Genomic DNA, 288358 nt, shown 5'->3' with positions numbered 1-288358 from the left:
ATCATAATTAGTGTAATCAATATATACAAGGATTTAAAAATTATGTTACATTGTTCTTTATTATGTTCACTAAGTTGAAAAAAGCACATTTTAAACACCATAAATATTGTATGATTCATTTTTATTTTCTGCTGCTGAATCTCTCAGAAGTAAGTTCTCCAGCAGTTCCAAGAAAATTCTTATAAATGTATTTGTTTTATTACCAATAAAATGCCTAATCACAAGGCATTTTTTATTGCATCTATACTGTCATTTAAATAACCTAATTTTATGCCAGATTCTCTAATTCATGTCCCTAAGTAACCCACATATCAAATATATGCTCAAGGGACATTTCTCACGATTGTGAAAAATATGTACAGAAGTAAAAGCCATGTAAAGTGTACTAGTACACACAAAGAAAATGTTAAGACACAGTGTCAGTTAGTTACCTATTGACTCATAACAAATTACCCCAAAATTTAGTGGCTTAAAGCAACAAACATGTATTATCTCAGTTTCTGTGAGTCAGGAATCCAACCATGGCTCAGCAGCATCCTTTGGCTCTGATCTCTCATAGAACTTCAACCAAGATGTGGACCAGGCCTGCATTCATCTTAAAACTCAACCAGAAGTTGATCCACTTTAAAGTTCCTTCAGGCAGTTTTTCACAAGAGTCAGTTCCTCATTAAGTGTTGGGCTAAGACCTCTGTTTTTTTGACCTTTAGAGAGCAACTCACAGCATGGCAGCTGGTTTCACCAGAGTAAGAAAGTGAGAAGGCACAAGAGAAGATATAAGTCAAAAGTCACAAACGTTTATAGGTAGGGTTGCCACATTTAGCAAATAAAAATTCATGTCACCCAAAGCAGTGCTAAGAGCAAAAATTTATAGCTGTAAATATGTACGTTAAAATAAAGATCTCAGAACTAGAAAAGAAAGAAATAACTAAACCCAAAGCTAGCAGAAGGAAAGAAATAATAAAGATTAGAGCAGAAATCAATGGAATAGAAAATAGAAAAACAATAAAGAAAATCAACAAAAAACAGTAGTTGATTCTTTCAGAAGATTAACAAAAGTGACAAAGCTTTAGCTAGATTAACTAATACAAAAAGAGAAAAGCCTCAAATCAGAAATGAAAGAGGGGACATCTCAACCAATTTTACTAAAATAAAAAGGATTATAAGAGAATGCCATGAACAATTATACACCAATAATTCCGATAACTAAATGAAACAAAGTCCTAAAAACACACAACCTACTAGACTGAATCATGAAGAAATACAAAATATGAACAGATGTATAACTAGTAAGGAGATTAAACTAGTAATCAAATACTCCAAAGAAAGCCTGGGACCATATGGTTTCACCGGTGAATTCTACCAAAAATTTAAAGAAGATTTAACATCCTCCTCAAACTCTTCCAAAAAATTGAAGGGGAGCAAATGCTTCCAAACTCACTCTTTGAGGCCAGCATTACCCTGATACTAAAGTCAAAAATACTACAAGAGAAAAAAAACAAACAAACTACAGACCAATATCCCCGATGAATGTTAATGCCAAATTACTCAACAAAATACTGGTAAATCATATTCAATAGCACATTACAAGGATTTTACACCATGATTAAATGGGATTTATTATTGGAATGCAAAGATGGTTCAATGTATAAAAATTAATCAGTGTGTGGGCTTCCCTGGTGGCACAGTGGTTGAGAGTCCGCCTGCCGATGCAGGGGACATGGTTTCATGCCCCGGTCCAGGAAGATCCCACATGCCGCGGAGCGGCTGGGCCCATGAGCCATGGCCGCTGAGCCTGCCCGTCCGGAGCCTGTGCTCCACAACGAGAGAGGCCACAGCAGTGAGCGGCCCGCGTACCGCAAAAAAAAAGAAAAAAAAATTAATCAGTGTAATATACTACATTAACAGAATAAAGAGTGGGGGGTGACAAGTGATCATATCAATTGATACAGAAAAAGTATTTTACAAAATTCAACACCTTTCCATGATTAAAAAAAAAAAACACTCAACAAACTAGTAATAGAAGGAAACTACCCTAACATTATAAAGATCGTATATGAAAAATTCACAGCTAACATCATACTCAAAATAAAATCTTTTTCTCTAAGATGAGGAACAAAACATGGAAGCCCCTTTTGCTCCTTCTATTCAACATATTATTGGAAGTCATAGCCAGAGCTGTTAGGCAAGAAAAGGTAATAAAAAGCATCCAAATTAAAAGGGAAGAAGTAGGGCTTCCCTGGTGGCACAGTGGTTGAGAGTCCGCCTGCCGATGCAGGGGACACGGGTTCGTGCCCCGGTCCAGGAGGATCACACATGCCGCAGAGCTGCTGGGCCCGTGAGCCATGGTCGCTGAGCCTGCACGTCCGGAGGCTGTGCTCCGCAACGGGAGACACCACAACAGTGAGAGGCCCACATACCGCAAAAAAACCCAAAAACAAAAACAAAACAAAAAGGAAGAAGTAAAACAATGTCTGTAGATGGCATAATCTTATGTGTAGAAAACCCTAAAGATTCCATGAAAATCTGGATACATAATCAACAACAACAAAAAATCAGTTATGTTTCTATCCACTGACAATGAACAATTTGGAAATTAAATTAAGAAAACAATTTCATTTACAATAGCACCGAAAAGAATAAAATTCCTGTGAATAAAATTAACCAAGGTGAAAGACTTGTTCACTAAAAACTGTGGAACATTGCTGAAAGAATTTTAAAAGACACAAATAAATAGTAAGACATCCACATTCCTGAACTGGAAGATTTAATATTGTTAAATGTCTCTACTACACAAAGCTATCTACATACTTAATGCAATGCCTATCGCTTCCCAGTGGTATTTTTTGCAGAAATAGATAAATTTCATCAAAAATAAAAAATTTTATGCTAAAATTTACATTGAGTCTCAAGAGACTAGCCAAACAATCTTGTAAGAGAAGAACAAAGTTAGAGGTATCACACTTCCTAACTTCAAATCTTATTACAAAGCTACAGTAATCAAAACAGTGTGGTACTGGCATAAAGACAGATATATAGACCAATGGGATAGAATAGAGAGCCAAGAAATAAATCTTCATGTATATAATCAAATAATCTTTAGCAAGGATGCCAAGACCACTCAATGGGAAAAGGACAGTCTTTTCAACAAGTGATGTTGAGAAAACTGGATATCCACATGCAAAAGAGTTAAGTTGGACTCTTACCTTATGCCATGTACAAAAAAATTAACTCAAAGTGGATCAAGGACCTAAATGTATGAGCTAAATAACAAAACTCTTAGAAGAAAACGTAGGGGAAAGGCTTCATGACATTAGAATTTCCAAAGATTTCTTGGAAATGACACCAAAAGCACATGCAATAAAAGTAAAAATAGATCAACCGGACTACAGCAAAACTCAAAACTTCTGTGAATCAAAGGACACAATCAACAGGGGGAAAAAGCAATCTACAGAATCAGAGAAAACATTTATAAATCACATCTTATCTGGAGTTAATACCCAGGATATATAAAGAACTCCTAAAACAACAACCAAAAAATGCAAATGACCCAATTCATGAAAGGGCAAAGGACTTTAGACATTTCTCTAAAGAGGATATACAAATGGCCAAAAAGCACATGAAAAGATGCTCAACATCACTAATCATTAGGGAAATGCAAAATCAAAACTACTATATCACCTCACACTTATTAGGATGACTACCAGAAAAAAAGGTGTTGGTGAGGATGTAGAGAAATAGGAACCCTTGTGGATTGTTGGTAGACATGTAAAATCATAAAGCCACTATGGAAAACGATATAGAGGTTCCTCAAAAAAATAAAAATAGAATCACTATATGATCCAGCAATCCCACTTCTGGGTGTAAAAATATATGGATCTTGAAATGATATTTGCACACCCATGTTCATAGCAGCTATTTACAATAGCTAAGAAGTGGAAGCAACTCAAGTGTCCATCAGTGGATAACTGGATAAACAAATGTGCTGTATACATACAATGAAATGTTTTTCAGTCTTAAAAAGGAAGGAAATTATGACACATGCTACAACATAGAGTGAAATGAAACAGTCACAGAAAAACAAATATAACTTTATGATTCCACTTATATGAGATAATCTAGTGTAGTCAAATTCATAGAAACAGAAAGACTGGTGGTTTCCAGAGGCTAGGAGGAGGAGGGAATGGAAGTTTTCTGTTTAATGAGTATAGACTTTCAGTTTTGTGGTATGAAAAAGTTTGCAGATTGGTTGCATAACAATGTGAATATACTTAACACTATTGAATTATACACTTAAAAATGGTAAAGATGGTAAACTTTATGCTATGCATCTTTTACTAAAATTAAAACTAAAAATTAAAAAATAGGTCACCCAGGTAAAATTAAATTTCAGATAAATACTGACTGAATAATTTTTAGCATAAGTACATCCCAAATCTTGTATGGGACATACTTATGCTAAAAAATTATTCATTGTTTATCTGAAATTCAAATTTAATTCTTCTATAAGATGCAAAATTGCATAAAATTATATTTTCACATATGATGAGGAACTAATTATTTGTAAATAGAGTTATTTAAGGGTTACAAAAATCTTTTTTTTATAAACTAGAGATGGCAACATTTTTAATTTACTGAAAACTTGAATTTATTATTCTACCATGCCATCTGGATAGAAAATTTATAAGTCCTTTCAGAGAAAGAACATATATATCAGAGGAAGAACTTAAGTAAATAATTGAAATTCCTGTAACTTGTAAGGACCAATTGTCTTCACCCATGAGGTATCAGTATTGTTTCAAATTGGTTAAGATTTTCAGCTGCTGCTATCATTAACTGTTAAAATGTAAATTACTATAAGTTTAAGAATTATAATATCGTATGTTGAGGACTCTTTTGTAAACCCCAGATTGTGTAGCAATACACATTCTACCAAAAATATTCTAGGACATGTTGGCGGTGGGGAACTAGATAAACGTGGTCAAAAGGTACAAACTTCCAGTTATAATAAGTACTAGGGATGTAATGTACAACATGATGACTATAGTGTTAACTATAGTTAACACTGCTATATGGCATATTTGAAGGTTATTAGAGATGAAATCCTAAAAGTTCTCATCACAAGGAAAAAATGTTTTATATATTTTCTTTTTTTTTTTTGGTCTCTATATGAAGTGGTGGATGTTAACCGAACATTATGGTAATCATTTCACAATATATGCAAGTCAAGTCATTATACTGTATACCTTAAACTTATACAGCACTGTATGTCAACTGTATCTCAATAAAACTGAAATTTAAAAAAAAAGAATATTCCAGGACTCTAGTTTCCAGGAGCTATGTGTTGGCACATAGTAAATGCTCAAATATTTGTTGATGTGTTGAATAAATGTACTGTTTTGTGAATACTGTCACATTCAATTAAATGCCATTTCTAAACAAGCAATCTAAGGTTTAGAAGGGTCAGGTTATTTGCCCAAACTAACATGCCTACTAAATTTCAGAATTAGGATTAGAGCCCAGGATTTCTCCCATGCCAGAAACCCAGCTAGCTCTTCATCATACACCACATGGCCTTGTGTTTATGAGATCAAATGCCAAAGCCAATGACTATGTAATTCAACACACTCTTCTGTTGGAATTTATTCCTAAAGTGAAATCTCTGTGTTGTCATAGATTTACCTTCTTACTGAAAAGTAGGATTAAATGTGGTAGTTGGGTTTCTTAGCCTCCCTAGTTAGACTATGATGGATGAAAGATGCTTGAGAACCAAACATTTAGAGGCCCAAGTACCTCTGTGTATCTTAGAATCATTTTGCTGTTCCATGTGTAGGTATATATTAAATATTTGTTATGTATTGGCATTGTGCTAGTGGCTAAGAAAGACATCCAGAAATATGACCTTTGACTGGGGTGACCATACATCTGGGTTTCCAGGGGCAGTCTGTTTTATACTTGTTGCCCCTTTTGTACTTATTTATAGCACCCCCCATTTCATTATCTCAAAAGAGTTCTGGCTTGGATGATAAACTATATGGTCACCTTACCTTTGGTAGAATTTCAAGAGGCTTTCAAAAACAATGGTAAAAGTAGAAATATAAAAATTAGAAAAAACTTCACGAATTCCTTTCTGTCTATGGTAAGCAGCTTCCATAATGTCTCCCAATGATCCCTGTCTTCTGGTACCCATGTCCTTGTGGAATCTCCCCACTTAGAGTGTGGGCTGGATCTAGTGACTTGCTTCTAAAGAATGGAATTCAGCAAAAGTTATAAAAATAGAAGAAAATATGGTTTTCAGGTGTCAGTTTGCAACCATTTAGGAGAATCATTCCACCTCACCACAGAGACATGAATACAAATAATATAATCATGATTACTGATAATTCCCAGGCTTATGGGGGAGCACAGTAAACATGCACCTTGTGACACTAGAACTTTTTATGAATTGTCTTTTGCTAATATAACAAATTACCACAAACTTAGTAGCTTAAAACAACATAAATTTATTATATTACAGTTCTGGAGGTCAGAAGTCTGACACAGTTATCACTGGGCTCTAATCAGGACATGGGCATGGCTACATTTCCTTTCTCAAGACTCTAGGAAATAATCCATTTTCATGCCCTTTCCAGCTTCTGAAGGCCACCTGCATTCCTTGGTTTGTGGCCCCTTCCTTCTTCAAAGCCCACAGTAGTGGGTTGAGTTCTTCCCACATTGCATCACTCTAACTCCTCTTCTGCCTCCTTCTTCCACTTTCAAGGACCTGATTACATTGGGCCCACTCACATAATCCAGGATAATCTTCGTATTTTAATGTCATCTGATTATCGAATTTAATTCCATCCAACATGTTAATTCCCCCTTTGTCCTGTAACATATTTACAGGTTCTGGGGACTGTAACTTGAACATTTGAGAGGGGGTCATTATTCTGTCTACCACAACTATGTTTTCCAAAGTGTGTTTTGGGGAACACCAGTTCAATGAGATGATATGAGGAAAGGGTTCCATGGGGAAATATGTTTGGGACATGCTGCATATCATAACTCAGTTTTGGAACTTCACAAGAAAGTTTTGCAATGAAGAAACCTGGCCAACTAACTGGAAGATACAACCCATTCTTTTCTCAAAGCAACTGATAACATTCAACAGTTATTCTGGCCTCTGCTTGCCGTTAGCTCACTTTGCGATCCTGACCCAGCCTTGTAACCCTCTCTACTAAATGAGGGGAGGTGGTGCTCAGATGTTATCTACTCCACTATTTTATGTTTCCTAGAATGATGAAAAAGTTTCCTTCCAAACCTGAGATTCTATGAGGTCACTTCAGCAAATATTTAACACACAGTACTCTGCAGGTAAAAACAGAGTTCAGTTTTGGGAATAAAATAATAGTAAAATGAAGCCTTCCTATCAGGGAGGTAAGTCTCCAGTGAGGGACACAGACATGAAAACAAAAATCTATAATATGCATGACAGGTGCCCTAACAGAGGTACTTACAGCATGCAGAAGCATCATGGAAGATGGATGGTCAGCTCCATGGAGATGGTGGGAGAGGATTGAATTTGCACTTAAAGGGAAGCAGGAGTTCACCTGAGAGGGAAAGAAAGCACAAGAGAGAGTCTTAATGAGAGAGTTCTTACTATAATTTAGAAAATGTACTTGCAGCGTGCTTTCAGTGGACTCAGTTGGATTCTTCAAGCCAAATGACCAGACCTGGATTCAGAATCAAAAGAAATTATCCTTTCCCATCATTAATATTCACTGGACAATTTCTGCCTGACCTTATCAGAGAGCACTACTTCCTAACATCATCAAAGCCCTTTGGGAAACAGGTAGAAAGAGTCATCCTACTCCAGGAAGAGCCTAGCCTTTCTTTGGCACTAAGAAAATTAACAGGCATGATATATTCAGGCTAAAAAATTTGTACTAAATTATAGACCTTGCTCTGCATGTCTTAGGGCTTTTTCATGTTTATTGTCAACGAAGGTGTATTAGGTTTTTTCTCTGAGCCTTTTGTCAACAGCGTGACAAAGACAGCGAGAGTGTTTCTAAATTACCTTTGCCTCTTGCACGACTGGAAGAGAAAGTCATGAAGGTTGGGTATCTGTCCATTAACAAGAATATGGGAGTACATTTATTGCTTTAATCGGGACAAATTTTTTTTACCTAGTTCCATTTACCGTCGTCGGATTTTAATGGAAGGCCACCCATATTTAGTTGTTATTACCATTGTTTCTAAGAATGGAAAGGGCTCAAAAGGGCAATAAGAAAATGTGTTCTTGTACAGAAAACTCAGCAAAATAAATAAATATGAACATAATAATGGTAACGCTTAACCAAAGCATTAGACCTCAAAAGAAGACCTCATATATCTCCATGGAGATGGAGATAAAAATAAAACACGAGGGAGCTAATGATTGTTAAACTGCTGCTTTGTGCAAAGTATTGGGTTAGACTCTTTCCTTGCTTTATTTAATCCCAAGGCAATTCTTTGCATTTGGCCAAACTCCTGTAAATCTATCCCTAGCAAGAGCATCACACAAGTCTGTAAATGCAAATAGGCTCAAACCAATATTAATACTTACAATGTAAACCATGCATGCCCTTCTGTGCCCTTTCTACTGGATCTCTAGGATGCTGGAGTGTTTCTTCTCATCTCACAGCATCCTTCTCAAGCTCTGGGCACTCCAGGAGGCCTGTTGCCCATGAAAACATTTGAAGTCAGCACCTCACCTCAGGTCCCCTCTACTGGCTGCCCTTCGGAGAAAACTGGTGTTTCTGCCAAGCATCTCACCCTATGAAACTCCAAAAATTATCAGCTCTTAAGTGGCCAAAGTAGGCCTTGTTTGCTGCTGTACTCACTATACCACAGCCATGCTAAGCTCCACACAGAAGTATGGGGAATGTCCACCCACTATGCATCTCATTTTGACTCCTGAGCCCCAAAGGTTCATCTTCAGGGCCATATGAAAACATCCCCTCAAATTCTGGTCACCATTACCTGCAGTTTAGATACAGCCTTGAGACTGAGACCTGACGCTTAAAAGCCATCATCCAACACAGGCCCCATATAAGCCTCACCTTTCCCTCCCCACACGCAGGCACCTGCAAAAACCTCTGCGCTCATTCTCCTTGGACCAAAATCCCTCACGCCACGTGACTCCTAGCAGGATAGGTCCATGGATTCATCAGATCACAAAGACATCGATGAATGCCAACTTCTGCTCACATGGGACTCCAACGATATACGAATAAGACACCTGAGCTTCAGAAAGGTTAATAAATTGACCCGGCTGGTAAAGGTTGTGGTGAAATTGGAGCCCCAGGTCTACCTAACTCCCAGTTACACCATCTCAGAGAACTCATTAAGCACAGCCCATATGGTACCCCTGCAAAGAACCTTTAGTTTTATCAAAGTACAAGCCCTCTTATTTTATTTCTGATGGTCAGGGTCCATCTCAGGGTTTAATCTAGGTTCTCCATTTAAGATTTGGAGGCCTGAAGTCCAGATACTTCAGGATATGTTCTTTATTATTATTATTATTGAAGTATAGTTGATTTACAATGTTGTGTTAGTTTCAGGTGTATAGCAAAGTGATTCAGATACATATATATTCTTTTCCTTTATAGGTTATTACAAAATATTTAGTATAGTTCTCTGTGCTATATAGTGGGTTCTTGTTGGTTATCTATTTTATAAATAGTATTGTGTATATATTAATCCCAAACTCCTAATTTATCCCTCCCCCCCTTTCCCCTTTGGTAACCATAATTTTGTTTTCTATGTCTGTGGGTCTATTTCTGTTTTGTATATAAGTTCATTTGTATCATTTTCTTAGATTCCACATATAAGCAATATCATATGATATTTGTCATTCTTTATCTGGCTTACTTCACTTGGTATGATAATCTCTGGGTCCATCCATGTTGCTGCAAATGGCATTATTTCATTCTTTTTATGGCTGAATAATATTCCATTTATATATATATACCACAGCTTCTTATCCATTCATCTGTCAGTGCACATTTAGGTTGCTTCCATGTCTTGGCTATTCTAAATAGTGCTGCAATGGACATTAGGGTACATGTATCTTTTTGAATTATGATTTTCTCCAGATATATACCCAGGAGTGGGATTGCTGGATTATATGGTATCTATCTCTATTTTAGGGGACAAATGTTCTTAGTGATTTCTTGCTTACACATCATCAATTAAGAGGAGCCACCTCATGAAGATATCCTGCCTGTGCATTATTTTACAGGGCTCTTCACTTTCTCCCCTAGTGGTTATGTGGAAGCTCTAAACTGTTGGAATTCACATCATCATTGACCAGAGACTCAAACTGTAGTCATCTGTAAATGTTCACATCTTTTGGACCTTTTGAGAAGAGTGTAGCAAGATGCCTATAACCCACAAGGAGAAAACAAGAAGACATCTCCCAGGTAACAGCAAAGGCAGCAGCAACAAGCTGACCTAGCCTATGTCTACTAGGAATCTTGCTAGCATGCCTGCAATTGATACGTCAGAAGTTAAATGTTTAATCTGTGAAAAGGAAGTTGTTCTGGGGGAAGATAATGCTTTATCTTCTGTGTAAGCCTTGTGGAAAAATGTATACTTTCAAGATATCCTAGAGGCATTGCATTGCTTGTTTCCTAGTGAGATTCTTTGGCATTTAAGACAAAAAGGAAATCTTTCCAATTTTATGAGTGAAGCTTGCCTTTGTTTTCCTCAGAAGCCATGGCTAATTGAAAAGGGAATCCTGAATCCAGCAATGCTGAGAAAAACACTCTTCTCAAATCCAAATTCAAGTCAATTAAGGAAAAACCTGGTACGAGATTAAATGCAAGAAGTCAAGGAGTCCAACCTTGGGGATGTAGACCCTGCCTTTGTCAAGATGAGCCCTTGGTAAGTTCTTCTCTATACAAGAATGTCAGCTAGTAAATAGAGAAGGAAATATCAAATTACAAATTCATTTCTCAGCTACTAATGAAATAATTGATTTAGGCAGAGATTATCACTGATACTAAGACCCTTAGGTGAAAGGTTGATGGTGAACTGGATGTTGACCTGATGGCGATATATCACCCACAGCCTACATGCTGGTCACAAGGGGACGGTCACTTCACAGGGGCGGGATCAAGTGCCACTACCTAATTGCCTCCCGAAGTGATTAAATACGAAGGACACAGTGTCATCCATGAAGTGTTCTTGAGGAAACATTTACCTTGGATCTATTCAAATGTGTAGATCTAATTTTCAGTTTATGTAGGACTTAGGAACAAAAAAACTAACACCATGAAGAAGCAATCAGAAAATTCAGAAAGAGAGACTTTGGACAGAACAATAAGCCCCAGTTTCTCTGAAATCTTCAACAAGTCAATGCTATTTAAAAAAAATAGAGAGAGACTGTATGAGATTTAAAAAGATTTAAGAGACATAACCACATGTGATGTATGGACAGTGATTGGACCCTGCTTTAGACAACCCAACTGTAATATTAGGGGGGCGGCTGGAGAAATTTGAGCATGAACTGGTTATTTGACTATTTGTTTGGTTTTTTTTTTTTTTTTTTTTTCTTTTGCAGTACGCGGGCCTCTCACTGTTGTGGCCTCTCCCGTTGCGGAGCACAGGCTCCGGCGCAGGCTCAGCGGCCATGGCTCACGGGCCCAGCCGCTCCGCAGCACGTGGGATCCTCCCGGACCGGGGCACGAACCTGTGTTCCCTGCATCCGCAGGCGGACTCTCAACCACTGCGCCACCAGGGAAGCCCTTATTTGACTATTTGAAGAAACTATTATTTGGATTAGCTGTGAAAATTATGTGATTTTATGTAGGAAAATGGCCTTTACTTTTTAGATATGTATGCTGAAGTTTTCATGGCTGATATGACATCGTGTCTGTAATTTGCTTTAAATTTCAGGACAAAGATAGACATACAATCAATGTGGAAAATGTAAACAATTGTTAAATCTACATGATGAGTATATGAGAGTTCATTATATTCTTCTCTCTACTGTTTGACATTTGTTCTAATTATTTTTTTAAAATGTATGCTCAGCATGGCTTTGGGCTCTGGAGAAGAGGAAGCCCAAGGGTTCCAGGGAGACTGCCCTTCCTTGGTTACTTTGAAAACACAATGAGAGCCTCAGGGCATCCTGGAACATTTCTGCTGTGAGAACCTCTCCCATCATCAAGCCCACCTCCTGCTCCTCTGACAGAGGAGAAACGTAACTCCAGAGAGGCAAAACGATTTTCCCCAAATCCCACAGCTCATAGGTCTGTGATCTGGGAGCAGAAATCAGGTTTCCCGACTACACATCCAGCCCCTTTCCACTAGCGCAGCACCCAACAGCTCCGCAGCTTCTGAGCTTTTGACCATAGGCGGAAATGGAGCCAGATCTGTAGAGGCTTTGCCCTCAGCTGCACTTAGACTGGCTGGTTTGAGGCAGGGTTGGGTAGGGTGCAAGCCTTCGCCAAAAGAGTGTGTGACAGCACAAAAGGAAGCACATAGTGTGAGAGCATACACTTGAATGAGTAAGAGCAACTTTGAAAGTCCCTGTTGGATTTCTTCTTCCTAATGATAAGAGTGAAAAGAGGCAGGCTTGGGGGTCACACCGAGCATTTAGCCCCCTTTTTATGAGAGTCATTTAACTTCCCTGATTACCAGTTTCTTCATCTATAAAATGGAAATAGTGATACAAAGGGAGACCTGGAAAAAAGAAACTGCTTATCACAAGCGATTGCACATAGTAGATGTTAAATAAATGTCATTTCACTCCCTTTGCCTTTATCCAAACAAAGGGATCCGCTGAAATGAAAGAAACATGCTGAGCTGGGCATTGTGTATCTTATCTTCTGGGTGGCCATTTAATAACTTCTGCTCTCCTGCTGTGCACATTTTCTCACATTTTCCTTGCCTAGAGAAACATTTGGTGATCAAAATATGCACCTCATATTAGCTCAGGAAACCAAAAAAGGGGAAAAAAGATTTTCATTCTGTTGCTGCAATAAAGGTTTCCTTCTCTAGCGATAATCAACTCTGCATAATTAAAATCGCTCGGACTGCTGAACTAATTTTCAGACTGGAGGTTTCTTCCTGTAGCAACACTTACAAGCAAAGTTTCTACTGTGAATGAATTTAGTCGTGAGTCTAATTACAATTTTAATGAATATCTCCAGCCCTGCATGTAAACTTGCTCTCTAAGGCTTTGCTATCTGTTAGGGTATTTTAAGGTCTTTTCATTTTTAATATAAAGGAATGTGTTGGCACACTGAATGTGCAGTAAAGAAATGTTCTTTCTGATTTAGTTTGGTTTTGTTTTGATGGTCAAGTGAGAAAATGTAAAATGTCTGATATTTTAAAGAGCATTTTCAGTTTGGGTAGTTCACCTTTAGTTTTTGTATGAACTGTCCGCTTAAGGATGGAGAGAGCTTGCAACACCACCTGCAATCCATTTGCAATTTGGCATGATTATCTCATTTCATGAATGTCCAGAAAATCAGAATTCCAATTTGCCTTAGAGCTCAATCTATTCTGGAAATACAAGGACATTTTATAAAGAGGTAGAAAAGAGGGAATGTGAACATTCCTTCCTTTAAAATACATTGAAAAGGAAAGACAAACACAAAATTAAAAACGACCACACTGAGTCACTCAAATAATCAAAGATGCCTTTCTAAGAAAAAACCAAATAAACAAAACTCCACCTGATTAAATGCAGCATTTTTATAATAGGGAAAAACTGAAAATCACCTAGATTAATTAGTGAAATAAATTGTCATGTGTTAGAAGACTATGTGTTAGTGACACAATGTTTTTTCTCTTTTTTAATCTTTATTTTTATTACAAAAATAATACATGTTCATTTGAAAAAATCAAATACAGGTAATTAAAAAGATTTTTAAAAATACATTACCCATTGTCTCACAACCTAGAATTAGGTATTGTTAAAACTGATGTATCAGGAGACCTACAAGATGGCGGAGGAGTAAGACGTGGAGATCACCTTCCTCCCCACAAATACATGAGAAATACATCTACATGTGGAACAACTCCTGCAGAACACCTACTGTATGCTGGCAGAAGACCTCAGACTTCCCACAAGGCAAGAAACTCCCCATGTACCTGGGTAGGGCAAAAGTAAAAAGAAAAAACAGAGACAAAAAAATAGGGACAGGACCTGCACCTCTGGGAGGGAGCTGTGAAGGAGGAAATGTTTCCACACACTAGGAAGCCCCTTCACTGGTGGAGATAGGAGGTGGGCGGAGGGGCTTGTAGTACTACTTGGAGGAGTAGTACTACTAGTATTACTGGGCATACACTGTGAGAAAGCCGTAATTCAAAAAGAGTCATGTACCACAGTGTTCATTGCAGCTCTATTTACAATAGCTAGGACATGGAAGCAACTTAAGTGTCCATTGACACATGAATGGATAAAGAAGATGTGGCACATATATACTCAGCCACAAAAAGAAATGAAATTGAGTTATTTGTAGTGAGGTGGATGGACCTAGAGCCTGTCATACAGAGTGAAGTAAGTCAGAAAGAGAAAAACAAATACCGTATGCTAACATATAAATATGGAATCTAAAAAAAAACTTTGTTCTGAAGAACCTAGGGGCAGGACAGGAATAAAGACACAGACGTAGAGAATGGACTTGAGGACAAAGAGAGTGGGAAGGGTAAGCTGGGACGAAGTGAGAGAGTGGCCTGGACATATATACACTACCAAATGTAAAATAGATAGCTAGTGGGAAGCAGCTGCATAGCACAGGGAGATCAGCTCCGTGCTTTGTGACCACTTAGAGGGGTGGGATAGGGAGAGTGGGAGGGAGACGCAAGAGGGTGGAGATATGGGTATGTATATTTATAGCTGATTCACTTTGTTATACAGCAGAAACTAACACACCATTGTAAAGCAATTATACTCCAATCAAGATGTTTAAAAAAAAGAAAAACTGATGTATCCTCTTCTAGATTTTTATGTGTGTCTATACATTACATATATACATACATTCATATACACATATATACCATACAAAAATGGCTTCATATTGCATTTACTACTCTGTAATCTGCTTTTATCACTTAATAGCATAGTGTAAACAACTTTCCGTGTCAATAATTATGTTTATGTGACATCAAAACTGACTGCAGAAATGCAAGCTCACCCTGCATTCTCCAGGCAAACTGACTATTCCTGTTTCTCGCAGCCAAATGGTTTGGAGCCCAGTCCTCTGCTCTTGTAGCTTCCTCTGCCTAGAAGTCCCTTCCCCTGCCCTTTCCCCTCATCTCTTAGGCTTGCTGTACCGCCCCTCTTTGGCGTTGCCCTGGACCTGGGGACTTAACACCCTAGAATCATGATCAGTCAGCTCAGCTCCCTTGGATTTGCGAGACAATTAACTCACGACCCTGGAGAGAGAAATGAAACAGAAACTGTAGGGAAAGGAAGGCAAGAAACTGACATTCATAGTCATTGGTGAGACCAAGTGCTAGGTGTTCGCATGTCCCTTACCATTATCATCCTAGCAGTGATGCCATGAGGTCGGTGGTAGCGGCTCCATTTATATGGATGTGGGAACCAAGTGCAAGGATGACACCCCCATGAACAATCCCAAATCGCCTGTAAGCTCGCAGCAATTGTAAAGCCATGGAGAAAGCACTGGAGTTTACAGTGCTGACTCCCAGCCCCTGACACCACCAGGACCTCTGCCCCTTCAGCTCCTGGATCCTGGGATGTCTGTGCCATCCTTACAGCATGGATTCTTGCGGACCCCACAATTTTCGTGTCACTAGCTTCTAACTGCTAAGCTGTCTCTAGATAAACTCCTCTCACGTGAATGTACCAAAGCTGTAAGGGTGACTGGGCAAAAGACTTCTGGTTTCTATCTTAGGAGGAATGGACTTTACAGAGTGGGATTGTCCAAGTAGATGAAGGATGTTCAAAGGCACTGTATGTAAAAAAGAGCACTCCATGTCTACCGTAGAAGGAAAAGTCCTAAAGAGCTCATTTTCCAGGAAAGACTGCTTTCTGTGTTTGCAGGACAGGTGTTAATTCATAAGTTACAGCTGAAGATAAGTGAATCCGGCATGGTTTAGGGTCTCTAAACTTCCTAAGTCTCTAAGATATGGGGTGTGTTTTTTTTTTTTAGAAAATAAAAGCATTAGCTTTTTTTTAAAAACATCTTTATTGGAGTATAATTGCTTCACAATGGTGTGTTAGTTTCTGCTTTATAACAAAGTGAATCAGCTATACATATACATATGTCCCCATATCTCCTCCCTCTTGCGTCTCCCTCCCACCCTCCCTATCCCACCCCTCTAGGTGGTCACAAACCACCCAGCTGATCTCCCTGTGCTATGCAGCTGCTTCCCACTAGCTATCTATTTTACATTTGGTAGTGTGTATGTCAATGCTATTCCTTCACTTTGTCCCAGCTTACCCTTCTCCCTCCCCGTGTCCTCAAGTCCATTCTCTACCTCTGCGTCTTTCTCTGCTTCTAGGCTTCAGGCAACTGCAAATTCCGCTCGTTAGCTTTTGTGTATAACATGATTATGTGCATTTGAGAGAAATAATCTTTTCCCAATCCTCCCACTCCTTCCTCCTCAGGTTTATCTTGACCCTGACTTTCCCTCACCACTCCCCAGAATAGTCATATGTGAAGGATTATTCTAGAATATGAGGAAGGAATGCAGGCTACCCTAAGCAATGGGGAGGACATGGATAACTTCTTCTTAGAAGTATCTGTCTTTCTAGGACCCTAAAAATGCACAAGATGAAAAAGGACCTGGGGTTCAAACCCAGGTCTACCTGGGTTCATGCTATGGTTTGAGGAAAAATAAAAATTAAAAAAATTTTTCAAATTAAATATATATACATATATGGAAAATGGGAACAGAAATGGACAAAACAACAAATTTCAAAAAGGAATTTCTATTTTATTAAATCAGTTTGCTGCTCTCCCTAAAACCATAAATTCTAGGAAGAAGTCAGCCAGTTGTTTCTGGATGAGATTTTGATTCTTTTAAGGGTGACTGTGAGCCTAATAAAATGGAGAAAGGAATAAAACTAAGCTTTCTAAATCTAGGAAGTCTGCAGAAAGCAAATAACACAGCAAAAATGCAGAACGATTTGACCCCAGCCAACAGTGTAGATGTAATTTAAAAATACAATCAAGACAAAAAGTACCAAACATTACAACCATTGCAAATTTCCAAGCTACTGAAATATTTTTTTTATGTATATTTTTTTAAAGTCTGGAATTGTCATGTATATGAACAGTAAGAGAAGCCCAATAATTTATTTCAGCTGTGACAAAAAAAGAGGCTTCATGGAGAAACCGAACAGAGACCAACCAAGAGATCCAGATGGCATGAATCCTTGGGTCTTGAAGGAATTAGATAATGAACTTCGTGAATCATTGCCATTATTTTTATAAGTCAAATAGCAGGAGACTCTCTGGATGCCTTTTATTTGAAGGGTTTTTGTTTTTCCTTTTTCTCTAGTCTTTTAATACAGTTTGAATCATGTTATGGGGAAAATTCCACCCAAATGAGATATAGTACTTGCCAATAACCAGCATCCATTCGAGATACAGATCCAGAAAAATTATACAACTTAAAATGCAGTCAGGGTAAAGCTTTGAAAAGTGCTAATGAGATTCCTCCAAGTTGGACCAGTTTCCAAGTTCTCAGGGAAGGCTGCTTGGCCATGCGGTATGATCCACGTTGGCTCACACAGAGGACTGTGCATGTGACAACAGGGGTTGGAAAGAACTGGGCTCAGTGTCAGGAGAGCATGGGTCAGTCTTCTCTTCCCATCCATGAGCTGGGTGACCTAGAGTGGGTAAATTAATGTTTCTGAGTACTGTAATCCTGAACTATGAAACCTGGTAAATGAGCCCTATTAGGCCACTCACATCAAATTTAAACATTATAAAATGCCATCAATATATAAGCTAATGTTATCATTTTAACTGTTATTATTCTGAGAAAACTCCTAAAGATTTGGGGAGCACCGAAAATGGTTGAAATGCCAGGCAATCTGAAACATATGCTGAAAAATGTTTTGAAATGAGAAAAGACAATGCAAATTATATTTATGGTAAATTTAAGACATCAGAGTGGGGAAAACTATCACTTTTGAATATTTATTGTGTATCTGACCCTATGCTTAGGGCTTTACATATGTTATCTGAGTTTTAATCTAATGAAATCAAGTGATATCCCAGCTCCATCCTTCCAGTGGGAGAACTCAGGCCCAGAGAGACTGAATTATAAATCCAGGGTCTCATTAGTGGGTGACAGAAGAGCTACAGTCCATCCCAAGAGGTCTGAATCCAGAAACTGTATACTTGACTAACACCAGATCCTGGCATGAAAGACAGAAAGAAAAACGCTGGCAATAGAAGGCAATAACAACAGTCTTATGAAAACCATCAAGACCAGTATTGATTTTATAAATAGAAAGTCAGTTAAAGCAGAGAATCATGAAAATGATACATGTAAAGTTTAAATATTTTGCTTTAATTTAAAATATATAAATATTCATTTATTTAATATTTGGAAGTTGTTTAGAAAAAGAAACATAGTTCTTGAGACATATTTTTGAAGCATGTGCATTTTTCATGTGTCATAACACAGTTGACTACCAATTCAATAGAATAAAATTCCACCTGGGATAACTTTAGCTTCTGCATGATGAGAAGATTTGGGCTCTAGACTTGATATTATACTTCCTTTTCCCTGTCTTCTTCATTTTTTGAGTTGTTTATTTCTGTCATGCCCTGAAGGATTTCATCCCTGATGCTAAGTATATATTGCAACAAACAGGAATCATTAGTTCATTGTTATATATCATCTTTCTGTAAATCATTGGCACCTCCAATTTGTCTGGGGTCAGTTACTAAACGATGTTCTTAATTATCCTCTTGTAGTTCAGAATTTTTCCAATGTTGTCAACCTCAGGCAACATTTTTCTCTTCTCTGAGATTTAGTAAATATCGAACTGGGAATTTCACTCCCCACTAAACTGAAAGGAAAATCTCCTTTAATGTCAATGATTTTTAATGATTGTTTGTATCATATATATACACATGCGTGTGTGTGTGTGTGTGTGTATATGTGTATATATATATATATATATATATATATATATATATATATATATATATATTCATGTCCTCTATTTCTGAAATTAAACTCCAAACTTATCTTTGAAATACTTTATAACCCCATGATCCATAACTTGGAACAAAGAAGTTACATTATGTTATAAAAACCTGACATTTATTTAAATCACTTTCTTTACATTATCCAAAACTAAAACATGAAGAAGCATACGTTAGATCAAAGGCTTTCAAAGTTTTGGCCAGAAATACAAGGTAAGAGAAATTTTACATCACAGAAATTTTATATCACATATACACATACCACACACACATAATAAGACAAATTTTCATGAAATACCATTATAACATATAATTCACACTGATATTTTCTATTCTATTTTTTTCTACTCCATTTTATTTTTTAAAATCCTTTTCCCCAACTTAGTACATTTATTTCATGACCCACCGAGAGTCAAAACCCATAATTTAAAAAACATTAATAAAGAAAGTGTAGGCTTTTTAGGTGTCTATTTTCTTCAAGTGTTTCTTCACAGAATGTGTACATTCACAGGAAAAAATCAATTTATAGAATAATTCAGAGTCTGTCTATGCTGATTTTTGTGAAGACTACTTATCTTGTAAAAACAAACAATTTATATCTCTTAAATCTTGGAGACTTTTTCTTTTGCCAATAATAAAAAGTCAGAATTTGGAATTCCGTCTGCACTGCTATTGGCGGCTGCTGAGAATCCTTGTTTGAATTTTGTGTATACATGTAGTACTTGCTTTACCTTTTGCACCACAGTTTTCTGGAAAACATCTTAAAATTTAGAACTATATCAACCTTATTGGAGAGTTATTCTCTAATAAAATGTTTCCTATTGATAAGTGATTTTAACCCCTCTGTAAATTTTTAAGCAGCAGATTGATCTGTAGGTAATTTGTGCCCTCCAGGGCCTGCTGCCTGGGTACCCTGCTTTTTTCCTATGCTTAAATCATCCATTAGTTGCTGTAAAGCTTTCATTGCTGCCAATCTTCTGGTGTAGAGCCAAGACCTTTTCTGTAACTGTTGGTCCACCATTGGCATTCTGTGTAGTCTTTCTTGCATAAACCACACCAATAATATATCAACTCTGATAACTTTAGTTTATTTAAAGTAGTAGAACAAGAATTTAAATGTCCTTGGAAAGCCATATGATTACAGAACCCTTCTAGGTGTTACAATTTTTCCCCAAAGTTTTACAATTATCTTACCATACCTAATTTGACTCTAGTTCCTTTTAAAGCAGCATTTCCTTAAATCTAAATTATTCAACTAGATTTTCATAGAAACAACTCTATTATTTTCACATCCATAATGTATTGGCTTAGGTAACGTTTAATTACATTATATGGTTATAGTAATAAGGGAACATTGTGTACACAAAATTGGAGGAAACATAAGTCACTCTGGATGAACATACAATTCAGGTGGACGCATAAGGGCACATGAGACTACAGCAAGGAGTCTACTGGTGATGAGCATTCGTAGTGGTTTACAGAAGGAATGGGAAGCATTGGACTATCTAGGAGTCAGTAAGAGGAGATGGGTTAAGAGAGCTTCTGCTGTCCCACAGAGGAGGTATGAACAAAGCCCAGTGGGAAGGAGTCAGGAAGGTCACAAGACAAGAATTATTATTTTACGATGTGCAAGCTCAGGGGCATAAGGGTAGGGAGAAAGGGGGAAATGTAGTAAGGAAAGATACTAAACAATACAATGCAATGCAGCAGCTACCGCTTCACAGTATGCAACAAAGAGATATAGCCAGCGATTCGAGGTATGTTTACTCAGCCTCTGGAAAGATTTCTCTGGAAAGTTTGCAAAGAGAAACTACATTTCTGAGCAACCCAAAACAGGGCAAAAAGAGTTGGAATTTATCAGCCTGGTTCCCTGCTCTCATCTGCTGACTTCCATTGGTACAAGGCCACCCACAGCAAGTTGATTCCTCCACATTTTACATCTTCCAGCCCCTCAGCATCCAATCAAGGACCCAGATCCCAGATCCCAAAGCAGAACTTTTAAGTCTCAGTCTCAAAAGCCTGAGGGGCTCGGCATGTGAGGCATGAAGGAAATGCAGATTCAGGGCTTCGTTCCGGATCCCAGTCGCCTCACGGAGTTCATAAGGATATCGGCAAAGCAGGGGATGGCATTATCCAGAAGGTGGTGTGCAGCAGCATGAAAAAAAGGGGAATGGCCAAGGGAATTTGAGAAGGCACACAGAGTTTATACCCAACACAGAAAGCTTAACAGAGAAAGCTTTGGGTTTTAAAGAACAGAGAAGTGGAGAAAGGACATTCCAGGAAGAGGGCATGGTGTTTTCAAAAGACCCAACGGGAGGAAATTGTGTGGACCCTTCAAGAGAGTACAAATAGTAGCAAGTGGCTAGCATACGGGGCATGCTAGAGTATGAGAGAGGGGAAAGCGCCACCGCACTACTGATCCACAGAGAACATGCAGTCTACTAAAACCCCCTATATTATTATCTTTTACACACATCCAGACCCACTAGCACCCAGGTATCCTGATTTCCAGTTCTCATCCACTATACTACACGCCCACCAGAGAATATCCTCCCCATGAGAGCAGGGCTTAGGGAAAAGATGGAATACACATAAGGCTTAGAGAAAATAAAATGTTTCATTTCTCCCAAAGAATGCAGCCTACATATTTCACAGAATTAATGTTGACAGAATTCACAGTTTAGGGAAAAGCAAGAGCCGGAGATCACATGATTTCTTCCAGCCATTTCAAAGCTTGCAATTTCTTTGCCATTGGTAACCTATTGTGGAGAATTCATTTCATGCCTGTCTACTCTGGTAAGACCTTGGAATGAACTGAATTGTTACAAAAAGGTGAAAATTAGGAATGCCAAGAGTCATTTGATGCAGCTAATTAAGAGTCGTCATCTCCGCAGTTTTGCATGTGTTTCTGACTTTCTTTACCTGTAAACTTAGTTTCTGAAGTTGTGTCTGATAAAAAGAATTGTGAGAAACCCCTTTGCCTGTTGTCAAGGAGAAGTTTACCTCTTTACGTTGGAGCATTAGAGAAAAATATTCTTTCAAATGATCTTTCTAATATTGGAATTATTTTGATCAAACTGAAAACCTGTAAACTACAATTTAGTTCAACTGTGTGTCGGGTTTAGGGAATGAAAAAAATGAAAGAGATGGACCTACTTCTCCAATGATTTCCACTGTATTTAGATTAAAATCCAAACTCCTCTATTGTGCTACAATAAAAAAGAATCCCAGCTCCTTATGTAGGTTGTAATGTCTGACCTCCTCTCCATTTATGTTCCCGTCACTCGCCACACCACCTTAGTGGCCCGCTGTTTTTTCCTCAAACGCTTCACGCTTGCTCCCCCACTGGGCATCTCTATTTGCTGATCCCACTGCCTGGAATGCGCTCTTCCCCCATTTCTTTACATAACTTGGCTCCTTCATGACATTCATCTGTCAGCTTGAAAGTCACCATGTTGACATGTCCTCCCCCAACCCACACATACCAGTTAAGATGGCTTCAGCAACAAGTAACAAAGAAGACCCAACTAGAAACAGCTAAAACAAAGCTTTGGTAACTCACACAACACATAGCATAGAGGAAGGATAATTCTGATGTTGGATAATTCAACAGCATTAGGACTTCAGCAAAGACCCAGGTCCTTTCCAAGTTTTTACTCTGTCATCTTCAGCAGGTCAGCAATGCTCCCTTCAGGGTCACAGGGGGATTGCAACTGCTCCAGACATCACAGGAGGACACAATGATGTCTTGTAAAGAAGACAGGCATTTCCTTCCAAGCAGCTTTTTTTAGTAGAAAAACCTTTACCAGAAAGAAGTTCCCCAACTGGTAACTCATAGATCCCTTTGGCCAGGACCTGCTTTACTGAAACTAATCACTGGTAAGAAGGAAGAAATAACCATGATTGATATTAAGGAGGGGTCTGGAAAAGGGTCACGTTCCCTAAGATGACCAGAGGGCAAGCACCCCAGGAAAACTGAAATTGTGTCAGCAAGTACACGGAGGGAGGCCAGGACTGGGAAAGGAATGGCTATGAAAACGTGAGCAGAAACAATCACCACAATGTCCAACTCAAACTAGCCCCTGGTTACTCTCTAGCACAGTGGACCTTCTCATCTCTGCCTAGAATGGACTTTAGCCTCATATTTCTCTTGTTCATTTATTTGTTTATTTTCTGATGTCTCTATGCACATGTAAGCTCCACGAGGGCAAGGACCTTGTGCATTGCTTCACCAGACTATTCCTCAGTACCAGAACAGTGCCTGACACAGAGTAGGCACACAGTGAATATTTTTGAATGAATGTGCCCACACCCATGCCCATTTTGCCTTGGCACACTTTGTGGTAGTTTGATATTCAGCTTGATAAACAGAAAAACCCACCAAGACTAAACCATCCCCACTTCAGTGACCATAACCTTGGGAGACAGCCACTGAGCTCATAGAACAAGTCTTTCATGATTTTAGCAAACCTTGACAGGGAGTTTAAAACAGGATGCAACACTTTCTTCCTAAATTTTGCTCCTTCTCCAGTATTTCCTGATTCCATGATTATACCCAGATGCCCAAGGTAGAATTTCAGTATCTACCCCATTCTCCCTTCTCCTTTACTGACCCCCACATCTAACCGTCAAGTCCTGAAGAAATCAAAAATCCATCCCCTCCTCTCAATTTTCGCTTTCACTGCCTTAGTTAGGTTATGTTAAATAAATTCTAATATCCTTGTCAACTCAATTTTCTATCTTACTTTGATGCATATGTTCTTGTTTTCCAGGACCCAGCATTCAAACACAGCTATAGAGAAGGATCAAGTTCATTATTATCGTGAATTACTGTAATAGCCGGAACATACTACATTTCTGCTTTTTCCATCCTCAATAAGGGAGAGGACAAGGAGAGAGAAAAGACGGTTTAAGCTGTTACTTTAAATGGCTATTTCTTAACAGTGGAAGAAAAGCTAGAGCATAACTCAGGAGTTTCAGCTTGATACTCAGCCAATTGTGCAGAGTCCAATCCTGTAAAAATCCATCAATGTAGAAAATAAATGAAACAAAGATAGTCCAACATCTTTCATAATTCTGGGATGTTAGCCATGGAGAACTTTTTGCTTTCAAACACATATCATCATTGTTGAGATGACATCAAAGAATATTTATGGACAACATGTGATGCCTTCCTTTGTCTCCCAGTGAGAAAAGTCCATCTATCCTCTAAATTCCCAGAACGCTTGATGTGGTACATTCATCTCATCCTACCTAGTATTTGTTATTTCTGACTTTATTATATCTCCCCTGGTCACCTGTGAACTCATTGAAGGCAAACCTAAGTGTATTAAGGAGTCTTAACTCATTGGGGTCACATACATGAGACAATCATTCTCTTTCCCAAGCCCTGCTTTCAGGCATACTCTTTTAATTCTGTCTCTCCCATCCCTTGATGACAACTGGGCAGAATACATAACTTCATGGTTACCTTCAGTATTTAAAGTCCTTCTATTTTATAACTTCAGTTTCATCTCTGCTACTAAGTTAACCCCCCTACCCCCCCCCACCCCCCACCCCCACCCCCGCCATTCTCATGGGCTGGACACGTGGTTTGAGAGGATTTGAGTGGAAAGGGGTTTGTTTGGTCTAATTTTTCACTTCCTCCCATCTTCTCCCTCAAGACAGCTTCTTTGTTCCTCAACAGTTGGGAATAGAGAAGAGATAGGAGGCATGGGAAAGGCTTAAAGGTCTCCTTATTCAATTCGATGTGTTTGAATCCTCGCTTTATATTCACTGCTTTGGACCACAGATGCCCTTTCTATGGTGAGCATCTGCATGCTGACTCTCCTGTGTGGCTTCCTCCAGGGACCTGTGAAGGCTCCCCAAAGTACAGATCCCTTCCTTGGGAAATCTAGACTGGCCTCTTCACTCTCCCACTCAGCTCCCACTGGTGTTGCAGCCTCCCTACCTAGCGAACAGCCCGAGTTGATCAAATCCAGGATGTTCTTCAGCATCCTCTTAACCTCCAGGACACTCACAATTCTGGGCTTACCAAGCGATGACCGTGCTGATTGCCCAAGCGCCCGCCTTTCCTAAGTTTTGCCAACTCACTTTCGTTCCTTTTTCTTCTATTGCAGAGGCAGATCCACTACCTAAGTACAGGTGTGACTAAGGACTAAGATGATCATCACAGCTTCCTGTAGCTGATCCCTACCTTACAAGGGATGCTCTGGTAGCTCTTAGCACTTGACTTGAAGTGGAGAGGGATGAGGTAGTCAATTCCTACCTGAACAATTCCATCAGCACAATAACCACAAAGACCCTCTTCCTTTTTCCTCCAAGTTTTCCCTTATATAGATTGGGTGAAGAACCAAGGAGTGGTTATGGTGAGGGTCTCTCTTGCTCAAATTTAGGGAATGTTGGAAGCTCTCTTTAGATGGAGGAAAACACTGCCTCTTTGCCCCCTATTCTAGACTCTGGTTGCCTATTCTGCAGCCACAGGAAAATGTCCTGCTGAACATCCTCTCCCAGGGTATATGTTTTCTATTCCTGCCTAACGGATGATACAAATTTACCAGCTTAAAAAAATGTCCCTTCATTATATTACAGTTTCTACCAGGAGTCCAGGCATAGTCTATCTTTGTCCTCCACTCAGGGTCTCATAAATCTCCAATCAAGACATCTGTTGAGGGGCTTCCCTGGTGGCGCAGTGGTTGAGAGTCCGCTTGCCAATGCAGTGGACACGGGTTCGTGCCCCGGTCCGGGAAGATCCCACATGCCGCGGAGCGGCTGGGCCCGTGAGCCATGGCCACTGAGCCTGTGCGTCCGCAGCCTGTGCTCCGCAACGGGAGAGGCCACAACAGTGAGAGGCCCGCGTACCACAAAAAAAAAAAAAAAAGACATCTGTTGAGCTACATTCTTATCTGGAGGCTTGACTGGGGAAGAATCTACTTCCACTTGGGTTATTGTCAGATTTCATTTCGTTTCAGGTTTGAGACTTGGGCCCATGATCTCTTACTTGCTATTAGCCAGCGGCCACTCTTAGCTCCAAAAGGGCACCCTCAGTTCCTTGCCACATGGACCCGTCCATAGGTCCTCCTACAAATTGCGAATTACTTCTTCAAAGCTAGCAGAAGTATCTCTCACTCCCATCTACTTAGAGCCTTATATAATACAAGGCAATGACAGAAATAGCTATCACCACTTTTACCATTTTCTGTTGTCTAGAAGCAAGTCACAGATTCTGCCTCCACTCTAAGGGAGGGGATAGACACACCTTAGGGTGTGTCCACCACAAACAGGTTCCCTTCTTTCCATATGTAGATGGCCTGATATGTCCAAATCACACTGTGCTAAGTGAGACAAAAATGATTAAGGCAAGCACCTGTCCTCGAGAAGGTCATATTCAACCAGGAGAGATAGTCCTGTGAACAGCTAGATTGTAGTTTGTAATTAATACCCACATATAGTTATGTACAAAGTACCAGCTCAGAGCCAGAAGCCCTAATTTTACATGATGAAGGTAGAAAAAGTTCAGAGAGGAGGTATTGTTTGTGCAGGCATTTGAAAGAGGAGGAGGAGGGCCCACAACATTTAGCACAGTGCTTTACCTGTGTCAGGAATTCAGTAAATGTGTGTTGAATAAAATATGAATGGATGTGAACAGAGAACTCATTTTCCAAATGAGCAAAGACTCGGGGACCAATGACTGACATCACAGCAATTCTAACGTAACAACTGGTGCGAGGTTGGTGTTGAAGGTCTAAATTGTCACATACTACACAGGCCTTAAGGACGTGAAATCCTTCAAAAAATCTGTCTCTTCATTCCATACCTACAAAGTTGCTTAGGTGCCAGACAGAAAAGGGCAGAGGAATGCTATCTCAGAGCCAAGAACAGGTGAGTGGAAGGATGGGAAATCAGGGCAAGGGGCTGGTGGAACACCTGTCAGAGAAAGGAAGAGGACAGAGCTGTCCCAGCACTGCACCTGAACGAGTGGTTCCAGACCAGTGAAATGCTTGAGTCATCCACTTGCAAAACTTCTACTTTCAGAAGACCTGCAATTTCATACAACACATATTGACACCATGAACTGCCTTAGATATACCCAAGAAAGACTTTCCTCTATGAGCTGACAAATGAACACTTTGAACTATTTAATAGTAGTACTTGCCAAGTTCCTTTCTGACAATGTCACCATCTTGGGCGTACAATAGGTTTTAATGCATAAATATGAACATAATGTTGCAGAGATCACCAAACAGGGTTCCAGGGAGCCCATAGAGGTGCCTCTGAGATCCCTGTGTCACTCTCCCAATTCTCAACAAGGTTGTTTCACTTCTATATGCTTTACAGACTAGGATCTGGGGAAGATTCTATTTAAAAAGAGTTCCATTGCTTGTTTGTTTCAAAAACCCACTGTTTTATTATATTTTGTCCCTATTTTTTAAATAAAAATCAGGATAAATTGGAAGAATAAAATTCTTGACACAAGCAATAGGAAACATAAGCCTCATTCATGTTTCATTCAAAACTAAGATGGAACTCTTCAAGCACACCCAAAGCAACAAAGCTTCGCTTCAATTCAATGCTTAATGAACTTAGCTTGGGTCAACCAGACATGCGATTAATTGTGAAGGAAAAGAAATGAAAGATTAACGTGCAAAATATCATTAATAACATATTATTGAAGATTGTGACTAAAAGTGAAGATTTAATTAGGGATTTTATAGTGTTTTAAGCTCTCTGCAATGGAGCTCCTACCCTAACCTGAATGTCTGTATCTTTGACACATCTGAGGTTAGCACATGCATGTTTTTAGGAATGAGTATGTACAAAAAACAGGAGAATATCTGCAAAAACAAAACTGCTTTTATTAAATAAAATCACGAGTTAATGACTGCCCCCAAGTAATGCATCTTGAATCTATCATTCTTAGTATAAATATACACACCGCAGCACATAGCCTCTCTTTGGGTTTTACTTTCACTTTCAATATTCATCTCATCTAGGTTTAGTTTCAGTCCAAATCTGCTTTCTTTTATTCTTAATTCTGGCCTTTGCTTTCACTAAGAATTCTAATCATTTTACTCGTACTACAACAAACGCAAAAGAAAAAAAATCCTTAAGAGAATCATGTCAAATATTTCTTAGGCAGGTCCTGCTCTCCTTTCCTGCCTGCTTCATTTCAAATTATTCAAAGTATAAGGAGTTTCTGATCACCACAGTAAGAAACCAATAACAAAGCAGGGCCTTGTTATTAGGAAATAAATATAATGGAGATCCACTTGGCCTTGGCAGTGAAAAAAAGTATTAAAGCAAATACAATCACCATGTAGAAGCATGATCTCGCCCTTCAAACATCACAAGAATGAGTAATCTAAGAAGCCTTAATAATCAAATGCTTTGAGGGGCAGCATCTTAAACCTACTTTTCAGATCTTCACTGTCTTCCTATCCACTGTGTGGCATTTCTTTGCTTCCTGAATCCTTTCAACAAATAGCCTTTCTCTTTGCAAACATTCAGCAATCCAGCAAACAAGCATAAAACACCTATCATGAGAATTATACCACCGTAAGTGCTATGGAAACACAGAGGTGAGCTTACATAGGAGTTTATAGTTTAGCAGGAGAGCTAATTTGTGTAATCTAGCAAAAAATAAAAACAAACAAGTGCTTAAAGAGAGAAAAAAGATGAGGCTTTTTGGACAAGGTAGCATTTGAGCTGGTTTTGAAAGATTGGTAAGATTTAGACATGCAAAGATGAAGGCATCCCCAGTAAAGAAACTCATGAATAAACATGCCAAAATGATAAGGCATAAATTAGTTCAGAAAATAAAACCTAGGACTTCAGCTTTGGAGCCTGAAAAACTCAGTTTCAAATCCTAGCTGATTAAGCCAGTTCAAACATCTTGGAAGGCACAAAGGACTCTTTTTTTCTGTGGGATGCTGAAACATGATGGTAAAATGTAGACATGACTTTGGTCCTTTGAGGCAGCATGTTTCCTCCAATACTGCCCCATTCTTTCCTGCCATCCACCACTCACCTCATGCCGTGTTTAAGATCAGTTGCTCAGATACATAAAGCCACCTGCCCAAGGACACACACTTTTCAGAGCCTGGATTCAACCTGAAATCTCTCTCATTTCAGAGCTCCCACTCAGCCCAGATCAGCTGCCTACATCCCCTCACCTCCCGCACTAGAATCTGTCTCTTCTAGTTTTAACCATCCTGGGAGCTCAGCATACATGCATCCCACCCACAACTTGCTAGGCAACCAGCAGCCCTGGATAAAAGAAGAAGCACAAGCTTAATGCCACCAATTGACCTTTGTTCTTTTCTGCACCATTTTAGGTAACAAACAAATTAGCAGCCACAAAATGCATTCCCTGGGTCTAAGCTTGTCACATGTTTCAATTTATAATAATACACAGAAAATACCAACTTAACACCCACCGTCTTGGGCACAATAAACTAAGGAAAAATATATTTAATATCACAATGATCCACTTTACTATGATAGATCAAGATATTTTCAAGCGTCATTTCAAGCTTCCGTCTGGGAAAGAAATATCTTCCCAGACACAGTGGGGAAGACAAAATGAAGATCCCAATCAAATCAAACCCCCTTGTAAATAAACAGTAAGCCACTCCATAGTGAGAGAAGTCATTTTCTATGACTATGTGTGAACCCATGAAGGCTGACCCTTCCTAGGCATTAACATGGTACTTTAGCTCAGGCTGCTATAAGAAATTACCACAGACTGGGTGGCTTAAACAACAAACATTTATTTCTCACAGTCCTGGAGGTTGGGGACTCCAAGATCAAGGTGCTGGCCAATCTAATATCTGATGAGTGTCCTCTTCCTGGTTTGCAAATGTCATCTTCTTGATATATCTTCACATGGTGGAGAGCACAGAGAGCAAAAGAGAGGGGGAGAGAGAAATAGAGAGAGAGAGAAAGAGATCTCCTGTCTCTTATAATCCCATTCTTGGGGAGGCCATACTCATTACCACCCAAAGACCCCCATCTCCTAATACTATTACATTAGGGGTTAGGATCTTAACTATCAATTTTGAGGGGACACAAACATTCAGTCCATAATTCATGGTCTTTACAATCACTCTACAGGAAGGAATTGTGTTTTTTTGTTTTTAATCTTGTTCACATTTGAGGACTCCAGCTCAAAGAGGTTGAGTAATATGTCTCGGGTCACTTCACAGATTAGTTGCCAAGCAGGAAGCCGAAATTTAAGCCTGGATCTGTTGGACCCTAAATCCTAACTTCTTGTCCTTATATGGAGCTGTAACTCAAATGTCAGGCCCTTTAGAATCTATCCCACGTCGTCTCTTCCATCTGATCTCTCCTTTTTAAACTCTATTCTTGTTCTACCCTAAACCCTCTGATTTGCCAAGATTTATTGAGTGCTTCCAATATGCTAAGCACAGTTCTAAATGCTTTACAAGCACAATTTCACTTGGTTTCCACAACAGCCTAATGAAGTGGGCAGAGGTGATCCTCAGGATGGCCATCCTGATTGTTTAGAGATGGCATCCATCTTGACTGGTCAGTGCCATGCCAACCAGTTGTTAAATCCTTTTAATACCACTCCTGGAATATACACGATGAGTATGCCTGTCTAAGACATGAGAGAACTGAAGCTTAGAGAGGTGAGGTGACACATTCAAGATCACGTTGTTGGGAGGTAGTATCAGCAAGATTCTAACCCAGGTCACTTTGGTGACAAAGGCCATTCCCACACCTCACTCCACATTTCCCTGAGGCCTCTGCCTACTGCAAAGAGGTCTGGAATTGAATAGCTCATCTGCCTGTCCTTTACCATCCCAGTGAACTTAGATGAACAGGTAACCCCTGTGAGCCCAGAGTTCCTCAACTGCAAAATGAAACTATAACATCCAACTCAAATATTTATCATGAGTTCTAAATCTAAACAACTATAATGGCCAACATGGCTAGTAGAGGGCACTGAAGTAATAGTATTTGTATTGATATTCGTATTAGTATTAGTAGCATTGCAGTTGTTTTGGTGTTAGTTATTGGTATTAAAGAAATACCCCTTCCAAAAGGCATCTCAGACCATCTACAACCTATTTACCTCATTGTTCCTCAAACCTCATGTATCTGCCTGCCTGCCCCCCAACACACACCAATAACCACATAAATAGGAAATGTGTTTTCATTCTCCGTGCTTTCATCCATGCTGGTCTTGACCTGCCTTTCCATTTCTCCACCTATGGAAAAAGTTTCTAAGTGTCTTGGCTCAGTTTCAATGTCACCTTCCAAAAGTAGTCATCTCCAATCCCTCCACCAGAATTAATCACCTTAAACTACCAATGCACATCGCTTTTACTGCTAGTGAACAATTTCTTCTTTCTGCTTTTTTTCATTTGTTATTTATTTATCCATCTTCCTTAAGTGCTAGGAGCTCTTTGACTCATGTCGGCATCCCCCATGGTATCCAACCAAAGGCATGGAAGAGAGGAACGTGTAGAGGAGAGGAATGTAGAGGAGGAGAAGGGATGGTCCAGAGCTCCCAATGGAGGACGAGATGGGGAGTTGCTGGGCAGGGCCCAGGAAGGATGTATGGTTGGCCAAAGCTGTTGTGTCATCAGTATCCTGGGTGTCCTGCCTCAGGATAAAATTTGGGGCTCTAGTCTCCCATGTGAACCCTAATTTGCTGGGTAACTTTGATCAAGTAGGTTTGCCTCTCTGGGGCTCAGTATCCTTTCTTATAAAATGAAGGGAATGCAACCTCAAGGGTGTCTTCCAACACTGAATTCCAAGCATCTATGTCCCACCTCCAGACACACTGCCATCACCCCTAAGGTTGCAGTGATCACAGTGTGACGTCACTGCCTGGCCCTTCCATCAAACTTTGAGCTCCTCCAGGAGAAGTGCAATGAACTGGGTCTTGTTAGCTGTTGCCTCCATTGTACTTATCACCAGACCTGGCATTATTTTGCTGAATGAATGAATGAATGAACAACCTGAAGGAATGAAGAGTTCTGACAGCCCCAGAGCAGAAATCTGGGCCCAGGCAGAATTGGGGTAGCAGCGACTGGAGTGGCTTCTGGTGACAGTGGGTGTGAACAGTTCCAGCTTTCACCTGTTGTCCCACTGTAATTATTACGACATCTCCTTTCACTCTCACAAGTGTCCCATTGGATGATAAATTAAATGGTCACCTTGGAAATGAGGAAACCCATTGCCCTCAGTATTGATCATGTACCAGTTGTCTTGACCAGCTCTTTCCATACATGTTCTGTGTCAATCTACCTCAAAACTCTTAATATGGGTACTATTATCCCCATTTTACAGATGAAGACATTGAGGTTCTGAAAGTTTATATAAAAAGCTGAAAACCTCAGAGCCACTAATAGGTAGAGACTAGATACACATCCTAGACCACTGGGATTCAAAATCCTACTCTTTCTAAGCAACCTAAATGCCCATCAACAGACAAATGGGTAAAGAAGATGTGGTACATATATACAATGGAATATTACTCAGCCACAAAAAGGAACAAAATTGGGTCATTTGTTGAGATGTGGATGGATCTAGAGACTGTCATACAGAGTGAAGTAAGTCAGAGAAAAACAAATATCGTATATTAACGCATATAGAAAAATGGTATAGATTAACTGGTTTGCAGGGCAGAAACTGAGACACAGATGTAGAGAACAGACGTATGGACACCAAGGGGGGAAAGCAGAGGGGCGGTGGGGGGTGGTGGTGTGATGAATTGGGCGATTGGGATTGACATGTATACACTGATGATAGATAAATAAATAAATAAATACTTAAAAATAAAATAAATAAATAAACAAAATCCCGCTCTTTCTATTCTTCCATGTGGTCGGATCATGGGGGGCAGTGGGGAAAAGGAAGGGTCATGGTACTCTAAACTCAGGGTGAGATTTATCCCCTCATCTCTCTTGTTACATTCCCCCAATTCCTAATTTTTCTTTGTTGGTTCCTGTCCACTATCCAAACCCCAGGATGGGCACAGTTTCCATTTTGGTGGTGTGGGCACATTTTCCCTTTTCCATCACTATTTTCCCTTTTCCATCACTCTTCCTCTGCTATCTCCAGAAACTAAATCTGTAAGAGAAGAACTGTGCTTGTAACTCAAAGAAGGAACCACAAACTCCTTAAGCATAACACATTAGGAGTCGGTCTTCACGGTGCAAGGAAGGATGCGTCCATGGCAGACTCAGAGGCAGCATAGACCCAGGGCTTCTCCCCAGACATTGCTGTGATGGAGAAGGACGTGGGCTTTTTGTGCCCTCCTGTCTTGGTTTGAGCTCCGATCGGCCATCTCCAACAATTTGACGATGAGCTAATTATTTAACCCCTCACAGAGTCAGTTTCTTCATCTGTAACAACCCATTGCAGTTGTCACAAGAAGACCTGTCCTCACAAGATGCTGGTTGAGAGGGAGAGTGCAAGCTAGAGATTGGGGTCTTCAGAACGCACTTCCCCATAAGTAGATCTGCTGGGAAAACCCCTCTTTCATCTCCTTAGCCTCCGAGGCATCCTCTGGATGGAAACTGGGGACCCTAGGACCTCCCCCCATTCTCTCCACCCACACCACTCTTGCTCTGAGTTCACAGCAATGGCCTCTGCTTTGTCCTTTTCCCTTCCGTCTACCAATTTATTCTCCACACTGATTCCAGATGGATTTCTTTTAAAGTGCAAATCTATTCATGTCACTTGACTACTTAAAATTCTTCAATCGTTTCCTCTAGCCCTCAGAATCATTTCAAACTCCTCAGAGAGAATTACATGGCCAGGGCACCATTCTTCCCTCACCCTATCATTTCCTGCTCTCCAGCCACAGTGACCATCTCTTGGTCCCATTAGGGGGCCACACTCTGGCCGCAAGATTCTCGAGATTCTTTTCTGTGGTCCTAGAATGGTCTTCTCCCCTGTGCATCCTCCACGCCACCCACCCACTCACCCCTCATCCAGTTAATTCTGTCATGTCAGTGAAATCATAGGCTGAACCTTTACTTTAAAAGATGAGCCTATTCTCACCTCACATGCCAACCTAGGCCACCCCTTACAGGTGTCAAAGCCCCTTGTACTTCTACCCTTGTAAATTCAGTTCATTCGGAACGATTGATCAGGGGCTCTCTTTAGCACCAGGCTGGAAGCCCCACGGGAGAAGGGACCACATCTGACTTACATCCCGCTATCTCCCTGCACAACGGGGAACAAGAGGCAAGGCAAAAATTCCATTTATTCATCCACTCCCTCATTCGTTCATTAATCAATTCTTTCCATTGTGGTGGAGTGGACATTTCTCCCCTTTTTCCATCACCTTTTCTCTGCTACCCCCAGTGACTAAGTCTGCAAGAGAGGACTGTGCCTTATAGCTCAGAGAGAAGAAAGACACACAAAGTCTTTAAGTGTACTGCACAGCAGGAATTGACCCTCACAGTGCAAGAGGTGAAATGCTTCAGAGGCCCTCTGCCTGAAGCCAGGCCTTGGTGAGGACCTCTTCCCTCTCCCTACCTCTCATGGCAGGATGTGAAGTCCCTCACCCTGGCCCCCCTTCCCAGCACTGAGACCAGATGGAGCAGGGGATGCCTAACAACACAAATTGAAGGCAAGACACTGGGAGAAGGAAACTTAAAGAAAGAAGCAACAGGATGAAAATGGCCAAGGGGTGTGTGGGAGAAGAGGGGAGAAAAAGGAGGAAGCTCCAGATGGGTCCTGAGAGACCAAGACTAAAACTTTCCACATATAATTGGACTAGTGAAGCCATCAGAACTTCTACCACCCTGTGGATTCTGGACAATTTGGACCATATGTATTTCTTTAGCCTGCAGTAAAAGACTGATTCGTTGTTTGCCAGAATTCCCTGGATATGCTTGTAAATAGCTGATCATTTTGTGTACAGTCATCCCTCAGTAGACACTGATGGCTATCCACCAGCATCCATTTCTTCCTTCTTCTGTAGGAATAGAATATAAGCCAGGGTATTGCCAGTGTATGACCACACTTCCAGGCTCCCATAGAGCTAGCTATGTCTACTAAGTGTATGATTAAGTTTAGACCAATGGGATGTCAATGGCAATAACACGTGGAACTTCTGCACTGTCTCTGAGCCACTTGCCCTGCAGATCCTCTATTTCCTGTCCCATGAACTGCATCACAGAGGGACCATGCAGATGAGGATGAAGCCCTAAGGAAAGCAGAGCACTATCATGAAAGAAAGGAACCTGGGTCCACGAATGGCCACATGAAACAGAGGAGCAGCCCAGCCTTGATTGCTCACCTTGGGAAGTTCATTGAGAGTACAGTAAACTTATCTCCCTTATGTCATTGTATTTGGGGGTATCTTTGTGACAGCAGGTTAGCCTTTATCCTAATTAATAGAGTTTTGGTGGGGTTTTTCCCATGTCAAGTGTATAGAGCTGGGTTTTCAATGATTGGATTTGTGAAATAAAGAGCTTCCAGAATGTGCATTGTCTCTTAATACCATATAACAATCCTAACAGTGCTCCTCTGGGACTCATTTAACCAGGCACAGTCATGCACATTGAATATCATGCACATTGGATTGAGAGACATTTTGAGGCTCCTGTGAAAATATATGCAAAGCTTGTATCTATATATGTTATAGCACAGTTGATATGCAAATAACATTCAAGGTTCAGCTCAAATTCTGTTTCCTCCAGGAAGTCTTCCCTGAACTCTCCCTACAGCTCTAGTCAGTCTCTCCTTGCTTAGACCTCCCATGCCATCAGCCTTTCCAAGTATCTTCAACCTTCCTGGAGTAGTATCTGGGTACAATTTCTCTCCTCTGCCAGGTTGTAAACGGCTGCATCTTTACTTTGCCTCATTACTCTTCCATTTATTGAGGACCTATTATGTGCCAGGTACTGTGCTGGGTGCTAGAGTTAGAGAAGTGAATGAGACACACACCTATCTCAGAGTCTCATAGAGGGAGAGAGATACACAGACCAGAAATGACAACACAGTGTGGCAAGTGCTACTACAGTGACATGAACAAAGTACTCTGAGGACATAGAAGACAAAGAGCAACCAATCCCTTGGGGAGGGGGTTAGAAGTCTTCACAGAAGAGGGGGTTATTTGATTAGTTTATAACACCTTATCCAAACATCCATCACATTTACCTGTATACCAACCAATCAGTTAATAGTTTTAATAAAATAACATCAACACAATGCTTGCATGTATATGATCCCATTTGATCCACGTAACCAACTCTGAAAGATGGGTGCTCACATGACTGTATTTTTATGGATGAGAAAACTGAGCTTCATATAATTTGGCCCTCTCAGTGTCACTAAATGAGTGAATGGATTTAAGTGAAATCTTTGGATTCAAAAGTATATGATTTTTCCACCCCTTTTCCCTCTTGGTCTAGCTTCTTGGGGATTGAACGAAGCCACTTGTTCATGCCAGTGGCTTGTCTGGTTTTCATTTGTCATCTCTCTGAAATGCTGCCTTTCACCTCTATCTCTAAGCTCCATGCAGGACAGTTTCAGGAGAGAGATGCCTTATATCCACCCCTCACACCAATGACTGACCTAAATTCCCATAATATCAGAGTCCTGGAGCCTGGTTATCTGAGAGAGGGGATCAAACAATGTATCCAAAAAACTAATGACCCCTCCAATTAAGCTGTGATGGATTCAAATTTCCCATAACAATTCTTGGCAGAGTTTATCCTATTAGACTGATAAAAACATTATTGAAAGTGATGTTAAATATGCAAGAACCAAAACTACATATAAACCAAGAATAGACAAACCTGAAGGAGGCCAAATGTTGATATGTTCCAAGGACAGTGTCCTTAAATAATTCCAAAAGGCGAAGAAGAGTCAGCTGTAATTCGGAACAAATAAGCAACAATATAATCATCTACTATAATAAGGGGAGAGGTGTCTCAGCTAAGATGGTACACGATATTTCACTAGTTTAAAAAAAGTGAAACGCATTGCAAAATTGGAATTTGATTACAAATATGTTAAGAAAAAAAATGTACACATAAAAGTAAATATTTCTCAGATTTCACCAAGATGTTGACATCTTAAATAATGGGCATTTTTCTCTATTCCCTGAAACTTTTTATGTGCGTGTTTTATTTTTACCAAGAGAGAGAGGGTGGAGGGAGACGGAGAGAGAAAGAAAAGGAGGTATTTAAGTATCCTACGCAACATTAAAGAGGAAGGGATAGAACAAGAAACGTATAAGCCATATAAACAGCAGAAGAATGTCTTCAGAAAAGAAATCCTTAATCTTTGTGCCAAGATTAAGGCTGTCTGGTGACTCCTAAGGAGCACTTCTCAAAATAAAGTTCTTAAATACATAAAGTAAAATGCATAAGCTTACAAAAGAAACCAATTATATTAAAATGCAGTTACCAAAACCACAAATTTAAGATCAAGTAATGTAAATTTCAGTTAGAAATAGTGGAAATAATGGCACAGTTCTCCTCCTTCCACGCTCATGGACTAAGGTTAGAACCTCTGCTTCAGAAACTCTATAGAAAGACCATACTTAAAGACGATATCTAGGAGAACTCACATGTATTAAGTGCCTACAGTGCTCTGGGCACTGGTACGTACAAAACACCATATTCATTGTAAGCTCTTTTTTCCCTTTACCCTGGCAAGAAGGCATTGAGAGTGGTAATAGAGAAAGTTTTGGGAAATAGCCTCCTCTGCTGAATTGGGGCAATATTTAATTGGCAAGGAATAAGTAGCCCAAAGACCTATCCTTTATTAAAGTTAAATTCTACTGAATAACTCACTCCTGAATTCCTGTAGTCGACTCCCATTGGAATCCAAAAGTTGCAAACAATAATTCCAAGTTTATGGACTTTCCTCAAACCCTAAGTGTCTATGATTTAAAAAGTAGAGACATCAAACAGATGCCTGGAACATAGAGTCATGGCAGATAGCACACGGCGGCTGCCGTCACCAAACCCATGGTGGGAGGGACCAGCCAGGCTGCTGTATAGAATAGGGAAGAAGGAAGGAAATCAGCCCCTTAGATTCTGAGAAGTGGCTGGGGACCAGGGCAGGTGATGGAAGGTTTAGGGAGAGTATTCTGTCTGGCCTTTTGTTTGGGGTTTTTTGTTTGTTTCATTTACATTTGCAGCTGATTGCTTCGCTGTTATATTCTCCAGGAGATGCTCTGAGTGGAGAAGAAAGACCCCCAAAGTGAAGAGGACTTTATTGAGCATTGTCCTTCTGCCTAACAATGAGCCACCAGAGTGTGGGGTCTCGTTCGTATCCCTGGAGAGCTCTACTCCTGCAGCAGAAATTCATACATGCAGCTGGCTTCACAACAGCCAGAGTTGAGCCTCTGTGGGTAGATTCTAGATTCTCTGTTATTTGGGCCTCTTCCCTGAGTCGTATTAAGATATTTAAATAAGAGATCATCTAGTGAAATGTCTTCAATCTAAAAGTAAATGCTTAAATTGTATGGTCAGAGAAAACCAAAGACCCAAGAAAACTAAATCAAAAATGCAAATTCCATTAAAATATAACAAAGAAAGCAACAGGTTAGGGAGGGTCATGAAGACAAATGGAATCTTATCTCATTTTTTTTTAAAATTTACTTATTTACATGTCCATCTTGGTGCAAGGCAGGATTTGAGGAAGAACCTGTGTATCTGTAGGTGAATCTAGCACAGGAAGTGGGCATAGAGTAGGGGGCTCAACAAATATTTGCTGAATCCAAACGGATTTTCCTAAGAGAGAACGCCTCACCCTCTTACCCAGCTCTAATGCATCATGGAGCTTCTGAGCTCAAGGCACAGGCTTAGCCTGAGGCTACAGGGAGAACAAGGTCAGGGTTAATTAGGAACTGGCAAAATTCCGACAGTGACAGGAGTCAGGACTTTTGAGGACAAGTCCTTAGTGTTCATTACTCCAAAGTTCTTATTCCATGGAAGAGGGAACAGGAGCCTCTGGGGAAATGCTAGGACTTGCCCAATGGCTTGGAGGGAGGGTGGAGGAATTTAATCACTGGAGCCATCCCGGTGTCTTTGGGAATTTTAGATCCATTCCAAAGTGTAGAATATTTACCTGGATCCTAAGATAAGAGCAAATCAGGAATCAACACATTAACTGCAGTTTCTTCAAAAGCACCATGAGTCTTCTCCCAGTTCAGCATTTCCTTCTTCCACTGGTTTGGCAGCAAAAGAGCACATGAGAGAGTGACAATAATAATCTCTTGGGAAATTAGCAGGGAGCTCCCCCTGGAAGGGGCTGGGACACAGGCTGCAGAGACACAGATCCTACCAGCCACGATTGCTTGCTGGATCAATAGTATGATTAGCAGAAGTCCCAGGAAAGAAGCTGCCCACCACAAAGCTGGCATGTCATCCATCTCAGATGGCCCCATGTGCGCTTGTAAAGTCAGATCCAAAGAGCAAAGGGCCAGGGAGAAAGAGGGGGCTAGCCCAGCCTGGGCAAGGGAGGGGGAAGCCAAGGAGCAAACTGCCTGTGGGAGTAACAGCAGCAGCCAGGCCATGCGAGGGGACAGTCAGGGCTGGAACCTAAAGGAAGATTCAGACACTGCCAGCAATAGCGCCTCTGCAGACATCAGTTCTGACCCTACAAGAACAGTAGCTGTCATGTATTGTGTTCCCAGTGCTGTGGGAAATGGGGTTGGGGGCACTGGGGAACAGCACAGTCTTGGGGGTGTGGGCGCAGTGTCAGGAGCAGCTTTTCACTGAAGCAGCCTAATAACCCACCAGGCAGGGTGAGGCTGCAGAGGTAAGGAGTCTGTTGCCTGCACTAGGCAGTTTGGACCTTCTCCTGGAAGCAAAGGGGAACCATGGCAGCTTCAAAGCATGGGCATTCCCTGGTTTGAGGTGATTTCTCTGGAGGCTGTATAGAGAACAGGTTAGCATGATGGTTCTCCAAGAGCAGTCAGCCTCCAACCAGCAGTACCATAGATACCTGAGAACCTGTTGGGAATGCAAATTCTCAGGCCCGGTGAACCAGAGTTGGGGCAGGGCCCCAGCAGTCTCTGCTTTAACAAGTGTGGGAAGCAGTGGGTTAGACACTGGTCTAGTTGGCAGGGACATCCATCAGGATGCTGCTGCAGGGGCCCTAGAGAGTGATGGGTGGGCCCAAAGGTGGGTGGTGGTGTCAGGGGAGGGTGTGAGTAGCATTAGGAGGCCAGAGGAGCAAGTGATGGTGATACAGGGAGGGCAGAGGAGGCACAAAGAAATTCACAGGCTCCTTGGTTCCTAGGTTGGTTGCAAGGAGGTACCATTTGCTGGACGTAGGGGAGGAAGAGAAGAAGGTTTGACTAAGGGGCTCCCCATTCCTTCCTTCCTTCCCCCACCTTCCCAGGCCCTCATTCTCTTTCATCCCTGAGCAGTTCTAGATGACCTCAGAGGAGCGTGAATATAGGACCTCAGTGTCCTAGCATGTAGTCATCCCAGAGAGGCTGCAGTCAGTAGACCCTCAGGAAACAAGCCCGTCTTGGAGATCAACCTTTTCTCTGATGATCGCCACAATCATCAGAGAGTGTGGTGGTTTCGAGACCAAGCCCTGGAGCCACCTACCTGGACTCACGATTTCTGGTCCACCACTTACTAGCAATGTGACCTTGGGCAAGTTTCTCAGCCTCCATTTCCTCATCTTAAATGAGGGCAGCAAGAATAGGACACATCTTAGGATTATTGTGAGGACAAAATGAGTTAGTAAAGCATTTAGAACAAGACGGTATCAGTATCAATTATTCACCGTTATCATCTTCGTTATCAATTTTATTATCCCTGAAAATGGGGAGATTTGAAGGAAACAGTCAGGTCCTCTGAGATGGGAGGACTAAAGGGATCCTTCCCTCTGGTTCTATTTCAGCAGCATTCACTCCAGTCCTGACTTCTGGGGCCACGCTCTGCTGCCCTCCTCCTTCTCTCCTACATCTTCCTTCTCTGCTTGCCTCCCCCTCAGCAAGGCTCTTCTCAGCTGGAATCCTTTGAAACCACCCAGGATCTCAAGACATATTCAGTGGGTGGCTCAGCTTGAAGACAAATCTTCAGGAGGAGAAAAAGATCTTTAATCCGTATACATGTTGATCACCTATGGGGCTGGCAGCCTGAGAGACAGAGTCCCTGTCCTCCAAGCCCTCTGACTGGAGGGTGAAACAGGGTCATGTAAATAGACCATATCAGTACAGAGTGAGAAAATCTAGGAGGGGGGTGCAGGGAACAGCAAGAGACCTCAAAGGAGAGAAGCTTTATCTCCAACTAGAATCCTCCCTCACAATCCACTTAACAATTTGTGTTCTCACTCTGGAATTATCAAAGCATGAGAACTCTGCTATTGGAAATGGAAATGCTGAGATAGTATAAATTCATTTTTTTTTAATGTCCCATCTTTCTAATCTGGGTTTTGAAAGCATGGCTCCTTGGCAGGAGGAGAAAAAGCACAATCTGAGCTCTGAACAGGCAGTTCTCCTGGAGCATTATGGGAAACAGAAAATATCAGCCCACAATGAGGCGATGATGCGGGGCAGAACCAAAGCCTACGCCTCCAGCAGCTGGGACTGATTACGCTCCCTGGTTTCAACCATGGTCAGTTGGAGAGATAGATGGACTAAAATAGAATCCCAGAATGGGTTCTGAAAACTAAATAGAAAGAGAGAGGCCCAGAGGCACAGACAGAACTCTCCAGAGATAAAAAGGTTGTGGAGAGAGGAGAAGAAACATGGAAAGGAAAAAAGACCCCAAATAAGAAGATTTCAAAGGAGGAAAGGCCTAGGAGTTTGGCAAATGATGGAGAGAGCTCATAACTTCTTTTCAGCTGGTCCAAGGAAGCAGAGAAATTTGTTGATGAAAACTGGTACAGGAAGCTCAGAGAAGGGTCCAGAGAAGACAGTGTATCTGATGACCCAGCCTTAGGCTTAGAATTAGATGATGTCTCCCCCAACATAGCACAGAGGTGGTGACCCACTGATTAGGAAAGAAAGTGTTCTGTCATCCCTGCAGGGCAAATGGCTTTATTTTTTCTTTTTCCAAACTCTGCAAAAGGATCTCCTTTTCCCACAAGTCCATTCATCCTCAGAAGTCTCATTCTCTTCACAGAAAGGCTGTTTTCACTGACATGCATCTGGGTAAACCAGAGTCTTCAACAGCATCTCATAACAGCATGGGCTCTTTATGTGGGAGAAATAATGAAACACCTTATTAGTGAAAGAAATATCAAAGTGCAAAAGGATAGCTCAGGCAGAAAATGGAGGGAAATTACTTCCTTCTGCACCCAACCCACAAGCGCAAGTCCTTTCCAAATTGGGTGGGATTCTTTTCGTTGTCCTTTTTGTTTCTGTTTAGAGTTTAATATATAAGACCCTTGTTGCATTTCAAGAGGAACATATGGGTCTGATATTAATATAGAGTAACTAGTGAATACGTCCTCAGACCATCAGAAGGGACACTTCTCCCTCATTTCATTCATCTTAAAATATAAAGCTTATTTTTTAGTTAAAAAAATCATAAATGCACACTATAGGAAAAAAAACAGGAGAAAAATGGAACCAACCATTGTCCCACAACTCAAAGAAAATTATTTATATCTTATAAATCTTCCCAGTCTTTTCATCCCTATATATACACTCTTCCATTGTTAAATTTCTTTCCTAAAAAATCAGTAATCATAGTAGAGCTACTTGGAATTTTTTTCAAAGAACATATTGGATTTTATATATATATATATTATATATTATATATATATATATATATTATATATATGGGTTATTCTTGGCTGCCCAGCATCTGTTTCACCTTCCTGTGATAATTGTGCCTATACTATATTTGAGGTATTACTTTTCATTGACTATACCTGGTGAAAATTCCACTTATATGTCCTATGCTCCCCCAACCACTGGGGAGGGAATGTGAGCAAGTTAGGCCGCTTGGATGCACCTTTGCTGAAATCTGAGCGTAGAATAAAGTGACAGAAAAGAGAGGAAGGAAGGAAGGAAGGAAGGGAGGGAGGAAGGGAGGAAGGAAGGAAGGAAGGAAGGAAGGAAGGAAGGAAGGAAGGAAGGAAGGAAGGAAGGAAGCTCATACATCCCAGTGCAATTTCCAAATAAGACTGTTACACTGTTCTTGCCACCTCTATACCCCCAACCTCCTCCATAAATACCTTGACTCCTGAGACTACTTGAATTCTTCCATGCCCTTTCAGCAAATTTCCTTTTTGCTTAAGGTAAGAAGAGTTCATTTCTGCTGCCTACAACCAAAGAATCCTGAGTGAAAATGTAGCTAAAAAGGATAAATCTGCCAGCTGCTTTGGTACCACTTACCAAGCACTGTCTTCCTCCCAGGATAGTACATTGCCTTTAATCAAGTTCTTCTGACTTACAGAATCAAGTCTCTTCTGCCAAGATTTTGGTGTGATAGGTTGATTGCTCTAAAGACATGATTTTTGACCCCTTCATCAGCAGTCTCCTGTCAATGTGAAATTTTAGCGTCTCTTATAAAAAGGTAGAGTCTATTTCCCCACCCTTGAAACTGGGCTGGCCTTGTGACTTGCTCTGGCTAACAAAATGCAGCAGAAGTGAGGATGTGCCCATTCTGAACCTGGACCCCAAGAGGCCTTGGGTGCATCCACTTGCTTTCTTAGATCCCAGCCTGCTCCAGGAGAATGAGGCAGGGCTAGTCTGCTTAATCGAAGAATCAGACAAGAGATATACTACCTGAGGCCACACTAGACTGGCACTGCCGGCTGACCTTCCTGATGACTGAGGATCCACCAGTGAGTCCAGCCAAGATCAGCTAAGCTCATCCCAGAGCAGCAGGACTACCCAGGTGGTCTGTAGACTTCTGAGTGAAATAAATCCTATTGTTGTTGTTGTTGTTTTTTAAAGTATAGGGACAGTGAAAGGTATTATATATTATCTGAACAAAATAATAAGGGAACATGTTCTGAAAAATATCATTTAATTCTTTGGAGGAAAAAATACCATCAGCTGAGACTCTCCTAGAAATGCTACAAAACACAGAATGGTCCTAATATCTCAGTTGCTTTAGCAGTTTGATAAGAACATGAGTCCTGGGGTCAGAGGGCCTCACCCTGTCATGTACTAGCCATGTGACCTTAAGCAAGTGTCCCACAGTTTCCTCATCTACAAGAAGATGAAAATAATAGGATCAACCTCAAGGGTTAAATGACAAAACAGATATAAAGGGCTTAAAGAGAAATTACTCATTGTAATGTTAGCCATTATAAATAGTATTCTTCTGTGACAGTTTCCTATTCAGAATCAGGAAGTTTGAAAAGAATCAGTCTTTTGTTTCTTTTACTCAGTTTGATCATCTTTGCCTTCTAATGGGGATAGTAAATTTCATTTACTGTATTACCTATACATAGTTGGGATTAATTGTACCATACTGTTATTTTTTCTATTTCTTTTGAATTCCTGCTTCCTTTTGGATATATTAAGTGTTTAATTTCCTCCTCTGTTAAATATATATATTTATATATGTACAGTATATAATATATATTCTAAATGCATGTAATTTACATATATAATTTATTATATATATTTTATATGTAGCATCATTCTTTCAGTGGTTACTCTAAAGATTACCATATGCATCCTTATTTGATTAAAGACTAACATAAATGAGCATTTTACCAGTGGACAATGCAAGAAATTTAGAATCCTTGACTTCAATACATTTCCCCCCCTCCCACATTATGTGTGGTGTTTGGTATATATTTGAGGTTCTGGGTTATGTTATCCTGCTCCAGGAAGGGTTCAGATTTGCTTCTGTCAGGAACTTAGGCTGAAAATCCAACCAGAGATTTTCAGAGATTTGGGCGATTTGAAGCTGGGCTTCAGTCTTTGTGAGAGCTGGTTTATTTCTGGCTCTCCTTCACTCCTGGTAAAAATTTCTTACTGGGGTGTCTCAACCTCAGCACTGACATTTTAGACCAGATTATTCTTTGTCATGGGGGAGCTATCTGTGCGTTGTAGGATGTTAAGCAGCGTGCCTGGCCCCTACCCACCAGAGGGTACCAGTCTACTAGTTGCCTACCCAGTTATGACAACCAAAAATGTCTCCAGACATTGTCCAAGGCCCCCTGAAGGGGCAAAAGCACCCACACTGAGAACTACTGTCCTAGGCTGTAGCCCTACAGGATCCCCAAGTCTCCAGCCCCTGAGACTGTCAAAGCCCCACTCACTTCTCAGCCTCTTTGTCGCCACATTGGGTTGAGGGGACAGCCTCTCCTGATAGAGAGCTCACCTCTCCTGGGCCTCCCCTCTCGAAGGATTGGGACCCACAGATCCTCCCTGCCTTGGGAGCCCCTACAGTACCTTCTTACAGTTATTTGTTCACTTTTCTAGTTCTCAGCAAAAACATTGATCTTGAAATGACCTAGTTCAGCATTGCAGAACTCAACAGTTACAGTCACCTGGGAGTAAAATCTTAAATAATTTTAGTTCACTGTAGATACAGAAGACTGAATGTTTTCTGCAGAGGCCTTTGGTGCAGGGTACAGAGAGGAACTATGTTACAAATGATAATAGACCTGTTCTTAGAGGAGTTTGGGATGGAATAATCCTTTGTGGTGGGGCAGAGTCGTGTGCGCTGTAGGACGTTTAGCAGCATCCCTGGCCTCTGGTCCAGATAATTAAAGTGTACCAGTTCTTAAAGAAGTCTACCCTCTAGTTGGTATAAGCACATTTTAAAAGCTAAAATAAAAAAGACTTCATTCGAGCTACAAAGTACATACACATTCCCTCCAACCCCCACCAACAAGCATGTAGTAGAAAACCGGGGAAGGAGGTGTTTATTACAAGCTAAATTCAATCCCCTGCTTTTTACCAGCCAGTGACCTTGGCCAAGCTGAGGCTCAGGGTCTTCTGAGAAATGAGGCTGTGGGATTAGATGATCCATCACCAAAGTCGTTTCCAGCCCTGACAGACGAGGAGAAGTCTATTAGGAAACAGGGTGGTGAAAATTTAGCACACCAAATACAGCCAGAGGGAAGCAGCATGTTTATGAAAAATCAGTCACATCTGACTAATCTATTCCCATTTCAAATGATGTTCCTAGTTGAGAAAGTAAAGGAAAGCCATCAGACGTGGGATATCTGGTTTCCAAATCCATCTGACAACACACATCAAAGTGTCCTTTTGGGGAAGTTGGAGAGGCCGGGGCCTGATGAATGTACAGCTTGGACAGTTTGTAACTAGTTGATTGCTGAGACACAAGAATCCTGACTGGCACCGAGCTGTGGACCTCTAAAGGCAGCCTCTGGTGTTACAGCCCTGTGGACCAGCAGCCTCTTCCAGACCTGTTACTGCTCTGCATCGATGATTTGAATGACAAGCAAGAAAGCATTTCACAGATGTATGCGTTTTTCAAAGATGGAATTCATAGATAAGGTGAACTCAGAATCACTTTCTTCCAGCTCCCCTTCAAGGGCCACCTTTCTCTTATGAATGAAATGGTACCGCAGCTTCCTTCTTCCTTCAAATCTGCCTTCATGCCAGTTCGCCCTCTTGCTTGCATCCTCACCTGCGCCATGTGGACCCTCTGGCTTCCAGAACTCCACTCCTTGTTTACTCCCCAGAATGTCACAAAAACAAGACAATCGTGTGAGGCAGGTTTTACTGAAGTAGGGGTAGCAGAGGGGATTTAGAACATAGAATAGAAAGCAACCTCAAATTAAAAATCAGGTGTCAACCCCCTAGAAAGATATGTTCTCTGCCACAAAGAATGACTTCTGGCTCCGTGGCTCCCCGCTTTGCCTCAGCGTCCTGCAGAGTCACTCAGCTTCCTCCTCCGGCCCCCCCATCACACGCCAGGGCCCCTGATAAATTCTTGTCTGACTGCAGCTGGATATTCAAAAGTCTGCCTTCTTTTACTGCACGAGTATATTCCGGTTTCCGTTGTCCTCATCTTCACCCATCCAATGTACGCCTACAAGATGGAGTGGGAAAGCAGGAAGAGAGGCTTGCCTTTTTCAATGAAAAGGCCTATCAAGGAATTTCCCTAAACTCTAGATTCATCTACCCAAGAGATAAATTTTGCCTTTACTATATGGTGGAATTTAAAAGGCCTTCTCTTACGGAGGACAAACTTGTGGTTACCCAAGGAGAGGGGAACGGGGGTGGCGGAGGGATAACTTAGGAGTTTGGGATTGGCAGATACGAACACTGTGTAGAAGCTGAGTCACTTTGCTACACACCAGAAACTCGCACAACATTGTAAATCAACTATATGTCAATAAAATAAATACATACGTGCTTGCATACATATATACATACAAGGTCTTCTCAGTCTCTGGGACTCCATGAGTCTGCGGTTTTGCTCAAATGACTAAAAGCTTAAGAAACAAGGAACACAAACCCCACCACCACCCCTCAGAGTCATGTACGGGAGGGTTAAGGTTCACAGATTGTGTGGATCAAGGGTTTCTGGGATACAGTGATGACTGTCGTACATTTGTAAATCTCCTTTCTTTGTGCACTTGTACAAACCTGAATATACGCTCATCCCTATTCAATGAACGGAAGCTTCAAATCCAGTAGAAGCATGAAGCAGTGACAGGGGATGAAAGAGAGTAAAAAATGATTTGCAGGAAAAAGTTATAAGCAATGATGTACAGTCCAAGGGAGTAAAATGTCCACGCCAGGAAAAGAAGGGGACTAACGAGATTCAGGACGTGGGTCTCCAAATCCCACCCTCCCCTTTTCCTCCCAGTTTGGTGCCGGTGGGGAGCCATCAACAGGCACCAGCAGATCTTTTCAGCTCTGAGTGTTCCCACTGGGAAAGGGGGAGGTATCAAGGCAGATGCTCTGGTAAGTGTGGGTGAGTTTGACGTCAAGTTTACGAGCCAAATGGCATTTGCTGAGTTCCACCTCTCCGGATGCCAACCAGAACAGACCCACAAACTAAAGCCACGCCCACCTTTGAAGTCTCTCTTGGGCCCTCGATCATGGTAATCTTGCTTTCCTCTAAAAAGAATAAATGACTCTTGGAGGCTAAGACTGGGCTGCCCTGTAGACATTATGACTTGGCTTCATCGTTGACAGACGTGGCTCCTCAAAGGCCACAAGAGGTTCTTGTTTCTGTGTCCAGCTGCCCAGTCCCAGCACCCCAGGCTCGGTGCAGCCAGCGCATTGCAGGCTCTGGAGAAGTTGTGGTCAAGGACTGAACCCCTCCACCGACTGGTCACGCTCTTCCCATGTGGGCATTCCTAGCCGGCATCTTCATTCCTAAGCCTCTTTATCTGAGGCCTTGGGCAGAGATCTTCAGGCATCTCTGCCAAAGCCCCCTTATGGAGGAAAAAGGAAACCCTGAAGGCAGGTTTTTCCACTCTGAGTACCCATTATTTTTCCACTTTCAGCCATTCTCCTCTCCCCTCTCCCTCCACCCCAGGTCCATAAAACTGCTGGAGCCTTTCATTCAAAGCTCCCTCAACTACCAGACGACCCTCAAGTCTGTGCTGATCTATCCAACCCTCCATGAGGACACTATTCCACAGTGGCGGGAGGGGGAGAGGACCATTTCTTTCTCTGGTTCAGCGTCTCCCTTACGCCATCATGGCAGGCTCCCCTGTTAACTTTCGTGTTGGCTCCCTGAGGCTTTCATTGGCAGCTCCTATACCTGGCAGCTCAGCACTCTCCCCAGCTCTGCTAAAAGCCCCTGAAATAAATAAATAATTACACAGAATGAAATAAAATATCAAATGGAATTTCTAGTGTTGTCTTAGAATTTGGGCCAAAGCCCAAAGCTGAGAACAATAGGTGATAAAGAAAACCCACTCCACTCCCCTGCAAACTCTAACAAAAGGTACGGGGGGTAGACCACCCAGTCACCATGTCCTAAGAGGCAGGCAAAGCAGTCTGTGGATCTGTGACCCACAGTCCACCTGTGTCCCCAGCCTGGAGAGTCGGAGCGGAGTTACAGGTGGGTGGTTAAGGGCTCTCTTGTCCCCAGCGATGCCATAGCGCCAGAGCAGAGCGTGACAACAGACTTCCTGGTGGAGATTTCCAGTACCCTCGTGCAGAGACCAGAGAAAGAGTCCAAAGGTGAGAGGCTGGCTGGAGCTGCTGTTGATGTCAGAGAACAGGGAGGGGCCTGTCCTTCTGGAGTGTCACAGGGCAAGATGCCTGACGCTCCCAGTGGGCAGAGTGTACGCTGCACAGAGCCGCCTGGCCTTTGTCATCTTGAAAGGCCTGCCCAGTGGAGTGAGACCACGCTAGCAGACAGAGGTGACGTGTGGTAAAGCATCAGAGAAGGAACTGTGGGACCAGGCTTCTCAGAAGCGCACCTGGGGCAGAGGATGGCAGTAGGGAAGCCTTCAGCAGGAGGTCTGGTCTGGATGAAGAATGAGCAATTGTTTATCTGCGCTGACAGAGGACCCTGGGCAGTCAAGAGAGAACTGCTAACAGCACCAGCTGCCCAAAAAGGTCTTCTTATGCCTCTCATTCCTTCCTCATCCCTCCTCTTCAGCCTGACTCTGAACATGCCGTAGAGGTCCAGTGGGGAGTAGAGGAAGAAGGTGAAAAGTGGGATATCAGACCACAGTGCTCCTTCCTGCTTCTGGTCAATAGGACCTTAAGTTAACTTTGAGCCCAGAAGAACAGAAAACTCCTTAAATTGGACGAGGAACTAAGGTTTCGACATTAAATTAGACTGAACTATTCCATATCTAAAAACAAGATGATTTTAAGACTCAAAAATTATCATAAAAGCCACAGAATCTGCTTGCAATATCATCCTTGGCAAAACCTTGCCAAGCAGGTTTGAATCTGTGGTAGGTGAAAAATAAAGTTATTTTCTGATCTTATCTTACCAAATATAGCTTGTTCCAAAGCCAGCTAGAGAAGCAAAAAAGAAGCTGAGAGGGAGACAAACAGGGATGAAATCTGCTTTAGAAACTGCCACCAGGGAAGGCTGAAGAGGCAACAGAAATGGGGAGAAGGAGCCATCTCTGTAAAGAGAAGAAAGATCATTTCCCTTCCTTCCATGCTGAGCGAAGGTTATGTGCAAAGGCCCTGAGGCAGAAAAGAGGAAGCTGTGGAACTATGAGGTCAGGAGCAGGACGGAGCACAGGCATGATGTTGGAGTCAGATTGTACAAGGTGACATGGTCTACAGTAAAGAGTTTGGTTCAATTCCCAGGGCATTCAGGGTTTAAGCTGCAAATGCCACAGTCCAACTTATATATTTAAGATCACTCTTTACATTGTTTGAAGAATAGATTGGGGGCAGGAGTAACAGCTGAGGCCTATTAGAAGGACGCATTGTACTTTGTAGAAAAGGCACAATAAATTCTCAGTGGTTGCTTTTCTCAAGTTTACAAACTCTGAAAATCAGAAAGACTGGTGGCCCTGGTACTTCAGGCTCCCAATGACTAAAGCAATCTAATGAAATTTAAAGACAACAAAAACAAAAAGCAAACAAACAAAGAAAAAGAAAAGACTCTCTCGCATGAAGCACTGCTGTGTGTAATGAGAGCTATATAATGCATTACATGCCTGTACATAGATACTGTCTCTCTCAACCACCAGGAAGCTCCAAACTAGATTTTAGGTTCTAGTGCAGTAATTTTCTCACCTCATCTTCTTCTCTATATACACAGTTTCTAACCTCTCTTTAAACATGATTTCAACATGAGAATGCGCTCTTTTGTTTTTCATGAACCACTTCAAATCCATTTTAAAGGTTTTTTGCACAATCTGCCACAAAAGGAAGAATGAGAATTTTTTTGAAAACAATGTTGCCAATTATCAAAAAATATATATTTTGATGCTTTTTCTCACCAACAGTTACACTGAACAATTCACCTCTGGCTTGACATTTTTTGGACAGCTGACCCACACAGACCTACCACCAGTCCTTGAAGGTGAGCTGCAAAAACCTCCTGGTGTTTGAGACAATTTTTCAGGAAGCCCCTCCCATTCTTACACCCTCCAGCCTAATTTTAATGGCTTCTATACATTGAGCACTTGTTCTGTGCCGGGCACCATGCTAAGTACTTTACATATATCATAACAATCCATCATCACAAAAACTCTTTAAGGTAAGAGCTATTATTATATATCCCTACTTTAGAGCTAAAGAAACTGAAGCATGGAGATTTTCAGTAACATGTTCAAGTCAACTAGGTGGTCAATGGTGTCACCAGTGTTTCCACTCTAAATCCATCTGCCTCTAGTGCTAAACTTTTGGGTTTGAGACCCCTACCTTGACTCCCAATGCACTGCCCACCCTGATCCACCAGATGGGATGTTTACCTACAACCTCTCTAGCTCATGGGCCTTGTTTGTCTACCACAGGCACTAGCCTGGCCCTTGGGAAACTTCAGGACTGGCTCAGGACCTAAGCCACCACTCTGTGTCCATGTAGGGGCTAATGGGATCAAGAGAGCCTGTGGTGTGCTAAGTCAGCTTGTCATGGTTTAGCAGGGCCAGTCATATGCGTCACCTCTGTTATACATTCAACGACATCATGTTGTTAGCTTGAAATTAGCCACCATGGGAGTATTTACACCACAGAAATGGGCAAACACAACAAACCAGGGCTTTGTTGGAGGGAAAACCACATTTACCAGTACACCACTTGGGACAGACAATAGGAATCATAACAAAACCATCTCTTAGACAGTCTTTTTTTCATAGCCTTTGATAAACAAATCATTCTTAATTCCCAGGACCCCATCAAAAGAAGTTCAGGTGAAACTGTACATGTGGGACCCGGGTCTTCTTGCCCAGAGGCAAATATCCTTCTTGAACCTGTGATGCTCTCCTTGCTGCATTAAGAGAAACGGGCTAGGAAACTTTTTTATGCTTTCCTACATTCTGTCGAGCTTGCAATCTTGCTGGAAGGAGGGAGCCATTCTCAGGTGCTGAATTGGAAATTGCTTATTGGAACAGCTGCTGCTTTCAGCTGAGTAAGCAGGACATTCAAGGGTGGTGCTTTCCAGCTATGGTGCTACAGCCAGTTAAATATTAGTGTTAGGGGTAGAAAATAAGAAACAAAAGGAAAACCATCTGATGGTTTGATAGGAGCCACAGCCAGACGCTTCCTTTATACTTTTAAACACAGTGTAGGGTGAAGAAAAGGATGGGAACACCAAAATAAGGAAGGCTCGCATCTGAGCCTTGGCTCTTCCACTTGCTACATGTTCTGATAGGACAAAACGGTAGGAGAGAAAGCAAAGGTATAATGGGTACAAGGGAGCCATTTCAAGTCAGACGAAAAGACTCTTCTCTAGGACAGGAACTCAGTGATGATTTTAGTACAACACTCATTCACTTGCTTATTCAGTTTGCTGGGCACCTACTATGTGCCGTGAGATAAACTAAATATAGTTGTGACCAACAGAGGCACAGCTCCTGTCCTCATGGAGCTTACAACCTAGTGTGAATAGAAAGATTCAATGTGTAGCACTAGTTAGGTGTGATGTTTGTTATGATAAAGAAAATAAATGAGCCATGGGAACAAAACAGGGAGGAATTGTGGCTGACCTGATGGAGGGACCACAGAATAAAGTCCTGCTCACAGAATGAGAGGGCAAATGGCTGGAAAACCAGAACAGATGGGTTGACAGCATGACCAAGATTCATCAATCACTCTTGCAAGGGTCCTGTAAGAGCACTAGAATGGACCAGACACCATGGGTTTGGAAATCAGAGACCTGGGTTCAAATCCTTACTCTACCTCTGATAAGTTAAGTTATTTAACCGCTATGAGCTTGGTACCTTTGTCACGTAGAGGGACGGTGATACTTACCTTCCGGGCTTACTGTTTGGATTAAGTTAGTGTCTAGTATAGGACTCAGCATGGTGCATGGCCTATCACACGTGCTCAGTTAGTTATAGCTAGACATAAAGATTAATCAATGAGTATTTTTTAAATTAAGGATCTCTTAAACTGCACACACAAGCCACTTGGTGAGTAAGCGCCAAAATCTCTATCAGCAGAAGGATTTAATAAGGCTTAGTGGTCCTGTCCTGTAAGGTAACTTGAGAGTTTGCACAGCAAGAGGTTTCGAAAGTGCTTGCATTAAACACACCCAGAGTTGTCAGCATTTGTTTGCAGCAGCAGGACCATGCACTGTCTTTTCCAAGCTACCTTGTCTTGCTTTACCCAGAATGTAGTTCCCACCTACAGGGATTCTATTCCCAGATTTCCCCACGTGAATTTCCATTTCATTCTTTTCAATAAATAGCAATTGGATAAATATGTTTCCCTTTGCTTGCAAAACCTTTCTTTTAAACAAATTCATGAACTGGGGGGGAAAATTCATTGTCAGATGTGCCAACTTCCTATTAGGGAAAACAGGGTCATGACAGAGACTTAAATCCTCCTAAAAGTTTGAGTTGGAATAGATCAATTCAATAGCTTCCCTGAAATGTGCCACCTCGTTTTTCATCTCTCTGGAGATGTATGCAAATGGCAAAAGTCTACAATAGTTTTATACATTGGAGTTGCAGCAGGGGTGATAGGCTGAAATGCATTGTTTCCTTTATTCCTTTGCTCACCTTTAGTGTCAATTACCAAAGAAGATAACAAAACGCAAGTTGATCAATCTCCCCACTTTAATTTAGCAAGACAGGTCAAAATGGCTTTGTTCCTTGGCCGACATGCCAGGGAGCTGTTTTCACATATTAATGTGACATGACTTGGAGGATCATAATAACTATGACAAGATAAAGGGAATTAGTTAAAACTTAATTAAAACCACATGGATAACAAGTAGAACACTGTATGCTTAGTAACCTGAATTTTTTGTTGCTGGATTGGCAAAAAAAAGGAAGATGCTTTGCAGCAAGCACAAGGGCCCCAATTAATAGAGCATTGCATCGCGGTCTGAAATAATCCAATCCAAATCAGAATCAAAAGGAAATGAAACTGGTGATTCTGATACCATCAGCCCCCTCCCGGCCCACCCAGGACAGAGTATGAGAACAAGGGTGGAGTTCTCATCAACCCAAAGATTAGAAGCACTAAGTCAGTGGTTACGACATTGTAGTATGCTTATTAAAAGGTTTGTTATAAAGCAGAAACGAACACACCGTTGTAAAGCAATTATACTCCAATAAAGATGTTAAAAAAATAAAAGAGCTCTAAAAAAAAAAAAAAAGGTTGATTCTTGGGATCCATTCCAGACATTCTGATTCGATGAGCCTGGCATGGCAGATCCAAAATCTTCATTCTCAGCTAGCCCATTTCAGTGTTAACTTACTTCTAATAAAAATATATTTGGAGCAGAAACTAACACACCATTGTAAAGTAATTATACCCCAATAAAGATGTTAAAAAATAAATAAATAAAAAAAATAAAAAAATAAAAAATAAAATAAAAAATAAATAAAAAATAAAAAAATATATTTGGTTACAGTAGACAATGTGGTGAGCTACTATGAAGTTATGTAAATATCTTGCTCCTCCTTCAAGTTTCACTGCCTAGTTTTAGCACCCATGGATGAGCCTTACCTGAACCAATTATTACTATCATGGTTGCAAAACGGTGATTTTTCAAACTCCTATATTTACTAGTTGGCATTTATTATTTTTTTCTCTATATCAATTAGGAGATATTATTTCTTCCTCGTTCTTTTCTACATTTATTAGTTGGGATTTTACTATAGGGAAGAACTCTCCCATTGATTGAGGATGGATACTTACTTTATTCAGTGGGTGACTGATCCATTACTATAATTTAATTTTAATGCTCATCTTGTCCCATATTTGAGCAGAGGTAGCCCCTTCAAACTGGCTCCTGGAGACTTTTAAGCATGTCTTTACTTTATGGGCAACAAAATATTCCAGGCTTATCTGTACTTCCCTGCCCAGCCCTGGAATCAGACATTTCTCTGAGGAGCCTTCATTCCTCTTAGTGGGTATGGGACAGTATTTGAAAACTGAGAAGGATCCAGCATCATTTTTGTGGTATTCCAACCAAGCACGCATATGGTAAATATAATTGTGAGGAAACATCAGACAAACTAAAATTGAGGGTCTTCCATGAAACAAGAGGGCTGCCCTTTACAAAAATGTCAATGCTCAGAAAGGCAGAGGAAAGGAGACTAAAGGGACACGCAAAGCAGATATAATATGTGATACTGGTTTCGATCTTGATAAGAATCTTCAAAATGCTATCTGAAGAATATTTGGAGGACAATTTGAATTGGGGTAGAATCTGAATGACTGTAGATTAAACAGTAATACTGTACTAATACTAAATTTTCCGATTTCATGAGAATGATAAATGTTATAATATGTGGTGGAGGGTATATAGAAGTTCATGTACTATTCTTGCAAATTTTCTATCAGTTTAAATCTATTTCCAAATATAAAGTTTTTTTTAAATGGACAATATGGCATGAAGGCAAGATTTCTAAAGTGTGCTACTGGTCCAGATATAAATGATGATTTACTCGAGCAGACAAATTTTCAGATATAACAAACACATCTAAGCCATAATTTCACCAATATTGGTACTTAGAGGGGGCTACTCTTAAAGAACGACTATCAGTAAATAATTGCACAGGTGCTAGAAAATCCCTTGAAATTCTTGTTAAAATGCAGATTCTAGTTCAGTAGGTCAGGGGTGGGGCCTGGGATGCAGCATTTCTGAAAAGTTTGCAGATGCTGCTGGTGCTTCTGGTCTGTGGACCACTCTCATAGTAGCAAGGACTCAAGGCACTGAGGAGAATGGCTACGCGTAGCACATTCCATCGAATTTTGTTTCTCTCTCTCCTATGCCTTACCACTTGTTCGTTTTCTAAAGGCGGCAGTTTACTGAAAGAATTTACTAAGAAAAGCCAACCAAAAGATGACAAAAAAAAAAAAAAAGTCTAAGAAATTCACAGCTCTACACTAGAGGTTGATTAGGGTCAAAAGAAGTTATCTTTAAACCTAATTAAGATAAAGGATTCCTCCGTAGGCTGAGAGAAACTCCAAGAGCAAAAGCTCCGAGGACACGTCAACTCCTGTCAGATTTCTGTCAGAAAAATGTTCCATCCAGGAAGCACACTGACAGCCTTGAAGGGTGACAGTCCTGACTGTAATTCTGCAGGCATTTTTAATATTATAAAACTCAGGAAGTAATAATAATACCTTAATACTGATCGGTTGTTTTAAACTTTATAAAACCCTTTTGCATGCACTAGTGCATCCCAGTCTTGACTTCTTAAACCTGTTATTGTTCCTGTCAAATTAGCGGCTCTGGATTCCTTCAGAGTAGGGATCATGCCTTGCTCATGTCTGTCTCCCCAACATTTGGCAAAGGTCTGGCTTCCGGCAGGATTTCGACAAATATAAGTGTGAAAAGAAACTTTTCCTCTAGTCCTCAAATACGTAATAGCACATTTCATTGAAATTATCATAAATTATTATGATTCACTATTATTTTATGTATCTCTAAGAAAGAAAAGATGTTGCCGTGTAAACCTTGTGCACCACTGATTGTAAGACACACCCCAACTTCAGAGCTGTTGAAATGTGCGGGAGAAACGTGCATCTTAGAATTGAGAGATGGCAGCAGTTGTTCTCCACTATGGTGTCACCCACCCAGCGCAGACTGGAAACGGATAATGACCAAATGTGGGAGGGAGGGAGACAAATAGAATCAGGGAGAGGTTTCTTTTTTTTATATACTGTTTGATTCTATTTAAGTCACATTCTAGAAAAGACAAAACTATAGTGATGAGCAAACAGAAGAATGCATGAAGTTATATACATTTTTCAAAAGAAATCAAATTGTACTCAAAATTAGTGAATTTCACTGTATAAAAATTATACCTCAATAAAGCTGATTTGTAAAAAACAGGGTTTTTTTTTTTTTTTTTTTCAATGACTTTGGGGCAGACAGGAATCCTTCTCAGACTGTAGTCAAGTTGGCTGCCATCTTTTTTCCGGAAAAGCATTGCTGAACTCACACCTTTACAGGAAAAAGCACAGACCAGGTGAAAGAATCCATGAGACAGTGTTCCAAGTCCAATGGCCCTTTAACAGAAAGCATAATGGAGAAGGAGGAGGAAAAGGCGGCAGAGGAGGGATGGGAGGAAGAGAAGGAGGAAAGGGAAAGATGCCATTACGGTCTTGTTACACAAACCTGTGTAGTAGCTATCAGGGGAACCCAGCCCTACAGAAATCCAGTGAGCAAGGATGCTTGGAGGAATTGCAGAGAAAAAGACCAAGAATTCTCAGCCTCTGGTATAAAAGCCTTGATGCAGGGTAGACACCTTTCTGCTAGGGGTCAAGGAACCGTTTTTGTGTGTTGTCAAAGGAGGCTATCTCAACAGGTATTCATATTAAATGCCAGACTCTAGGGCCCAGTGGGACAAATGAAGAAATCTGAATGGCCCCCGAATGAGGTCATCCCTACCTAAGTGAGCCACATGTCACCATAACTCAGAGTGACAGCCACACCGCATGCTGCTCTGCAGCTGCTTTTCTTTGGGTTGAAAGGGCATTTGTTGAGATTCTCCCCTTAAGTAATGACCTTGGACAGATTACTCTGTGTTTGTTTCCTTGTCTATAATATGATGAAAGTAATAGTACTCACCTCATCTTGATGTGAGGATGAAATCAGTTTATCCATGAAAACCTTTGGAGCAGTGCCTGGTGTAAGGCAATCACTTCAATGAATGTTAGTTATTTTTACTACTATTATCTGATATATAATTGTGCATAATTGAAACAACGACATGATTCAGTGCTGGACTAGGGACCGTGCAACAGTTTGCATAGGCTGGAAGGGTTCCCAAATTAAAAAAAAAAAAAAAAGTCTTCCGTAGGCAACAGGGAAATGAAAACAGACAGACAAACCACAACGGCTAGAAAGAGTCCAGTTCTAGAAAGCCAGGAGCATGAACTTGCGGGAAACACGACCATGCCACTTCCCGAGAAGTCACCTCACCACAGCAGAAGTTCAGAGACCAAGCTGCCGGTGGCCCGACCCACCGCCCGGCAGCCCTGCGTCTGCTTCCGGGATGCTGCGTAATATTCTTATGCGCAAAAACATTAACCTCCAGAATCAAATGTGTCTGTTAATCAACCAACACACCACTCACACGGCCACCCTCTCGCAGCGTTCCCCCTCCGGAGTGGCGCCGCAGGCACATCTCATTTGTCAGCTGGTTCAACTGCTTCAGCGTGACATAATTTGGAAATGTGAAAGATCCCAAATTATCTTATCTTGAGGTGACAAATCAAGTACAGTGCCCACAAGCTCAGACAGTTCACCTGCCAAATAAACAAAACGCAACAGGAGTAAGGGTATCAATCTTGTAACAGTTTAGGGAAAACAAGTTTATTTCTTATCTGAAAGATTAATGAACCGGGCTGTAACCTCACCTCTAATTGTGGCTGAACAGAAATTAGGTGCTGTTTTTAATCTATTCTGCAGTAACATCATAATGTCATGTGACAAAAGTTCATAAAGAAAGGGTCTACACTTCTCTGTGGAGTTATTTAAAATATCCAGTGACTAGTCATTAATGCCAAATTATTAAATTTTTCTCAGATACACTGCTATTTTTTAAATATATATATTAGGTGGAGTCAAACTAATAAAAATATCTTCTTACTAAATAAAACTTTGTTTTCCTATTATAGACAGCTATAAAAAATGTATATTTACTTAGCTTATTACTGGTATATTTTTAAATGCTGTATATCTTTCTGACATTTTGCTGAACTTACTTGCACCAATGGCCCCTCAGTTTATTTCTTCCACTTGATTCCCCTAGCTTCCATATCTGAGTTGGGACCAAACCCTTGAAAATCTGGGGTGAAGAGGAAAAGGTGGCAGCAGAGGAATGAGGAAAGAGCACTTGGTTGCCTTTAGGACTGATAACCACCAGACTGAACGCTTTTGGAGGCTCAGTCACAAAGTACAACACCTGCTCTATCTCAGAATTCTGTTCAAAATAGTTGTATATTTCATGAAACTCCACATGGTTAAAAATAATCATACCCAGGGAGCTCTTTTCCAAGTGGAATGTATAATGTGTTTTTCCATCCACAAGACTCTGAATAAGTACAGGGGAGAGATTGATCCTGAGGAAAATCAATTTTATTAGAGAAGCAAGGGATGGTGATGCCTAGAGAAGCAAAGGCAACATTTCCCAAGAACTCCCAACTGGGGAGGGAGGCTGGAACCTTGGGCCATGTTTACACTGCTGATTTGGGCAGTAGAATTTGGATACAAATTCAAGCTGAATCTTCTATATTGTATTCATGTATAAACTAATTTGAAAGGAAAATGATAATGAACCAACACTGAAGTTTAGCCATTAGTCTAGGCGATGAACTGTGCTCACCTGATAGCACATCCAGGTGAAATGATCATTTGGGTGTGTGTGTGTGTGTGTGTGTGTGTGTGTGTGTGTGTGTGTGTGTGTGTGTGTGTGTGTGTGTGTGTGTGTGTGTGTGTGTGTGTGTGTGTGTGTGTGTGTTTTTCAATTGAGATATTGTTCCATGTCTAAATTATCCAAGCCATGCATAGTCAACACAGCAAACATTCAAGATACGTTACATGTATGTAAAATGGGCCTTTTTACTAAGGGGTGAATGATCAGCTGACTGCAGGATACCTTCATTTAAGAGGAAACTAAGAAGAAAAAAAATCTGAAAACATATATATATATATATATATATATATATATATATATATATATATATCCGAAACACTTTGCTGTACACCTAAAACTAACACAACACTGTAAGTCATATACTTCTATGTTTTTTTTTTAAAAGAGGAAACTAAAAAGCAAGGGGAGGAGGCTAGAACCCACTATTTTCTCCTTGTGAACACCTCACTTCTTGTACCAAAGAAGGCTTCAACAAGTGGAAGGAAAGTACACACCAAGGATTTCTGACTGCCCCTGCCAAAACTTTGATCTGGGAACCTCTGTAATTCTGGGGGTGTTCCTAGCTGGAACACTCTGGCCGAGACTTTCTTGGTCTCATGCTCGTTGGTGAAGGACACAAGGTCTGATTCTGCTGCTAAGAGCAGAGAAAAGCATTCAAGTACTGATTCCCTTTGTCCATGGCCATGAAATCTTCCCAGTGACTAGGAAGACTTAAAGAGAAATCCATAGAGTAGGCATCTTCCTTTCTTCTCACCAATAAGATCAAATCAAGACAATAGCTTCATCCCTCACAGTAACAACATAAGGACTTGTATTTAGGACCTACATAAAGGCACAGGGGTAAGTGCCTCCCTAAAAGAATAAGAAGACATCATGCAGCTTAATAAGGAAGGAAGATCTGGAAACAAATAATTAGATATACCGGTGTTACACTCAGATAAATGAAAAGTGCTACATGACATGAAAAAGGGATCCACAACCCCTATAAAGAAGCTATGGAAGCCTCCCTGGAAAAGTGTCATTGGTTTGGGTTATAAATGACAGGAAGGAATTGGTCAGCTGGAGAAGCAAAGGAAGGATATTCTGTCATAAGGAAACAGCATCGCAAAGGCATCAACGTATCCAAGGGCAGAGTGCAGCCCAGGTCTCTGAATAGTAAGCAGTATGGGAGTGCAAACACAAGATGAAGCCAGAAAGGTAGAGAAGGACAGGTTCTCAGGATCTTATTTACCATGTTAAGGAGGATGGCATTTTCCTAGGGATGAAGTGGAAAGCCAATGGAAATTTGAAGTCAGGGGAGCAATAAAGTAGATTGGATCGCTGGGGGCTCTGTGGAGGATGAGAGAAAGGGCAGAAAAACATTTATGGAAGCTTTTCTAATTGTCTAGGTTGAAGAAGATGCTGGCCTAATTTGAAGTATTAGCAACAGGAATAAAGAGGAGTCCATCAGAAAGACATTTCTGATTTAGAATTATAGAACACATTGGCCAATTAAATAGGGAGAATAAAGGAGGAGAGGAGAAATGGATGACAAGATTTTTATCTTGAATGGTTAGGTGGAAATTGACATGATTAATCAAGAAGGATCAGGTTTGGACAGATTGGGTTTGAGATGCCAAGGGGAAGTCAAGCACTGATGTCCAGTGAACAATGGGGAATACTGATCTGGTTAGGAAATTTTATTTGTAATGGGTTCTTATGATTTATTTAGTTCCTCAAATGTTTAGAAATTTTGACAAGTATTCAGAGAGAGTAAAAACTATAGTCTATATCCTCTTAGAACTTATATTTCTAGAGAATCTCAACTAAACATTTTGCCTATTCAATTCCTTTCCAAACTTCCACTTTCCTCCATGGCACAGATCAGTTCCCATCTGCAGGAAGTTTTCTTCTGTTCCCAGATCTCATAGTTATCTCTCCCTCCTCTGAACACTGCTGCCAAAGTGCATGTTAACAATACCTTTCCTTTGGTATTTGTATGAAACTTGTGCCTAATTTTGTCAGTTAAGTTTTCACAAATATGTGCCTTGCTCTTCCCAAATAAATTGAGGATATCTTCAAAGGCAAGAGCTATACTCCATTCTTCTTTTATTATCTCTAAAGGTCTTGCACAATGTCCATTAGAGAGTGGCAGCTTAGTTGAGCCAGACTTCCTGGGCTCGAATCCCAGCTTTTTCACTAACTTGTTATCTGGGGCAAGTTACTTGCTCTGTGTCTCAGTTTCCTCATCTAAAATGAAGGCAATAACCATACCTACCTCATAAACTTTCCATAAAAATTAAGTAAGATAGTGGGAAGCAGCCGCATAGCACAGGGAGATCAGCTCGGTGCTTTGTGACCGCCTGGAGGGGTGGGATAGGGAGGGTGGGAGGGAGGGAGACGCAAGCGGGAAGAGATATGGGAACATATGTGTATATATAACTGATTCATTTTGTTGTGAAGCTGAAACTAACATACCATTGTAAAGCAATTATACTCCAATAAAGATGTTTAAAAAATAAATAAATAAATAAATAAAAATTAAGTAAGATGACAAATGCAAAGCACTTCCTAAGCCCCTAGGATACAGCAAGAGTTCAACAAATATTTGTGTCAGGATAAGTTAGGATGTGCTGTGTTAACAAACAACCTCAGTGTTTCAGTTATTTAAAACAATTATTTCTTCTTTATGCTACACATTGAATGGATCTATAAGGGACTTCTGTTCATCACATCACTCAAGGACCCAGGCTGACTGTCAACATTATCTTGAACATTGCTGGTTGCCATGTCAGAGGGAAAGAGAGGCTGGAAGGTCTTGCACCAGCAAGTAAATATTCCATAATGTAGGTGACATGTCACACTTACACTGAAAAGTCATTGGCCATTGTGGTCATACGGCCTCATCCAACCACATGGGGACAAGGAAGTACAATCCTACCATGTGCCCAGAGGAAAGGGGAAGTGAATCTCAGTTGAGTATCTCTAATGGCTACCCAAATATTTGTTGTGCTATCGTTGTTTTGTTGTTGCTTAAACAAGTACTTAGAGTACAGTCAGATTAATACTAGAAACTCCATTTGTGTTAGCTACTAGCAGTATAAGTACCACTGAAGTTTTCATGTGAACAATGGAGAAGGAGGAAATTAGATGAGTTTGACATACATTTAGGAATTGGAATTGGTAAGAGTTGGTGATAGATTGGATGCTGGAGAAGGAGGAGTGCGTGTGACAAAGATGAATCCTAGGTGTCTGGCTTGACTAACTGGCAAAACACCATCATCTCCTGCCAGAACACCTTCACTAACTTTTTAATGGGTTCCATTATATCTACTCTTGATCTCTAGCAGTCCATTCTACACTGCAGCCAGACTGATCTTCTAAAACCCAACTCTCATGTCACCCTGCTGTTTAAAACATTCAATGTTTTCCTCTTATTTTTAGGACAAAAGTCCAAATTTATTAATGCAGCCCCAAATGTTCTACATGTTCTCACCCCAGCATCTTCTCCAGATACATTTCACATCATCCCTGCTTTGCTCTCTATACTCCAGCCCAATTGACTCTTTTTCTGTTCTTCAAACTCAGCCTGTTTCTTTCCACCCCAGGGCCTTTACACATGCTGTGCCCTCTGCCTGGAATTCTCCCACCACCACTCACTCCTCACTTGGCTAGATAACAGGGCTTCAGATACGACCTCTGAAGTTCACTTCCTCCAGATCAGTTCTGGAGCCCCCTTCAGCAATTTCCCAGCACTTGGTACTGCTGGTTTATAGCACTTGTCACAACTGTACTTCATTAGTTAATAAAAAACTGTTTTATATCTATCCTCCTGATAGACTGTAACAGAGATTTTTGTCTCTTCTGTTCACGCTACTCTATTTCCAATGCCTAACACAGCTCTCAAGTCATAATAGACCCTCAATAAACACTTGCTGAATGAATAAATGGATGAACAAACAAATATCTTTGTAAACAAAATTTTTAGGACAGTATAATAGTCAATATAGGTATGATTATAAATTATCCAACCATTCTCCTATTTCTGTCCATTTAGATTGTTTTCAAATGTTTACTGCTATGGTAAAAATAGAGACAGCGATGTAAAAACAAAATATTATTTAAACATCTGGTGCTAAAACTTCTTTTAGGAGAGAAACTTTATTAGGGGAAAACTCTTAGTAAGAGTTTGGAGGTACAGTGATACTCTAAGGGTTGTATGGCTACTGGCCCCCCAAACTTCAAAGAACAGGAATTAACTGGCCTCACTGAAACAGGAGATGGAATTTCTCATTGTTCTGACAGAAACAGAGCAAGTGGAAGGGAAAGAATGGAGGAGCGAAGAGAGAGAGAGGCGGGCAGGATGTGATGGTGGGTGCTGGGTGGCCACGAGAGGGGCCCTGATCACAGGGTGACCCAACAAACCCTGGAGAACAGAACATGGTTTGTAGTGCAGCCGTCCCCATGAATCTTGGCTTTTAGGTAATATTTTTGGTGGTTTTTTCCTCCAGAACTGATGCAGGAGCTGGTTTTCATGTCTGGATTGACATGTGAAATGAGAAGCTGCATGAAAAGAAGGAATCAGGAGGCAGACAGTCAGAACATCTCCCACTTTTATCCTGATCTCCAAGGGGCAGGGCAAGGAGAAGCTAGCTCACATCTGGTTGCAAAAACAACCTGAAAACATACCTTTGGAGAGCAATCTCTATCTATCAGCTATCTATCTATCTATCTATCTATCTATCTATCTATCTATCTATCTATCTATCTATCTTCCTATCTCTCTTTCTCAATCTTTCTCCCATCTAAGATTGTCTCCTTTTAGGATAAATTTCGAAAACCAGAATTACTGGATGAAAGGTTAAACACACGTTTATAGTAAAATGATTTCTAGCCATTCATATTCCTACTTCTTTTTTCAGTGAGAAATTCTACAGAATAAAGCAGTGTTGTCCTCAGAAATGGTTGTCTTGGATTACAAATTCCAGTTCTTGTGGTTAAAAGTCATCCCCCTAATACTCTTTAAAACTACACACACAGTAAGTCCTTAATAAGTGACTATTGAATTAAATTCCCAGCACTCCTAGTGCTTAAAACTTGTCAGTTTTTATTTGGACTTTTTATTCTCCTATTTCTAAGAAGGCTGCAATGTCTTGATTTTTTAGATCATAAGTCCCTCTTCTCCTGACTTATAAGTATCTCAAGTCTTCAAAATCATGCTGTATATGTTACAAGAATCTTGGTTCTGTGAATTTTCTAATTCTGTAAAAGTTTTGTTTTTTAAAGCATCTCAACACACATACTCCAGACTAGCATAATAAGTTCACAATGATTACCTAAATCTCTGAAATTCAAGTAAGATTTTGCTTGTGCTTAGTTTTTAAAAATGTAAAATTATTTTTGGCCATTACTTCCTTTTTTACCTAATTGATCCTTCTCTTTAATGTATTTCATTAAAAATCTAGCCAATATCATAATTAACCATATGGTTGACAAAAGCAAAAAGAAACAGAGTAATAATTTCAGAATCTGTCAAGGTGCCATTTTATTTGGAATCTGTTGACCCAAGTTAGAAAAAAAAAATGAGTAGCTCTAAGACAAAAAAAAAAATTTAATCTTTAATAATCCACTGAATAGCCATTTTGCCCTCTATTCATACTCTATCAATACTTTAAAGTTTTTTTAAAATCAAAATTACTCTCACGCTGCTGTTGATCACTTGGCCCAATACATTTGTGGTTGGGTTACTCTGACCATATAATGTTTTCCAGGGCATAACAATATCACCTTTAGAAACTTATTCTACAGTTGTACTCTCACAAAGATCCATGTACAAGAAGGTTTATTATAGCATTGTTTGTAATATCAAAAGGCAGGAAGCCATGTAAATCTTCAACATTTGTGGGCTAAATAAAGTGCAGCCAATAAAAAAAGAATGAGATATAATTACACATGCCAACACTAAATGAACTCTAAGATATAATTTAAGTGACCAAAGCAAACTGCAGAACATTGTGTATAATATATATTTTACATGCTTAAAATATTTCACTCGAAATAATTTATTATTTTTATCCAATATTTATTATTATTAACTCATGATAATTGTTTCTTCTAGGGAAAGCAGTAGAAGACTTGGATTTGAGATAGAAAGAAAACTTACTTTTCACTGAAATGTTTTCATTTTTTACCGTGAAAATATATTAATTTTTAGTTAAAAGGAGACAATAAAATGGGAGGAAGGAGAAACTTTGCATCTATATGTCATGAAAACAATGAAAATTCCTATCAATTTCAATTCATGGTAATCAATTCAAGTTGCAATTAGCTACTGTTTTATCTCGGACCCCATCAGCAACATGCCAACATCTCACCAAATCTTACTAGAGTTTTAACCTCACACCAAACAGTCATTTATTCAGTCATTCATTTATTGAATCACTCAGTTCATACTGTGGGCCTGCACTATGCCAGGCCCTGTCCTGGGACGTAGGAACACAGCTGTAAAGCAAGAACAAAAACAGTTCCTGACCTCCTCGAGCTCCTGGTCTAGCTGGGAACACAACCTTCGAAGTAAGTAACTGGATGTATGTTGACCAGCACTGAGGGAACATGTGGAGAGGCTTACACCAGTCTCCGTGTCAAGGAAGACCTCTAAGGAAGGGAGGCTTAAGCTGACACCTGTAAGATATGTAGGAGTTAATCAGGTGACCGGGCTTGTAAGGCTTGTTCCAAGAAGAGATGGGCAAACAGTCTTTAAGAGATGGCTCCAGCTAAGAGAGAGCTCTGCTTGGAGAGAATGAAAGACATTAAGTTCAGAGGAAAGGATGAGGAGTGATGAGGCTGGAGAGACCATCCAGGGGCAGATCTAGTGTACCTGAACACGGTTAGGAATTCTAGACCTCACTCTAATGACAAGAACCACAGCAGGGCTGTAAGCATCTGTATTAGTTTCCTAGAGCTGCTGGAACAAATGATCACAAACTGGGTGGCTTAAAAAAAAACAGAAATTTATTTTCTCACAGTTCTGGAGACTAAAAGTCTGAAACCCAGGTGTCCACGGGACCATGCTCCCTCTGGATGCTCTAGGCGAGGTGCTTTCCCAACCTCTTCCTAACTTCCGGTGGTTGCCAGCAATCTTTGGTGTTCCTTGGCTTGTAGACACGTTACCCCAATCTCTACTTCTGTTACCACGTGGCTTTCTCCTCTCTGTGCGTCTGTGTCTCTGTGCCCAAATGTCCCTCTTCATATATGGAGTCTGGTCATATTCGATTTAGGGCTCACCCTGATCCTGGATGACTTAAATCTTAATTTGATTACATTGGCAAAGACCTTATTTCCAAATAAGGTCATAGTCACAGATTCCACAGACATGAATTTGGGGAGGACACTATTCAACTGAGTACAGCAGGGACATGATATAATCTGATTTATATTTTAGGAAAACTTCTGATGATACTAAGGGTAAAGATAAGGGGGGAGAAAGATGGGAAGGAAAGAGATTAACTTCATAGACATCTTTATTATATGTTGAGGTTTATTTTGAGGTCCTACAGGTGTCAGACATTGAGCTAACAGCTGTTTCCGTGACATCTTGTTCAGTCCTCACCCAGTCCTGTGAAGAAAGTCAGAGAGGCGACTTCACCTGTCCAGGGTCACACAGCAACACTTCAAACGGGGATCAGACAGGCTCTGGAACCAGCACGATTTCCCTCACTGCAGGCTCAAATCGGAAACTTGATGAAGGCAACGGGAATCCTCTGATATGGATTACCAGGAAGTGGAAACATCGTCACACTAATAGAGTTCTGTTTGCAAGCATACTTCCTACTCCTTATGCAAAGCCAGGGCAAAAGGTGAGCAGCTAACATGTCCTAAAGGGCAATCATATTGTAATGTAAGGGAAGCTGACAGTTCCAATCGCTGTGTCCACTGATTCAACACTGGGTCAGAAATGTTTTTTTTTTTTTCTTTAAAAAAAAAAAAAAAAAGACCTAGGTAAAATCTGTGCTTCACAAACACAAGCTCATATTAAAATAAGCCTGCTTTTTTTTTTTCTTTTTAATAAGATGAAGAAAGTTGAAGCATTATCTGGAAACTCATACAACAGAAAAGAATTCAAAGGAAAAAGAGGTTAATTGGTGGGAATCGTTTGGACCCATAGCTGATACTGATCAAAAAACACAGCCAGCTGGGTCTTCTCCCCCTTGGCTGCTTTGCCTCCATAGTCCACAATTTTAAAGATGGATTGAAATTTTAAGAAAAGACAATGAAGACCAAGGTTATTCCCTCTTGAGCTCAATAATTTTCGGTGGGCGGGGGGAGGTGGTGGGAGGTGAGATTAGTATTCCTGGTGTAGGTTATAGTGTTTATCACCTATCACAATTTTATAATCTCAAAATCTGACCAGAGCACCCAACTTTCAATTTTCTCTTTTTGTTCCATTGTCTTTTCCTTTCAATATATAAAAGAGAAAGGAAGGGAGGGAGGGAGGGAGGAAGGAAGGGAAGAAAGAAAGGAAAAAACTGGAAGAAAAGAAAGTAAACATGAAATCCCAAAAGGGAGAAGAAAACAATGATCCAATCAATGATTCTGATATTTATTACTGGTTAAAAAATAATAATAATAATAATAAAAATGTTAAATCAAGGCTTTATTTTAAAAACTGTTTCCTAAAAATAAAGAATAGATGTGTTTAAAAGCAATTAATAAGCAGTTTTTATCTAGGAAGTGAGTGATTTTTGTGCAAAGAGGGAAAAAAGGCTCCAGGCTTTGCCTCATCTCCTAGAAGCATCCCATATTCTTAGATGTGATGTTGCCTTGGTAACCACAACTTGGTGACCTCGTTATTTCAACCTAATCCTGCTTTGAAATTATAGTTGCTCCACCCTTTTGCCTGGCTAGCCTGATAACATAATCATTGTAAATGAGGATGGGAAAAAAAACAGCAGGATACAGTCCCTCCGGTGACACAGGACCGGTCTCACCTTATCATGGAAATAGACGAACAATTAAACGGCATGAATCTAAAACCCTAAAATTAGATTTTCTTATTTTTTATATGGCTTGTTATGCTTATTTTCAAAACCTACCAGTTGATTCAATGTAGCAGAGTATCTTGATATTACTATATGAAAATGGAAATTTCCTATTTTTGTTAAAAGAAAAAAATAAAGGAGTGCTAAACTGTCAAAGGTGACATTCTTAATATGCTGTTGTTTTGCCCAACAGCCTAATAGAAGCAGGAATCAGAATATAATTTTTTAACAAATAAAATGACAGCATCCGGGTTTGTTGGCCCAGATTAGCTTCCCCTAGCTAAAGCCCCACAAATCAGCTGTCATCTTGAATTCAGACTTCTTTCATAACAAAGGGGTCTTAGGAGACTGCATTGCTTGAATTCTGAATACAGCAAGTGTAAACAGAGTTTAAAGGAAAAGTAATGAACTCATTTGTTTCAATTTAGGTGCTTTGAGATCTCTGTTCTGCTGGGAAAGGGAAGGAAATTCCGTTCTCTTTCTCAACTCATTTCCTCATTTTGTGTTCTAAAGTGGCCAGGGTACAGGGGTGCTGGATTCAGATCTCAGTAAAATTTTCATACTGCACCCAATTCATACACTGAGGAGTCTGAGTAGCTGTGTAACTCTGTCTCTTAGGCCCCTGAGCTCCCCCCAGTTTCCCCTCCAGGAGACCTTTCCTATATCTGATGGTCACACCTCAGCTTGCCTGTTGTCTTTCCAAGAGATCCCCAATTGTGGCATTTGGAGATGGGGGTGGGAGGGAATCACATGACTTGGCTATACTCTCCCTCTCCCCCAATTCTCTTGGTGGCAGTGGTTCCAATTCCTCTGCCTCTCCACTGTGTTTTTACCAAAGAATAACCCCTGGATACTGGTGGATGTGCTGTTGGCCTCACTGTTGACTGTCAACAATGGCTCACAGGTGAGAAGCAAGTTCCTGGTCAGGGTCATCATCCAGAGAGAAGCCTGAACCACATTGGATATGCCCAGGGCATAATACCACCCACGCTTGTACGCCTTCTCCCTGCAAAAAAAGACAGCCACCACCACTAATTTCTTATAAATATCAACACTATTATGATATTGTTTTAATGATGTAGGGAAAGTTGTAGCTTCTTGAAAAAACTATGCCACAGATGCACGTAGTTACTTTGTTATTCTGTCCCCACTGGACCAACTGTAGAACCAGGACCAAGGGATGTACTCCACAGGTAGACACATCAAAACTCATTATGAGAAGAAATTTCTAAATAGTACAAGCTTTCCAAAGACATAACAGACAGTCTCAACAACAAAGGAAATACCAAAATATAAAAACCTAACAACACATACCCTTGACCTCCCAGAACAGATACGAGAATAAATATTATATCCTACTACCTTCTAAGTATTCATCAGATAGTGTACTTTTGGCTTGGGAGGTTCTTAAATGATATACATCAAGCATCTGTGTAGGAACAAGCAAAGAAGAGTAATAAAATTATGAGAATCATGGTAGGATGAGGGTAAGGGACTGATAACAGACAAGTGTTAGGTCTAGGCTGAGAATAACTCAGCTAGTTATTGTAGGATCAAATGATAACACATGCAAAAATAGATAGAAAAAGATAAATCATGAGAAAATTATAAGGAATTATGATAAAATTGGTAGCTAGGAGCGCTTCAGCTTCCTGAAAAGTGGAGAGATGCAAACTCTGCCTGATGAAACCATTCTACTGAACCTAGTCGAACCAGAAAGAAACAAAGTTGAAAAGGATGACAAAGGTGGCTGGAGGCAGAGAGGGGAATCTATAAAGAGAAGGCATAATACCGGCAGGGTTTGGACAATGAAGTGTCCTGATTCATTTCTCACGGCTTCTACTCTGCACCCAATGGCGTTGTCAATAACCAAATTCCCATACCTTTCCCACATCTCCTTCACCCTACCTGGGATCACCTCCCATCTCCTCCATCATTCATCTCTTTCCTTCTTCTTCAGCTTGCCTATCTCCCATTTATGTTTTGGGTCTCTTCTCAGTTGTCACTTCCTGCAAAAACTCTTTCTGGACTCCCCCCCATGCTGAAAACAAGTCCTTTCCTGTCCTTTCTCTAACTCTATGTTGTTATTGCTTCTGGTCCCATCTTCTCCACCACCACCGTCACACCATAAACTTATAAACCCTGTGAAGGCAAGAACCATGACATTTACCCAGTGCCTGGTGCATAGAGTAGACACTCAATGAATTCATTCATGCATTTATACGCTCAACAAATATTTACTGAATATACATTCTGTTCCAGGCACTGGAGTAGAACCGTGAACGAAATGGATTAGTTGCCCATCTTCATTTTTGGGAGAAGGAAAGATTTTTTTTTAATCAAGTAAACAAAAACGCTCAAGATGGTTAAAGATTGCTGTAAGTGGAATGAAAAAAAATAACAGGCTGATAACATGGAAGAGGAAGATCTTCTGTTAGGCCCACCTCTTTGAATCCTTGCAGAACTTGTCACCAGCAGCTTTAAGCCATGCTCTCTCTCCATGGGGCACTCACCAAGGGCTCGCGAGGCATCAGGTGCTGAGGTCCTTGGGGAGATGTCAAGCCAAGGAGGGAAACTGGCTTGTAAGTCAGGGACTCCAATCATGGGTGTAAGTGCTATGACAAACATGTGATGGTGAGGGCAAAAGAATAAGTACGTGGAAGACTGGGGAGAAGTGTTCCAGAAGGGCTCCTGGTGAAGGTGACACTGAGCCTGGAGACTCTGAGCCCCAAGGGTTCTGGGACCAAACTACCTGGGTTTGAATACCACCTCCACCACTTACTAGCTGTGTGACATGGATGAGTCACTTAACTTCTCAGTGCCTCAGTTTCCTCAAATGTAAAATGAGAGTAATGATAATACTCACCTTACAGGGTAGCTGTAAACTATTTAGAGGAGGGTGCGCACTTCGTGAGTGCTATGTGTATTGACCACTATTAACATTTTTCAGGATGCAGAAGAGTTAGCTCAATGAAGAAAGGGAGGTGGAAAAGCATCCTAGGAAGAACAAGTATCTGTGGAGTGAAGGGAAGAATGGCAATGGCTCTAAGAGGCCAAGTCAGTTGGTCAACAGGCTCTGCCTTTGTGTACGAGTGACCATAGCGGGGAATTCACTGGGCCTAGCACTGCCCTATGGGTTAAGAACAGACCCAGGAGAAAGAGATGATGTAGTCTCTGTCCTCTGATATATTATATTCAACAAGACTAAACACACAAGAAGAAACTGAAGAAGGATCTGAGACAGCATACAACCAGCGCTGAACTAGGTAGCCAGATGTCAATGATAATAAAAAGAAAAATAGGATTACAATAGCTATGTGTTTATATTGCCAAGCACTGGGCTAAACACTTTACACGCTTTTCCTGCTTGAATTCAGCTTACAAACATCCACATTGTGACTTTCTCCAATGACAAAACCTCCAGGAGATTTCACTGAAGGAAGAGATTGGCCTTACTGCCTCATGAGGACAGGAAAGCTTGAGCTAGGCTTTAAAGGAAGGAATGAATTTGAATAGAGGGATGGGTGAAGGAGGGACTAGAGCAGGGCTGTCTGACGGAAATATAATGTGGGCCCCAAATACAAGCCACGTGCATAATTTAAAATTTTCTCATAGCCATGTTTTTAAAAAGTAAAAAGAAGCAGAGGAAATTAACTTTAAAAATATATTGATTTAACCCATTATATGTAATTATTATTCTATCAACATGTAATCAGTATAAAACATTATTAGTGAAATATTTTAAATTCTTTTTTTCTATATAAAGTCTTTGAAATCCAGTGTGTATGTTACACTTCCAACGCATCTCAGTTTCAAGTAGCCATATTTCAAGTGCTCAAAAGCCGCATGTGGTTGATGGCTACCATCTTGGACAGCATGGGTCAAAAAAGAAAAAAGAACTGGCATTTATACCCCAGTGTACATAGCAGCACTATTTACAAGAGCCAAGACATGGAAGCAACCTAAGTGTCCATTGACAAAGGAATGAATAAAGAAGATGTGGTACATATATACAATGGAATATTACTCAGCCATAATAAAGAATTAAATAATGCCATTTGTAGCAACATGGATGGACCTAGAGATTATCATAGTAAGTGAAGTAAATCAGACAGAGAAAGACAAACATCATATGATATTGCTTATATGTGGAATCTAAAAAAATAATACAAATGAACTTATTTACAAAACAGAAATAGACTCACAGACATAGAAAAGAAACTTATGGTTACCAAAGGGGAAAGGAGGGGGAGGGATAAATTAGGAGTTTGGGATTAACAGATCCACACTACTATATATAAAACAGATAAACAACAAGGACCTACTTTATAGCACAGGAACTATACTCAATATCTTGTAATAACCTATAGTGGAAAAAGAACCACTATTTTTAGAAAAAGTTCTAAAAAAGAAAAAAAAAATATATATATATATATATATGTATAACTGAATCACTTTGCAGTGCATCTGAAACTAACACAACATTGTAAATCAACTGTATTTCAATTAAAAATTTTTAAAAAAGAACTGGCATAGGGACTTGCCTGGTGGCACAGTAGTTAAGAATCTGCCTGCCAATGCAGGGGACATGGGTTTGAGCCCTGGTCCGGGAAGATCCCACATGCTGGGGAGCAACTAAGCCCATGAACCACAACTACTGAGCCCACGTGCCACAACTACAGAAGCCCGTGCACCTAGAGCCCATGCTCCACAACAAAAGAAGCGACTGCAATGAGAAGCCCACGCACCGCAATGAAGAGTAACCCCCCGGCTCCCCGCAACTAGAGAAAGCCCACGCACAGCAACGAAGACCCAACGCAGCCAAAAATAAATAAATAAATTTTTTTTTTAAAAAAAAACTGGCATTTATCAAAGTCTCATAAGTCCTCAGCCGCTTTTGTTTTTTTAAACTTTATTCACAGATAATGTGTTAAAGAATGACATTCATTTTTAATTTTTTATTTTTGGCTGCGTTGGGTCCTCGTTGCTGCGCGTGGGCTTTCTTTTTAGTTGCGGTGAGCGGGGGCTACTCTTCATTGCCGTGCACGGGCCTCTCACCGTGGTGGCCTCTCTCGTCCTGGAGCACCAGCTCTAGGTGCGCGGGCTCTAGAGCGCAGGCTCAGCAGTTGTGGCGCATGGGCCCAGCTGCTCTGCAGCATGTGGAGTCTTCGCGAACCAGGGCTCAAACCCGTGTCCCCTGAATTGGCAGGCGGACTCCCAACCACCGCGCCACCAGGGAAGCCCCACTCAGCCACTTTTTTTTTTTTTTTTTTTGCGGTACGAGGGCCTCTCACTGTTGTGGCCTCTCCCGTTTCAGAGCACAGGCTCCGGACGCACAGGCTCAGCGGCCATGGCTCACGGGCCTAGCCACTCCGCGGCATGTGGGATCTTCCCAGACCGGGGCACGAACCCATGTCCCCTGCATCGGCAGGCGGACTCTCAACCACTGCGCCACCAGGGAAGCCCTCAACCACTTTTTATACACTATTTAATCTTCTCAATCACCCTCTTAGGAAAGTATTATTATCCCCATTTTACAGATGAGGACACTGAGACTCCAAGAGATTAAGTCGACAGCTAAATAAGTGGCTTGACCTAGAATTTAAACGCAGGCCCAACCAACTTCCAGCTTGGGCATACGCCTCAGGCGAAGATGGTTTAGTCAAACACCACAGGGGGCTTTATTCTACAAAGCAAGATGGTGCTTGAACAAGGAGAAACCACGCAGATCCTGGGGTCAACTTCTTCTCAACAGCTTCTTCCCCAGGCCTCACAACCCACAGAGCTGGCTTCTGTAGCCTCCAGGATTTGGAGGAGGGAAAGAAAGTGAAAAAACAAAGCTTTCCCTTTCCAGTTGAATAGAAATCGAAGCTTTTGCATTGCTCCCTAACAGCAAAACTACAAAAGGATATTGTAGGAGGCAAAGAAGGGCACCCGTGGTCTATAAATATTGAACTTTTGTTGCAGGGACGTGCAGGATGAGGAAACACTTGGCTACTTCTCCACTGGTGGAGCAGGGTTGCCATACACCCCTTGGGGCCTTCATTTTGTTGTCAGTGACTGTTTCTGTAACTATTAAGAGACGAAAGTGGGTATAAACAGAATTAACAGTAATTTATGATCTGAAAAGAGACAGCAGGAGTTTGAAATCTGTCTCCATTAGGATACTCTCCCTGCACGCCACTGGAACCCCAAGCCACGGGATCCAGTAGGAAAAGGGTGTCTATCCAGCGGTCCTAGCAGGAGAGATGCTTTTCCTTATGCCCAAAGGTCAAGGTTCAGCCAACTTTCCAGAGGGATCTGGCCTGTGCTGAGCACGCTGCTGGGACCCTATCTCCAGTGTGGGGAGATACTGTGCTTTTTAGATTTTTGTTTTATTTATTTCTTGTTCAATGATCCCCCCCTGATTTCTACAGGGCCCTCCAAGCCTGCCCCTCTTACACCTCAAACATCGGCAAAGCCCACCAGGAAAACTGACAAGAGAGATACTCATCAGCTCTTCAATGGGAAATTTTCTATGCGGCTACCTTTGATAAATCCCGATTCTCTGAGACAAAGGTTTATTCCACCATCTAAGGCAAGTTTTATGCCCTTCAGTTTCACTTTGCCAAACCTACTTTTCAAGTCAAGGAATTGCAAGGCCACAATATGTAGCAACTTCAGTTGGAGTGAAAAGGAAAGCCAATTGAGTCCCAGGATTATTGTTTCTTTTCTTTCTCCTTTCTTTTGGTATGGGCATTGGGATGCCCTGGCCCGGCTTAGGACACAGTCTCTGGCACGGGCTTACAGTCCACTCAACATTAATGTGATCACGCCTTCGGATGAATCTTGGGCCTAAAGGAAGAGACAAAAAGAAAATTTCATAAACCACCCCAAATCTGTTAGCTGAAGTGCCACATGTTTCAGTCCTTCACCAGCCAGTCTCAGATCGCTAGCGACCCCAAGTGGCCAACTTCAAATGATGGTAATTTTTTTCTGCAGAAAAGAAACATAAGGTTTTTTTCCTCCCAAATCCTCATAGAATTTAAAAACTGCGGAGCTGGAAGATCCATTAATGTCATCTGACCCAACCACCTCTTTTTATAGGAAGGAGGGGTCCAGGGAGGTAAAGAGGGGCTCCAAAAGTCACACAGCATGTTAAGGTCAAGTTGGGAAGCAGTATAAGGAAAGGTTGGAAGAGATTCTATGGGACCGGATTTTAGTTCCTTAATGGAAGGGAAAAAAGTTCTTTTCCCCCAGGCCACAAAAGAAATATTGCTATTACAAAAGAACTGCCACGGTGAGGGTGCGTGTTCTAACAGATCCGAAGTTCCATTAGGTACACGCCAAATGCACACATTTCTTTTTTCCTTTTCTATGTCTAAACTGACCAGGGCACCTTAAATTAATCATGTCAAGTGTGGTGCCAGCCTGGGAGAGAAGGAAGAAGTCAGAATTTGGCAAACGTGGATTAGATGCTTATTCCCAAAGCCTGAGCCTCAAGTAAAGAAAAAGTTGGCGTTTGGTTTCCATCCTTATAACAGCACAGCTGAATGAGCACTATCATTCCGCCCTTAGAAATGAGCTAATGGAAGCTCAGGGAAATTAACTAGCTTGCGCAAGGTCAGTCACTACTACAGTGCAAAGCCAACTGTCTGCATGACCCTCCTATGAATGCCTCGATTTATCCATCCATCAGATGGGATAATAAAGCCTGCCTATAGAACCAGAAAATGCTAATGTTAGAAACGCTCCTCAGAGGAGCCCCCTTCCAAACAAAGTGGACCCCTACAATATATATAAAACAGACAAAAATGATTAGTGTCTGTTTATGATAAAGTCCGTCGAAGACAACATGTGTGCTGTTTTAACGAACACCAGGATATCCAACAGTCTCTAAAACAAAACCTGGAACCTCTAAGGTTTCGCTCCAGGTCAAATCTCCACTCTTCCCCGCTGTGTCATCTCTCCCTTGAGGGTCTCATGTGGTCTCCTCCTGCCATCAGAGGGCCGGACCCCTGGCATGACACCCCCTCCTCTTGGCAGCTCTGTCCCAAGTACGCACAGAAGTGCCTTTGCTGTCGGCCCTGAGCACCATGGAGACAGTCTGGAATTTTCCCAGCGTTGTTCCTACAATTACTGCAGGAGAATAGAAGGTGAATGAACACAGAGGGTGAGAGAAACCTAAAATCCGTCTGATTTACAAAGCATGAAATTCTCATCCAAATTTTGCCAGAAGTGGTTCTCTCCAGACCTAGCAATTCCTGCTCTGTTCCAGGAAGGGTCTTAAGATAGAAACACTCCAGGTAAATTGTTACAGTCCTGAAAAGTAATGTGACAACATGCTTCAAGGTCTGTGAAAGATATTCTACCCTTTGGCTCAGTAATTCCACTTCTAGCAATGCACCTTAATGAAATAAACAGTGCAGACAGTAATTTATACACGAAGATTACCATCACTAATTTATTATAATTACTTAAAAAATGGAAGCAAATTATACAATAGAGCTTATGACGTAACCAGAAGATGAAAGATTATGTAACCATCAAAAATGACGTTTTCAAGATAATTTTAATGACACTAAATGGAGAAAAAAGCAGTTTAAATGGCATTAAGTGAAAAAAAGCAGGGTGCAAAACTGGTACATGTCATGTCAAATATTTTAAACCAAAATAAGAGAAGTGTGAGTGTAGAAAAAAATAAGAAGAAACCTGCCAAAATGTTCATGACCAAATGGTAAGACTGACCAAATGGTAAGATTAACATTGATTTCTTTCCTACTTATTATTTTTATTTAGCTTTACTATGAGGTTGCATTAATTTACAATCTGAAAATAAAATAGTCTTTTTTAAAGATATTGACTCTGCAGCACCCAAAGCTGATGCCCTTTCTCAGGCCACGTCCTCCTTCCTTCTGCTCTGCCCTCACCTTGCTCCTCCAACTCAGTGCTTTGTCCTCTACCCGCCTCACTTCTGCCATCCTTTCTGCTTGTCTAGCTGAGAGATCACATTCATGACCCAGCCAATGATGTGACCCTTCAAGAGACCCCTCGGAGTCATATTTGTCAAGATTCATGTGCCCCTTCTCAATTCTTTACCATTCAATAGAGCAACCCAGTGAGACCTACATACTGAGCATTTTAGAATGCTCTTTTCCTTCCTCCTGGTTGAAAGGCAGGGTTTTTATAAATTTGGAATTCATTCGACTAATATTTATTGAGTGTCCAAGCCCTGTTCTAGCAGGTCCCTACCCTCAAGGAACTGGCATTCTGGTGGGGGTGACAGATAATAAATAATCATACAAATAAGAAGAATATCAGCTGTGATCACGCCACACTAGGAGGGCCTAGGCGGCTGCTGAGATGATTACGCTTCAGATCTGTGATGGCAAAGACAAAAGGGAATATCCAGATGCACTCTGATGATGAGCTGGTTGGAAAAGTCCAACTTCTCCAGGGCTCGTGCACTGGTGGTAAATGTTAGAAGAGGCCAAGGATTCTCGAGAAGAAAGCTGTGGGAGACTTGGAAAGGCGGACATGCCCACACTGGGCAGGGCCAGCTGACTCCCACTTCCTGATAACCGCCCCCCCGCCCTCCCCCGTCAAGTGATGTGGGTTAGGAGAGAGACACCCGAAGAGGCTCGTAAAGGGATTTTTGAGACTTAAATATCCCTGCCCAAGAGAGACTCCTGTAAATGGGCTGTAGGTGACCTGTTGCTTACTTCTTGTGTGACTTACAGTTTTTTACCAGAAGAATAATAAAAGCCTTAAAACCACTAGTAGTCATAAAGGTTTTATCTTTATAAAGTTTCATCAGTGAATACCTTAGAGTCAGTTGAATGTACAATAGATTTAGGAGACTTGAGGCAGGGTGCACTGAGAATCTAAACTATAAAGAAGAGAAAACCTCAGACTCACCTCTGCTTTCCCAACACAACATTGCGCGCGCGTGCACACACACACACACACTCACTCACACCCATCCTCCCTTCCTGGGTCACCTATGGGGTCACTTGAGCATGCATTCAGAAAAATCTCCTACTTTTCTATAACTTCCGTAACACTTCTTTCGAGACGTAAGGGATTTCAACAGGGCAGAAAGCTGTCATTAAATCACCAGAAGACTCACTAAGCACCAAACAGAGCGGAAAATATTTGAAGCTGATTGTAACAGATTAAGGCAAAGGGGTCTGTCCTGAGGAATCACTCTTTGAACAGGAAATCAGGGGACCTAAGGGGGGTGTTGGGGGAAGGGAGAGAGCAGACATAAATCAAGGAAACAGCATATACCCCACTGCTCTTGGGTCCATGTAAAATTTTTAGAGAAAACTCTAGAAAATCAAAGTGCTGATCTAGCTCCAAATACATCCCCAATGTCCACTTCCAACTCCCAAGAAGCAGGAAGATGAAGTGCAATAAAGCATCTTCCAGCTTTCCTAAAACTCTTTTAAATGAAAATGAACCCCTTGGACTATGCTGCCCACTAATCTGGCCTCCAGCACTTCCTTTCTCTAATTATTTAAACCAAATAGCAAACTGGCACTTAAGCAGATGCTCCCTTGTTCCCTGAATGTTCAGTGTAGGCTTTGTTTCTCCAAGTGTATTAATGGGCCTCAGAGGCTGAAGCCATAGCTGGTGCTCTCACTGAGCCCAGGGCTACTAAGGTGTTCAATATGTGTTTACTGATGGACTCAAACCAAACCTCAAAAATGTGAGGGTCTATAGATACATATTCCCTGTTAATAAAATGCATATAAGCAGCCAGACTGTGGAGAGAAAGGGTTTATGAGCCATTGGTAATCATCATAACGGTAAATAAATACCTCTTTACGATTTACAAAGCACTTTCATGAACTTTATCTCTTAACTCCCATGACAGACATGTGAAATACGTATTGAGGTTAATTCTCCAGTCCCAGCACCTTTCTGAGACTATAACCAGATGGACTAATTACTCAGTTCATAAAAGAGTATGCCGACTCTAACCCCAGGAATCCCAGATCAAGATGCGTTGGCAGAAGCATACAGCAGTGAGCTTTCCTTGCAAGCCCTCAAAAAGACAGAGTCTGTAAATAGAGCTGCAATGAACATTTTGGGACATGACTCTTTTTGAATTATGGTTTTCTCAGGGTATATGCCCAGTAGTGGGATTGCTGGGTTGTATGGTAATTCTATTTTTAGTTTTTTAAGGAACCTCCATACTGTTCTCCATAGTGGCTGTACCAATTTACATTCCCACCAACAGTGCAAGAGGGTTCCCTTTTCTCCACACCCTCTCCAGCATTTATTGTTTCTAGATTTTTTGATGATGTCCATTCTGACCGGTGTGAGATGATATCTCATTGTAGTTTTGATTTGCATTTCTCTAATGATTAATGATGTTGAGCATTCTTTCATGTGTTTGTTGGCAATCTGTATATCTTCTTTGGAGAAATGTCTATTTAGGTCTTCTGCCCATTTTTGGATTGGGTTGTTTGTTTTTTGGTTATTGAGCTACATGAGCTGCTTATAAATTTTGGAGATTAATCCTTTGTCAGTTGCTTCATTTGCAAATATTTCAGCTCTATTTACAATAGCCAGGACATGGAAGCAACCTAAGTGTCCATCAACAGATGAATGGATAAAGAAGATGTGGCACATATATACAATGGAATATTACTCAGCCATAAAAATAAACGAAATTGAGCTATTTGTAATGAGGTGAATAGACCTAGAGTCTGTCATACAGAGTGAAGTAAGTCAGAAAGAGAAAGACAAATACCGTATGCTAACACATATATATGGAATCTACGAAAAGAAAAAAAGAAAAAAAAGGTCATGAAGAACCTAGGGGTAAGACGGAAATAAAGACACAGACCTACTAGAGAATGGACTTGAGGATATGGGGAGGGGGAAGGGGAAGCTGTGACAAAGCGAGAGAGTGGCATGGACATATATACACTACCAAACATAAGGTAGATAGCTAGTGGGAAGTAGCCGCATAGCACAGGGAGATCAGCTTGGTGCTCTGTGACCGCCTGGAGGGGTGGGATAGGGAGGGTGGGAGGGAGGGAGACGCAAGAGGGAAGAGATATGGGAACATATGTATAACTGATTCACGCTGTTATACAGCAGAAACTAACACACCATTGTAAAGCAATTATACTCTAATAAAGACGTTAAAAAAAAAAAAGAAAGAGTCTGGACAACAGCAGCTATAAACAGCAAAGTAAATTCACTGGGGAAGAGAAACTGTGGACTTATTTTTCATATTCCTGTCATTAATTGATTCATTTTGTGTTCATGGGAATTTTTATTTTGTGTTTTTAATATAAATTTTTGAATAGTTTAACCCCTGCCCCACAAATATCTGACACTAAAAAAAAAAAAAACCTACTAAAATGAGCTGGGGAAAGAAAAGCTAGAAAATGGTTTATGCATCAAACTATTTCAGCTTGGCTTACTTTATTTTGACAACAAAACCATAGTGTGAACCAAGAAACTCATTAATAAACCTGTTCTTACAATGTTTCTAGACCAATTTTTCAATTTTAAAGGCTCTGAAAAGTGAGTTCAGGATTGTACAGTTCTCCAAAATTTTCAGACTTTTCATGTTATAATGTCTATAATTTATTTTAAAGTGCATCAGTATAGGAAGTGTAGTGTGTGTGCACGCGCACAAGGGTGCGAGCATGTGCATGTGTCTAAATTAGTTTTAATCTACCCCATAGGGTAGGTTAGTTAACATTTGAAGAACCCTTATCAGAAATATACACCCCAGGAGTATTAATTAACATTTGAAAGATCCTAATTAGAAGTCCCAACTCCAGGAGCTCCATGACAATCACTTCAAATATCAAATTCCCAATCTAAAATATAGGGTTCATTCATTCAGCATAAGGAATATTTGAAATAATTTCAAATATTGTTGAAATGAATAGTGTTCAAACATGCAGATTGGTTTGAAATACCACACAGGTATCTCCACTACAGCATAAGTGGAGTATAAAAATCTAAGGAGCCCAACGGTCTGCTTCAGTGGGAAACCCTGGCTTGGTCTCATTTTAATACTATGTTATACTTGATAGAGAACTCTGTTCCCTCAGCCAACTGGAAAGCTGGCTAATCTTACCTCTAGATGGACTATTGCTACAACTGCCTGCAGTAAACCTTTCTTGCAAGGTGCTTTCAAGCGTTATCAAAGGGTAGAGAACTAGAACTTCACCAAGATGACAAGATCATAGCTATGACTGCTGTGGGCCCTGCTTGCTAATAAATGTCTGCACCGCAGCAGAATTCATTGTAACTTCATGGTAACATCACCTGATAACAAGGTCACGGGGGAAGGGACCATGGCTCTCACCTACCTACGATCCTTGGAGGCAACCAATATCCGCCAAAGCAACATGACAATTACAAACTGACAGGACAGTTTGCAACAGCTCAGCTTGAACTAATACTACTGGAATATGTCAGGAGTAGAATAATGTTTATGCCCCTGTACCTGCATTCAGCCCATAGGAAAAGGCACTTCATCCTCCCTTCTATGGGGAACTTTGGGGAAGGCATTTCCCTCTCTCTCTCTCTCTCTCTCTCTCTCTCTCTCTCTCTCTCACACACACACACACACACACACACACACACACACAACAACAACAACACACACACACACACACACACACACACACACCATGCAGGTCTCAGATTCAGATTCAAGCCTAAATTATGGTATCCAATCCATCTTTCACCGGCTAACGAAAGGTGGATTCTTGGGAGCCTGCCTGAACATCACTTAATAAAACAGTCCTCCATTCATCACTGGCTATTGATCCCTAGGTGTATATTCCACTGGCTGGAAACAGAGAAGAGGAAAGATGTGTGCTCCCTGAATCACTATCAGAATACTCTGCGCCCATCAAAATTATTTTTTCTAACAATATTTAATAACATGATAAAATATTTACAACGTAATTGTTAGTGGAAAAAAAGCTTAGTGTTCAAGAGGATATGTAGTATGGTTTCATTTTTGTTTTATAAATGAAGGATAATAAAAGAAAATATCCCCCAAACGTGTATCTGCTCATCTCAGAGAGATGACCCTGCTGAAGGTTTCTATTTTCAATCATTATACTTTCAAAATGCTTTGCAATGAACAAAAGCATTTATAACCAGTTAAAAAATGTTACTGTAACAATTTAAATATTTACTCTTTCCAGGGTGGGCTTTATACCACTGATGTTCAACAGGAATATAATGCAAGCCACATATGTAATTTTTAATTTTAAAAGTACGAAGAAACAGGGCTTCCCTCGTGGTGCAGTGGTTGAGAGTCCGCCTGCCGATGCAGGGGACATGGGTTCGTGCCCCGGTGTTGGAAGATCCCACATGCCACGGAGCGGCTGGGCCCGTGAGCCATGGCCGCTGAGCCTGCGCGTCCGGAGCCTGTGCTCCGCAACGGGAGAGGCCACAACAGTGAGAGGCCCGCGTACCGCAAAAAAAAAAAAAAGTACAAAGAAACAAGTAAAATTAATTTAAATAATATATTTTATATAACCCATTATACCAAAATACTATCATTTGAATGTGAACTCAATGTAAAATTATTAGTGAGATATTTTATATTCTCTCCTTTGTACTAAATCTTCAAATAATTTAGGGTATATTTTACACTTAGAGCACTAGCTGTATTTCAGACTGGCCACATTTTAAGGTCTCAATAGCCACATGTGGCCAGTGGCTGCTGAAATGGACAGCATAGCTCTGTACACTAGCAACAGAAGAATCAACATTGAGATCTCTCCTAATGTGCTTTAGACCTTGACATTCTCACATAGTCATATTTTAAAGTTGGGACTGCAAAGGCCCCTGTTTAGAAAGTAAATATTCATCCTTTACACCTCATTTGCTCACTGAGCCATCATCATTGGTAAGGCACTTGGCTGGTGGCTGAAGATGATGAGGTGAAAGAAAGGGATTCTTGCCCCTCTGGTAGCCCACCGTCCAGTGGGAGAGATGAACCCAGACAGATGATTACAACAGCACCTCGCAGATGTGATGATTATACATCCCAGGTATAGATGAGTACAACGGCACATAGATGAGTACAACAGCACGGATAGAGCGCAGATTCCTGCAGGAGGGACAACTGAGCTGTCCCTGAAGATGAATGGAGTCTTGGCAGAGGCAACAGAATGAGCAGCAGACACAGATGCTGAAAGGGTCAGGCTTCTCTCTGGGAACAGGATGAGGTCAAGGGTGTGTGGGTCCAGGCTGCCCTGGGAATTGCTGTGGGAGCTGGGAGCAGAGAGGGGGCAGAGGCCACGGGGTGGAGAATAAACAGGAGACACGGGATTAGATTCATGTTCTAGAAAGACTATTTTGACAGCTATATGAAGGGTGAATTGGAGCCAAAGAGAGACTGGCAACGTGAGGACTGATTAGGAAAAGACAACCACACCCATGGGGAAGGGGGTGGTGCCTGGCCACACAGGTGGCCGCAGGGAATGGACACAGTGAACAGAGGTAAAATTAACAAAACTTAGCAAGCAACAGGGGGTGGGGTATGAGGGAGATGGAAGAAGGTTCCAGGAAAGGTTGACTCCTACTGTCTGAGTTTGGCTGAGCAGGTGGACAGTCATGACCGTAAAGAGTGGAAGCCCAGCCTGCCACACCCACCAGCCCGAAGAAGAGGCTCGAGCTTGGATCTCTCTCTATAACCAGCTCAGATGCCCTGTCAGGGCCGGGGTCCCACCCTGACCCCTTGCCTTGACTTGGAAATCCCCTGGGGCCTAACCTGCCTCACCAGCCCCTGCCCTAGTGCCCCTGTCTGGACAGAGCCACAGCTGCCCACCTGCCCATCTGCCTTCTTGAATTTTCTCTCCTACTAGGAGGCAAGGGGAAGGGAATCATTTACAGTCATTCCTCTTAAATTTTTTTTCCTCTCAAATTTAATATGAGACTGATTAGAAAAAGTCACTCAGGAACACCAAAACACTCATATTTTCTTTCTAGTGCCAAAACCATATTTCCAGCCAATGTAATTTCTTATATTAACTACGAACATCCAGCATACACCAAAAAAACCTTAGAACTGTTATTCACATTTTTAGAACACTTTTAGTTTCTAGGGCACTTCACTGGTTTCCCATTTGCTTTTTTTTTTTTTATTTTAAAGCCTTAAAACAATACAAGTTTATTATCTTACAGTTCCAGAGGTCAGAAGCCTAAAGTGGGTCCCAACCCCTGCTCGTGACACGCCAGGCTCTTTCCAACCTGACTCGCTCGCTGCCCCTCCCTCACCGCTCCCGTCTTACACCCTGCTTTCCAATCAGACCCGCAGCTCCTGGATTGCATCACACCCTGTCTGTCACCTCCGTCTGCCCCTCTGCATGTGCTATACCTTCTGCCTGGAAAGCCTTCCCCCACCTCCTTCACCTTGTTCATCTCTTTTCTGCCTTAGCTTCCACCTGGAACACTTCCAAGCCCATGCCAGCCCCACCCCAGGCTGCGTTAGCCTCGTCCCTTGGGATCCTTAGCAAGTTGTCCACACCCTCCCCAGGCCTCCCCACACTGGATTAGAAGGGCCTGCCTGTGTCTCTGCCTGCCTCCTGCTCATGAGACTGAGTAGCTTGTGGGCACATCCTGTGTCTTATGCATCCTCTTTTCTGGGTTGAACAGTGGCCTCCAAAAGATATGTCCAAGTCCTAACCCCTGTATCTGTGAGTGGCCTTATTTGGAAATGGGGTCTTTGCAGATGTAATTAAGGCTCTCTAAAGGAGATCATCCTGGATTTGAGTGGGCCCTAAATTAAATGACTGGTGTCCTTATGAGAAGAGGAGAGTCCACACAGAGATGCACAGAGAGAAGGCCATGTAATGAGGGAGCAGAAATTGAAGTGACATGTCTACAAGCCAAGGAACGCTGAAGATGGCTGGGAACTACCAAGGGGTAGGAAAAGACAAGGAAGGATTCTCCCTCAGAGTCTGCAGACGGAGCAGGCCCTGCCAACACCCTATTTTCAGAATTCTGGCCTCCAGAATAGTGAGAGGATAAATTTTTGCTGTGTTAAGCTACCACATGTGTGGCGATTAATTGCAGCAGTTCTAGAAAACAAATACAAGGGATAAAGGTGACATAGGATACGAATGCACATATGATGCCTATATGCTAAGCAAAAAAAAAAAAAAAAAAAAAAAAAACTTGCCTGCTTATACTACTGTTCGATTCGGGAAATCCCCATCAATGCCTAACCTGCTTCACTTTCTCTGCTGGGTGAATCATCCATGAGGGTAAAGTAAGCCTCTTACTAAAACAAGCAGGTTCATTTTCTTGACTTGACTGCTCTGTTTCTCCCACTGCCCCCCCACTAGGTTACAGTCCACTCCCCACGGTGGAGTCAGGTCAGGTACTGTGGCCCTGTATAGCCCCTGCACCTATGATAGCTCTCCCCCCAGCCCCAGTCTTCCACCACTGGCTCGCCTTCCAACACCAAGTACTGTAGGTTCCTCCTCTCGGCCACATGCTCTCCCAGGGCAAGTTCCAAGATCACCCCACCCCAGCCCTGAACTTCCCACTCTCCCAGGTACATATTCCATGCATCATGGACTCCAGAAAACAGAATCTATGAGTGTGTAATGAGCAAACACGTTTTCCACAGCTATCAATACACTGATAATGATGGTAATTGCTAATTTAGAGCAGCATTAATTAAAGAAGGAGGATCATTTCTTGTCTACCTACAACACATTTTCAGGTTCGAAATCTCAAAATCATACAAGGTATCCTTAAGAATGCCGTTGGTCCTCAAGATGTTTTCTTATTTACTTAAACTGAGATTTGGGAGTTACCTGAATAAGTATGAAGATATGCTGGCCTCCACAAATGGTATCTTTTGTGATACATGGTTTAAAAAGTCAATATCTAATCCCACCATAATTTATTTGCTAATTGCATGCCACAGATAATATTCCTACTCTTTAACTCAGCCAGCACTCCCACTCCCCCCAAAAAATAAATTCCAAGAATGCAGGGAAGGCAAACCAAGCGACGGGTCCATGTTCCTGGAATGCCACAGGAGCTTTTTATCACTAGGAATATGCCTATATGAAAATAAGATCCACACCCAGAAGCAAGATTAGCAGTTCTTTCCATGATGCAGGAAAGGCACTGTTGAGAACTCCAGGGTTTATTTTTGTAATTTTGACACAATTCAGTAATTTTCCAGAAGGTCAGAGGGCCGGCAGCAGTTGGTTGGTTTCCTCTGATACACAATAGTAACATCTTTCCTGGCGGGTCCTCCCACCCTGGTTCAGGGCCCGGTTATCCTCCCTCCTGCTATTGCCAATGCCTCCTGCCCACTCCCTTCCCACAGCCTCTCAATCCATCCCCCCAAGATGCTAGAGCATCTTTCCAAAATCCACATTTAAACAGGTCATGACCTCTTCAAAACCTGCTTCTCACTATTGCCTTCGGGATAAAATGTGAACTGCTTGGCAGGGCGTCCAAGGGTCCTGCTCACCCTCAGTCACCACAGCCTCGACTTTACTCTAGCAGCAGGTGCACCTGAGCTCAGACCACAACCACGTCACTTGAATTTCCGGATCATTTCTCTCATTGCCAGTTTATAGCATCTCCTACACTAAGAGATTGTTTTGCTGTTTGTCATGCATAGAGCACTCTATTTCATTTACATTTGAAAGCTGCAGTCTCCGTCCTTGCAAATTTGGTTATTATTTAAACTATTTATTTACTTTCATTTGTTTTATTTTTATTGGTTTTAAAATCCTGAAAAGACTAAAAAACATAACAAGCTCCTTAAAAGTAAGCAAAAGCATAAAAAAAAGATAGGTGTGCTAACGGTCTTGTAGTTGGTGGAGAATGTCCTTGTTCTGAGAGACGCTTGCTGGAATATTAGGCTGTGACACAGCATCTGTAACTTTTTCTCGAATGATTCAGTTAAAGAAAAATGTGAATGTGAGAGGGTAAAATTTTTTCCATTGAATTTTAGGCAAACTTGTCACAGGACAAATGGACCCCAAATTAGCTGACTCTGGGAGAAGCTGCTGCACCCGTCAGCCTTCCGAGTCCTTATTCTGCTCCCTCTCGCTCAGTAAGTCTCTGAGATACCTGGTCAGATAACCGCTTGACCTTCCACTGGCTCCTCCGTGCCCTCCCCTGCTGACTTGATCCCCCTCCTTTACAATAATATTCTGTCATCAATTGTCTTCATTCCTACAATTATTGCGTTTGGGGCTGCAGTCAGCTTCCCAGGAGGAATCTGAGAGCTCCTAGGGCCTAGCATCAGGCACACAAAAGGGATTCAAACACCTTTTCCTACAAAGAATCAGTGAAGAAACAAGGAAACGAGTGGAAAGATACCATCTATTTTGTACAGAACTATATTCTTTTACTCACTAGGGCACTTGGAAAAATGAGGTAATAAGAAATGAACTGGGTCTAGAAGAGCTAACACTTAGGGAGCCTGAGGATTTGAGTTTATAAGTAAGAGAAATGGGCTCTGGCAGCAGAGTTTGCTGCTATGCTGGGTCAAGAACCATCCCAGCAGACAGCAGTGGGGACAAGCTCTCTGGATGCAGGGGGTATCGACACTGGGAGCTGAGGAAAGGCCCCTGGGAGCACCAGTCACAGTGCTGTTCTCAGACTTGTTGGAATGTGCTGGCTTCAGCCCAATCCATCCCCGGTGGTTGGTTAAGCATCCCTTGAGCTGACGGCTTCTAGTCTTTTTTAAGTACAGCTGATTTACAATATTGTGTTAGTTTCACAGTAAAGTGATTCAGTTACACGTATATTTTTTCAGATTCTTTTCCATTATAGGTTATTACAAGATATTGAATATAGTTCCCTGTGCTATACAGTAAATCCGTGCTGCTTATCTATTTCATGTAGAGTAGTGTGTATCTGTTAGTCCCATACTCCTAATTTATCCCTTGCCCCTTCCCTTTCCTCTTTGGTAATATCTAAAAAATAATACAAATGAATCTATATACGAAACAGAAACAGACTCACAGGCATAGGAAACAAACTCTAGTCTTTTCCTTCTCTGTGGATTCACTGCTTTCCATGGGGCACTCCTCAGAGCGGTTCTCAAAGCCAAGTACGCATCCCCATGTTACAGCAGACCCACAAAAAAGAACAGGGCTTTCACAGCCAAGAATGCTCACAGCCCTGAAATGAGAGATGGTGCAGAAATGAAAATCTCCAGTGAAGCCTGAGTGAGGACATTTTACAGCTACCTCACCTCAGACTATCGCATCACCTAGTACCTTGTTTGACACCATCTTTACACCCATCACACCTTTTAATAAATCTTTTCTCAGTTGTTGAACCTCAACATAGTATAATTCAAACCACCTTCAGTCTTAAATGGGTCTTCAAAAAGCATTTCCAAATTCCACAATATCTTTCTTATTGGATAATCTATCAATGTATATATCACCTGCCATGTCTTCAGAATCGATATCTTCAAACTCTTCAAATATTTTTTTAAATGTAACGTTTGGGTAATTGGATCATAATCTGGATTCCTACCGACCCCTTCTCACAACCACCTTCATGCAGGGAAGGCAGAGAGGAGTGGAAACACAACCCTTGCAGACACACCAGACTATGGGTAATAAGTACCCATCCTGTCTCTAAACTTGATTCCTCAACTCTAAGGAAGTAACAGCAATTGTGCCAACCTCAAAAGACTGCCCTGGGTAGTCAAATGATATAACAAATGCTGGCTGCTGAGCCCAGAGCATGTAGGAATAGATAGTCAAAGATGCCAGTCTTCTTCCCCATTCTAACAATAGCAAAGTCTGGTATTTACTGAGCGCTTACTACATGTTTCATATATAGTAATTCATTAGTCTTCACAGCAATCCCATGAAATGGGTTTTATTTTTATAGATGAAACTTGAGATAAAAGGAGTTGAAAGTGTCAAACCAAACACTGAAAAGCTACAGGTTGGAGAAATAGTTGAGGTGACTCTATTGCAGCAGAAGAACTTTGAACAATTACACTAAAACTATCTTCAAAGTGTTCAAAAGAGTCATGTGAGGTCACGGAAACAGTAACAGATAAGAGATTCAAAGGCCTGTGCTCCTGTCCTGACCCCATCATTTACTAGTTTTGTGACTGTTGTGGGAAACTCTCCAAAGGCCCACAATACGTTTTGAGACTGTTGCATTTTCCTTTCTCCTAGGCACGTATGCACTTGCTAGATGGGGACCACTGATCTTGAGAGCAGGGAATTCCAAAGTCCTGGTGTCCCTTCCTGAAAGATAGGCTACATATCTGCAGTGAGAGAGGAAAATAAATACCATCTGCAAATCTCCTGCCTCAAAAGCCCTTTGGTTTAGAAATCTGGCTTGCTTACACATATGTCCTCCGAAAGGCAAAATGTAAGTTCCAATCAGATGGCAACACGGGCTCACAATTTATGATCCTAGGGAAAATTTTAAAGGCAGCTGTATGTCCCCTACCCTTGTAGAACCAGTTCCTCCAAGGCTTTGGCTGTAGACTTCAGGCAAGATTCCACCAATGTTCTTCTCCCCAGTCCCTCCTCACGCCACTGGGCAACACTGGGGCTCAGAAACATTTGACATGGGGATATCACAACCCACCCCCAGCAGGCAGTAATAACTGGATATGATAGCCTGACATTGTCTGCATAAAGCCCTTTGAATTGACTCTGTCTCCTGACAATCAAAAGAATTAATCAAGGTCAAATGCAGAAAAGAGAGATTTGTACTAGGTTTGGCAGGCTCTAGGCCACTGACTTTCATTGAATTTGGTCACTTAGGTTCCCTGAAACTTGAGTTTCTTATCCAAATATAAGACAGCAATGATATCTATCTTGACTATTTCAAGGGCCACCGGGAAGATTAAATTTAGGAGGCAGCTTGGCATTGAGGTTAAAAGCTCAGATTTACGATCCAGACTGACTGGTTTCAAACTCCACCTCTGCTACCTACAAGCTACGTGACTGTGGGCGAGTAATTTAACTTGTCCATACCGCAGATTCCTTACTTGAAACAGGAAAAAGCAAAGGTCCTATGCCAGAAGGTTGTGTGACAATTCAATTGGTTAATAGATGTAAAGCATTCAGAATGGTGCTTGCCATATAGTTAGTGCTTACGTAAGTGGTGGTTATTATTATGTGAAAGCACTAAAAAAGCCAAAACTGTCATCCAAAGATACTGGTACACTATGGAATGAGCCTTCTGTTCACTTTCTAACAGGAGCCTAGAAGTTTGCTTTTAGAGCACTTCAAAATATGCCCGGCCCAAATCACCAAGTAAAGGTCCCCATTCTGCTTTCTGTCACCCCGAACAGCAGAAAGGAGGACCACTTCCTGAGGACGGTGGTGAAAACTGGAACCATGTGTTATAAGTAAATAGCATTTTCCAGCAAATGAAGTACTGGCTGAGCATTAACCCTTCAGTGACCACCACCAATTCACAGGACATCTTTCTCTACCATCCCCTCTCAGAGGCAGACATGAAAAAGTCTAGGCCACAAAAATCCACATGCCAGTGATAAAAATCCTCACTATTTCTGAAAAATCACTGTGAAATTCATCCCCAAACCCTCACTGCATCAGTTCCTGGGATTCAATGACTGAACAATCTATAAACTATGACCTCAATGATTCCATGACTTAAATTCAAATGTAAAGAGAGAGAGAAAAAAAAAAAAAGTTTGAGTCAGTGGCTTAAACTGCAAAACACACAAATAGACCCAAGCCATATGATCTTATTGTGTAACATGGTGGGAGAGATACTGGGTATCAGCAGCACCAGGCACCCAGAACACTCCGTATGGTCATCGCACCTGTCAGTCACTTCAGTTTTAGCAGGCAGCATGCTAGCTAACGTTACCTAACACATATAAGGTGCTCCATAAACATTCGTTAGAGTTGGGGTTTCCTAAACACTTTCACATACATTATATGGCTTTTAAACCTCAAACTACAAAATAGGCATTTTTACTTATACACTCTCATTTCGCCATTAGCGAAACAGAAGTTCTTATTGGTTCCGGGATTTGCCCAAAATTATAACAGAGCTAATAAATGATACAAATGCAACCCATATCTGCATCTCACGATTGAAGACTAGGGTGTGAGATGTTGTTACCTAAGTATAAGAAAATCACAAGTAACATGGATTTGTTCAGATTAGACTGTCACACAACACCCCACTCCCACCTTATGGGCCTTGCCATGGTAAATCCAGTTGTAGCAAAAATACATTCTTACACTTTGATCAAAATTGGACAATGTACGTGAGAAGGTCAACACTATGCTAGCAGCAGGCCAGCTGAGAACCTGTCTCAAGGGGGAGATTTGACAAGAAGAGGAGAAGGCAAATAGGGCTCTGGGAGGAATAAGCGCAGGAGGATGTAAGCTTGTCAGACCTCTCCTCCCCCACCTTCTCAAAGTCCTCCCTCGACCCATGGCTCCTAGGAGGGGCTGCAGCATTTCTTTTCATCTCTTCACTTCTAGGAGGTTGTGCTGACTCCCCATTTCCTCACCTCCCACTCACTCCAATCTGCTTTCTTAGCACCGCTCATGAAATTGTTCTCTCTGGTACAAAAGAATTTTTCCCCTTCACTTATGAATAACATTAGTATGACAGAATATAAGCGCTCTCCTTTCCCTTCTGTCATTTCAATCAAGTCACTAATTCATATTCATTATAAAATGACTGGAAAAATTAGATAAGAAAAATAAAAATTGTTAAAGTTTTAAATCATCCAGAATTCCACAGTCAAGAGATAACTGCTATTAACACGCTGGTGTATTCTTTCCAGACTTCTCCCATCATACCAACACATATATATCTTTATAAAACAATACCAGAATATGACTATTTTAAGAACTGTTTGCTTTTAACTCAAAATATCATGCACAGCTTTCCATGTCGGTACATGAAAGCACGTAAACATCGTCATGAATTTGGCTTAAACTATTTAATTAATTCTCGATTACTGAACATTTAGGTGGTTTCCAACTGTTTGTGATTACGGGCAACACATATGCGCATTCTTGAACATACATCTTCAGGCACCTGTTTTATCATTTCTTTCGGATAAATGCTAACAAGTATCTGATTATCTCACTTAGCGTTGAGAGTCCCTTGATTTTTAAGATAAATTTCAAACGCATTAGCTGAACTCATTTTTAATCTTATCTCCCTCTGCCCCATCATTGCCCCACATATACTGTTGACACCTTTTGCTGTTTTTACCTTCCTGTGCCTTTCCTCCACTTCACTTATCCCTTCCTTCTCCTTTCTCCAGTATTAAAATATCACCTTCTTCTAGAAGTCTTCCATCATCCTGATCCTTCACCAGTACAATCAATATTATACTACTGTCCCTTATAATCATCATCATCACATACATATAGCAATTATTTTGTGCCAGGCAATATTCTAAGAATGTTACATAGATATGTCATTTTATCCTTTCAACAAATCTCTGAGGCAGCGACTTAAACCCCAATTTTACAGATAAACAGACTTAGATGCTTAGGTTTGTTAGAATTTCTGAATCTATGAGTACTTACACAAAATTTTAAACTAAATAAATACATGTGAATATGTGCAGCTCTAACTCAAGGTACAACTTCAGCTGTTTCAATGAATAAATTATTTTTTAAAAAAGCTTAAAAGTGATGTCATTATCTATAAGGAAAGAACTATAAGACGCAATTAAAAGGAACTAAGCAATTTAAGGTAAAGCTATTTGGATTTAAAAAAACAGAAATGAAGGCGAATTATGAGTATTCTAGGTTAAAACTCAAGTTCCAGAATCTGGTAAGCACTTTAATTGCCTTTACACATCAGTAAGAATTGGGGAAAATCCAGTCTATCTACACCATTTTAGTTTAAGTAACATGCCTTTTCATCAGGTACTTAACATCCTATAATAAAAATCAATGTTATTACTTTATTTTACCCAGTCAGTCAAAAGGAAAATTGGAATCCCTACTCATAAGAAAACAAAACCAAAACAACACCCCATTATATAGCTGTTGAGCATTTATCTAAGCACATTACATTTTTAAAGCATTCGACAAGTAATGAGTTGAAATTGGAATTGAATTTGCTTTTATTGTCAGAATGTGGAAGTAAACCATCCACTGAATAAGTTACTCAACTATTAAACCTTGACCAAAAAAAACCAAAAAACATTATTGTTAATTGTTTAAACTTCAATACAATTAAAACAACTTTGTTTTCCTTTCCAATTAGCTAACAAAGCCTGCATGACTTTCACTAAATCACTTAGTTTCCACCAAAGGTAAAATACTAGACACTCAATGAAGAAGGTGGCTTCCTGAATGGTGAGGTCTGTGCCAGGTGGTGTGAGAGACAAGACACAATCGACACCCACCCCCCCCCGCCAAGGACATCCACTTCTGAGGAGGAAATAGACATTATTACAGTTATTCTAAAACAAGCACAGTTACACCATGTATCAAACAACATTGCATAACTTTTTGAAATAAAAAACTATCATCTACTTAAATGCTTTCCTTTTCACTTTACAACTTGTATGCCTTTTGAATTTTGCACTATTTGAATGTGTTACCTCTTAGAAAAATAAGCCTTTTAACCTATAACATGGGGGAAAAGATTAAGAAAAACTAAAATAACAGTTTGGCACACCTGATTTGGTGGAGAATTCCTACCTGCTACGCTTGTGAACAGCTACAAAGATTATCCTTGTCCAAAATATGTGTATTAATCTCTCCATCTCTCAATATTTGTAGTACATCTAAAAGTTTCCCTCAAAAGAAATCCTAAAAGCCAAAATAAGTAAAAACTTGTCCACCCTCTCTCCATTCCAAAGGCATGACCCAGAGAGGCCACTAGAAATACTAATGTTTTTTTATATCTTGGTGGGGTTTTCTTTTAAGCTTTACTTTAAATTAAATTTTAATTTAATTTATTTAGTAGTTCCTTGATAATTTAAATTCATTTGAATAGATTACGGTTCGAAATTCAAAGGGAACAAAACTTTCCCCTTCTACCTCAGTCTCCAGTCACCCAGTTTCCTTTCCTGAAGGCAACGATCAGTGTTACCAAGCTCCTATGCATCCCCCCCAGAGCCCTTCTTAAATCTAACTCCACACCCAACACACTAGGCTGGAGAAAATTTAATATCATTTTAAAGAACAAATTTTTCAGTATATAATCATGATTTTCATACAAATATAAAATGAATACATGTTAAAATTTTCATTATAACTTATTAAATAATGAACCAATAAGGCAAGGCATTAGAACCAGTTTAAAGAGGAGATCAAAGAACTACACCTATTTAGACAAGTAAGGAATGCCAAAGTGAATTTACAAATGGATACAAAATGAATCTTTCCACATAGCAATAATCAGTTGCATCCCACCAGGCATAATTGACTTGCATTTCTGTAAACAATAATCCTTTCACTAGCATCAGGTTTCTACAACTTACAGTTATAAAATAACTCAAAGTCAATGAAAGACGGAGATAAGCAGGAAGGATGTATTCAGACAGAACACTGAGTAATCTTTGCCCATTTTGGTCTTCCACCATTCTTCCTGATGGTCACTTAGGTGGAATCCTTACCCCCTCCACTATACTCTATGGGAAGGTGCAGAGATCTATCTCACAACAGAAAATTCAGGAAGACTCCTCCAGTCTTTGGTCTACGCACTGCTGACGTGTTCAATGTCCTTGGGTAGTGCTATGAGGGAAAGGGGTCTTTCATTGTTTCCCAGATGCTTTATTTTGGGTTCTCCAGAAGCAGACCCAGAGATAAGGACTTGAGGGAAGGTACTTTATTTAGGAGGTACAGGTACCACTAGTAGGGAAGGAAGGAAGGAAGGAAGGCAGGGAGGGAAAGACAGCAATTAAATTATTGGGCAACTGGAGCTTAATCCCATAGAAAAATTATGAGAAATGCTGCAAAATATCCCCCTCCTAACTAAGTGTCCTAACTAAGAGGTGAGGGAGCTGGGGTATTTATACTCCGACTCCCTAGAGTCATTGAAAGAGGGCTGCTCCCAGAGGTGTTAATTCTCTGGCACTTTTGGCTGACTCTGATGGAGAGCAGAGCAGACCTCCATGAGCAGGTGAAGTACCTATGCCAAAAAGATGTACAGACTGGCAGATAGAAGCCTGCAGGAACACAGGGAAGCAATGGGGTCTGGAGATGCAGGCAAAGCATGAAAAGCATCTGCCTCACATGCCAGGCTTGGATGTGAGAGCCTTGGCTGGGCCTGGAAGCTCTGAAACTGGAGACCTAAACTTTGTGCCCCTCATGGCCTCCCTCCTCTGAGGTCCTGCCCCCTCCTGTCCCAGGTACTCTGAAGGCACAGAACATGGGTCCTAACTACTTACAAAACCACCAATCCCCTGTCCCTTTCTAGTCCTGGGTCCACTTCTCCTCTCCTCTTAGAGATTTGGCCTCCCTGCTCCCAAAGGCACTCACCTCTCTAACTCCCGATGAGACCACCGTAAACCAAAGCCAAAATAGCATGTTGTCTTCAGTCAACTTTGAAGCACATTTCCCTGGAAGCAAAGGAAGCTGGAGTCTCAATCCCCTTCTTGAAACAGAGAGAGAAAACAAGGAGAACAAAACACAAGCTCATGTTTCAAACTTTATCCTGCCATGTAGGCACTCTGCTCCAAGCTGCCTGACAGAGAATGAGTAGTAAAAATGCAGCATCCTCTTCAGTTGACTGTGATCTGGTGGTTTCTGCTAAAGAGCACTCTCCCCACTTGCTTCTGGAATGCCCCAGTGAATAACAGAACAAGAATTTGGCTAAGCTGAGGACCGCTCTGGTCTCAGCAGCGACCCAAAGGCAACCCCCCACTTCAGTGTTCGGAGGGTAGTATTCCTTAGGTTGCCCCTTCCTCCCCACCCCTAAGCCAGAGCTCTAGGGCATATTTCTCCTTAACCCAGGACTGGGAAGTGGTAGCTATAGTCCCTGCCTTCTCTCCACATTTCATTTTCTCATTATTTTAGTTAATTAACTCTTCTATAGTCTATGGTGAGAAAAGAAAGTAGCTACCATTTTTTTGAGAGCCTAGAAAACATCAGCACCTTCAAACACATTATCTCTTAAAAACCACCACAACCCTGCCTTGTAGGAAGCATTATAAGAGAATATTGAGGTCCAGAGAGGTTAAGAGATGTCCCTAAGGTCACAGAGCTACAGTTGGAACTAGAGTTCAAACCTACTCCATGTGACATTTTCCACTGTACCATGATAGGTATTTTATTTATTAAATCCTGACTGGCTTTCATGTCTTCTAAGGCTAAAAGTTCATGCGAGGATGAAAACAATAGAATTTTCTCTCAATTTTTTAAATTTTTTTCAAATATTTGAGCTCTTTCCATTATAATTGATGACAAATAGAAAATAAAGTTGAAGAAAATTCATTACATCAATTAGTGGACATCAAAGTCAATTCTCCATTCTCCAGAAGCAACATTTTGCCAAGCAATTAACAATTTAACTTGACAATCTTGAGAAGAACAGTCTCCAGTGCCTTTCATCAGGCAGCACAATGGTTCCTTCCACGTAATATTTCATCTTTTTTTTATGCTCATAGGATGGAGTGACTGCACTGAAAAGATCAGAGGCTTTGCTGACAGACCGACCTGATAAGTAGCAGTGGATCCTGAGCAAGGCATTCATTCAATCAGTACATGCTTCCTGGGCACCTAAGTACCAGGCTCTTTTGGGCAACTGGTTCTGACTCACAGGAACTATGAGGTAGTAAACGTGTGCTGGTTTAAGCAAGTTTGTAGCAATTTGTTATACAGCAATAGAAAACCCATACAAAGCACAGGCTGCCCTGAGAAAGCCCAGGCTTGAAACTGAGTGGTGAGAATAGGCCCCCCTGAGGAATCACATTTAAGCAGAAGCTGAAAGGTGGGCCGGATCAGCCAGGAATGTTGGGGAAAGAGAATTCCAAGTCCCTTCACCTTGGCTGAGCCCCATTTTCCCCAGATGGAAAATGAGAATTTTCTCTAGGTACCCACCAACCCACCCGCCTGCCTTGACAGCTGTTCTGAGGACTAAGTGAGACAGTGTGCGTGTTATGCTTTACAAGGTGCAAATAACAAGCCCAGTTACAGTGATGGCTGGTGGACATGTTATTACCACTGGTATTTTATGAATAAAGTTCTACTACGGAATGGCTCCCAATGGTCACAAAGCATATGAATGAGCATTTCCTGCCCATAGAGTCTACTCTTTTTAACCCTCCTCTGGCTGGTCCAGGCCTTCCCCTGGTCAGGCTTACCTAGGCCTTCTCATGCAGGCAGGGGGAAGAGGCTGGGTGAGCCCTCTTACCAATCATTTTGCAGATACATTTGTTTCTCTGGGGCAAACCACTGTGGCATTACTGGACGGTTTTCTTACCAGCAAATAGCAAATAATTCCATACTTAGCTCTGGCGGCCCTGCTTTCTGATTCAGTTCACCACCCTCTACCTAATTAAAATGCACTTCCCAAAGGCAGGGATTGTGACAGGTCTTTCTTTATGTTCCCAATACCACGAAAAGTACTAGAGGGGCTATCCCATCCCCCCAGCCCCTCACACACCAAAGTCTGATGGACCAGTTCCTAAACACCCTCCAGATCCCAGCTCAGAATCACAGCCCTTGAGAAACCATCCCCCACCCCAAGTGGTAGAATTAATAATCTCTTCTCTCTGCACCTTGAACCTGCTTCCTGATCAGACCGTATCATGATTTATTCATTGGTGTTGTCTCCTCAACTAGCTGTTTCTTGAGCTCTAACAGCATTTTGAAAGCCTCTGGTGTGCCAGAATCTGGGCATACAGTAATGAATCTAACACAGTCCCTGCCCTGGAGGGGACGCAGGATGTAAGCAAGGAGTTTGAACATAATATGGTAAGTGCTTTGATCCATGTGTGTCCCAGGTGCTTTCAATCTGAAAGGACAATACCTGAGCCCTGAGAATCTAAAAAGTCTTCCTGGAGGAAGCAGCAGGGGATCTGAGCCCTGAAGCATGGGAGAGTTAGGCAGTACTATGGACTGAATTGTGTCTCCCGCGCCAAATCGTATGTTGAAGCCCTAACCATCAATGTGATGGTATTTGAAGGTGGGGTCTTCAGGAGGTAATAAGGATTAGATGAGGTCATGAGGGTAAATCCTTCACAATGGGATTAGGGTCTTTACAAGAAGAGATACCAGAGAACTTGCTCTCTCTCTTTCTCTCCCTATCATGTGAGGACACAATGAGAAGGTGTGTCTGCCTGCAAACCAGAGAGACTTCACCAGAAGTCAACCACACTGGCACCCTGATCTTGAACTTTCCAGATTCAAGAACTGTGAAAAATAAATTTCTATAGTTTAAGCCATCCAGTCTATGGTATTTTGTTATGGCAGCCTAAGCAGATTGAGACAGATGGGCAAAGAGTGATGGGCCTGGATTTTTTGTCAGCAACCATTTAAGGAAAGGCATGGCGACATGAATCAGCACAAACTATGGAGGAAGCTATCAGAACTGCATGTGACTAGTGTGCAAAGTTGAGATAAGCAAGACTGTATGGCCCAGGTGATGATGGCAGTAATTGCCCAACTGACAGGAACCCACTTTCTCTGAGAAGCCCATCTTCATCCACAGGATTAAGCTCCCAGCAGCCATGCTTCTATCACATGACCCTCCTGGGCACAGCTTATTTGACTATGGTGCCCATGTGACCCAATCAGATCTTCTCTAGTAAATTCAGAATTGGTATGAGAATCTCCCAATAAGACCAGGACGTTCTCTTGAATATAGAGATGAAAATGTAAAAGCTATGTGGTGGCCATGCACAGAGAGAAGCATACAAAGATCTTTTCACGATGAGAAGAATAAAACAAGTGGGCCTGGCAAAGAAGGAGCCAGAAAAAAAAAAGAAGGATATCTAGAGTCCATGAAACATCCTTTCTAGTTCTTGCCTCTGGTCACTTGAAATACCCCCAAATCCTTCTGATAAATTCCTTTTTTTTCCTTATATGCTTCAGCGGTTTGACTTGGTTTCTGTGACTTGCTAACCAAAAATGTTGATGTATCTCATGTCTCTGTCCAAGGCCCCCTTTCTCTTAGTCATCTTCTCCTTCCTCTTAGATAATCATCACCTAGCCCCTGGATAAAAATACCACTTATATTCTCTCAAGTGCCAAATTTGCCTTCTTCCCTCGCATATCCAACTGCCTACTTCACATCTTCACTTGAATTAGCTAAAGATATCTCAAACATATCACATCCACCAGAATTCTTTGAGTCCACCTTCTGTCCTGAAACTGTTTCCCCCCCGTCTTTCCCATCTCAGTAAATGACACCAGTATTTACCATTCCTCAAGCCAAACACGTGGAATTATCCTTATCTTTCCCTTCCCTCAGTGCCCTCATTCAGTCTTTCAAGAAGTCCTACCACCTCTATCTATAAACTCTATATCAAACTGCCCCATGTCTCTCTGTCTTCTAAATCCAAGCCACCAAAATCTCATACTCTTCTACCTCAGTCATCTCCTAACTTCTCTCCCTCTGCCACTCTTCCCAACTCCCTCCCTTTTCTCCACTACAACCAGCATGTACACACAATCATTATTCTCAGAGCTGCCAGAATAATCCTTTTAGAATATGTCAGGTCATGGCATTCACCCATTTAAAACCTTATAATGGCTTCCTGTTGCATTTAAGAAAAAGTATTTTAGTCTATAAGTCCTGATATGATCTGGTCCCTGTCTGACTTTTCTCATATTACTCACCTTCTTGCTTACCAAGCTTCAGAAACTGGTTTCTGTTGCTTTATTTTTTTTTCTTTTAAAAATATCTAGGTATTTTTTACCTCAGGCCCTTTACATCTAATGGTTCTACTGTACCCTGTCTCCTCCTTCTTATCATTCAAGGATCAGTTCAAATGGAACCTCCTCAGAGAAGATGCCCTGATCACATGTGTAAATTAGGACCAAGATTAACTATCTCACATATGGTTCTATTTCTTTCAAGCACTTGTAGCAATCTGAAAAGATCTTGTTTATTTGTTGTTTACCGGTTTGTAACCTGAATTCTCCCACTAGAAAAGTCATCACCATGGAGGCAGGTACCTTGTCTGTCTCATTCACTCTGTAGACCAATGTCAAGCCCAATGTCTGGAATATAGTAAACACTCAATGAAAATCTATTGAGTAAACAGATGAAACCAAGGACAACACTGAAGAGTTTTTAAATGGGACAGTAACATGAAACATCTTTCCTGCATCATCTATGTCCAACAACAGTATGGAGCATGGATTTAAGGTGGGAAGAGTCTATGTTTTATTCATCTTTGATGAATTCATCCCAATGTCTAGTATGGGATGGTCCAGTCTACTGTTATATAATAATGAGGTTCCCAAGCAACAGCATTTTATCAAAAATCTCATTAAAAACAGACTTGTTTTGGTGTCTTTGGATAGGAGATGAAGAGTTAGAGATATATAACGCAAAGGTATTTTTCTTGTATGCATTTCATTAATAAAGGCATAATTTTAATTGAACATGCATTTTATTAAGACAAAAATAACAAATTAATTTTTTCAAATAAACAAAAAAGTAAACATCATCTGAACACACCAAAATTTTTTAATAAATTCTCATGATAACCCTTGAATTATAGAGTTTGAATTTGAAGGAGACGTAAAGATGACGTAAAGATGACCTGGTTCAGTCATCTCAAAGAACAGATATGGTAACAGGCCTGGAGAAATTGAGGGTTCAAGACAAGAACACAAGCTATAACCCAAATTTCTGACCCTCCATCCTGGACACCATCCATTCTACCACCTTGAGTTGGGAAGGTGACACTAAGGGCAGAGTTGGCAAGATGCTGACCCAAAGCAATTCATGTCAAAAAGCCATTGGGCTATTTGAGTCTAAAACTTCAGGCTCTGACTTTTGTGATTTATTCATTAAAAGAAAATTCTTCTTAATCTCAATAAAAGAGGATCTTTCCCCAAAAGAAAAGGAAAGCCAAGTCTTGCTTTACATTGGCAAGTCCACTTTGAGCCCTTTTATAGTCCACAACCAGATGTGCACTTAGAGAAACGATCTGTTCCATTTAGGATGCAAAACAAACCACATATAAGGGAACTCTCACCCCAGATCCTTCTCTGAATGTGAAAGGAAATAATAGGGTAAAGCATAAAACAGAAGTCGAAGAGATACATAGGTAATTAGATGGATAACGCAACAGAAATTGCAATCAATGGCAATAGATGTAGGTGTTTGATAAAAGTTGGCAGATGAGAAGGGTATTGAGACTGTGGCTCCATGTGTTTCAATCAGAAAATTCTCAGTAACTGAGGCTTTGGGGAAAGTCTGTCAGTTTGGAAACTTTTGCCTACGGTCATGTTCACTTCATAGACACCTACTTCAGTATCATTATTTTTTGGACTTTTGACTTCATATTCTAGCTCTCTCTTACTTACTTCCTATTATTGCTTAAAAGTTCGTAGGCTTTACTTAAAATTCACTGTGTTTTTAGCTACACTCATTCAGGGATATAAACACCAGAAAAGCTGCATTTGGCATGTCTTATAAAACTGCTTCTGGATATTTTTTGCCATACTTGCAACCTGCTTAGAGCTTTAAAATGGATTCCCCTATTTCAACGCTGTTTTCAGGCTGATTGGATGGAGTGTGGCTGGAGTATTCACCACGTGGAAATTCCTCTTGGTACACGATGAACTCAACTGCGCTCTTAACCCAAATCCAAGAATGTGGGCCAAATTTAGCTTTCTGCTGAAAATCCTATTTACCACAGACATATCTTAGTGTTATCAGCAGCCTTGATTCATGACTATTTTACTGGAGAGTTACAAGAACTTTATTCTACTGTTTTCAGTGTGTGTAAGCAACCATCGAGGCATTCTTTCAATCAGTGATTACTGAGCACCCATTCTGTGCCAGACCCTGGGCTAAATGCTAAAAATACCAAATGATGCATAGTTACTTCCACAGCTCCTGTCCCCAGAACTCATCAACTAGTGCAAGGGGTTGGTGTAATAGCCAGACCCCTCAATTCCCACCTCCTGACATTCATGACCTTACAGAATCTCTTGCCCTTGAATGCGGGCAGGATCTGTGACTTGCTTCTAATCAGCACGATATGGCAAAGATGATGGGACATCACTCCCTATGATTAAGTTACATCATATAAGCTTCATTCTTGCTGGCTTGATAAAGTACGAGGCCATGTTGAGGAAGCCCACATAGCAAGGAACCACAGCTGACTGTGAACTGAAAGTCAGAGCCCTCAGTCACACAGCCACGGGGAATGAATTCTGCCGACAGCCTCAATGAGCTCAGAAGTGGATTCTTGCTGAGTCAAGCCCCCAGATTAAAACACAGCCTGGTTGACACCTTGATTGCAGCCTTTGAAGACTCTGAGTAGAGGACCCAGCTAAGCTGTACATAAACTCTTGACCCACAGAAACTGTGAAATAATCAATGTGTGTTTTCAGCTGCTCAATTTGTGGTCATTTGTCACACAGCAATAGAAAACAAACACAGCAAACTATAGCCTATGAGCCAAATTTGTTCTGCTGCCTGTTTCTGCATGCCCTACAAGCTAAGGAGGATTTTAACATTTTTAAGTCATTGAAACAAATCAAAAGAAGACTATTTTGTGACACAGAAAAATTATATGAAATTCCAGTTTCAGTGTCTGTAAACAAAGTTTTATTAGAAAACAGCCACACCCATTCATTTGTGCATTTTCTAGGGCTGCTTATGCGCCACAGTGGCACAGTTGAGTAGGGGTGAAAGAGACCAGATAAACCAAAAAGCCTAAAATATTTACTATCTGGCCTTTTTCAGGAAAAAAAAAAAAGTGTCAGCCCTTGATCTCGTGGAAGGGACAGACACTTAACTCGATAAATTACAAACTCAGAAGAGGCATGGGAGCTGGTCCTACTGTTGAGTAAGAGAGTTTTCCAGATGGAAAGTGGAGGAAGGATATCACAAGGAGGGATCAAAAGTAGACAGACAACAAGCTTTGGGGAAATTATTGCATATAATAAGATCTGCAATTTAATCCATATCTCTAAACTGTTATTGTGGTTTGCCTAGGGCTCTTGGCCAAATCATGTCACACATGCTTCTGCCTAAATGAGTCTGGTGATACAGCTGCATCCCCGCTTCCAAATGCCATAAAATCCACAAATGATCACTTTCCAAATTGGAAAGCATTAATCTTGTACTGCCATTCTTGTTTGGGGACTGCAGAGGGGGGGATATTTGTCTACAGTTTAGTGGCTACAGATCATAGTCTGTTATTGGGTTACTTAAAGATTCAGTTTCACCTCATTTTCTTGAATGCTCTACTCCTATCTTTGACACTCACATCTGTTCGTTTGTAGGTGGAACTGAAGTTTGAAAAAAAGGCACACAGTCAGAGCTCCACCCAGGGAGGATCAGTTCATTGGCCTTACAGGGTGAATTTGTCAGGGTCTGGTCTTCAGTTTCTAAGTCTAGAATCTCCTCATCAGTGCTATATGTCTGTCATTATTATTATGATACTCTCAGATTTTATCAGGGGTTATAGCATCGTGTGCCTCCAAACTAAATGACCCCCAAACTACTGCATATTCTGTGACTGCACATCACAGTTTTTCTGTCTCCTTTGTGTTCTTGGGTGTGTGGGCACCTCTCCCTTCTGCTGGCCACCTTCCAGTAGCATCCACACTACTAAACTGCTGAGAGCTTAAAAAGGGATAACAAAGGTCTTTAAATTATGTAATTTAAAACAATAATCTACAGAGAAAGAGTAATAATCTACAGAGAAAGAGTGAGGGCCTAAAGTGTTCTTCAATCACTTAAATGATATGAATTTACTGTATTCAGTTGGTACCCTCTTTGGCTTTGAGGAATCCCTTTATGCTCTTGCCTAGTTATCAATTGCATTCCAGGGAGCTAAGTTCAATGTAAGTTAGAAGTTACTACTCTGCTCTTGAAATGCTCAGGGACAGTAGAAAAGGGAAAACAAAACTCTATCCTGCAAATGATTGATCTTCATTCAGTACATACCTGTTTACAGTCAATTGATCTACATTGTGTGTTATAAGAATTTCTAATCAATGTCCTTCAACTTAGATCTAAGTTTGAGGAATTCAGCAAATTGATTAAACCAATCAATGGCTCCATATCTTTAGGGCTTTATGACACTTTCAGAAGCTCAGCAGTTATTTACAGGCAGCAGCAAAAGACAGGACAGTATTGTGGCTGGCTGTTTGCCAGAGTGTCCTTGGATGGTAACTTTCCCCTTCTTACCCCTTCCTCCCTGGGCTCAGCAGGAACTAACAGGCTCTTAGTATTTACTTACTATTTTTAGTTTTAAAATATGGGAGGTGGGACAGAAAATGGGCAGGGAATTCTGTTCAAACAAATATGGAGATAGTGACCAACTGTCTCCATTTGCCAGGGACTGGGGAGGTTCCCAGGATGTGGGAATTTCACTCCTAAGATGGGGAGAGATCCAGGCAAACTGGGATAAGTTAACCACACTGTATATGATACTAATTGTGCTGTGATTATTTTTTTTTTAGAAATCCAAAACTGAATTGAAAAGGAAAAAGGAAGACGGTTTTCTAGCAAAAGTAAAAAGAGAAAAACACATTAAGAGGCTCCTGGTGGTTCCACTGATTGGAAAAGTTTATCAATGAATATCAGTTACCACTGCTTGTGGTAACTTGACCTTCCAAGTCTTCCTTACCTCTGAATTTCCCCGCTAAGCCCATATCTTTCTCTTCTAGAATATAAATCTCCCTTGCCAACGGCGCCCGTAATTTAAAATACTTCAGCATAGAAAGTGCAGCACAAAGCACGTTTTCAGTAAGTTTCACTCCAGGATCCTTCTAAACGGAACTCACACTCTTGAGGGTGCTACTGTGTAAGCATTTCCATTATCCTCATCTCAGTTAACACCAGAAGCTTTGATAATTAACATCATGAGAGTCAGAAATGAGCCATCACTGGTGAAATCAGTGGTTTGTTAATTAGCATCGGGGATATCAGAAAGGGACTCTCACTGGTAAAATTCACAGTATTCAAGAAGATATGCGAGTTGACAACTATTTTAGAGACACTCCAGCTATATTACTTTCTTAAGGCTGCCATAACAAAGTACCACAAAGTCCAGTCCTGGAGGCTAGAAGTCTGAAATCAAGGTGTGGGCAGAGCCATGCTCCCTCTAAAGTCTCTAGAGGAGAATTCTTCCTTACTTCTTCCCAGCTTCATCTAGTATTTCTCTGCAATCCTTGGTGTTCCTTGGTTTGTAGCTGCGTCATTCCAAATTCTGCTTCCATCTTTACATTTCCCGCCCCATGTGTCTCACTATCTTCACACAGCCTTCTTATAGGACACTAGTCATTGGACTTAGGGTCCACCCTAATCCACTATGACCTCAGCTAACTACGTCTGCAAGGACCCACTTCCAAATAAGTTTCATTCTGAGGTTCCAGGTAGACATGAATTTGGAGGCACACTATTCAATCCATCACACTTCCCATGCCTAAAGAGGGTATAAGACCTTAACAAGCCTCTAACTGTAGAGATGGTGCTTGAGAGCTGATTTCTAACAGTGTCCTGCTACTGGGTTGAAGGACTTCTGGTTGCCCGATAATAACTAGATGGCATACCTCTGGCATACAGTTGTCAGCCTCACATGAACCTTTCATCAAAGTGAAGTTCATATCACTGAAAAGTTCAGAAAGGTCGGAGTTCATGAGACTTTCAGAAAATTTGAATGCATTGTCTTGCCTGCTAGACAATATATGCTTGATGAATACATATTTATACGTGTGTAAGAATTTGGTCTAACACTTGCTTTCATTATAACCTGGCAATGAGATTGTAAGAGAATAGTGGTCACCCTCATACATGCCAACATTTTGGTGGCCTCTGTTATTAACCAAAAAGAACCAAGGAGTTGGGCATAACCAAACTGATGTAAGGTGTCTGCAATCCTCTTTAACCTCACTTCTTTCTCTCTCCTTCCCTTCTCAGTCAAATTTCTAGAAAAAATAATCTACTCTCTCTTATCTGCACTTCCATCATTTCCATTCACCCCTCAACCCATTGAAACTTGGCTTCTGCTGACATCAAACCAATAGAATGCGTTCCCCAAGGTCACCCATGTTGTTTGAATTGCCAGACTCACCGGATGCTTTTCAATCCTTCTCTTAGGAACTGTGTCAGCAACATTGGTCTCTGCTGAACATTCGTTTCTTCATACAACCCTTTTTCCTCGGCTTCTATGACAGCCCCTTCTCCTAACCCTCCTACCCTCTTTCAAGGGTTCTTCTCCTTCTTTTTGCCCCTTTATGGTGTGTATTTCTGAGAGTAATATTCTGAACCCACTATTGTTTTCATTCTACAACCTCCCCAGATGAGTAATTCAATTTTCATTGCTCTAAGTGATGACTCCAGAGGCATATTTCTCTAAGCTTCAGATTTGCATGCCCAATGCCTGCTCAATGTCCTGGGTGACCCATGGGGAGCTCCAACCTGCTTGCTTAAATCAATCTCATTGCTTCCCACCAACATCTAGACTTACTCTTGGGTTGACCTCAGGTAAAGGCTGCAGCAAACAAGGCAGAAACTTGACCACTCTCTCTCATTTTCCACTCTCATCCAATCACCAAGTCCTCAATCCATTTCTTCCCTCCCACTACAATGGCCCTGGTCCAGACACTCACGGGTTCTCTCTGTGCTGCTGCAGGAACCTATCCTCTTGCCTCAAGCCCCCTCAAATCTACCATCCATACATACTGTCTAACACAAGAGCATGCCATTCATTCATTTAAAGTCCTGCAATAACCCATCTCCCTTTCTGAAAGCAGGATTTCTCAACCTTGGCACTGTTGACATTCAGAGCCAGAAAATTCTTTGTTGTGGGTAGCTGTCCTTGCATTATAGGATGTTTAACCATATCTTGGTGTTATGCCCCAAGTTGTGACAATCAAAATTGTCTCCAAACACCACCAAATGTCCCCTGGAGGGGTGCAAAATCACCCCCACTTGAGAAGCACTGACCTGGAGAACAAAGCCAAAAATCTCTAATGTATCAAAAATGGACCTTCCTCAGCTGGTCCCTGGCTACCTGCTGACCCTATCTCTTCCCTCTCCCTGTGGTGTACCTGACGCCCTATGAAAAATCTTTATAATTACACTTAACATACTGCATCATAACTAACTCTGCATATGTCTGCATTTCCCATGAACCATGAACTCCTTGCGTCTGGAGGACCATCACTTATTCCTCTATATATTCAAAGCTCATAACAAGTGCAGTGCATGTAAGTATTTAATGTTTGTTGGATAAGTGAACAGTGAATTGGAGAGGACTTGGAAAAATAAAGCAACTTTGGCTTTTGTGCCTACTATTGCTGCATCTCTGATGAGCTACAGCCACACACCCGCCTCTTCAACTTCTGAGCACTTAACCAAGCGTATTCTTATGTGGCTCTCTGTGTCACGGTGTACACTTTGTTTTCCCAGTTAGGATATAAGATCTTCCAAAGCAAAGATCTTTGAATTAAGCTTCCTTCCTAAATCTCACATCCCCTACTACAATGCTGGGCTCATAATGTAGCCTAACAATGACTTTGAGAAACACACTCTCTGTAAAAACTTCACCTGTGGAACACAAGCCTGGGTAAGGGAGTAATTAAGTTGGATTCTACAGTTCAACAATCCAAATTCCAATCCAGGTTCTTTCCACATTTTCGTAGCTCCATAACTTTGGACAATTCATTTAACGTATCTAAGTTTGTATTTCTTTGTGGGGCAAAATGAAGATAGTAATAGTACTTACCTCATCCGTTCAAAAAATATTTATTGATTATTTATTACATGCCAGGCACTGGAGGTACAATTGAGTTCAAAACAAAGTTTCTTCCCACATTTGAGCTTACATTTTAACAGATAAAGACAAACAATAAATATGTAACAGATAAATAATGTAATTCCAGATAATGGTAAGCGCTGCAAAGAAAATATACTAGGGCTTTGAGATATCACAATGGGTAGGTGAGATAACCTTAGATAAAATTATCAATAAAAGCCTCATTGAGGATGGATTTGATCTCCTAAATTACAGAGGGTGTTGTGAAGATAAAATGAAATACATGCTTGCGAATTTCTGAATAATGAATATTCATAAATTGCAAATGTTCTACAAAAATTTACTATTGCTATTACAGGGAATCCCCACTAGAGGGAACTACCGTTCACTGAGTACTTGCTGCATGCCAGGCACATGGCTCATCATTTTACATGCAATTTCCATTGATCCTCCTAACAGAAACAACCCTGAAGAACAGATATTATTGGTTCCATATTCCAAGACTGAGGCTCAGAGAGCAACTTACCCAGGGGTCACGCAGTTGGTAAGTGGTGGAGCCATGCAGGTCTGTCTGACATCAAACCTGTGCTTTTTCAGTTAAACCATGCTGCCTCTTTCTTCATACTGACTTCCTTCAAAAACAAAGAGACAAGAGCACAGCAGTAGAAGATCAATAAGTAGGAGGGGGAAGGAGAAAGATCTATACGAAGTTCATGGTTCACAATTTGGAGTCAAAAGCCCTGGCAAGTCACGGAATGAACAAAGCCCTCACATTAAGGGAAAATTCTTCAGAACTGTTTTCAGAGATGGTCCAGCTTACTGCTCCATCCTGGGGCTTCAGACCTCCTAGATTCCCATGAAATCAAAGCTCAAAGCAGTGACACTTCGTAGCTGTGAAACAGAACTGACAGAAACACTTCCTCAAGGCCCCCCTCGGGACAGAAGTAGATGGAAATTTTCACTCTGTGAGTCCAACAGAATTTATTTTCTGTAAACAATTTTCTGGGTTTGCCCCCTGACTACCAAAGACTCTGCCCAGAAAAACAGGTAAAGGGATCCATAAACTTCCATTTCAGGAATCTGGAGTATAGAGACGCACCTCGAATTCAATCAAAGTCATACTTTACAGAGTTCGCAGGGTGGAGAATCTGACTGCTCTGTGGATAAATTAACAACCTGCCGAGTGAACACAACCAGACAAGAAAAGTGGGAAATAAACTCCCAAATGGTTCATCCCATCATCCACCAAACATCCATTAAGCATTAATATTGTGTCTGGCTTAATGAAACGATTGCCATTTGCAGCAACATGGATGGACCTAGAGGTTATCATACTAACTGAAGTAAGTCAGAAAGAGAAAGACAAATACCATATATCACTTATATGTGGAATCTAAAATATGACACAAATGAACCTATCTGTGAAACAGAAACAGACTCACAGACATAGAGAACAGACTTGTGGTTGCTAAGGGGGAGGGGGGTGGAAGAGAGAAAGATTGGGAGTTTGGGATTAGCAGATGCAAACTAGTATGTATAGAATGGATAAACAACAAGGTCCTACTGTATAGCACAGGGAACTAGATTTAATATCCTGTGATAAACCATAATGGAAAAGAATAAGGAAAAGAATATATATGTGTGTAACTGAGTCACTTTGCTGTACAGCAGAAATTAACACAACATTGTAAATCAACAACAAAAATTAAAAAGTTTTAAAAGTTTTTAAAAAAGAATCAGAAAAAAAATAGTGTCTGGCTCAGAAGGAAGACACATTCTGCATTACTGTTCATAGTGTTAATTTACTTAACTATATTTGCATTTTGTCCAAGAGTAAACACAACTGTATAATATTTATTGTACAACACGTTCTGCATTTTTTAAATTAAAATAACAGCGGTGTGCTGGTAAAGGTTTGCCAGCTGTCCAAGGAGGAGTCGGTGGTGAGAAGCCTAACGATAGAGTTTGCCAATTTCCATGGTGTAAATATTTCTACCATGACCAGTTTTGAGCTGCCACTGTGAAATAACTCAGATGAGGAGCTCAGAGAGATGCCAGGAGCCGGGGAGCCAGCTCCAGCACACCACTGAAAATCAGAAGTTTGCTAGTGAACTTTTTCCCCAGCAGCTTGAGAAGAAGTAAAATGTAGTCCACAACTTCCAAGTTAAGAAGACAGCGTAACATAACAGAAAAAGCACAAAATGAAATTTCAGAACCCTGAGTTCTAGGCTTGCCTCTGACTCGGATATCCTGTGTAATTTGGGAGTAGACATTTTTCCCACTCTGAGTCCAAGTGTCTTGTGCCTAAAAGGCGGGATTGAGACACATCAGTAGTTTTCAACCGTGGCTACACATTTGAATCACTGTGGATATTTTTTTAACTACAGCTGCCTGGATTCCACCTGTCAGAATGATTCTGAGGGTTTAGAGAGGTCTCTAGGGATCTTCCTTTTTTTGGTTTGTTTTGTTTTGCTTAACTCCATCTCTCTATATGTATATCTGAGATTGGGGAAGCACTGGACTGTTCTATGTTTTAGGCCCCTCCTAAGCGAAATATCCATATTTCTAGCCTAACTAGTGTTGCAGACAGATTAACGGTGACCCCCAATGATCCCTATCTCCCAGCATTCATGCCCTTGTATAGTCTCCTCCCCTGCTGGGTGGGCAGGGCTTGTGACTTGCTTCTAACCAGTAGAACATGGCAAAGGTAATGGGATGTCATTCCCATGGTTCCGTTACATTATGTAGGACCCCATCTTGCTGACAGACTTGTCCTAGAGATGCTCATTCTCCTGCAGGCCCTAAGGGAACAAGCGGCCATGCGGTGAGCTGCCTGTGGAGGGCCCACGTGGCAGAGAGCTGGGGGAGACACCAGCCAACAGCCAGCAAAAAGCTTCAGTTCTTAGTCCTACAACCACAAAGAAATTAATTCTGCCAACAATATGAGTGACCTTGGCAGCAGAGTCTCCTCTAGCTGAGCCTCCAGAAGTGAGGCAGCCCAGCTGACACCTCAATTACAGCTTCATGAGACCCTAAAACAGAGAACACGGTTAAACTGTGCCTGGGCTCCTGATTCAGAGACACTGAGATAATAATTATGTGTGGTTTTTAAGCTGCTATGTTCGAGGTAATTTATTATAAGGCATAAAAAGCATACATCCCAAAACACTAGAACCTCATTCAGCTAGAGGTGCTGAAACCAACAGATTCACTCTTCCCTTTTCAAGCCCACTCCACGGCACAAGCTCACCGCATGCAGTGACTGGCAGGATTATGTCACACTTTTTTTTTTTTTTTTTTTTTTTTTTTTTTTGCGGTACGCGGGCCTCTCACTGCTGTGGCCTCTCCCGTTGCGGAGCACAGGCTCCGGACGCGCAGGCTCAGCGGCCATGGCTCACGGGCCCAGCCGCTCTGCGGCATGTGGGATCTTCCCGGACCGGGGCACGAACCCGTGTCCCCTGCATCGGCAGGCGGACTCTCAACCACTGCGCCACCAGGGAAGCCCCGTCACACTTTTTAAAATATAATTTGATTCCCCTTTTTTTTTTCAGCCTTTAGTTCTATTAAATTGAATGTGCAGATGATGTGACCTTTAGTTCTATTAAATTGAATGTGCAGATGATGTGACCTCACTATAAAATTATATTACACTTTCTGGTTTATAAACTTTATTTCTTAATCTTTACCATGTCCCTGTGTAGTACTTTTATTGTTGTACTACTTTTCTTTTGCTGGGTAAAAAAATTACCACAAACTTAGAGGCTTAAAAACACATTCATTCACAATAGCCAAAAGGTGGAAGCAACCCAAGTGTCCATCGAGAGGTGAATAAATAAATAAAATGTGGATTGGAATACTATTCAGAATATACATATATACACTGAATAACGGAATATTATTCAGGCTTAGAAAGGAAGGAAATTCTGACGCATGCTACAACCTGGATGAACTGTGAAGATGTACACGACGTGAAACATCAGTCACACACAGAAAAAATCCTGTATGATTCTGTTTTTATGAATTACCTAGATTAGTCAAATTCATGGAAACAGAAAGTAGAATAGTGGTTGACAGAGCTGGGGATGAGGGAAAATGGGGAGTTGCTGTTTAACGGGTATCTAGTTTTCAGTTTTGCAAGATGAAAACATTCTGGAGATCGGTTGCACAACAATGTGAATATACTTAACACTACTGAACTTAAAAATGGTTAAGAGTAAATTGTATACTGTGGGTACTTTACTACAAATAACAAACATTTTTAACTAATTACCAAAAAAACCCCACATTTATTATCTGACAGCTTTCATGGGTCAGGGGTCCAAGCTCAGCTTAGCTGTCTTCTGCTCAGGGTCTCACGGGGCTGCAATCAAGGTATCAGGGCTGCATTTTCATCTGGAGTTTCAACTGGGGAAGAATCCACTTCCAAGTTCATCCAAGTTGTTGACAGTTCCCACTTCCTTGAAGCTATATGACCGAGGGCCCTGTTTTCTCACTATCTGTCAGCTGGGGGCTGCTCTCAGCCCCCAGAGGCTGCCTGTAGTTTTTTGCCACAGGGGCCCACTGTCTCAGTCTGTCTGGGCTGCTATAACAAACTACCATAGTCTGGGTGGCTTAAACAGTAAACACTTATTTCTCACAGTTCTGCAGGCTAGGAAGTCCAACTTTCAGGCACCAGCAGAATCGATGTCCGGTGAGAGCCCACTTCCTGGTAATAGATGACCATCTTCTCATGTTCTCACTGGGTCCTCACATGACAGAAAGAGCAGGGAGCTCTCTCTAGGGTCTCTTCTATACGGTCAGTAAACCCATTCATGGTCCACCCTCATGACCCAGTCACCTCCCAGTGGCCCCACCTCCAAATACCAACACTTTGGGAGTTAAGTTTCAACATATGAATTTAGGCGGTAGGGGGACACAAACATCCAGTCTATAGCACCATCTCCATAGGGCCTCTGCTAACATGGCAGTTTACTTCTTCAAAGCTGGCGAGGGTAGCTTCTCTCTTCAGCCTGCGAAGACAGAGCCTTATATAACATAACCTGGGCAAGGAAATGTCATCTCGTTACCTTTGCCATCTTCTATTGGCCAGAAGCAATTTACAGGCTCCTCCTACATTCAAACAGAGGGAGAGACAAGGTTGTGACTCACTAGGAGTCACCTTATGTGTGTCTGCCACAACTGCTGACCCCGTTAGTTATACATGAGAAAACTGAAGCTTAGCAAGTTTATGTGACAAACCCAAGGTCACCCATTCAGCAACAGGCTGACCAGAGACCTCTAGCTGTGGACTTCTGGATGCAACTTCCAGGCTCCATGCAGTCCCCACATGTAGGAGCCAACAGGCACTCACTGGGAAGATGGAGGCAGCCCATCTCCTTTTACTGGTGGCAGCAAAGACATCCACACATTAAGAAATAGGTCTCAAGTCTCAGCAGGAAATCAGCTGGATTGTGTGGCTTCTGTGTTTCTTTTCATTACTCCCAAGTTCAATGTCAACCATCAGGATTTTAGGAGCCTATTCTGAAGTCCAATCAATAATCTTGTTTGTAAAAATACTTTGAAAAATGTAAATCACATTTTGTCCCCAAAGAAAAAGATTATCACTTTAAAAATGACTGCACGTTTAGCCAAGTCTTTAAAAGGAAACTGCACCCTGACTTGTTAAAAATCACATCTCTTAGAAGTGAGATTTATATCATATCAGAGAATCTTAGAACACAACTAGAATACATAGTGCTAACTACTGGCTCAGCTTCAAGGAAAAAAGCTTCCAGCAAAGTAAATGGAGGTGAGGTCATACACAAAATAAAATTAACAAGGGAAGATGAAAACAAATTAGTGAGGTCAGCTTAGAATTTAGTTTTTATTTACACCCAACACTCATTTTATAACCTTATGTAAAGGTTTCTACCTTCTGAACCTGCCTGAGATCACCTCCCGGGATTCTCCTCTGCTGGACAAGATTTAGGTGCCTTTCCTTGTCATTGTGATAATATGCAGTGATAGGAAAAGGAAATCTATTCCTCAAACTTGTGAAACTAAGAAATTACTTATATTGCAATTTTTCATATTTATCCCACCTAGTAATGATTGTAGGTTATTGGAGAGTCATGATTACCAGCTAACTTAAAAGAGATTGGTATTCTTCCAAATGCATGCTTTCTGATAGAATGTCTAAAAAACAGGAATGAAGGAAGGAGTGGACTGATGGCCCCTTCCCTAGTAAAAATGAAGAGATCAAATAACATCATGGAGAAAAATGTCACCAAGGAAAACCATGTGCCTTTGTTTCTAAATTAATTATAAGATCCTTACCTTTCAAGTTCATTTCCTATTCATACTTATTGAAACATGCTACTACGAATGAAAGTTCATTTTGAAATCAATATTAATATATGTTTTCATCTTTCTTGGGAAAATATCAAGGAATGTGATTGCTGGGTTATATGGTAAGTATATACTTACCTTTTTAAGAAACTGCTAAAGGTGCTGTTTTCACCTTGTTTTCTAAAGGTGCTGTACCATTTCCCATTTTACCAGCAATGGCTGAGACTTCCAGTTGTTCTGCATACTTACCAACACTTGGTATTGTCAGCCTTTTGAATTTTAGCCATTTTAGTCAGTGTGGCTTTAATTTGGACTTCCTGATTAGTAATGATTTGAGCATATTTTCATAGGCCATTTGTATATCTCTCTTTGTAAAGGGTCTGCTCAAATATTTTGTTTAGTTTTAAGTGGGTTGTTTAGCTTTTATTGTTGGTTTGTAATATTTCTTTATATATTCTTGATATGGAGTTTTTGTTTTAATACATGAAAAAGATAATTAATAAAGGCTTAGACGGTACAAGGGAAAAAAATCAAACTCAAGTAGCAAATAGCCCCAAGATACATATGATTTAAACCTTACAGTTTCTTCAGCTATAAAGACCAGTGGTGGGAGCAGGTCCTGGGCTGGTGTCCCTTCCTATGTGGGTATCTCCATCATCGATATTGGAAAGCAAGCTACTTTCTTTACTGTTTCCATTTAGACGCAACTTCAGCATGCCTTCATCTCCTGTTAGCCTTCATCTCCCGCCATGGTAAGAAGAGAGAATTCTAGCCCACCCGTTCATCATCACCCCAACAAGCTACCGGAGGCGCACAGCTGTGATGAGCACAGGAGCTGTCACTGATCATCAGAAGGAATTATGGACTGGTGTTAAGTGGGAGGATTTCAGGCAACTTACTTAACCACTCTGTTCCTCCGTTTTCCCATCTGAAAGATGGGATGATAGTAGTACTCGCCTTACGGTTTGCTGTGAATATTAAATAGCTCAATTTATTCAAAGCACTTGAAACAGTGTTTGGTGCTATGTAAGCATTTGTTGTCACAATTCTTTCCTTTTGAACTACATGAAAGAGGCTAAATGCATGTTGACTGACCAACTGACAATATAGGTGACAGAGTAAATCATCAAAGAACTAAGATCTTCATGATCTGATACCTATTTCCATTGTCCAACCTTACTTCCCATCTCCCCACCCCCTTCTCAAGCCTGTGCTCCATCCTTGCTAAGCCTCTTCCAGTTTCATAAACTCTCCATCTTCTCCATACCTCTGACCTTTGCACCTGCTGTGCTCCTGCTTGGAACACTGACACCCACATTCCACCCCCCAGCCCCCCACAGTATGGCTCTCCTCACTGCTTCCAAGAAGCCTTCCTTGACCCAAGTCTCAAATAGATGACCCTCTCTGTGCTCCCATGCACCCCTGGACCACTACATGACATCACTTCACGTTCTGTACTGTGATGATATATTTGTTTGCCTCTCCCACTGTCGAGTGAGATCCTTGAAAAGGATCATGTTCACTGGGCCGTGTTCACTGGCTTCCCTCTACTTGGCACAGGACTTGGCATACAGTAGGTGGGTGTTCAGTATACACAGGCTTTTGTTGAATGAATGAACAAATGAATAAATGAAATGCCTAACAACACATGCTATAAGAGTCACTACTATGGGCTACATTGGAAAACCTAATAAAAAAAATCTTACAATCCAATTAGGAAGATAAATCCTAAGTAGATGAAAAGTTAAATAATTTTAAAAGATTCAGATACATAGGTAATTACAAATAAAAATTAAACCCTCTTGTACATGTCACTGACCATGATATCAGGGTGGCAAGCTAACTCCAAATAGCACTGGAAATGCTACAAAGTCTTCTACGCAGGTCCAGAAATCAAGACTCATATTTCATTGATGGTAAGATAACACATTTTCTCAAATTTTAACATCTCAAACTTATGATGCATCCTGTAAATAATGACACGTTATAGTTTAAGCAGAAACCTTTCTCTTTCTTAGTGGTACATAAAACAGTGGTGCATCTTACAATCCTTGGTGTTTGATGACATCCATGATAAAATAAGGGGAAAGGGTCAAGGAAATCTAATTATTGTATATGCATTTTTTCCTTAGAGGAAACATCAGAGAATTTAAGAGCTGGATGGTGTGAGGACTTTGCTAATCTCTCCTGTAGCAAGTAATTAAAAATAAATGGCTGCAGGGATCCTGGAAGGTCACTCCTGCCCCTCAATGCCCAAGGTGAATATCTGATGCAGTTTGAGTGTAGAGAGCTTATCTCGGCAGCCGATGAGGATAAAAACCTAAGAGATGAAGGGGTGTGGGCTGCATTAACTACAGCTAAACAGTCAGTATAATACTTCACTATCATTTTTATGATCTTCTAAATGCAGATATTCTTGCACCTCTTCCACCCTGTTTTATGAATTTTATGAAAGATAAAAAATAATTCAGCTATCTTGCAAAGCCCTTTATAACTAACTCCTTCCTCTGCCCAATGATCATTCCTATGTGCAGAATATTTTGAAAGATGATACACGATTTATTTGTTCCATTAAAGACGCCTCCTTACTAAATGAGAGTGTTCCTTAAAATGACATGGTTCCAGCAAGAATCACACAATCACTTCTAGTGACCCAGAAGCTGAAGATGTGTAATACTCATCAGTATACTGCAACGTCCCACTTGGCAAGTATAATGTTTAATTTATTTGATTTCTTAACTGATTTCACACTTACTAGGATTTTCACAGGGTAGTCACACTAATTTTTTAAAATAATCTTCCTGTAATACCGTGGCAGATAGTGAAAAATAGATTTTTGCCAGAAACTGCTTTTTTAAAAATTGCAAAATAGGGATTTTGCAGTTAACTTATCCCATCTCTCCTCTCTCTCTGTCAGTCTCACACACACACACACACACACAGAGCAAAGCAATGCTCTCCTGTCAAGCTAAATCCATCTTATTTTGATATTTAAACATATCACGTAATTTGTATCTTTAATCAACACAGCCAATTTGGCTAATGCACATGGGGTGATTGGGTGTCTGTGTGCTAATAACAGTGGCTGGGTGCTAATGCTAGGAAAGGCTAAATGCCCGGAGAACAGACTTGGATTAACTGTGAGCATTTGCCTCTTGGCTTTCCTAGAACTGTTTGGTTTCACCTCCATTTAACCTCGACATTCATAAACAGAATCTAAAGGTTTGACAAATAGGGACCCAACTTAAACACAAAACAATGCCAAAAATCCTACACGTATTCCCCAAGAGGGGGGGAATGCAAAGCTGAATCAGACCATCTTCTTTTAACACCTTGCACTTTGACCTCATCCAGTAAAGATGGTTCAAGAATCAAGTAGTCTGTTATTAAAAAGACTTTTGTGTGGGTAAAAGAAAAAAAATGTGTATTTGAGGAGTACTTAATTGCCCATGAAAATATTCAAGGACCTCTGGCCTTGAAGAAATGATAGCGTCACTTTTACCAAGTGTCGTAAGGAACACTATCTAGTGTAATTCTGAGTGAATATAGAATTCTCTTTTCAAATAAGCTGGGAATTCTTGAATATAGTGCAGGCCCACCCTCCTCTGAGTTTCACTTTACGGATCTCCATCTTAAGGGCTCAAAAAACTCTTGCAGCAAAGACACCTATTTAAATTTGGTTAACCCATTGTTACCTAAATGTATTTGACCACAGAACCTTTTCTTTGAGCAAGAACTTTTTGGGAATGTTAGCTAAATGAAAAGAAATCCAGGAAAAAGATCAGGAGACCTAAAACCCAAGGTTAGCTTTCCTTTTAGTTCACTGTACAGCTTGGAGCAAGTCCTTTTGTTTAATTCATGCTTTGAGAAAATAAAAGTGTTGGGCTCGATAAGTTCTGAAGTCTCTCCCAACTCATAAATGAAATGATCTGAGAAAATCTGATGGAAATGAAGGCGAGAGGCTGAAAAAAATATTAGACATCACCTAAAGGACTGGGATAAATGAGGTGAGAACAATGACCGAGTAGGTAAAAGGGCATGAAGACCTGGGCAATTCATTCCCAAGAAAGTCTTACTAAGCAACCCAGGAGCAGATCTGGGTCCTTGTCAAGAGAAATCCAGTTCAGACCCAGGAAGACAAGATGCTGAAAACGCAAACAGACAAAACAAAGACAGAAACAAAAACTGCGTCAGGAGGGTGGATGGAGAGTCAGCCATATGTGAGATGAAAGGAGGTCCACGAAATAGCTCGAGGTGAGGGGTTCATGAGTGAAACTGAGAACAGAAACTTGGCAAAACTACCCTTTTTATACGGTGGGCAACCTTCTGGGTTGCTGGACAGGAGTAGGCTGGACAGAAGAATCTGTGATAGACCAGTCAAAATTAAATTATAGGCCACCTTTTCAGCAATATTTGGTTGGCTCATTGAACCTTTTAAAAAATTTTGAATGAAATTTGTCTTACACTCAGTAAACAAAAAGGAAAAGAATGTGGTTGAATAAGACCAAAGTTTTCCAACCTAGAATCCCTGGGCTGCTAAGGCTTGCGAAGGTCGTAAAGGGTCGCCAAGTAGCCTTTCTGCTCAAAGAAGTAGGACTGTTGTCACTGCTTTTTCAGGATGCTGAGCAAGAGGCCACTGCCTGGGGTTGGAGTCCTCAGGGACACAGCTAGGGCAGGGGGCCAGCATGGGTTAGGGGAAGGCCAAAATGCAAATGCATGACCAGAAAAACACTGGGAGAATAAGAGCTCAACCTGAACAGCCAAGACTAAGCAACGGTCAGCAGAACGCTGACGCTCTTGGCTTGTGCACCATCGTTAAAAAGAATTTTGAGGGGACTTCCCTGGAGGTCCAGTGGTTAAGACTTCGCCTTCCAATGCTGGGGATTCAATCCCTGGTCAAGGAACTAAATTCCCACATGCCTCTTGGCCAAAAAAGCAAAACAAAACAGAAACAATATTGTGACAAATTCAATAAAAACTTAAAAAAAAAAAGAATCTTGAGCACAGTGTATACCTGCACTGTATGCAAATTACATAGGTATAAAACTGTACTAATAAGTTATATGCATGACAAAATACACACAAAAAAGCAGAAAATTTAAACCAGTGAGAAAAAATAAAGAAGTATAAAGCTTCTAATACCGCATAACTCCTAGAGTGAAAGCACTCCACTTTGGGAGACCATTGACAAAGACAAGATGAGAGCAAAAGAAGATGAAAAACAAGCGAGAGGGGAACCATACAAAGAGATGGCTGCAGACATGTTGGGAGCTCACTGCTTGCAGCTGTACAGCATGGAGGCATCAGGCTGCTTCAAAGAATTAGGAGGAAAGATAACAGGAATCTGAAAGCCCTTTTTGGAAATTCATGACTATAATGTAAATATGGCTGTACCTGTGATAAGGCCACCAGAACTGAAAAACCACAATAATTTTTTAAATTTCAGCTAGAATTATATCCGCTCAATATAGTCATATCTACCTCCTAACAGATGGTATTGCATTTGTTTATGCCTTGACTTTACAAGTGGGGTAAGATATTATCTTTCATCTAATAAGAACCCTGCAAGACAGAACTTTTTTTTTTTTTTTTTTTTTGCAGTACACAGGCCTCTCACTGTCGTGGCCTCTCCCGTTGCGGAGCAAAGGCTCCGGACGCGCAGGCTTAGCGGCCATGGCTCACGGGCCCAGCCACTCCGCGGCATGTGGGATCTTCCCGGACCGGGGCACGAACCCGTGTCCCCTGCATCGGCAGGCGGACTCTCAACCGCTGCGCCACCAGGGAAGCCCAAGACAGAATTTTTTAATGGAAAAATATATATGGAAGTTCTCAGATGTAAAAATATTAAGAATTACAGGACTAGAGTATCTCTAACTCTGTGATGTGAGGTCATCAACGTGGCCACTTTCCTTCACCAAAACTATTCTTCAAACTGAAAAACCTTCTCGACCAGTGCCATCCAACAGAACTTTCTGCGATAAGGAAAAACCTGTATCTGTGCTGTCCGCTATGGTAGCCCCTAGCTCCACGTGACAATCGGGCATTTGAAATGTGGCTAGAGAAACTGAATTTTACGTTTTATTTCATCTTAATAATTTAATTTTAAACAGTCACATGTGGCTAATGGCTACTGTATGGGATAGTGCAGCCCTAGAATAAAATCTCAAACAAATGTATAACAATCAGTTATTAGAAGGAATAAACACAGTTTATGAAGATTTGGGCAGACTTGCTAAAATCCCACAGTCTAATTTGTCAAGTAGACTGAATTCAACAAACCACAAAATCAAAGGATGTTGTTTAATAGGCTTAAGATATTAGACTGTAACCAAAACAAAGAAAACCCACAGATACAAGAGGGTCAATGACCTGAAAAAAAAAATAAAAAGAGAATAAATCCCCACAGGGACCACAATGGGCTGCAAATGGAATAAGCCTGAAGCACGTCTAGAGTGAAGATGATCAGGGCTGAGCTGAGAGATAAGGATATAGAAGTGCCAGCGAGGAATCCCTCCTCTAGACTTGGCTTTTGCATTTTTGGCCTCCACCTCCGAAGAGGGATGAGAAAGAACTGGAGAAGGTCCAAGGAAGAACAAAATGATTCCACTGTTGGATCACAGATTCACAATGGGGAAATACTGGATGCATTGTGGCTTTTTAATCCAGAGAAATAGAATTTGAGGGTAACAATATCTGCCTTCAGGTACCAGAAAAGTCACAATAAGTGGCATCTGCCAGATGGTCCCCATGCACACAGAGGAGAAAATTACACTTAATATACGGCACGGATGATATTCCATTTAGCCAGAAGGAAGACTTATCTCTTCATGGGTAATGGCTTAACAGGGAAGCAGTTTCATTTAATCAAAGAGATGTTGAGCAACAGAGCCTGCAGGGACTGAGCCTAAAATATAAATAAGACAGTCCCTGAGCTCAGGACCTTCACCTGGGAGAGCCGTAGGAGCACTATGCACTGCCTCACACCCAACCACCCAACACTGGGACACATTTGTAAGCAAGAGGAAGAGGGCTGTTGACGATTCCACACTCACACCCCCCTCCCCTCTCTACAAAGAGAGTTGTACAGGCACACCTTGCTTAATGCACTTGGCTTTATTGAACTTTGCAGATACATTTATTTTACAGATTGACCGTTTGTGGCAACCCTGCATGGAGCAAGTCTATAGGCACCATTATTCCAACAGCATTTGCTCAATCCATGTCTCTGTGTCACATTTTGGTAATTCTCACAATATTTCAAAGTTTTTCAATTACTAACCTATTTGTTATGGTGATCTGCGATCAGTGATCTTTGTTGCTACTATTGCAATTGTTTTGGGGCACCATGAACCATGCCCATATAAGATGGTGAACTTAATTGAGAAATGTTTTATGTGTTCTGACTGCTCCACCAACTGGCTGTCCACTCCCCTTGCCTCCCTCTCCTCAGGTCTCCCTATTCCCTGGGACACAACCATGTTAAAATTAGGCCAATTAATAACCCTCCAATGACCTCTAAGTGTTTAAGTGAAAGGAAGAGTCACACATCTCTCACTTTAAATAAAAAGCTAGAATGATTAAGCTGAGTGAGGAAGGTATGTAAAAAGCCAGGATAGGCCAAAAGCTAGACCTCTTGTGCCAAACAGTTAGCCAAGTTGTGAAAGCAAAGGAAAAGTTTTGGGTTTTTTTTTTTAATTTGTGGCCATGCCCTGTGGCACGTGGGATCTTAGTTCCCAGACGAGGGATTAAACCCGTGCCCCCTGCAGTGGAAGTGCAGAGTCTTAACCACTGGACCTCCAGGGAACTCCTGCAAAGGAAAAGTTCTTAAAGAAACTTAAAAGTGCTACTCCAGTGAACACACAAATGGTAAGAATGTGAAATGGCCTTATTGCTGATATGGAGAAAGTTTTAGCGGTCTGGATAGAAGATCAAACCAGCCACAACATTCCCTTTAGCCAAAGCCTAATCCAGATCAAGGCTTTAATTCTCTTCAGTTCTATGAGGGCTGAGAGAGGTGAGGGAGCTTCAGAAGAAAACTCTGAAGCTAGCAGAGGTTGGTTGATGAGGTTTAAGGAAAGAAGCCATCTCCATAACATAAAAGTGCACTTGCAAAAGTGCAGCAAGCGCAGATGCAGAAGCTGCAGCAAGTTATTCAAAAGCGCTAGTAAGATAATCAATGAAGGTGGCTACAATTAACAACAGATTTTCGATGTAGACAAACAGCCTCATATTGGAAGATGCCATCGAGGACTTCCATAACTAGAGAGAAGAAGTCAGTGCCTGGCTTGAAAACTTCAAAGGACAAGCTGACTCTTTTGTTAGGGGCTCATGCAGCTGGTGACTTTACATTAAAGCCAATACTCATTTACCATTCCAAAAATCCCAGGGCCTTTAAGAATTATGCTAAATTTACCCTGCCTGTGCTCTATAAATGGAACAACAAAGCCTAGATGACAGCATATCTGTTTACAACGTGGTTTACTGAATATTTTAGCCCACCTTTGAGAACTACTGCCTAGAAAAAAAGATTCCTTTCAAAACATGACTGCTCATTGACAATGCACCTGGTCACCCAAGAGCTCTGATGGAGATGTATAATAAGATTCATGTTGTTTTCATGCCTGCCAACACAACATCCACTCTGCAACCCATGGATCAAGAAGTCATTTCGACTTTCAAGTCATTATTTAAGAAATACTTTTCGTAAGGTTATAGCTGCCATAAATAGTGATTCCTCTGATGGATCTGGGCAAAGTCAATTTAAAACATTGTGGAAAGGATTCACCATTCTAGATGCCATTAGGAATATTCATGATTCATAGGAAGAGGTCAAAATATCAACATTAACAGGGATTTGGAAGAAGTTGATTCCAACCCTTATGGATGACTTTGAGGGTTTCAAGACTTCCGCGGAGGAAGTAACAGCAGATGTGGTAGAAATAGCAAGAGAACTAGAATTAGAAGGGACTGAATTACTTGAATCTCATGATAAAACTTTAACAGAGGAGGAGTTGCTTCTCATGGATGAGCAAAGAAAGTGGTTTCTTGAGATGAAATCTACACTTGGTGAAGACACTGTGAAGATCATTGAAGTGACAACAACAGGTTTACAACAAATATCACATAAACAGCTGATAAAGCAATGGCAGGTTTTGAGAGAATTGACTGCAATTTTTAAAGAAGTTCTCCTGTGGTTAAATGCTATCAAAAACTATTGCACGCTACAGAGAAATCATTCATGAAGGAAGAGTCAGTCAATGCAGCAAACTTCACTGTTGTCTTATATGAAGGAACTGCCACAGCCACCCCAGCCTTCAACCACCACCCTCATCAGTCAGCAGCCGTCAACGCTGAGGCAAGACGCTCCACCAGCTAAATAATTACAACTTGCTGAAGGCCCAGATGATGCAAAACATTTTTAGCAATAGAGTACTTTTTAATTAAAATATGTTCATTATTTTTAGATGTAATGCTATTGCACACTTTACAGACTGCAGTACAGTATAAACACAACTTTTCTATGCTCTAGGAAAGCAAAGAATTCATGTGACTTGCTTTATTGCAATATTTGCTTTATTGTAGTGACCTGGATCTGAACCCATAACATCTCTGAGGTATGTCTGTACTCCACTGGGAGGAAACAAAGCATTAATAGAAGAGAGAGAAACTGGAAACGCCTAACACCATGTGCTCAGGTAAATGCTGGATTGGTATATATGGAAAGGCTCAAAGTTCAAAGAAGCCAGTGGGTCTCTTGTCCTGAATCTAGGATGACAGGGTCTGTGGGGCTGAGCATCCCTAACTTATCCTCTCATGTGCAGAGAGCAAGGCAGAACCAAAAGAGGAAGCAAGCTCTGTCTAGGTGAGCTTGGTACCTGGAAATGGGATGTATGAGGGATCCTGCTGTTGATGAGTCCTGACCAGGGGTGCACACGTGGTGGCTAATGTAATTAACCAGGGCTAACCCAGGAAAACTAGATATAGGGTCACCTCCCTTTAAGGTACTGTACTCTTATTAGTTAAACATTCACTTTGCCTAATCAAGGCTCAGGCTTTACCCAATCAGACAGCATCTTCTCTCTTGAGGAGAATGGGTGAAGGTTCCTGCCGCAACTGTTGCAATTACATCACAGATATATTTAAGCACTAATGAGAAATCAGAGAAGGGAGTATAATGAAGGGCAACTGCATATTATGCAACATTGAATTAATCTGAAACTATGTGATATAAAAATATTAATAAACTCCCAATTTATGCACAAAATTATGCAATTATCAAACCATTGTTTAACTCATCAGGAATTGTTTATTTTCAATGTTATTAGGCCAAGGGACTTGTAGAGTGTTTACACTACTAGTACTTGAGCTGGTGAACAGAAATGCCCACCATCAGAAATACTTTGTCAGATCTGTGAGAAAATTAATCTTAAATTATGTTTCTTTGATTTATGTAAAAATTTATATAAGTTATTCAAAAATCTATCCCTCATGTACATTATCACTTCTGTGTATGAGAGCAGAGGAAAGACATTTCAGGAAGAGATAAAAATTATTTGCAAATACATAGAGGCAAGAAAAAATTAAAGGAAGGAAAGCAGAAAGGAAGGAAGAGGGTTTGGAATATCCAAGAAACATTGGGAAGTGGGGGAGGGGAAAATGAGGCTGAAAAAAATTAGTTGTAAACCAGTGATTCCCAAAAGCCAGTCCTCATTTAAGTATCAGGCCATGGTGGAGTTTTCATTGATTCACAGTAACATAAGAAAAACAAGGACAGTATTTTCTATAAAGCTAAATATATAAAGCGCTCAATATTTTCAAATTATCCTTTATTATGAGATTATATCTTCCTTAATTTGTTGGCATTAAAATATTTTGTTATGAAATGTTGGCAACAGGAGATGACCGATGACAGGTAGGGTTAGGTATTTTTTTTAATCTCCTTATTTAACAAAATAAAATTTGACAACCCTGTATAGGTCCACAATTTATTTTTCAGAAATATTACTGCTCCATAAAATGCAAGAGACACGGAACCACCGTCATACAGTAAGAAATTTAGATAGTTGAACAAGGTATCAGATTAAGCACATTGAGAATAATTCTAGATATTGATTTTTCAATATGTTTAAATGTACATCAATAATTAAGAGAAACTACTAGAAGAATATATAGAGCATGCAAGTGTTCCAAAAAAAGAAAAAATATGACAAAAAAGTATTATAAATTCAACAAAAGGAGGAAAGAAAAAGGAAACTAAAAAAAACAAAATAAGATAGCAAGAATAAGTCCAAATGTATCATTAATCTCAACAAATATATCTGGGTTATATTCACCACACGGAAATTCCCAGACTGGTCATGAAAACCAAACCAAACCAAACAAACAAATAAAAACTGTCTGTATGCTTTCTGTAGGAATCACATTAAAATAAGACCTTGGAAATTTAAAAATAAAGTGATGGAGAAAGATAAATCAGGCAAATGCTAGCTACTATTCTTCAATCTGAACACCTCAAAAGAAAATAGTGCCACAATATTAATTTCAGGTGAAATAAAATTCAAAGGGGTGAGCATTAAATGAGACAAAAAAATTTTATGTTGATAAAAAATTAAAATCTACCAAATAACTACAACAGCACTTAACAAAATGGTTTCAATATATATAAGGCAAAAATTGTTAAAAAAGCAAGCACAGACTAAACCATAATAGTGGGATGGAATAGACATTTCTTAGAAAATGATTGTTTTCTATACAGAAGTAGAGATTAGGATTTCACAATTAACAAGTTTAATCAAATAGCTATGTAAAGAAGTTGTACACAACAGAGAAAAAATACAGTTTTAAGCACTCGTGAAACATTTAGAAATAAAGGTGGCACAAAATAGCTCAGTAAGTTCCAAAAATAGAGATTATTTCACAATTCATTTTCTTTTTCTTTATCAGTTATCTATTTTATACATATCAGTGTATATATGTCAAACCCAATCTCCCAGTTCATCCCACCACCACCACCCCCCACCCCGCTTTCCCCCTTGGTGTCCATACATTTGTTCTCTATATCTATGTCTCTATTTCTGCCTTGCAAACAGGTTCATCTGTACCATTTTTCTAGATTCCACATATATGTGTTAATATACGATATTTGTTTTTCTCTTTCTGACTTACTTCACTCTGTATGACAGTCTCTAGGTCCTTCCACGTCTCCACAAATGACCCAATTTCATTCCTTTTCATGGCTGAGTAATATTCCATTGTATATATGTACCACATCTTCTTTATCCATTCGTCTGTCGATGGGCATTTAGGTTGCTTGCATGACCTGGCTATTGTAAATAGTGCTGCAATGAACACTGGGGTGCATGTGTCTTTTTGAATTACCGTTTTCCAGTAGTGGGATTGCTGGGTCATATGGTAATTCCATTTTTAGTTTTTTAAGGACACAATTCATTTTCATTAGAAATTTACAACAAAAGATAACGAGCAGCATCCAATCCCCAAAATAACTACTTAGAAATTTTAAAGAGCTCTTTTAAATACTTCCAAGTAAAAGCAAAAATCAAAACCAAAATTATAGATTCTTTCAACATTAACACCAATGACATACATCAAAATCACTGAGATGCAGTCTCAGTGGTATTTAGAAGTCTTTGATGTGTTTCTTGGGTTAAATTATATAAGTATTCAAGTCAAGAAATTAAAAAATGAAAAATAAATATAGAGAAAGGGGAAGAAAGGAATAATACATAAAATATAAATTAATCAAATGTAAAAGAAACTGTAAGTACGGAATGAATTTTAAAAATAGTCTTGATCAATAAAATGAAAATTGGTCCTTTGGATGGAGAAATAACAGCAACAATAATAAAACTGGCAATCCTTTGGCATGTTTCATTATGAAGAATAAAAGAAGGCAAAAACAAACTCTTAGGAAAGAGAAGACAGGCATAGCTACAGATACAGAAGGGATTAAAAAACATATAGTAGTTTCTGGAGCCAGACTACCTGGGTTTGAATCCCAGTTCCACCACTTGCTGGGCAAGTTAATAAATCTCTCTTCTGGGCCTCAATTTTCATACCTGTAAAATGGTTATAATAATAGTACCAACCTCGGGGAAGATTAAATGCCATATATAAAAATGCTTAATGCTATTCCTGGCTCCAGAGTAGGCAATGTATAAAGGTTAGCTATTATTATAATAGTATAATTTCAACTTTCATCTAGATGAAATGTATGGTTCTCTAAAAATATATAAATGAGCAAATTTGACTCATGAACTTAGAAACTGAATAGGTTAATAATTAAGAAAGAAATGAGAAATACAAAGATTTAGGACTAATCAGGCATCAGGCCTGTTTTATAAGAAAAGTTCTAAACCTTATATCGACTGTTTCAGAGCATGGAAAAATATGAGAAGTTTTTCAATTTTTTTCTATTGGGCTACCATAATCCTAGTACTAAAACCAGATAAAAAAAGAAAATACAGCACAGACATCATACAAACACACACGTACCCCTCTGGCCAAAACTTAATTACAAACATAAACAGAAAGTTCCAAATACAGGCATACCTTGTTTTATTGCACTTCACTTTATTGCACTCCAAAGATATTGCATTTTTTTTTACAAATTGAAAGTCTGTGGCAAGCCTGCACCGAGCAGGTCCAGCAGCGCCACTTTTCCAACAGCATCTGCTCACTTTATGTCTCTGTATCAATCACATTTTGGTAATCCTCAAAATATTTCAAACTTTTTCATTATTATCATATTTGTTATGGTGATCTCTGATCAGTGAGTGATCTTTGATGTTACTATTGCAAAAAGATTATGATTTGCTGAAGGCTCAGATGGTGGTTAGCATTCTTAGCAATAAAGTATTGCACACTTAATAGATTACAGTATAATGTAAACATAACTTTTATATGTACTGGGAAACCAAAAAAATCGGGTGACTCACTTTATTTCAATATATGCTTTTTGCGGTGGTCTGGAACTGAACCTACAATATCTCTTGAGGTATGCCTGCAAAATGTGAGCAAACCGAATCTGGCACGTATTGTTTAGATATTAGGGGAAATGGCAGGAATGGGTCAACATTAGGAAAAACACGTTAATGAAATTCGCTGTCATAACAGATTAGGAAAAAATATATATATACATAATTAGATATTATAAAAAAGAAATATTGTATATAATTATATGTATATAATTACATATATAGTATACATACATATATTATATTTCTTTTTTCATAATCTGTATGTATACAATCAGTAATCCTCCCTTATCCATAGGGGATATGTTCTAAAACCCCCAGTGGTTGCCTGAAACTACATATGGTACCAAACACTATGTATAATACTATGTTTTTTTCCCATACATACTTACCAATGATAAAGTCCAATTTATTAATTAGGCACAATAAGAGATTAACAATAATAACTAATAATAAAATAGAACAATTATAGCAATATACTACAATAAAAGTTATGTGAATGTGGTCTCTCTCTACCTCAAAATACCTTATTGTACAAATTTAATGACTTTTCTATCTTAACTAGGCACTTATAACACACTGTGACTGTAACTTTTATAATTTGATGTGACAGAAGAATTAGCATGAAATTTTTTCCCTTCTTCACAATTTCATGGATAGAAGATTCGTTCTTACTCGATATCTCAACATAAAATATTTTTTCTTTTTTTTTTACTAAGTTGAGAACTTTCCCCTTTTCATTTAAGGGAAGCACTTTACAGCTTTTCTTTGGCATATCCAGATAGCCAGCATCACTACTCTTGAGATCAGGGGCCATTATTAAGGAAAATAAGAGTTACTCGAACACAAGCACTGTGATATCCAGTCAATCTGATAACCAGGACATCTACCAAGTGACTAACAGGCGGGATTGAGGAGGACAGTGTGAGATTTCATCACACTATTCAGAACGGCCTCCAATTCAAACTTTATGAATTGTTTATTTCTGGAATTTTCCACTTACTGTTATCAGACCGTGGCCAACCATTGATAACTGAACTTCAGGAAGGAAAACCATGGATAAGGAGGGACTACTGTACTTCCTAACACATTAGATGTATAAATTCTGAAAAAGTATTTTATAAAATTCAATACTCAGCTTAATTAAAGACAAATAGACAAACAAAATCTTGCTAATAAAGGGTATCTACCAACAGAAAATATCACACTTAATGGTGAAACACTAGAATAATGCCCGCTCATCAGGAACAATGCAGGGAAATCAACTATCTTCACTATTATTCAATATTATGCTAAAGGAACTGGTAATCTCAATAATAGAAGACAAAAAGAGAGATAAATTTTTTTAGAAAGAAAGGGACAAAGCATTTCACTTTGTAGATAATATAACCTACCTAGGAACTCAAAGAAAATCCATTTTCCAAACTACTAGAATAAGAGGATTTGGTAACATGACCAGACAAAAGATCAACATGTAAAATTTGACAGCTGTCTAAACACCAGTGCTAACTTACCAAGACTCACAAAGGATACCTTTTCACTTAGGGTCCAGTTGCAGACGATGAAAATTTCTCTAGCTGGTTCTTTAAAAGCAAGGAATTTATTTCCAGGTTTATAAAATTATTAGAAAGCCTGGAGAAACAGGCCTCACCTAGGCTGAACTTCCAGGAATCATAATCCTCTATCAGGACTGAGAAAACTGCCACAAAGGCAGGAAACCACCTGATTGGAAAGCTGCCGACCATGGATCAGTTGGCTTCTGTCACCATCAGAAAAGAGGTTTTCAGAGTCAGAAAGTTGCTGACACCAGAAACAGAGGGTAATGAATTAAAGGAAAAAATAACCAGCTGTAAAAGAATATATATAGTATAATTCTGTTTATCTTTTAAAGAATTAAATATCACATCTGAAGTGGCTGGATCATAGGGTAGAATACAATAAATGGTAGCTAGGTATTTTTGAACTTTGCAAAAATGTCTGGAATGGTATTTTGTAGGTTTTGGAAGCTACTGAAGGTTTTTCCACCAGGAAAGTAGTCTGATTGGATTTATGTTTTAGAAAGATTGCTCCAGCATCCAAGGGGAAGTTGAGTGATAACAGCAGCTAGCATTTATTGAGTGCTTACTGTATCCTAGGCATTGTTCCAAGGGCATGATACATCTTATTTCATTTAATGTTCACAACCATCCGATAAAGTTATTACTACTATTTTCCTCATTTAGCAGATGAGGCACTTCAGGCAAGGGAGGCTAAATAGTTTGCTCAGAGAGTCAGTGTCAGTTACTGGTGAAACAGGATTCGAATCCAAGCAGTCGGACCTCAGACCCCACAAATTGACACTGATGCCTTTGAATTGAAAGGGAATTGGAGACAGGGACCCCTAACTCTATACCAGTTAGGGGACTATCAAATTAATATTAGTCTGTGACAGATGATGATGATACAGACATAGTACAATGAGGTCTGATAAATATTTTGGTACAAGATAAAAAACGGAGTTTTAGATAGAGGGAGGAGGAACGAAGATGTGAATAGGAAGTGAAAGATTCAAGAATGTTTGGGGTTTCTGGAATCGATAATTGAGGGGAAATTTGTATCATAAGCCTGGACGAGGGATGGATGATGAACATCAGGTTTGGGTTCAGACATGCTGACAAATTCTAGACGGAGATGCCTTTGTCAAGCAGTGGCTATAGTAGTTAGGAGGTGGGAGACGGATGCAGTGAATTTCAAGTACAGGCTCTTCTCTCTCTAGCTGTGTGACCTGGGGCACTTTAATCCCTGTGAGTCCTAGTTTCCTCATCTGTAGAATAAGGATACAAAAACCTTCCTGCCAGATTTCTGTGTGACTCTCAAGTGAAAGAATGAACAGAGAAATACATTGTTGGCTATTAAATGCGCACACACACACACACACAATGGGATTTAAGAAGCCCTCACTGCTTTAGTAAAAGAATTCAGCCTCGTGTAGATAAAGCATGTCAATAATATCAATCCTTCCCGTACTTTGTTAACTTTTGGTCTTCTTTGATGAGAGTCAGCAGTTAGAACACAATAATGAGAAATCAAAATGACTTTATAGACTCAAGTTTTTAACAAAGTCTATACTTTCATAGTTTTTTTTTTTTTAAAAATGGCTTGAATTGTCTTTCTGAAATCAATACGTTGCATTTACAGAGACACTTTAGGAAAAAAGAACGGTGACTTTTTTAGGATCAATAGCAAATGACATGATTCTTACCTCGACAATGAGCACATCTAAGTTAACTCTTGGGAGCTGGGAAAGGTTTTCCTCAAAACCCAGGCTTGTCCAAGTCTTTCTTGCTCATCTTCAAGGCCCAGTGTCCTTGACACCTTCTAGATAGAGTAAGGGAGTCTTCAAGAGCACGTGCTTTTTTAAGGGTATCAGGCAGTAATGGGTTCGGACTCCAGTTTTATCACTTTTTAGCTCTGTGATCTGCAGCAAGTTACTCAGCCTCTTTAAGCCTTAATTTCCTAATTTGTAAAATGGGTAGAATAAAATAGCATAGCATCATAGGTTGTGGTTGGGATTTTTTGTTTTTAAGTACATGTGTCTTATGTCAGGTATCCCATCTAAGACTCTCAAATGGAAAGTGTGCACAGGAAACTTTTTAGAGAGTGATACCCAAAGTCAACACCCATGAGGTAGTGAGGGATGCAGGATTGGACAGGGGGATGTACTGCACCGGGATGCAGTCATGACAGAGGCCTCAGCTGATTCCCTGGGGAGCTCTGGAGCCGGGATAGCCCTTCAAAGTAGTCTGAAATTAAGGCAAAGTGTTGGTCCTTTGTACCCCTCATCTGCTAGTCACTGGATGCAGGCTGCCTCCAAGAGGGAGAATAACCCAAGGCAAGGCAGGACTCTTTAGCTGATGACAATTCCTGTGAACTACCAGCTGTCAACACTGGTTAAGAGCTGGAGGAACGATTCTAAAGGGGGATCTGAGTGGTGCAAGACAACATCCACTACAACATACAAAGGAAGTCAGCTCTCTAGATTGTAAATGCTGCAAAGGTAACCACCTTCTCTACTATTTGCTGCCCATACCGATGCTAGTCCCAAGCATATAGTATGTGCTTAATAAATGTTGAATGCAGAGAAGAAGCACAACGTGTTAGTTACTATTATGATTAATAAGCCTTCCCTGATACTTCCTGAAAGGAGGTATCTTGTACCCTCATTGCTTTGGTCCTGTCTTTCCTATTCCCTTATTCTATTCTACCTTGCTACCCCACCATTTTTATTCAATTATTAATATCTCACACCATTCCACAAAACATAAGGTAACCCCTTAATTTTATCCTGTCAGATATTATCTGTCACTCTTCAGCTGAAACATGGAAAGAATAAGAGTCTTCATGGTATTATGGGCAGGAAGAAACCAGATTTACAATCCCATCCCCTAGGAATGTGGGAGCAGATAACAGTGTCCATATAAAAGAACCTGAGGGGGCTTCCCCGGTGGCGCAGTGGTTGAGAGTCCGCCTGCCGATGCAGGGGACACGGGTTCATGCCCCGGTCCAGGAAGATCCCACATGCCGCGGAGCGGCTGGGCCCGTGAGGCATGGCTGCTGAGCCTGCACGTCCGGAGCCTTTGCTCTGCAACGGGAGAGGCCGCAACAGTGCGAGGTCCGCGTACCGCAAAAAAAAAAAAAAAAAAAAAAAAAAAAGAACCTGGGGATGAAAACAGTGGCCAAGACTGGAGGTGTTTTCTCAGATAATGATCCCCTACCCTGCCCCTCACAAACACTCAAGAGGTTAAGTTCCCATTATACCTCCACAGCAGCCTGAACTAATCTTTCCAACACTCATCACCCTGAAAATCACTCTTCCATTGTTGGGTCTCCCACTGGACTACAAGTTGCATGAGACCTAGGACCACGCAACACCATTTCTGGGGCCAAGGCTTAAGCCAGGATGCACAAACATAGGTCCACCAATCATTTACAACAGGCATCCCTTCTGAGCGGCCTGCTCAGTCCTGAATGCTCAGCATCCGTGTCATAGCGGTTGTCAAGAATTTTGAAAATCACTTTCTTTTGGCTTCAGGGCTCAGCACAGGTCCTGACAAATGGTAGGTGCTTGTTATGGGCTGGATTGTGTCCCCAAAATTCATACGTTGTAATCTTAACCCCCAGTACCTCAGAATGTGACTGTATTTGGAGACAGGGTCTTTAAAAAGATGATTAAGTAAAAATAAGGCTATTACCATGGGTCCTAATCCAATCTGGCTGGTGTCCTTAGAAGAAGAGGAAATTTGGACCCAAAAGGAGACACCAGGAACTACTGTGTGAGGACACAGCGAGAAGGCAGCCATTTGCTAGCCAGAAAGAGAGGCTTCAGAAGAAACCAAACCTTGCAAAACTTTGATCTTGGACTTCTAGCCTCTGGAACTGTGAGAAATTAATTTCTGCTGTTTAAGTCATCCAATCTGTGATATTTTGTTATGGCAGTCTGAGCAAACTAATACAGTGCTTAATAAATTTTATTGGTTGACATATTGGTTACTTAGGTCTCAGGAAGTAAAGGGAAAAATTGATTATTTTACACACAGTTCAGCAAATATTTACCAACTACTGCCATATGCCAGGCCCTGAGCTAGGTGCTGGATAACATAAAAATAAATAAATAAAATGTGGCCCCATGACCTTTGTGAACTAACAATTGCCTGAAAGTAGTAAATAAGAAATATAAAATTGCTGGGACCCAGGGGGAGAGGGAGCTGCCAGCCCAGGGGAAGATTTCAGTCATGTAAAGAATTCTGGGAGCCCAGCTGAATGATTCTGGCAGGGGCATAAAGATACACACAGGACGTTATCCCTAAGGCCAGGTGTGTAGACCCCAGACCATACATAAGGGACAAATAGAACTTGGCCTTGCTCATATCTGTCTTTTCGGATCCCTCTGTCCTTGGGCTCCCAGTAGCTGATCATCCTGGGGATAATGAGACGATTCATAGTGTTCTGGATCATTAAAGCTTCAAAAAGGTCATACAGTGTGGAACCAACCCTCCACCAATGATCCAGCAAATTGAGCAGAGCATCCAGGGGACACTGAAAAAACACGGGCAATAAATAGAGTTGCCTTGGCAACCAGGCCCCTCCCCAGTCTGTGATACTATCATTTTTAAAGCCACAGGCAAATGAAGGAAACTGGACATAAGGGCAACATTTGGCTTAATTAGCTCCACCTTAGGAAAGGGTCTTGGAAGTAGACCTTGGAAGGGTAGACCTTGGAAGCAGACATGTGCAGGGGCAAAGGATAAGATCATGAAGAGATAAACTTGATTGTAAATAGCAAGAATTGTATCTAAGTGTCAGAATTTCTTAGGTTCTGCAATGCATCTTCTATTGACAAGGGTGCAGTGAGTGTAAATAATTTAAATGTCTGCAAGCCCAGCACACATCATCGGATTTATTCTACCACAACCACTGCAAGAAAGAAAACTCTGGAGCCAGGAGAGCTCCTGCCCGCATCAGGTATTTGCAATTGGCTTGAGTTACCAGCTTGCTGCATTGATTAAACTCCCACTCCCTTGCACCCATCCAGAAGAACTGAGTCCACCAAAGGAATTCAAGGTGGATATAAGGAGAACCTAAGAGTTCTCTTAGCTTAGAAAACACATTTCCCAGATTTCTCTAGAACCTAGAGACCCTCACTATCTCATGTTTCAGTTCCAATTTTAAATAATTCTCTCTTCTCTCTTCTCTTAAATATGATTCTCATATTTAAGACTCAGTCCTTTGAGAGCAACATATTCCCTTGCAGTTTTTTTTAAAATAACTAAAACTAGAGCAAATGACAGTTTATGTGTTTCCCCAAACATTTTTTCTGGTAAAATCTCCTCTTCTCTTTTCAGCCTATAACCAAAATGACTTTTTGCTTATACTACCCTAATCCAATGTTTCTGTTATAAAGTAAATGAACGGGCACAGGCCAAGCTCCCAAACATTTCAAGAAACAATGATGGAGTTTAGCAGAAAATAGCTCATAGAAAAGTTTAATGAGCCACAAATGTTATATTTTATCCTACAATGTCACCGCCTCCCTCCATCACCACCCATCCTCCCCCAGACATCTCCACTCCCCAGACACTCTGTTGCTCATGAATCCAGGAGAAGAGGTGAATTTTTCAGATTTTTTTTTTTTTTTACATTCCTGGTCATTGTTTCTTATGAAGCCTTATGAACTGAAAAATCTCCCCAACCTCTCCCTTCCTTGAAATCAAGAAAACTAATAAAACAGTCAAGCATGGAATGAGCCGTTACAAAGAAGCAGCATATCATTCGAAGTGGCTTGTGGGTGGATCCACAAAGGGTCAAAGCCACACAAAACCAAACAGTAATGCCAAATTCCAAAACATTTGTATTCCACTGACTGCAGTGAAAGCTAGATGTGTCCTAATTAAACCACTAAACACTTAATACTTGTAATGAGCTTAGGGAATGGAGCTCATTGTTTCATCTCAGCATGCAGCTTTAAGAAAGTTTTTGTTTAATTTGGCTTTACCAATCCCACTGATTTGGGGCATGACCAAACCTCTATTTAGAAAAACCGTTAGCTAGACCTCTAAGAGGGGCAGCACGGAATGGTATTGAGGATATAGGCTTTAAAGTCAAACAGACTGATGTTCAAGTCTCACTTGGTGACTTAGTATAAGACACTTAATCACTCTGAGATACAGGTGCCTCATTGCCAAGTGGGAGTAATCATATCCAATTTGCAGTGTTGTTTTAAGAGTTAAATAAGATTATATTGCTAAAGTGCCTAACACAGCACTGGACCGAGAAGACTCAATAAATTTTAGGAATGATGGTCATAATAATGACAAAGAGGACCACTATGATGATGATGTTGGTGATGGAGACGATGGAAAGGATGAGGATAAAGATGGTGATGTTGAAAAAAGAGGACCAAGATCAGCTATTATTCATCTGCACAGTCCCACTGAATAGGTTCCTCAACTCGCAGAGTTTGAAGAAGAGTAAGCAAGTGCCACACAACCACCAGTTCTGAGCCAGAGTCAGGACAGGACAGGAGATCAGAGACGGAGGTTTGATGCACATGCAGATGAGAACTTCACCTCCAATAAATCAGTCTTCTCGGGGCAATGCCCCCAGCATGATGCATTCATAAATCAAAGCATCTGTTACGTGGTATATCCACAGACCTGTCTACATCACAAAGCAGGCAATCACATGCCTGGGCTCCCATCTTGTTTCAGCCCAGATGCTCACAGGGATCTGAAACTGTAAGTGATTTCTCAGCTACCTGAGACAAGGAAATTTACCGCAATACAATACCGCAAAAATGAATCTTTGACACTTGATTCATATTTGTACTAACAATTGGAAACAGGAATAGCAGTTCTTTTTAAATATGAGATTCACTGGAGGCTGGGGGAGATGGAAGACTAAGGGTGAGCTTTGCTATGAGGGGTGGTGGTAATAAACGTCACCAAGTGGGAAATATTCGAGCCCTATTCCCAGAAACTGGGAGGCAGTAGCTCAAGGCAGAAAAATGACAATAATTATATTGCTCAGAAGTTGACAGCACGCATAAATCTGGTGCATTAAGCCCTGCCCGTGGATTCGCTTTCCAAATCACATTTCAGCAGCATCCTTTCTGGGAGCTAGAATCCCCTTTCTCTGCCTAGAGGTTTCAGGTAAATTCTGCTCCTGCAAAAGGTAATTATTATCAGACTTTCGCTGGCTTTGCTTGTTTTTTTTTGTTCAGGCAATACAAGTTCCACAGTTTGGTGAATTACCAGCCACAAGGAAGGAGTAGGGCAGACAGTCTTTGGGTTGGTGTTTCTCTGTCTTAAGGTGGCCATTGTGTGTGTGATTTTTCCCTGCTCCCTCCCAGACAAGTCCCAATTGAACCTGGGTTTACGTAATAAATCTCAGAAAACCACTGCTCAGGCAATTTCCAAGTTACTAAGCCGGCCTCCTCAGTCAACCTGGCTTTAAGACTCCATTGGGAGATTGTGCTGGTGTCTGTGTGTATCTAGGAAAATGCATTCAAAATTTGTCATGCTGAAGGAAGGGATTGGACTGTGTCTGGGGAAAGTTCTGTTTCACAGTGCAAATTCTGGAGAGATAGGAAGGAATCTTAGAGTCACACAGTTTTGAAATACAAATTATAAACATTCCTTTTAGTGGCAGATTTTACACTTTGGAGTGAATTTTAAACTTCTGGGTTTGGAAGCAATCAAAGCATTAGAATAGAAGATTCTGTGTTTGAAGGGCCTTGGTACTCCCAAGTTTTAAGTCTTAGCAATAAAAGAAAAATAAGTATTCAGGGAGAACTTCTCTGCTCAGAGGAACACTCTGAACATTGCCATCCTCTGAACTTCTGTGTTGAGACTCAGGACCAAGCAGGGGCTGGTGGTGGGAAAGCACTGCAGGGGGGTCAGATAGAGAAGAAGCCTGGGGGTTAGGGGGCAGGCCCATCCCTCCCCAACTTACGATCTGCCCCTGTCCAAGTCCCAGTGCCCCTCGCCATCATCCCACAAGAGTATAATAACACTTGGAAACCTAAGAGAACATGAAATAGAATGAGTGAATCCAGGAGGGTAAATTGTGGAATATGCCATGATTGCATTTATTCTGAGGTCATGTCAATATCACAATTTGTTCAAGATCAAGACCAAAATTAAACATAAACCAAGAGCACCATCTCACAGAGAGATCTATCTCCACCAGAGTGGCTCTTCCCCCAGCTGCTCCAAGGTATTTTTTTAAAGGACACCTTTGCCAAGCACAACCCCACAGCTTAAGGGACATGCAAGGTGAATGCATTCGTTGCCTACTCCTTAAGCCTCTGCAGAAGGGAGAGAATGTCCACTGTCTCCCACTGTAGTAGTCCTGGTTCTCCAGAGAAACAGAACCAATAAGATAAATATATATGTATCTAGGAAGAGATTTATTTAAGGTATTGGCTCAGGTAATCATGGAGGCCGAGAAATTCCCAGATCTGCTGTCTGCAAGCCAGAGACCCGGGCAAGCTGGTGGTTCAGTTCTAAGGCCTAGAGCTGGAGAGCCAATCGTATAGATTCCAATCTGGGTCTGAAGGCCTGAGAATGGAGAAACTGGAGTGCCAAGGGCAGGAGAAGATCAATGTCCCAGCCCGAACGGTCAGGCAGAGAGCAAATGCAACCTTCCTTTGCCTTTTTGTTCTATTCAGCCTCTCAACTGATGAGTTGAGTCCCACCCACACAGGAGAGGGCCCTCTGCTTTACTCAGCCCACCAATTCTCACATGCTAATCTCTTCCAGAAGCACCCCACATTCACACTCGGAAGTAATGTTTAAACAGATATCTGGGCATCCCATGGCTCTGTCAAGTTGACACATAAAATGAACCATGGCATCTGCCCAAAGTAGAAATTACAGGAGGAACACAGGGGAGGTTTCAGGCTTGCTCCACCCCTGAAGCAGAGGCCAGCTGTCGAGGAGGCCACGGGAGGGCCACCAGTTCAAAGACTGCTGGCAAGTCCTACGTGGCCACACATCCAAGTCTCATCATCCAACTCAATTTTCTCTAGAAATAAAGCAGAAGTGCTTATCATCTTTCTTTCTTTTTTTCCCCTTTTTTTCATTGTTGTAAACATCCATAACATAAAATTTACAATTTTAAGTATACTGTTCAATAGAATTAAGTACCTTTACTCTGTTGTACAAAGATCACTACCATCCATCTCCAGGACATGTTCATCTTCCCAAACTGAAACTTTGTACCCATTGAACAGTAACTCCACATCACCCCCTCCCCCAGTCCCTATCCACATTACAGTGTGCATCAGAATTTCCTTATTTTTTAAGGCTGAAAACTATTCCTTTGTATGTATACACCACATTTTCTTTAAGCATTCATCTGTGGTTGCACAATTAGTCTGCTTCGGCCTTTTGGCTACTGTGAATAACACTGCTTTGAATACAGGTGTACAAATATCTAGTCTCATCCCTGCTTTCAGTTCTTTCAGGTATATACCCCAAAGTAGAACTGATATCTCCATTTTTCTGACTCCTGCATCCATCTCTGAAATGGTCTTGATCTCAGGCCTAGAGAAGAGTATCATCTATGACTCAGCCAGACCCCAACAGATCAGGCTGCCGCATCCATTTCTGTACGTTGGGCCCTACCCAAAAGACCTCTGGGCGGGTGGGGGAAGCTGAAACCCTACCTATGCATCCACCTGGAGAAGGGTCTTTTCCTAAATCTCCCAAAGGTACCCTGGTTGCAACTCTGCCCGTAGGACTCGTGTCCTTCCATGTTCCTAATTGGGTCTCATCTGGGTCCCAACTGTGTCTGCTCCCCAAGGCCCTTGCCCCTTGCTCCAGGGCATCATTGGAAGAGCTCGGTTTCTTCCTGCCTCTCTCAGTCCTGGTTCCTTCCAAGGGTCTCCATGGTCATTAATGCAGAGATAAATGAAAACCTACCTTCTCAGATAAGACCTTCTCCTCCTGACTAGTATTATGCATTCAGTCTAGGCAATCTGTGTTTGAGAAAAATGCTGAACTCTTCCAAACCATGTGAAAATCCAGTGCTAAAATCCCAACAGTCTGGAGTACAACCATTCCACAGCAATTACTGTCACTTAATACTTTTTTTTAAATACCGAAAGTACCATTCTTTATAGATGCTAGCCCAGATGCCTGACATCAAAGGTAGCAAGAACTCTTACTGATCAACATTTTCCAGTAGCAAAAAGTCAGGGAGCTTCTGTTGCTCTGTTCAGCTTAGTGTTTTTGCCGGGATTATGAAGCACCTCAAAAGAATTAGGTTCAAAACATAAAGATCAAGAACAGGCAAAAATAGTTTCATCCTACAGGAATATGGCAGTGCATTCATTTTTTTAATTGTTGCTGTAGCAAGTTACCACAAACTTGATATCTTACTTAATAAAGACAATGTGGTTTTTTGTTTGTTTTTTTTTTTTTTTGGCCATGCGCGTGGCTTGTGGGATCTTGGTTCCTCAGCCAGGGTTCAAACCCATGACCCCTGCAGTGGAAGCGTGGTGTCCTAACCACTGGACTGCCACGGAATTTCCATAAACACAAATTTTGTATCTTATAGTTCTGGAGGTCAGGAGTCCAACATAAGCCTCACTGGGCTAAAACCAATGTGTCACAGGGCTGTGTCCCTCTTCTGAGGCTCTAAGAAAAAAAATTTTTTTCTTGCTTTTTCCGGCTTCTAGAGGCCACATACATGCTTTGGCTCATGGCCTCTTCCTGCATCTTCAAAATCAACAGAGATGCATCTCTCCAACCATTCTTCCATAACTACATTTCCCTCTGACTTTCCTCTTCTACGTCCCTCTCCCAATTATAAGGACCCTTGGGATTACATGGGACTCACTCAGACAATCCAGGTAATCTCCCTATTTTAAGGCCAGATGAACAGCAACCTTAATTTCACCTACAACCTGGATTTCCCATTGCCATGTAACCTAACACATTCACGGGTTCTAGGGATTAGGACACAATAATGGTCCTCTTTGGAGGACCGTTATTCCATCTTCCATAGCAGGTAACGTAAAAGAGTAAAACAGGCCAGACACAAGCCCAAAAGGAGATGCTGATTTTTATGTGGAACCTTTTGGTTCTTAAACGTTAGCAGCCAAATCAAGTTAAACCCAAAACAAACACTGTCCAAATCAAACTCCTCTGGAGGCCACATGTGCCTGTGGGCTGTAGTTTGCAACTACTGCTTCATAGTACAGGGCAGTGATTCCTAACCTTTTTTTCACCACCAAAAGCCCCTTTTGATTTCTCCTACTTAGACCCCCAGGTTTTAACAGATCCAAATAAATATTATTTATTAAGCAATTATTCATTTTCCAAAGCTTTATTAATCAAAGAAGCAGATTAACATCTATCATCTGTAAGAACAGCCTGAGATAAGACTTATTAATAATAAAAGCCAATGTAAATTGAGCACTTACTGACTGCCAGGCGCTATGTTAAGTGTTTTCTATGCATTAACTCCCTGAATACTCATAACAATTCTATGAGATCAGGACTATTATTTCTCCCATTTTTATCAATGTGAAAATCAAGGCTCAAAGAGCTGTGTCCTTAAAGTCACATAGTCAGTGAGCGGCCAAACCATAATTCAAACCCAGGTCTGACTGCGGGAGCCATAGTTTTAAGCATTATGTTATTCTGCCAGTATACATCTAACAAAAGAAAAAATGTTATGGTTTCATGTGTCTGTGCTACCTAATGGTAGGCAAATGGATGTGAGTCTCTTTGGGGTGTTGAGAACACTATGCTTTTGTGTCACTGTTGCTTCCTTTGGCCACCACAGAGGACCATCCAGGAGTGGAGTTTGAAATCATTCAAGCAATAAAGCAGTGACATACGGATCCTATTCTATCAGATGAAGAAGTTGCCAAGGTAATCTTAAAATTGTCACTTCAAAGCAACAAAAAAATGCATAATAGACTGGGCATCATACACAGGAGACTCCAACCCTGCTAAAAAAGCCTTAAAAAGGAATCCTATTTCCTGAGAGACTTTCCCCACAGTTTGCATTTCAGAGTTGAACAACTGCTAAAGACATCTGACTTCCTGGTGGCATAGCTGCCCTGCCCCAGCCTGGAGCAGTTCTGGGTGTTTCCTGGAGGCCACTGCACCTGGAGCAGGTGAACCTCATCAATCTTAGAGTTATGGAATGCACAATATGATTGAAAATATGGTACAATACTGTATATTCAAACACAAGCACAGTCATTAATCACCCTCAGCCTCCCCGGACCAATGCAACCTGGTCCAGATGTTAACTGAATTTAGAGCTGTAAGAGCTAAAACAAAGGTCAGTCCCTCAGATGTCTCTGAGAGTCATATTCAAGAGTTATTTCTAAGACTTCTTATTTCTAGACTTATTTCTAAGTCTTGAGCCAATCCTGAAGACAAAAGGGAGGGAGAGGGGACGCGAGAGGGAGAGAGAGGGAAGGGTGGAAAGAAGGAAGGGAGGAAGAGGAGGGAGGAAGAAAATAACCATGTATCTTAATTCAGGAAATACGGTGAAGTTCTAGTGTGCTTCATAGCCAGGTTCCTTATTCCAGGCCCAGAAGGCTCACACTTCCTTACCTTCCTTGGAGGTGGGTGGGGTCCTGTAACAAGTCAGCTTTGAAATGTTTAATTGCTGGCACAGGCCCCTCTGTGTTCTCTTCCCCTGCTGGGATAATCATACAGGAATCAGAAGCCTTGTGATGGGATGGAGGAGCCACGCCATTGAAGCTTTGTCCTGGACAGTTGTCCAGATGCTCAGTGGACTTGAGTAAGCAAGAAATATACTTTGGTGTCTTAAGCCACTGAGATTGGCTGGGGGCGGGGAGGGGGTTATTAATGCAGCATCCCTTATCTTAACCTGACTAATATAGGATATTAAAGGCAAAGCTTACCGGAGCCAACTTACAAGAGAATTTTTTAAATTTTATAAAACAAAGTTGTACACAGCCTAGGACCTAATCAGGGCTCAATAAATATTTGTTGAATATTGCATAATTGGTTTTTCTCAACTACTATTTAGTTAAGAAATAGTTTAGAAATCTCTTATGCAAAATGTTTCCCATTTCTCTCTACCTCATATCTTCCATCTTCCTTTGCTTTAATGACTGTCTCAAAGAGTTGTTGTGAGGATTAAGTGAGATGATGCATATAGAGTACTTTCCATGGTATGAGCACATATTGAGTACTCAATAAATGTTAGCTATTGGTGGTGGTGATGGTGTTAGTGCTTTATTATTCCTCCCAAACTCCATCCTTATGATTTTAATTAGATCTATTTCTTTTCCCTCACCCTGTCTCTGCTCTTCCCTACACTCAAATTCTGCCCGACCTTCAACAGCGGGGCTCAAGTCTCATCTTCTCCAGGAAGATGACTCTCAAGTTTCATCTCTCCCATCTGTATAATTAATGCTCTGAGCTAGTACCTCCTAATTCAATCCATTGTTTTTAAATTTTGTATGTGTAAAGTGGGCAGCAGTTCTTTTGTCTGCCAACATTGCTGTGATATGGGAAATAGACCACTTTTCTTTTAGTGAACAGTTTCCTCTCATCACCTCCCCCACCAGTTCAACTCCTTGGATAAGTGGATCATAGCAGACTGACCCTCCTAGTCACGGAGGTGGGTGTTGGATCCATCTTGAACCAATCTTAGTATCGTAACCTGATTGAACACAGTGATTGGTCCAAGAACCAGGTCCCATGACTCATATCTGGCCAATCAGAATTCTTATCCAGATTTTCTTACATTGGAGTTAAGGGTCCTTTCTTCTTAGGCTACACTATGGAAATTTGCATCTGGAAGCTACTAATTGTTGCTCCTTCTCCTCCTAAGAAGGCTGGATGTAGTAAGAGCAATAAAGCTGATATTCAGAAAGAAGTCAAGCCCAAAGAAAAAGGTCCCTGGCTTCAGTTGCCCCAAGCCATACCGCTCCCTTTTAATCTACCCAAGAAAATAAATTTCCCTTTTACCTAAACTAGAATTTTTGTCACTTGCAATCAAGAATCCTGACTAATCCAAAAAACTACCCTTGAGAAAAGCTTAATTCACAAATTTGGCAAACTTGCCTGAGCGCCCATTATGTGAAGTTACAGCTCTAGTGTAATTTCAAACACAGAATAGATGTGGGAAGAGATGTGATAAATGTAAAAATTGTTCATACTATTTATCACCTAGAGGGGCTACTAAGAAACTCGTATTTGCATTTGGAAACAAGGTCTTGCAGCCAAAACCTGTGAGGCAAGAATGCAGAACCTAAACATAGACATGTAGCCTGCAGTCTTCCTATGACTCTAGCCTGTCAATTTCACTAACCCCCATCTCGCAGTCACACCCCACATACACACCCAGCACTCCAAACTGTCCAGATTTCAACATCTTTTGCAACAGAATCTCATATGTTCACCAGGAGGATAGATTTTTACACTAGCACACTTGGGAAGTAGGATAAACTGGGGGTGATATTCTAAATATTTAACAACCAGACCTGCATGGGCATGGAGCAATCAGAACAGAAGCTGGCTAGCAACAATTCTATGCTCAAATGGAAGTCTCAAGGCAGAGTGGGTAAAAAACTAAAACTCTGGATTCCAGAAAAAGCTCAGGATTGAGGACTGAGAGAACCCCAGTGGGTTGACAGTGAGGAGGCCAGCAAAGGGACTTCTGGCTGCGCCTCAGCCCATGCATCACTCATTCAGCCATCAGTTGTCAGCAGGCACAGATGGTTACAAGCCTCTCCACCACTATATTTTTATAGGCTTCTGATCATCGCTACTTCAAGTTAACCCATTGCTTCATGAGATGTGCTAATTCCTTAAATCTGAGTATAGTCAAGTATAGCCAAGGTCCTCTGCCCAAGATCCCTTCCTATCTCCACCATATCACTATGCATAAGTATCCCAAACACAGTCAAGGCCATGCATGTTGCAATTTCTGCATTTCAAAGAATCAAGAGTCCAGCAATCAAAAAAAAATTCTAAACCAATTCAAATCTTTACTCAGACACTTGAGGAAATGACAAAGGTGGCCAGTGCGTTCTCCATACACAGCAAAATATTTTAAATATCCTTTGAGTAGAGCTCTTTTGGTCAGTCTCTCTCCTCATGCTGTCTCTCTCCTTCATCCAGCAGTTGACTCTACTCTACTCCAGGAACATTCTCTCTCTGACAGTGACTGCTAAAAGCTCTCTTCTCCAGCTCTAATCATCCTCCAAATCTCCCTATAAAATTTAGCCCACAGGGCTCTACTTCCCTTTGCCTAAAGTTTCTCAATCATCACAGAGGCTCAGAAACCTTTCCCTCTCACCTCTCCCTCCCATCGCACAGCCTTCTTCTCCCACCACATCCCAACAACAACATTCAAAAGAGTGGAAGTCCTTGCTGGAGGCTTACTTCTTCCAGCTGGGAGAACAAGGGCTCCTTACCACCCAACTCACTCTCACACCCCACAAAAGGGAGGCTGTGAATCCCCCTGCTTTTTGCAAAAGGAATTCTAGTGGAGACTCTAGTGAAAGGAATGTTCCATCTGTTTGTACATGTCTCCAGTTCAGACCAGTTTGCACTGTTTTCCTAGGGTATCTCTTTCCCAGTCCTTGGAGATGCCTTATTTTTGACCCCGAGGCACCCTCAGACAACCCCTGCTAGGAGGCCTTCTCACCAGGGCCAGCTATGTGGCCTTAGCTAAGTCATACTCCCTGCTGACTTGGGAGGATATCCTCAAGGTACCAGATTAATCTGCTGCTTCTTTCTCCTTCTCTTTTCATCTGAACTCTAGAAGAACAGAAGACCTCAGAAGAGCATGCCACATCTTGCCTGGTTTAAGGAGCCCTGACCTAAGAATTGGGAAACATGGGCTCTGGTCCCAAGCCACCCTACCAATCACAAGCTGGGTGACTCTGAACCCATCAGCTCCTTTCTCTGAGCCTCAGTTTGAGGGTGTTGGACTAGATGGGCTTTTCAGCAGAAGGGGGAGAGAAGTTTGAGCAGATGGCATTTTTTCATTTTTATTCATTTACTGGGATTGATCATATGATTGATTGCACTTGGGGAAAAATATCCAGTGGCTAAAAACTTTGAAAAACACTGCCCTAGATGGTATCTCCAAGGTCCTTTCATCTCTATTTGTCCAATAGTCTATGATTTTCTCCACTGACCTCCATTTATAGAGGAAGTCTGCAATAAGCAATAGTTTTTCATTTTTCAAATCAATCGAGAATGGCAAGCAGTTACAATTGAACTTCCTTAAGCACTCTAATTGGGAGATGTCTTAGGAAAATATCATTACCCTAGATCGTGGGTTAAATAATGGATGCCATTTCCTCTCTGGCCGTGCTGTTCGCCCTGCTCAACATCTCTAGGGATGGCTATTTTTAAGTGGCCTTGGCCCTCTGGGCTCCAACGAAACCACTGGTACCACCCTGAGGACCAATGACTTTCACTATGGCCACAAAATAATCATGAGGGAATAAAATCATTCTCATGGGAGAATAAAATTCTGTAGGCCACCTGTAAATCAGGGGCAGGCAGTGACTAAAGGAGGGAGCTGGGGGATGGGAGGGGACATGGTTCTTACCAATTGATGCCGAAAGAGATTTAGAGGCATGCAGCCAACCCACAATACCTCCTCCCTCCACGCCTCTAGCCTCCATTGACCTTCCTGTTCTCTGCTCCTTTGCTGCCTTCAACTGAGACACACTGTCTCCCACCTGCCGCTCAGACATCAGGGAGTACCAAAATTTAGGAAATGCTCGAGGTTTTATGTGATAAAATTATAAAAGCAAAAATAAATAAGGATTCTGAAGGCCCAAAAAAAGCAATTTTTAAGATAACTCTGGTTCCTATTTTAAATTATGTTTATAAGGCATTTAAAATAATATAGGATACCTTACATTATATACAAACATTGACTCAAAAAATGGGTCAAAGATCTAAATGTAAGAGATAAAACTATAAAACTCTTAGAAGAAAACATAGGTCAAGATATTCATGACATTGGCTTTGGCAATGATTTCTCGGATATGACACCAAAAGCATAGGCAACAAAAGTAAAATAGGACTTTGGCAAAATTTAAAACTTCTGTGTACCAAATGTCACTATCAACAGAGTGAACAGGCAATCCATGGAATGGGAGAAAATATTTGCAAATTATAAAGCTGATAAGGGTAGGCATAGAGGGAACTTTCCTCAACATAATAAAGGCCATATATGACAAACCCACAGCCAACATCGTCCTCAATGGTGAAAAACTGAAATTTTTTCCACTAAGATCAGGAACAAGACAAGGTTGCCCACTCTCACCACTCTTATTCAACATAGTTTTGGAAGTTTTAGCCACAGCAATCAGAGAAGAAAAAGAAAGAAAAGGAATCCAAGTCAGAAAAAAAGAAGTAAAGCTGTCACTGTTTGCAGATGACATGATACTATACATAAAGAATCCTAAAGATGATACCAGAAAACTACTAGAGCTAATCAACGAATTTGGTAGAGTAGCAGGATACAAAATTAATGCACAGAAATCTCTTGCATTCTTATACACTAATGATGAAAAATCTGAAAGTGAAATCAAGAAAACACTCCCATTTACCATTGCAACAAAAAGAATAAACTATCTAGGAATAAACCTACCTAAGGAGACAAAAGACCTGTATGTAGAAAATTATAAGACACTGATGAAAGAAATTAAAGATGATACAAACAGATGGAGAGATATACCATGTTCTTGGATTGGAAGAATCAACATTGTGAAAATGACTCTACTACCCAAAGCAATCTACAGATCCAATGCAATCTCTATCAAACTACCACTGGCATTTTTCACAGAATTAGAAAAAAAATTTTCACAATTTGTATGGAAACACAAAAGACCCCGAATAGCCAAAGCAATCTTGAGAAAGAAAAACGGAGCTAGAGGAATCAGGCTCCCTGACTTCGACTATACTACAAAGCTACAGTAATCAAGATAGTATGGTACTGGCACAAAAACAGAAACATAGATCAATGGAACAGGATAGAAAGGCCAGAGATAAACCCATACAGATATAGTCACCTTATCTTTGATAAAGGAGGCAAGAATATACAGTGAAAAAAAGTCTCTTCAATAAGTGGTGCTGGGAAAACTGGATAGCTACATGTAAAAGAATGAAATTAGAACACTCCCTAACACCATACACCAAAATAAACTCAAAATGGATTAAAGACCTAAATGTAAGGCCAGACACTATAAAACTCTAAAACATAGGCAGAATACTCTATGACATAAATCCTTTTTGTCAAGATCCTTTTTGACCCACCTCCTAGAGAAATGGAAATAAAAACAAAAGTAAACAAAATGGGACCTAATGAAACTTAAAAGCTTTTGCACAGCAAAGGAAACCATAAACAAGATGAAAAGACAACCCTCAGAATGGGAGAAAATATTTGCAAATGAAGCAACAGACAAAGGGTTAATCTCCAAAACTTACAAGCAGCTCATGCAGCTCAATATCAAAAAGCAAACAACCTAATCCAAAAATGGGCAGAAGACCTAAATAGACATTTCTACAAAGAAGATATACAGATTGCCAACAAACACATGAAAGAATGCTCAACATCATTAATCATTAGAGAAATGCAAATCAAAACTACAATGAGATATCACCTCACATGGGTCAGAATGGCCATCATCAAAAAATCTATAAACAATAAATGCTGGAGAGGGTGTGGAGAAAAGGGAACCCTCTTGCACTGTTGGTGGGAATGTTAATTGATACAGCCACTATGGAGAAAAGTATGGAGGTTCCTTAAAAACTAAAAGTAGAATTACCATACAACCCAGCAATCCCACTACTGGGCATATACCTTGAGAAAACCATAATTCAAAAAAGAGTCATGGGGCTTCCCTGGTGGCGCAGTGGTTGACAGTCCGCCTGCCGATGCAGGGGACATGGGTTAGTGCCCCGGTCCAGGAGGATCTCACATGCCGCGGAGCAGCTGGGCCCGTGAGCCATGGCCACTGAGCCTGCACATCCAGAGCCTGTGCTCCGCAGCAGGAAAGACCACAACGGTGGGGGCCTGCATAACGCAAAAAAGAAGAGTCATGTACCACAATGTTCATTGCAGCTCTATTTACAATTGCCAGGACTTGGAAGCAACCTAAGTGTCCATCAACAGATGAATGTGTAAAGTAGATGTGGCGCATATATACAATGGAATATTACTCAGCCATGAAAAGAAATGAAATTGAGTTATTTGTAGTGAGGTGGATGGACCTAGAGTCTGTCATACAGAGTGAAGTAAGTCAGAAAGAGAAAAACAAATACCGTATGCTAACACATATATATGGAATCTAAAAAAAAAAAAGGTCATGAAGAATCTAGAGGCAAGATGGGAATAAAGACGCAGACCTACTAGAGAACAGACTTGAGGATACAGGGAGGGGGAAGGGTAAGCTGGGACAAAGTGAGAGAGTTGCATGGACATACATACACTACCAAATGTAAAATAGATAGCTAGTGGGAAGCAGCCGCATAGCACAGGGAGATCAGCTTGGTGCTTTGTGACCACCTAGACGGGTGGGATAGGGAGGGTGGGAGGGAGGGAGACACAAGAGGGAAGAGATATGGGGACATACGTATATGTATAACTGATTCACTTTGTTATAAAGTAGAAACTAACACACCATTGTAAAGCAATTATACTCCAATAAAGATGTTAAAAAAAAAAAAGAAAGAAAATGGAGAAGAAAATGGGTGAGGGAAGATCAAATGGCAAAGGTTGAAATAACATAATTGATTTTTTTAAATTATTGGGCACATTTTATAATTTACTTCCACTTTATATTATTCCTTTGATTCTTATGGATGTGTCTCAGGTTTCTGTAATATCCAGTACCATTTCTTTTATATTAGCATTAATCAATAAATAATTATTGAATGGAAGGGAGGGAAAAGAAAATAAATAATAAATAAACCTGCTAAGGGATTAATATCCAGAATACATAGGGAGCTCCTACAATTCAGCAAGAACAACAAAAAACCCATTAAGGAAATGGGCAAAGAACTTGAGTAGACATTTTTCCAAAAGACGAAACACAAATGTCCAATAATCATGTGAAAAGATGCTCAACGCCACTAATCACTGGGGAAATGCAAATTAAAACAAAAATTAGATATCACTTTACCCATTACAATGACTATTATCAAAAGACAGATAAATAATCTCACAGAAAATAACAAGTATTGGCTAGGATGTGGAGAAACTGGAATTCTTGTGCATTGCTGGTGGGAATTTAAAACAGTGCATCCACAGCATCCTCAAAAAATTTAAAATAGAAATATGATATCATCCAGCAATTTCACCTCTTGGTATAAACCCAAGAGAATTGAAACTAAGGACTCAAAAAGATATTTGTACACCGATGATCACAGCAGCATTATTCACAATAGCCAAAAAAGGAAGCAATCCAAACATCCATCAATAGATGAATGGATAAACAAAATTATATACATATATGTGTAATATACATAATATATATAGAGAGAGATACTTATATATGTGTATATGTATAGAGACAGATGTATATGTATATATACACATATATATATTAGAGTACTATTCCTTAAAAGTTAATAAAGTCTGATACATGCTACAACATGGATGAACCTTGTAAATATGCTAAATGAAATGATCCAGACACAAAAGGAGAAATATTGTCTGATTCCACTTATATGAGGTATCTAGAATAGTCAAACGGATAGAGACAGAAAGTAGAATGGTGGTTACCGGGGACTGGGGAGTTATTGCTTAATGGGTACAGTTTCAGTTTGGGATGATGGATAGCTCCAGTCCTGGAGCTGGATCGTTGTAATGTCTGCACTTCAATGCAAATGTACTTAAAGCCACTGAATTATATACTTTAAAATGGTTAAAATGCTAAGTTTTAAGTTACGTATATTTTATCATAATGAAAAAAGTTACAGTAATAAAAATAATCATAATCTGGGAAAGAGACAGTCCATAGGCGAGGGCAGCACATCACAGGGTGTCTGAGCCCAGGCTGGGCGAGGAGGACTTCCACATGGGGCTGGAGAGAGTAGAGGCAGCAGCCTAGGCAGGAGTGTGAGCTCTTGTGGGGCAAGGAAGGCATTTGCACAGGGAAGGGGCAGCTACTGCAATGGAGATTGGTTACGTACTGGGTAACAGATTGAATAAGTAAATATATTAGGGATAATATATTATTATCCCAACAATACAAAGTTCATTCTTGTTTTCTCCCTTTTAATATGTGTAAGTTCCTTCTGTGGCAGTAAGGGAGAAAATAAGAATGAACTTTGTATTGTTGGTTTGGAACTGAAGGCATTGGTGTGAATGCATGGTTTCCAACAGACAGATACATAGATAGACAGATAGATATAGATGTAAATGTGAATATATGAGAGAGTACGTGTATGTATGTATACATATGTCATCTTGCTTTGTCCACTGAGAATGCCCAGAAACAGCAATATCCTAAAAACAATGAGAACACTTAGTGTCCAGATCTAGGTTTCTAAATGTCATTTTTTTTAGTAAGAGGCATCAGAGGTGCTTGAAGAAGTGGTTGATTCCAGGACTGGAGGAAGAAAAGTACAATATGAATCAGGAAATGCTCCAACAATGATGTGAACATGTCGAAGGACACAGGAGCCAGTTTGAAGGGATGCCACTGGTTAAATCTGTGAAATTTTAGCATTAAAAAAAAAGATAGTTGTAGATTATACCCACTAAATAAAACAAGAAACCATGAGTCCCTCTGATATAAGTAGATAAGGAGAATTAGAGACTGAGAGAGGAAAGTTTGGTGAGGAATGGGATATTTACATAGTTTGAAAATACCTCCCCATCAAATGCTTATTAATTACAAAAGGAAAAGGAGTAACGTTACCATGAAGAAGCCTGAACAACAGCACACTAATCAAGTGGTCAAGGTGAGTATCATCAATTCTGGAGCAAACTGAAATTCTATGCCACTTGCTAGGGTGCAATGACAACATAGCATCACTTTTGTGATATTCCTGCCAAAAAATTATAACCCGAATCTAGCCATAAGGAAATAGCAAAAGCCAAACTGAGGGGCATCATGTAAAATAAGTGACCTTTAATCTTTAAAAGTGTGGAGGTCATCAAGTCCAGAAAAGACGGAAGAACTGTTCCAGACCGACAACTAAATGCAATGTGTGATTCTGAACTAGCTGGATCCATTTGCATCCACAAAACTCAAGTGGGGTCTGAGGATTAAGTGCAATACGTTAATATTAACTGTCTACCTTTCATCACTGTAGTGCAGTTATATGAGAAGATGTCCTTATTTGTAGGAAATAAACACTAAGGTACTTGGAGGTGATAGAGCATCAGTGGCAACTGTCTCTCAAGGGCGCGGGGGACGGGAGGCTCTTTTTCCTGTACTTGCGACAACATTTCTGTAGGCTTGAGACTTCTGGATGTTAAAAATTGTTTTAAAAAATAATATTGGGTAATTCTTGATAGGTTAAATGAAAAAGCAGGACATAAAATCATATGTACTTGAAGAGTTAAACTTTCCTAAAAAGAGATATTCACAGGGAAAAAAAAGTCTTGAAAGAAGTACACCCAAAATACAGTAGTTGACTGTAACTGAATTACGCAGGATGCTCTTCTTTACTTTATATTTTATATTTCAAATTTTCTATAAGCATGCATTTTTAATAAATTTCTCTTTCTTTTACAAAATTTAATATTTTTCTTTCTCTTTCGTGTTCTGGTTTTCTAAGATACGGCTATAAATTAATTTGCTTCATTTATATTTTTTAAAACTCTAAGGATTCCATTAATACCTTACAGGTTTCTCTGAAACTGAAAAATTCTCCATCATTTTACCGTGAGGAGGGACCTCTTCTCCGGTATCTCCAGTCTAATTTTCCGACACTCTGATTAAATATATTTTTAATCATTTTGATCTATCTTACTTTTCTAATAATTTCTCTTTTATATCTGTGCTTCATTTTGCTCATTTACTTAGCTCTATCTTCCACTTCATTACTTATCCCTTCGAATATTTTCGTCTACCTTTTAATGAATCCTTTTTGTCGTTTCAATGACTGCATATTTGTTTCTTTAATCTCTATTTGGTTCTTCCTCAGGTTCACCTGTTCTCTTGCCATGATGCCCTGTTCTTTCCTACCGGTTTCTATCCCTTCCTTTATCTCGTTGAAGTTTATAAATGTACTCATTTGAAAGCATTTCTTAGATTGTTTTATTATCTATAGTTTCTAGAGTATAAATTTTACCATCTTGCATTTTCTGACTGACTCAGCAGTTCACTTGTAATTTCACTCATTTTAAGCAGGAGTTAGCTTCCATCAGAGGGTCCTAACCTTCCTTCCCCTAAAACTATCTTCTCCCCTGGCCATATGCACCTGGCCATGGGGATCACACATTGCCTGAACCCCCGCCCTCACTCCTAGAGGCACACCACCCCCCCCCGCCGCCATCATGACTCTGAAACTGAACACTACATCGACTACATCAAGGGTTACCATGGCCTCTGGTCAACATCTCTGAAGCTCTAGCTGTCCTGGAGATGCTGCAGCTGAGCACAGTCTCCTGGTCAACTCTTGGCTCCATCTCTCTCCCTGCCACCAAAGAGCACTTGAACTTTTTCCTTGACCTCTTAGGTGCTGAGTTTCACCAACATGCCTGACTGGACTTGCTTTCTTGCCTAAAATTGCTCCTCGTAAGGCAGAAGAGCCTTAGCCAGGTGTGGCCCCTCCCACTCTGCCCATGCCTCTTCAGCAAGGCCCTCCACCCACTCCTGCATCAGGAACAGTGCTCATGGCTGCAGGCATCTGGCCACAGTCATCCACCTTAGCAAGGCTCTCCATCCTGTGCACTGGGTCCCAGAACACCCTCACTTTCCTCTTTTGGTGCCAAGTCACTTGAAGGCAAAGACTTAGTGTTGCAAACATAAAGCTAAGCATTTTATATGCCTCATCATTCAATGCTCACCGTTCTAGAAGGAAGATATTATTATATCCATTTTACAGATAAGGTAGCTAAGACTCAAGAGAGGTACAGTCACCCAGAGAGGTCACATAACCTGAAGATGTCAAAGTCAGGACTCCAACCCCCGACAGTGTCTTTGGTACACTGTTCTCTTGGTCCTCATGGCCTTTTCCTTCTGAACATGAGCCAGACACACCTCCCTCTCTAAAACTTGGAATATGCATCTTTAGCTTTCTTTTAAGCTACTCCAGTGAGCCCTTCAGGAATTGACATCTCAGATTTCTGAGTATCAGCCACTGGGCGTATGCAATCTTTATTAAATTAACAAATGGCCAACCAAATAAAAGCTATTTTAAAGTGATTTGTAATGGGCCTTCTGCTTTCCCTAATGAAGTTTCGTGTGTCCCTTCCTGAAGAAAGCTTGTGTTAGAGTAAGAGGTGACCAGAGTCACTTGCGTCTTTCCCAGGAAGAAACACTTAATACAATAAAATCTCAGACCTGTCAGAGAGTTTGTCTGAGTGCTGCTTCCTGGAAGAATTTTTTAAAGTTCTATTTACATTAACATAAACATTAAACTAACCTCCACTCCATCGCTCAAGGCCACTTTCTATTGCAACTGAACAGGAGATACGTTCCAACAGGAAGAAATCAGAATGAACTTGAGTGATGCTAAGTCTTCCATCTTTCTACTTTCCCTTGGGGGAGAAAAAATGAAGCTGCCTTTTAATTCCACCATTGCCAGGTTTGAATAGGTACCTTGTCTTTTCAGCCTCATGCATGTTAACTAAGAATCCTGGAAGAGACATCTCAGATCCTCTATTCCTACCACCCTCCTGACATAAAATTAGACCCATTACATTGGGTAGTATTCATTGGAGGCTAGAACCATCTCACACATTTAAAAAAATGAAATCTCCATAATCACGAACACTTCTCACTCCTCCTCTTCATCCATTTTCCTAATTTCACTGCAGTTCCTACTCCTTAGACTTGAATAAAGGCACATATAATTTTTTCAACTCTACCTCCATCTTTGGACCTTCCATAGTTCAGGACTGGCCCATGTGAGGCAAGAAGTCATTCCTTGCATCTGACTGCCTCTGAGTATCCATTAGTCCAAAAGGCTCCTACTTTCCAGTCCCCACAAAGATTCTTGCACCCACTCCCCTACACATTTGTAATGTGTTTGCTGTATTATTTAAGATATTCAATTCTGCTAAGTAAAATCAGAAACACAAACAAGGGAAATAAACGAAACTAAGCATAGAAGCAAATATTGGGCTGGCCAAAAGGTTCGTGCGGGTTCTTCCGTAACCTGTTACAGGAAAACATCCGAACGAACTTCTTGGCCAAGCTAATAGTTTGTGAGACACAAGCAGAATTCATTAGATGCGTTAAGTATATATAAATAAGTTACATAGGGAGATATTAGCATAGATAAAGTAAGGAGAGCATGTGTGTGCTGAACATAGAAAGGGATGAAAGACCAAGAGGCATCAAATATTTGTGACTCACTAAATATACATGAGGCACCTGAGGTTTCAAATACTCATAATATATTCAATATACACGAGGCACTCAACATTTATGGTGTCTGAAATCAGCCACCCATTGGTGACTCCCATTCGGGCCCCAAGAATCGTCTGTCAAATGAAAGCCATAGCTGCTTATCAGGGTAACTGGTGAGCTGCAACTCTGAACCAGGCGTAATTGCTCCTGCATCCCTCCGATAGAACAAATACACTGTGTTGGTCCCAGGCCCCTTTCATTTGTCAAGCTTCCTCTTCAGCCTCAACTTTGCTCCTTGTAACCATTCCATCAGCAGGGAAGGCTGAGGAAGCAGGCAGAGATGGGACATGGGGGCTCTGCTGGGCAATGTGGTCCTTCTCCCCTACTTGCTACCTGTACTAAACGCATCAAATACCCACCCTGTTCCTCTTGCTTTGCACTGTGTGTTTTAAATTCCTACACTAAACCATGTGATTCAAGCATCTTAACTTGGTTCCTGAGCCTTTCTATTATAAGAGCTTTGCGACAGCCTCCCTTAGATTTAGCACTGTAGCGAGATGATTTCCCATGGGACACTTTTGGGCAATTCTTTTGTCTCCTCAAAGGATGCCCTTGACACCGTGGTATCAGAAAGCAAGCAACGGATTTGCAGTTAGGCTCCTGGATTTCAACGTTGCCTCAGCCAGTGTCCACCTCTTTAAGCTTTTGTTCTCTCCACATCTGTCAAATGAGAATGATAATCCTTCTCTTGCAGGGTTGCTGTTAAGATTAAATGATGGCATTTGTTAAAATGCTTTGCAGGGCTTCCCTGGTGGTGCAGTCGTTGAGAGTGCGCCTGCCAATGCAGGGGACACGGGTTCGTGCCCCAGTCCAGGAAAATCCCACATGCCGCGGAGCGGCTAGGCCCGTGAGCCATGGCCGCTGAGCCTGCGCGTGCGGAGCCTGTGCTCCACAATGGGAGAGGCCGCAGCAGTGAGAGGCCCGTGTACCGCAAAAAAAAAAAAAAAAAAAGCTTTGCAAAACCATGTAACCTGTATGATTTTTTCTGGGGCACTCAGATAAAATATGTTTCTTATTTTATATCTCAGCATTGATGGGAATCCTAATCCCAGCCTTTGGGTGGCAGGCTTACCCTCACTTGGACAAATGAGGGTCCTAGGGCTTTAGCAGGAAACCCCGGGGAGGTGCCTCAGGTCCTCAGCTCCTCGTGGAGGCCCCTGAGATGCTCAATATTCAGGCCAGCATGGTGTGACAGGAGGTGACAGCTCTACGGCCCATAGCACTTAGTCTCTCAGCACTAGACTCAAGTTTGGGACCTTTGCCCTGACTGGGTCCAGGCTGCTTGCAGATGTCCGGTACCCTGGCATCCATGCAGTCCCTCTGCTGGAGGTCCTGCCAACTGTGTGCTGTTTGGGGGATAGAGCACATAATCCTCACCTCTCCATCACCCAGATCAACTCTCCCGGGGGTGGAGTTCTCGTCTCCACCCTGAACATCACCCTCTCCCCAGCCAGCCCCAGCTTTACTACCTGGTGTTGGAGGACACGGTGTTGCTAATTGTCCCCTGGGATAGTAAGTCAACGAGGCACACAATCCTGGGTTAGCAGGGTCACAGGAAGCATAACGGTCAACAGCAGGGGAGGGTCCCTGCCCTGGCTCTGTCACTGTATGACCTTAAGCAAGATTATTATTTAACCTCTCTGTGACTTGATATCAGTAAAATGGGTTTAATAATAAACTCACCACACAGAACTGTTTTGAGGATTAGACAGATTTTTAAATGCTTGGAATTGGAAGAGGGGGAATGAATAGGCAGAGAACAGAAGTTCTTAGGGCAGTAAAAAAAAATTTAAAAAAACCCAAAAAGAGGATACCATAATGATGGGTACATGTCATTATACATTTGCCCAAACCCATAGAATGTACAACACCAAGAATGAACCCCACTGTAAACTATGGACTTTGGATGATTATGGTGTGTCATTGTAGGTTTATCAATTGTAACAAAAGTACCACTTTGGTGGGGGACGTTGATAATGGGGGAGCATTGGAGGGGAGGGGAGCAGGGAGTATATGTGAAATCTCTATACCTTCACTTCAATTTTGCTGTGAACCTAAAACTGCTCTTATAAAATAAAGTCTTAATAATTTTTAAATTAACAAACTCTTGGAACAATGCCCAGCATAAAGTATGCATTCAGAGCTAGCCATTATTTATTATTATTAGTATTTACCTTTCTATACTGGAAGAAAACAAGACAGGTTATAAAACACAGTTCATTTCTTTCCTTTTAAAGGTATAATTCACATACAATAAAATGCACAAACTTTAGCTGTACTAGGAGGCCATCAGGATCAAAGCAGACATTTCAATCTCCCCAGAAAATTCCCCATGTCCTTTTCCCAGCCAACACCCCATCCACCCAGATACATTATCAGCATAGATTAGTTTTGCCTTTTCTTGAATTTAATGCATCATTTCTAAACCAGGTTATCCTGTCGTGCAATAAGAGGCTTCTCGGTAGCTAGATTTCCTGCGATCACATGTGTTTCCACTGGATATACTCAGAGAAGCAACACAGGAGAATGGCGTAGAGGGTTCTGAGCCTGACTTGAAGGGCTTCTGCCCTCCCCTCCATACCCCCTGCTCTTGGCTCTACCCAGCAGGGCAAGAACAGGGGCAGAAGCCACAGCAGAGCTGAGCTGCTGTGGCTGAGCAAGAGATGGCTGCTTGAACCCCGGGTGTGATCAATAATTGATTCAGAGAATGATTCCAAGGGCGATGGAGATGCAGTATGTGGATGTGAATCCCAGTGCCCTGCATCGGGCCAGGCGGCCTCAGGCAATGGACCCCGTGCAAGCCTGTTAATAATTTTAACTCTTTTCACGTGCGTGGTTTGTCTCACCTCCCAAATAAAATTAATTATGGAGACTTTAAAGGATTTTCAGAGGGAATCTTATTACTAACTGCACATTCGGCCTGACCAATCAATAGTCCCTTCATTTTTACATAGCAAGTGGGAGAGTAAAAGGGGTTTAAAAAAAGAAAAACTTCTTCCATTTTTCATTTCATCATCTCCAGCCTTGACATTTAATGAGTTCTCTGAAATATGTTCAAACTCTCAATCCCCACTGTGTGACCTTGAGCAAATTAGTTAACCTCTCTGAGCCTCACCTTTAGACTATCTTTGCTTTTCCCTCCACCTTCAATGCCCATCACCCTGGCTGTCCAGATGAGACACTCCTACTCATTCTACGAAACCCTACTGCATTCATAATGGGCAAGAGTTTGGCACGGTGATGAGAAGGCCAAACTTTAAAGTCAGACCATCCTAGATTGATATGCTGCTCCAGCACCTACTAGCTAGGGTGACTGTGGGCAGAGGACTTAAGCCTCAGTCTCCTCACCTGTAAAATGGTATCAGTATACATAACTCACAAATGGTTATGCAGAACAGGTGATAAAATGCATGTAAAGCCACTTACAAGGCTGGACACATGATGTGTGCTCAATACCTGTTGGCTATTATTGTCGTGCACTTATTTTTTCCACAACTATCTATGGAAAGTCTACTATGTGACAAACACTGTGTTTAGACAGAAGTCTTCCATGAGCCACTGCCCCTATCTAAACAACATCTCTCAACTCCCCTGCTTTATGTTCCTTCCATTACCTTGTGTGTCACATTATATGTTATATTTTGTGGCTCAGTGGACTCTTTAGAAGGCAGGGACTGGTCTTATTTGGCTTTGCACCCACAGAGCTTAGCATAGTCTGAAACGCTGGTGCCAGGAGTCACAGCACCCAGGAGGGCCCCTGGCAGCAGGTAATCCATGAACCCCTCGACTAGTGAAGGCTGAGGGCTGGAGAAGGCAGAAGCCAGATATTAGAGGACCTTGCTCCATGCTAAGGAGCAATGAGGTTATTTTGTGGGGAAAGAGGCTCTTCTAGAATGTTCCAAGGAGAAGAGAGACACACTCAGACTTATATTCTAAAACAGATGCCTTGGGAAGCCAATAGAAGATGACCTGTAGGAGATTGTCGAGGCTGGAGGAAGCCTGTAAGAATTGGGAGGTGGCCCATGTCTGATTCTGTTCATCATTGCATCCCCCAATATCTCACACATAGGAGATGCCCAATAAATAGTTACTGAATGAACTAGGAAGGCATACTAAGAACCTGGACATCACTTAGGAGATGGCAGTATGAGTGAGAAACTATAAAAACCTAGACTAGTGCTGTCCGAGAGAACTTTCTGTGATAATGGAAATGCCTTGTAATGTGATGACCGGTAGAAACATGGGGCTACTGAGCTCTTGAGATGTAACTATTTCCATTGAGGAACTGAATTTAATTTTAATTAATTTTAATTTAAATAACCACATGAGCTTATCATAGCCCAGACCCATACTAAGATTGGGACAGCATAAATGGAGAGGAAGTATCCCCCAGTGGATTTCTTATTTTGAAATATCTCAATTTCCAAGCTTTATGTAAGTAATATTTCTTTTTATACATTTTTATTCATCACTACACCAGTTAGGGTTTCTTAACATGCTGTAATTCCAAATAAAGATTGGATACTCCAGGCCCTGAATGATAATAACAGTTATCATTTCTTAAGTAATTGCTATATGACTACAGTGGCAGTAGAGAGTGGTGTTTGAGAACACAGGCTCTGGAGCGAGATGGCCTGGGTTTGAAAGTTGGCTCTGATTATACAAACTCCCTGTTTCCTTCTCTGTAAAATGATAGTATCTATGTCATGACATTGTTATAGGATTAAATTGTTTGATACCTATAAAAAGCCTAACACATAACTGCTTAATTCATATGAGCTATTTTTTGTGTTTTACATACATTATTATCTCATTAATCCCCTCAATAACTCTCCAAAGGAGGTGTTATCATTCCCATTTTGCAGGTGAGGAAACATGGTCAATGAGGATAATTATAAATAATCCACTGTTATACTGATAATAAGCACTATGACCAGGGATCAAGCCCAGGCTTATCTAACTCCAAAGTCCTGAACTAAAACAAATGGACAACAGATATGAAATTACAGTTTTCTTGGACATCAGGCAGCACAGAACAGTAATCCATGGAAAAGGATAAACAAGCCCTTTAAGTGCCCCAGCTTACCCCTTGGAGAGAATTTCCAGGCTGCAGTGTAGGAAGGGGAAAGATAGGAGAAGCCTGGCAGTACCTCTGATTTGAGTTGATAAATCTGGCAGTCCAGGGAGGCCAAGAAAGCTAGATCTTGCAGGACAGAGTACCAGAAAGTAGAGAACTTCACATACACAAAGAGAGAGAGAGGGAGGAGAGAGAGAGGAAGAAGAGAGACAGAAAGACAGACAGAGGCAAAGAGAGATAGAGACAGAGAGAGAGCTCTGAAGATCTATGCAAGCTCTTCATGAAATCTTCAACTGATTATTGATACTTTTGAGGAAACCTGAAGCTGGGAGGATAAATGCTCTAAAGGAGCACAGGGATCATTACCAGGACTCAGAAAGAGCCAAGAATAGTTTGTTTCCACAGTCTTGCCCATCATGGAGCATCAGCTAGAGTGGTTAGAAAGATACTGCCTCAGTAGTAAGACCTAACATCTCCTCTAGTCCTACCTGACAAGGTTTACATATAATCTTTGAAAAGATCAAACTGTTTCCACATAACTGCATCTCGTAACAAAGCTCAAGAACGTTTACAGGACTACAGATGTTACTATTAGCATCTAAAAAGGTAAAATTAACAATGTCTGGCATGCAATCAAAAATTACCAGGCATGAATGGATCACAGATCTAAATGCAACCTAGATGACCTTGGGTATGATGATACCTTTTGAGATACATCAAAGACACAATCCATGAAAGAAATAATTGATAGCTAGACTTTATTAAAATTAAAAACTTCTGCTCTGTGAAAGACATTACCAAGAAAATTAGAAGAAAAGCCACAGAGTGGGAGAAAATATTTGCAAAAGACACATCTGATAAAGGACTGTTATCCAAAATATACAAAGAACTCTTAACAATAAAAAAAAAACAACTATAAAATGGGCCAAAGATTTCAACAGCCACCTCATCAAAGAAGACACACAGATGTCAAATAAGCATATGAGACGACGCTCCATATCATGTCATCAAGGAAATGTAAATTAAAGCAACAATGAGATACCACTACAAACCTATTAGGATGGCCAAAATCTGAAACACTGACAACACCAAATGATGGGGAGGATGTGGAGCAGCAGGAACTCATTCACTGCTGCTGAGAATGCAGCGTGGTACAGCCACTTTGGAAGACAGTTTGGTAGTCTTTCACACAACTAAACATACTCTCATGGTATGATCAAGGAATCACCCTCCTTGGTATTTACCCAAAGGAGTTAACTTATGTCTACACAAAACCCTGCACATGGATGTTTATGGCAGCTTTAATCATAATCACCAAGCCTTGGAAGCAACCAAGATGTCCTTCAATAGGTGAATGAATAAATGAACTGTGGTACATCCAGACAATGCAATGCAATACTATTAAGCATTAAAAAGTAATGAGATATCAAGCCATTAAGGAATCTTAAATGCATATTATTAAGTGAAAAAAGCCAATCTTATAGGGCTACACACTGTATGGTTCCAACTATGTCACATTCTGGATAAGGCAAAACAGTAAAAGATCAGTGGTTGCTGGGGGTGAGAGGTAGGGAAGGGAGAGAGATGAACAGGCAGAGCACGGAGGATTTTCAGAGCAGTGAAAATACTCTGTGTGATATTATAATGGTAGATACATGCCATTATATATTTGTCCAATGCTATAGAATGAACACCAAGAGTGAACCCTTAGGTAAACTATGGACTTTGGGTGATGATAATTTTCAATGTAGGTTTATCCTTGGTGAAAAAATGCACCGTTCTATTGAGTGATGTTGATTATGGGGAGGCTATGCACTTGTGGGAGGCAAGGTTATATGAGAAATCTCTGTTCCTTTCTCCCAATTTTATTGTAAACCTAAGCTGCTCTAAAAAAATAAATATTTATTTTAAAAAATTACTAGGCATGCAAAGAAGCAGAAATGTATAACCCACAATGAGGAAGAAAATTAATCGACAGAGACAGACCCAGAAATGACACAGATGGTAGACTTAATAGACGAGGACTTTAAAATCTTAAAAGCAGCCAAAGGGGAAAAGAGACATATTACATACAAAAGAACAAAGACAATAACTAGAGCATACTTCTCACTGGAAACAATGCAAGTGAGAAGACATTGGGGCAACATCTCTAAAGTAGTAAAAGAAAAAAGTATCGATCTAGAATTCTATACTTAGCAAAAATATTGTTCAAAATTTAAAGTGAAATGAAGTCTTTCGAGTGCGGCCTCATTGCCTCCAAGTTAGTAAATGTCCAATAGCTTTTGTTTCATCACTCAATTGATATTTATTATATTATTTATATTATATTATAATATATATTATATTATATTTATATAATATAATATATATATTATATTTATTATATCAATATTTATTATACCTGTGATATAACAGACACTAAGTGAGGCACTGAATTACAGCAAAAAATAAATTATAGAATGTCCCCGGAGTCAAGAAACGCCAGTCTCTTTTAACTCCCAAAACAACCCAGCAAAGTTGACATAGATATACTCATTTTACTAGTAAGCAAACCAGTGGTGGAGCTTGGATAGCAAACTAGGTCTTTCTTACTCCTAAATCTACATGCATTCCATTAAAAAAATTAAAATAACATGAGCCGCATAGCAGAGGGAGATCAGCTCGGTGCTTTGTGACCGCCTAGAGGGGTGGGATAGGGAGGGTGGGAGGGAGGGAGACACAAGAGGGAAGAGATATAGGAACATATGTATATGTATAACTGATTCACTTTGTTATAAAGCAGAAACTAACACACCACTGTAAAGCAATTATACTCCAATAAAGATGTAAAAAAAAAAACATGATCCAGAACTGACTGACCTACACAGACAGCCATTTCTGCATAAAGGTATTCACCAATTCTTTGAAAAAGGAATTGAAAATAAGTATTTCTCAAAAGTCCACTGCATCATAGTCATTACATAAAATTATCCTTACACTGGCTGTATTCAGTTCTTGTTCCAGACCGTGGGGATGGAAATTCTCAACAAACCGTTTTAAAGTCATCAAAGAACATCTTGGATATTATTGCAGATAGAAAATATAACCTGCATAGCTATGGTATAGAGTAGCCATTAAGAGCAGAGACTCTAAAACTAGGATTCCTAGGTCAAAATCTTGGCTGTACTACTTACCAGATATGTGACCCTGGGCAGGTTATCTTCATAGCTCAGTTTCCTCTTCTGAAAAGCGGAGGTATTGACAATCGTATTTCCCTCATAAGCTGTATTAAAGGTTAAATAAGTTAATACGTATAAAGCATTCAGAATAATACATTACGTGTAGTCAGCATAACATAAGCATTAGCCAAAATATTATATCCAGATTGGTATATGTCTATACCTAGATTGGTGTATTATACCCAGATTGCCATAATGTTATATACCTCAATTGCTGTCTCACCAAGATCCTGGTGCTCAGAAAGAGTGACTGAATAAATCAGTAAGTGAATGAACAGAAGTTGCTTTCACAAGGAGAGTTTCTGGGTAAGGGGCAAAATGCGTTACCCTTGCACTGGCAGAGATATACTATGTCCACCCCCAGGCATGCACGTAAGCAGGTAAGTTGTTGAACCGTGAGATCTGAAGGGACCTCGGAAATCAACTGTCACTCACATAAAATCCAGTTTAGATTTTTAAATATCTTGCTTATAGAAGCTCAACTCTGAGTTCACTTAACCATGAATGAATATTTTAAACATTATTTTCTAGAGTGCCTCAGATTTCTTTTAAGTGGCATCAGAGGAGTAACTTTCAATTAATACTGAATATGTAGAATGGAACTGCTTAAGATCAATATCCACTTTTTTCCTTACTTTATAATTAATGGAGTGACTGCTCTGCTTTGGCAGCTACAACTTACTATGCAAGTGGGGAACCCCTACAGGGTGAGAATGGGAGAAGCAGGTGACATATACTACTTAAACAATACAGTAAGTACTTGAGAGTCTTCTCATTTTCCTGAGGCTTTTTTTGAAAGCTGCTGCCGCTGCTCCATTTTTACTCACGTTGCTAAGAACAGTGATTTAAGCATTATGAATTTGTTTTGCAATGAACTGAGACATGATTGTTGCAGTTTTTAGAAATGTTTAAAGAGGAAACCTCTTGGCTGCTGTCAGGGCACTAAAGGAAGCTGTGCTCTTTGGAGCTGCCCTAAGGAGCTGGCAAAAAAAGGGCCAAGGGGAATGTATGTTATAACCTGAAAGAGTAGAGGAGAATGGAAAACGAAACTTGCTTCTGGAGCATCAAAGGTGTAGTCAGAAAACCTAAGTCCTACTCTGGAACGTGGGTATTCACAGTTGGTTTTGCCTACCCAGCAGCCATCTTTAACCTCCCTCAGAGTCCCTCATCTCTTGTTCTCAGCTTGTGGATTTCCAGTGGGACTGATCATGCCCATCCCAAGAATGACCACATAATTTATCCTTCAAACTGGGGTATTTTTGGTTTGTTTTTTATAGTGGTATTTTTTTAATATCTTTATTGGAGTATAACTGCTTTACAATGGTGTGTTAGTTACTGCTTTATAACAAAGTGAATCAGCTATACATATACATGTATCCCCATATCCCTTCCCTCTTGCGTCTCCCTCCCACCCTCCCTATCCCACCCCTCTAGGTGGTCACAAAGCACCAAGCTGATCTCCCTGTGCTATGCAGCTGCTTCCCACTAGCTATCTATTTTACATTTGGTAGTGTATATATGTCCATGCTACTCTCTCACTTCGTCCCAGCTTACCCTTCCCCCTCTGCATGTCCTCAAGTCCACTCTCTACGTCTGCATCTTTATTCCGGTCCTGCCCCTAGGTTTCATTAATTTTGTATCCTGCTACCAAATTCATTGATTAGCTGTAGTAGTTTTCTGGTAGCATCTTTAGGATTCTCTATATATAGTATCATGTCATCTGCAAACAGTGACAGCTTTACTTCTTCTTTTCCAACTTGGATTGCCTTTATTTCTTTTTCTTCTTTGATTGCTGTAGCTAAAACTTCCAAAACTATGTTGAATAATAGTGGTGAGAGTGGGCAAACTTGTCTTGTTCCTGATCTTAGTGGAAATGGTTTCAGTTTTTCACCATTGAGAACAATATTGGCTGTGGGTTTGTCATATATGGCCTTTATTAGGTTGAGGTAAGTTCCCTCTATGCCTACTTTCTGGAGGGTTTTTATCATAAACGGGTGTTGAATTTTATCAAAAGCTTTTTCTGCATCTATTGAGATGATCATATGGTTTTTCTCCTTCAATTTGTTAATATGGTGTATCATAATGATTGATTAGTGTATATTGAAGAATCCTTGCATTCCTGGGGTAAACCCCACATGATCATGTTGTATGATCCTTTTAATGTGTTGTTGGATTCTGTTTGCTAGTAATTTGTGGAGGATTTTTGCATCTATGTTCATCAGTGCTATTGGCCTGTAGTTTTCTTTCTTTGTGACATCTTTGTCTGGTTTTGGTATCAGGGTGATGGTGGCCTCGTAGAATGAGTTTGTGAGTGTTCCTCCCTCTGCTATATTTTGGAAGAGTTTGAGAAGGATAGGTATTAGCTCTTCTCTAAATGTTTGACAGAATTTGCCTGTGAAGCCATCTGGTCCTGGACTTTTGTTTGTTGGAAGATTTTTAATCACAGTCTCAATTTCAGTGCTTGTGATTGGTCTGTTTATATTTTCTATTTCTTCCTGGTTCAGTCTCGGAAGGTTGTGCTTTTCTAAGAATTTGTCTATTTCTTCCAGGTTGTCCATTTTATTGGCATATAGTTGCTTGTAGTAATTTCTCATGATCCTTTGTATTTCTGCAGTGTCACAAACTGGGGCATTCTGGAGACTAAATTTTTTAAGATGACAATTACATAATTTTTGAAATATTTATTTACTGACCAACAAATTGCTTTTCTTCAATTGGTGGACCTATAAAATTGTCCTATTCAAAAACTGTTTTCAAAAGTAAATACTTTATTTTTTAAATTTTTATTGAAGTATAGTTGATTTACCATGTTGTGTTAGTTTCTGGTGTACAACAGAGTGAATCAGTTTATACATACACATATATCCACTCTTTTTTAGATTCTTTTCCCATATAGGTCATTACAGACTATTGAGTAGAGTTCCCTGTGCTACACAATAGGTCCTTATTAGTTATCTATTTTATATATGGTGGTGTGTATATGTCAATCCCAATTTCCCAGTTTATCCCTCCCCCTAGAGTCACAGATATAGAAATATTTTCTAAAAAGAAAATTTGTGACCATTAGAGTAAAATGGGAGACATTTTCTTTATGTTGATTTTCTGAACATTCAAAGTAACAGGCAGCATAATTATTCTTTACACATTGAATACTTCAGTTTCTTAACCATATCTGTCTCTAGTAAAATGTCAAAGTTATTTTCTAAATAATTAACAGTTTTATCATTTTTAATGTTTTCATAAAATTGCCTGTCCTATTTTTCCAAATTGCATTATATGGTTAATCAGTTTGAAATTGCTGAACACTTCAGTTGACACTTGCCTGTAGATACTGATTATTAGTGGGCAGCTAAGAAAAAAGGTATGTCCTGATATTCTGAGGGTTTTTTAAATCTAACACTAACTTAATTATAAAAAATTGGGTTGTTCAGTTACTCAAACAGTGTATGTACAAAAAAACTGTATAAAATTTCACAAGTAAAGCTCTATTTTCATTAGTAGAATATCACAGCTTATTTGGATGCGATTTTGAATCATGTATACAATCAAACAATTCTGAGTAAAAAATTTGCTCCATGGTTTCATAAGTTAGTAAAAATATTGTTTTACCTTGACATTGTGTGGCACCAAAAATTGTATTTCTCTTACTATGTTAAGACAAATCATTTTATTTTTAATGTTGAACTTTTGAACTTAATTTACAACAAGAGTCACCATAATATCATATGATTCACCTTCATTAAAATAAATTTCCAAATTTATTTAGTTTCCAATAATTTGGGTAAAAAATTCAAACCATTACAGAAATTAACTAATTTTCTATTTGAAGCATCTCAGGACATGGATATAAAGTTAGCACCACTTAACTCTTTGCAAAGTTCTTTTATTGGAGTCAACCCATTAACAGCTATCGTATTACTTTTTCTATTGCACGGGAAAACCTGGAAAAAAAGATGAGCAAGTTTCGTTTAGAAGAGAGGTCACTTGATCTAAATGAAGAGCCATGCTTCACAGAGTATATGCAAAAGCACCTATGGTCACAGCACACATCAATTCATCATTATTAGCCACAATATTATTAAAACAACTACTAACATTTGAAGTAGATTCTGATACTCCAGCAGATTTGTACCTCTGGTCATCATGTAGTCAGGGAAATATTATGGCCCCCATTGTGAATGATAAATGTCAACAAATATCTGGTACAAGTTAATCTTCATTATCAACTTTCTTGAGAAATGGAAATTCATTTTCTAACTTTTCGTTAAACATTCCCTTTAAGTTCATTGTTGTTAAAAGAATGTAAATATCATCGTAAAACAGAAAAGTATTACCTGACAATGAAATAAATAGTTGCAGATTCCACCACACAATAACTGAAAAAACCACAGTAGCAAGATCATGCAGATGACTCTCTGTGCTATACACACGCTTCCTCCACATTACTTCACTTAAACCTCACTTATAATTTCATTGATCCTGCCAGCTGGAGGCCTGGCACAAGCCACAGCACTTCTGTCTGGTACCTATAAACCACCTGACCAGCAGGGACAGCAGCCTGGAATACTTACCCCACTACCACCCAAGACCAAAAAAGTTAGCAAGCCCTGGCAGCTCCTCTCCAAGCATCCTGCTTGCAGTCCTTGAGGGGGTGTTAGTTATTTTATGTTAGAAAAGGCTCAAGACTAGAGAATCATCATGACTGGGTGCCTTTTAAATTTAGCCATGGGCTAAAGTCAAAAGTCTGTTCACTATATATGCTTCTCTCACACAACTAGAGGAGTCCGTGGTAAAAAGTAGAAGTGCAAAGTGGAGATCTACCAAACCCATTTTTTTGGTCACTGTTAATAATATTTTATTAAAAATAAAGAAACAAGGATAAATGCTAAACCGCTTAGGAAAGCCAACAGGTATAAATCTGGGGGCCATCTCATGCAAACCAGAACACATAGAGGTGGGCACAGCTTCCAGCCTATCAGAACACTGCAACCTCTGGGTCACAGTGATTGGTTCAAAGTTGAACACATGACTCTTGTTGAACCAGTGAGAATGAGCTCCAGATGTTCTGCTGGAAGTCTCAGAAAAGAGCTGCTTCCTCTCCACTAGGGTTGCTGGGCTGGATCTGTCATCTTGTCACCAGTAGAAATAACCTGCCTGAGAATAAAGCCAACACAGAGAGGCAGAGCCACCTGATTCCTGATGATGTCAGTTGAGCAGCGGGTCCAGCTCTGCCCAGAAATAGATGAGACTTAGTTCTAGCTTTCATGAAGCTAATTATATTCTTAGGAAAACAAGTCAAACCAGGAGTCCATTCACAATTTAAGTTGATCATTTTGCGCTAAAGGTCATTAGCTTTTTATGATAAAATAACCACCCAGGCGAGGTATTTAGTAGCATCAGAGATCACCATGGGCTGCATTGGTGGGAAAAGGCTGCACGGAGAAGGTAAAACCTGAACCAGACTTTGAAGAGAGAGGAGCAAGAAGAGAGGACAGAGAATAGCCTGAGCAAAGTTCAAGGCAGGAATGAAAATGGCATTTGTGAAGCCATCTTGCTATTCACACAGTGACTTTCATAATGCAGCTATAACTCAAGGCCCACTTTAAAGGCCTGAACAGTTGAAAGGGCCAAAGAGATGGTCAACAAGTATCAAATATCTACCTAGCGCCTATTAAGCCCAAGCAACTCTACTGGTGCCATGTAGAAAAGAAAAGAAGAATGGAACAAGATCCTTAGTTTTCAAGGAACTTAAAGAATTATTGATATAATCTATAAATTTTAAAAAAATTAATTCAGAATCATGTAATACTTCGCACATCCAAACATGAATAGGTGCAATGCTGTAAAGAAGTGCAGCTTATCCATTCTGCCCATTCAGAATCTTGAATATAAATGATAGGCAGGTCACTCTAATTCCTATCCTTTCCTTTAAACATCCTGGCATGGCTCTTTTTCAATATTTACATTCTGAAGAACAATGAAGACAGTAGCTGAGTAAAAGTAAACTCATCAATGAAATGATGATTACACACAGTTTCCTACATAGTTTTCTTGAGCTTATTTATATACAACTAAATGACCAAAACAGAAATATTTAACTATGGTGCAATTCTGGCTTTAACTACAATTCTCCTTATTAGGGAACTATTTCCTTAGGGAAAAAAACGTCCCTGTCCTGATCCAATTGTTTGTGTTCCTTGTTCAACATTTTTCAAGGACCTTCCTTTAATTCCCATGTTTACTCATATGTCAGGCTACACTGGAAGGATGGCTACATTGCACAGCATTTCACCAGCTCGTTGAGAGAAATTCTCTGTTTCTCTCTCGGCCATTGCTCACAGGCTTCAGCATCCATATTTCTAAGCTGCAGCTATTATTACCACTGATTTGATACCACATAGATCCATGTAATGGTGGAAATAAAGGAGGCTCATATTTCTCCAACTACACTCTGCAACATTTCCTGCTGCAGTGGCCACTTTCTCCACGTTGTGACATCAAATATCGGGCCAATAATGGGTTTTCGTTATATATATATATAAATTCTAATATATATGTATATATATACACATATATATATGTTCTAAACTGTTCTCAAGATCTCAAAAGGCTTCCACTATTTTGGAGGGAAAGGAAAAACAAACTACTGTTATTTACTGGGTTATTCTAGCAAATACTCCCCACCATCTACAAGTATCAGAGTTTTACTGTCTACCAATTTACTGTTCAGTTATTAGGGCAATATTGGCACTCGTTAGGGTGATATTGGACTTCCAATAATAAGTACCACGTCAATGGTGCAAACAAGAAATGCCATAGACGTCTACAAAAAGAGAAATCTTACTTCAGGGGTAGCTGTCCGTTCATTTACTCATCTATCGATTCAGGGAATATTTATCGATAACCTGCCACACGCCAGGCACAGAGTTAGGCACGGTGACGAGCCAGAGACATGACTTCTGTCATCATGGAGCTTGTAGTTTAGGTAGAGACATGTACAGGAAACAGTCACACAAATAGAGAGATCATTCAAAGTGTTATAAGTGCTGTGCAAAGTGCTATGAGAAAGGGCAACCAGTATGGGGAAGGGTTTAATTTAGATTTGGAGAGAAGTTAGGACTTGATTGAGCTATAGGCAATAATCAAGATTTATCATGATCAAAGGAGTATGAACTAAAAACTAGGTTATCTAAATATTAGGGCCCTGTAAGAGGGTGTCAGACAACCAAAGACAATTATGACGACTTCTAGGTCCCAACAGGTGGTGACCCCTAGCAGGTCACAGGACTAGGGTGTCACAGATGAAGCCCTTCCAGAAGCTGGTGGCTCATCCCCTCTCTGACATAGGTTTGCTATTCAACTTCTCAAATTCACTCCCACCTGTGAAGTCCCCCAAACTATGATGGTGGCAAATCTCATTAGTTGTTTTAATAACAGTATTTGGGATACAAGTAGTCCCATCCAGGGGTCTTGCTGACTAGCACAGCAGTGGGTAAGAATTAGGGAAGTCTTAGAGTGAGCCTCGGTTGGTCAGTCACTTAGCCCTACTGGTCAGTCACTGAGTAATGACCCCAGTGTTCTTGCACCTGTTGCTGAGCCTGGGGGAGAGAACTAGTCAAGGTTGGCATTTTCTCAGCTCAGGAACAGCAAAGAGTAAAAGAGTAAAGGGGAAATGAGCATCCAGGGCATAATTCTAAACTATCCCCTCAGCACCCCTCCTCTCAATTAAACCAAAGGCAGAGTTTCTTTACTGCAGGATTTCTCCATGTCTTTCTTAAAATGCCTTCATTTACTGTGAATCTCCAGGGAAGAAGTATATTATGCAATATTTTCTAATCTCTTATGACTAATGTGATAGATTGCAAAATTATTTGCCATGTTTCCATTTTCCCTCCCTGAAGGAAGAATATACATCTCTACACTGATGAGCTCAAGTATGACCATATGGCTTGGTTTGGCCAGTGCAATGTGGATGGAAGTGACATGTTATCACTGCCTGTAGCCATGTCTGTGCAGAAGTCTTAAAAGCCAGCTCATAGCTCCTCTTGTGTCTTCTCTCTACCAGGACAGTCATCAATATTCCAGAAACAGTCTGCTCCAATTCCTGGGTCTTGAAGTGAAGATGACACAGAGCGAACCTTTAACCATTCCATATGGACATGTAGTATGAGCAAGAAATAATGAGCCTGGGAATTCCCTAGTGGCACAGTGGTTAAGAATCCACCTGCCAATGCAGGGGGCACAGGTTTGATCCCTGGTCCAGGAAGATCCCACATGTCATGGAGCAACTAAGCCCATGCGCCACAACTACTGAGCCCATGTGCCTAGGGCCCGTGCTCCACAACAAGAGAAGCCACTGCAATGAGAAGCCTGCGCACCGCTACGACGAGTAGCCCCTGCTCGCCTCAACTAGAGAAAGCCCGTGCGCAGCAACAAAGACCCAACGCAGCCAAAAATAAATAAATAAAATAAATAAATGTATTTTTTAAAAAAAAGAGACTTTGCAGTGTAAGCCCCTGAGGTTCTGTAATCATTTGTAATCAAGGCATAACACACTCGAAGTGTGGTTCTCAACTCCTGTGAGCCCTCAGACGATTTCAGTGTATCCAAGAAGTCAAAACTATTTTCATAATAATACTAAGGCATTGTTTGCCTTTTCCACCATGTTGACACTTACATTAATGATGGAAAAGTAATGGTGGGTAAAACAGCTGGTCCTTATCACAAATCAGAGCAGTAACACCAAACTGTACTAGTATTCATGGTATCCTTCACCCCCATGTACACATAGTTTTAAAAAATACAAGTTTCACTTTATCACTTAATGGAGCAGAAAAAAGGACTAATTTTATTAAATCTCACCCTTCAGTACACATCTTCTTAATATTCTTTGTGATGAAATGGAAAGTGGGCATAAAGCTCTTTTGCTGAATACCAAAGTACTATGCTGTGTTGTGAGGAAGGGCACTTGTAATTGTTTTGAGTTGCAAGCTGAATCAGCCACTCTTTCATTTAAAAAATTCTTTTTATTTGAAAGGATGACTGACAAGCTATGGTTATTCAGACTTAGTCAATTGTCAGAGATTTTTCTTGCCAATAATACACTTCAGTGAATATTAGAATTCAATTAATATTAGAACATTAATGTTAGAATATTAGAATATTAGTATTCAAGTGAGTATTTGAATTTTCTTAAGCTTGTATCTGTCACTGTGATCTTGACACTTTTCTAATAAAGATTTTTTTCTGATGAGATCGGTGGTAATATTAATGAATGTGGTTTTCTGATATTGTATAATGAAATATGTCGCCACTTGGAAGATCGGTATAACTCAGTGAGCCAGTATTTTCCAAATGACCAATTTTGAAATTGGAAATGCATGGGTAAAAGACACTCAAAGTACAAGAGAGATCAATGAATTTTAATTTCAGATTTCACATTGCAACTAACCTCTTGAAAACTACCACTTGTTGAATTTTTATGTTGCATCAGAGAATATCCACAATTATCTTAAATACTCCCGCCTTTCCAACTATATATCTGTGAGAAGCCAGATTTTCTTCATTAATTTCAAACTAAACAACATATCATAGGAGACTGTAGAAGCAGATATGAGAATCCAGCTGTCTTCATTAAGCCAGCTATGAAAGATATTTGCAGAAATATAAATCAATTCTACTCTTCTCATTAACACTTTTGGTTTGAAAACTATAAATATTTTTCAACATGATTTAACATGTAATGAATGAATGGGCTTATCGTTTTAAAGGAATTAATAAATACATGTGTTTAAGTTTTGTTTTACTTTTATACGGTAAGTAAAATAGATACAACGTACTTGAACAAAAGCTCTTTGGGGTCTTCAATAATTTTAGGAGTATAAAGGGGTCCTGAGAATCAACGTTTAAGAACTATTGCTGTGTAGTCAAGGTCAAGAGCCATGAAGGAGACAGAAGCCACGGGAAACTTGAACAGGGAAAGCTTAACATAAAAGTTACTAACCATAAAGGATTTTTCAACATAATAATGGAGTAACTATAAAAATGAACCAAGAACTCTAAATAATGCCCTAGACCAAGGAAGAGTAACGAAGGAAGGACAAAATCTTGCAAGACAGGGCCTGTCCCCACAGCTGGGATTCAGAGGAAAAGCTGTGGCTGAAGCACACTGGATGGCCAAGAAGGCCTTGGGCTAGAGCTGGCCCACAGTCTCAAGGTGAGCAGGAAACACCCCTCCAGAGAGCAGAGGGGCAGGCTGCAAGGTTGTCCGGGCAGCAGGTAGCACAAACCCTGAGTGCAGAGTGTCTACATCAGGACGACTGTGTGAGGCGATCACCAGGCTCGTCAGGGGCTGTGAGCTTGCTGGGGAACCGCATGCTCTGGGCTTGCAGCTGGGGAATGAGTGCTGCTGACAAGGGTGCATCAGAAGCAAGAAGAAACAAACGCAAGAGCATCTCCTTCTTCCTGCAGTGACTCTCCTGCGCTCTCTACTGACAAAGCTGAATATCACAGCCGCTACAAAGGAGAATTACTGAAAGCTCCATGACAGAGCTAGTAGTAGTCAGGGTGAATTCGGAACTGAGAGTGCTGACTTAAAACACACCACATAAACCCTTTTTATTTCATCTATTCACAGTTCCAAAAATAATGTTCTGGGGACCACAGTTTAAGAAACATTGATCTTTGTATATTGTAGGTTTGTTCTGAGCCTCGTATCCCCCTTGTACGTATTCGTTATTGTGGAATTCCAAAATTCGCTTGTCAACAACCACATCTGGAAAGCACACTGCTTAGGAAGGCTGCCAAGGGCCAACAACTGGGTGCGTATACGTGTGGGTTAAATTCTACAGCAAGATTTTTTTTAGTGCAGAAAGCAAAAAAGATCTGATGAATCATTAATAAGGGCGATTTAGCAAAATATATCAACAAGTTCTTGCATTCAGTGACAATGATTTTCCCATTAGCCCAGATCTCTGGTTACATTGGCTTTGAAAATGGCCAACTTGCACAACTCCTGCACTAGTGTTTCCACAGCATAGAAATAAAAATCCAAAAAGCTAGAGATACAACACTGGCTGTTCTTCATTTCTCACAGAAAGCTGTCAAGGTCTATTTCTCATCCTTCAAGCACTAGCTCAAACATATAGTCTTCCCACCATGCCCTCCGGCCCCCTCACCCCATCAATGAATCTCTCTCTCCTCTAGACCCTGGCTTTCTGTGTTTATGCCTCCATTGAAGCACTTACCCAGGCTAACCTGTTTTGCAGCTAGTTACGTCTGCATTTTTCTCTCCCACTGCACTGTGAGTTCCTCCAGGGGAGGGTACATGCCTCATTCATCTTTGCATCCCAGAGCCAGACATCTGACTTGATGTGGTAAGCCCCCAACCCATACATGTTGAGCCAAATTTGTTCACTTCGAGTGAATGAAGGACAGGAGCTTGAAGTCTCCCGATTATCATTCCCAGCTTGAAAAGGAGCCTGGCCACAGACAGGCACTCAGCTGCTTTCTGCTGTGAGCAATCTTCAAGGCATTTTGAAAACAGTGGTCTTCAGGGGGATTCTTCTGAGTTGGGCAAAGAGTACAGAATTTATTTGAGAATTCCAGAAAGCAGAAAGTTTATACGGTAATTCAAAACCCAGAAGAAATAATCAGGCACTATTTAATGCTGTAATTCTCTTGCAGCTTATCTTGATTCATTGCTTCCATTCTTCTCACCTCCCACCTCAAGCCTTGAGCCCCCGTAACATAAGACAGGACTATTTGCCTGGATATAAGATATTTTGTTGATAGCATAGAATGCTCCCCACCCTATTAAAAACCCTCCTAAAGAGTCTCTGCTGGTCAAGATCAGCTGGATTATGAGGCAGTAACAAATATCAATAAATTTCTGGGCCTTAACACCTTAATAGTTTAATTCTCACTTTTGCAAAGTCCACTATGGGTCCAGGCAATTCTCCAGGGCAGCTGTGACTAATGCATTAACTCAATGATGCAGGTGACTCACCCGGTGCCTCTGAGACAAGGTGAAGAAGAGAGAGCATGGATATTTCATGTCTGCACGTCCTTTGCTTTGACTCAGAAGTGACACATGCTGTTTCAGCCACAGCCCCTCGGCCAAAACTAGACAGGTAACCCCACTAATAGGCATGAAGGCTGGGAAGCGCTGTCCTCTGTGGACCCAGGAAGGAGAAGAAACCAGGTATTAGTGAGCTCTGGTGCAATCTACTTCCAAGGCTTCACAAGGACTTTATATGTTAAAAACGTGCAAGTGCCCTTCCTATCAAGCCTGTTCCCCTTGTGAACCTCTACACATAACTGGCAGAGGGAAGGCAGAGGGAAGAGGCAGCTTGCTTCTCTCACCTTTGCCTTCTGTCCTAAAACACACCTAAGAAGCCAGGAAAGTTGTCCTCAGCATCTCCTGAATCAGACACTGCAACTGCACAGAACGGAAGGAAGAAGTGTATCCCCCTTCTTTTCTCATCTATGATCTTATTTACCTGGAGTCATGTTCCTGTAACAGAGGGGTTCTAACCAGCTGGGTAGTTAGAAACAAAGCAAGTAGTCGAATAATTGCCCCTTCCAGGACATATGGCCTTGAAGAGTTCCATGACCAGGAAAGGAAGAAAGAATTAAGTTTGAAAGGTTTCAGCTTTCTTTCCAACTTCAATAACTAATTTTATTTTAACGTTATACCCTATTTTGATTATTAATATCATAACTCAAAACCTCCAATAAATATTCATAAATACTTACAATATACCTGACTGCATAAAAAGGAGAACCACGCATTTTTTGAACAACTATGATGTTCCAAGTTTCACAGTCTATGCCCTTTACAAATAATAAATTATTTTATCCTTTGTACCACACTTTGAGGTTGTCATGTTTGCTCCCATTGTAGAGCCAAATAAACTGTGGTTCAAAGAATTATGTCGTTTGTCCCAGATGATGGCTGGTAACAGTGGGAAAGGGGGATCTCAACCCATATCTATCTGGCTTATAATAAGGGAATCCCACATATTCACTTCAAATTAATTAGAACTTAGAAGTTGTTGGCTTACAGCCTGATTTTTAGACTTTATATACTTGAAAAGTATAATCAAGAGATTATTCATTCACTGGAATAACTAGAGTTCTATTTGAAGTTTGAAAGAATGTTAATCATCTTGTTTGTGTACTATTCATTATGCCATGATGATCTTTTCAACTACATCAAATTTCCTTTCTCTCAAATAACTCACTGAACAGAATGCAGTTCTATTATATGGTCCAGAGATGCCATGTAACTCCAACCCCAGGATTAAATGAAATCATGCTCACTTAACAAAGTGTCCATAACAAAGTAAGCAGTTTATAAAAAAAGATCAACTATTATGTTATTTGGCAAGGTTGTAGAACATTGGATACTTATCTCATATGAGTAAAAATCTGAAAATAATAAAATCCTAATACTCTGGTAGAAGTATAAATATCATAAACCTGATAGAACTGAGATGTAGATGGAGATCGTTATACATGTGTCTAAAGCACCAAGTCTTTAGCTTCAGACTCATGAGCTTAACATAAGCAATGGTGGGTTCAATTATGGAAGAGCAAAAACAAATTTAGAAACATCCTGAAATGTTGGAAATGTATTGGCAAAATTCCGACTAAAGGACAAGATGTAAATAATATTGTTGGACTTTTCGAGAACAAACCCTCCCTTATACTAGATAAGCCTGATGTTTAGACTTTCTTACATTTGATTTTATACCCATTTTCAGTAGCCACTATACACACTCTTCGGATAATGCCAGTGTGTAGTTTTGTACTGTGTCCCAGCAACCAAAGCAGTACCTGGCACACAGCAGGCTCTCAGCAGATATTTGATGAATAAATAAATGACCAGATCTACATAGGAGAAGAGATGTGGCAGTGAGAGAAAAGTATTTCAAAAGGTGGAGCTGATCTCTTCTTGGGGAGAGAACTGCCTGTTTTTTGGATGATACAGTGATGGGACTTTTATTTCTGGCAGGATGGCAGACGAGGTACTTTGAACTACATTTCCAATGAAGAATCACTAAAATGTGAAATGAAATCTTTAAAAAGTATCTTTTAAATGCAACACTAGGTCGGGCTTCCCTCATGGCGCAGTGGTTAAGAATCCGCCTGCCAATGCAGGGGGCACGGGTTCGAGCCCTGATCCGGGAAGATCCCACATGCCGCGGAGCAACTAAGCCCGTGCGCCACAACTGCTGAGCCTGCACTCTAGAGCCTGTGAGCCACAACTACTGGGCCTGTGTGTCACAACTACTGAAGCCCGCGTGCCTATAGCCCGTGTTCCACAAAGAGAAGCCACCGCAATGAGAAGCCGGCGCACTGCAACGAAGAGTAGCCCTCACTCGCCACAACTAGAGAAAGCCCGCGCATGGCAACAAAGACCCAATGATGCCAAAAATAAATAAATAAATAAAATTTATTTTAAAATAAATAAATAAATAAAATGCATCATTAGGTAAGCTGCGACAGATGTAAGGAGTGTATAGAAACAAATGAGACAAAAACAGGAGGTAATTGAGCTCTAAAACTTTCACTGAAGTTTTCTGCTGCACCCCACAGACCCTGAACTTTCCTGGGTGATGGGCTGGAAAGAAGGAGTGGGAGGCAAAACCAAGTCTGCTCAAGGTGGCCAATTATTATTTTTACCCCTTTCTAATGTTGGCTGCATATAAAGCTACATATAAAGCTGGTACTACAAAGGGCTATAACTCACTTGTAGAGAAGAACTTGAAATTAATTTGTTGTTCAGAAGGGGAGTATCTGAAAGGGGGGAAGGTGAGTGGAAGGTCTTAGAGTGAAACCCAGACTCTGTGACCCCTCTTCCCATTGGGTGATGAAGCCTACTTGCTTTCAGATGTTTTATCCAGAATACCTCCAAGCTCCAAGTTCACGTGAGGTTTCTTCCCAATTCAGTGTTTTAGTTCAAGGATTAAAAAGTAGAGCAGTGCACTCATTTTAAGGAAACGGCTCATCTTTCTTTACTGTATCAACATTTGTTTTCCTTCGCTTAACCACGAATATGGAAAATGGTCACCTGCTCAAGAGTCTCTCTACTTTATAGAAATCTGCTGCCCTTGATTTTGGTGTGATTTGGTGAGAATAGCACATTTCTTGGAGAAGCCACTGGTGACTGGCTATGATGGTCATTAGGACATCACACAGGGGTTTGCTGTCACATTCAGGGTGTGTTGAAAACTCAGCCCTGGGTTTGACAGACACTTTCAGAGTATTGGAGAAATTACATCTCTTCATATTCAAACCTCAGTATTCTATTGATGCCTCCCAGGAACAAGGGGTGCGATTAAAGTTTCTGCCAAAATAATCAACTTGCTATAAACAATAGAAGAGGACATTGATATGCCAGTGAGTGAGAGGGAAAACAAAGGAGAGGAAATGGATTTTCAAAAGGCACCAAGAAAAAACAGAGCATTCAATTCAGTTAGACTCCACAGAAATCTACTGAACATCTACGTGTAGGTCACAGGACAGGACGAGGCCTGGGCGTAAAAAAAAAAAAGAAAGACCAGATAACATCTGGATGCACACACTCCATTCTAGTGCCATAGTCAGTGCTTCTAACAATCCAACCCACATTTTTGTAAATGTCCTTATTGAAATATAGCTGACTTACAGAAAAGCCCATGAGTGTACAGCTCTATCAATCTACACAAGGTAACCCCTACCTGGATCAAGAAACAGGATATTACCAAAATTTATTTGCTGCCTTGGTTGTCCTCTGATGCCTTCAAACAGCTGTTTTTGTAATGTTTCCAGCTTGGCTATTTTTGCTATTGGCAGGGTTAGTCTCTTATCAGCTAGCTGCGCCCTCATCCTTCAGCAGAATTTCATTATGTACTACTGAATTCTCGCAAAACCCTGTGAGGTGGCATCATTATCCTAATTTTCAATTTTAGGATACTGAGTTTCAGAGACACGCACTTTACTCAAGAACACCAGCTGGTAAGTATCAGAGCCAAGGTTTAAACTCCAGGATTGACTCAGAGCACATGCACTTAACCACGATAGTACAGTGCTTTTCAAATAAGACACAGCCTGTGCATTAGAAGCTCACAGTCTTGAAGATATATTATAATATTACATGTAAATTTGGGTACCAACTTCTTTCTCTATCATATGCACATATATATTCTATACAGATGAATTACACAACATATATTGTCTCATTTAACCATACAGTGTATTGTCTCATTTAAGCACTGTAACAACCCTATGAGGCAGAAATTATTCTTCATGTATTATGGTTGTTAAGCGACTTTCCTAAGCATGTCACCAATAAGTAGCCTGACTCCAGAGCACTGGCCCCTCCCAGCTCTCTGTCAATCACCCGTCCCTCACCCACACCACCCATGTAGTCTATGGATGTCTGTGGAATAAAAGAATGAAAGATGTCAACACTCACTGGTGACTTAAGTTGACAATAAAACAGGACAATACCGTCGTTCTGAGATCATTCACAAAAATGGAATGGGATGTGCTTAAATGTCAGCCCCAGTGAGAAGAGACAAAACCCCTTGATCGAGTTGCCTTCTCATTCTTTATCAGCAACTAGGAACTGGCGTGACCTATTTGTCTTGATGCAACCCTCTTCTTACAGGTCCAATCGATGTCATTCTTTAATCTAAGAAGGGAGGCATTCAGAGAAGGGAAACTAGCAGGTTCCTGAAGGCCAGCTATGTGTGTGCAGGAAACTATCAATACAGTTCATCATTTCATCCCCACAAAGAACCTGTAAGGTAGGTGTCAGTGCTCCCATTTTACAGATGAGAAATCTGAGAATCACAGGGGTGCAGTCATGTGTCCAAATTCACATAGATAGAAGCGGAAAGACTTGGGAATTGGATTCTGCCATCCACTTCAGAGTCACATTCCACTGTAGGTCTTCCCCACTGTTCTGGAATCTTAAGGTCTTCAAAGGCAGTAACTGTCTTGAATCACCAGGAAACCACGCAGTGCTGGCACACAGGAGGACTGACCAGTTACCGCTAATAGATCGCTGATGCCCAGTGCTGGCATCATGCCAACTCCCTGCCAGCTTTGTAGACTTGAAACTCTGCCTTGTATTCACTTCCCATCCTAAAACGACTCTTGATTAGTTTGTCCTCTTGATAAGTACCTGTTCTCTTAAAACTCAAATTCTCTTTCATATTTTATCCTTCTGCCCCTGGGGAAAAGTTTCTCATTTCCCTGCTCAGACAGCCGGTTTAGGGAAGTTGTACCCAGGAAGGAGATCTGCTTGTCCACTGCACTGCCAACCACGAACACGAGCTACATTTGGAATTCACAGCACAGGAAAACATCCAGCCCGCTAACAAAGCATCTGCGGAGGCTCAAAGAAAACCAGATACAACATAATCCTCTTCTTGTGCTAATTACACTCTCATTTACATCCTCACCAAATTAATTCTCTTTGTTTCAACCTTAACTAAAGTCAAGGAAGCCTTCTTGGGCAACATTATTCACATGTATTTGACAACCCTGAAATGACAAAATGCTCTAATTCCATCCGCTGATAAAAGCCAATCTGACACCAACACTAACCTGTTATTTTTCAAATAACAATGGTAACATTTAATTAGAATTTAACTTGGCTGCTTGCTTTCACTTAACAACGTACATACACTGGTGGTTCCCTGACCAAAGGAAATATTGACATTCAGTGCAAATGCTGCATTTTTAAAAGAGCTGCACACTAGTCCTGTCTAATTATGCATAACATTCTGCTTTTAAGTGCTAGTATTTCAAGTGGCTTGAAGGGTCACCTGGTCTTTAGTCCTTCCTATTATGATTGCAGGTTATGTTAAGTCTTTGTGGGGCTACCACTATTGCCTTGTAAAACTTACTTCTATTGGCCGACCCTACAGAAGTCCTCCCAGATGACTGATTATATCTCTTGATCCCATTTTAACTAAAAAAGATAATATAAGAAAGCATCTAGCATCATGCCTGGCACACAGTAGGTGCTTAGTAAATGGTAGCTGTTGGCATAGTAAATGTTTGATAAATACTTTGGGATTCAATCATTACCATAGTCTTGAGTATTGATCAGAGAAGTTCTCTTTCCCCTCCTGGAACTCCTTACATCATCTGTAACATTCACCCACTGGTTTATTCATGCCACACACATTCACAGAGCACCTGCTCTGTGTCAGGCACTCATTCTCTCTAGATATTGATCCCCAAGGAAATGCTGTATGTTATATCTCCCTCTTAGAGATTCCCATTGCATATATTAGAGGTTCTAAGAAGTTCTATAAGAAATACATAGACAGATAAATGAGAGGTAGGCAAAAAATGGGTGGATGGATGGATAGATAAATTGATTCTCAGTATTTTCCTTACTTGTGGAAACTTTAAAAATATCTTTACCATCTCTTTTTTATTGAAGTATAGTTGATGTACAGTATTATATAAGTTACAGGTGTACAATATATTGATTCACAATTTTTAAAGGTTATATTTCATTTATAGTTATTGTAAAATATTGGCTATATTCCCTATGTTATACAATATGTTCTTGTGGCTTATTTTATATATAACAGCTTATACCTCCTAATCCCCTACCCCTTTTTTGCCCCTCCCTCCCTTCCCTCTCCTAGCCGGTAACCACTAGTTTGTTATCTATTATCTGTGAATCTGTTTCTTTTTTGTTACATTCAGGAGTTTGTTGTATTTTTTAGATTCTACCTATAAGTAATCATACAGTATTTGTCTTTCTCTGACTGACATTTCACTTAGCATAATGCCCTCCAGATCCATCCATGTTGCTGCAAACGGCAAAATTTCATTCTTTTTTATGGTTGAGTAGGAACGCTTTTTGTCACGAAGACCTATTACCACCCTGAGACAATGGTGTTCTTAGGAACACACTTTGGGAAAGAGTGCAGGTGCATATCCATTACAATGCCCCATACCCCACCTACAGGCATAGTTATCCGTACATTATAAATTTTCAGAGCAAACTCATTAAATTTGATACTGGACAATATAATTGATGTAACAATGAGTTTCAGGTGAGGCCTGAGCTCTAGCTTCAAGACCACCCTATCTCTAAAATGCTATAACCAGGCATGTTTGCCCATGACAACCAATTTGAGAACTGGCCTTCAAGCCAACACAGACATGACTAAAGACCCAGCTGGTCCATTAAGTCCACTGCATAACGTCTCTGGGTCTCAGAGTGTCTAGTGGGCATTAAGTGAGATAATCCACAAGGAAGACCAAAACTTCCCCTGAGATATTTGCAAAGGCTTTACTCTCTCGGGTCCCTCTACTTGGTCCAACCTATAACACTGTCCTGACACCTGTTCTGTTCACAATCTGTCCCTCAAGACCTGGACGTGTAAGTCAGTCTTTCCCTTATTTAGGAAGAGGAGGGGCCGGGGATAAAATGCTGGCCAGTGGGAGCCAATAACGTTTTTCAAGCTCAGGTTCACAAATGTATAAAGCATGTTTATCCCACCCCAAGCATGAGACCAGACGAAGGAGTGACAAGGCAAGAATGAAAACAACTCTAGATTAGATATCAACATCCTGTTCTTTAAATGTACCTCAGCCTCACACCACCTGTACAAGGCTGTGCATCACCCTTCCCAGTAATTCTTCTCATGCTTTTACATAGAACAAGTCAGTTTTTTCCAGCGCCCACTTCCAAATTAAACTCCATGTCTACCTGCTCTCAGAAGGGCTTTCCCATGGCACAACCTGCCCTCATTAACAGGCAATTATATATAAACAACAAGGTCCTACTGTATAGCACAGGGAACTATATTCAATATCCTGTGATAAGCCATAATGGAAAGAATATGAAAAAGAATATATATATATATGTATAACTGAATCACTTTGCTATACAGAAAAAATTAACACAACATTGTAAATCAACTATACTTCAGTAAAATAATTTTTTTAAAAAAAAACAGGCAATTATGCCCTCAGACAGCAAAGCTTTCCTCTACCTGACCCTTCAAATACACAAATCCCTAAGGAAGCTGGTGTCATGGCTGTAAATGTTCTCCAAGGAAGCAGCTGGGATGTGAGACAGTATTTCCCAAACTTCAGTCATTCAAAGAAGACCTTCGTGATTTCACCATATATTTATACCATCTCTACTCTATGACAGAATAATGGTCCCCAAAAGGTATTTATGTCCTAATCTCAGAACCTATGAATGTGTTCCCTTACATGGAAAAAGGGATTTTGCAGATGTAATTAAATTAAGGATCCTGAAATGAAGAAATTATCCTATATTATCTGGGTGGGCCCGATGTAATTACAAGGCGCCTTATAAGAGGGAGATGAGAAGGTCAAAGTCAGAAAAAGGAGACGTGACAACAGAAGCAGAGGTTGGAGTGATGCAAGGAAGGGATCTCAAGTCAAGAAAGGCACGATTAGAATCTAGAAAAGGCAAGGAAACAAATTACACCCTTCACAAAAATTAGCTCGAAATGGATCACAGACCTCAATGCAAAATGCAACTTTAAAACTCCTAGCATAGGAGAAAACCTAGATGATAGGTATGGTGATGCCTTTTTAGATAAAACATCAAAGATACAGTTCATGAAAGGAATAACTGATAATCTGAATTTCTAGGGGATGCTGTGTGCCCAAGAGCCTCTAGAAGGAATGCAGCCCTGCTGATCCCTTAATTTTAGGACTTCTGACCTCCAGAGCTACAAAATAATAAATCTGGGTTGTTTTCAATCACTAAGTTTGTGGTAATTTGGTACAGCAGCAATAGGAAACCTATTTTAGGTAATGTATTTTTTCAAGACTACCTTTTCAAGAGCAGGGTTAGGTTTACCTAAAAATTGAAAGGACGGTACAGAGATTTGTCATAAACTCCCAGCCCACACACATGCATAGCCTCCCCGTTAGCAACATCACTCCCCAGAGTAGTACCTTTTTTTTCAGAGGATGAGCTTACATTGATACATCATAATCACTCAAAATCCATAGTTTATCTAAGGGTGCTATGGGTTTGGACAAATGTGTGATGACATGTACCCATCAGTATGATATCATACAGAGTATTTTCACTCCCCTCAAAATCCTCTACGCTCTGCCCATTCATCTCTTCTCCTACCGACCCCCGCCACCAACACTGATCTTTTTATTACCTTCATAGTTTTGCCTTATCCCAAATGTGATATAGTTGGAATCATACAGTCTGTAGCCCTCTCAGATTGACTTCTTTCATTTAATAATATGCATTTAAGTTTCCTTCATGTCTTGTCATGGCTTGACAGTGCACTTCTTTTTAGCACTGAGTACTATTCCATTGTCTGGATGGACCACAGTTCATTTATTCATTCACCTACTGAAGGACATCTTGGGTGCTTCCACGGTTTGGCGAGTATGATTAAAATTGCTCTAAACTTTCATGGGCAGCGTTTTGTGTAGACGTAAGTTTTCAACTCCTTTGGGTAAAGACCAAGGAGGGTGATTCCTGGATCGTACCTGAGAGTATGTTTAGTTGTGTGAGAGACTGCCGAACTGTCTTATAAAGTGGCTGTACCACACTGCATTCTCACCAGCACATGGTGTCGTTGTTTCAGATTTTGGCCATTCTAATAGGTGTGTAGTGATATCTCATTGTTTTAACTTGCATTTCCCTAATGACATATGATATGGAACATCTTTTCATATGCTTATTTGCCAGCTGTATATCCTCTTTGATGAGGCATCTGTTGAAGTCTTTGATCCATTTTTTAATTGGGCTGTTTGTTATCTTACTGTTGTTTTTTAAGGGTTCTTGCTATATTGGCTAACAGTCCTTTAACAAATGTGTTTTTTGTAAATATTTTCTCCCAGTCTGTGGCTTTTCTTCTAATTCACTTGATATTTTTGTTATCAAACACAAGTCCATGTGCCTGAAGCACAGTGAGACCAAACAATACCAAAATGTCAGAGCTGGGAACAGAGAAAGGGTTATTGTAGGCCCATGAAAGGAGACGGGTGCTCATGCCTTAAAAACCCTGCACTCCTCGAAAGCTTCCAGCAAAGCCCTTTTATAGGAAACGTGAGGGAGGGGCATGGTTAGTCCCTGCAAACCTCTTGGTGTCAGAGCCTTTCTTTGAGGTCAGGTCACAGAGTTTCCATAAATCTCCTCCAAAACAAAGGTTATTCTCTGTTCTGACAAGGGGCAAGGTCCCAAGGCTCAACTTTCCCCCTCTGAGGTCCAGGCCCTGGCTAAGAGGAGAGGGTCGCTGCACGGGCCGGGTACCCTGCCCAGGAGCATTCGTCCAGCACCCAGTCTGGATCCTCCTGCACGGGCCCAGGCCTGACTAAAGAGGCAGATCTCAGCTGTCGGCGCCCTCAGGGCCAGGTCCCCAGACCCTGCCCAGCCGTCATCACTGAGGGAGCCAGGCACCCAGGATCTACCAGTCCTTAGGCTTTTCATTTAAGCTGGAGAGAATCACCTGTATAGGCTCAAATGGAGCAAATACCCAGCAGGTGAATTCCCAGCTCCCAGAGGCCCTTCTCTGAGAAAAGCCCTAACCACAGGGGTGGACCTCAAGGAATGCTCTGCAGTGTCCTTACACCTTAACCCTGACCTCTGGCCACCTCCTGGGAGCAGACAACTCATCTCAGCTGTACCAAGTTTTGAAACTTGAACGGAGAGACGGAAGCTGGTTGAAAATGTTACCTTAATGGCCGTGTCCATATACTCCAGCTGCTGAGGCCTCCGTGGATTGTGACCCATGCTGACTGCCACCACCATTAGGTCGACGAGGCGGGGATGGGGGGAGAAGGGTCACCGCTGCTTCAAGGCCTAGGCCCGGCCAGGCGGCGGCCGTGGTGACGGCTCTGGAGCTCTATAGGACACAGCCCTCAGGCTCCCCCCGGGACCCCCAGCTCACCCGCCGGCCTCAAGGCCAGAGGGCCCGGAGGGTCCCGGGGAGAAGGCTGCAATCCGCCTCTTCCCGCATTCTCTGCCGCGAGGCCCACACTGACTGCCTGCACAGCCGTACCTCCGCCCGCGAGACTCACAGAGTCTCGCGATAACAGCTGCATGCCCGCTCCGCCTCTATTACATTTCCTTTCACAGAGCAGAACTTCTTAATTTTAATGAACTCCAGCTTATCAATTATTTCTTTCATGGATCATGTGTTTGCTGGTGTATCTAAAAAAGCATCACCATAACCAAGGTCATTTAGGTTTTCTCCTATGGTATCTTCCAGGAGTTTATAGTTTTGCATTTTACATTTAAGCCTGTGAAATGGGGAAATGATCCTATATTTTGAGTGAATTTCCTGAAGGATGTAAGGACTGTGTCTAGATTAATTTTTTTGGTCCAGCACCATTGTTGAAGAGACTATCTTTGCCCTGTTGTGTTTCCTGTGCTCCTTTATCAAAGATCAGTTGACTGTATTTATCGGGGTCTATTTCTGGGCTCCTTATTCTGTCCCATTGATCTGTTTGTCTATTCTTCCATCAGTACATCACTGTCTTGATTACTGTAGCTTTACAGTAAGACTTGAGGTCAAGTAGCATCAGTCTTCCAACTTTGTTCTTCTCCTTCAGTATTGTGTTGGCTATCCTGGTGTATTCTTTATGTAACATTTAAATCGATCCACTTTTTACTTGCTATCTAATTTAGTCGCATCCTGGCCATAATATCCATGGAATTGAAAGCTTGCTATATATTTTTTATATAAAATAGATGATTATTAAATAGAAAGCATTCTCCTGTGTCCCACCCCACATCTCCCTGTACACATGCCCCGATGGAATGGCTCATACTTTGGAAAACTGGTGTAAGGAAACACTCAAAGCCCCCAGAGTTCCACACTTTGCTCGACCATTCATTGATCTTAATCTGGTCATAGCCAGACCCCTGGTCTTTTGTCTTCTCATCTGTGCAAGGGGTTCGATGGAACAAATATTTATTGGACCCCAGCCCTATGCTGGCCACCAGGACTATCCAGGACAGTCCCTGGCTGAGCAAAGGGTCACAGACCACCAAGTTGTCCAAAGTTTTCACTCTCTGCTCCCTTAAGTCTGCTCCCCTGACTGAGCCCTCCAGCCTCTGACTGACTTGGAGTGAAAAAGAACATAGACAGCCCCTGTCCCCTCATGCCTCTTCTTTCCCTCTGGAGCATCTATGCACTGAGCTTAGTTGACATCAGAAGAAAAAGCTGCCTCTCTCTTCCCCACACTGGTCACCCTGAATCATTCTCACATTGGGAGATGGGGCTAAATCAAGCAATCCAGTGTGGTTTAATGGCAGGAACACTAGAGTAAGAAGTCCACACTCTGCCTTATATTATGTTTCTGTGACCTGCCAGCGGCATGATCTCTCTGAGATTCAATTGCCTTATGTGTAAATAGGGAAAGGCCTACTGAGCTCAAAGTACTGGTGTGAAGATTCAGTGAAATAACATAGTCTCGATCTCCCAGCACCTAACCTGACACACAGTAGGCATTCAGTAAACGTCAGTGAGACCTGAATTGGAATCAATAACCATCTCCTAGCGTGTACGGGTGATGGGAACTTTACAGGGACTCCTGACATACTGACAGGGAACAGGTCCTTGTCCCAGTGGCTTGTGTACATTCTAGCAATTTGAACTGTTGTTTCTCGTGTGTGTGTCGTCATTTGTTTGCATGGAGATTGGGCTTTTAAGACGTTGCAAGCTTGGCCATGTTTAGGAAGTATCTACTACTTTTTTAAACCTGACTTTCCACTTCAGTGAAGAAAGTACACAAGAGGATGCAGGGGAGAAAGGGTGAGAGGAAAGGAGGAAGGCAGGGAGAGAGAAAAAAGTCAGGATGCACAGCAGCTAGTCTCCAGTGCTTGAGGTTACGTGTCCATCTTAGATCTACTCAGAGAGCTGAGCAGAGGCCCCACAAGGAAATGAAAATTGAACCAGTTTCACACGCTGCTTTTCCACACCAATGTTCCCATCTATTGCCAACGCCTGCCCCCTTGTGGACGTTCTTCACACTGCTTGGAGTTTCTAAAATGCAAGGAAGCAGAAAGCCTCACAGTGGAAAAAAATGTTTTAAGCTTTCAGAGGTTCCCCAATGCCTGCAAGACAAAATTCACTGAACAGAGATCCTTCATGATCCAGCCCCTGCCAACCAAGACAGCCAGAATGGACTAAGACAGGGATGGATACTAAGCTTGGACATATCATGTTCAAGTTACCTCTGGGACACCCAAGTGGGAAGGGTGAAGCAGCTCCTAGGAAGCTTTAGCGCTGGAGTATCGAGAGATGGAACAGGAAGTTGAAAGGGACCTGGTGTGTCAGTTTTTCTGTTGATGTCCACAGGTGAGAACGTGATAGGTACTAGGTCCCCACATGCCCAGACACAGCATTAGATCATTTATGCAGGGCCCATCGAGAGCCTGGGAAGTCATTACCAGAATCCTGGACACCCACCTCCAGTCTGTGACAGAGGAGAGATTGCAGAGGGGGAGACAATGTCCTGGGTGAGAACTACTGGAGAGCTATGGCGCTTCCCTTCCCTTCTCTGTAAGCGACAGGAGGCAAAGGCTTATGTTTTCCCACAGGCCAGATGTGGGCCATGTGAGAAGGAGCCAAGCTCGAGGCATCTTGTAAAGGACACCACCCAGCAGAATGGCCTGGAAAGACAAAGTGGCCCAGCGCAGAAGGGAACCATGGCAGGTTAGCAGCCGAGGGTTACACCTGCTCAAGGAACAAACTATATTCAGGGTTGCTGGTCAGAGGACTCCAGCAGGGATGCACCCAACAAAAGAACCAGCATTTAAAACTCTGCCATTCAGCACGTGTAGCTGAATATATCTGAACTAGTCCAGCACATCCTTCCTGTCCTGTACCGTTCCTGGAACCAACTTCCCAGTACCTTCGGAAGTGGATACTCCAGCCCCAATCAAGCCTCCAGATGACATCTGACAGCAACTTCATGGGAGACCCTGAGCTAGAATCCCCAAATTAGCCCCTTCCAAATTCCAGACCCACAGAAACTGTGGGAGATAGTAAGTACTGTTCTTTTAAGCCACTATTCGTTATGCAGTAGCAGACAACCAATACATGACTCTACCCTACAACTATGATTCAGATCTGGGGAGGGTCCCAGGAATCCATTTGTAATAAGCTCCCTAGATGGTCCTTTTGACAACTAACTAAAGTTAGAGGAAGAAGCGGACTGAGACAGTATCTGGGAGCCCTGACATTCAGTGCCCCCATGAAGCTTACTGTCCTGTGGGTGCAACAGGCAATAATCACACCAAATACTGGATTAGGGTTTGGGATTTTATTTTTATCGAAATATAACTGACATATAACATTGTGTAAGTTAAAGGTGTACACCATGTTGGTTGATACACTTATATAGTATAATATGATAACCACCATAGCTTTCAATAATATCTCTATCGCATCACAGAATTATCATTTCTCTTCCGCGGTAAAAGCATTTAAGATCTACTCATTTAGAACTCTGAAGTATATAATATAGCAATATCGACTATAATCCTTATGCTGTGTGTGCATCAGATCCCCAGAACTTACGCATCTTCTCGTTGCAAGGTGTTTAGTTCTCATTGTAGAATCTGGGTTTGAAGGAGCTAGGAGTTGTCTGGGGCATCCATTTCCAAGAGTCATTGAAATAGCACTGAAAATTACTTGCAGGTAAGCAAGCCAATCACACTTCCACCTAAGCTGACAGCTCCACCAAGTGGACATTTCAAAAACTCCTCTCACCTGAGTGTTTCCCTTTTCTACACTCGAAGTCACAAGCAGCTAAAAGCCCACCGTCACCACGGGCTGAACTGCTGATTCAGAACTTGTTTGCCTCTCTGCTGCTAACCAGCTATTGGCCTCCTAAACTGCAAGCCCCTCCGTCTGCCTCCCGAGAAGTCTGCTTTAGAAGATCAGACAGGAAAACTGTGAATTCGGAACAAACACTACAAAAAAGTGATGTTGCAGAAGTATCTTCAAAATACTGGGTCTGCTTCTGCCCATGGAAATAAATATGCTTAAAAAAAAAAAAAAAGCATTCTGCATGAAGTCTTTATTAACCGAAAATCTATTTCTCCACAACAGATAATTTTCACATTCCTTGAGGATTCTCTCATATCAAGAAGAATTGTTTGAAAATGTGGTCTTTGATAATGGTATTATATTTGTTATTGGCATAACTAAATTGTGCTAATCATATGGTTTATTTGCAGGCTGCTGTAGTGTAGTGGCTGAGAACACAAACACTGAGTCGAAATGCCTGTTCAAATCCTGGCTCTCATTACCTCCTGTGTAAACTTGGGTGAGTAACTTCTCTCTATGCCTCATTCTTCTCAACTGTAAAATGGACTTAAAACTAGGAGTTTCTTCAATAGAATTGTGAGGATTTGTTAATCCTTGTAAAGCCGTACCTACAGCATAGAAAGTGCTCAATAAATGTTAGCTACAGTGATTACTTAACAATACTTTATTGTTGATCTTTTGAGTTGTTTCAAAGATGGCAGTAATTAATGATGCAGGAATTAATTTATTTGTTATATTACTTGTCCTTGTTTCTTTTTTTATTTTATTGAAGTATAGCTGATTTACGATATTGTGTTCATTTCTGCTGTACAGCAAAGCGATGCATATATATCAATATATACATTCTTTTTCATATTCTTTTCCATAATGGTTTATTACAGGATATTGGATATAGTTCCCTGTGTTATACAGTAGCGCCTTGCTGTTTATCCATTCTGCCTTGTTTCTGATCATTTCATAGAATCTAAGATATGGGATTACTAGATCAAATGGTGAAAAGTTTTAAGAGTATTGATAGAGTATCAAGTTACTCTCCTAAACAGTTCTATGTGGCCCTCCCACCAACAGGGTTCAAAAACACATGTCAGCACGTGCTTTAAAACTAGTTGCTAGTTTGTGTGTGTGTGGGGGGGAATTTTCCTCTACCCTTCTGGGTTCTTCTGGCTGGTCTAAGAATTAAATTGACATGAGACACATTAAAAGGAAAAATCAAATAAAAGTTTAATAACACGTATGCATGGGAGAGACCCAGGAATAGTAGTAACTCACCGAAATGGCCGAAGTCCTCACCTTAAATACCATCTTTAGCTAAAGACAAAAGAGGACGTTGAGGGTAGTGGTTGGGGACTTCAAAGGGGAGAAAGACAATTCACATGAAGATGAAAAAGAAAATGTGTGATAAACAAATGTTTGCTAGGCCCTGCAGAGACAAGGGACACAGAGTGGACTCTGATCTCTCTGCCACCACACCCCGCCCTTATTCTTTGCAGATATCTCTGGTGGTAGCTCTATTCTGGGAACAGTCCCTTTATCTAAATTCTTTAGGCAGCTAAGGGAGAGGTCAAAAGAAGGAATTCCTGAATCTTCTTCTTCTTAAAGATAATCAGCCTAAAACAATCCTCATGCCAAAGGTATACATGTTTCCCTGGCAAATTTGCTCCCCTGCATTTACCTAGTACGACTGCCATCTCATTGTTTCAGTTTGCATTTCTTAAAGAACCAGTCAAGTGGGACATTTAATTTTTCTCTCAGTCAGACTTCTAGTCCAAATTACTTTATCCAGAGATAACGTAATTGGCAAAAATTTCAGTAAGAAATTCTCCCTGAAAATGGAGCGAATGTATCTCTAGGAAACTGAGGCAGAGGCCAGAAAGGGACTTGCTTAACTTGGGAGTATTCCTCAGGACACAGTCTCTCAATGCTAAGAACATTCTAGAAATACAGCAGGTTTCTACCCATAGTCCCCTGCACACAGGCTGGTCTGGACCCCAAGACAACAGAAGCCTCTGGCTGAGTAGGATTCTCTAGCTAATGTGCTTCCCTTAGCCTCCGTGGAGCTTCTTCCCCCTAGAGTGTCCCAAATGGTACGTATTCTAATCTAAGTGATAGAGTGTCACAATAGAATTCATCTATGGGGAAAAAATTGGACTCAACCCCGATTTTTTTCCACCAACAGAGACCCAGAAGCAGAACCTTCCCAGTCCTCTTTCCAAGCCCCCAGAGAGGCTCTCAGCTGCACTTTGGATGAAGTGTCTGCCTTCGCATTTTCCTTAGACACAGTACTTCAGCCTTTCCATTTTCTAGGGTTGTAAGCAGCTGTGACTTGAACAGGCTTAGAGTAGCAGCACTGCTCTCCCCAGGTCCCCGGCTGAGCTGACCTGCCACAGAAGGAACATGGGCACACTGGGAGGGTCTCTCTCCAGTCCCAGGTTATTCGGCTACACTGATCCAGCCCCTCAGGAGTGTCCGGAAGGGTGAGCGGTGATACTGCCACCACCTCCCTTGAGTGAGAAGTGAACCTGAGGACCAATGACTTTGAGGCAAATTAAAAATGCAGAACTCAAAACATACTCTTTCCTAAAATAGGCCCAGTATTTCCCCCTGAAGTATGATAATAAGAATAAATAATCATGTACTATTTCACTGAATCCCCACAGCTACTCCATAAGGCAGGTACGATCATTCCCATTTCACAGACGAGGACCAGCCAGCAAACAGAAACTACTCAAACAGGGGGGGATTTAATAAAGGAAATAAGCCATATGGGAGGTGGAGAAATCCAGAATCCAAACGTGGGATGGTGAGGTGACCCACAGGGGAGGGGCTGGCCAGTGGGAGCTGGGGCTGTGGAAGTGATCCTGCCATAGCCAAAGATGCCACTGCCCCCAGAGATGCCACCAGAGGCAGGAGGGAACATGGAGACACTGTGGTTTCTCCCCTCTGCCCCCCTTCAGTCTTCCACAAGGGAGCCTGGGAAAGGCAGGTCCCTGCAATACAGAGCAGGACAGAGAAGGGCAAGGAATGGGGCTGAGAAAAGAGACCAGTTCTGGCCCATGGCTCATGGTCCTGCCACTACCATGTGGCAGAGCCAGGTATGCAAACAAGGTGCACTTGAGTCCACCAGCCTGGGAGAGGCAACAAGGGAGATGAGAGGTGGACAAAATAGCAGATGGAAGAAATAAGATGGTTTAAAAACTGGGAAAATGACAGTCTTATGTCTCTAGCCAGGGTATCATACAAGCAACAAGGGGTGGGGACCTGTGGACACCTGGCTCCATCACTTACTTGCATCACGTACTAGGAGCACACTGATTAGTTAACTTCTCCAAGCCTGCCTTTCATCCACTCATTCAACATTTACTCAACACTGAGGATGGGGCGATGCAAAATGGAAAATAATGCTTTAGGAGTTCAGGGGAATCTAACCTTCATCCCTTCTCTCCTCCTAGTTCCTAACCTTTGGGAACAGGCAAAAGGAGACAAAAAGGCGAGAGAGAGAGCAGGGGAGTGGGAGACCTACACTGCCACAGTCCATGTGGTGGCCTGGCCCCTGGTCCATATGGCCAGTCAGTCACTCTTTATGCCCAGTCTCTCCAGTCGGATAAATCCCTCAGCCTCCTGTGGCAAGGACCTCAAGAGAGGAAAAGATGTGTCCCTGCAAAAACTGCCCCTGGATGTGAACCCCTTAAGAATCCATGAGGAAGAGGCACCAGGAATGCAGAGGCTGACCTCTGAGCTGGTGAGAGTCCATCTGCGGAGGGAGCAGAGGCCGACCTCTGGAGTGTGGCAGGAAATGGGCACCTGGGACAAGGGCACTTCAGGTGAGCTCAGGTGAAGGCAATCAAAAGATGCCATAAACCAGGCTGCAAATTACATGCCTCAGATAAGATCCCCGAGAAAGGGCTTCAGCAATAAAGTAAATCTATGAGAACAAAGCAGACCCAAAAGCCTGGTAGACTTTTTTAGATTCTGTCCCAGGATAAAGTTTAGAAGACTCTAACAAAGTTCACTCCTTTAACTGAGTTAAAGGCGTCTGTACACCCATTCCTCTTCTCCCCTGCTCTCTTAAGCTCACTCTAATCTTTGACCCCCACTGATCTACTGAACGTGCTTGTCAGCACCATCCGTGAACTGCCCACGGCTAAGTCGAATGGTCAGTTTCTAGCCTTTATCTTCCTTCACTTCCCAGCAGCATGTGGCATTGCCGTTCATTCCTTCTTTCTCGATACACTTTCTTCACTTTACTCCCAGGACTGCACATTCTGCCTTATTGGTTGCTCCTTCCAGTGTCCTTTGTTGATTTTTCCTCTTCTTCCCCATCTTAGAGAGCTCAGTCCATGGTCATCTTCTCTGCACACATTTAATGTTTTGCTAGTGGCTTAGTTCAGGCTGCTATAACAAACCACCATGGATTGGGTAGCTTATAAAAATACAGAAATGTATGCCTCACAGTTCTGGAAGCTGGAAGCCTGAGATCAGAGGGTCAGCATGTCTGGATCAGGGGTCCTGGTTAGGACCCACTTCTCAGCTGCAGCATGCTGACTTCTCACTGTGTCCTCCCGTGGCAGAGAGCAGAGTAGAGGGAAGCCAGCTGTCCCGTGACTCTCACAAGGGCACTGATCCCATTCATGAGGGTTTCACCCAATGATCTCATCTCATCCTAATTATCTCCCAAAGGCCCCACCTCCTAACATCATCACATTGGGAGGGTAGACTTTCAACATACGAGTTTTGGAAGGACACAAACATTCAGTCCATAACAGCCAGTGTTTTGCCGCACTGCTCCAACGTCACCTTCATGGGCTGCTCTGCAGTAATGGTGGTAGACCCCGTGAGCCTTCCTGCGCAGTTGACATCACGCAAAGTTTTGCCAACAGAGAGTGTTGGAAACCCTGTAAGAAGAAGGGGCTTCTCCTCCTGGTTCTGGCGTGTTTCATTTCTGCTCCTGCAAAATGGATACCACGTGCGTGTGGGAGGCATGAAGCAGCACTCCCAGGGACAGCTTTGCCTTGAGTTTCGGCAGCACCCCATGGGCAAGATCCCCAGGGAGTCTCAAAGGCACCCCAGTGGGAGTGCTTCTAGCCTCGGTCTCCCTGCACCTTGACAGGGTGTTTCCTGCTTCCCCAGTGACTGTAGAGCAGCACTGGCCCAGGAAACCCAGCAAAGCCACAACCATGTGGCATGTGGCATGTGCCATCCACGGAGCCACAACCATCCTGGCTCCAATGAGGTTCAGATCCCAGCCTTGGGGAGGGGTCTGTCTTCCAAATGTGTCTTTCCTTGAGTACTCTCCCCCAGCCAAAAGGTATTCTTTGGGGTTCTCTTTAGTCCTTTAGAGTTAATCTCTTGTTATTCAATAATTCTTCATGTTAAACTTGCCCTGCTTTCATCACTGTGTGGTTTCCACCTCCTAGATGCCATTGACACACTCCCTTAGTGATCTCAGCTAGTCTCCTGGCTTTAAAGCTGTGACAAAGCGAGAGAGAGGAATGGACAAATATACACTACTAAACGTAAGGTAGATAGCTAGTGGGAAGCAGCCGCATAGCACAGGGAGATCAGCTCAGTGCTTTGTGACCGCCTGGAGGGGTGTGATAGGGAGGGTGCGAGGGAGGGAGACGCAAGAGGGAAGAGATATGGGAACATATGTATATGTATAACTCATTCACTTTGTTATAAAGCAGAAACTAACACACCATTGTAAAGCAATTATACTCCAATAAAAAATATAATAATAATAATAAATAAATAAATGTCAGCTGTATGCTCATGACCCCAAGCTTTCATCTCCATCCCAGTTCTCTCTCTTGAACTCCAGACTCAAAATACAATTCGACATCACCACCGGGATAGGAAAGAGCAAACCTGTAAGCCCAAAACTACATTCCTGATATTCCAGGCAAAACTTGCTCTATCCACAGCCTTCTCCATCACATTTGGCAAAAAACTCAATCTTTCCTTCTGCTCATGTCAAAACCTTGGGAGTCATCTCTGACTCTTCTCTCTCACCCTCACATTCAGTCCACCAGGAAATCCTGTTGACTCTACCTTCAGAATACACTTTCTTCTCACCACCTCCACCGCTAACACCCTAGCCACTATCATTTCTCTCCTTTATAGGAAAGGTGAGGGAGGGGCATGGTTAGTCCCTGCAAACCTCTTGGTGTCAGAGCCTTTCTTTGAGGTCAGGTCACAGAGTTCCCAAAAACCTCCTCCAAAACAAAGGTTATCTCTGTTCTGACAAGGGGCAAGGTCCCAAGGCTCAACTTTCCCCCTCTGAGGTCCAGGCCCTGGCTAAGAGGAGAGGGTCGCTGCACGGGCCGGGTACCCTGCCCAGGAGCATTCGTCCAGCACCCAGTCTGGATCCTCCTGCACGGGCCCAGGTCTGACTGAAGAGGCAGATCTCAGCTGTCGGCGCCGTCAGGGCCAGGTCCCCAGACCCTGCCCAGCCGTCATCACTGAGGGAGCCAGGCACCCAGGATCTACCAGTCCTTAGGCTTTTCATTTAAGCTGGAGAGAATCACCTGTATAGGCTCAAATGGAGCAAATACCCAGCAGGTGAATTCCCAGCTCCCAGAGGCCCTTCTCTGAGAAAAGCCCTAACCACAGGGGTGGACCTCAAGGAATGCTCTGCAGTGTCCTTACACCTTAACCCTGACCTCTGGCCACTTCCTGGGAGCAGACAACTCATCTCAGCTGTACCAAGTTTTGAAACTTGAACGGAGAGACGGAAGCTGGTTGAAAATGTTACCTTAATGGCCGTGTCCATATACTCCAGCTGCTGAGGCCTCCGTGGATTGTGACCCATGCTGACTGCCACCACCATTAGGTCGACGAGGCGGGGATGGGGGGAGAAGGGTCACCGCTGCTTCAAGGCCTAGGCCCGGCCAGGCGGCGGCCGTGGTGACGGCTCTGGAGCTCTATAGGACACAGCCCTCAGGCTCTCCCCGGGACCCCCAGCTCACCCGCCGGCCTCAAGGCCAGAGGGCCCGGAGGGTCCCGGGGAGAAGGCTGCAATCCGCCTCTTCCCGCATTCTCTGCCGCGAGGCCCACACTGACTGCCTGCACAGCCGTACCTCCGCCCGCGAGACTCACAGAGTCTCGCGATAACAGCTGCATGCCCGCTCCGCCTCTATTACATTTCCTTTCACAGAGCAGAACTTCTTAATTTTAATGAACTCCAGCTTATCAATTATTTCTTTCATGGATCATGTGTTTGCTGGTGTATCTAAAAAAGCATCACCATAACCAAGGTCATTTAGGTTTTCTCCTATGGTATCTTCCAGGAGTTTATAGTTTTGCATTTTACATTTAAGCCTGTGAAATGGGGAAATGATCCTATATTTTGAGTGAATTTCCTGAAGGATGTAAGGACTGTGTCTAGATTAATTTTTTTGGTCCAGCACCATTGTTGAAGAGACTATCTTTGCCCTGTTGTGTTTCCTGTGCTCCTTTATCAAAGATCAGTTGACTGTATTTATCGGGGTCTATTTCTGGGCTCCTTATTCTGTCCCATTGATCTGTTTGTGTATTCTTTCACCAGTACATCACTGTCTTGATTACTGTAGCTTTACAGTAAGACTTGAGGTCAAGTAGCATCAGTCTTCCAACTGTGTTCTTCTCCTTCAATATTGTATTGGCTATTCTGGTGTATTCTTTATGTAACATTTAAATCGATCCACTTTTTACTTGCTATCTAATTTAGTCGCATCCTGGCCATAATATCCATGGAATTGAAAGCTTGCTATATATTTTTTATATAAAATAGATGATTATTAAATAGAAAGCATTCTCCTGTGTCCCACCCCACATCTCCCTGTACACATGCCCCGACGGAATGGCTCATACTTTGAAAAACTGGGGTAAGGAAACACTCAAAGCCCCCAGAGTTCCACACTTCGCTCGACCATTCATTGACCTTAAATAGCCAGACCCCTGATCCTTTGTTTTCCCATCTGTACAAGGGGCTCGGTAGAACAAATATTTATTGGACCCTAGCGCTATGCTGGCCACCAGGACTATCCAGGACAGTCCCTGGCTGAGCAAAGGGTCACAGACCACCAAGTTGTCCAAAGTTTTCACTCTCTGCTCCCTTAAGTCTGCTCCCCTGACTGAGCCCTCCAGCCTCTGACTGACTTGGAATCAAAAAGAACAATGACAGGGCTTCCCTGGTGGCGCAGTGGTTGAGAGTCCGCCTTCCGATGCAAGGTACATTGGTTCGTGCCCCGGTCCGGGGAGATCCCACATGCCGCGGAGCAGCTGGGCCCGTGAGCCATGGCCGCTGAGCCTGTGCGCCCGGAGCCTGTGCTCTGCAACGGGAAAGGCCACAACAGTGAGAGGCCCGCGTACCGCAAAAAAAAAAAAAAAAAAAAAAAAAAAAGAACAATGACAGCCCCTGTCCCCTCATGCCTCTTCTTTCCCTCTGGAGCATCTAGGCACTGAGCTTAGTTGACATCAGAAGAAAAAGCTGCCTCTCTCTTCCCCACACTGGTCACCCTGAATCATTCTCACATTGGGAGATGGGGCTAAATCAAGCAATCCAGTGTGGTTTAATGGCAGGAACACTAGAGTAAGAAGTCCACACTCTGCCTTATATTATGTTTCTGTGACCTGCCAGCGGCATGATCTCTCTGAGATTCAATTGCCTTATGTGTAAATAGGGAAAGGCCTACTGAGCTCCAAGTACCGGTGTGAAGATTCAGTGAAATAACATAGTCTCGATCTCCCAGCACCTAACCTGACACACAGTAGGCATTCAGTAAACGTCAGTGAGACCTGAATTGGAATCAATAACCATCTCCTAGGGTGTACAGGTGATGGGAACTTTACAGGGACTCCTGACATACTGACAGGGAACAGGTCCTTTTCCCAGTGGCTTGTGTACATTCTAGCAGTCTGAACTGTTGTTGTTTCTCGTGTGTGTGTCGTCATTTGTTTGCATGGAGATTGGACTTTTAAGACGTTGCAAGCTTGGCCATGTTTAGGAAGTATCTACTACTTTTTTAAACCTGACTTTCCACTTCAGTGAAGAAAGTACACAAGAGGATGCAGGGGAGAAAGGGTGAGAGGAAAGGAGGAAGGCAGGGAGAGAGAAAAAAGTCAGGATGCACAGCAGCTAGTCTCCAGTGCTTGAGGTTACGTGTCCATCTTAGACCTACTCAGAGAGCTGAGCAGAGGCCCCACAAGGAAATGAAAATTGAACCAGTTTCACACGCTGCTTTTCCACACCAATGTTCCCATCTATTGCCAACGCCTGCCCCCTTGTGGACGTTCTTCACACTGCTTGGAGTTTCTAAAATGCAAGGAGGCGGAAAGCCTCACAGTGGAAAAAAATGTTTTAAGCTTTCAGAGGTTCCCCAATGCCTGCAAGACAAAATTCACTGAACAGAGATCCTTCATGATCCAGCCCCTGCCAACCAAGACAGCCAGAATGGACTAAGACAGGGATGGATACTAAGCTTGGACATATCATGTTCAAGTTACCTCTGGGACACCCAAGTGGGAAGGGTGAAGCAGCTCCTAGGAAGCTTTAGCGCTGGAGTATCGAGAGATGGAACAGGAAGTTGAAAGGGACCTGGTGTGTCAGTTTTTCTGTTGATGCCCACAGGTGAGAACGTGATAGGTACTAGGTCCCCACATGCCCAGACACAGCATTAGATCATTTATGCAGGGCCCATCGAGAGCCTGGGAAGTCATTACCAGAGTCCTAGACACCCACCTCCAGTCTGTGACAGAGGAGAGATTGCAGAGGGGGAGACAATGTCCTGGGTGAGAACTACTGGAGAGCTATGGCGCTTCCCTTCCCTTCTCTGTAAGCGACAGGAGGCAAAGGCTTATGTTTTCCCACAGGCCAGATGTGGGCCATGTGAGAAGGAGCCAAGCTCGCGGCATCTTGTAAAGGACACCGCCCAGCAGAATGGCCTGGAAAGACAAAGTGGCCCAGCACAGAAGGGAACCATGGCAGGTTAGCAGCCGAGGGTTACACCTGCTCAAGGAACAAACTATATTCAGGGTTGCTGGTCAGAGGACTCCAGCACTATTCGTTATGCAGTAGCAGACAACCAATACATGACTCTACCCTACAACTATGATTCAGATCTGGGGAGGGTCCCAGGAATCCATTTGTAATAAGCTCCCTAGATGGTTCTTTTGACAACTAACTAAAGTTAGAGGAAGAAGCGGACTGAGGCAGTATCTGGGAGCCCTGACATTCAGTGCCCCCATGAAGCTTACAGTCCTGTGGGTGCAACAGGCAATAATCACACCAAATACTGGATTAGGGTTTGGGATTTTCTTTTTATCGAAATATAACTGACATATAACATTGTGTAAGTTAAAGGTGTACATCATGTTGATTGATACACTTATATACTGTAATATGATAACCACTATAGCTTTCAATAATATCTCTATCACATCACAGAATTATCATTTCTCTTCCGTGGTGAGAACATTTAAGATCTACTCTTTTAGAACTCTGAAGTATATAATATAGCAATATCGACTATAATCCTTATGCTGTGCATCAGATCCCCAGAACTTATGCATCTTCTCGTTGCAAGTTGTTTAGTTCTCATTGTAGAATCTGGGTTTGAAGGAGCTAGGAGTTGTCTGGGGCATCCATTTCCAAGAGTCATTGAAATAGCACTGAAAATTACTTGCAGGTAAGCAAGCCAATCACACTTCCACCTAAGCTGACAGCTCCACCAAGTGGACATTTCAAAAACTCCTCTCACCTGAGTGTTTCCCTTTTCTACACTCGAAGTCACAAGCAGCTAAAAGCCCACCGTCACCACGGGCTGAACTGCTGATTCAGAACTTGTTTGCCTCTCTGCTGCTAACCAGCTATTGGCCTCCTAAACTGCAAGCCCCTCCGTCTGCCTCCCGAGAAGTCTGCTTTAGAAGATCAGACAGGAAAACTGTGAATTCGGAACAAACACTACAAAAAAGTGATGTTGCAGAAGTATCTTCAAAATACTGGGTCTGCTTCTGCCCATGGAAATAAATATGCTTAAAAAAAAAAAAAAAAGCATTCTGCATGAAGTCTTTATTAACCGAAAATCTATTTCTCCACAACAGATAATTTTCACATTCCTTGAGGATTCTCTCATATCAAGAAGAATTGTTTGAAAATGTGGTCTTTGATAATGGTATTATATTTGTTATTGGCATAACTAAATTGTGCTAATCATATGGTTTATTTGCAGGCTGCTGTAGTGTAGTGGCTGAGAACACAAACACTGAGTCGAAATGCCTGTTCAAATCCTGGCTCTCATTACCTCCTGTGTAAACTTGGGTGAGTAACTTCTCTCTATGCCTCATTCTTCTCAACTGTAAAATGGACTTAAAACTAGGAGTTTCTTCAATAGAATTGTGAGGATTTGTTAATCCTTGTAAAGCCGTACCTACAGCATAGAAAGTGCTCAATAAATGTTAGCTACAGTGATTACTTAACAATACTTTATTGTTGATCTTTTGAGTTGTTTCAAAGATGGCAGTAATTAATGATGCAGGAATTAATTTATTTGTTATATTACTTGTCCTTGTTTCTTTTTTTATTTTATTGAAGTATAGCTGATTTACGATATTGTGTTCATTTCTGCTGTACAGCAAAGCGATGCATATATATCAATATATACATTCTTTTTCATATTCTTTTCCATAATGGTTTATTACAGGATATTGGATATAGTTCCCTGTGTTATACAGTAGCGCCTTGCTGTTTATCCATTCTGCCTTGTTTCTGATCATTTCATAGAATCTAAGATATGGGATTACTAGATCAAATGGTGAAAAGTTTTAAGAGTATTGATAGAGTATCAAGTTACTCTCCTAAACAGTTCTATGTGGCCCTCCCACCAACAGGGTTCAAAAACACATGTCAGCACGTGCTTTAAAACTAGTTGCTAGTTTGTGTGTGTGTGGGGGGGAATTTTCCTCTACCCTTCTGGGTTCTTCTGGCTGGTCTAAGAATTAAATTGACATGAGACACATTAAAAGGAAAAATCAAATAAAAGTTTAATAACACGTATGCATGGGAGAGACCCAGGAATAGTAGTAACTCACCGAAATGGCCGAAGTCCTCACCTTAAATACCATCTTTAGCTAAAGACAAAAGAGGACGTTGAGGGTAGTGGTTGGGGACTTCAAAGGGGAGAAAGACAATTCACATGAAGATGAAAAAGAAAATGTGTGATAAACAAATGTTTGCTAGGCCCTGCAGAGACAAGGGACACAGAGTGGACTCTGATCTCTCTGCCACCACACCCCGCCCTTATTCTTTGCAGATATCTCTGGTGGTAGCTCTATTCTGGGAACAGTCCCTTTATCTAAATTCTTTAGGCAGCTAAGGGAGAGGTCAAAAGAAGGAATTCCTGAATCTTCTTCTTCTTAAAGATAATCAGCCTAAAACAATCCTCATGCCAAAGGTATACATGTTTCCCTGGCAAATTTGCTCCCCTGCATTTACCTAGTACGACTGCCATCTCATTGTTTCAGTTTGCATTTCTTAAAGAACCAGTCAAGTGGGACATTTAATTTTTCTCTCAGTCAGACTTCTAGTCCAAATTACTTTATCCAGAGATAACGTAATTGGCAAAAATTTCAGTAAGAAATTCTCCCTGAAAATGGAGCGAATGTATCTCTAGGAAACTGAGGCAGAGGCCAGAAAGGGACTTGCTTAACTTGGGAGTATTCCTCAGGACACAGTCTCTCAATGCTAAGAACATTCTAGAAATACAGCAGGTTTCTACCCATAGTCCCCTGCACACAGGCTGGTCTGGACCCCAAGACAACAGAAGCCTCTGGCTGAGTAGGATTCTCTAGCTAATGTGCTTCCCTTAGCCTCCGTGGAGCTTCTTCCCCCTAGAGTGTCCCAAATGGTACGTATTCTAATCTAAGTGATAGAGTGTCACAATAGAATTCATCTATGGGGAAAAAATTGGACTCAACCCCGATTTTTTTCCACCAACAGAGACCCAGAAGCAGAACCTTCCCAGTCCTCTTTCCAAGCCCCCAGAGAGGCTCTCAGCTGCACTTTGGATGAAGTGTCTGCCTTCGCATTTTCCTTAGACACAGTACTTCAGCCTTTCCATTTTCTAGGGTTGTAAGCAGCTGTGACTTGAACAGGCTTAGAGTAGCAGCACTGCTCTCCCCAGGTCCCCGGCTGAGCTGACCTGCCACAGAAGGAACATGGGCACACTGGGAGGGTCTCTCTCCAGTCCCAGGTTATTCGGCTACACTGATCCAGCCCCTCAGGAGTGTCCGGAAGGGTGAGCGGTGATACTGCCACCACCTCCCTTGAGTGAGAAGTGAACCTGAGGACCAATGACTTTGAGGCAAATTAAAAATGCAGAACTCAAAACATACTCTTTCCTAAAATAGGCCCAGTATTTCCCCCTGAAGTATGATAATAAGAATAAATAATCATGTACTATTTCACTGAATCCCCACAGCTACTCCATAAGGCAGGTACGATCATTCCCATTTCACAGACGAGGACCAGCCAGCAAACAGAAACTACTCAAACAGGGGGGGATTTAATAAAGGAAATAAGCCATATGGGAGGTGGAGAAATCCAGAATCCAAACGTGGGATGGTGAGGTGACCCACAGGGGAGGGGCTGGCCAGTGGGAGCTGGGGCTGTGGAAGTGATCCTGCCATAGCCAAAGATGCCACTGCCCCCAGAGATGCCACCAGAGGCAGGAGGGAACATGGAGACACTGTGGTTTCTCCCCTCTGCCCCCCTTCAGTCTTCCACAAGGGAGCCTGGGAAAGGCAGGTCCCTGCAATACAGAGCAGGACAGAGAAGGGCAAGGAATGGGGCTGAGAAAAGAGACCAGTTCTGGCCCATGGCTCATGGTCCTGCCACTACCATGTGGCAGAGCCAGGTATGCAAACAAGGTGCACTTGAGTCCACCAGCCTGGGAGAGGCAACAAGGGAGATGAGAGGTGGACAAAATAGCAGATGGAAGAAATAAGATGGTTTAAAAACTGGGAAAATGACAGTCTTATGTCTCTAGCCAGGGTATCATACAAGCAACAAGGGGTGGGGACCTGTGGACACCTGGCTCCATCACTTACTTGCATCACGTACTAGGAGCACACTGATTAGTTAACTTCTCCAAGCCTGCCTTTCATCCACTCATTCAACATTTACTCAACACTGAGGATGGGGCGATGCAAAATGGAAAATAATGCTTTAGGAGTTCAGGGGAATCTAACCTTCATCCCTTCTCTCCTCCTAGTTCCTAACCTTTGGGAACAGGCAAAAGGAGACAAAAAGGCGAGAGAGAGAGCAGGGGAGTGGGAGACCTACACTGCCACAGTCCATGTGGTGGCCTGGCCCCTGGTCCATATGGCCAGTCAGTCACTCTTTATGCCCAGTCTCTCCAGTCGGATAAATCCCTCAGCCTCCTGTGGCAAGGACCTCAAGAGAGGAAAAGATGTGTCCCTGCAAAAACTGCCCCTGGATGTGAACCCCTTAAGAATCCATGAGGAAGAGGCACCAGGAATGCAGAGGCTGACCTCTGAGCTGGTGAGAGTCCATCTGCGGAGGGAGCAGAGGCCGACCTCTGGAGTGTGGCAGGAAATGGGCACCTGGGACAAGGGCACTTCAGGTGAGCTCAGGTGAAGGCAATCAAAAGATGCCATAAACCAGGCTGCAAATTACATGCCTCAGATAAGATCCCCGAGAAAGGGCTTCAGCAATAAAGTAAATCTATGAGAACAAAGCAGACCCAAAAGCCTGGTAGACTTTTTTAGATTCTGTCCCAGGATAAAGTTTAGAAGACTCTAACAAAGTTCACTCCTTTAACTGAGTTAAAGGCGTCTGTACACCCATTCCTCTTCTCCCCTGCTCTCTTAAGCTCACTCTAATCTTTGACCCCCACTGATCTACTGAACGTGCTTGTCAGCACCATCCGTGAACTGCCCACGGCTAAGTCGAATGGTCAGTTTCTAGCCTTTATCTTCCTTCACTTCCCAGCAGCATGTGGCATTGCCGTTCATTCCTTCTTTCTCGATACACTTTCTTCACTTTACTCCCAGGACTGCACATTCTGCCTTATTGGTTGCTCCTTCCAGTGTCCTTTGTTGATTTTTCCTCTTCTTCCCCATCTTAGAGAGCTCAGTCCATGGTCATCTTCTCTGCACACATTTAATGTTTTGCTAGTGGCTTAGTTCAGGCTGCTATAACAAACCACCATGGATTGGGTAGCTTATAAAAATACAGAAATGTATGCCTCACAGTTCTGGAAGCTGGAAGCCTGAGATCAGAGGGTCAGCATGTCTGGATCAGGGGTCCTGGTTAGGACCCACTTCTCAGCTGCAGCATGCTGACTTCTCACTGTGTCCTCCCGTGGCAGAGAGCAGAGTAGAGGGAAGCCAGCTGTCCCGTGACTCTCACAAGGGCACTGATCCCATTCATGAGGGTTTCACCCAATGATCTCATCTCATCCTAATTATCTCCCAAAGGCCCCACCTCCTAACATCATCACATTGGGAGGGTAGACTTTCAACATACGAGTTTTGGAAGGACACAAACATTCAGTCCATAACAGCCAGTGTTTTGCCGCACTGCTCCAACGTCACCTTCATGGGCTGCTCTGCAGTAATGGTGGTAGACCCCGTGAGCCTTCCTGCGCAGTTGACATCACGCAAAGTTTTGCCAACAGAGAGTGTTGGAAACCCTGTAAGAAGAAGGGGCTTCTCCTCCTGGTTCTGGCGTGTTTCATTTCTGCTCCTGCAAAATGGATACCACGTGCGTGTGGGAGGCATGAAGCAGCACTCCCAGGGACAGCTTTGCCTTGAGTTTCGGCAGCACCCCATGGGCAAGATCCCCAGGGAGTCTCAAAGGCACCCCAGTGGGAGTGCTTCTAGCCTCGGTCTCCCTGCACCTTGACAGGGTGTTTCCTGCTTCCCCAGTGACTGTAGAGCAGCACTGGCCCAGGAAACCCAGCAAAGCCACAACCATGTGGCATGTGGCATGTGCCATCCACGGAGCCACAACCATCCTGGCTCCAATGAGGTTCAGATCCCAGCCTTGGGGAGGGGTCTGTCTTCCAAATGTGTCTTTCCTTGAGTACTCTCCCCCAGCCAAAAGGTATTCTTTGGGGTTCTCTTTAGTCCTTTAGAGTTAATCTCTTGTTATTCAATAATTCTTCATGTTAAACTTGCCCTGCTTTCATCACTGTGTGGTTTCCACCTCCTAGATGCCATTGACACACTCCCTTAGTGATCTCAGCTAGTCTCCTGGCTTTAAAGCTGTGACAAAGCGAGAGAGAGGAATGGACAAATATACACTACTAAACGTAAGGTAGATAGCTAGTGGGAAGCAGCCGCATAGCACAGGGAGATCAGCTCAGTGCTTTGTGACCGCCTGGAGGGGTGTGATAGGGAGGGTGCGAGGGAGGGAGACGCAAGAGGGAAGAGATATGGGAACATATGTATATGTATAACTCATTCACTTTGTTATAAAGCAGAAACTAACACACCATTGTAAAGCAATTATACTCCAATAAAAAATATAATAATAATAATAAATAAATAAATGTCAGCTGTATGCTCATGACCCCAAGCTTTCATCTCCATCCCAGTTCTCTCTCTTGAACTCCAGACTCAAAATACAATTCGACATCACCACCGGGATAGGAAAGAGCAAACCTGTAAGCCCAAAACTACATTCCTGATATTCCAGGCAAAACTTGCTCTATCCACAGCCTTCTCCATCACATTTGGCAAAAAACTCAATCTTTCCTTCTGCTCATGTCAAAACCTTGGGAGTCATCTCTGACTCTTCTCTCTCACCCTCACATTCAGTCCACCAGGAAATCCTGTTGACTCTACCTTCAGAATACACTTTCTTCTCACCACCTCCACCGCTAACACCCTAGCCACTATCATTTCTCTCCTTTATAGGAAAGGTGAGGGAGGGGCATGGTTAGTCCCTGCAAACCTCTTGGTGTCAGAGCCTTTCTTTGAGGTCAGGTCACAGAGTTCCCAAAAACCTCCTCCAAAACAAAGGTTATCTCTGTTCTGACAAGGGGCAAGGTCCCAAGGCTCAACTTTCCCCCTCTGAGGTCCAGGCCCTGGCTAAGAGGAGAGGGTCGCTGCACGGGCCGGGTACCCTGCCCAGGAGCATTCGTCCAGCACCCAGTCTGGATCCTCCTGCACGGGCCCAGGTCTGACTGAAGAGGCAGATCTCAGCTGTCGGCGCCGTCAGGGCCAGGTCCCCAGACCCTGCCCAGCCGTCATCACTGAGGGAGCCAGGCACCCAGGATCTACCAGTCCTTAGGCTTTTCATTTAAGCTGGAGAGAATCACCTGTATAGGCTCAAATGGAGCAAATACCCAGCAGGTGAATTCCCAGCTCCCAGAGGCCCTTCTCTGAGAAAAGCCCTAACCACAGGGGTGGACCTCAAGGAATGCTCTGCAGTGTCCTTACACCTTAACCCTGACCTCTGGCCACTTCCTGGGAGCAGACAACTCATCTCAGCTGTACCAAGTTTTGAAACTTGAACGGAGAGACGGAAGCTGGTTGAAAATGTTACCTTAATGGCCGTGTCCATATACTCCAGCTGCTGAGGCCTCCGTGGATTGTGACCCATGCTGACTGCCACCACCATTAGGTCGACGAGGCGGGGATGGGGGGAGAAGGGTCACCGCTGCTTCAAGGCCTAGGCCCGGCCAGGCGGCGGCCGTGGTGACGGCTCTGGAGCTCTATAGGACACAGCCCTCAGGCTCTCCCCGGGACCCCCAGCTCACCCGCCGGCCTCAAGGCCAGAGGGCCCGGAGGGTCCCGGGGAGAAGGCTGCAATCCGCCTCTTCCCGCATTCTCTGCCGCGAGGCCCACACTGACTGCCTGCACAGCCGTACCTCCGCCCGCGAGACTCACAGAGTCTCGCGATAACAGCTGCATGCCCGCTCCGCCTCTATTACATTTCCTTTCACAGAGCAGAACTTCTTAATTTTAATGAACTCCAGCTTATCAATTATTTCTTTCATGGATCATGTGTTTGCTGGTGTATCTAAAAAAGCATCACCATAACCAAGGTCATTTAGGTTTTCTCCTATGGTATCTTCCAGGAGTTTATAGTTTTGCATTTTACATTTAAGCCTGTGAAATGGGGAAATGATCCTATATTTTGAGTGAATTTCCTGAAGGATGTAAGGACTGTGTCTAGATTAATTTTTTTGGTCCAGCACCATTGTTGAAGAGACTATCTTTGCCCTGTTGTGTTTCCTGTGCTCCTTTATCAAAGATCAGTTGACTGTATTTATCGGGGTCTATTTCTGGGCTCCTTATTCTGTCCCATTGATCTGTTTGTGTATTCTTTCACCAGTACATCACTGTCTTGATTACTGTAGCTTTACAGTAAGACTTGAGGTCAAGTAGCATCAGTCTTCCAACTGTGTTCTTCTCCTTCAATATTGTATTGGCTATTCTGGTGTATTCTTTATGTAACATTTAAATCGATCCACTTTTTACTTGCTATCTAATTTAGTCGCATCCTGGCCATAATATCCATGGAATTGAAAGCTTGCTATATATTTTTTATATAAAATAGATGATTATTAAATAGAAAGCATTCTCCTGTGTCCCACCCCACATCTCCCTGTACACATGCCCCGACGGAATGGCTCATACTTTGAAAAACTGGGGTAAGGAAACACTCAAAGCCCCCAGAGTTCCACACTTCGCTCGACCATTCATTGACCTTAAATAGCCAGACCCCTGATCCTTTGTTTTCCCATCTGTACAAGGGGCTCGGTAGAACAAATATTTATTGGACCCTAGCGCTATGCTGGCCACCAGGACTATCCAGGACAGTCCCTGGCTGAGCAAAGGGTCACAGACCACCAAGTTGTCCAAAGTTTTCACTCTCTGCTCCCTTAAGTCTGCTCCCCTGACTGAGCCCTCCAGCCTCTGACTGACTTGGAATCAAAAAGAACAATGACAGGGCTTCCCTGGTGGCGCAGTGGTTGAGAGTCCGCCTTCCGATGCAAGGTACATTGGTTCGTGCCCCGGTCCGGGGAGATCCCACATGCCGCGGAGCAGCTGGGCCCGTGAGCCATGGCCGCTGAGCCTGTGCGCCCGGAGCCTGTGCTCTGCAACGGGAAAGGCCACAACAGTGAGAGGCCCGCGTACCGCAAAAAAAAAAAAAAAAAAAAAAAAAAAAAAAAATGTGTTTAAAGGGCTTCCCTGGTGGCGCAGTGGTTGAGAGTCTGCCTGCCAATGCAGGGGACACGGGTTCGTGCCCCGGTCTGGGAAGATCCCACATGCCGCGGAGCGGCTGGGCCCAGAGCCTGTGCTCCGCAACGGGATAGGCCGCAACAGTGAGAGGCCCGCGTACCACCAAAAAAAAAAAAAAAAAAAAAAAAAAGAACAATGACAGCCCCTGTCCCCTCATGCCTCTTCTTTCCCTCTGGAGCATCTAGGCACTGAGCTTAGTTGACATCAGAAGAAAAAGCTGCCTCTCTCTTCCCCACACTGGTCACCCTGAATCATTCTCACATTGGGAGATGGGGCTAAATCAAGCAATCCAGTGTGGTTTAATGGCAGGAACACTAGAGTAAGAAGTCCACACTCTGCCTTATATTATGTTTCTGTGACCTGCCAGCGGCATGATCTCTCTGAGATTCAATTGCCTTATGTGTAAATAGGGAAAGGCCTACTGAGCTCCAAGTACCGGTGTGAAGATTCAGTGAAATAACATAGTCTCGATCTCCCAGCACCTAACCTGACACACAGTAGGCATTCAGTAAACGTCAGTGAGACCTGAATTGGAATCAATAACCATCTCCTAGGGTGTACAGGTGATGGGAACTTTACAGGGACTCCTGACATACTGACAGGGAACAGGTCCTTTTCCCAGTGGCTTGTGTACATTCTAGCAGTCTGAACTGTTGTTGTTTCTCGTGTGTGTGTCGTCATTTGTTTGCATGGAGATTGGACTTTTAAGACGTTGCAAGCTTGGTCATGTTTAGGAAGTATCTACTACTTTTTTAAACCTGACTTTCCACTTCAGTGAAGAAAGTACACAAGAGGATGCAGGGGAGAAAGGGTGAGAGGAAAGGAGGAAGGCAGGGAGAGAGAAAAAAGTCAGGATGCACAGCAGCTAGTCTCCAGTGCTTGAGGTTACGTGTCCATCTTAGACCTACTCAGAGAGCTGAGCAGAGGCCCCACAAGGAAATGAAAATTGAACCAGTTTCACACGCTGCTTTTCCACACCAATGTTCCCATCTATTGCCAACGCCTGCCCCCTTGTGGACATTCTTCACACTGCTTGGAGTTTCTAAAATGCAAGGAGGCGGAAAGCCTCACAGTGGAAAAAAATGTTTTAAGCTTTCAGAGGTTCCCCAATGCCTGCAAGACAAAATTCACTGAACAGAGATCCTTCATGATCCAGCCCCTGCCAACCAAGACAGCCAGAATGGACTAAGACAGGGATGGATACTAAGCTTGGACATATCATGTTCAAGTTACCTCTGGGACACCCAAGTGGGAAGGGTGAAGCAGCTCCTAGGAAGCTTTAGCGCTGGAGTATCGAGAGATGGAACAGGAAGTTGAAAGGGACCTGGTGTGTCAGTTTTTCTGTTGATGCCCACAGGTGAGAACGTGATAGGTACTAGGTCCCCACATGCCCAGACACAGCATTAGATCATTTATGCAGGGCCCATCGAGAGCCTGGGAAGTCATTACCAGAGTCCTAGACACCCACCTCCAGTCTGTGACAGAGGAGAGATTGCAGAGGGGGAGACAATGTCCTGGGTGAGAACTACTGGAGAGCTATGGCGCTTCCCTTCCCTTCTCTGTAAGCGACAGGAGGCAAAGGCTTATGTTTTCCCACAGGCCAGATGTGGGCCATGTGAGAAGGAGCCAAGCTCGCGGCATCTTGTAAAGGACACCGCCCAGCAGAATGGCCTGGAAAGACAAAGTGGCCCAGCACAGAAGGGAACCATGGCAGGTTAGCAGCCGAGGGTTACACCTGCTCAAGGAACAAACTATATTCAGGGTTGCTGGTCAGAGGACTCCAGCACTATTCGTTATGCAGTAGCAGACAACCAATACATGACTCTACCCTACAACTATGATTCAGATCTGGGGAGGGTCCCAGGAATCCATTTGTAATAAGCTCCCTAGATGGTCCTTTTGACAACTAACTAAAGTTAGAGGAAGAAGCGGACTGAGGCAGTATCTGGGAGCCCTGACATTCAGTGCCCCCATGAAGCTTACAGTCCTGTGGGTGCAACAGGCAATAATCACACCAAATACTGGATTAGGGTTTGGGATTTTCTTTTTATCGAAATATAACTGACATATAACATTGTGTAAGTTAAAGGTGTACATCATGTTGATTGATACACTTATATACTGTAATATGATAACCACTATAGCTTTCAATAATATCTCTATCACATCACAGAATTATCATTTCTCTTCCGTGGTGAGAACATTTAAGATCTACTCTTTTAGAACTCTGAAGTATATAATATAGCAATATCGACTATAATCCTTATGCTGTGCATCAGATCCCCAGAACTTACGCATCTTCTCGTTGCAAGTTGTTTAGTTCTCATTGTAGAATCTGGGTTTGAAGGAGCTAGGAGTTGTCTGGGGCATCCATTTCCAAGAGTCATTGAAATAGCACTGAAAATTACTTGCAGGTAAGCAAGCCAATCACACTTCCACCTAAGCTGACAGCTCCACCAAGTGGACATTTCAAAAACTCCTCTCACCTGAGTGTTTCCCTTTTCTACACTCGAAGTCACAAGCAGCTAAAAGCCCACCGTCACCACGGGCTGAACTGCTGATTCAGAACTTGTTTGCCTCTCTGCTGCTAACCAGCTATTGGCCTCCTAAACTGCAAGCCCCTCCGTCTGCCTCCCGAGAAGTCTGCTTTAGAAGATCAGACAGGAAAACTGTGAATTCGGAACAAACACTACAAAAAAGTGATGTTGCAGAAGTATCTTCAAAATACTGGGTCTGCTTCTGCCCATGGAAATAAATATGCTTAAAAAAAAAAAAAAAAGCATTCTGCATGAAGTCTTTATTAACCGAAAATCTATTTCTCCACAACAGATAATTTTCACATTCCTTGAGGATTCTCTCATATCAAGAAGAATTGTTTGAAAATGTGGTCTTTGATAATGGTATTATATTTGTTATTGGCATAACTAAATTGTGCTAATCATATGGTTTATTTGCAGGCTGCTGTAGTGTAGTGGCTGAGAACACAAACACTGAGTCGAAATGCCTGTTCAAATCCTGGCTCTCATTACCTCCTGTGTAAACTTGGGTGAGTAACTTCTCTCTATGCCTCATTCTTCTCAACTGTAAAATGGACTTAAAACTAGGAGTTTCTTCAATAGAATTGTGAGGATTTGTTAATCCTTGTAAAGCCGTACCTACAGCATAGAAAGTGCTCAATAAATGTTAGCTACAGTGATTACTTAACAATACTTTATTGTTGATCTTTTGAGTTGTTTCAAAGATTGCAGTAATTAATGATGCAGGAATTAATTTATTTGTTATATTACTTGTCCTTGTTTCTTTTTTTATTTTATTGAAGTATAGCTGATTTACGATGTTGTGTTCATTTCTGCTGTACAGCAAAGCGATGCATATATATCAATATATACATTCTTTTCCATATTCTTTTCCATAATGGTTTATTACAGGATATTGGATATAGTTCCCTGTGTTATACAGTAGTGCCTTGCTGTTTATCCATTCTGTCTTGTTTCTGATCATTTCATAGAATCTAAGATATGCGATTACTAGATCAAATGGTGAAAAGTGTTAAGAGTATTGACAGAGTATCAAGTTACTCTCCTAAACAGTTCTATGTGGCCCTCCCACCAACAGGGTTCAAAAACACATGTCAGCACGTGCTTTAAAACTAGTTACTAGTTTGTGTTGGGGGGGGGAATTTTCCTCTACCCTTCTGGGTTCTTCTGGCTGGTCTAAGAATTAAATTGACATGAGACACATTAAAAGGAAAAATCAAATAAAAGTTTAATAACACGTATGCATGGGAGAGACCCAGGAATAGTAGTAACTCACCGAAATGGCCGAAGCCCTCACCTTAAATACCATCTTTAGCTAAAGACAAAAGAGGACATTGAGGGTAGTGGTTGGGGACTTCAAAGGGGAGAAGGACAATTCACATGAAGATGAAAAAGAAAATGTGTGATAAACAAATGTTTGCTAGGCCCTGCAGAGACAAGGGACACAGAGTGGACTCTGATCTCTCTCCCACCACACCCCGCCCTTATTCTTTGCAGATATCTCTGGTGGTAGCTCTATTCTGGGAACAGTCTAAATTTATCTTTAGGCAGCTAAGGGAGAGGTCAAAAGAAGGAATTCCTGAATCTTCTTCTTCTTAAAGATAATCAGCCTAAAACAATCCTCATGCCAAAGGTATACATGTTTCCCTGGCAAATTTGCTCCCCTGCATTTACCTAGTACGACTGCCATCTCATTGTTTCAGTTTGTATTTCTTAAATAACCAGTCAAGTGGGACATTTAATTTTTCTCTCAGTCAGACTTCTAGTCCAAATTACTTTATCCAGAGGTAACGTAATTGGCAAAAATTTTAGTAAGAAATTCTCCCTGAAAATGGAGCAAATGTATCTCTAGGAAACTGAGGCAGAGGCCAGAAAGGGACTTGCTTAACTTGGGAGTATTCCTCAGGACACAGTCTCTCAATGCTAAGAACATTCTAGAAAAACAGCAGGTTCCTACCCATAATCCCCTGCACACAGGCTGGTCTGGACCCCAAGACAACAGAAGCCTCTGGCTGAGTAGGATTCTCTAGCTAATGTGCTTCCCTTAGCCTCCGTGGAACTTCTTCCCACTAGAGTGTCCCAAATGGTACGTATTCTAATCTAAGTGATAGAGTGTCACAATAGAATTCATCTATGGGGAAAAAATTGGACTCAACCCCGATTTTTTTCCACCAACAGAGACCCAGAAGCAGAACCTTCCCAGCCCTCTTTCCAAGCCCCCAGAGAGGCTCTCGGCTGCACTCGGGATGAAGTGTCTGCCTTCGCATTTTCCTTTGACACAGTACTTCAGCCTTTCCATTTTCTAGGGCTGTAAACAGCTGTGACTTGAACAGGCTTAGAGTAGCAGCACTGCTCTCCCCAGGTCCCCGGCTGAGCTGACCTGCCACAGAAGGAACATGGGCACACTGGGAGGGTCTCTCTCCAGTCCCAGGTTATTCGGCTACACTGATCCAGCCCCTCAGGAGTGTCCGGAAGGGTGAGCGGTGATACTGCCACCACCTCCCTTGAGTGAGAAGTGAACCTGAGGACCAATGACTTTGAGGCAAATTAAAAATGCAGAACTCAAAACATACTCTTTCCTAAAATAGGCCCAGTATTTCCCCCTGAAGTATGATAATAAGAATAAATAATCATGTACTATTTCACTGAATCCCCACAGCTACTCCATAAGGCAGGTACGATCATTCCCATTTCACAGACGAGGACCAGCCAGCAAACAGAAACTACTCAAACAGGGGGGGATTTAATAAAGGAAATAAGCCATAGGGGGATGGAGAAATCCAGAATCCAAACGTGGGATGGTGAGGTGACCCACAGGGGAGGGGCTGGCCAGTGGGAGCTGGGGCTGTGGAAGTGATCCTGCCATAGCCAAAGATGCCACTGCCCCCAGAGATGCCACCAGAGGCAGGAGGGAACATGGAGACACTGTGGTTTCTCCCCTCTGCCCCCCTTCAGTCTTCCACAAGGGAGCCTGGGAAAGGCAGGTCCCTGCAATACAGAGCAGGACAGAGAAGGGCAAGGAACGGGGCTGAGAAAAGAGACCAGTTCTGGCCCATGGCTCATGGTCCTGCCACTACCATGTGGCAGAGCCAGGTATGCAAACAAGGTGCACTTGAGTCCACCAGCCTGGGAGGGGCAACAGGGGAGATGAGAGGTGGACAAAATAGCAGATGGAAGAAATAAGATGGTTTAAAAACTGGGAAAATGACAGTCTTATGTCTCTAGCCAGGGTATCATACAAGCAACAAGGGGTGGGGACCTGTGGACACCTGGCTCCATCACTTACTTGCATCACGTACTAGGAGCACACTGATTAGTTAACTTCTCCAAGCCTGCCTTTCATCCACTCATTCAACATTTACTCAACACTGAGGATGGGGCGATGCAAAATGGAAAATAATGCTTTAGGAGTTCAGGGGAATCTAACCTTCATCCCTCCTCTCCTCCTAGTTCCTAACCTTTGGGAACAGGCAAAAGGAGACAAAAAGGCGAGAGAGAGAGCAGGGGAGTGGGAGACCTACACTGCCACAGTCCATGTGGTGGCCTGGCCCCTGGTCCCTATGGCCAGCCAGTCACTCTTTATGCCCAGTCTCTCCAGTCAGATAAATCCCTCAGCCTCCTGTGGCAAGGACCTCAAGAGAGGAAAAGATGTGTCCCTGCAAAAACTGCCCCTGGATGTGGACCCCTTAAGAATCCATGAGGAAGACGAACCAGGAATGCAGAGGCTGACCTCCGAGCTGGTGAGAGCCCATCTGCGGAGGGAGCAGAGGCCGACCTCTGGAGTGTGGCAGGAAATGGGCACCTGGGACAAGGGCACTTCAGGTGAGCTCAGGTGAAGGCAATCAGAAGATGCCATAAACCAGGCTGCAAATTACATGCCTCAGATAAGATCCCCGAGAAAGGGCTTCAGCAATAAAGTAAATCTATGAGAACAAAGCAGACCCAAAAGCCTGGTAGACTTTTTTAGATTCTGTCCCAGGATAAAGTTTAGAAGACTCTAACAAAGTTCACTCCTTTAACTGAGTTAAAGGCGTCTGTACACCCATTCCTCTTCTCCCCTGCTCTCTTAAGCTCACTCTAATCTTTGACCCCCACTGATCTACTGAACGTGCTTGTCAGCACCATCCGTGAACTGCCCACGGCTAAGTCGAATGGTCAGTTTCTAGCCTTTATCTTCCTTCACTTCCCAGCAGCATGTGGCATTGCCGTTCATTCCTTCTTTCTCGATACACTTTCTTCACTTTACTCCCAGGACTGCACATTCTGCCTTATTGGTTGCTCCTTCCAGCGTCCTTTGTTGATTTTTCCTCTTCTTCCCCATCTTAGAGAGCTCAGTCCATGGTCATCTTCTCTGCACACATTTAATGTCTTGCTAGTGGCTTAGTTCAGGCTGCTATAACAAACCACCATGGATTGGGTAGCTTATAAAAATACAGAAATGTATGTCTCACAGTTCTGGAAGCTGGAAGCCTGAGATCAGAGGGTCAGCATGTCTGGATCAGGGGTCCTGGTTAGGACCCACTTCTCAGCTGCAGCATGCTGACTTCTCACTGTGTCCTCCCGTGGCAGAGAGCAGAGTAGAGGGAAGCCAGCTGTCCCGTGACTCTCACAAGGGCACTGATCCCATTCATGAGGGTTTCACCCAATGATCTCGTGTCATCCTAATTATCTCCCAAAGGCCCCACCTCCTAACATCATCACATTGGGAGGGTAGACTTTCAACATACGAGTTTTGGAAGGACACAAACATTCAGTCCATAACAGCCAGTGTTTTGCCGCACTGCTCCAAGGTCACCTTCATGGGCTGCTCTGCAGTAATGGTGGTAGACCCTGTGAGCCTTCCTGCGCAGTTGACATCACGCAAAGTTTTGCCAACAGAGAGTGTTGGAAACCCTGCAAGAAGAAGGGGCTTCTCCTCCTGGTTCTGGTGTGTTTCCTTTCTGCTCCTGCCACATGGATACCACGTGCGTGTGGGAGACATGAAGCAGCACTCCCAGGGACAGCTTTGCCTTGAGTTTCGGCAGCACCCCATGGGCAGGATCCCCAGGGAGTCTCAAAGGCACCCCAGTGGGAGTGCTTCTAGCCTCGGTCTCCCTGCACCTTGACACGGTGTTTCCTGCTTCCCCAGTGACTGTAGAGCAGCACTGGCCCAGGAAACCCAGCGAAGCCACAACCATGTGGCATGTGGCATGTGCCATCCACGGAGCCACAACCATCCTGGCTCCAATGAGGTTCAGATCCCAGCCTTGGGGAGGAGTCTGTCTTCCAAATGTGTCTTTCCTTGAGTACTCTCCCCCAGCCAAAAGGTATTCTTTGGGGTTCTCTTTAGTCCTTTAGAGTTAATCTCTTGTTATTCAATAATTCTTCATGTTAAACTTGCCCTGCTTTCATCACTGTGTGGTTTCCACCTCCTAGATGCCATTGACACACTCCCTTAGTGATCTCAGCTAGTCTCCTAGCTTTAAAGCTGTGACAAAGCGAGAGAGAGGCATGGACAAATGTACACTACTAAACGTAAGGTAGATAGCTAGTGGGAAGCAGCCGCATAGCACAGGGAGATCAGCTCAGTGCTTTGTGACCACCTAGAGGGGTGGGATAGGGAGGGTGGGAGGGAGGGAGACGCAAGAGGGAAGAGATATGGGAACATATGCACATGTATAACTCATTCACTTTGTTATAAAGTAGAAACTAACACACCATTGTAAAGCAATTATACTCCAATAAAAAATATAATAGTAATAAAAATAAATAAATGTCAACTGTATGCTCATGACCCCAAGTTTTCATCTCCATCCCAGTTCTCTCTCTTGAACTCCAGACTCAAACTACAATTCGACATCACCACCGGGATAGGAAAGAGCAAACCTGTAAGTCCAAAACTACATTCCTGATATTCCCGGCAAAACTTGCTCTATCCACAGCCTTCTCCATCACATTTGGCAAAAAACTCAATCCTTCCTTCTGCTTATGTCAAAAACCTTGGGAGTCATCTCTGACTCTTCTCTCTCACCCTCACATTCAGTCCACCAGGAAATCCTGTTGACTCTACCTTCAGAATACACTTTCCTCTCACCACCTCCACCGCTACCACCCTAGCCACCATCATTTCTTGCCGGGATCATCACAACAGTCTCAGGATTATCTTCAACATAACAGCTGGAGCAATCTTTTAAAATATATCATGTCACGCCTTTGCTCAAAATCCCCACAACGGCTGCCAAAAGTCCAAGCCAAAGTCCTTAAAATGCACAGCACCTCACATTTTCCATTTTCAAACTGTGCACCAGGCACCCCCGGGAATTCACAGGGTCACCACAGGATAGTTTCCATCTCCTAGGTTAACACAGCGATATCTGTCCCACTGTGACTATTAGATTGTTAGGATCTAACTATTTATAAAGCCACTGTTAGGTATTTCCTTTGATGTAGGGGCACCATGAAAAATTGCTAAGACACTAATGGCACCACGGACCTAGCAAGTTTGGGAACCTCTGTGCCACGCAATCACGTCTCCGGTCTCATCTACAACGGTCCTTTACTGACCCTACTCACTCCACTCCAGTCCCCAAGTTCTCCTTAAGCTCCTCAGCCATACCTGGCACACTCATGCGGTGGGGCTTTTGTCTAAAACACTCATACTTCAGATATCCAAGGGGCTAACTTCTGCACCTCCTTTAAGATTTGCTCAAATGTCATCTCTTCAAATGAGGTCCTCCCTCACTGTCTTAGTCAGCTCTGGCTGCCATAACAAAATACCACAGACTGGGCAGCCCAAAGGACTGAACTTAATTTTCTAGAGGTCAGAAGTCCAAGACCAAGGTGCCAGGTGATTTGTTCTTATAAGGACTCTCCTGGCTTGCAGATGGCCACCTTCTCACGTGTATCTTCACGTGGCCTTTCCTTGGTGTGTGCACTGAGACAGACAGAGAGAAAGCACTCTCTGGTGTCTCTTCTTATAAGGACACTAATTGTATGAGATCTGGGCCCCACCCTTGTCACCTCAATCAACCTTACTTACTTCTTTAGAGGCTCCATCTTCAGCCACATTGGGGCTTAGGGTTTCAACATAGGGATCTGCAGGGGGGACACAAACATTCAGTCCATAACTCTACACTGTCTGAAATTGCAACCTCACCTCCTCAACATTCCTTAACCCCCTTACCTTGCTCTTCTTTCCTCACAGTTCACACCTTTTTCACGTACTCTAACTTATAATCAGGCTATATTTCATTGTTTATCGTGTCTGCCCTCAGCGAAACTCTATTGAGGGCAGACAGAGGGCTTTGCCTACTCCATTCACTAGATGTCATACATTAGCGCCTATTACATAGCTGGCACTCAAAACTTACTTGTTGAATGACTGGCTAAAGCATAAGAGAAAAAACATCCCACCTTCCTCATACCTGATCCCATTGCATTCTCTTGGCATGTCACCAGATGGTAAGGCCTAAGGAAAGGAAAAGAAACACATCTAAATAATCAATGATAAGGTCTGGTTTCTAAATGGAATGAAAACATCTCCTGAAATTAATTGTATCCTCAGCAAGTCACTTAACTTATGAGACTGTTTCTTCATCTGAAAACGGCAACCATCTATCTCAGGTATTTTGGGGAGGATGAGATGGAAGAGTGGGCATGTGAGGTGCTGTGACTTCCAGCTGTACTGCTCTCTGGCTGGGGGTCTTGGGCCACTCGGGATGCTACAACGAAATACCAAAGACTGGATGGCTGGTAAAAAAAAGAAGTTGATTTCTCACAGTTCTGGAGCCTGTAAGTCTGAGATCAAGGTGCCAGCAGGTTTGGGTGAGAGCCCTCTTCCAGGTCACAGACTTCTTATTTTGTCCTCACTTGGCTACAGGGCTAGGGATGTTGCTGGACCTGCTTTTAAAAGGGCACTAATCCTATACATAAGGGCTCACCTCCCAATGGCCCCACCTCCTAACACCATCACATTGGGCATTAGGATTTCAAGATATGAATGTATGAATTTTGGAGGGGACACAAAACATTCAGACCACAGCATTGGGTGACTTTGAAGAAATGAGTCTTATCAATCAGAGCTCACATCTTCTTTCCTATAAAAGTTGGATAATATCTCCTTGAAATGCAGTGTCAAGAATCAAAAAAGACTCCTCAAATAGTTACACACAGAATTACCAGATGACTGAGCAACCCCACACCTGGGTATATATCCAAAAGAACTGAAAAGAGGTACTCAAATACCTGTACAGGAATATGCATGGCAATAGTATTCACGGCAGCCAAAAGGCAGAAACAACCCAAACGCCTATCAACAGATGAATGGATGAATGGAGTGTAGTATATACAAACAATGGAATATTATTCAGCCATAAAAAGGAATGAAGGGCTAATAGCTGCTCCGAAGTAGATGAACCTTGAAAACATCCTAAGTGAAAGAAGCCAGACGCAAAAGGCCAGAGAGTGCATGATAGTATTTACATGAAATATCCAGAACAGGTAAATTCACAGACAGAGAGCAGATTGGTGGCTGCCAGGGGCTGGAGACAGGGGGAATGAGGAGTGACTACTTAGTGGGTATGGGGCTGGATTTTGGGGTGATGAACATGTTTACAGAACACTGTGAACAGACTAAACGCCACCAATTTTTTCATTTTAAAATGGTTAATTTTATGTTATGTGAATTTTACCTCAATAAAAAAATTTTTTTTTTAAGAATTGAAAAAGAAAACACATGGTAAAAGCCTTTATGAATAGCAGCCATCTAGTGACTGGGTTCTGGGCTTAGTTCTGCCACTTACTGGCCATAAGGATGGAAAGTCATTGCTCTGGGTCTCAGTTTCCTCATCTGTAGAATGATGGGGTGCACTAGACCACTAATTCTCAATCAGAACGGCCGGTATCATTCACGTGGGGCACTGCTTCTACATACACAGGGCCACCCCCCCAGCTTTCAGATTCTGATACGCACAAGAAGGAAATGTGCCTCTGTCACTGTGCTGAGAACACTTACTTCAGGATTTGAATCCACCCCCCTTTCCAAGAACATCAGGCTAAAGACCACTAGCAGCCTATGATTCTAGTACCTTCATCTATGACTGTTTATAAGGTGCGTTTTGATTAAAGAAGACAACACAGTAAATGAAGTCCATTTATTAAGAAGATAAACTCCAAACAATCACAAGTAGTTCTCTTGCGTACTTGGCAAATGCACAGGACAAAGGTACCTTAACAGAGTCCACGGGATTTTGCTTACACTACAGAAGGAGTTCTATGGCAGTTTAATTCGAGGCTACAAAAACTACGGCTGTGACATAAACGTAACGTTCAAAAATAACTCAGGGTCCAAATGTCCCTGACCCAACAAATCTCTGAACTAGTCAGGTCGACACAGCCACTGGCAGGGACACAGAAACAGAGCCTCAAAATCAATTCAACATGACGCTGAAGCGGAGGGGGCCGTCCTGAGACCTCCTCAATTCCGTGGTTAACACAGACTGACAGTGCTATCTATCTGTGGGCTCCACATGTCTTTATTTCACATAAACCTGTTACCCTGTCCTAGGAGAACAAATGCACATTAGATGAGAGAAAGATAGGACTCACTGTCTCGTACCACGAACAGGATTACAGAAAATGCAAGGCCGGATGTGGCCATGCTAATAGATTAATGACTTTTCTGACAGGCACCTCACAGGCAATGAAAGGTAGCTTAAAAATACGCTGGGGTAAGCTCCGTCCTTCCCTTTGTGGTTACCACCTGGATTAGGCTTCCTGAGCTTGGTCGGTTTTTCTCTGTGATCCAGTCATGGAAGGTTCTAGAACAAAGAAGAGAAGCTTTACATTTTAAAAGGAAAAATCTGGACACATGCTTAGAGTCACATTACTGGTTGGGCGGGTGGGGGGTGAGGGCACAGCAGCAGCTGTAAAAACGCCTGTAAGGTCTCATGGACACAAACCCAGGTCCCTGATGATTTCAGAACTTTACTCCTAATTCCTGAGTGGCTAGATTTGGCAAGGTTTTCCTTTTGCTATTTTTCTGCATTGTTGGAATCCTTTATAACACGGTGGTACGATTTTATGTGATTAAAAATAGATTTTAATTAGTGCATTCTAAGAGACAGACATGGGCACAATACTTGACACTTAGCTTATATCACTTCCCAGAATTTAAGAAGAAAGAGAAAAAATTTATTATTTCTTTAACAAAGATTTATGGAGCGCCCACAGCTGTGCCAAGCAATGGGAAAAGATGAAAGAACAGACTATTACAATAAAACGCATTCGGTGTTGGAATGGGGCATTTAATAACCAACTCTGTGTGGGGAGGGGCAACCAACCGTGCCTGGGGAAGACGGGAGACCTCGTCTAAGAAGAGAGGAATGAAAAAGGGCACAAGGAATTCACAAGGTTTAACAAGTAGCTGATCACTTTTTAAATATTTACTCTCGGTGCTGAGTATACCATCCCCTCCAACAAACCCCAGGTGGGACCTTGGCCCTTCCTTCGCCAGAGAACTCGCAGGAGCTCCCGGGATCTTTAATGCTGATAAGCAACCTGTTGGACCACAGCTGATGTTCAGCTGTCCAGTCATTCGAGCTCCCACTCCGGGGGTTGAACACGTGAAGGGAAGTCACGCAGGCTCAAAATCCCAACTCCCTAAAGTACTGTCATGTGTCCTGAGTCGTCTCTGGGGGCAGGGCTCAGGGCACAGTTCTGAAGGAGACCAGTCACGGCTGGATGTGCAGAGGCGTATGTGTTACTTAGGCAGGTTAATAAATGGTCTCACTTCTCCCTCCTCCTTGCCAGCCGTCTGGAGTAGGTGGGAGAGAACGCCATTCTAACCATGGACAGCCGAGAAGGTAACGTGCTCACAGACGTTGCAAAGCCAGCTTTATGTCAACTTGTCACGTGAGTTTTCAAATACCACAAATGGGTGAGCATGATTTCTGGGGCAAGGCATGGCTGTCCCAGCCCACCCTCTGTCAGTTGTGGCCCAGCACTGGATTACACACATGGCCCCAGATGTTCCATCTAGGGTCCTGGGTCAATGCCTCTGTCAGGAGGCATTGCTGGCAGTAGTGGCCTTTAAAAAGAAACTCAAATGCAAACACCATTCAAGAGTTGTTCCTTCCACAACTTCAAATTTTTTTTTCTTTTGCAGATCCAGCATTAAGCATGATACCCGGTAAAGACAGGAGTAACTGTCGGGACAGTGGTTAAGACCGAGGGCTCCGCAGCCACACTGCCCGGGTCAGATCCTGGCTCTGCTGTGCGACCTTGGGCAAGTTCCTTAGGCCCACACTCCCCATGCCTCCGAGCCCCCAAACCTTAAATAAAAGACGACGGCACCTCCCTCACAGACCTGCTATGAGCATTTAATAAGATCATGGTTATGAAGTGCTTAAACAGTGCCTGGCATATAAGTGCTATGTAAGTGCTTGTTCCAAACACAGAAGTCCCAAATAGCTCCCAATTCCATTTAAATAAGATGTAACCTCAGGCCAGAAGCAAGCTTCTTCTCAGCCCAAGCTTTCGAAATATCCTGTGCAAACAGCCGTCAAAGCGGCTCAGACACCGGCTCTGCTGGGCGAGTCCGTCCCCACTCCACGAAGGCAGGGCCTGCATCTTATTCCTCATCGTCCCCAGGCCCAGCAGAGTCCCTGGCCCGAATGGGTGCTCAGTGAACACATGCTTAACACATGCTTAACACCCCCCTTAAATAGAGGAGAGCGGGAAACTGAGATCTAGGCAAACACAAAAGAGCTCACTCTCTCTGTGACCTTGTAGTGCCACCCATACTCACAAAGGGCTGAATATGATTTCGGGGACAAAGGATGCTTCCTGTGGGTTTGTGGCTTGGCACTAATTCAGGCATGTGGGCCCAGATGTTCCATCTAGATCAGCGGCAGATTCCATGCAGCTACTCCTCTTTAACAGACAGAACACGGTTTACAGGCTCCAGGCTTACCCAGCCCTGCTACGGGTCACACACAGTGCTGAGACCTTGGCACACACTTCCACGTCTTACCCTCCCAACAATTATCACTGACCCCCATTATATAGACGGAGAAACTGAGGCCTAGAGCAGTTAAACAACGTGCTCAGATTGGCCAGCTGGTGGGTAGAGGAGCCAGGATTCAGGTCGGCACCATCAACCCCTCCACCCCGTGATACTGACAATGAGGTGCAAGGTGCCCTCGGAGGTCAGGTCCTCAGGAACCACCCAAGCTGATAAGCCAAGATAACACGGGCCTGTCCTTCCTCCCACAAGAGGCAGAGAATGGAAGCTGCTGAGTCACTGAAATGACTGTGATACTCACTCGACCAGGAATTCCAAGGGTGTCCAGGAGCTGAAGTCGGCCTCAGGCATTGATTTCCTGTTCATCGGTGTGTCCAGGGTAACCCTGCGAGCACAGAGATAAGCGTGTCACATGTGCCTCCCCCTCAGAACAACAGCTGCCCGGCCCTCCTTGGCCGGGAAAGTATGTGGAGAGATCACACGAAGATAATCAGAGAGAGGCCAGGAAGCCGTCCACAGTTACAGAGATCACATCCCAGTCTGACTCAACCAAGCGCTTCAGAACTCACCCTTCAGGCAGACAGGAACAAAATGAAAGGGCCATGTTTTGCCTTTTTTCTAAAACACCGTCTTTACTAAAGTAAACTGTCCTGCTGTTTATGTCTCCATTCACTCCCTAAAATGTGGCAGACTCATTTCTCAGGTTTTTTTTATGTGTAATCATAATATTCCTTTAACTATGGGGAAAAGACAGCCTCATCCTTCATTTTGTGGCTGTTTTCCATGAAATCTTCCAATTTTCAGCAAGGGAATACAGAATTCAGATATGTATGACTTTCCCAAGAAACTTCAGGCCTCGGAAATCATTCAAAATAGCCGTGAGACCAAGTCACAGAAGCCCACAAATGAATATGTGGACAGCCCAGTCCCCTAGCAGACAGACATCCTCTTCATAGGAGCACAGCTAAGAGACAAGCCATTTCATCCTGGAATCCCTCCAGAAACGTCTCCCCGTAGTTTCCCATATTCTTCCCCAGGCTCCCCCTCTCCCATCCCACAAACCTAATACAGTCTCTCTTCTACACCGACCTTATAATGACTTGAAAGACAGAACTACAAATAATAAAATTAAATGTGTAAACTATTTTTTAACAAGGAGGGAGGGAGGGACAGACAGAGGGAAGGAAAAAAAACAAGAAAGAGGCAAGAGAGACCCATCCCATCAGCCAAGCAACCATTCTGGAAAGCCCAGGACAATCCAAAACCTGAACAGGTACCTTCAGGGCCTCTGGTGAATTTCAGAAGCCAAGGTGACGGCACACACGCACCCCCGGTGCAGAGTGACTCTAGGACACATGTGAACTCTCAGCCGTGGGGCAGAGGTGGGGGAGACTCCCCAGCACTTACGGGAGCACGGCGATGGCAGCAGACCCGGACGGCATGCCGCTGTCCTTCCCGGCCAGGCTCTGGCAAAGCTGGTGAACCGCACCCTTGGCCATGCCGTAGCCAATCATCCCTGGGAAATAAGGAGAAAGCATTTCAGTGACCACTGGCCGCCACTGGTATGTCCAAAGAACACCACGCCAGGGTCCAGAAGAGGACGGGAAAAGAGAACCAGGGACGTCCATGGAGAGAAAGTGGAAGGGATATAACCTTCTATTTGCCTGGTACTTAATATTTATCACAGAAGCCATGAGGTTAATCCTATTTTTATTGCTAAGGAAACAGAGGCTCGGACAGGGTGAGTAATATGCCCAGGCTCACACACAGACTCGCACCGAGGCCAATGGAGAGGTTAAAAGCCAAGCAAGAGTTCTGAACCCCTGTATCGACAACTGCTTGTGAGTAGCCTGCACACATCCACCCTGGGTGCCCAATGGGTCAGCAAAACCGAGCAGTCATTTGAAGCGCAGGCTTTAGAGTCAGGCTGAGCAGGTTCAAAGCCCACCTCTTCCACTTACCACTAAAGAAATCCAGGTGGGTTCTCAAAACCTTTCTAATCCTCAGTTATCCCATCTGTAAAATGGGGATAAAGTACTTAATTCTAGGCTCAGGACAGGGCAGGACTTCCATAAGTGTTTCCCATCAGATTAATAGAAGTGCTATGGCCTGGAGTCCAACTCCTTGTTTAAAGTATACCATCTGGGGAAATTCCTTAGTGGTCCAGGGTTAGGACTCCACGCTACCACTGCATGGGGCACAAGTTCGATCCCTGGTCCAGGAACTAAGATCCCACAAGCCACGCAGCACAGCCAAAAAATAAAAGAATAAAGTATACCATTTGAGCAATTGTGACATATGGGCATACAAGCTACCTATTAGCCTTCCTTTCCTCCCATGAGTCAGCAAATGCTTGCTAACAGAAGTAAGGCATGCCTTCTTTTATTGAAGTACAGTTGATTTACAACGTTGTGTTAATTTCTGCTGTGCAGCAAAGTAATTCAGTTATACATCTATATACATTCTTTTTTTAATATTCTCTTCCATTATGGTTTATTACAGGAGGTTGAATATGGTTCTCTGTGCTTCACAGTAGGATCTTGCTGTTTATCCAGTCTATATATTGAATACAATAGCTTATTAGGACAGGTTTCCGTCTGAACCCCCAGACACATGGCAAGCGAGGTCTCTCTCCTCTCCAAAGTTCCCCACAGCACTCAGCTGTAGGTGCACTAAATGCAGTTATCACAGTAACAAAGAATGGTTAATTGCTGTCAACACCCCTCCACCTTCAGAAAACCACTACTTCCAAAGGTCAGCAGTGCCCTTAAAAACCCCAGCAGGCATGCTGTTTAAAGAATAACAACTGAGGAGGCATCAGAGGTCCAGGGGGAGGTGGGGCTCACAGCCCAGCCAAGAAACCAATCACTGAACCGCTTCCACAGTAACCTCAAATTGCAAAAGAGGGTCAAGGTTTCAAAAAGTTATTTAGAAGTACAAGAAGAATATTTCACCAAACCTGGCTTCTCTGTTTAATTAGAGGCAGGAGGCCAACAATGGCAGGAAGATCTAATAGTAATTAAAATAAACCAGTGCATGAATCTCATTCGTTCAGCCCCTGTCCCCAGCAAACTCCTAGGACTCTCTCTTCATTCCACTCAAACAGCATGAAAGCAGGGAATCGGATGAAGAAAGAAACAAGCAGCCAGCAGCCAGCAGCCCTAATGGTTTAATTCCACAGAATTCTACACAATGCGGGTAAGGGCATCATTGGCAAGATATGGAAAAAAATGCATATCATTAAGAAGATAAAAACTGTCTTTCCAATTACAAAATGATCAGTGTAGTCCCTAAGGACTGATTTCCAAACATAAAACACATCCTTAAATGGTAAACAAAAGTGATCACCATCACTTCCATACAGTTTATGCTCCAGTGGACAGTCTACAAATACAACCTTCGACATAGGAGGGTGAGGGTTTTCTCAGTATCTTTCCAAGTGAAAAACTTTCTTTTTTTTTTTTTTTTTTTTTTTTTGCGGTGTGCGGGCCTCTCACTGTTGTGGCCTTTCCCGTTGCAGAGCACAGGCTCCAGACACGCAGGCTCAGCGGCCATGGCTCACAGGCCCAGCCGCTCTGCGGCATGTGGGATCTTCCTGGACCGGGGCACAAACCCGTGTCCCCTGCATCGGCAGGCGGACTCTCAATCACTGCGCCACCAGGGAAGCCCCAAAACTTTCTATTTTTGAACAACTCTTCTTGGGTTTGAAGGACTCTTAAGCCTGCTCATCACCTGCTTTCACAGATTTCCCCCATATTTTTCTGGGGTCCAAATCAGTTAAAAGATTTCATGACTCAAATAAGTTTAACAACATCTAACTAACGAGCTGAAAGATGAACAAATTTATTAACATCTGAAGCAAGAGTAACTGAGCAAAAGTAAGTCTGGAGTAAATAATAATAATAGTTCACATTTACTACTGACCTAATACCTTTTCTAAACCATTTACATCCATTAAGATGTTTACAAGTCACAACTAACCATATAAAGGAGGTATTACTATTTACCTTCACTTTACAGATGACAAAACTGAGGTTCAGAGAGGTTAAGTAACTTGCCAAATATCGCACAGCAACTAACTGGCAAAACCACAATACAAAACCAACCCATGTAGTTCCAGATCCCATAGTCTTAATCAGTATCTGAAACTATAAGCAAAGAATGATATTTACAAACCAAAGGCAAGTAGAAGACTCTTTTGTCCTTCAGAAAAATTACTCTTTCAGTCCTAGGGTTTTTTTTCAATGTCAAGCTATTACTCATTTCTCTATTTACTTTCTAGTACCTCTGCTCTATGTCACCTCTAATAAAAATCAGATCTTAACCCAACTAGCATCTAGCATATGCACAGCTTTAATCATTGCAATAGCCACGGACTTGTAAGATCACATACTCTGAGAAACTTGGTAAGAAAATGAGTGGCAAGAAATTATTAATTTGTAACAGGCTCACAGTTAAGTTAGTTACATTAAAATCGAAAAAGGTGCTCAAGGTTTCCACCACTTACTAAAGAGATCCCAAAAAAGCTCCCCCCCCCTTTTTTTAAGAAGAGTTCAATGTAGGTAGTCGAGATAAGACAGTTTCTGCCTCCCTGTGCTAACTCCCTGACCCCCTGCTTAAATTCTCTTAGCCCGATCTCAAAGGGAGAGTGACGGGTTGAACTGTGCCCCCCAGCCAAACTCAGATATTGAAGTCCTAACCCCCATACCTCAGAATGTGACTGTATTTGGAGATGGGAGGTAATTAAGTTAAAATGAGGTCATTAGGGTGGGTCCTAATCCAATATGACTGGTATACTTCTAAGAAGAGGCAATTTGGACACAGACAAACACAGAGGGAGGACAATGCAAAGACACAGGGAGAAGACAGCCATCCACAAGCCAAGGAGAGAGGCCTCAGAAGAAAGCAACCCTGCTGACACCTTGATCTTGAACTTCTAGCCTCCAGAACTGTGAGAAAATACTTATGCCACCCAGTCTGTGGTACTTTGTTATGGCAACCCTAGCAAGCTAACACAGGGAGTACAAAATGCAAAGGGAACTTGGATCTGCGTGATGTAATGAAAAAGCACAGAATTTAAAAATGATCAGGGTTTCAATTCAATGTACGTTTGCAACTTATGTTTTGCATAACCCAGACAAATTACTTACCCTCTCTAAGTTTTAGTTTCCTTATCTGTAAAATGAAAAAGATAATAATGACCTCTACCCCAGGATTAAATGACTATATATAATAAGACTTACCATGTGCCGGGCACTTTGTACATATTAATACCTCTAACACCCTATAACTACCTTCAAAGTAGATATTACTGTCACTACATTCCAATTAAGGAAACTACAGCAGAAATATCGTCAAAGAGAACAAATGATTGTTCTAGGCCACACAGCTAGGGTGAAGAATCTACCTCAGCGTCTCTCGCTCTACAGCTCACACTATCCTTGGGACACGTGAACACAATGTGACTATTACCTAGCTGATAGCTACTGCAACACCATTCATTCCCTGGGTGCATCACAGATAAATAAACAAGATGAGGGGCTGCCAGATTACAGCGGTCCTTCACCACCGCGAACATGAGGACAATGCAAATGAAAAGATCAGGAGTTTTTCCCCTAAAAAAATTTGGGCCTAAAAGGAAGCAAAATCTATCAAACTGTAAAGCACCTGAGAGGGTAAAGGGCTTTAATTGTCCTCATCTCACGGAAGTGTCCAGCAACCCCAGCAAGCAAGTATTAGCATTCCCATTTCACAGACAGGGAAATGGAGGCTCACCTGGAGTCCCATCCAGGGCGGCCTTGGCCCCTGCTAAGGTCAGGAGGCCTCCTTCTTTGAGGTGCTTGGTGGCCAGGTGGCTGGAGATGGTCGACGTCCAAATGCTCTGCTTCCACATCAGGTCACAGTTTTTAAAGAGAGCTGAGCAAAGAAACACACGAGGTGAGCGTTCACAGGGAAGAAAATGACAGGTGAGCTCGGCTCATGGCGCCCGACACTCCAGGAAGCCCTCACAGCCACTCTGTGTCTACAAGGAGACCTAATACAAACAGCCCAGGGCTTGCGGTCAGAGACACGGGTTCGAATCCAGGCCACGTGATCACCTGAGTCTCAACTTCCTCACCTGTAAACTGGTAAACGTCAGCCGATAAATGAGGACTGTTGACAAAATATGCAGGACTGGCTTTAATTCAAACATTGTCCTACTTCATAAAGGGCATTAGATCTATAATTAGAACCTATATACCTAAGTCAGGTTTTATCTGTGATGAAAATCTCAGGGACTATTACCATCTGGACATAAAGAGGGCTTTTAGGGAGCTACATTTTTTTATGGCTGAAAGTTTAATGTCAGCTTTAAAGACGCTTTCAAAGAAAGCTGAAATAACAACCATTTTGCAGTTGTTTTAACCCTCTGGCCTTCCAGAGACGTGAGGAGGAATAAGTGGTAAGGAGTGTCACATCACCAGCTGAACAGTTGTCCCCTTCCTCCCTCACAGGACACACAGAACCCAGTGAAGCTGCGCCCATGACCCAGAAAGAGAGACCTCCTGATACAGGAGGAGGGGTCTTCAGTAGGTGACAACCAAGGTACTGCATTTCCCTGCTAAAAAGAACTACAAAAAAAAGAAAAAAAAGGATGGACCCACTTCTTGTTACCAAAATACACAAAAGGCCATCAGGGTGTTTTGCCAACTCGATCACCACACAAAATACCAATTTCCCATTTAAGTGTGGTTCACAGAAAATCAATTCCTTTTTAAATGGCTTTGGCTGATAAATGTAGAAGGAATGATAGAATTAGAAAACTACCATTTTCCAATCCCCAATGGGATGACTGACTCAGGTAGAGATTACCAATGGATGCTTATAACCATTAGGTTTTGGGAATCTGGGGTTCTCAAGGTGTTTGGGAACAGGATATTCATACACGATGCCCAAGTACCATCCCATAGGTCACTTATAATTGCAAACAGAAAAATGAACCTTTATGATGGAAATCTATCAGCTTGCCACCTTAACCAAGCATGAAATTTGGCATCCCTCTGGATGGAGAAGGCCACGTGACATGGTAAGCTCCCTATGTGATGCAGTGTGAAGTCCACATCACTCAGGAAGCATTCTCACCTCAAAATATTTAACCTGAATCTAAGCAAGCCTCTAGACCTACCTTCCAGTTCACAGGAAATACCAGGGACAGAGGAACAAGGTAAATGATACCTTAAAGAAACAGTTTGACAAATTCAGTGTGGGTGACAGTCTATATGAAAACTGCCCTGGACCTGCCAAGTCTGTCACAGGAAAAAAAAAACCATTCTAGATTAAGAGACTAAAAACAACAATAAAATGCAGTACATAAACCCTGACTGGAACAAATTTAGAGAAAACAACTATGAAAGATATGGAATAAACTGAGGTGATCAGAACATGAGCTGATACTATTAATCTTATAGAATCACTGTTAATTTTCTTAGGTATGAGAATGGTATTTCGATAATGTGGGAGAACAGCTTCATCTTTGGAGGCGCATGTTGAAATATAGTGAAGTGTCAAATTACTTTCAAATGATCAACAACAAAATACACACACAGAGGACACACATGTAAGAAAGCAAGAGAATGCAAGTATAGCAAATGTTAACAAGGACTGAATCTAGACGGAGGACATAAGCGTGTGCGTTGAACTGTTCTTTCAACTTTTCTGTATATCTGAAAATGTTCATAATAAAAAATGGAAAATATACTCAGCTTTAACAAAAGCTCAGTTTTCAGTCCTTTTGACCTTCAGAATGATCTCTCCATTCCATTCACATCCCCCAACTCCCAGTAATAAGCCCTGAAAGACTGGAGTAGAAACAATGCTGATTTCATTTCGTCTCCTTTTTAAATGTCAATCTCAAGGTCCCTCTGCCCTAACCCCCTTCTATGGGAAGTTTTTTCTTTATCTGTAAAACAGGGTGTTGATCCCTACCTCAGAAGCTACGGTAAAGCTTCTGGGAGACATACAGGAAAACATCTGACCTGACACATAGTATAGACCCATCCCCACGCACCTGGACAAAGAGAAGAGCAAAATGACTAACTCAGAAAAGGACTCACACTTGGACTTGGCATTGCCCCCAGCCCATCCTCCAGCCACACAAAGGATCGCGTCCACCTTCTCTGCACCCAAGAGCTTCCCAACCTCAGCCGTCACCTGAAATAAAAGGGTTGGGAAGATGCACAAACAGTCAGGTAAACCGCAGCAGGCTGACATCTTTACAGTCACCTCTATTTATTTTTCACTTCTTTTTAAGTCAGTTCACAGTACCTGGCAATTAATACTTTGAAAATAAGATGCAGGACCAATTTATAATGGACATTTGGATAGTGAAGCTCGACTACATTTCAGTGTGAGCTTTATAAAGCAACCCAGTCTTCTTCTGAACATCTAAAGGGTGGAGACATATGCATCCCTGGAATAAAACAATAAATAAAGTAGGAAAAGTTTTTAAAAAAAATCACCTAGGGCTTCACTGCCTACAGCTAGCCTTCTGGTATACTTCTTTGCCGACTTTCTTTGCAAATCACAGAATCATAATCTGAAATAATCAATTCCACTCTCCTTGGAATACAAGTATCCCATTAACTGCAACTCCAAGAAAAAAAAAAGCCAAAGAGAAATTATTTTTTTTTAAAAAGCAATAAAAAATAGTCGACAGCAAAATGTTGGTAAATAATGAGTACATGGGGGTTCATTTTAATTCTCTATTTCTGTCTGATTAAAATGTTTAAAGTGTTGAAAACATATACATGTCCTTTTGTTACAATTTATTAAAACAAAAGTCTGACAAGACAGACAATCCTGGTCATTACCCATGACCCTTTTCCATGTTTTTCTGGAAGGCATCTATGCTCACCACTATACCATATTTTTTCCGGAATGGCTGAAAGGACCTCTCAATAGCTTTGTTAAGATCAATCTTCTTAAGACTTAACACAATGGTGTTAAGTGTAAATGGTGTAATTCTCCCAGCAGTAACATTTCAGTCTCTGACTGCTTTCCCTAACTATTTCCGAGCCTTAAATTACTTTTTCAAGGGACTTCCCTGGCGGTCCAGTGGTTAGGACTCCGCACTTTCACTACGCAGGGCACAGGTTCAATCCCTGGAACTAAGATCCTGCAAACCCAGCCAAAAACAAAAATTACTCTTCCAAAGAGACTGCATTAGCAACGGAAATCAATCTTTCCTCTCCGTACATTCTATACCTAAAGCTTTCATTTTAAGATGATTTCTGAATATCCCTTGGCAAGTATCTCACCTAATCCTGATTTAGCTTTTGTTGACCTTTTGCCTGTTACCCTGGTTCCCCGGCTGCCCCTCCCTTGATTTCTAAGCCACACCCTGCTGCCAAGAGCCCAGATCCCAGCTGCAGGAAATTGGATCATTTCCCCTGACCTCTGTACAGGCACACAACCTGTGCTCTCTACTTTTTAGGGAAGCACGGAGCCCGTACCAACAATGCACCTGCTTGATTTGTTTTTCTACAACCTCTGTCTTTTATTTTTATAATAAAATTAAAATGAGGCATTTTAAAACTCCTTCCCCTTAAATTCTGCTTTCTGCCCAACAGTCTTCTAAAGATTTAGTACTTCTCTCACTTCTTCATCTTATCACTGTCATCGTGAATTTCCAATCCAGGGGCCAATTTTACGTGTATTAGGATTGAACTTCCTCTTCTGGAGCTTTAGAAACAAAAACTGGATGTCATGTTTTTGTCCAGAAATTCTTAATTGAGTGACTGGGGGATGAGAGAGTCTCCTACAGGAATGGTTAAAGATTTTAAAAGCTAAGCTTATAATAATGAAGGCATTTCCCAATCTTCATCGTAAAGATGCACTGTATGGTCAAGACTCAGATGAGGACAACTTCACATTCAAAAAGGGATACAGACATCAGAAACCTGCAATTAAAGGAGCAGGAGAGACCCTGATTACAGAGAACCACGTCTGGAGGAGCTGCTGCTATCCAAGCCCAGATGCCTTCCTAGCATTTGCTTTTAGTTTTCATTACTTTATTCACATGAAGCTATTTTGCTGAGAATCAACTTAAGGTACAGTTAAGAGCACAGACATCAACCCCCCACTGCCCAGGTTCAAATCCTAGCTCTGCCACCTAATAGCTTTGACCTTGAGCAAACACCAGGGACTTCTATGCCTCAGACTCCTCATTTCTAAAAGGAAGATAAAATGAGAAACTGTTTTACAGAGATTGAGTTAATGCAAACGCAAATACGGCACTTAGTATGGTATCCAACACACAACGAAGCCACGTCAAGTTTTACTATTAGGTCCATTAAAGACAATAATATCATTAAATATAGGAAACATTGAGAGCATATTATAAAAAGTAAGGACAACAAAAATCTACATTTTGGAATAAGTCAGCTGGGTTCCTATATTCTAAACTATGTCAAACTGATGCTTTAGGAAGAGCAAATGAGCAGTTACAGTATAGTCATAATTTATGTGGGTTTTTGCGGGGTGGGGGGGTTTGCCACACTGTACAGCATACAGGATCTTAGTTCCCCAACCAGGGATCGAACCCAGGCCCCCTGCAGTGGAAGCGCAGAGTCTTAACCACTGGACTGCCAGGGAAGTCCCAGGGTTTTTAAAACATTTTTAGATTTATACATGTATATGTTTGGAGAAATGGACTGTCAGAAAATATAACAAAATATTAACTGCATCGTGAGAACAGAAATGATTTCCTTCTCCTTCTTGCTTTACTGTATTTTCTATATCATATATGCACTACTTTTAAAATTTTTAAAATTTGTTTTAAGAAACAGCTGAGGGTTGGCATGAGAACCATATAAAGCACATCCTCATGCAGCTGGTGGGAACAGCTCTTTCAGAAAGGCAGAACCGCTTAAGAGCATCTCAGATATTTATACCAAGATATCCATCAAATTGTTAACAGTGCTTCCTTCTGGGCAGGGAGAGGTGACACTATCACAGAGAGAAAGAGGGGTATTTCACAATTTACCTATATATTTGTATAGTTTTGTTTGACTTCTTATTTTACAGTAAGCCTATAATTTTTTTTTTTTTTTTTTTTTTTTTTTTTTTTTGCGGTACGCGGGCCTCTCACTACCGTGGCCTCTCCCATTGCGGAGCACAGTCTCCGGACGCGCAGGCTCAGCGGCCATGGATCACGGGCCCAGCAGCTCCGCGGCATGTAGGATCCTCCCGGTCCGGGGCACGAACCGGAGTCCCCTGCATCAGCTGGCAGACTCCCAACCACTGCGCCACCAGGGAAGCCCAAAAGCCTATGATTTTATAATTAGAAACAACCTGCTTTGTTAGTATTCTTGCTTTGAATGGGGGGAGCCCACTTTTTAGAATGTATGCTAAATAAATAATCAGCGATAGAGACGAAGAAGTTCACCACAGTATTCTTGATAATGGTAAAAAAAAACCTTGCAAAAAACTTAAATGTATAATTAAGTGCAAACTAAACAAACTGTGGCCAATCCACACAAAGAAAAATTACATGTCAACACGGGTTTTATTAAGTGATCTGAATAAGTATCTAAGTTAAAGGTTAAGTTTTTTAAAAAAAGCTGACCATGACATACAAAATACGAATTTATTTCAACTTGTAAAACTAGTAACATATAGTATGCATAGTTTGTAAGACAAGAAAAAGGGCCAAAATGTGAACTAACTAGTGAGCTAACTAGACATGAATTATGGGCTATTTATCTTTGTGTTTTTTTTCATTTTTTCCAAATTTCCCTCCATGAGCACAAATGGCTTTCATAATTAGAGAAATAATACCTGAAAAAAAGGAAAAGCACACAGCCGGTGGAACCCTATCCCCAGCGTTCCCCTACCACATGCGCGGTAGGGCCTTCCCTAGACTTACCTGGTCAGCCTGCTCCGTAAACGAGTCTGTCATTTTAACCAGGACGCTGGCACTGGCCTCTTCATTCTCCACGACGTCGATGCTGGCGACCCACTGGATCAAGGAGAAAACAGCTTCGGTCAAGAGACAGTCAGTTGTTAAAGATCCATGCCCAGGAACTCGGGGAGTGGAGGCACATAAGAGGCTTTACGTGAACACCCCCTAGAGAAAGGATCTAGCAACCGACCTCTTGCACTCTTTGCAGGGCATCTGGCTTCAGCCAGTGTACCCCTCACTGAGCCCCAGGCTAGCCCATTCTGCCCCCAGACACCTCTTCCTCCTCCACTCTCACCTCTGAAAGCCAAACCCTGATCGTGCAGAGACCCCCTAGACCAGGGGTCTGCAAACCTTTTCTGTAAAGAGCCAGAGAGTAAATATTTTAGGCTTTGCTGGCCATACAACCTCTGTTGCAACTACTCAACTCTGCTATTATAGCTGGAGAGCAGCCACAGACAACAGTAAATGAATCAATGAATGAGCGTGGCTTCTGTGCCAATTAAACTTCAGACACTGAATTATGAATTTCATGTAATGTTCACATGTCACAAAATATTACTCTTCTTTTGATTTCTTTTCAACCATTTAAAAATGGGGAACTATTTCTAGCTCTTGGGCTCTATGAAAAAAGGTGTCAGGCAGGATTCAACCCACGGAGAACTGGAGTTTTCTGACCACTGTCCCAGAGCATAAAGGGATGACTGTGGGTTCAGAAATCAGATCAGGCTTTGAATCCTGGTTCTGCCCTATAGCGGCTTTCTCGTTCACCCACTCTGCAGAGGTTCCTCACCTGTAAAATGGGGGGTTGTCAACAATGAACGGTGTTAGTGTGAGAAGTAAATGAAATGTAAGATTCTACAGCTGCTGGCACAGGTGACACATGGTTCTTACTCAGAAAGCTCCAAGGTCCGGGAGTCTGAAGGTCCCAGAGATAAGCATGTCCACCACAAGCTTTGAAGAACACAGCATCCTTTCAAAACACTCACTACTTCTGTGTCACAGCCATGGGGGATACTGAGACAAAGAAAAGGTTCTATCCCCGCCCTCCCGGAGCCCCCAGGAAGAAAGGCAGAGAAAGACAGGAGAGTCACAGGTAAATCATCCCCGCAGATTCACCAAGTCAAAGGGCCAAAGTGCCCGCACCGGGAGGAAGCACAGCCCTTGTATCTATAATGTAGGTGGATACAGGAGCCCTGTGTTAAAGTTACAGGAAAGAGTAAAGGAAACTGAGAGTATGTAGGAGCACAGTGCTTGGCCTTTGGCTGGCAGTCCTTAAGTGTTCCCATTGTCACCACCATCCACGGCTGCAGACCTGGGAAGATACCCTAAGACAGGTAAGTGGTGGGAAGGTGATGTATTTAGAATCCTTCAAAGCATATTCCTATACCAGACTGTGAGTAAGAAGAAAACCCTGGCACCCTTTCTCTCTGGTCCCAGCGCACCCTTGCTCAGGCTGCTGCTAAGTAAACACCCACGAAAGCTCCCCGGAGTGCGGTCCCTGAGTAATTAACAGCTGCAGCAAGAAGAAACTGTGGGCTTGCGCGCGGAGCCCTGTGGCTGCTGGGGTCAGGGTCCCTGACCCCGCCACAAGCTCTGCGACAACCTGGTCTCTTCCTTGCTGCTTTCTGGGGAGCGGCTACTGATTATGCAAAGTAGTAGAAGTAATCTTTGCAAAACAAAAGGCATTTGCAGGGCTTCAAAGTATCACATATACCGGAAGCAAATGGAACAGAGGTATATATCAATAATATATATGTATATATATCAATAATAGCTAACATTTAAATAGCTTTTACCACGAGTCAAGCAATTTACAATTTATGCACAACGACGCCATTCATCTCATTTAATCTTCGTAACTCCCCTAAGGGATAAATACTATTATTATCCCCATTTTACGGATGGGGAAACTCAAGTTCGCTGACGTTAAGCAATCCGTTCATGGTCATAGGGCTAGTAACCCCAGGCAAGCAGTGTGATTCCAGATCCTTCCCTCTCATTACCTCTTCCTCCGTCTCTGTTCTCTCGAGTCATGCCAGACTTTCCGGGCCTGGAAGAGGCCGACGGAGCAGCCGCCGCATGCCCCCGAACCCTTCTCCTTGGAGAGCAAAGGCCCTGCACCTCGGGCCCCGGGGTACGCACGCACTCGGAGACAGAACAGACGTGTAGACGTGTGCATACATGTGCAATCACCCATGTCTGGGGGGTGTTCGAGGGCCCCCAGCTTCCTACCAGACCGCGCTCCGGCGCTGCACCGGCACGCCCCTCTGGGCCCCAGTCACCACGGTGCCCGCCCGGAGCCCGCCGAATTACCCAGTTGCGGGCGCGGAACGCCTGCACGCATCGGGAGCCCAGCGCGCCCCGGCCGCCGTACACCAGCACCCGGCGCGTCTCCCCTGCTACCGCCGCCATCCCGCTCCTCCGGCTCGGCTTCCGCTGCTCTGAAAGGCCCTGAGCACGAACGTGGCGCTCCGCCCCGGCCGCCTACCCCGCCAAGAGGGACCGCGCGTCTGCCGCTCCCGCAGCCGAGCCCGCTGCCGCCGCCTAGCGCGCAGCCACACTCGGCGAGCAGGGCCGCGCCCCCTCATCCCCCGCCCGCTGCCCCGCCCCAGCCCCAAATAAACACCCACGCACGGCGAGAAGTGATCTCGAAGTGCCGTTTCGTTTTAGTGTGCACAACAAGCCTATGACAAGTTAGGAAACTGAAACAGGAGAGTCTCAGCCGCTTGCCCAGAAGAGTAGGAATTCGAACCCAAGTCTTTAACAGGGTTCTGCCTAACCACACCTCCATTCAGCCTGGAGGAGCATGGGCTTGTTGAAGATCCGTCGATTCCCGCAGAATTTTTCGAAAGATAACTGCTTAACCCCTAAAACACCAAAAATTGACATAGGTCCATCATTTGGGGCAGAGATAGGATGCAAAGGTATTACACATGGCCTGCCTTCTCAAAGCGTGCTTCATGTTACAATAAGGATAACGAATGTTATTGGTCACTTACTAATGTGCCAAGCACTCTCGTAAGACTTTTATAAGTATTTTGTTGTTCATTACCAGAAAAACATTTGCGATGTCAAGGTTATTGTGATGAAGACAGCTGTTGCATTTCAAAGACCTGATCTCCAGCCCCAACCCTGACATCCAGTTTTCTCAGGAGAGAAATGTCTGGAATAGCACATCCCCTGCCTACCACAAAGGGTTGCCGCACCATCAGGGGTGAGCAAGCATACGGTAAGAGCCTTTGTACACCGCACAAGCTGTGGAGACACTCTTTATTTTCATTGCGGAGAGACCACAGAAGTGAACCCCCATTAGAGGGAAGAAAACTATTTCCATCACCATGTCTCTCTGCCCCTCTGTGCTCTCCAAGTGAGATTCCCAGAAGTCCTGTTGGTTAACAGGGCAACCTCCTGAACTCCCTCCAGAGCTCTGTGACCAAATAAGGAATTTCACTGCCACTTCTGCCCCACTTTGCCCCCAAAGCTACTGACAATGACTGTTACCAGTCTCACATGATGTGAAGTTGACATTCAGCAATAGACTAAAAGTTAAATTTTTAAAGCCACAGTATAAGGTAGAAATCGTGGAATATTTCATTCCTTGTGCCAGTAAATCAAAAGAAAAGGACAGATCTTCACTCTTAGGAGAGACAAAGACCCCAGCAGGGTGATGGGAGATTATTATTTGCTAACACATTAGAAAAACACTTTCCTTTCCCGTTTCAGGTGACACAACAGGTGGGTGCAGGGGGGAAGGGTGGAGATAAAGGGGGGCTGTACGTGTTGGGGTCCAGGTTTCCCCAACAGTCACAAATTAACTCTGACTCAGGCTGCAATTTTACCCGCAGCAGATTCACCCAGTGATAAATTTAAGAATCATAAAGCCTTGTTTACACATTTCAATTAAAAGGCTTGAGAACAGAGGTCATTTTGTGGTATTAATAACACTTCTAGGGATTCTGACAGCAGTGACATTTTAGAGAAAGAAATGCCAGGGCATGCATCAAAGAGATCAACATTTGATACGGTGCATTGTTGGCAATGTTCAAGGGCTAATCATTCCATCTTTGTTTTCCTTCTACTGTATGCATTTTTTGAGACTGGTTAGCATCTCTTTATAGTCAGATCTACCTGGTTACGCCTGCTAATAACTTCCTTGCCATTAAGAGGTCCACACCAGGGTTATTCAAATACTTGAAACGAGGAACAATTAAGCCCTCTGCTGAAACCTTAGTCTAGTGGGGGATATAGGGTTACTTCCTTCGGTAACACACTCCTCTACACTCCAGTCAGGTGAAGACGTCTCTGTAGAGACTTCCAGTGCAGTTGTAGTAAACATGGGCTGTGGAGGCAGGCGCTGAGGGAGGGCCAGGAGATGGACCTGAAATCTTGAAACAGTGTGTTTGGAAGAGCTGACCCTAGAGCAGGGGATTGCCGAGTGTCTGGAAGATGTCAAGGACCCCCGCTGTTGCTCAGACACCTGGGGCATGACCTGCACCCACCAGGATGCCTGGATGGTTCAAAAAGACGTGGTATGGGCTGGCATCTTTACTCAGCCTCTCCTCCTTTATCCTGATCATCGTTGCCCTGGCGTTGCCCCACTGGCTGAGTGGGAAAATCCTTTGTCAGACTGGAGTTGATCTTGTCAATGCCACAGATCCAGAGCTGGTCCAATTCATTGGGGACATTTACTACGGACTCTTCCGCGGTTGTAAGGTGCGGCAATGCGGGCTTGGGGGCCGCCAGTCCCAATTCACGAGTGAGTATACTGGGGGGCACGAAACCTGCTTTAGAACACTTATTTTTAAATATTCGTAAGGATGCTTGTGTCTGAATGCGAAATTCAAGTGCCACTGCAGTCTAAGGCATAATGACTTAATCCACAGTAAGCCATGGACTTACTCTTGTTCAGCACCCGAAAGAGACCTTTTATTTCTGTGGAGGCTTATGGAAACATTAGAAATAGGGATTTGTATATCTTTGTAGTTTACCTCTATGAATAATCACTAAAAATATTGAGTGCTTACGTGTTCAGACATTCTACTAAGTGCTTTACATGGTTTGTTTCTTTTAAGCCTTATAACAAATTTATAAAGAAGGAATTATTAACATTCCCAGTTTGCAGAGGACTCCACTGAGGCTTGGAGAGGTTAAAAACTTGCCTGAGGTCACCCAGCGGAAAACTTTAGACCCAGGTCACAGGACTTGGGTATGCTCAGCCAGTGTGGCCTGAGGGTGTAGACGACCCGCTGAAATGACCCTTCCTCTTCTATTTATATAAACGCTTCAGAGTCTGCGAAAAAGCAAAAGGGCTGTGCGCCTGGGCTCTGGAATCAGACTATCTGGGTTCAAAGCTCAACCCGGATATTTCCTGGCAAGGAGACCTCGGGCAAGGCTGCTGTCCATGAACGTGAGCGGGTACTGACGTAGGCGGGCGGCCATCCAGCGTCACAGCAGAGCTGCTCAGCAGGTAGATAGAGCAGGAATCCAAGACCAGCTTATGAAGGATCTTCTGGGAAGGAAAAACTGAAACAAAAAAGGCAATATTCTGCACATCTTTAGACTCATACAATTAGATTGCTGGTGAGAACAGTATCCTACAAAATCATAATTAATCAACATAATGCAAATGCAAGGGGATAAGGGATTTATTCATTATATAATTTCTATATTTCATAACTGTAGTTTTTAGAATCCTGACCAGGGTATCTTATTAAACGTATAAAGACAGAGAGCTGGAACCATTGACAAATATAACGATACAAATTGGCATCATTTATACACATGAAGGATATATATATTTGTTATGTATAGCAAGAAAAAATATCGCTGGGAATATTTATATTTACCCAGAAATTAAATTGGACCAGGGATATTGAAAAGCTCTGTTAAAAACATAACATAAAAAGCTGAAAACACACTTAACATAAAGAAATAAATAAAACAAAGAAATAGGACCTGCTAAAAGGGGATGATGACAGCCGTATGCAGTACTTGGTTCTGAGCTGGGTCAGTTTACTATAAAGGATGTCACTGGGACAATTGGTGGAACTTGAATGGGGTGTCAGGATTAAACAGCAGTCATATGCCAGTGTTAACCTACTGATTTTGATAGTTGTATCGTGGTTGTGAAAGACAAGGTCCTTTTTGAGGAAATTGACCCTGAAGTGCCAGGGTTGGAGGGGCAATTTACCCTCAAATCGTTCAGAAGAAAAAAAAAAATTTCTTTGTACCATTCTTGCAATTTTTCTGAAGTTTGAGGTTGTTTCAAAACCACAAATACATTGGGCTTCCCTGGTGGTGCAGTGGTTGAGAATCTGCCTGCCAGTGCAGGGGACACAGGTTCGAGCCCTGGTCTGGGAGGATCCCACATGCCGCAGAGCAACTAGGTCCGTGAGCCACAACTACTGAGCATGCGCATCTGGAGCCTGTGCTCCGTGACAAGAGAGGCCGCGACAGTGAGAGGCCCGCGCACCGCAATGAGAAGTGGCTCCCACTCGCCGCAACTAGAGAAAGCCCGCGCACAGAAACGAAGACCCAACACAGCCAAATACAAATAAATTTTTTAAAAAACCCCGCAAATACACACACAAAAAGGGGGAAATGGCACAATTTTTAAAACAATTGTAGATAATAGGGGGTTTTTTAATTTTTATTTTATATTGGAGTATAGTTGATTTCCAATGTTGTGTTAGTTTCAGGTATACAGCAAAGTGATTCAGTTATACATATACAAATATCCATTCTTTTTCAGATTCTTTTCCCATATAGGTTATTACAGAGTATTGAGTAAAGTTCCCTGTGCTATGCAGTATGTCCTTGTTGATTACTTTATATATAGTACTGTGTAAGTTTTAGGGAATTGAAATTAACAAACCTCATGGAGGAAGTTCCAAAGCTTGAACAAGGGAGCAATAGATTCAATACTCCAGAGACTTTAATAAGCAAGCCAGTGCTCAGGGAACATAATAAAAATAGCCCATATAATTATGTAATTATATAGCATGATACACCACGTTACCATCATAACCACCTTCTTACACACTAGATCATTTATTTATCTGTTATGTTTATTATTTATTATGTCTCCACCCCTTTGGTATATAGCGCCATTAGGGCAAGGATCTTGTCCATTGATGATCCCAAGCCCCTAGAACAGTGCCTGGCACACATTCAAAAACATTGGTTGAATGAATATCGATAAAGTACTTTTAAACTCATTTATACTGAATGTTCACGTACAAGATGCCAGACATGTGACCTATGCTATACTAATCTTCCACAAACCTGCCAGATAGAAGAATGAGGCTCAGAGAGGTTAAGCAACTTGATCAAGGTCACAGAGCCTTGAGTGCCAGAGCCAGTCTCCAACCCTGGTCGGTCTTACCCTAAAGTTCCCACCCTCCATTGTGTGTTGTTCCCTCGGGAATCTGTGACTGGCAACTTTCCCAAGGCGGCGTGTTACCCTAGTAGTCTTTACTGTTCTCCCAGAATTCAGCAAGTTCTGGATGTTGGGGAGGTGGTGGATGGATGTGAATTCTCTAGGATGGGAGGATGCAGGTGGATGGCTCCTGTCAGAAACGACTGAGGGGTCATTTGGGAGGGTGTGTTAGTCCCCTAGGGCTGCCATAACAAAGTACCACAAACGGGGTGGCTTAAATAACAGAAATTTATTCTCTCACAGTTCTAGAGGTTAGAAATCCAAAATCAGGTTCTTGACAGGGCCGTTCTCCCTCTGAAACCTCTAGGAGGAGTCTTCCTTGCCTCTTCCAGTTTCTGGTAGCCCCAGACATTCCTTGGCTTGTGACAACATTACTCCACTCTACACATGGCATTCTCCCTAAGCCTCTTCACATGGTCTTCCCTCTGTGCATGACTGTCTCTGTGTCCAAATTTCCCCTTTTTTATAAGGACACTAGTCTAATTTCCCCTTTTTTATAAGGACACTAGTCTTACTGGAATAGGGCTCACCCTAATGACCTCATTTCCACTTGATTACTTCTGTAAAGACCCTATTTCCCAATAAGGTCGTATCCTGAGATGTTGGCGGTTAGGACTTCAACCCATTTTTTGAGGCTGGGTACAGAATGCAACCCATGACAGAGGGTGTGGAGTGGCAGATGGTGGGCCTAGGATAATTAAGGAGGTCACCAAGCACAAGCACTGTTTCTGGAGAAGCAGCTGAAGCAGAGACAGGCTTTGCAGAAGGAGGAGTTCAAAGGAGGGCAAGACAAGACTGGGCCCTTCCACTGTGATGCTAATTAAACCCCTGCCATCCCAGCTCACAGAAATGCAAACTACCTCTAGCCCTGGAAGCCATAAGCTAAGCAAATGAGCACTTACTGTTTGCCCCCTGGAGGCACTCAGTACGTGTTCCTTTCCCTCCTCCCTCTTCCTTCTCAGAGGGGTGACTATGGGAAAAAGCCCCCTGGGTTCATCTAACGTGGTCTGCTCTCTGAAACATCAGAACTGTGTAAGAATCATAAAGGACTTTTTAATATTATTTCTGAGCAGGATAATACTCAGGAAAGTTTTATTTCTGGCTGCCCTGGGTGGGGTCCCAGAGGAGGGTGTATAACCATGATGTGATTCTTTTTGAAAACTTGCACCGGGAGCTGGGGCCAGGTTCCTCCTGGCTTTGGCTGGTTTTACACCAATGCCACCCAGGGATACCGCGTCTGTTACCACATTCTCTAGCCTCAGAGGTGAGTCTCTCTACCTTTAGATGTACAGCTCCTAGAGCCAGTACCACCTACTTGTGTGAGGCAGCTATGGGGTGTATCAGAGCCCCCAAACCCCAAGTTGGAATCAGGATTTTCCTGCTACTGTCACTGTTGTTCCGAAGAAAGAAAAAAAAAAAAATCCCTGCTCCCAGGGCCCATGTGCACATCAGCAGAGAAGGGGGTTGTGAAAGTGCTTTGTAAACTGGAGTAGGAAAGTTCGATTGGGTCTCGTGGACAAACAGCCTCAATTCGCACCTTCATAGGGGTCTCCCCTAGAATCACCCAAGAGAGTCAATTTCCAAACCAATCATGGAGAAGAGCAGAGAACTATACAGCATAATCCTAATTAAGATCCTTTTTTATAGCCAGACTTTCTGAAATAAAAACAAATCAATCTAGCAGTTTGAGCGGCTGGGGAAAGAAAGGGACAAACGCTAATTCAGCAGTGTTCACCTATTCAGCCGTACTGTATTTATGGGCCTGGCGCTTTTAGGAAAACAGGGATAAACTAAACAGAGGAGTGTCTGCCCTCCAGAAGCTTTCCATCTGGGAAAGAGAAAGGCAGTAAATGAGCACTGGGCAGTAACACATTAATGTCTCAAGCTGTCACCTCTTTGTTCATTTCCTCCAACCCACTCTGCGCTAGAGGAGAGATTTTATTTATGCCCATTTTACTGATGAGGAAATTGGGGGTCAGAGAAATCAATAAATGAAATAATTTCTGTAAAAGCACCTGATGTGGTGCTTGATCATTTTTAATTCACTGGTTCCCCCCTCATCTCCCACCCCCAAGCATTCCGTCAACAGCCAGACCTGGATCTGACTTCAGATCTCAGGCTTTTCTTACCATTGTCCGTTTTAGATAACAGCCCTTTCTCAGATGTGTCTTTTGCAACTCTTTTCTCCCATTGCGGTGGCTGTGTTGTCATTTTTTTGACATTGTCTTTCACAGGGCAGAATTTTTTCATTGTGAAATCCAATTTATCAATTATTTCTTTTTTAAAATTAATTTTTGCCTTGCTGGGGCAAAAGGGACTGCTGGACGTCTCTGGAGTAGGGAGCAAACAAATTACTTAATAATTAGATAGTTATCTAATTTGAGTTGCTGACAGGATGATTAATCACTTCTGGGATTCAAGTGGGTTAGCTTTCATATGTACACCATAAGACTATATATTCAAATCCCAAATAAGACCTCTAGACCTCCTGCTGTACTAGGATTAAACTTTTAAATCTTTGCTTATCCAAGTTATCTGCGGCAAAATCCTGAAGCCAGCACTTCCTGGCTGGGTGACCTGACTAAGCTATTTAACTTCTCATTTCTAAGACTCTAACTTACGCATCTGTAGGCGTGAGGGAAGGTTGCCGTGAGCAGTGAAAGAAAGTGTATATGTGCTGGCACACAGTCTGCGCTCAATATGTGTAGCTATTGTCACTTGTCACCATGGATCGTATCCTCTCATGGTCATGGATTTCAAGCTGGAAACTTAAATGTAATCCTTAAGTCAGACGTGTCTCAAGCTTTTGGAAACTGGGTATAAATATGAAAGGCAAGCAGGCAACAGGTCTCCTGGGATAGCACTTGTGTGACAAGAGCAACAGTAGAGTCACCCCTTAAAGAATTTATTAATAGAAGGAACTGATGCATGAAAACTCGTGAGGGAAGATTTGAATTTCTGAATAATGACATATGTAAAAAATAATAAGATCTCAATTAACTGGGAGATCTAGAGCCTTGGAGTGTGGCCCATGATTGTGGAGGCTGAATGAGATTCAGCCCTTTATCAGTAAAGATTTGTTTTTTTTTTTAATATAGTCAATACATTTCCTACTGCGGAAGCTAAGGATTGGGTATTCTTTCACCATCCCTCTCCGTATCACTCCATATGCCCCAAATCCCCTCGCCCCATCATCATAATATGGTTATTTCTCAATTTTTTTTATTAAATCACACCTGGAGATGGGTTCATGTCATTATATGGATATGATTAATTCTTTTTATAAGTTGCTTTGTGTGACCGTGCTTTAATTTATTCAATCTCCTATTGACTCGTGATTTGGTTTTTTCTCCAATCTTTTGCTACTGTAATGAATATCCGATATATACAGCTTTGAGCACACATGGGAGTGCTTTTCCTAGAAATGAAATTGCTGGGATAGATGTTGCCAAATTGCTCTCTAAGGACATTGTATGAACTAATATCCCTACAAGTTTTGACAACTGCCTCCTTCCCTACACCTTCATTAACATGGTGTATTAGCAAACCTTTTGATCTTTGCCAATCACACAGGTGATGATTTTCTATTTTAAGTGTTTGGTGAGGATTATTATGCTGGTTATGTGTCCTAAGGGCTGCATGGCATGAAACAGGATTATGAAACAATTAGGTAATCAGGCATAAGCTACCATGTTTGGAATGAAAAAGTGCTGTGAGTTTGCAATGAAAAAAAAAAATCTAAAGGACACTGAAATGTAAGGACAAGAAATGGAAGAGAGAAGTCCTACAGAAAAAAATCCCACGGGAAGGAGTTCATTTTCTGGGGTAAAGTTTCTGATGCTGATGAGATAACCACATAGAGATAAATATACATGGAAATACAGAACTGGAAAGAAAGCTAGATCAGAACTGAAGACATAACTGTGGAGTGTCTGGACACTTCTGAGTGGAAAGGACACTTCAAAGGAAGAAGGACAAAAATTCTTGTTCTCAGGCTTGGGAGACACCAGCCTTCTATGAATAAAAATGGGCAGGTGAGCCAGCAAAGGAGCCAGAGCGGGACGGGGTCAGGGAGTGAGTGGAACCCGGAAAGCTTTGAGTCCTGGCTCCCAACTGGGGCCACAGACGGGCTGGTCAGTTGTATCAAGTAATTAAGGAGGGAGGTTGGAATTCACAAGATGGACCCAGATTTGACCAGGAGGTATTCAGTAGAAACTTTGGAGTAGTTGCAGAGGAAGGGGTTTTCCCCAGGAGTTTTTTAGCTTTCATCATTTTAAATCATTCATTTACAATAACTGAAATCAGTGACTCTGAACTCTATATACCATGTGATATATAGGACTTTGGTCCTGGATAGAGTTCAGGATCACCTTGCCCAAAGACAAGGAACTTGGTGTCTCCAAGCCTGTGGGTAAGGGCGTTTAATAAAATCTACTTCATATCCTTGTCACAAGGATTGGATGAGATAACAGACGGAAAGGGCTTGGCCCCTGACTGTACTCGGTAAATGTTGATTACACTCAACTCCTATGCAACTATTACTATCCACGTTATACTGATGAGGAAACTGAGGCTTGAGAAGTCACATGACTTTTCCCAAGTCAGAGGGTAAAATAACAACCACAGTTGCCATTTTTGAGAACGGACTCTTTCCTAGACAATATTTAAACACTCTACTATGATATATCATGTAATCTTCACATAGAGAGAAATATAGAGAAGACAAATCCAAATTAATATTTCACTAAATTATCCTGCCACATTAATATGGCAAATTAATATTCTAATAAAGTGCAACATGAGAATTACATGTCCATTATACACAGGGAATTAATGTCTATCTTACTGAATCATTATGGGGAATCCAAAATGATGCTCCTAGCTTTGCATTAGTGCCCACAAAGTGGGCACTATGATTATTCCTATGCCCTTCACTTGACCCCCTCAATATTGTAAGATGGGTAGGAGAAGTAGGGTTTAGATGATCCTAAATATTTTATAATTGTGGCAAATCAGCAAAGCTGGGATTTGAACCTGGAACTTTGGATGCCAGATCTAGGCTTCACTTTGCTACACCCCTCTATACTCTTCATGATATACCTGAGACCGCTTCTACCTTTCTGATTTAATGAAGGCTACTCTCTGACCCAGATGAAAACTTTGTGATCGATCAGCCTTCTTTGACTGATTCTCTTGCCAGCCTCCTTTGCTAAAGCAACACCATCTGGAGCTTGTACGGATTAGCTCACACCAGATCCCAGAGCTGCGAGGCCGATGCAACTTAAACGCCCAGCTGGGGCACATTCTGATTTTGCAGCCACCCCAAGGAAGCGAAGATTGTTGGCCAACTGATAAGTGGTAAATCTGGGGGCCATGAATTCATCTCAGGAAGTCTCCTGCTTTTTGAAAACCCAGCACTTGCTGCCTTGCCCTCACTCCCCTCTGCTAAAGCCTTCATGGTAAGCAAGCCTGGGACGTACGAACTGGAGCCAAGCTCTGAGGCTGACATCTTGGCTGTGTCTTCTCTCCCCAGTCTTCCCACACCTGGTGAAGGAGCTCAATGCAGGCCTCCACGTGACAATTCTGTTTCTCCTCTTCCTGGCCTTGGCGCTGGCTCTGGTCAGCATGGGCTTTGCCATTCTCAACATGATCCAGGTTCCGTACCGGGCAGTCAACGGCCCCGGGGGTATCTGTCTATGGAACGTTCTCGCAGGTAAGGAAGGCCCCTGGGGAGACAGATTCCTGTCCATGCCATCAGGAGGCTGAGTTCCAAGTAGGTGGGCAGAAGGCATGAAGGAATTAAAATGCCCCACCTCAGCCTTCACTTCCCTGGGTCTGTTACTTCCTTGATGGGCATGAATATCCTTTTTACTAAAAGTTGAAGAATCTCTGTCATCATAAAGAACTGAAGTATTAGCGTGCATGAGTGGCTGAGGACTTAGAGCAGCGAAGAGAGGTCGGGATGAGAGAAGAGAGAAGACAGAGAGCTGTGGGTGAAGAAGAGGGGACCATGGGATGAGTGAGGATGTGGGACTGCTGCTGTGATTCTGAAGGAACCTCACAAAGGACAGAAGAGAAGGGACCTGGGGGGCTTACATGCCTTATTTTGTGTAAACCTCACAACCTCTCTATGAGGCGGTATTATTAGACCCATATTTACAGGTGAAGAACCTGAAGCTCAGAGAAGTTAAAAGATGCACCCAGGGCTTCCCTGGTGGCGCAGTGGTTCAGAGTCCGCCTGCCGATGCCGGGGACACAGGTTCGCGCCCCGGTCTGGGAAGATCCCACATGCCGCGGAGCGGCTGGGCCCGTGAGCCATGGCTGCTGGGCCCGCGCATCCAGAGCCTGTGCTCCGCAACGGGAGAGGCCACAACAGTGATAGGCCTGCGTACCGCCAAAAAAAAAAAAAAAGATACACCCAAAGTCACACAACGATGAGTAACAGAGGCAGGATTCCAACCCAGGTATAACTGAGTCCAAGCCTTTTGTCCTTTCTTTAATCGTCTATGACCACCGTGACCTATTTTCCAAGACAAAAGTTGTGTGTGAATGTATGTGTGTGTGTGTGTGTGTGTGTGTGTTGATTTGGGAGAGTATCTGATATACAGAAATTAATTCACATTTAGTTCAGCACTGAAAAAATCACCTGTAATGAAAGTAACAAAATCCCAAGAATGATTTCAGAAAACCCAGGTCAAATGGTCAAGATATCCCGATGGCAGTAACCCCTCACTACCTTTTACTTTATACAGAATGACCATAAAGTATAGAAACAAGTAATGTTGTTTTATCATGCATTGGAATGTAATGTCAGTAAATCAATTATTACATATTGGCCTATGTTTGCAGACTGTGGCCATCCTGTAGAATTTCTTATAAACGTGGCTCACTCCCATGTAGACTTGTTTATCTCTGCCTGAATGCTCACAGTGGTTGGCATGTAGAAAGTGCTCAATGCCGCTTTTGAAATAAATGCTTATCTTTGTCAATTCCCTTCCTCAGAGAGACAGTACTCTCAAGCTCTATTGACAAGAGTATTTTAAAAAACGCAAATTGAAAAACTTTACTCTCAAAAGGCATAAAAATACGAGTATCCTTTGATTAAACAATTCCAAACATTAATTTATGCTAAGGAAATAACAGGAAAAGAGCACAAAAATGTATATTAAAAGGAGTTTCCTGCAGCACTTTATACTATCAAAAAATTGGAAGCAATCTAGATATCCAGAAATTAGGTCACAATTAAACTTAAAATAATTAGGTGTGTCGCTCGTATAAAACATCATACAAAGTTTAAAGTGGTGCTTTAACAGAATATTTAACAACATGGAAAAATATTCAAGTAAGGGAAGTAAATCAAGTGTAAAGCAGTAAGAGTACCATAATACAAATTTTATTAAAGAGATGGAAATGTAAAGAAATATACTAAAATGTTCAAAGTGTTTATATTTGGCTTTTAGGAAAAGAGCATATTTGTCTTTTCATCTTTGTGATTTTCTCTGGCATCCAAATTTTCTTCAATAAGAAGTAATAGTCTAAACAAAGGGCATAATAAATGTGTTTTTTAAATATTAATTAAAATCAGGGCAGGAGAGAAGTAGAGAGAAAGAGAGAGAGAAAGATGGAGAGAGAAAGAGAAACAGAGGGAACCCGGAAGGCCAAAGTCTGAAGCAATAGGTAGGGAAGGGCATGAAGTTTGGAATCTTCCAGTTTTCTCCTTTCTCCTTTCCTTTCCTCCTTCTCTTATCTCCTCTTATCATTAAGCTTGGAAAGAGGATAACTGAGGAGGAGAGAACAGTCTAGCCCTCCGTTCTGATCCCCCAATCTGCCCAGTACGATGCTCTTGTCTCTTCCCTCAGAAGCCTCAAGGTCTACATATACAGGCTGAAATACTTAGAGACTGAGCTTATCCACATGTGCACACACACACCCTGCCCCGCCGTGGGTAAGGGAAAAAGTGGCAGAGTCGAGGCTCAAAGTAGATCTGATAGGAAGCTTATTCTCAGACCTCTCGCCCCTCACAGAGTGGATTATCTGCTGCTTTTAAAAGCATTTTAAAATTTGTGTTGCCCTAAGCGTGTTTTACACCGCAAGTTTGTTGCCTGTGCCACAGAAAAGCCACCTCACACCTAGTGGTTGAATTGCAAGGAAAAGAGCTGAGCATGAGGGTGTCCTTTCTGGGTTTCAGGAGGAGTCGTGGCCTTGGCCATCGCCAGCTTCATGGCCGCGGTAAAATTTCACGACCTGACAGAACGAATCGCCAACTTCCAGGAGAAACTCTTCCGCTTTGTGGTGGTGGAGGAGGAGTATGAAGAGTCGTTCTGGATCTGCGTGGCCAGCGCCTCAGCCCACGCCACTAACCTGGTTGTGGTGGCCATCAGTCAGATTCCCCTCCCGGAGATTAAGACCAAGATAGAAGAGGCCACGGTCACGGCCGAGGATATCTTGTATTAATAACCTTCTCCTGAAATCAGTTCTTAGGAGAATGGAAACCTCCTTTTTCTTTTTTCCAGCTTGCACAGACTTGAATGTCTTCGTTTTGGCAGTAAGAAGAAGGAAGTGGAAGGGGGAAGGGTAGTTACCTGGGCCAGAAAAGAAAACTTTCCGAATTTCTGGCATCCCTGCACTTCTTTCTCACTGACCTTGGAGTTAGACACTCTGCCACTTGCCAGCCGTGTGTGACACTGGACAATTCATTTAATATCTACTTCTCAGTTTCTTCATCTGTAAAATGGGGGTATTAACGACCTTGCAAGGTTGTAATGAGGTTTAAATGGGTGATAACGTTGCCAGCCTTTGTATATTGTAGAGCACCCTACACGTATAAGGTACTGTACACTCCAAGAAATGTCTATAGACCCTTGGTATATCCCGCACAATATTAGGAGGAATGCAAAAAGGAATATGATAATGTCCCTGGCCTCCAGAAACACCTAGTCTTTCCACACGACACAGGAATCAGAGAGAAACAATAACAGTAAGAATGAAAATAACTACCATTCTTTGGAGTGGTTACTACATGCAGTTCTAAAAGTTTTACATATAGTAAGTCATTAGGTCCTCACTACAACTCTGTTGGTATAGTACTACTTTAGTCCCATTTCATAGATGAAGAAACTAAGGCATAAAGCAGTTGGATAACTTGCTGAGGTCAGGAATTAAATGGACGGAAGTCTGGAGCCAGAGTTTACATTTTTAACCCCTTTGCTGATCTGACGTTTGGTGTACGAGCAATTGCAAGGCAATGTGATCAGTGTTATAACAGCACATGGAGAAAGGACCTGAGAAGGAATTAATGTTTCAGGATAGGATGTGGTATTAAAGTATCTCAGAGTTGACAGTTGATCTGAACTTTGAAAGATGAGGAGACTTTTTCCAGTGGTAAAGGAAGCAAGGCTGGAGAAGGGCATTCCAGGATAAGTCAGTAATGAGGAGGAAACACAAGGTATGAATTTACAAAGGGGGCTTGGAAGTATGTGAATACCCAGTGGGGTTAGAATATTGCTCTAATGCAGCTGTTGGATAAACCCAGATGTTTTGTGTTAGGTTTTCCTGAGTGGTACTGTGACAGTTAATTTTACGTGTCAACTTGGTTAGGCCATGGTACCCAGATATTGGTCAAACACTATTCTAGATGTTTTTGTGAAGGTATTTTTTTTGGACGGGGTTTATCAGTTGATTTTCAGTAAAGCAGATTGCCGTCCATAGTATGGGAGGGTCTCATCCAATCAGTTGAAGGCCTTAAGAAAAAGACTGACCTCCCCCAAAGGAGAGGGAATTCTGCCGGCAAACTTCCACTGGACTCAAACTTCAACTCTTCCCTGGATCTCCAGACTGCCCGCCTACCCTGCAGATTTTGGACTTGCCAGTCTCCACAATCATGTGAGCCAGTTTCTTATAATAAATCTCTCTCTCTCTCTCATACACACAGACACACACACACAGACGCAAACACATTCTTATTGGTTCTATTTCTTTGGAGAACCCTCACTCATGCAGGTCCACAACTCAATTCATTTTCGCACCATGTCAGCTGGGGTGAATCCTTTCCCAGCTCTCCTGTCTTCATGCCAAGTAAAAGTTATCTAGGGCTTCCCTGGTGGCGCAGTGGTTGAGAATCCGCCTGCTGATGCAGGGGACACGGGTTCGTGCCCCGGTCCGGGAAGATCCCACATGCCACGGAGCGGCTGGGCCCGTGAGCCATGGCTGCTGAGCCTGCGTGTCAGGAGCCTGTGCTCCCTCCGCAAGGGGAGAGGCCACAGCAGTGGGAGGCCCGCGTACCGCAAAAAAAAAAAAAAAAAAAGTTATCTAATCCCCCCAGATTAGCTTCATCTAAAATGACACTTGATTCGGACTCACTCTACTTTGCTTAACACTGAGCTTCAGAAAGTTTCCATGGAATCTCTTCTGTTCTAACTGCTTCTGCTTCGCTGCTGTGTTCTTCTGCCCCTTCCGGCCCTCTATCCCCACCCCAGACACAGCTGCACTCTTACTTAGCAGACTGATGTCACTCATCAAATATGCAGATGGCACATGGCTGGAAGGGAGAGTTAACATGATAGGAGATGGGTCCGAAAGGTAACGACACACTGCAGTGCTGTCTTGAAAACAAGTGGAAAGGTCAATGTTCTATCAAGTTTAAGCTAAGGTCCTCCTGACAGTTTTCCTTTAAAATCAATAACATAAACACAAGACTCTGGCAACAGTTTATATGATAAACATCTGAGGGTCTTAGTCCATTTATTCATTCATTCAACAAGTATTGAAACTTCTGGAAGTAGAGCAGTGAATGAACAGACAAAAATTCCTGCGCTGCAGAGATTTCATTCTCCAAGCAGCTGGGGGGAAGGGGGGATTCATACTGAGACGGCATGTGAGCTACTAAAAATGTTATCCGAGCCCAGCCGTAGCCTGCACCCTGATCACTGCCTCAGATCTGTGCAGGCCATCAGGTGGCGTGATGGCAGAGTGAACCGGTTTTGCTTCTAATAATGGAATTATCTTATCAAGGTGGTAACCTTGATCAAGCTGCATACGTTTCATGGTGTCAAAGTGCAAGCTTTTGTATGAGTGTGCATTTTTCCAGTGACAGAGTCTATAGCTTTACAAAATGTTTCAGAAGCGTCTGTAACACCTTAAAAATTTCAAACCCTGATCCATCAGGTAGCAACCTTCACGTTGCTGGAGATAATCAGGTTCGGTCATCTCCCAGGGATACTGTAGAAGAGATTCCTACATGGAATTTACCGAGTTCTGTTAGGCGTGAAGGGATGAAGGAGGGAGGGAGAATACATATCTGGGTCACAATACACTTGCGTGATACTCAAAGATATGGAGAAATTGTAGCTCATTTATTTTGACTATAGTTAATCTGGTCATTTTAGGAATAAAGAAAAACTAATAATAAATGCCTGACTCAGTTTACATTTAACCCGATCTGATTGTTTATACTTAGGGGTAATGCTGAGCCTCTCTGGGATAAAATGGCTGGCTCCTCAGATAAGCTCTCCGCCCCTGCCTCTCTCCTGAAGGTCCTGGGGTTATGGGAGAGGAAGGTAGGCACACATATACTCCCGATCTCTGGGAAGCATCCCCTGGTATCCTGATGGTTCTTGGGGGGAGGGTGCACTGGCTGGGCTCATTGGGCTTCTGTCCCCCTGGGTACTGCTTGCCCTGCCAGCCTTCCCAGGGCAGCCTGAGGGTGGAATAATGTATGAAATGTTCTTTCAACTGGTCAGAGCCCGATCACTGCCTGGAATACTTGTCCTCATCTTGGATCCTACCAGCTGCAGACCCCTGAGTGACCACCAGGTCCTCCCTCTGGCTCACCTGTCCTCTGGCCCACACCCAGCCTTCACTGAAGAGCTGCCCACCTGCTTTGGCAGCCTAGGAGCCTCACCTGGTGTCAACATAGCATCCTGCCCCAGGGGTCCTGGAGACACCTCTCCATTCCCTCCCACGAAGTAACTAACGTGATTTATAGGCTCTTATTTCCCCCAAAATTGCAGACTTGAGAGGTTCCCTGCTGCTAATATGGCCTAGTCTAAATATGAAATAAACTTTACTCAAAAAATTAAGTCTCTGCAAAATATTAACAATTGTTAAACTCAGATGACGGATATTCATTATATTATTCTATTTTTCTTCATGTTTGAAAATTTTAATAAGAAGTAAAATAAAGAAATAAAAAAGAATAAACACACACACAAAAATTAAGTCTTTGTTTTTTAAAATCACCAGAAAGAGCTGTAAGTATATAATTGGTATAAAGTAAAACCTCAGACTCACAGCCCATTGAGATGGTTATATTTTTCCCACACTTAGAAAAAAAATGCACCAAACTCACTTCCTGCCTCACCAAACTCACTTAATGCTTCAAGGAGGCTCAACAGTGGCTATAGGTCAAACACGGAAAACCTCTTAATATGCCTTAGGTGAGCCTGGCCTTTTCGAGGCTTCTATTTCCTCATTTTTTAAATGAGAAACTTATACTGCATGATAATGACCACCATCTAGTGTGAGTCAGGCATTTGACGTACTTTGTCCCTAATTTTGAGCACGATTATTCAAGATACATATTACTGTCTGTATCATACGGATGGGCCGTTTTAGGTTCAGAGAACATAAGTCACTTGCTCAGGCCACCTTACTAATAAGCAATGGAGAAAGGAGTCAGCTCCCATCTATGTAATGTCAAGGTCACCATTTTCCCACTACAGGATTGTGCTTCTTGCGGGACTTCTAAGGCGCCTTCCCAGGGCTCCGGCAGATGGCTGTGCAGGTTGCACCTCATCCAAGGGATGGATAACAGCTCAAATCTAGCACATCCTCCCCTGGCTGCTCATGGCCTGAACCCTCCAGATGCTTCCACCCAGAGAGGGTGCCTTTTCCTCATGCTCACCAAGGTGTCAGGTGGGATCACAGTGCCTCATCCCAGTCCATGTAAAATCAAACTCTTAACCATAATATTATTTTATGACATTGTTTATCAGCTTGTGATAATGATGATTAATTTCCATATGTCCCTTAAAGGTAACTATCATATGCATACATTGTCAGATGATTACTAACACTAACTGTAGGGACCAAAGCCAAGGAAACTTAAACTGTAATTCAGGGAAGTAATTAGTTATCCATGAGATGAAGTCCTACTCTATGTTCACTCTGTGAAATCTGGGTAATATGTGATGTCTCAGCCCATTCAGGCAGCTCTAACAAATCACCATAGACTGAGTGGCTTAAACAACAGGAATTTATTTCTCACAGTTCTGGATGCTAGAAATCTGTAATCAATGTGCCAGCAGATCCCATGTCTGGTGAGGACCCTCTTCCTGGCTTGTAGACAGCCACCTTCTCATGGTATCCTCACAAGGCAGAGAGCAGAGAGCTAGAGCAAGCTCTCATGTCTCTTTTGTAAGGGCACTAATCCCATTCATGAGGATGCCACCCTCATGACCTAACCTCTTATAGGCCTCACCCCTTAATACCATCACATTAGGGGTTAAGTTTTGGGGGGATACAAACAGTCCACTTCACATTGGGATATAGTTGTTTTACAATGTTGTGTTAGTTTCTACTGTACAGAGAAGTGGAGTTCCCTGTGCTATACAGCAGGTTGTTTTTAGGTATCTATTTTATACATATTAGTGCATATATGTCAATCCCAATCTCCCAATTCACATCACATTTTCATTAATAAAAATATACCAATAAAATATACAATTAATATTGGGATATTAATTCTTGGGATGACAAGAACCCTTCCATATCAAATCAGAGTAGATATATTACAATATGCTTCTTTCTCTTTTGAGAAAAATATGAAACACTATGAAAATTTAATTAAACAATTTTTCATACTTCCAAAAGCATGTAATAAAAAATACTAGCTCTTCCATTCTAAACAAAATTCATTTTCTAAATCATAAGGGCACTTTGCGGTAGGTGATAAATGAACAGGGCTAATGGTTGCTTTAACAAAAGTCTACAACATAATCCTAATGACAATTGGATACGTTTCCTCTTCTGACTGTAGCAAATTACACAAACTTGATAGTTAAAAACAACAAGAATTTATTATCTTAAGAGTTTTGGAGGTCAGAAGTCCAAAATGTGCCACTGGGGTAAATAAATCTGTGGGCAAGTCTTTGTTCCTTCTGGAGGCTCTAAGGGAGAATTTGTTTCCTTGCTTTTCCAGCTTCTAGAGGCTGCCTGCATTCCTTGGCTCCTGGCCCTTTCCCAGCAATCTCATCTCTCCACCCTCTGCTTCGGTCATACAGTGATGATTCTGATAACTGGGACCCTCCTGTCTCCCTCTCTAAAGGATCCTTGTGATTCCATTGGGGCCACCCAGATAATACAGGACATCTTTTGGGGGGCATTTTTCTACCTACCAGAACAGTGTTTCTCAAATTCAGTGTTTCTTGTTCTAACAGTATTCCTGAAAATATAATGTTTGATATAAAATAAAAGAACAAAATATTGTATTATTAATCATTACTAATATATAGGCACCACAATTTAGAAAATTCTTGCTGGGAGTGGAGTGTTTACCTATATTACCTACATGAATTTCAAAAAGTTATATATTATGCCAGGTATATATTTGGAAATCATAAGTGGGTAGAAGGAGGCTAGGCAAGACACAGGGAATCGCAAAAGTGAAAAGCAATTTGGGGATACAATGCTGGAGAGGGACACAGCCACAAAGAGAGGTCCCTGTGCCTGTTTTAGACAAATTTCCAACACTGTCTATAAACACAGTATGATTCCAAATCAATCGAAATTGCGAGACTGACCTATTCCTCTAGCAGACCAACTCTCTTAATTATCACCAATACCTAAAATAATAAATATGCACAGATTTTAAACCCCAAAATATCAATATCTCGATTTTGCTTCTTTTGAATATTTCTGTGCTTAAGTCTAAATCTTGTCAGAGCAAAAGATGCTTACTCACCAAGTAAATAATTTACCACCTGTCACAATTTTAGGGATTGCCTTCCTGTAAATTTTGGGAATTGACTTCTCAGAAGACTTGAGGACACATTATGACCTTAAGTCTCACCTCCAATATCATCTCCTAAATGACCACCCAGTGTAGTACTGAAACCTGTCTTGCATCTTCCCAGCATTTCTGATTCTCCCTACTCAGCTCTACATTCTCTTTTTACTTTCATTTAACATGCTGCATAGTTTATATATGTATTATGTTTATTGCTTATTGCCTGTCTTCTCCCATGAGAATGTCATCTTTTTTTTTTTTTTTTTTTTGCGGTACGCGGGCCTCTCACTGTTGTGGCCTCTCCCGTTGCAGAGCACAGGCTCCGGACGCGCAGGCTCAGCATCCATGGCTCATGGGCCCAGCCGCTCCGCGGCATGTGGGATCTTCCCAGACCGGGGCACGAACCCGTGTGCCCTGCATTGGCAGGCGGACTCTCAACCACTGTGCCACCAGGGAAGCCCGAGAATGTCGTCTTAATGAGGACAAGGATCCTTCTAAGTTTTTTGTTCATGATGTATCTCAGGCACCAAGAACTGTTTCTAAATTATTTACAAAATTATTTTTCAATTACCACAAAAAGTTTAAAATACACAAAAAAGTTTTTGAAAGTTTTTCCTTTCCCCCCTCAATCCTACTCCCAAAAGGTAACCATTTCTAAAGTTTCTTTGCACATTTTCCTATATTCTTTTCTAAATATACATCTACTTTATTTTTCTTACACAATGGATTATCTGTATACATATTGTTCTGTAATTTGCATTTTATATATTTCTAGTCAAGCAACTCCTCTCTGGAAAAGAATAGGTTGGACAATATAACTTTTTCTTTTTACAAAGAGGAAATCACATATGACAGGAAGTGAGCTGGTGCTTTTTTGATCTATAATTTGTCTATAGGAATTCAGGAAAAGGAGAGAAGGGTACAGAAAGTAGCCATAGTTTCTTCAAAAAGAATTTCTTAGGGCTCAGCTAAAGTTGTTTCATGCTAACCAGGAAGACTACAGGGTACATGCCAGGCAAAGTCAGAAACCCAAGAAAGCAGGGCAGGAAAGATGACAGGGTGTATTCTGCAGACAGTGGGTAGATGGACTGGAAAGTTTGGAAGGTTGTATATAGGAAGATACATTTATAATACTAGCTATTGTGCAGCAAGTATTTCCTATGTGCCAGGTACTATGCTAAGTACAATATTTTAACTGCTTTACTTGTACTCTCACATTTAATTCTCATGGAAATTTTTAAACTTTTTATTTTGACATAATTCTAGAAATTTGCAAAAGTCATGCAAAGTATCCCTATATATCTTTTATCTAGATACCCCAAACATTAGCATTTCACTACATTTGCTTTATCACATTCTCTCCCTCCTCTCCCCATCTCTCTTCCTCTTTCTATGTGAGTATGGAGGTTGGCTGGGCACCCCGGTGATGGGGCCCAGGTACCGCCCTGGCCAGGCGCCCCTGAAGTGGGACGCAGGCTCCCACCTGTTATACTCAGTTGTGTATATGCATTGTGTAAACAAAGTTCCTTTGTGGACACATAGTATGTCCACAGCTGTGTATATGCCTTGTGTACTCAAAGTTCTTTTGGAGAAACATAGAATCTCCACAGTTGTGTATATGCACTGTGTACCAAAAATTCCTTTGAAGAAACATAGTATGTACACTGTTGTGTATATGCAATGTGTACCCAAAGTTTTTTTGTGGACACATTGTATGTACACGGTTGTGTATATGCAGCGTGTACCCACAGTTTGTGGACACTAGTATGTAAACTGTCGTGTATACGACAAAGTTCCTTTGTGTACACATATTCTATACACAGTTGCAAACATAGGTAGGTGCTGTCCCGCTGGGGGCGATGGGTGCTTGGGCTGATTCAATCAGCCCCCTGGAGAACATGACTCCTATTGTTAAATCAGTCCCCATAAATCAGGTGACTCCCATTGACTCAATCAGCACCCTTTTATCACGTGACTCCCATGTATGAAACCAGCCCCCTAAATCAGGTGACTCCAATTGATTAAATCAGCCCCATTAAATATCCCTACCCCCATTAAAGATTTCTTCTTAAATCTCCTGACACCCATTTTACTAATTAAACCTCTTAAGTTTCCTAACCCACACCAGCAATCAATCTGCCTTCTTAACTCTCCAGACCTGCATTGTCATTCTGTCTTCTTAATTCTCCTGAACCCCATTAAATTAATCACCCTTCTTAATCTCCTGACCACCCTTAAAACAAAGGGCCCCCTTAACTCATGTGTTTGCCTTTGATTCAGTCAGTCCCCTCAAATTATGGGCTGTAAATGATTCAATCAGCCGCGTAAATCACATGACTCCCATTGATTATATCAGCTCCCTTAAACATTGTTAACCCGTTTAAATCAATTGGCCTTCTTAAATCTCCTGACTTTCATTAAAACAACCAACACCCTTAGGTTTCCTGACCCCATTAATACAATCTGCTTTCTTAAGTCTCCTGACACCCATTAAATAGGATGATTGATTAGATTAGAGTCACCATATTTAAGAAAGCAGATTGAATCAACGGGTGTGATGTCCCCCATGGTGGGTGGCCATACATGGAATACACGTATACGTGTATTCCATATACATGTCTGAAATCATTATCATGTACACTTGTAAATAAGATGACGTTATATGTTAATTATATCTCAATAAAAAAGAGAGAGCTACAGTATAAAAATTGTTCCCCGAAATAGTCACAGTATTCTAAATTATCTTTGTTTAAATTTTGCCATTTAGAAGAATACATAAAATAGAATTATAGTGAGAATGTATGTAAGAGGCAGGGCTCACGGGAGGCAAAGTCTTAATTTTGACTGAGATGAAACCATGCAATGGATAAAGTTGTTCATATGCATTGCACGTGTACCTCAAATCTTGGACCCAATCTGATGCCCAGCCACCTCTGATTGGATATATTACAATCTGCAGCTCTTGGTTCACAGATGTTTTGCAGAGGAGATCTCTATCTGACTCTCATGAGTACAACAAGATAAGAGCAAAGAAAGTTCTCTTTAGGTTTTGACAGGTGAACCCAGGCAAAATTAGTCCTATGAGTGGCCAGAGTGATGAGACCTTCAGAATTTATCGGCTCACAGGCCGGCTAAAGAGATAAATTCATAAGGTCTATATCACCTTTCTTCTGAATTTTGTTATGAGCTAATCACAAAAACTGATGAGGATGGACAACATGATAAACAACTTACCTTCCCTATCACAGGTGGACAGACCCCTGAGACAGAGCTGAAGCAGCCCCAGAGAAACTGCCCGATTCCAAGTCAAGGGCTTTGGTCAGAGGGTAGAGAAGGTCATGGCTGGATCTCAGGGAGGCCTGCAGGGGTGCTCAGAGCCATCTCCACAAAGAAGCACTGGAATAATATATTGATCAGGCAAGCCTAGATTTATAAATCCTATAGGACCCCACTTTGACAGTCTTCATAATGTGTCAGAAGTAGAAGCTCACACAATGGTATTTATAAAATTTTGTAATCTGGACCCAAGTTATTTTAGGGAGATGTTTCTATTTTCCTTTTGCCAATATCACATTCTATTTTGAACTGTTGAGAAAGTAAATATTTCATTGTTTTGTGTCTTTACTGCCTACAGATATTTTCAGTTATGCCTCAACCACAGATAAAGTTATATAAATTTATATATTTTGACTTAATGTGTCATACCAATTGGCCTATTGACCTAATGTATAGAATTTTATTGGTTAAAAAATGTTTTACTAATATACGCATCTATATAAAAATGTAGTAACAAAAACAGCAAAAAAACTAAAACAGTATGAAAAAAAATGGCAGTCAAGAGCAAAGAAAGTAGTCTGTGAAGCTTATCTGATGGGGTCTGAACACAAATTCCACTTTCTTAGCTGCACTCCTAAGTAGCTGTGTGGCCTCAGGAAGATTCCTTAACCTCTCTGGATCTCGGTTCCCTCATGTGCAAATGTGATACCATAGTGCCTGCCCTGGGCCAAGTGGGGCCCATTAAGTGGGTGAGACAAATATATCCCATAGAACAGTGCCTGGTGCACAATAGGTGCACCATAAAGTTTAGCTATGACAACAATGACTGCTTGGTGTTGGGCAGCGTCCCCTGGGAATGCCTTTCCCACTTGACGTCAAATGGAGCCTGTGAAGCAGGTCCTGTCATCAACCCATTTTACAGATGAGGACACTGAGGCTCAGAGGGTCCTAAGTCTCAGAGCAGATGAGTAGGGAGCCAGGATTCAGGCTGAGGTTTCTGTTCCCAGCATTGCAAAGGGAAAACGAGGAAGAGCTTGGTAGAACCTGGCGGCCCGCTTGGGTGAGGAACTGCATTTCAGGTGGGAGAGTCTGGGGGTGAGCCAGGGTTGGGGAAGGAGTTGGTAGAGTGGGTGAGGAGACTTGGGGGGTGCAGGGAAGGACTGAGCCACGTCTGGGATGGCTGCCTGGCCCACTGCCTGGATGGAGACTGGCCTGGTTAGAGGTGGACACAAGTCCAGGGTGGTCCTAGGTACAGGGGCCGGGCCCATCTCAGCAGTCCCTGGGCAGAGTTGAGGAACCAGGGCCTGGGACCCCCGACTTACCCAAGGCCAGAAGACGTACGGTGCCTGGAATCAGGTGGCCCATCACTTCACATTGTAAACCAGGATGTCAGCATAGCATGCGATGTCACCCTGAGTGATGGATACCTCCATTTTGGGGTACATCCCAACCCTGGGTGGATCTGTGAAGACAGGTTCTCCATCCTAGTAAAACCTTTCACTGAGAGAGAAAGGAGTGTTAGGGGGCCACCCTGCCGGGAGAGCAGGCAAGGCCCTGCGAGGCCACAGTGTATCTGAGACTGCAGATCCTGCTCGGGAACTCCGCCTCCCATCAGTTGGACGGACAGGTCAGTGGTGGGCAGATGAGAGCTTTGTGGACAGAAGGCGCCACGTTTCAGCCCTCTGGGACCTCGGGCACATCACCCTGCCAGGCATTCAGAGCCTGGTAGTAAGTCCCCACCTGGCCTCTTCTCCCAGCTGCCCCTTCATCCTGCCTGTCAACCTGCCTTGTTCAAAGAGGGGCTCACCCCCTGCCTGCGGCCTCACAGGTACAAAGGGGCAGAAGGGGATGGAACCCCGGGTCGTCCAACCAGACAGCCCGCAGGAGGGCTGTTCCCGAGACTCGAAGGCCTTGGAGCTGCCGCCTGAGCCCAGCTTTGCTGCCCCGAGTACCACGGGAACTTGGCTGCGTTTCTAGGCCTCAGCTGCTCTTTCTGTAAGATGGGTGCTCAGCGAGTCAACCTCAGGGGTGGCCTTGAGCGCTGTGGCTGAGGTAATACAAAGAGAGTGCGTGGAACAGGGCCTGGCCCAAGGCAAGTGCTCACCAGCAATAGCTGTACCGGTCCAGGACGTGTGTAAAGATTTCCTGCTGTGCCAGCTGGGACCTGGACCATTGCCACACGAACTGCAGCGCCTGCGAACCTGGAGGGAACAGAGTGAGGGCCCAGGGGCAACACAGCTGCCCTGGCTCCCCTCCCTAGTCCCCACCTGAGTGTCGTGGCTGCCCGCACTCTGCTCTCTCTCACTGGTTCCTGGACAAGATCTCCCCCTGCGGGATCCTCCTCAAGATTCCTCCTGACCTCGCAAGCCACAGGGGGTTGAGGAACTTGCCTTCCAGAAGGCACCTGCCTGCACTCTCATCCCACCCCTCCTCAAGGCAGGACTCGGTCTGCCAGGACCTGCCAGCCATTCTCTCTCAAACTCTGCTTGAATGCCCCCAGACACAGGGAGCTCATCACCTCGCACTAAGGGTACAGTCCATTTTTTAAGTTCTGATGGTTAAAAGTGCTCAGGGTTACAAAGCAGGGATAAAACCCTGTTTCTATGGGCACTAGGCAGCCCAGCCCAGCTGAAGGGGGGAGGAGGACTCATAGCAGCAGGCATCCGAGCTGGGCCTACAGCTCAACCAGGAGCTAGACATGCAGGAAGCGAGGGCCACTCGTGCTGAGGGCTCAGCAGAGCAGAGAATGGGCCTGGGACATCCAATGGCCTAGGTAGCCACCAAGCATCCTTAATGCTCTGGAGAATGGCAGGGGCTGTGCCCACATCATTTGCTCCTGCATGGATTATCACAAAGTCTCCAGGCTGAACAATTCCTGTGACAGAAAGTACAGGAACTATTTTCTTTACTTTGCAACTGCTACACATTCTCCACATAGGCTTATTCTACCATGATCACCTGGCCCTGGGACCACCAAATGTCAAATCTCTTGCTGTTTTAAGAGAACATATTGACTTTTTGTCTTATTGCCTCTGGTCAAAGTAGGAAACAGGGCTTCCCTGGTGGCGCAGTGGTTGAGAGTCTGCCTGCCGATGCAGGGGACACGGGTTCGTGCCCCGGTCTGGGAGGATCCCACATGCCGCGGAGCGGCTGGGCCCATGAGCCATGGCCGCTGAGTCTGCACATCCGGAGCCTGTGCTCTGCAACGGGAGAGGCCACAGCAGTGAGAGGCCCGCATACTGCAAAAAAAAAAAAAGTAGGAAACAACTTTTGGAAACAGAGTTATTAGCAGCCACGTCCATAATCTCTGTTTTACCTATGAAATAATACCAAAACGTGGTGATTTGGAGAAACAGACTTAACTCCCATTTGGGATGAGGGACGGATCATCCACCCTGGAGGACCGCCTAGCATGAGAACTCTACTTGCCAACCTCTTCCTTGACAAAGCAACAGAGGAAAGAGAAGGTGGCTTCAGCAGACCGCACAGCATCTGCTAGAAAACCAAACACGAGAGCTGTGAAAGATGGGTCTGCACCCAGCTGCTCCAAGCTTTTCTGCCATTTGAAGCTTGTGCTGGGAGCCAGCTGTGACCAGAGGAATAGCTCCAGCCATCCAGGTAAGTTGGATGGCAGCTGTGCCCACATCACTTGCTCCTGCATGGGTTATCACAGGGTCTCCAGGCTGAACAATTCCTGTGACAGAAAGTACAGGAACCATTTTCTTTACTTTGCAACTGCTACACGTTCTCCACATAGGCTTGTTCTACCATGATCACCTGGCCCTGGGACCACCAAATGTCAAATCTCTTGCTGTTTTAAGAGAACATATTGACTTTTTGTCTTATTGCCTCTGGTCAAAGTAGGAAACAACTTTTGGAAACAGAGTTATTAGCAGCCACATCTATAATCTCTGTTTTACCTATGAAATAATACCAAAACGTATCTCTGATCTACATCTGAATGAGTAAGAAGAACCACCATTCCCGCTGTCGCCACCTGAAGCCAGCCCCTCTTCAGTCTGAAACTGGCCTCCAGCTGGTCTCACAAATCCAGGCACCACACCCAGACGCCAGGCTCCTCCTGAAATGGAGATTTCAATATGTCCCTTCCTCCTCAAAATGTCAACTGGTTCTTGATTGGCTTTTGTGTCCAGTCCACATAGCCTGCCACTCAAGGCTACCACAATCTAGTCCCAGGCTCATCTTTCACAAATTATAATTGATATCCTTCACTTCTGAGTGAAGCAGCCGATCTCTGACCCTCTTAGGCCACCTTGGTATGCCACCTGTCCATCACAGCTCTACCACCCTTCAAGTCCTTCTATTCCAGAAAGCCTTCTCTGACCACCTTTGCCCACACCAACTTTTCCCATCTTGAGCTTCTGTTGTAGTTAGAGACAGGGCCGCCCTTCCAAACGCTATGGTTGTCTTGTCAGTTAGGCTGAGCTCCCCAAAGCCAGGGACCCTCATGTAAGCTCTTGGCTAACCTCAGTGGGATTGGGGAGGAATTAAAGAGTTGATCGAATGGCTCCTTCTGCTGCGCTAGGGCTCCCAGAGAGAAGCTTAGCATGACTGAGAAGCTGGGACTACTGCTGGGCTTACGGCGTGACGACGCTCACAGGTCTTCTATCCAGCGCTTTCCAGGTTTTCTATCTGCTAACCGTGATTTTCAGCCTCAGTATTGCTACATAGTATGAGGACCTGATACTACTGGTGGTACAGTAGGCCGAGGTGCTGGGGTTGGGTGTGGTCCAGTGGCCAGATCAAAGCTGCCCTGCAGGACTGCTGGGTTTTCAGGTGGCTGAGTCATGAAGAAATTGAACCATGCTGTATGGAGTGAGCATAGGGTGGGGTCGGGTGGCCCTCACCCAAGAGATGTAACAGCTGGAAGGCGGTGAGCCAGGCCCCTGGGATGATGGCAGCCTGGGGCATGGTCAGTCCTGCCGCGATGGGCATGGGGAGCCCTTCAGGGACAGGGACATACTGAGCTTGGCCGCCATTAGGCGGCAGAACCGTGGCTGGGTCCCCGATCTACAGTGTCCCTGGCAGCCAGGCCCCAGCGCTGCCACGTGTCCGGATGCCTCGAGTCCCCAAATGTTGCTGGCTCCCGGGCGAGGGGCATACTGGCCTTGTCTCTGCAGGGAAAGAGTGCACTAAGTAGTAAGCACGATCAGAAGTCTGTGTGTCACCATCCCTGGCCCTCTTCCCATAGCCCCTTTTTTTTCAAGACAAAGTTCAGGGTAAATTTAGGTTTTTTAATTCAAGAAAAAAGAGAGGAGAGGTAATTTGCTTCATGCAAATAAGAGACTGTTGGTCCCATAATCAGTGGATGTCTAACTGGTAGAGTCCTTAGCTGTTTCTCTCATCTAAACCCCTTGTTTTACAAATGAAGAAACTGAGACTTGGGCAGGGAAATGCCTTGTCCAAAGCAAATTAATAGCAAGACTGGGAATTAAACCGTGGACTCCTTTTGTTGTTTTACTGAATTTTGTTTTATATTTTTTCATACAGCAGGTCCTTGTTGGTTGTCTATTTTATACATACTGGTGTGTGTGTGTTGGTCCCGGTCTCCCATTTCATCACACCACCACCCACCCCCGCTTTCCCCCCTTGGGGTCCATGCCTTCGTTCTCTACATCTGTGTCTCTATTTCTGCCCTGCAAACCAAACAGTGGACTCCTTAATGAGAGTTCTCATATATCAAGCGCCAGGCTCTGTGCTCACTCATCACAATCCTCAGAAGCCTCCAGAGGCTTGAGACCAGGGGGACTGAACCAGGAGTGTGCATCTGAACCACTGAGGAGCTTTTGCAAAGTACACATGCCTAGGTCCTGGTCCTATTTATTTTGAATAAGTGGCCCCTGTGATTCTGGTGTACATTTCTTAATTACTCCAAAAAATGCAGCTGGCCCAGTTTAGTGCTTCAAAAAAAAGTCAGAAGAAAATTCTTAGAGTACTGTCCCCTGCCAGCTATGGAACCCTCAACGTGTAAAGAATACAGACTTTGGAGATTAAGACAGAGACCTCAGTTTGAATCACAGCTCCCCTGGTTACTAGAGTGTGGCATTGGGGGGCTTCCGTGGTGGCGCATTGGTTAAGAATCCGCCTGCCAAGGCGGGGGACACAGGTTCGAGCCCTGGTCCGGGAAGATCCCACGTGCCGCGGAGCAACTAAGCCAGTGAGCCACAACTACTGAGTCCACGTGCCTAGAGCCCGTGCTCCGCAACAAGAGAAGCCACCACAACGAGAAGCCCGCACACCGCAACAAAGAGCAGCCCCGCTGGCCGCAACTAGAGAAAGCCTGCGTGCAGCAACAAAGACCCAACGCAGCCAAAAATTAATTAATTAATTAAAAATAAAATCATTCTTTAAAATAATAAAATGTATGACTCAATGGTTTTTAGTGAATTTACAGAATTGTACAAACATCACTACAATTTTAGAACATTTTCATTACCCCCAAAAGAAACCTCGTACCCGTTAGCAGTCAGTCGCCCATTGTCTTCCCAGCCTAACCCTAGGCAACCACTAATCTACTTTCTGTCTTATGGATTTACCTATTCTGGGCATTTTATATAAATGGAACTATACTATATGTGGGTTTTGTGACTGGTTTCTTTCACTCATCCTAATGTTTTCAAGGTTCATCCATGTTGTAACATAATGTCCCAACCTTGTAATTTTTGTATGTCATCATGTACTTATTTTCATCCCCCTTTCTTCACACAGAAATGTCAAATCTCTTCTTTTATTTCTATGCCACTTTCTTCTTTGTGACTTCTAATGAATATATCAGTGTCAAGTCTCATGGCATCCCCCTGCAATGAAAGATTCCAGTCCTGACATTTCAGACAATCCCACCAGTTCCTGTAATCTTCCACTCATGCCATCATTAAAAATGAAGCTGCTGGGCTTCCCTGGTGGCGCAGCGGTTGAGAGTCTGCATGCTGAGGGAGGGGACACGGGTTCGTGCCCCGGCCTGGGAAGATCCCACAGGCCGCGGAGCGGCTGGGCCCGTGAGCCATGGCCGCTAAGCCTGTGCGTCCGGAGCCTGTGCTCCACAACGGAAGAGGCCACAACAGTGAGAGGCCTGCGTACCATAAAAAAAAATAAATAAATAAAGCTGCTTACAAAATCTGAGCCAATGACAGCGATCACTCTATTACTCAACTGTTCCCTTCTACAGCTAAATGAAGGTTTTATTCTCAGGAATTAGCAACACCACCTCAAGGGCTGACTAGCCACACAAGCGACATCCTGATCTGGCTTCTCCCCGGAAGAGATGGAAGTCACTGCCCTGTTCCTCAACTAAGGACCATTATGACAAATCCCAAAAAGAAAAAGAAAAAAGCTTTCTTTCTCATGCTTACTTATGAACAAACAGGTCTTTCTTGGGTGTGGTTTTTTTTCTGGTTTTTTTTTTAGGGAAAATTTCAAATATATTCAAAAGCAGAGAGACTACTATAATGCAGTCCCATTATCCAGCATCAATGACGATCAATTCCTAGCTAACCTTGTTCGATTTGTACCTTCACCTCCACTCCCCACCTCCTTTACCAAAACCTTCTCGCTAAAACTCCTTGGAAATATTTACTTGGACACCCCTGTTCTCCCATAGTTCTGGTTATGTTAACTTTATTTGCAGTAGATATTTGGGGAACATTACTCTGTGTCCAGCGCTGGGTCCTGAGGACACAAAGATGAATAGGACATTGTCTGGGCAGTTTACACACCAGGAACATGAAACACAAACATTCCATTTAATTACAGCACGAGGCTGGGGGATGGACAAAGTTGGTTCCTGACACAGCTTCACGCGGGTGGTAGTGGCGTTTATAAATAAAATCATTAATAGTAATCACATGCCGGAGAGGGGGTAACGTTTCCGATAAAGTTGCTGGTGTGGAAGTGTTTACATGATATTATTTTAAAGGTTATATGGGGTTAAAGGAGCTACTGCAATGAGGTAGGAGTTGGTTAAAATGTGAAGGCAGAGCCATTTCTCTGACTGAATGCTTGGGCATGATTCACAGCCTGGAAAACCCCCGGACTGGAAATCCACCCTGATAACCTTCCTGTGTTCCATGTTGTCACGATCCACCCCTGAAGCCAGGAGATCTGGGGCCTGCGATCGGCTGGAAAGGACAAAGAGAAAGGGTTGGGGAAAAGGAAATATAAATGAATATCTCCACAAATGAGTACCAACCTCACAGGTATGAGTCTAAGTTAAAATGTATATAAAATAGAAATACATATGTAGCCAGCCATAAACGGGAAGATACTGAGGTGTCTATGTGAAACCATGAAGAAGCCTCCCTTGCCCAGAGGCTCATACAAGCCACCTGATGCAGGGCAGCTGTCACCTCCAGAAGTGAGGGGGACAGCTCTTTGGGACGGTGAGTTCCCAGTGTCAGACCTGGATCATCATTTCCTTAACAAACTGTTCCAACAATCAGTGATATTAATCTTCCCCTATTCAGTCCCTCATAATGCCCCAAGGGGCACTCATGCCCACAGGTTGTTCCGGGGGCCAGAGCTTTAATCGGCCTGAAGGAACCAGAAGAGGCTTCCATTTTCTGTCCATTGTGAAGAATGAGGAAGAGGCAGGCAGAAGGTCTTAGGGTGAGGGCATAAATATAAGCCAAGGCGTTGAGGCGTGAAGCAGCATGGCCTGGTCACGAAGCATTTTAGCATCAGTGGAGGTCAAGTGTGAGACAAGGGGTGTGGAGAGAAAAGAGGCAGGTGAGAAAGGCAGGGCCAGGTCCAAGAGGTCTTCTCTTGTCCTGTGAAAGAATGGGGCTCGGTTGAAGAATTAGAAGCAGGGGAACTTGCACGATCAGACCTGTATATTGGATTGATCCCTGTGGACAGTGAATTGGGGCAGAGGATCCAGGTGGGAATAGGTTGCATTGTGCAGGGATGAAGGGAGGCATCCCTCAGCCAGTCCAGAGCTGTAACAGGGTCATTAAGGGCTGAGTTGCACCCCTCCCCCAATTTCTTATGGTGAAATCCTGACCCTCAGGATGTGACCATACATAGAGATGGGTCTTTAAGGAGGTAATTAAGTTAAAACGAGGTCATTAGGGTGGCCCCTAATCCAATATGCCTGATGTCCTTTTAAGAAGAGGAGATTAGGGCTTCCCTGGTGGTGCAGTGGTTGAGAGTCCGCCTGCCAATGCAGGGGACACGGGTTCGTGCCCCGGTCTGGGAAAATCCCACATGCCGCGGAGCGGCTGGGCCCGTTAGCCATGGCCGCTGAGCCTGCGCGTCCGGAGCCTATGCTCCGCAACGGGAGAGGCCACAGCAGTGAGAGGCCCGCGTACCGCAAAAAAAAAAAAAAGAAGAAGAAGAAGAGGAGATTAGGACACAAACACCTATGGAGGGAAGACCACGTGGAGAAACAGTGAGAAGATGGCCGTCCACAAGCCAAGGAGAAGAAACCAGCCCTGCTGACACCTCAGTCTCAGACTTCCAGCCTCTAGAACTGCAAGAAATAGATTTCTGGTGTCTAAGCCACCCAGTCTGTGGAGCTTCGCTATGGCAGCTCTAGGACAGTAACATGAAGTTGAAACAGGATGTGGACGAGGGTCACGAAACTCAGCAAGACTTGTTGATTACAAGTGGGGACGGAAGAGGAAGAAGGCCAGGAGGCCTGCCAGACTTCTCGTTTGATGAGATTAGTGGAGGCAGGGCCACTCAGTGTGACAGAGATCCTGGAGAAGGAGCTGCTCAGGCTGAGTTACATCTGAGAGCATGTGAGTGGACGTCCAAATAAAAATGCACGGCCGAACACTGAATGTTGAGTCTGAAGCATCTCCCAAAGAGCGGGACAACCACGGTTCTTATTCTTGTCCCATTTCTGAGACTGTTTTGTTGTATGCTTTCTGAGCCTCAGTTTCCTCAACCATTAAAAAAAATAAGGTAGGATAATAATACCTTCCCTTCTACCTTGGAGAGTTGTCGAGAGTTCCGATGAAAAGGACATCACCGTATGCTAACACATATATATGGAATCTAAAAAAAAAAAAATGGTTCTGAAGAACGTAGGGGCAGGACAGGAATAAAGACGCAGATGTAGAGAATGGACTTGAGGACACGGGGAGGGGGAAGGGTAAGCTGGGACGAAGTGAGAGAGTGGCATTGACATATATACACTACCAAACGTAAGGTAGATAGCTAGTGGGAAGCAGCCGCATAGCACAGGGAGATCAGCTCGGTTCTTTGTGACCGCCTGGAGGGGTGGGATAGGGAGTGTGGGAGGGAGGGAGACGGAAGAGGGAAGAGATATGGGGACATATGTATATGTATAACTGATTCACTTTGTTATAAAGCAGAAACTAACACACACCACTGTAAAGCAATTATACTCCAATAAAGATGTTAAAAAAAAAAAAAGAAAAGGACATCAAAGGATGATCTAGAAAACTTACTGAGTTCATTGAGTTTCTTAAAAGCAATTTGTCTCAAAATGACAAAGTGTTTTCTAGGCATGAATTGTTGATCAAATCCTGGATCTGGTAGTAAACTGTCACAATCCTTCTTTGGTTTTGTTCTGTTTGTCACCAAAGGCTATAACCACATGATGGAAATTTGTGTTTCTAGAAACTTAATCATACTGACTTATAATGCTGTCTAGTGATAAGGGCTGACTTAAAACAATTACATGCATTTATGTAAGATTTCTTAATAGTAGGAGTATTATAAATCAGAGATAAGTTGTTTCATTTGAAACAATTAGTGAGTCAGAAAGAAATTAGAGAACAGGCTACGACTTCTTAGATGTTGTTGCTTTGGTTGTTAAAATCATGAGCTAATGGTTTTAGCATAGATATTATGTGATATTATCACAAAAGCATAGATTGCAATCATTGTCGTCAAAGAAATCCATGGTGTAAAATAATTTATAAACTATGTGAGATTAAAAGCTTTACACTAAAATTGAAGTGGTATGACCACCTTTCACCACTAGAGGGAAGCAATCCACTGAAATAAATAAATTGTGCCCTTGGGGTGTTACTACTGGTTGGGCAGGGAGCCTTAAATGGTTCTTCCAACACAGATTCCAATATGCTAGATTACAATTTCAAATTCCAATGTTTTATATAACATTGCTGGCTGAGGATAATACGCATCCTTCCTCCAGGGGTGTTGCAGAACCCTAAAGAACAGAAAATGTTAGAACTTCAGAGGTCTTCTGCCTTACCAGGAATCTGTAAAGTAACAGGTGTGAAAGTTTTCCTTTCTAGTCCTCTGGGGAACAGACAGTCCTAAAAATTAAAATACTTGGTTAATTGACAACTCACTAAGCATAAAATAGTACACAAGCAGGGCAACACTGATAAGTAACTGGATCAATTTTTTAATCCATAAAAAATTAGTCTTTTTAAAAGTTATTATCGCTATAATAATACATGGTAAGAAAATTTGGAAAACATAAAACTATGAGAAAGTAGATAAAGATTAAACTATTATTGATCTTTTTGTCTATTTTTTTAAATGGTTACTTTCCTACGTGACTATATTAAGACAGTACCTTAAATCTTTTTTAGAATAAGGAAAGGAGGATAATGGATGGATAGATAGAGAGATAGAGAGTTAGATACACAAGAAACCATCTCAATAGTTTCCAAAGCTAGCTGATAGTCAAAATTACCTAGTGAGCTTTTAAAAACTAAATCAGAATTTATTGAGGGAAAGGGAAAAGAATAGGACAGTGGATCCCTGAGTGTGTGTGTGTGTGTGTGTGCGTGCATGTTTGTTCTGAGTTCCCCAGTTGATACTTTAGAGTAGACATGTGGGTGATGCCATGGAAAATATAGAGCAACTGAATGGTTAAGAACTTAAATTTAATTGACCCAACTTGTGGAAACCAAATTGAAATTAAACTACTTTTCAAAAAAATCATTTTGCAATAAGAAAAATTGTGAAAGGCATACAGTTGACACATTGACAGCTCTAATAATACATTTAAATCTATGATATTTTAAAGAAAAAAGTTTATTTGAAACTACTCAGAACAGTTTGTCTCTGGAAGTGTATAAAGATGAACAAACTGTTGAACAAAGAAATGAGAGTTCTTATTCACTAAAGACCCTCACAGTAAAAACAAACAAACAAAAAAGTGCACCTTATAGCATCTCACAGGTCTGTCACTTATATTACAAAGGAAGATTATTTTCCAAGAAGATAAAGTTCTGGGGTTACTGAAGGAAGATCTCAGACCTGATAGATATGAGAATAAGAGAAAAGGATTAATCTTCTTTACTCTTAGCTCATGGAGGCAGAAGAATGCAAGGAAGTTCTTTTTATTTATTTATTTATTTTATTTATTTATTTTTGGCTATGTTGGGTCTTCGTTGCTGCACGCGGGCTTTCTCTAGTTTCAGTGAGTGGGGGCTACTCTTTGTTGAGGTGCACGGGCTTCTCATTGTGGTGGTTTCTCTTGTTTCAGAGCATGGGTTCTAGGTGCATGGGCCTCAGTAGCTGTGGCTCGTGGGCTCTAGAGCAAGGCTCAGTAGTTGTGGCGCACGGGCTTAGTTGCTCCGCGACATGTGGGATCTTCCCAGACCAGGGCTTGAACCCGTGTCCCTTGCATTGACAGGCGGATTCTTAACCATTGTGCCACCAGGGAAGTCCCAAGGAAGTTCTTTAAAAGGCATGTGGACACACGTTCAAGTATAGAGAACTTGGGATTTGGTTCTTATAAACAAACCATAGGACTGGATTCCCTGCTAAGGCTGAATGACAGCAGCCATGGAAGGGAGGCCAGTTGCCCAGGTGAGAGTCCTGGCAAAATAGATAATTAAAACCTGAGTTGTCTGAGGCATAGAAAGCTCATTAGGACTGAAACTTGAGGGAAGAATTGGAAAATAACAACCAGAAAACAACTAACAAAATGGCAATAAGTACATATCTATTGATAATTACTTTAAATGTAACTGGACTAAATGCTCCAGTCAAAAGACATACAGTGGCTAAATGGATTTTCAAAAAAAGAGGAAGAAGAAGAAGAAGAAGACCCATATATGTGTTACCTACAAGAGACTCACTTCAAATCTAAAAACACACAGACTGAAAGAGAGAGATGGAGAAAGCTATTTCATGTAAATAGAAATGAAAAGAAAGCAGGGTTAGCAATACTTACATCAGACAAAATAGACTTTAAAACAAAGACTGTAACAAGAGACAAAGAGGACATTATATGATAAAAATCCAACAGGACAATGTAACAATTGTAAATATAAATGCACCCAACATAGGAGCACCTAAATACATAAAGCAAATATTAACAGATATAAAGGAAAAACTTGACAGTAACACAACAAAGTAAGTGCTTTAACACCCCACTTACATCAATGGACGGATAATCTGAACAGAAAATCAATAAGGAAACACTGGCTTTAAATGACACATTAGACTAGACAGACTTAGTAGATGTACAATAAGTCCCCTACATATGAACGTTCAAGTTGCAAACTTTCAAAGGTGCAAATGTGTGTTCTCATGTCCAATCACATAAGGAGTGAGTGAAATTGCAGCTTGCCCTCCGTCTCCTACTGCTGATGATCCTTCAGCTCTACCATCTCCCACCTCCTCTCCCTCATCCAGTCAGTAACTCTTCTTGCCTGTTTACTCAATGCCAGCCCCTGTATGCCAGCTGTTGTACTGTACTACTGTACTTTTCAAGGTACTGTACTGTAAGATTAAAAATGTTTATTTTTTGTGTTTGTTTTTTATGCATTTTTTGTGTATAATAAAAGTATTATAAACCTATTATAGTACAGTACTATATAGCGGATTGTGTTAGTTGGCTACCTAGGCTAACTTTGCTGGACTTACAAACAAATTGGACTTATGAACACGCTCTCAAAATGGAACTTGTTCATATGTAGGGAACTTAATATATATAGAATATTCCATCCAAAAGCAGAGAAATACACATTATTTTCAAGCGCACATGGAACAGTCTCCAGGATAGACCACATGCTGGGCCACAAAATGAGTCTCAGTAAATTTAAGAAGATTGAAATCATATCAAGCAGCTTTTCCAATCACAGTGCTATGAGACTAGAAATCAACCACAAGAAAAAAACTACAAAAAACACAAACACATGGAGGCTAAACAACAAGCTACTAAATAACCAATGGTTCACTGAAGAAATCAAAGGGAAAATTTTAAAATACCTGGAGACAAATGAAAATGGAAACAGAATGATCCAAAATCTATGGGACACAGCAAAAGCAGATCTAAAAGGGAAGTTTGTAGTGATACAAGCCTACCCGAGGAAACAAGAAAAATCTCAAATAAACAATCTAAACGTACACCTAAAGGAACTAGAAAATAAGAACAGATAAAACCCAAACTTAGAAGAAAAGAAATAATCAAGATTAGAACAGAAATGGAATTGAACTTTAAAAACAACAAAAAGAGCAAGGAATCTAAGAATTGGTTCTTTGAAAAGATAAACAAAATTGGTAAACTTTTAGCCAGACTCATTGAGGAAAGAGAGAGTGCTCAAATAAATAAAATTAGAAATGAAAGAGAAGAGTTACACCCAACACTACAGAAATACAAAGGACCATAAGAGATTACTACAAGCAATTATACATTAATAAAATGGACAACTTAGAAGAAATAGATAAATTCCTAGAAAGGTACAATCTCCCAAGACTAAGGAAAGAAAAAATATGAGCAGAAAAATTACCAGTAATGAAATAGAATCAGTAACAAAAAAACTTCCTACAAACAAGAGTCCAGGACCAGATGCCTTCAGAGGTGAATGCCGTCAAACATTAAAAGAAGAATTAACATCTATCCTTCTCAAACTATTCCAAATAATGAAGAGGAAACAATGCTCTGAACACATTCCATGAAGCCAGCATCACTCTGATACCAAAACCAAAGACACCATAAAAAAAGGAAATTACCAGCCAATATCTCTGATAAACATAGATGCAAAAATCCTCAACAAAATAGTAGCAAACCAAATTCAACAATACATTAAAAGGATCATATATCATGATCAAGTGGGATTTATCCCAGAGGTGCAAGGATGGCTCAATATCTGCAAATCAATCAATGTAATACTCCGTGTTAATAAACTGAAGAATAAAATTCATATGATCATCTCATAATGTAGAAAAGGCTTTTGACAAAATTCAACATCCATTTATGATAAAAACTCTCAACAAAGTGAGATTAGAGGAAACATAACTCAACATAATAAAATTATATATGACAAACCTACAACTAACCTCATACTCAAGGGTGAAAAGATGAAAGTGTTTCTTCTAAGATCAGAAACAAGATAAGGATACCCACTTTTGCCACTTTTATTTATATTTGAAGTCCTAGCCACAGCAATCAGACAAGAAAAAGAAATGTCATCCAAATTGGTAGGAAGAAGTAAAACTGTCATTGTTTGCAGATGACATGATACTACATATATATAGAAAGTCTTAAAGATATCACCAAAAAACTATTAACACTGATAAATAAATTCAGTAAAGTTACAAGATACAAAATTAATATACAGAAATGTGTTGCGTTTTTATGCACTAACAACATATTACCAGGAAGAGAAATTTTTTTTAAATGTCATTTACAATTGCATCAAGAAGAATAAAATGCCTAGAAATAAATCTAACCAAAGGAGTAAAAGACCTGTACTTGCAAAACTATAAGAGACTGATAAAAGAAATTGAAGATGATACAAACAAATGGAAAGATATACCATGCTCATGGATTGGAAGAACTAATATTGTTAAAAATGACTGTACTCCCCAAGACAAGCTACAGATTCAATGCAATCCCTATCAAAATACCAATGGCATTTTTCACAAAACAAGAACAAATAATTCTAAAATTTGTATGGAAACACAAAAGACCTCAAATATCCAAAGCAATCTTGGGAGAGAAGAACAAAGCTGGAGGTATTGTGTGCCTTGATTTCAAACTATACTACGAAGCTACAGTCATCAAAACAGTATACTACTGGCACAAGAAAAGGCACATAGATCATTGGAACAGAAAAGAGAGCCTGGAAACAAACCCATAGTCATATCATGGTCAATTAATCTGCAAAAAAAGATTCAAGATATCCAATGGGGAAAAGACAGCCTCTTCAATAAATGATGCTGAGAAAACTGGACAGCTACATGCAAAAGAATAAAACTGTACTACTTTCTCACACCACATACAAAAATAAACTCAAAATGGATTAAAGACTTAAATATAAGGCTTAAAACCATAAAACTCCCAGAAGGAAACAGAGGCAGTTTTCTCTTTTAAATAAGTCTTAACAATGTTTTTTTGGATATGTCTCTTCAGGCAAGGGAAACAAAAGCAAAAATAAAGAAATGGGATTCTATCAAACTATAAAGCTTTTGCACGGCAAAGGAAACTAACAACAAAATGAAAAGGCCGCCTACTGAATGGGAGAAGATATTTGCAAAAGATATTTCCTATAAGAGGTTAATATCTAAAACATACAAAGAACTCATACAACTCAACATCAAAAGAAAAAATAACCCAATTAAAAAATGGGCAGAGGACCTGAATAGACATTTTCCAAAGAAGACATACTGATGGTCAGCAGACACATGAAAAGATGCTCAACATCACAAATCATCAAGCAAATACAAATCAAAACAAAAAGATACCACCTCACACCTCTCAGAATGGCTATTATCAAAAAGACAACAAATAACAAGTGTTGGTGAAGATGTGGAGAAAAGGGAATCCTCATGTACTGTTGGTAGGATTGTAAATTGGTACAGCCACTATGGAGGTTCCTCAAGCAATTAAAAATAAAACTACCATAAGATCTAGAAATTCCACTTCAGAGTACTTTTCTGAAAAAAAAAAGACACCAATTCAAAAATATATATGCATCCCTACATTCATTGCAGCATTCTTCACATTAGCCAAGATATGGAATTGACCCACATCTTGCCCACTGATAAATGAATGAAGAAAATGTATCTATAAAGATATAGATAGATACATACATACATATATACATATAATGCAATAGTACTCAGTCATAACAAAGAATGAAATCTTGCCATTTGAGATAACATGGATGGAACCAGAGGGTCTTATGCTAAGTGAAATAAGTCAGACATAGAAAGAAAAATACTGTATGATTTCACTTATATGTGGAATCTAACAAACAAAATGCATGAATAGACATAAAATACAAACAGACTCATAGATACAGAGAACAAACTGGTGGTTGCCAGAGACAAGAGGTGGGGGGATGAGTGAAATAGGTGAGGGAGATTAAGAGGTACAAACTTCCAGTTATAAAATAAATGAATCATGGAAATACAATATACAGCATATGAAATATAGTCAATAATTAGATAATATCTTTGTATGGTGACAGATGGTAACTAGACTTATCATGTTAATCATTTTGTGATGTATAAAGGTATCGAATCACTATGATGTATACTGAAACTAACATAATATTGTAAGTCAATTATACTTTAATCTTTTTTAAAAAATGGAAAATAAAGAGAAACAACTACTGTGGGATTCAGACACCACTGAGCCATTGAAGGCTTATGAGATGTTTAAGGGCAGTCATGGTCATTATCAACAGTTCAGGAGATGTGTGGGGCAGCCAGGCCAGAATTCCAAACTTATGATCCCAGAGAAAGAACTAGCTGGTTTAAAAGGTTCACAGTTGAGACCTGGATCAGGTACGAAAGGGAGAGGATCTTTATCATTCATCGGCAGCCAACACAGCATTCATGTCAGGAGCTGCTGAGAGCAATGTCCAGTGCTGCATTGCCCGTATGGAGTCTTCACCTCCTCCACCAGCAGTCCAGCTCAGAGATATCCAGAGACCAGAGAGTCTCAAAAAAGCCTTTCTGGAGGCCAGAAAGAAGACAGTGCTTCTTAAACAAGTAATACTGCTATCAATGTTGTCCATGGACCAGCACCATCAGCATCACCAAAGAAATCGTTAGAAATGCAGAATTTCAGGTGTCACTCAAGACCTGTTGAATCTTATACTGCATGTTACAAGACACCCCCAGGCAGTGAATGTACTTGTGGTTAGGTCTCCTAGACCACCTAACCGCTAGTTAGATGAGTGAACAGTGAGTGAACGGCGAGTGAATGGCAACAAGAATGACCAAGACAGACTTGTTAGTTCATAAGGTTAGAAGGACCTTCAGCCTGGGGGCTCAGATGCAAGAGCAGAATTACCCGAATCTATACACTTATCACATACTCCCAACAGATAAGAAGAGTACCAGATCTTAAACAAAGTGCTTGAGATACAGAAACAGTCATATTTTTCTTCATTTTTGGAATTGATAAAGATGAAATAAATCTATTTTTGAGTAATTCACTCCTCAGAGGCAAATTAAAATACTCCCTCAGCTCTAAGAAAATCATGACTACAACATGTGCAGTGCTCACGTGTTCTGGGCATTCTTCCACCCTCTCCACACAGCCCTTCTTCCTCGAATTTAATCCTTACATAGGTTCAACCAGTGTCCATTTTCTCAGCTTGTATCTTGCTGTATCCTCTTGGAATTGTTGGGCATTCATACTCTAATTCTAGAACCAGATTCTGTGGGACTCAGTAATATACATTTTGATAATTCTCAAATTTTAGACTCACTTAGAAAGCTTTTTTTTTTTTTTAATGTAAACTTTCAATTGACAGTCCCAGAGACTCTGATTCCGAGGGTCTGGGATGAGACCTGGAAATCTGCATTTTTAACAAGTATCCCAGGTGAATTTTATGAACTTGAACCACAAGCACACTTTGAGAATCATGGGTCTGGTTGTTAATGATCATTTCATACTCATACACAGACCACCTCCCAAGGAGTTATGATGGGTTAATTAGAACAGCACCAGAGATGTGCTGGCTTTACAAGTGCTTCTGGTACCAATGAAATCCAGTTGAGCTAGGGCACAACTTAGAGAAAACTGCCCTGGCAGGAGGTACCTTGAACTTGACTCTCTGCCACCCAGAGGGGAGAACAGTGACTCACAGGACAACCCATTTGGAAATGATAAAATCGAGGAAAGCATTTTATTTAAGACAGAGAAACATCTGTACAAATGTAAACTCATAACAAGGTAACGTTAGACCTGAAATGTAAGAGATTTTATATTCTCCAGTAATTATGTATGTATCTGTAAGAAAACTGTCCAATATAATACTGGTAGAAGAAGTCACAGTTATTGGGTGACGGAGAACACAGCCAAGCTCAATGCAGGTGCATGGTGGTTAAACCAGAATGCCTCTCAGTTACTATGGAAGGGGTGGGTGACATTTAATGGCATTACACCTCACTCGTGTGCACATGCACGCACACGTGGCTGCTGTGTAACAAGAAATGTGATGGCGCAACATGTCAGGGACATCAGTGATACTCACTCTGATAATGAAAGCACACTAAATGCTAAATTCGCTGCATCAGGCTTCACCTTTCTTTGAAAACACAGAGGACATGTGATAATTGCTAACTTCAGTTGCGCCCTTTTAATGTGCAAAACTGTACTGAAAGTGTTTTATCTGTACTGATTAATTTAATTCTCACAACAACTGTAGGAGGTGGGTATACTCTTATTCCCATTTACAGTGATGAAATGGAGGCAAAAAAGCATTGAATAACGTGTCCAAAGTCGCACCAGGAAGTAGCTATAGGCAGTTGTGTTACAGGGAAGAACCAAATCTCATTACGTGTTGGATCTGTTTCTCTTACTTTAACCTTTGCTTCCCATTGCTTTTGTTCACTAAAAGGATACTGTCTATACATAATGGCCTGCCTCAGGGAACACTGCCCCTCTGCCTGAACGGTAAACCAAAGTGCCTTTGTTCAGGGAAGCATCCTGACCCTGTCCACCTGTGAATGGCTGCAAGAAAAAAAGAAATTAACACATCCCCTCCCTGAGGCTGGCCATTCCAGGAGATATTTGCAAGACTTATGGCCTTTTTACTTTACTTCTCCACCTCCTCCCCCTCCCTGTTCTGTAAAAGAAACTGGCCTCCAAACCCCAATAAGATGGTTCTTTTGAGACACTGGTCTGCCATCTTCTCTGTCCGCTTGCTTTCCAAATAAAGTCTCTATGCCTTGCCTCAACACCTCCTCTCCCGATTTATTGGCCTGTCGGGCGGCAAGCAGAGCGAAGTTGGACTCAGTAACAGTCTAGCTCTATAGTCCAGTTTTCATTCTGCACTGTCTGTCTATAACTGGTTTACAGTATTTGTTTATTCTAGATACAAATCCTTTGCTGATTACATGGATAGCAAATGTCTTTTCCGGTAATATGGTTTGTCTTTTCACTCACTTAATGTCTTTCTGTTGAACAGGAGTTCTTAATTTTAATGTAATTGAATTCATCAACCATTTCCTTTATTGTTAGTGCTCTTTGTACTCTATTTAAGAAATCTTTGCCTACCTTCAAATTCATCAAAATAGTCTCCGATGTTATCTCCTAGGAGTTCTATTGTTTTAGTTTTCACGTTTACTTGTAAATGATTTTTGGGTTTGAAATGAGGTAAGGGTCAATACTCCCTTTTTCCCATATGGATATCCAGCTTCATTTATTGAAATCGAAGGACTTTGTTTATTTAAAAGATTGCTCTTTCTCCATTTCTCCACTGTTCTACTTTTATAATAAATCAAGCGTTCATCTAAGAATGTTAATTCATTTTTAAATATCAGCTTGGCATAATTAGTGCAACAACTAAATTATACTGGAATACTTTTTACATATTAGAAGATTTTACTAAAAATCTGATCATTAATTTCTGATCCCACACGTATTTAAATTTGGACGTACGCCTCTCGTGGAGAGGGTGAAATTCCATGTATTGCATGGAATACATGCAATGTTCCATTGTAGCTATATTCTATTCCAGAGCTTTCCAAATTGGTGTGAAGAGAAAAATTGTTCTTTGGGGGTTGGTGTGGGGGAATTGAGAGGAGGGTTTAGAAATACATGTGGAGAGCAAAACAAAATTAATTCTTCACCACATAAATTCATTTGTTCAAGCCACAAAGTATGACTGGTCTCTTTTCTACCCTAGGATTTTTCTAAACTTTTAATGTGCTAATAAGTAGGCTGTGACATTAAGAAACATTTCCCAACCTAGCGTGACCACAAAGACCTTTGATGTCAAAACACTTCACTCTCAGCATGGCCTTCATTCACTGTTTAATCAGAAGAGAAGCCATTAAGTTCCTGCCATCAAACCCATAAAGCCACCAGCATCCGACCTCGCTCCTTCTTCAGCAGGTAACTAGTGCACACCCTCCAGAGGAAGAAGCATCTCTTTACCTCACTCCATGTTCACTTGCTTCCTCTGGACTCAGCTCTCTCCTCTGCATCCTTCCACTTCCTGGGGGCTGGCTCCTCCCCAGAACACCCAAACAGGCTTTACATCGCCCCACCTTTTAAAAAAAAAGGCCATGAGGAATCTAAAATAGTACAGCTGGACTTCCCTAGTGGCGCAGTGGTTAAGAATCCGTCTGCCAATGCAGGGGACACGGGTTCAAGCCATGGTTCGGGAAGATCCCACATGCCGCGAAGCAACTAAGCCTGTGCACCACAACTACTGAGCCTGAGCTATAGAGCTGGTGACCCACAACTACTGAAACTCGCATGCCTAGATCCCGTGCTCCACAAGAGAAGCCACCGCAATGAGAAGCCCACGCACCACAACGAAGAGTAGCCCCCATTCGCAGCAACTAGAGAAAGCCCACACTCAGCAACGAAGGCCCAAAGCAGCCAAAAATAACTAAATTAATTAATTAAAAGTAAATAAATAAAATAAAATAGTACAGCTTCTCTGGAAAACAGTTTGACATTTCTTAAAAAGTGAAATATACATGTATCATAAAACCCAGTGACCATACACCTGGGCATTTATCCCAGAGAAATGAAACTTATGTTCACACAAAAACCCATACACAAATGTTCATAACAGCTTTACTTGGAACAGACAAAAACTGGAAACAATGAAAATATCTTTCAATGGGTGAATGGCTAAAAACTCCTGTGGTACATCCATACCATGGAGTACTATTCAGCAAAAAAAAGGAATGAACTCTTGCTACACACAACAGCATGGATGGATCTCAAGAGCATAGGATGAGTGAGAAAAAACAATCTCAAAGGGCTTCCCTGGTGGCGCAGTGGTTGAGAGTCCGCCTGCCAATGCAGGGGACATGGGTTCGTGCCCCGGTCCGGGAAGATCCCACATCCCTCGAGCGGCTGGGCCCGTGAGCCATGGCCGCTGAGCCTGCGCGTCCGGAGCCTGTGCTCCGCAACGGGAGAGGCCACAACAGTGAGGGCCTGCGTACCGCAAAAATAAATAAATAAATAAAATAAAATCTCAAAAAGTTACGTACTATGTGATTCCATTTATATAACGTTCTAGAAATGACAAAATTACACAGATGGAGAACAAAGTCATGGTTGTCAAGGGTTAAGGATGGAGGAGGGATGGCATGAGGGAGATATTTTTGGTGCTGGAATAGTTTTGTATCTTGATTTCAGTAGTGGTTACACAAATCTGCACATGTGATAAAGTAGCATAGACTTATAGGCACATGTTATACCAATGTCATCTCCCTGGTTTTGATATTGTACTGTAGTTACATGGCTGTAGAAGTAACCATTGGCAAAACTGGGTGAAGGGTAAATGGAAACTCTCTGTACTTTCTTTCCAACTTTCCGTGAACCAGTAATTTTTTCGAAAGAAAAAATATCAGTGTACACTAAACAGATAAAAACATATAAATTTCCCTAGACCCCATGTTCCCCTCCAAGTACAACAACATCCTTCTCCACTTCTTTGCAGCTAAATTTATTGAAAATGTTTACTTTTTTTTTTTTTTTTTTTTTGCCACACCACGTGGCATGTGGAACTTCCCAGACCAGATATTGAATCTGTGTTCCCTGCAGTGGAAGCATGAAGTTTTAACCACTGGACAACCAGGGAAGTCCTGAAAATATTTTCTTTAACTTATATTCTCCATGTCTACCTTTTTCTGCACCATTGCTCGATTCACTAATTTATTCATCAAATATTTGTTAAGTGCCTACTATGCTGTAGGCACTGTTCTAGGTTCTTGGGACATATGAGTGAACAAAATCTCTTCCTTCATGTAGCTTACATTTGGGGGAAGGTGGGGAGACAAACAATAAATAAAGTAAGTAAGTAAAACAGAAAGTATGCTCAATAGTGTTAAATGCTTTGAAGACAAAGTTGGAAAGAGGGATAGCACTTGAGTGGAAATAAATGTGATTTAAATAGAGTGTCAGGTAATGCCGCACTGGAAGGTAACATTTGAGTAAAAACCTGAAGGAAACAAGGGATTGAGTTTGAAAGAAGTCTGGGGGCATTATTCCTGGTAGAGCAAACAGCCAATGCAAAGGCCTTGTGGTGGGAGCCATCCTGGCTATTGCAAAAAGAGCAAGGAGGCAAGTCTGATGGGGGAGGGAGAGTCGAAGGAGATGAGGTCCAGGAGATAACTGGTTGGAAGTGGAGAGACCAGATCACTTGTCCAACACTGCAGTCTGAAAGGTGAGATATTATGAAGACCTTGGTGAGTTTTGAACAGATCAATGTGATCTAACCTACACTTTTACAGGATCTGCTGAGGATGGAAGAGACCTTTGAAACTGCTCTGGCCAGGGTAAATAATCGCCTCTACTTTGCATGATCCACTGGATTCTTCCCAGTCCTTATTCTTGCTGAGTGACCTTTCAGCAGCACCTGACCACATTGACCACTCTTGTCATCTAATCAGTATGTTTACCTCCTTCCTCTTGGGCTGCTTCTTCTCAGTCTCTTTTCCTCTACCTGTCCCATAAGCATCTGACTTGCTTAAGACTGTGTATGTGGCCCTCATATCCTCTAAGAACATGTACTCTCCTTGGGCAATTTCACCCTTTCCCCTGGTTTCATTCCAGCTATATGCTAATGTTTGCAAAATCAGTATCTTTAGCCAGGATGTCTCAACTGAGCTCCAGACCCACACATCTAGCTGCCTACTGCATATTTCCACTTGGATGTCTCAAAGTCCTTCAAACTCATCTTGTGTAAAATGGAATTGTTTTCTCTACTGCCTCTTTCCTTAACCCCCACCAGGACTGCTTCTCCTCCTGGGTCCTCAGTCTCAGTTAAAAGAAGGATATCCACCTTGTTGCTTAAGCTAGAAATCCAGGAGTCATCTCTGAAACTTCACTTCTCTCACTCTGCAAATCCAGTCCATTGCTAAGTCATCTTGATTCTACATGCAGGTAATTCTCCACTTCTCTATTTTGCTTTAGCCACCACATAGTACAAGCCACCATCAACTTTCCCCAGGGTACAACAAAAGTCTTTTACCACTGGACCCTGCTTACCTGTCCAGCTTCCATCATTCCCTCACTGTGTACACTGCAGCCACATTGACCTTCTTTCTGTTCCTTGAAAGACCATCCACATACTCTTGTCTTTCTGCAAGCCCCTCACACTCATTCTCATCACCTATATCAGTCCTGCTCATTGTACAGGTCTCAGCTGCAGTGTTCATTTCTCTGGGAGAACTCTCCTGACTCAGGAATCAGGGAAGAGTCCCCTACTCTCTGCTCGTAATTCTCCTTTATTTCCCCAGTCACAGCCCTCACTCAGCACACAACCTTGGCATTGCCTTGCTGAGTTGTTTTCCTCACTGCATGATGTGCTGAGTGAAGGCAGAGATTGTGTCTCTTATTTATCTTGTATCCCCAGAGCTCAGCTCATTACCTGTCATATCGTGAGCCCTCAAAATATTTATGAAGTGAATGGAAGAAGTGAATAGGTAGAATCTGGGGCTCATATAAGTCAGATCACTCTTGCCTGTCTTGTTCATTGTTATATCCCCAGCACCTACATTAGGGCCTGACACAAAGTAGACATTCAATAAATATTTGCTGAACAAGTGAATCATTACACATAGTGAAATTCCATTCCAGTGGTCTGAGGAGTAATAAACTATTCAGTCTGTGATCCAGTTACATTGAGAGCCATCTTCTTAATTCTTAATTGACAGAGCAATCATGAGACGAAATTATATAGAAATGAAGAAAATATAATCTGAGACCTGAAATAATGTTTCAATAGATCTTTACATATTATATCCATTCTCCCCCACATAAATACATCTCCAACTTAGCAGAAGACTGGATTTTCTCTCGAAAGGGGTTGAGTCAGAGATGCTCCAGATGTTGGGGTCCCAAGTCCAACTGGGGGAAGGAGACACCTAAATAAAAATAGATAAACTAAGTCAAAAATCTATGGACTGAATTATATGAGTCAAGACATTTCTTCTGACTTGCTTCCAAAATACTAGCAGTCAGGCTCTTGAAGGACAGAGAAGCAACTGAAGGATCCTTTTTTTCTTTTTTTAATTTTATTTATTTTTGGCTGCATTGGGTCTTTGTTGCTGAGCTCAGTCTTCCTCTAGTTGCGGGGCACGGGGGCTACTCTTCATTGTGGTGTGCAGGCTTCTCATGAGGTGGATTCTCTTGTTTTGGAGCACGGGCTCTAGGCACACGGGCTTCAGTAGTTGTGGCTCACGGGCTCTAGAGTGCAGGCTCAGTAGTTGTGGTGCATGGACTTGGTTGCTCCGCGGCATGTGGGATCTTTCCAGACCAGGGCTTGAACCCATGTCCCCTGCATTGGCAGGCGGATTCTTCACTGTGCCACTAGGAAGTTCCAAAGGATCCTTTTTGAGGAAAAAGGATCCAAGAGGAAAAGCTTACAAATTTTGACATTTGGGGATGTCACAATGAAATGACAGGGTGCTACCTAATCACCCTAAGGTGATGGCTACGAATTGCCACAGTCTTCTCATGAAGTTCCACTTAGACCCTCAGTGTTCCACTTTTAAATATTATTAGACAGCCAAAGATCAGCAGGCATTTGAGGAAATCCACCAACATTAAAGTCAAAGACCAAAACAAACAAA

The 288358-nt window shown here is 42.0% G+C and overlaps 2 protein-coding genes and 1 long non-coding RNA gene across 3 annotated transcripts; 1 reads left to right on the top strand and 2 right to left on the bottom strand.

The window, feature by feature from the left end:
- Positions 1 to 93387: 93387 nt before the first annotated feature.
- Positions 93388 to 220105, bottom strand: LOC132426062 (uncharacterized). The gene is made up of 4 exons (XR_009519583.1): positions 219740 to 220105; positions 164076 to 164164; positions 108931 to 109036; positions 93388 to 96065 (listed from the first exon to the last, which is right to left on the bottom strand). It is a non-coding gene; the product is annotated as an uncharacterized lncRNA (long non-coding RNA).
- A 1733-nt stretch (positions 220106 to 221838) lies between these two features.
- QDPR (quinoid dihydropteridine reductase) lies at positions 221839 to 239174 on the bottom strand. Its single transcript, XM_060012773.1, has 7 exons — positions 238977 to 239174; positions 236628 to 236720; positions 232816 to 232912; positions 230498 to 230638; positions 226130 to 226238; positions 225024 to 225107; positions 221839 to 222518 (listed from the first exon to the last, which is right to left on the bottom strand). Exons 1-7 carry the CDS (start codon positions 239073 to 239075, stop codon positions 222413 to 222415), a joined length of 729 nt encoding a protein of 242 aa, XP_059868756.1. The 5' UTR covers positions 239076 to 239174; the 3' UTR covers positions 221839 to 222412.
- A 1992-nt stretch (positions 239175 to 241166) lies between these two features.
- Positions 241167 to 252555, top strand: CLRN2 (clarin 2). The gene is made up of 3 exons (XM_060011784.1): positions 241167 to 241419; positions 249635 to 249814; positions 252290 to 252555. The coding sequence occupies exons 1-3, from the start codon at positions 241167 to 241169 to the stop codon at positions 252553 to 252555; spliced, it is 699 nt and encodes a 232-aa protein (XP_059867767.1).
- Positions 252556 to 288358: the final 35803 nt, after the last annotated feature.

The sequence above is a fragment of the Delphinus delphis genome, chromosome 5 (genome assembly GCF_949987515.2).
Source record: "Delphinus delphis chromosome 5, mDelDel1.2, whole genome shotgun sequence".
Classification (NCBI taxonomy): Eukaryota; Metazoa; Chordata; class Mammalia; order Artiodactyla; family Delphinidae; genus Delphinus; species Delphinus delphis.
The sequence above is the reverse complement of the archived record's forward strand: the minus strand, read 5'-3'. Positions and strand labels throughout refer to the sequence as shown.

Excerpts from the sequence above, each read along its gene's own strand:
- CLRN2 (XM_060011784.1), top strand. The coding sequence starts at position 241,167 with ATGCCTGGATGGTTCAAAAAGACGTGGTATGGGCTGGCATCTTTACTC. Across the intron at positions 241,420-249,634 it reads CCGCCAGTCCCAATTCACGA|TCTTCCCACACCTGGTGAAG; the intron begins GTGAGTATACTG and ends TTCTCTCCCCAG. Across the intron at positions 249,815-252,289 it reads TCTATGGAACGTTCTCGCAG|GAGGAGTCGTGGCCTTGGCC; the intron begins GTAAGGAAGGCC and ends TCTGGGTTTCAG.
- QDPR (XM_060012773.1), bottom strand. The coding sequence starts at position 239,075 with ATGGCGGCGGTAGCAGGGGAGACGCGCCGGGTGCTGGTGTACGGCGGC. Across the intron at positions 236,721-238,976 it reads CGTTCCGCGCCCGCAACTGG|TGGGTCGCCAGCATCGACGT; the intron begins GTAATTCGGCGG and ends TCCTTGATCCAG. Across the intron at positions 225,108-226,129 it reads GCTGCCATCGCCGTGCTCCC|GGTTACCCTGGACACACCGA; the intron begins GTAAGTGCTGGG and ends CTGTGCTCGCAG.